This window comes from Neolamprologus brichardi, chromosome 1 (assembly GCF_056152115.1).
Source record: "Neolamprologus brichardi isolate AB-2024 chromosome 1, ASM5615211v1, whole genome shotgun sequence".
NCBI lineage: Eukaryota > Metazoa > Chordata > Actinopteri > Cichliformes > Cichlidae > Neolamprologus > Neolamprologus brichardi.
In genome coordinates this window covers 13,856,952-14,100,744 of record NC_142104.1, presented here as the reverse complement: position 1 = coordinate 14,100,744, position 243,793 = coordinate 13,856,952, and the positions used below count along the sequence as shown (strand labels likewise).

The following is a 243,793-nucleotide window of genomic DNA, read 5'->3' as shown; positions in this document are numbered from 1 at the left end:
ACTCTCCCTGCTTTTGCCTTTCTATCACTCTTTTTTTTTATATTTCATTTTTCTTATTTTTAGGGATTAGTAACAAAAAGCAGCTCTGTAATGGATAATAGTGGTCTGTGGTTCTAAAATGTGAGGTTGTGCTCAGATTCTTTAATACACTAGAGGATGGATAAAATAGTGTTTGCCAAATTAAATATTAATGCCACCCTTGTCTTGCTGCTGCCACTGCTGTAGTTCCCTTCAGCAAAACACTTCAATCCAATATAAAACAAAGCAAGACAATTACAAAGGATAGTGACTTTGTAATGCTGTACTTCATCACACTGTAACATTAAAAAGTGCTATCATCGTTACTGTAATGATGATGTTGATTCTGAATAAGAAATATTTTCTACCGTGAAGACCACAGTTTTTGAGCTTGTACATACGATTTTTAAAGACAGTTAGCTAATCTGTCTAGTAGATAGTTAAAGTGGAGACCATAGTGGACTTCAGAGTGGAGGACCGACTATGAGCGATGCTGGCATCAATGTTTGTGTCCTCTTCTTTGCCGTCTTTGTGAATTGGATTACATTTTTCCTCTTGTGGAACTCCAGTTGACTAGTTTGATCTAAGTTCTGATGTAATAACTTGTAAGGTTGATTGCTGTCAGTCATGTTTGATATTGACTTTTGTATTTTGGTAGTGTCATCTTGGCTTTTTGAAAACTCCCCCACAAAAAACGTAAAATTCTTTGTCTATTTTACCCTTAATGGGTCCTTTTCTACATTAAGTGCTGTGTAGACAATGTGACAGTGACTGAAACCATCCTAACTGAAAACCTTGGATGACGAGTGAAGTATAGGCTCTGATCAAAACTCACAACTCAGCCTTCAGGCTGAGGGACAGCTACAGCACTGCCAGAGCGAACCTGAGGAGGGAATCAAACAGGCCAAGAAGGCCTACAGGAGGAGGATAGAGGGCTACCACACAGACAACAACTTTCCCTGACTCATGCCACCGTTCCCACCTGTCTGAAAGTCTCCACTATCATTCCCATCCTCCAAAAGACTGTTATAGGCAGCCTCAATGACTACAGACCTATAGCCCTCACATCTGTAGCCATGAAGTGTTTCAAGCAGATTGTGTGTCAACACATCAGAGACTGTCTATCCCCCTCCCTTGACCCCCACAGAGCAATTCAGTCCTGGGAAGATGCCATCAACGTCACCGTTCACAGAGTGGTGAGCCATCTGAAAGAACAGGAAGAGCTACATGAGGATGGTGTTGGTTGACTAGATGAAGAGCATCATGTAAGACACTGGTACATGCGTAAGAAGTCACTTCTTACAAGTTCTTATGCATCTCTGCTGATCTTACCTGGTCCCGCAACACAAATGCACTGGTAAAGAAGGCCCAACACCCACTGCGCTTCCTCCGTGTCCTGAGGAAGAACCTGGACTGGAAGCTGCTGCTGGCCTTCTACCATTCCTTAGTGGATAACACGCTCTCCTTCTGCGTGGGTGTTTGGTACGCAGGGGCCACTACTGAGAACAGGAAGGCTGCACAGAGGGTATTTAACACCACCCAAAAAATCACTGGATGCCCTCTGCTACCCCTGGAGGCCATCACCAGATCCTCCTGTCTCAGAAAAACCAGGGCCATCACAGGTGACCCCTTGCACCCCGCCCACTACCTGTTTGACCCGCTGCCCTCTGGTCGGCACCTCAGGTTAATCAGGTCCCACAACTGCAGACTCACAAACAGCTTCTTTCCCTGGGCCATTTGGACACTATCTCCCCACACTCACCAGTCTCAGCCATGGTCTGAGTAACCTCATCACTCACGCCACTAACATACAGACTCTATATTCAGACCAAGTCCTTTACACTACTTCCAAGCACTTTGTTCTCCAATGTGTGCCTTTTTCTTGTTTTGTATATATTCCAATTGATTGTATATATTTCTCCTGTTTGTTATTTATTCATGCTGTCTTAGTATTTAAATTTTGTTCCTGCACAGTTGGTGTGGACCATCCATATTTTTGTTGTAGATGTACAATGACAATAAAAGGCTATTCTATTCTATTCTATTCTATTCTATTCTATTCTATACACAAGGCTATAAACTTATGATTGAGACCTTACATTTAAAGTGTTTACTGAGAAAATAAATGAAGTGAGAAGTGGGGGATTTCTTTATTTTTAGGCATCCAGACTTCTTTTTGTAACTAGAGGATCCTGATTTACCTTCATAAGAGATTAGATTTTTAATGATATAGATTCAACAAGGTGGTGGAAAAATTCCTCAGAGATTTTAGTCCTTATTGACATGACAGCAGACAGAACACACAGTTGCTGCAGATTTGTCGGCTGCAGATCCATGATGCAACACCACCAAAATGTTAGTGACACTGTGTGAATTGTAGCCTCAGTTTGCTGTTCTCAGTTGCATCTAGTGTGGTCTTCTGCTGCTGTAGTTTATCTACTTCAAGGCTGACTGTTCAGAGATGCTCTTTTGCATACCTTGGTCACAAGTTATGAGTAGTTATTTGAGTTACTGTTGCCTCCATATCAGCTTGAAGCCCAGGGAGCTGCGGTTCACTGGATATTTTTTTGGACTATTTTCTACAAACCCTAGAGAGGATTGTGTAGTAAAATCTCAATAAATATGCAGTTTCTAAAATACTCATATACCTGTCTGGTGCCCACCACCATGCCATGTAGAAATTCACTTAAATCAATCTTTCTTCCCTTATTCTGATGCTCGGCTGTCTACATGCTTAAATGCACATGCTGCTGTGTGTATAAAACAATCAAGGAACAGACACAAGATTAAGAATCAGGAATCAGACACAAGACAGATGTCAAAACTGGAAGCCTGGTTTTTAATTGATATTGCTCTACTGTAATAATCCTGAAAGGCATAGTCTGGAGTAACACATGTAATGTTTTAACCCATAGTAGTTTAAGTTACAGAATCATAGGTCTCTCTTTTTGCATTGAACAATATATACAATGTGAAATAAATACATTTACACGAATGGACATTATTGTTTGAGCACACTTGTATGATACACATCACAAAAATATACAGGTAATTGTTTGTCTTTTTTTTTTTCTCATTTAATGATGTGAAGCACATCTAAAACCTACAGACATGTTTTTAAATAACACTACAGGGACGTCTTTCATCAACTCTTCTTCACCACTCAAGGGTCTTTTTGTTCTTCCCTTTCATCCAAATGCTCCCAAACTTTCTCCCTTTCTTAAATATATTCTTCATGTTTGCAAATTCAGGCTGCAGGGTAAGCTGCAGCACGGATGGGGTTTGCACCTGGGGACTAAATACAACTAAATGATCATACACTGCAGAGTTGTAGATAAACACTGTTTATGTGCAATTTTCAGGGGCAGCCATGGAAAGTGGACAAACCTGCTTTGTTACTGTGGCTCAATAAGTCATCATTCTGTTCAAGCTAATCTACTGTTTACGTGAAGTGGTCGCAACTAATTGATCCACATTAGAGAAATAACTTATTAGAGCCCAAAGTGAAAACAGCTCAAATGTTTTGTACCAGTGGCTCTGCAAAAACCCAACTGCTCCTTCCTTCTCCTTGCCTTTCCTTTTTAACACTAATGACAGAATCATTCTAATAGATTATTTAGTATTTGGATCTATGACCCGACATGTGCAACACTTGCCTCATAATTGTACAGTCTTCAAAATATTGCTTTTTAACAAGAAGAAAAAATACAATAAAATCATATTGTGGCTATGAGCAGCAGATTACATCAAAACCTCTGGACTAAATACATAGTTTCCCTTCCAAATTTTTTTCCTGGTCAAATTTAGCATTCGTCATCTGAAATGACAGCAGTAAGCGAAATAAAATGGCATCATTGTGAATCACGTTCAATATGAATGTCAAACGTGGTTACTAACCAGATTCAGCTTTGCATTAATCACTTGAACATCTTTCTTAGTGAATTGTTTCAGGAGTACACACAATTTTTGGGCAACTGACAAAAAAATAAACAGCAACAGAAAACAAGAGTAAGAAAAAGAGCAGCTTTCTTCCATTTGTTGTATGTGGCATAATGTACAGTTGGTGGTAATGAATACCATCCTTTTTTCCAGGGGGACACTTTTCTATGTTACAATCAAAATACATATGTCGTTATGCAATTCGAAGCTTGACCATAAAAATATCGCGTATTCCTACTTGTGAAACCTTTTTTTCTGTATAATCATGTTTTTAAAAATGTGTTAAAACCTTTGTTGAACATTAGAATATTTGAAATCATGGTGTTTGCATCACAGCGTATTAAATTTATTTTAGCAGGTAGGGTAATCACATGTTATTTAAAGTTGGGGAAAATTTGAGTTTCAATATGAATTTTGCAAAACCTGGTGCCCCACAATGCAACGAATATATGGTAAAGAGCAGCAGTGAGTGCTAATTAAACATGTTTCTTAAAACATGTCTTTCCCATCAAGCTACACAGGTTTTTCACTGTCTATTGTAAAGCAAGGTATTTTCCAGGAAACAGGGACGAAAAAAAAATTGGTTTAGTATTTTCTCTTTTTGCCTGAAAACAGCAAAGATAATGACTTCGCTGAGCTGTATGGAAGGCAGTTATGTACAGCGAGTTTATCAAAAAAGAGTCACCTACAGTTCTGAATTACTCAAATGTCCTTTTCATTTCAGCTTTATTTAACCTAAAGATATACAATATACTGTTCAATCTACAGGAAAGTTACACAAATGATCCCTTTTTAAATACTTGTTAAGGTGTTTCTTCATTTAGATACTAAATATTTAATTATTTATGTATAGTTTGGTAAAGATGGATACTGTAATTTGATCCTGGTGGTCTAGTTAAATTTCTAGCAGAAGAGCCTTATATACGATTCGGTTCATTGTGAGAGAATCCGGTGCCCAGACCCCCGGCGGACTGATCCGACAGACAGACAGACAACATGGCTTCTACTCTACTCTGTGTTGTCTAAAGAAGAAGCACACAGCACAAGAACGGGAATCACCACAAGAAAAAGTACACAGCAACGCCTTAGAGGACTCATCAGAGGAGAAAAAAGTTCAAACATAAAAAAAAAGACCTAAAAGAAAAAGAGATGAACCAAAGAGAGATTTTTTCCTTGATAGAAAAAACAGCAAACATGAAACACACAGGTTGAACTACATTTTTTTTTCATTTTTTTTCCATTTTGTGTCCAATAAAATGTCTTATGTTAGAATTATAATCTGTATAATTTACAATATACAATGTTTAAGAAGGCTGAGAAAATACCCCTTACTAATAATACTGATGGCTGATACTGAAAGTGTGATGTTAGAGATCAACTACTTTTAAACTGCAGCACTCCTCAGCTGTGACAAGTTGCCATTTTATATTAGATTACGCTGTCATGTAAAATACACATTTTGGCATCCTTACTTGGCTTTAGAAAGTGCATAAATATATATATATATTTGAAAAAAAATCCATCAACTTTTTACCTGTTAAAGCTGTGATAACTCAACCACACTGTATGCAGTTTTACTTAACCATAAAATCAGTGTCTCTTTGTAAGACAGCTGCCTGTCAGCTCAGCGTTTCCATTTTTTGTCTAAAATTCAGAAAGTGTCAGAATTTTTAACAAGCAACATTACCTATTTTTTTTTTTTTTTTTTTACAAATGACAAGTTGACAAATCAATGTTAAATTATATAAATTACTGTTGTATTCAGCTGAGGTAATTAGCATCCCATGATCAATTTATACAGAAGCTGATTTAAATTACATAATACGGTAATTGTTGTACGTAGGCTAAAAGCTTTAATAATTTCAACTCCTCAAAAAAAATCAAGTGTTTCAGGAATATGGGGTAGTGAGGTAACAGGACATTTTGATTTTGCTAGCACCATTGTACCCCTCAGCAAAGATTTAAATTTAGTCAAGGTACTCTCATGGTCCCCACACTCAGTCACATGTCCAAAAGAATTGCACCTCAAGCCACAAACGAGAGAAAATTGTGTACTATCTAAGTGTTTTTTTCACTACAAGAATTGTCCTGGTTCAATCAGATCAAATGTCAATGCAAAAAAAGCCTGGTCACATGAAAGGTGCGGACTTCAGAAGGTGATAATTGCAAACTGGATGCTGGATCTTTTTGTTTTTATTTGCTTGTATTACTTCTCCCAGTTGCAACCTTTACACAGCTTTTAAGTGGATAGATTTCCTGGGTTGTATTTTTCTTCTTAACGGTCATGAAAGGAAATGCCCAGTGACTGTTATCTAATAGCTTATGGCAAGTTACACAGAGAGAAGGAGAAGCTACACATTCTCCTCCAAATCCTCATCTCCCTTTCTCCCGAATTTAAGACTGGCATGTAATGTTAATATTGCAGACTTAGTCCATATACACAAACCCCTCCTTGAAAACCACTATTGCTCAGAGTTTCTAAGATAAACGCTGATTTGTTAATACATTATTACTTGTTATATTTATATATATATATATATATATATGATAATTGCTGAAAGTGGTCAAGCTGATAGAAAAAAGGAAAGACATATTGATTGATTCAGTTTTAAGAAGACAATATTAATAACAAAAACAAAGCCATGTTATATGTCATATACAGGATGACAATTATTTACAACCCTAATATTGGTATCATCGCTAAGATTATTTTCAAGGTAGAAATTAAGAAAAAAGATCGAGGAGTTTTAAAGCAACAATACGTATTCTTCAGTCAGTTTTGTCAGCACACCTTTCCTTCTGGTTTGAATTGCGCCGAGTGACTGCGGCTCCCCCTACACTCCCTGAATGAGTCACAAGAATATCTCTGTACTGACGCAGGAGATGAGCTGGAAGTTGTGAACACAACGGGACGAGGAGGGTAATACAGAGGTGAGACTTTTGAGTTTTTGGAGTGTGGCTAATGAGCTTGGGTTGGACTACTAATGGCACGTTGATATACTTAAATCCCTACTGACTGGTATGTGAAGAGCTGCAAATCAGGGCCACAAAACTGCTAAAAATTGTTCAAATACATGTCTGAACACAAGAGGTGTTTTTCATTGATTATACACTATACACAGAATGTGAACTCAGCCCACATTTGTTTGTTAGCCACGTATCTTTGACAATTTTATGAAGTTTCAATCAAATTTTATTCTGTTGTTAGCAACTAAGAAGTCATATGTATACTTTTAAACTCTGCGAATTAATCACACCTCATGTGGTTAAAATATATGAAACAATTTTTAGCTTTGCCAAGTGAACAGACATTGATATTATGGCAAGACAGGTTTGAGAGGCCAGGATGACCAGTCGTCAGCAAATACAGCAAACAGTAAAGTTGTACTTGAAGCGGGGGAGTCATGGGAAACCAGGAAATTGAATTTAGGGAGAACCAGAAAGAGTTTAAAGCAGTTGTTTCCAATGCTTTTCCGTAAAACCTTAAGCGCTGCTGGTTTTCATAATACCCAGAAAACAATTTAATAATTACAGGAAGAGAGAACCAGCAGCACTCTTGAGGCCCAGGACTGAAAACCACTGGCAGATCAAAACAGAAATGGTTTTGGGTTATGACAGTAAAGTTTGCTGGCATCCTCTGAATGGATGATTCCATTCTTTGGCAGGGCAAATCTCCTCTTCTTTTCTTTCTGTCCATTGATTCAAATTTCATTGTACATGTACTTCAACAATAAATGTCATTAACACCTCCTAAGTGTTCGTTTTTTGTCCACTCGTCTTCTTCTTGAACGCTAAAAAACTCTGAGGGAAACAGGAGGGGGAAAGGAGACACGAGTGCAGTCTTACAGTCTCTCAGAGCTAAAATGAAGACTGTTCAGTGTCTTTTAAACGTGTCCTCATTTAAGCGTTTGTCATTAATAACATCCTAATTGTTATTAAATGCATAAGTGTTTGTCATCGTCAGTGTTTGGAGTCACTGCGAGAACTGTTAAGTTACTCTTAGCAAATATCGTCTTCCATTGATAAATGGGAGTTACACAGTCTGTCACCGTCTTCCTCCAAAAAAGATCATCACGTCAACACCCTTTTGTCAAAGACGTGGTGTTTCAAGTTCAGGTAAGAGGTCTGGATAGCGTCTATTTATAGGGAGATGTGTCAGCAGACAAACTTCATATTTCTGTGTGTGTGTGTGAGTGTGTGTGTGCATGTATCTGTGAGAGTGCGCGTAAAAGAGCAAGAGGTCATTCAAAGTTGATGTTCAGAGTTCGAGTTGAAGCCCAGGTGGATCAGACTCTAGCTGTCCTTCCATCTAGTCCCTGTCCTCAGACCTTGGCTTCCAGCAGCTCCAAAAAGAGTTTGTGCATTGGGACTTTGCCATCCTGCTTGATGCTGTAGAAGTGTTGCACAGCCTTGGTGGAGGTCTGGCGGAGCAAGGGGAGGGTCATGAGCAGCTTGCCTGCCCGACGGGGATCCTCCTGGTGCTGGGAAGCCTCGTAGTCCTGCAGGGCCTCGTGAAGCACATCCTGGAGCTTCTGTACTGCATCCACATCTTCAATATGCATTGAGTCTGGAGAAAGAGGACAGACAATGTATGACTAAAATTTTGAAGCATTTTGTATAATAATATCCACATCTACTGAACTGTATTTCAACCAAAGTGGGAAATGTGACATAATGATTTGTTGCTGTTGATAAAAAAAAGAAATGTTGCATGAAAAAGTGGACTTTTTTAAAGTAAGTCAAGCCTGCTAAAGTGCAGCAGATCCTGCAAAACTCTCCCACAACTCTCTGAGATGTTTTCAGCAGTGTAGATTTGTATCCGTGCCACCATTGTCTGCTGTGAGTCAGGGGAGAGAAGTGCTAAAGATTAAACTAAACATCTACGCAGAAACAAAGTGAAAATATTCCTGAGCATCGCAGGTGCAGGCTGAAAATACTATCAATATAAATTCTATCGACTCGTGATTTCCATGCCTACTGTAAAAAGTGCAGAAATACTTTGTGCATTTAGCAAAAACCTGATTTAGTGGCATTAAAGGAACAGTTACAAATGTAGCCCTATTCCTTAGCACTCTTAAACACACAAAGATTCAAAAAACAATCCAAAAACAGGGTTTATATATTCCCTTTATTCCCTCCCTTCAAAGTGCAGATCTGTGGGAGTGATGAATGGCCAGACAAAGAGACAAGTGGGTGGAGAAAAAAACAGACAGACTTGTAGAATGATCAAGAGATGAAGGAACACATCAGAGTTTGTGTGTGTCTGTGTGTGTAGGGGGTGATATGGTGGTGCTGGAGGGAGTTGAAGGAGTATGTGGTTGCACACATCTGTAATCTCTCTTTGAGCTGGCATGTAAGGTGTGTTTTAGCAGTGGCAGTAAAGCCCGATGATGTCCCTCAATAATAATGCTCCATATTGCCCCTAAGGGAGGCAAGGTCTTAATGTGAGCTGGCCTTTAGCTCCCAACCTCCGATCAATGTCTACGATCAATGGCTACATGCATGTTAAATAATAATCACAAGACAACTATTGATAGCTCGCTCCCCCACTCACCTACCAACAACACCACCCCCACACACACCTACAAAACATTTGATTTGCTTAGACATATGATTGGGTGTGTAAAGACACACACAGACATTGCAGGTGTGGACAGAAAGGATGACACAGTCTGATGCCTTCTCTCCATGTAAGCTCTGTCAGCTGCGTGGAGTTCTACATTAACACAGTATGATCTTTTGTAATGACCTTCTAAGTCCACTGTGTGCCATACACTTCAGATTTTTATATGTTTACATTTTACATCTGTAAAGTCAGTTATACAAGTGGTTAAACTACATGCATATACTCCTAAGCAGAAGCATTTTAGCCGTTTGGAGGTCTCGTGTTGTGTATGTGCTTTTGTTGCCTGCCATTGGTGGAAGCTTTTAGTGAAGGATATTGCAGTTCAACCAAATACTTCCCACTGGGTACTTGTTAAACACACTAGCTTTCCCAGGCACACATGCACACATCCACGTGCACAGATGGGAATTGGAACAAGTATGAAATATATAAATTATATTGTTCAGAGAAATAAAATCAACATAAAATGTGCCTGCAAAGCCACATACACACAGATGTGCACACAATTGGACTAGCACAATCAAATACACTGAGCTGGATCTATCGAGTATAATGCATGCATCAGTATGCAGGACCAGACTGGTCAGTGGGCTGGATTCTGTGAGGATCAATAGAAAATTCAGCTTCTATTGGTCCTCAGATATTCTACTTGTGGTCCACTGGTCTGAATCTTTTACAAACTTTTCTCTGTGATGATATTTTCCTTAGTGGTTAACGGTATTGATGAGGCAGGGGAACGAAGTTTAAGGTTAAGTTGATATTTCTTTTTGTATATACAGAATATGACCATATATTTAACTTTTACTTATACAGTACCACTTTGTAAATATAGACTTATTCCATAAAGTCACATTCATACAGAAGTTTTTTCACTCCGTATGACATTAGTGTTGAATGCTAATGTCATACAGAATGGAGGAGGAAACCCCCCCCCCCCCCCCCAACCTTTTCTTCTTTTTTTTTTGAATTTGTAATAGCCTGTGCAGTGAATAGGCAGAAGCTAAACTGCAGTTTAATGAGTTTCACGTTGTTTTTGATTAGCATTGTGTGTTTAGTATTTAAGCTGGTAGACATGGCTTCTGCCTGTGCTGTGACCCGCAGTAAACTCACAAGTAAAACAGCAGACGTTAATGAGCACAAGTACATAAGGCTGTTAAAACGAACATGTTAACATGGAACTCACAATTCACAGTCGCACATAAATGAATCACACACACACACACACACACAATCACATACCCCCACACGTGCCTCCTGTTTCCCATGGCTAGTTTAGCTTTCTTTACATGTGGGGCACGTTTGCTAACATTTCTTAAGGCTTGGCTTCATTAATGCACAATTAGCATCCTGTGAATTAATTAGTGTCAGTGCCCTTCAAAATGCTAATGCTAGCATTCTGTTGTCTTGAAGAGCATTTCGAGAGTCTGGGCAATGATACAAAGTTCTTATTTGGCTGTCAGCTATTTCAATTTCAATTAGTTAAAAGAATGACGATTTCAAATGTGAATTTTCTTAAGAGCGATGTCTGCTTTTGACAGAGTTTACTAACCTGACATTTCCATCATAATGAAGAGCATGCTGTAGCTGGCCGTTTACATGGCCAGGAAATTCACGTCATGCCAGTGTCAAAATGGAACATTAAGAAAACAAAAAGGCAATTACAAAAATAAACCAAAGGTATGCGTTGATAAAATCCTATGCAAACAATGAGCCTTTACATGTAGAGGAACAGTTCAAAATATTATAGCTGAATATAAAGCCCCGCGATTTTGGCTCACTGGTGCACGCAAGCCTGTACCTCTGTATCTTTTTAATTTACCACACGTTTTTTTTCTTGGTCTTAAATGTTCATTCTAATGAATTCATTCTGCAATTTGTGTGTTTCTTAGGTCAGAAAAAGGTTTAGAAAAATTTAAAAAACACAGAAATTACTACTTTATATTTTAAATTTCAAACAGCAACAACTGAATTATTGTTTGTCAAATCTGCTGAGGAAAAATACAAAAAAGCTAAATTGAGTTTCTCTTTCGTTTGTTCCGCTATATAAAATGAAAAAGATGTTTTCTTGGACTTTGACGGTATTTTGTGATATATAATAGATGGGAGCATTAAATTAATATGGAAAATAAAGAATATCGCTGAATGAGCCATTGTGACTAATGTCAGCACCATTTCCTTTTGTAAAACAATGAAATGTTGTTACTATTAGATTTTCCTGTCCATGTACTGGATGTTTGCCAAATAATAATGATTCTTAACTCTGTTGTCCAGCTGAAATAACCAATAAATTTCCTTAACTTCCAGTAAGCAGTATTCAAAGAATAACTGAAACACATACATGGATGGACACAAATGCACAAACACACAAGCAGCGGCAAGAGATTGATTGTCACACAAAGCCCACAGGAACAACATGTCAATATTTTCTGCATGTGCAGAGCAGTATCTAAGTATGTGTGTAAGCAAACATTTTTCAATGGCACACACAAATGTTTCACTGAGTGCTAATAACCAGATGTATGTTTTTTGAAAGTTTAGGAACATTTATGGATGTAAATATGTGTATGCGTGCCTTTAAAGTGGCACAACCAGAACAAAAGGCCCCTCCCTCCTTATTCAAAGCTCTCCCGTTGCATTCTCCCATTTAAACACATTGTATTGACAGCTCCCCCCTTGTAATTAAAGAGTACTGAAGAGCTGGCCAGCTTCCAAGACAAAGTTCAAAAGACGGGTCATGGGAGGAAGAAGGCGTGTGTGTGTGCGAGAGAGTGCGTGTGTGTGCGCGTGTGTCAGTCAGCTGTCGATGCAGCTGGACACATCAGAGAGGGGGCCTTATCGACAGATTTTGGGTTCTAATGATTTCACCTTATTTAACAGGCATCTGAAGAGACGACTATGCTAATTGCAAAAAGGATTGGCACGTTGTGTTGTGGTGAGGTTCAACTTAAAAACACGTTTTTATTTTTGCACTGAGCATGTGTTTTTCTATGTATGCATACAGTATTTGACACACTTTTGACTAGTAGAGTATGCGTTAACATGGTTGTGTCACAGTTGTGTCACAGTTGTGTCACAGCTGTGTGTTTGTTTGAATGCAGAAATCGGTCCTCTGATAGTTCAGCTCAAATGAGCCCCATGGGATTGGGAATCCTAGTATTAACTCTTCCACCAGTAAAACACAAATGTGGAGACAGACAAAAATATCAGCTGAGAGTGAACAAATTCCAACCTGAGTTAGCCAAAGCAATGGCCTTGAGAGTGACAAATTCCTCCTTCTCTAGTTTCATAGATTTATATTTCTTGACCAGCTGAAGGATGGCATTGTTCAGGTCCAGAAGTCCAGCTAATTTCGACTGGTCCTCGTCCATTATGTAGTCCTCAGCATACACCAACTACAAAGAGACAAAACAGAAGAACTGGATTTAGTGGCATGTTCTTGAATGTCCACTTGAGAATGACTCCAAAAGTAAGTCGGTCCCTTTGGATAGATTGCATTACGGTTTAGAGTTATGCATTACGAGAGGTGGCCACTTGAGACCAAGAAACAAACAGGCTTACCTTGTCTTCAAAGGGCAGTGAACGGTAGACAACGCGTAGGATCAGGATTTCCATCCATGCACTCTGTAGGAGACTCATCTGGTCTGCCAGAGACAGCGTGGAAAAACCTTTTAAACATTGAGACAAAAAGAAAAGCAAGAGCATAGATTGTTAATTTAATTTTTCCACCCGAACAAACCAAAGAGTTAAGGAGTCTATCTTTCAGAAAGAAAATAAAATTCAGTAAATATAACCTTTGCAAAGAGGAAAATGCATCCTGTGTGTTTTTCTAACGTGGGTTTTGTTTTGGGATTTTTTTTTTTAAAGCAGAACTAACTCAAAAGCAATAAAACAGCTGTGTTTAAAAGGTGTTTGAGCTAGTATAACGTTCAAGACTCTGCTTCACTCCCTTCTTGGCCAACCTCAATCCATCCACTTGACTAGAGTTCTCCACCTCCTCTCCTCTTCCTCCTCTTCCTCTTATGCCCAGGGCTATTCTCTGGGGAAAGGCGGGCCTTATCTTTCCCTGCCACAACTTCCATGGATCAATGCTGGCCATCGCTGTTACGCCGCTCAAATACACACACACTAACTGCTGCTGTGGCCTCAAAACTCCTGCTTTCTTCGGTGTCAATCCATGTCTGCCTATTTGCCTATGTCTACGTATATCTGTCTGTCTCCTTTTTACCTATCAGTGTCTGTCTATGACTGTGAACCTCTTTTCACCTTTCTTTCCTTCACTCATTTCTTTTCAGACAGTGAGTACACACTGTTTCAGTCATTCCGATTCATATTTTTGCTTGATGCTTTTTGATTGCGATGTTTTTGCTTCCTCATGCCATATCTCTTGATTACACTCACTTCACTTGCGGTCCATCCCTCTTAGTCTTTCTCTTTCTGTCTGTCTCTTTAATGGAACACCTGCCTGCTCACACCTTTCTTCGCAGCTGTCCTCTCCTCACACACCTGTCCATTCACACCTGCCTGTCTGCCTGTGTGTGTGTGTGTGTTTGTGAGCGTGAGCCTTCATAGGCAAGGCAAAGACAGTTTGCCATGCAAGCACACCTGTCAGACCTCGCTGCAGCCCTCCACTGTGTGTTTGTGTATGTGTGTTGGAGTGAAGCATCATGCCAGGAGAAGCAGGCAGATGCGAAGGAAGCTATTTCTTCAGTAACATCTGCTGCGAAGAGCCTCCTCTTGAGATGTTAGGTGCGCCAGAGTGTGTGTTGGTATTTTGCACATGCATGTACATTAGGGGCTCTTATCTCACAGTTTGTTGATTGGTAATGGCAGGCGTCTCATTATGTCCAGGTTGCAGGCTATTGTTGTTTGTAATGCGCTCTAATTCATTCAATCTAAAACTGTTAACATTTCTTAACACACACTTCATATCGCATACACAAAAACATGAACGCATAGAAACAAACTGGAAAGAATCCAAATGTGTATGATTGATACACACACACACATGTGCACACACTCTTACGTGCACACTCACACACGGCACAGTGAAGGGAGCAGTATCACTGCCAACTGGCAGTGTCTTCTTCTACTTAATGAAATCATCAGAAGGGATTAGAGGTGAATTTCTTAAGGGGGGGTCTTCGTGCACACACACACACACGCACACACACACACACCTTATTCACAGAGGCAGATGTCTTTAGGGGGTACTTAGGACTTCACCACTCATTGTGGGCTGGGGAAATATGCACTGGCATTGCTAAAATTAACACACATACACTTATTGAATCTGTTCAACCCTGGGGTCAAGTGAAGAGAAGGCGAGATGAGTGAGGGGTTAATATCATTTAATGGTGTCACTGGTTGTGGGTTTTAAATTGTCTTTGTGTGTGTTTTCGGCACTCAGGTGTTCAGGGCAGAACTAAGATTTCCATCAATTTGCGCACTTCCCTCTGGTGGCATCTGGTCCAGGACCAACAGGAGCACACAAGGCTCAAGAAGTGGGCACATACATACAAATGCAAGAATACAAACTGAATCACATATACACAAATATACATTTACCGTCTATGTCAACTTCATATGGAAAGTGTCTGTATAAGTGTCTGTATATTAACAGTGCTGTTTGCAAAGTCCTCTATCATCCTAATTATAAATAAGGTGTACAGATGTGTGCAACACACACACACACACACACACACACACACACACACACACACACACACACACACACACACAGGAAACACCAATAATTAAAACCACAGTGATTAATTTATTGAGCTGAAAGTGCAGCTTTTCTTATTGAGGCACATCAATGATTTTTATCAGGATGGTGTCTGCGTGTGTGAGCAGATTTGTGCAGTGTGTGAAATTTTTTTTTTGTCCTTGTGTGAATATATGTGTGCTTAAACTGCACATTTGTACATAACTCATCAGCATATTTGCATTCCGTGTGTATGCATACATTCCCATACATGTTTCCACGGGACTCTGCATGCGTATCTCTGTCTGTGTTTGTGTGTGTACGTGGGTGTGTGTACCTCTCCCTCTTCCCTCCCCACCAGCCTGTCTGCGCCGTTCAGCCATCCAATGCCTCTTATCTGTCTGATTAATAGGCGGCCGGCTTCAGGACAAATTAATTAACAGATAACGCCATCTTTCCCTTCTTCCCTTCCTACATTCCTCCCCTCCTTCTCATGAAGCAATCGATACAACAGAAGAAAAGAAACATCAATGGGAATTTAGTGCTGATGATGGAGAGAGAGAGAGAGATATTGATGGGAAGAGAGAGAGAGAGGGAGAGAGAGAGTGTATCAGAAAGAGTGAGTTGGAGGAGAGAAGAAAGTAAAAGGGGGTGAGTTGTTAGAAAGAAGGGCGGCAGTGGGAGGGGTGGAGACCTTTCTTTCATACCTGTGATTTCACTTGACAAAAGTAGGTTTCTTATTTGGTTCTAATTACATTTCCTTTCTGCCCATTGTTGATAAGGCATCTCATACTGTGTGAGTTAGCATGAGTGTGTTTGTGTCGATGTTGTTTGTCGTTTGCAACAAAGTTGAAATATTTGCCTAAAAAATATCGGCAAGAACTTCAAACAGCACCGTATAAAATTATTACTGGATAACTGCTTGCATCTGGTAACAGCAAGCTTTGGGCTGGATATTAATCTTATCTATAGTTAGTATTTGTGTTTAGGTGGTCTGCTAAAATAGAACAAACCTATGACGGTACAGATGCACGTATGTGTGTGCACTGACAGAAAGAGGCTACAGTGCAGTCATGCAAACTTAACCTCTACCTCTTGCTTGTGCACTCTTTCCTTTTCCCTTTTCTCTATCAGATCCCCACATAAAAAACAAACACACCCACAAACACACGTCGATTCCCTAGCCACCCTGCGGCCTGTTTGTCTGCCAAATGAGTCCTGACTGCACGTTTACACCCGAGACTGCACAACAGTCTAACACAGACACACACACACATGAGATACCCCTCTCTCATGCCCCAGTTGCTCCACAGATGCACACGAACACACATATCTAAGAGGCCTATATTTGTTTTCGCATGGTTACAGGGCAAATGGAAACCAGTGAGAAGAGACTGTGACGCTTATGGGTGCCCATATACTTGTGTATATACACCGAGAAGTGAGAAGTGTACGCGCATATGAGTCGGTGTATTTGTATGACGACGGCAATGTACATCTTCAACAGCTGAAGTATCAACACGCCTATTCTCCGCGCCTGTATTCTGACAGGTGTGAAAACCGGTTGTGATGGTGATCTGGTAACCAGTTATTAACGCATGACTAGTATTCACATCCTGTAACCCAGGTTAACCTCTTTAGCCCCAAGCCTAACTGATCTCCTGCCTTTTGCCCCCATATCAGGGGCTGTTGGGGCTTAAGAGGTTAAATGGGACACTTTCCATTTAAGTGGCAGTGTCTTGATTTTTTTTTTGTGTGTGTGTCTTTTTGTCCATAGAAGCAAAACAGGCGAACAATTTTGAGCTCTAATCAAGCAGACTTAATAGCTTGAATATATAATGTAGTTTTGAAAGGTTCTCTGACAATTCTTTTACATTTTTTAAAGATCATTTTGTGTGGGGCTCCACTTTGAATAATATCTGCATAATTAATACAAAAAAAATACATATAAAACAAGTTTATTGTTGAATTAACTTGATTTTATTTTCTAAATTGAGCATAAGAGGGTCTGTGTCCTGGTGAGAATGAATAGATTTAAAGCCCTGGACAAAATAGGCCAAGTTGCAGACCAGCTGTGTGTATTACTTAAATATTGACCAGGAGGACCAGGTGTATTTTATACACATCACCTGAGAATTATAGAATGATTGAATATGGAAACTAATTTAACTCTTCTCAAGTGTTGTCATGTAAAATGAAAGTCAGTTTTCCTTAAAATTTCTGACTTTCTTTCAAAAATAGTTCATGCTGGCGAATATTTGAGTGCTCTGGTATCAGAATGTCTTTTAAAAAGTCCCATTGGGTTACAAATAGCTGGCAAATACTGTCACACATACCGTTGTCCTTCTGTAGTCTTGTAGTGGCCCTTGAATGTGCTTAACACTTGCTTATTGTGATACAAATGATCCTTTTAAATCATTGCCTCAGGACAAATTTAAAAGGAAACATCCATGTTATAGAAACAATTCACAGACTTAAGAAAACTGCCTTCAAGTTGCAAAAAGTGTTTCCCTGCAATTAGGGAGTCATGACCTAAAGCTCATCATTTCAACAAGAAAACCCAAATGATGTAACACCAGTATAGACAATGTGCTCTCCAACACTGGAGCAACAGTGTAAACCTGTGCAAAACAAAGAGAAGGTCACGTAAAATAAAAAAAAAAAGTTATCTTATTAACTGCTGAAAATTGGAGACATAGTTATTTCTTTTCAAAAAGACTGCCAAATTGTGCATATTCGCCATAATCTGACATAGTGTAGCGAATCTTTCTTGAGCGAGAACTGCGTTGCTAACTGTTTTCTGTTACCAACAAGTTGTGCTTTGTTGGTGACAAGGGAATAGTGGATTGTCTATGTTCAGTATGTGCACGTATTGTGTTCTGCAGGGGACAGATTTAAGCCTACTGGCCCACTGAGATAGAGATTGCATGAGGACACGTGAAGTTTCCAACAGTTACCAGCACATCGCTACCCTGCGTGTGTGTGTTGTTCTGTATGCACACTGTGTTACGTGGCTCCCGTGCGCTCACTCATTCCACTTTCTGTATGTGTTTGTGTTTAAATGTGTGCACATTGTTGCATGCTGTGCAATGCAAGTGCTCCCTTGTGGTGCTTTGTACGTGTGCGTTTGTGTGTGTGCGTGCGCACATCTCAAACTGTTCGGTACCATACGGCCAGACGCCGGCCAAAATGAACACGGACCCCCTGTGATGGCTTTGGCCAAGCTGAAACAACACACACAAGATATACGCACACGAGATACACACTGGCAAATGCTGTCACACACACACACAAATGAACACACATCCACCAGCTGACCCAATTACACAGAGATGCGCAACGAGATGGAAACAAATCTACCCAGAGAACCAGCTAATTTAGAGGGGCTTAAAGACACACTCGCACACAGGACACATACTCACCTACACACATATGTGTCCGGCTATTTGGACTATCAAAACATCATGTTTAGCTATGACATTATATGGAAGCGCAATTTAAGCGCACAAGTCAAGCCATATCTTACACTGTCAAAATTATGTCACTGCATCAAACTCGTGTGGTAGTTTAAATCCATGCCTGCCCAGAATCACATTGTCTGTAATGTAACTGCAATGAAGAATTCATGATTCCAAATTGAAGTTCACATTTGACCTTTTCAATATAAAATATAAATATAAAATGTGATATTAGTGTATGAATTCTTAAGTTACTTAAGTATCTGTTTTTCTGGAGCTTGCAGTGACCTTGACCTTTCAACTCTCAGCTCTAATAAGCTTGTGACGTTCAGGTGATGGTTGCTGCAAAATGTGAAAAAAATTCCCTGCAACTGTTATTGGTGCCTTCACAGCAGGTTACATATGGATCGAGCGCTCGAAGTGTGCATTGATAACAAGCCACCTCATATCTTTATCCCATAACAACCAACATTCAAAAGTTGTAAAAACTAAAAACGACAACAAAAAAACCTTTTCACCTAAACCTCAGTCAGCTAAGCTTGATCCAAATTATTTGAATCCAAAACTTTGGACCTTGCATAACAAGATTTCAATGCTCCTATACAAGCAGCAATAAAAGTGCTTAATGTTCTTCAGGAGGACACAAAATGCCACGTTTTTCCTCTTCTTTTTCTTCTTCTTTTTCTTAAACCATTGAACAATTTGCCAGCTCTGTGGTGCTCTTTTTATACAGAGTCATGCTACTGTCCTGTTCTGAATTAAGTAGATAAGCTGTGAAATAATCCACCAAATGTGTGTGTGTGTGTGTTGTTATAATACAGAAATGTTCCTTCCTTTCTTGTGACTGGTATCAAATTCAACCTGACCATACATATGTGGAAAAAAAGGATCTGTTCTATTCTTTGTAGTATTTTTCAATTAAAACACTGTTAAAAAGGGTTTAGAGACTTAAAAATGACAATACTGAAGGAAATATTCATAGCATTCATTATTTCTTTTGTTTCTTTCATGTTTTGCTGAATACTATGTGAGATTGAGGCTCAATTTTGTTAACAATGAAGAATTAAATGCCATAAATGCCATATTTTATCTGTATTTGATTTCAACATTTAGTATATGGTATTTAAGATACATATATTGCGCACAAAATCATTTTACCTTTACTTTCATGCCCTGTCAGGCTGTAGGCTAAAATATCTTTTTCTGTTTCTTTCTCCTTCCTTACTCCCCCTCTCTTTTCCCCCTCCTTTCTCCGTGTGGCCTGGGGGAGAGACTAGAGCAGTCATAGGGTTGCGGTAGCCTCTAATCAGTGTGAACAGCCAGCTAATTACCAAACCCTCAGCCCTGCCTGACTGTTAATTGCATACATTAGACACCATCAGCAGCACTGCAAGATTAACACTTAAAATCTTACCATTGCTGTAGTGGAGATGAGTGTCGTGAGCGTGTGTATGTGTGTGGTGCGAGCTGCCTCTGTGGTTGCGGGTGCTAATATTTAACACTTAATTAGACCCAAAATGGAAATGCTGCAACACAGAGATGGTTGTCGAGTGTTATAGCTGTTGCCGTGGTTGGGGGTGCTTGGGTGGGGGCAGCTGGTCGTCGAGGGCAACCCCAAGTCTCAGTGGAGACGACAGATGGAGTGACATTAAGAGCATTGCAGTGGAGCCATTTCAAATAATAAAATATCAATATTTACATTTTAATTACCCACTTCTAGCTCCACTAGGGCTATGTCAAGGAGTGTGTATGTGTGCATGTACACTGCAAGTTCCACAGGGCCAAGCCTTCTTGACTTCACAGGGAATGAAGAGCACCGCTAAAGTGACAGAGGTCGGCTCTATTTGAGAATTTCTTGGAGAAATAAATGCTGAGAACTTTATGCAATATTGTCAAAGATTATATTTCTCATTTGCCTATTTAAAAACTTTTTCTTCACTGCGTCCATCTATCTTTCTCTCACCCTCTACCTTTCCTTCCTCCCATCAATATAATGCTCATGACGGCAGGAATGACCACTCTGTGTGTGTGTCTGCGAGGATGTGCATGTGAGCACAAATTTGTCAGGGGAACCATGTGAACACGCAGCTGAGCAGCTTACACACCAACTCACTATGTCTGTACATGGCACACACAAATTCAAAGCACATATAAAACTGCTGATCAACACTTTCAGGGACAAAAATGATTACGATGGTGAAATTGTAAGACATGTAAATATTACTTGTGTTTATATATGAATTTCTTCATTCTTCAATGAAATTGTATTAGGCAACTGAACTTATTTTTTGTTACGTTATTCTCCTAATTGCCACCAACTTAATCTATCCATCTAATTTGGCTGAATTTACTCTCTCAGCGTGTCCAATTACACGACTTGTGTCAGTCTATTGATCCTTTGGTGGATTATCTTTTCAAAACAATATCCTGCAACACTCTGGAAAAAATCCATTGTCTGTCCAAACAGCAAAAATGAATGCTTATTTAAAAAGTGCATAAATATATATCCAGTAAGAACACAGAGTTCAAAAGAGGTAAAAAATTTTAACGGTCATGAAACAGACTTTTTTTTTTTCTGTTAAGCACTATTGATGTATAAAGAAGTAGAAACCTGCTGACCATTGGCTTTAAAACAATGGTCCCTGTACTGTACATGCCTTGTGTCAGTATATGAGATTATAAGGCTGTGTTGATTTTATCTTCCTAATCCCCCGTAGCTGTCCATAGAGAGAGGACCCCAGAAATTCCACAGGGATTAATTTACCATTCACAGATTAGAGATATGGTCTCCAATATCATCATTGAGGACAAGCATCGAAGGGAAGGGCTCAACAATTGGAGCAATGAGGAGAGGGAGAACAGAGAGAATGAGAGAGCGACTTAAAAAGACTGAAATAAAGACAAAGATGAAAACGAATGCACACAGAGCCTTCTTTCCTACAGCACCATACCATAATGTCGTAGCTTGAAGACAAGAACATTAGACCTCATTCCACCTCCTCATCTGGGCCTGAAAAAGCCTGGGCTGAAAATCTTAATTAATTGTCCAATAGTGCTGCGGGGTCATTATGCATTGCAATAAAGAAGCGTGTAATTATGAGATTTAACAGCCATTACCAGGGCCAGGAACTCATATGTCATCATCAGCAACCAAGCCAATGGTTTGGTACGGCTATGTGTGTGGCTTGATGGACAGCACACATTCACAATGCACACAAATGTACACAATGCCATGTTGGTCTATAGTGGTTATATAGATATACATATAGATATATAAAAATACATTTGTTATTCAATAAGTAAACAAAAACTTGTATATTGGTATACACACCTGCATGCAGACTAACAGCGAAACTGAAAAGAAAAAAAAAACCCCACACACACAGACACACACACACTTTCACTCACTGGCTCAATCAGTCTCACCCAGACAATAAGGCGGCCAGCTGTGATAGCCGTCTGCAGATGAAACATCCCATCAAGATTAAATAGACACAAAAATACACATATTATTACTACCCTGTGTGTCTGTTCTATGCACTTGTGCACAGTGAAGCACTGAGACCATAGGCCCCAGTCATTTGCCCTATAGCAGGTGGCAAAGGTGGCAAAACATCACTGAAGTGCTCAAGCAGAAAGAAAAGAAAAGGGAAAAAAAAGATCTGAAAACATTTGTGGTAACAGAGTTTGTCAAAAAATCAAGAAAAACACATATATCCTACCTTACATCTATTCAAATGTGCGTAGAGTAAAAACAAAGCAAATTTGGCATTGTCTTATTTTTGCACCAGCGCAAGCCTCAGTCACACAGGCCTTTGTAACCACTGCTTTCTGGCACTGGTTGGCAAGTGATTGCTGCAGGTTGCTGGCTTTTGCTGGATGAAAATCGGTTTGGTCATTAGCATTAGCAGATAGCTGTGGTTGTATGGAAGACACCAACTTGTCTGCAAACACTTGCCAACGATTCACCAAGCAGTAGTGACTTGAAACTTGAAAAAGTGCGACACACACCAGAAATGGGAAAACATCCCTTTTTAAAAGGCACAAATTCTGCTTTGAAGGTGACTGCCTCAAAGATTCACTACCATTCATCTCTTTGCTGACAAGTCTGCACCTTCCTTATTAACAACAGAAAACCCCTGCAACCAAGGAATTATAAAGGGATTTTCAGTCTAGTGTCACATACCACTGTTTGACCAATTTTACATAGTGACTGCAAGCGACCACTCGTCAACCAGTGGTGTAAACCACATTTTTCCGTAATGTTTGCCAGTGTTTACTGACTGATCTCTGGATGTTTAAAAAAACAACAACAAAAGTACAAAACTAATGAATCGTTATGAAAATTGATGATTTAAAAAATAATTTCAAATATGGCTGAATTGTTCGGAATTCATCATAAATGATCTTTTAAAACTGTTATCCAACACTTTGGCAAAGGGACCGCCCTAAAGTGTTTATTGTATGTGTGTGTGTGTGTGTGTGTTGTGTGCACAGGCCATAAGTTGTTCCCAGCTGGTGACAGGCACGCTCCAATCCTATTTTCCCACCTGCTTATTGTCTGATGGAAAGGATGAATCCTCCAGGCCATTATTTAAGAACGATGGATGCAGGAGGAAGGAAGGTGGAAGAAACAGGAGCGCAAAGGGAGACAGGAAGGAAAACAATAGAATAACAAAGGGGGGTAAGGAATAAACAAATAAACACAAACATGAATGGGAGATAAGGGAAGTAGAGGAGAAAGAGAAGGCAGGAGAAGCAGTAGGAAAGGGAAAAGAAATAAGTAGTGAAGGAGCAATGATAGGTGGAGAAAGAGAGAATTAGGACAGCAAATAGGAAAATAAAAAAAGAATAAAACTGAAGATGCAGACAGAAACCATGAGGATAGATAAGCAGAAAGAGGAACTAGAGAATAACTATTTCATGCCTGTCTGTGAACTTTGCATGAACCGCCGGAAATAATGTGATGCCATGACAAGTCGGTCCCTCCTTCCACTAGATTTGTGGCAGGCATAGGTGTGTTATGTGTGTGTGTGGGTGTCACTGGATCCCTGTATGTGTGTGAACTCTTTATATTGCTTTTGGTGTGTGTGTGTGTGTGTGTGTACATGTGCGCTCCAACAGATAGAATAGGATGATGATGATTTGAAATGGAGTTTGGCCTGTGCGTAATTATGATCATCTATCTTTATGCCCCGCCAGCATATCATATCATATCATATCACATCACATCATCTCTCTTTCTCTCTTTCTTGGACAACCACACACACACACACACACACACACAAGCAAATTGAAAGTAGTAAAAGCTGACTGTTTGCTAATAATGACTTAGATGATGATGGGCTCAGATGGTGTGCTGATTTATTTGTTACTGCTCGTCTGATTTCACATATTATAAAACTGCGCATGTGTGCGTATGTGTGCATTTGTGCGCATTTGTCTGCATTCACTACGTATCAGTGCTTCCTTATGAATATGTGTATGTGTTTTTAGAAGCGTATGTTTGTGTGCCCAGGGAAGGAAGTGTTTGTGTATGCAGGCTGGTGTGCGCCAATGTATGCAGCTTGTTTCTCGTGTGTGTGTTGTGTGTGACAGATATTATTTGATGCAGATTAGTCAGTGTACTCAGATTGCAGGCTGTGTCTCAAAGGCTGATAGACAAATGAATTTGATTTGCAAATGTAATCAAACTAATAAGAAAAAAAAAACAGCAATGGACCGCTGAGCTTTTACTTGAACTGAAACCCATCTATCCACTGAAGAAATGTGTGACTCTTTTTCCTTTTAGAAATTAGAATCACAATAATTAAAATTACTTGTAATGAGAGGCCGTTCCAAAAACACATTTTCATCAGACATCAATTTTAAAATTAGCGTGAGTCTTAACGCACTGCTATTAGTTTTCTTGTTCCGGACTGCCATTACTTTCATGCAACTTCATTTTTTGATTCAGGTCTTATTTTGAGTGACACATACATAGATGTAGCCACCATGACATCATCCACTGGTTTTTAAGCATCCACTCACCGCACTGACACAGCTTCTTAATAATTAGTGCTAAGTTGCATACAAATAAAATACTGCAGTTTTACTCAGCAAATGGAGCGCAAACTTCTTGGATGGGGTGTAGCTTACAGGAAGACATTAGTGGAGGTGAAGCATAGGAGACAGCTGTGGCTATAGTCCGTGTGTTGGCAGTTACCACACAGTGAATGGGGCCATGCCCCTAGTTTGTAGCTGTTATAAGGGGCGACATACCAAAGATTATTTTTCTCTTACCAGACTGTAAACACATTTAACTGGGCCTTTTAACAAAGGACATACCGCCAGGCCAAGTGGTTGCTCGAGGAAGTACATATTTTGGGACTTAGACTTTATTTGTTGTTATCACAATGGCAGTGTGTATGTGAATGTACATATTATTGTGCGTTTTTAAGGTAACCATCTGAAGCTGGGTGTTTGAGTCTCATCATAGGATCGTCTTTATGGAAACATTGTTGAAAAATATGTGGCAGTGTAGAGAATGGCTATATATCCATTTACTGCAATGTAAATATAGTAGGGATTCTTTAATATTACATCAAGATACTGTAGTATATAAATATTACCCAGAGGTTCACCTTCAGATATGAAGGTGATTAATTTAAGAATTATTTTTTACACATTACTTTGTCAAATTAATTGATATCGGCAGATCTGTGGGCTCAAATTGTGATCAGATTTTAAAACATTTATTCAGTTGATAAAACTGCATAATGACATAGAAAAGAAACAAAAGTGAATAGAAGAAAAAAGTTACAACCAAGTAGACAAGAAAGAAAAAAGCAGCGTAGAAAGAAATGAAAATGGTTTCGCCTCTGTTCTCTCATATTGATGACATGCTTCCAATACCCACAGGCTTAATCCAATAAAGAAAGCCCAACTTAATCCAAACATTAAGCTCAGATATCAAATATTCTTTTCCTAATTTGATTTCATCAATATTTGTTTTCATCTGCAAACAGTGATGTGTTTGTTTGTATGGGCTGCAAGAGGAAATCATGGTGCTGGTGCACTGGAAAATAAGATAACTCTTTTGCATGAATGTGGACAACGAAACAGACAAACACATGCGCTCACATGAGCAAACACATATACTTGAAACCAAGACCTCAGCCTCTAAATGTGTTATCTAGCTCAGGGATGAGCAGAAATGGAAATCAAACACGCCAAACAGAGCTCAGAGAAAATCAACAGAGACTAGAAACACACATAAAAATTACGTACTGAAGACCCTGAGACCCTCGATAACAATGGCAAGAATGACCAAGGCAATGAACTAAATCAAATACTAAATCTAAATCAAACTCTAATAAAGTCATATTTATGAGTTTGACCCCATCAGCATATAGATTGGGTAGAGTCTTTATTGTCATTTAAAGTGAGTTTATAAGCATAGGAACAAAATCTAGTGATTGAATGTAAAATGTCCAGTATCAACACCTTTGTTTTCTGGCTAACAGATCACTGGTGTTTACTCTCCATTCAGGCAAATCTCAGGAATTCGCAAGCGTTTTCTACCATTAAACATTTTTAAAACATTTGCTGTTATAAATCATGTTTAAAATGTCATCGTTTTCCACACAAACATTACATTTTATCATGTTATGCACGTAAAGACTTGAAGGTTTAGGAGAAGAAATGAGAGCACAAGTTATAAATCACCTGCATTTCTGTTTGCTTTTACACTGTCAAAAAATATAATGTCTGTATGGTGAGCTATATGTGTATGTCCATGTGAATGCACTGTATTTTGTGTGTGTTGTGTTTGTGCTTAAGAAGACACCCACCATGCTGTGACTGTCAAGGTGAGCTAGCCTTAGCCGACAGAATGGGGGCATATCTGCTTGTGCGTCTAGTTGTTTCCATGTGTATTTCCGCGCGTTTATTTCATGGAATCTTAGGGGCAATATCTTTGAGAGGGAGAAATATTGTAAAATGTAGTAGGGAATTCACAATAATGAACAGTGAGGGAAGAAATTAGGACAAAAGGAGGCAATATTATATTATTTTAGAAGTTTGATGCCAGTAGAGCTCGTTTGTGTGGGTTGTTTTTCTTCTGATTTACCACTCTGTTACTAAGCGGAGCAACCTCTTTGCTGATTGATGACATCACCAGACTTAATCAGGAGGGCTGTAGAGTGACATCATCACATCACCAGTCTGGGCTTTTACATCTGTCTCACTCTACATGCGCACAGATGTGAGCAAACACACACATGCACACGCACACAGAGCTGTTTTGCATCTTTCAGAGCTCATTGTGAAGTCTTATAATGTGTGTCAGTGTTAATTTAGTGAGCTGCAGTTTCAGAGTCAAGCATCCATATGTACGCGTGTGTATATGTATGTGTGTCTAAAGGTTCCCCATGACTGCCGAGACTCAACATTTTATTTGCTAAAAGGAGCAGGACACTTCTATTAATCAATATTTGCTGACTACTGGCTGCCTCTCTGGCTGATTGACTGGCTGTGTAGTTACTTGACTCACTGATTGGCTAACTAACAGACAGAACGGCTAACTGCTCGACTGGTTGGCTAAGTCTCTAAGTGAAAACCATTTAAAACATGTCCAAAAGAGAAACACCAGAAGAAACGAACACTGGCTACAAAATCGGAGGGCGACTTTCCTCTTTGGCTGCTTTACTGCGATATGTCAACGTTTGTAGAGAGGCACATTTCAAATAGCGATCAGAATAATCAGCTCAATCTGAACACATAAGCAAAACCAACGAGCACTGGCCTTCCAGTCAGTGGTCGCTGGCTGGGAGGACGTGAGAAGAGGACCGTGGGAGGGGATAGGGGTTGAGAAATGATGGTGACTTGATTATGAAGAGGTTAAGAATACCACAGAGAGAGAGGGTGGGAGGTCAGGTCAGGGAGGGGGAGAAAATGAGGGAAAGACAGAAAGACACAGAGGGATAGAGAGCAAAAGGAGGACGTCACGGCATAGTTTTAAGAGGGAAGGGTGGGGGGTGGGGTATTTAGCCAATGGGTCAAAACAGTATTGTGTTAAATGCTCTCTGGGAGTATCTAGGTTATCTAGACTGTTCACATCCCATTTCCTGTTCTTTCGACGCATGTGTTATTCTACACCTGAACTTTGCCACTATTATACCTGTGTACGTTTCTAATCAATTACTAAAATACTTTTGGTATGGTAAGTTGTATAAATAAGATTATATTTTGAATAATCATCAACATAGAACAACAGAAAAAAGAAAATAAAGAGACATAAAGAGAAAATAAAGAGAGCAATCAAACATCTCTCAAGAATGAAATAAAGTCTGGTAACAGCTGCAATAAATTACTAAAGAACAGGGTATAAGAGAAAAAATAAAATAAATGTCCATATGTAATAACTAGCAGGGAAGAAGGAATATGTTACTTACTAGGGGATAAAACAGAAAAAAAGAGCATAAGTCAAAATTTTCTCAAGCGGTTATTGGCTTCAGCTGTAAACGTTACATAGTGTTATTTGTTTTGAATAAGCCTGCTCATATAATTCATGTACAACATTACTTTAAGAGATTCATTACGCTTGATATATAAATTCAAAATAGCTTTTTTGAAGTACAAAAGCTAAAGCACACTGCGAATGTGATAACAGCTGAACCTCAACTATGCTCACACCAGAGTGTTTTAACCCCCAAGTTCATCTCCAAATCCATACAAGAGGAATAGAGGGGAAAAAGGGAAAAAAACAATAAAGAGACATATTAAAGACAGTGAATGTAAAAGAAAAAGAGAAAAGTATGCAGAACAAGAAGGAAGAGGACCGTGTTCCTCACCTGTTATTCCATCACCACCAAAGTCCAAACCCCTTCTCCTCTATCTCCATAAAGACCGATTAAATAAACGAACCGATGGCAAACCCCTCTTCACCTCCCATCCCCCATTTTTTTACAACTCAATCATGCCGTGCTACTGCTGGCACATAGACTGCTTATCCCGAGTGTCAAAATTGAAAGGGGAAAGAAAGAAAAAGAGGAAGAAAGACTGTAAGAAAAGAAAGAGCAAGTTAGAGGAGATAGGGAAGCAAGAGAATAGTGGAGGGGATGTGGGGGGTGGCCCAAGAGCAATTTCTTTCGTGAATAAAGACAGAACAGGGGAGGGGGGATTGTGAAAAAAAAAAGCACTAATGGCAAGGCCTCTAGTTCTGTTAAAATAGACTGCGTTATAGGTTCTAGCTCTCATTCGTTGATTCATTCATTTGTTCGTTCCTTGCTCTTTCGTCAAGTCAAGTGCTCGCTTGTCTGTCTCGCTCTTTTGTGTTCATGAGTCTAGATAAGAGCTGCTAGTATGACTGCCCGGTAGTCATTTAGCTATTATGGAAGGAGAGAGAGAGAGAAAGAGAAAGACAGAGAGAAAGAGAGAGTAAGAAGAAAGAAAAGAGGATGAAAAGACTAATTCTACTGACAGATAAATGGCTCATTTGAATGGCCTTTCTTTCTTTTAATTCACTCTCTCATTTGCTCCTGTTTAAATATTTGCTGTTCTTCCCCCGCTCTTCTCACCTGACTGCTCTTCTTTCCTCCTTCAAACACACATACACACTTGACGATGACATGTAACCTAATACGCAACTGGAGTTGTCTCTTTGAGAGCTATTAAAATGAGAGCTCTTTACTAATCCATAATATTGGACGGTAAGGCCTTTCATGGCCTCTGAATAATAACTTCTGATATTTCCACAGGCCCGCAGTTTCAGAGTGTGACCGTTTCCTGCTCACGTACCACTGTATGAAAATGCGTGCACGTTTGGAGTCATTTGTCTATGTCTTGTCACCGTTTGAATCAGCAAAAAAGCCTTATGTGGCACGTCTGTGTTTATATATTTGCCCGCATTTCATCACTCTCTTTGAAACACGCGGATCTGTGAAGTACACGCGCACGATTCCTTGTGGGATAACCAGATACACTCAGTGTGTCTGAAACCTCATTTTCCTCTCCTAATGACATATCAAATGTTTGCATAAGGCCATATCAGTATGGAAATCAGCGTGCACACACATAAGTCTTAGAATAAAAGAACCAATCAAAGAGATATGCGTGAATATGTGCGTGTGTGGTGTCAAAAGTCTCTAACGTCGGGTGATTGTGTGTGTCAAACATGACACACACACACTGACACACACAAACGCGCGTACCCTAGCCTTGTTATCCGGGGGCCTGTCTTGCAGGCAGCCTCTCTAACGCTGAGTGATGTTTAAATTAGTTTACAATTTAGGCTCCTCGCTATCCACAGACGGCTCTTAACTCAGTGTGTGTATGTGATGTGTTTTTCTGGGTGTGTTTGTGTGTGTGAGAGCGTAACAAATTGTTGCCAGTACGGCAGACATCTAATGACTTCAAATTAGCTGCCTGGCGCTTGCCTTGACACGTTGTTACCACTGTTAGCAGCCTTTGTGTGCGTGCGTGTGTGTGTGTGTATGCGGCACATCGCAGCCATATCATGAAGCATAAATTGGCTTCACCTCCCCTCTCTCTGCCTCTGTCTTTTTTTTCTTTGTCTCTCTGTCTCTCTCCATCAATTTGATTAAAAAAATTACTGTACCATGGAGAGCAAAGACTTGTGCATGTGTGTGTTCACATGTACAACCTGCAGAGAGTCACCACACACACACGCACGACAAGATGTGGAACAAGATGGCTGAAAAAAGGTTAACAGGTCTATCTGACTCTATTCTTTGTGTGTGTGTGTGTGTGTGTGTGTGTGTGTGTGTGTGTGTGTGCGTTTGTGTGTGTAAGAGGCTGATAAAGAACGTTGAGGAGGCGTATTTCTTTCTGACAATCCTTTCCAACCTGAGTGAACAGTAGATCACTTTGTGTGTGGACATGTATGGGTGTTTGTGTGAGCTTGGTGTGAGTGTGAGTATTAGATAGGTGTTCAGCGTTGTAAACAGTGAGGATTTCATAAGGTGTTCACTTCACACAAACACACACACACACACACACACACACACACACACACACACACACACACACACACACACAGGGAAGATGAAGAGTTCTATCTTTCTCTGTGAGCAGTGGATTGCCTTCCTCGTTCATCTAATCACGCCATCTTCTCTCCTCCGCCAAGCAATCGTTGCGCTTCGCTCGCTTTATACAGAAAGCTGCACACACACACACACGCGCGCACACACACACACACACACACACAAACGTACATGCCCAAATGCACTCTGAGCCCAGTACATAACCTGCCTAACTTGATCCACTTACTTGTAAAAAGGGTAAGCACAGAGAAAACACAGGCATGACTCAAAACAACAAATTAAATCTACATTACATGTGTGCCTGTGCATATATTTGAGTCCTTTTGTGTATGTACGTATGGAGGTTCAGCATAGACCTGTTTGAAAACTTTCAATAAGTTTTTATTTGCTGAAACAAAAGCTAAACATTTTGCCATTGACCTTATCTTGAATCACTTGAGTTATTATGTTAATTTTGCGATCTTGTACTCCAGTTCCAAATTTGATCAGATTACGAGAGAAAAGAGGTTAGTTTAAGTTAGTTTGAGAAGATTAAATTCTTAAATTCCTCGCTTTTAGTAATGAACCTGTGAGAGAAAGGGCACAGGAGAATTTTTTTTTTCCCTACCTGGAATATGTTTGGCCCAACCAATGTTGACCACCAGCTCTCTGTCCGCCAGGTCACACAGCGTAGTCAGGGCCTTGATGTCGCTGTCTGGTACTGTCGGGTCCGGCATGGCATAAATCTTCTCTGGCTCAGCCACCAGCAGGTGAGATACGATTTTGTTATCTGCAAGGCAGCCAAAGGCAACTGACATGACCACCAGACAAGGAGAAAGACACAGAGACAGAGAAATGGTGAATTTTTGTCGTGTAAAGCTACAAGTTGTTTCACCCCAGTCCGGTACAAAAATGTGAAAGGTCATGTGCAAATCTCATACGATGGCCTGCTGGTAACACATACGTCTTAAGCTATATTTAACACAAACACGCACAGTGGACAAATGAAGGAGAACCGGTGGATCTATTTTGATAGGGGGTGCATTTTGCTTGCATTGTTTGGGACCACATCTCCCCTTGGAGTGAACAGTGATTGCAAATTAATGATCACCTAGGTCACTAAATTGTTCCGTAAAATGAATCGTATGCTTTCACCTTGGAGTCATCCCACTGAAGAACTATTGCAGATTTTGGACCAATATGTCACATGGTTCTCTTTTTCCCTTTAATTTCTCACCTGTCTGTATTCCCATTCGCAAAAATGAAGCATCTGATGTAAGTTCAGACTCGTTAGGAGTATGAAATCAACACACAATTTTCAGATGTTCACGTTGCAATTAAGCATAAATTTAAAACCTTTCAACCCTTGAAACTGCCAAAAACACACAATTCCTTCAAAAACACCAAATTTCAAGTGTTGATCTTATTTGAAAGCCTTTTTAGAGTTTAGCACAAAACATAAAAAAGGACCGTACAAAAAAAAAAATCAAACAAGGTATTGAAATGTTTTAAATATAAGCGATTCTCCAGTGGTTATAGCCTTCTATCGCCAGTTGATCCAAGATGCCCAAAACTGTTGTTTTGTAAGACAGTCTTAAGAAGTTTCACTGATACATAGAGCAGGGAAAGATAACACTGAAAGCCAAACGGCTCAGCCGGTAATGGTGACATGTGGTGATGAGACCTCTATGGCCCATTAGTAACAGACTGATACCCTGCTTCCAAATTAATCCACTGACTAATCAAGCATGGGAATAATAACAGAGGATAGAAGCGCAAGAGTGAAGTGAAGGATAGAAAAAGAGAGCAAGATTAGCAATGAAAAAATGGGAAAAGATAGAAAGGTAGAAAGTGAGTCATGAATAGATTGTAAAAGACAGACAGGAGGAGTCCAGAGAGCGACAGCTAGATAGAGATAAACAGCAAGAGAGAGTGAAAGAGAGTTGTGGGGATGAGTTGTGTATTGATCTAACACTGTCCACCACCCCCAATTCTCTTACATACACCCACACATACACAGTGTGTGAGTGTATACATATACTGCAGTATCTGTGGGTAAATCTTATTTAATGTTTCCCTAATTAGAATCAATGGAAGCCCATTTCCAAACCCTGGGCTATTGTTCTGTTCTCACACAATCAATGGGGACGCTGAAGCTAGGGATTGGGCAACAGATAGATAGGCTGTGTGAGTGTATCTGAGGGAGAGACAGAGGGACACAACGTGTGTGTATTGACTGTGTGAGAGAGAGAATGAACAAGAGAGATAAAGTAAGTCTACATTAACTGTAATGTATTTTTTAAAATGTGCAAATTTGATTTTAAGTTGGACAGATTTATCTTCATGGAAATAATCATTCATATTATGGAACAAATGTAAATAGCACAGACTAAATACAGATTTATTTCCTGTATTCTCTTCCAAATTATGATGCCTGATAAGAATAGTTTAGCAAGACTAAAAAGAGTTAAATATAATTTTAAATTAAATAGCCTGCCAAGGAAGGCCTCACAGGTGCTTTGTGTAAGCAAACACACACAGTACAAACACACACACATAGTGTACACATATTCACTTTATCCCATCATTTCAATGATTAGTAGTGCAAAAGTCCCAGTAAGCTGTTGTGCAGCCATTCAGCATATTGGCCTAAACCAGAATATGCTCCAGCTTTAAGCAAAATGGGCTTTGGGGACCAAGCTGCTAAACACTGCTCAATCTGCACTGCATATGGGTGTGTGTGTGTGTGTGTGTGTGTGGAGGCAGACGGTTAGCTAGAGAGCTAACTCTAGTTTGATGCGGTTGCCAGATTGGATTTAATCCGGATTAGGGCTCTGGCTGGTCTCCCTCCCTCCTTTTCTCTCACCCCTCTTCCCTCCTCTCTCTCTGAGAAACGGCCTTATTTAGACTCGCTCTTTCTCCCTCTCTGTCTCTACCTGTCTCTTTGTCACTCTCACTCACTCTTTCCCTTGTTAATTTTTACTCATCAGGCTTTGGCTGCGGTTTTATTCTTTAAAAAACTGCAGCCAATCCAACCGGTGCTAAATGAATACCTTTATGGTGAAATATTACACATATAAAATGTTATGATCCCAAACTGGTAGCAGCAGAAACAGGGAGATAAACATGGTCCCAAACAGATGGGCTTCTCACTACTATGTTTCTGTTTATGTGTGTGTGTGAGTTGAAACGTTTTTACTGTCCAACTGTCTCCATTAGGACAGAAACTGATGGAAAAGCAATTCCTTTCACTTAGGGGCTCTAAACAATGACTCCTGGTTATTGCTTGAGCACTGTCTACTAGGGTAATACGATATTTTGTTGAAAATTTTTTTTGTGTGCAGTCAGTTGCCCGTCATTTTGTAGTTTCTTCCACACACAACATCAGATCCTCTGCACATCTAGTTGTTAAAGTCAGCACGCATGTGTCCTTGAAAATCCCACGTCAACTTTGTAGAGAAAAGCACCATCTTGCATGCTGTTTGTAGTCAGAGCTTGTTTTTTTTTTGCACGTGTGTTTTCTTACATGGCTTCTTGGGGGGCAGAGCCAGCTGTGGATTCAGGTACGGGCTGTTGTCTGCATCTATCCGGCGTTTGTACTTCTGTCTTCCACCGCGAACCCTGTCCAGACGAACACCTGTGAGAAATGACAGAGAGAAGTATGTATCAATATAGTGTACATTACACAAAAATAAAGACAGATTTTAACCTCTTTGAGTAGTTAATGATAGCAAGAAAAATGAGACTCGCATCGCCTTCTATGCAAGCAGATAGTAAAAGAAGGAGGGAGATGGATCTTTGATTTACAAGGCTGGGTCTGTATGTATGTACGTGTTAAGTATTCACTCTTTTGTTATTCTTAGGCTTGCTAAACTCACTTTTCCCCCCTTTTCTTCTACAACAAGACTAATTTATAGAAGCCATTTGAGTAGAAGGCCTCTCTTGCTCACTTTGACTCTCTGGCTTTCCGACTCTTTTACTGTCTCTTGCCCAATCTTGGTCTCTCTATTGCTGTCTCCCTCTCTGTCTCGTTAATTAATTGACACAAAGGAGTCCTAATTTAATTAGACCTATCTCTCAGGGGATTGGATGTTACCGTGGTTACCACTTAAAGATGGATAAGAAAGACAGAGGTGTCATGTACCCTGGAGGAGGAGAGAAGAGGAAAGGAGAGGAGAAGAAAGGAAAGGAAAGGATAAGAGGGTTTAAGAGGATGCCAAATCTTTAGATGAGTCTAGGCTTCTGCTATTAAGCAATAAAATTAGTAACTTTAGGAGGAGATACAAAATTAATTACTAGAATGGCTGCAGAATGAGTCCCACCATGTGTATCTCATCTTTTAGATATTAAATTAGTAATCAGACTTTTATACAATGAATTAAACTCACAATTTTAAAGGCTTTGGCTTATTTTAAACATTAGCTCACACTAGCACCATAAAATATACTGGATGCTGTGACATACCAAACCATATTATGTTGAGGGTGAACAGAGAGCAGGGACAACTGCAAAGTATTAGAAAAGAGACTGAACTGTATAGTGAAAACATGTAAATTAGGTAGATAACGTTAGACACATTTTTCTGGCAGTCTCTCAGTTTTGTGCATCTATCCATCCATCCATCCAAGAAGTTGGAGAGAAAAAGGATGGAAAATGGAAAGGAAAGCAATTGGCGTGTGAAAGCAAGAGAGAGATTTGCTCACATAGAGACGTTTAAATCCTCTAAAAAATGTGCTGACCACATTCATGACAACAAACCTTGAGAGATTTAACAGAAAGACTTCTATTGGCAGCAGGAGAAAAATGTCAGGGAGCATCTTTGTGCATTTGTAAGTTGATATGTTCTCCTGTTTTATATGAGTTTGTTTATTTGAACGTTTTGAAGACTACCTTTATTCCAAATATGTCATGTTGGCGTGAGTGCACATGGAAATATATTCATTAAAAATTCATAATGAGCTCAGGCAGTAGTCAAACCAGTGAACTGAACATTACACGCATCTGTGTGTATGTGTGAAAATGCTTGAGACTGGGACAGGTAGACAGAAGGGCTGACAGTCCAGGTACAGTGGGGGGGCCAGTGTCAGCAAACGGTCAAGAGACTCTTAACACCAGGGGGTACAAACCACTCACACACCCACTCTTTGCTTTTTCCAGCACATACACACTTATACGATGTCTACACCTCGCTAACCCACACATCTATGTTGTGTTTAGGTAAGTCCAGACAAGCAGCTTTTTCAGCTGCTACCTGCATCAGTGGTTGGCCAAAAAATGAAAAAATAAATTGGGGGCTGATAGAAACAGAGGGCAGGAAAAAGGTAAGTGTTAGGATGAGAGAAAATTATTGACTAAATGAAACAAATGGGACATAGCTTAAAAGAAGAATGTCAGTGATTTAAAGTGTAGAGATTACAGATTCATAATATAGTCACATATTCAAACAGACCAACACAAAATGTGTGGTTGTGTCAAAAAAAAAAGAAGATTTGGGTAAAATGTTTCATGTGTCTCTGTGTGTATTTATGAAACACCTGTAACTTCTGCCTGTTCCGCAGTGCACAAAGACACTGTGCAAACCACCACAAAATACATAACTATGGTATAACTAGCCATGCTAGTAATATACTGTAAGAAAGCAGCATAATATTAAAGCAGAAGAAAACTGAATGTTATGTTACTCATGGGTAGGGCCGCCACGATTAGTCGACTAGTCACGATTACGTCGACGATTTTGATAGTTGACGTAATCGTGACGTCGTCGACGCGTTGTTTGAAGATCCCAAAAGACGCAGGAATAAGTAGTAGGATTTAAGAGTGTAATAACGGACTGAAACAGAAGATGGCAGCACTGCATGTACAAGGATGCCAGCTGTCGTTAAACCCCGAAGAAGAAGAAGCTGTGTCCCAGAATTCATAGCGCAGCCCAGCTCAGTTTCCAACAATGGCGGCAGCTAGTTAGTTTTAATATTACTCTTATTATTCTTTCTAGGTCACAAAATAAACGTTTAGCATATTTTCAGGCAAGATGTAGCTGTGTAAACCTCAAATATCTGCTCAGTTTATCAAGACACCACATATTTTCAAAAGCGCTCTGACGTTTTCGGAGATGTCTGTTACCCACTAGCTCGATAGCTAGCTGGGGGCAAAGCTCACTAGAGCCCATGAGAACACCGGACTCCCGGCAAATCGTTTTCAAACCCACCGCCGTCTTTCGCTACTCAGGTTAAACATACATAAGTCACTTAGATAACTTACAAATGTTATTGTTTGGCTTTTTTTTCGTATTTTATTTGTTCCTGAGTAAAATGGTTTGGCTGAGATTAAAGTTATAGTTTTTACACAGCTGAATAACCGTCAAGCAGACAACTGATTATCAGAAGTGTGAGATGCTCGAGAATATACTCCAGTGTCCCGTTATATTTTAGATAGCAAGGAGTTTATTAAACTTCACCGAAAAGATCTGCAAATTTCATTAAAATTTAATAAACTATCATCTTGTCTTTATTTTTAGTTAGCACATACCTTAAACACTTAAAGCTGTAAGCTAATGATAGTTATATAAGAGCAGATGCATGCTGGTGCAATAAGCTGTACGTCCAATGGATGCATGATCTGATTAGTCGACTAATGGCAAAAATAATCGGTGACTAGTCGACTATTAAAATAATCGTTTGTGGCAGCCCTACTCATGGGAGCAGTTAAACTAACTAAGGCAGTTTCCAGGTCAATCGTGTCCTTCCCTGTCAAGGACAGTAACAAAAAGCAATAAGCTTTATTAATTTCTGCCCAGATAGTGCTATTACACGGTGCAGTTAGATTCTAAGATTAAGCACTTTTTCTGTATTTAGTATTGTTGTTTTTGTCTTGTTCTTTTGTTTTTTAAAATTGTTTTTCTTGCATTTTCTTTCAGTGCCATACATAAAAATGTAATTCATCAGCTGAGAAGGGCAGATACTCACATGTGGTATGTTTGCTTTGTGAATGCATTTACATCACAGTATGTTGTATTTTTATATAAACCAACATTAGGTTGTAAGTTCAGATACTAATTTCTTATGTAATTTGTTTGCAATTTGTCTGATGCGTGCTGTAAACCAGAAAAGTTGAATGTAACAGAGGCTGGGAGAAACTGCTAGTCTTGTCACACTTTCAAACTACTTTCAGTTACACTGAGGCTTTTTTCTCTTGTACATAATATAAACTCTTACATGCAGACTCTTAATTTTACTCTTTCTCTTTCCCATATACCTAAAAGACCCAGTGCTGGGCTAAGCTCACTTCATAAAGAGCCCTCTCTAACTACCTCATCTATTTTCCACCAAATTAACTCTCTCTCAGCACTGATTAATGATCAAATCTAAATGAATCAAATTAAAAATTGAAAATTATATTTCCAAAGCCCACAAAAAAGAGACAAGAGGAAGCTAGGGGAAGAGTGAGAGTGGGCTACCTCCTTTTAACAAATGAGCCTTCAAATCATAAAGAATGGGCAAGAGGGGAGAGGAGGAAAGGAATGTGGAGAGCGGAAAGAAGAAACGAGTAGAGAGGGAAGAGGGAAAAAGGCAACGGGAAAGTAAATTTAGCGATCAGAAAAAGAATTAATGCATATAGAAAAAAAAGGGCAAGGGCATGGAAGAACAGTATAACGGGAATTGGGAAAAATTGAGTTTGAATAAATAAATGCTAAAACACATTAAGCAATTATTACAAAATAGTGTAGCAAAGGGGGAACAGAGGGAAGAAAGTAGTTTACAGGCTATGAAATTATAGGAGAAGGAGAGAGTAAGTCCCAGCTAGACAACTATTCACTCAAACACACAAACAAGTATCTAACAAATACCACAAATTGTTTTGCATCACAAAACATTTTTGGTATGAATGTCAGATGCACATGAAACTGCGCAATTAATACTGCATATTTACCTTTTCAAAATACAGTAGGTTAAGCTACATGCCTTGATTATACCACTTTTGTCATAGTCTGTGCACAATCATATACACACCCAACTGACTGACTCTGTGACAGTGATGAAGGTGAATCATTCCTATCGTGGGAATATTGCTGTCTGTCAATAGCACGATCTGCACTGATCACATCAGCATAGATTTTTACACTGCACTGGCGTCACTCTGTGTCAGGGAATGTGCGCGTGTTCTTGAACAGTTGAAGGATTACGAGCCAAATGCCTTTGACATCTAAGTGTGCATGCAAGAGAAAGACAGAGGAAAAAACAAAAGAGGATGGACAGAAAAACACAATGTGGATTGATTTCAGATGATCAATGTCATGATAAGAGAATGAAAGAAGGAAAAGAAGTGAGAGGTATGGAACAAAGTGAAGAGAGGAGTAGGTAGACAAATAAAATATCTGGATTTTGGTTGAGAAAGAGAAAGAGGCATCACAAAAAAATAAAATAGAGGAATGCTGAAAAAGTCAAGACACAAGGAAACTGGACGAAGACAGTATAGAATGATAGAAGTGGTAGTAATTTTAAAGCTGTAAAAAAGCTGAACACCTTCTCCCTGACTCTGACCTATTGTGTGTTGCAGTGTTGATGAAATGACATCCAAGATTGTCCCTACGTAGGATTAAGAACTGCTCAGTGAATTGACTGGGAAAGACAACAGACCTGTATAGATCTAGTGTGTGTTTTATAGTGTGATACATATGATCAAGTATTAAGAACTGGTTAAAGCCTATGCCCTACAGTCAAGTAATGTTTATAATCAGGGCTAGTAGTGTCCTAAAGACTGAAAAGTCTAAAGGAAATGTGAAAAAAAAAGAAGATTATCACATTTTTTTATTATCACTATAAACCTATAGGGAAAATCTGAAATGTGTTCAATACAATTGGGTTACAAAGTTACAAAGTAATGTAATTGATGTTCCAATGCTTCAACATCAGAAAATCAGAAAATCAGGTTATGCTGCTCACATAAAAAAACAAAACAAAAAAATGTAAGAAATAAAAATAAAGAAGCGAAATGGACGTGATGAAAATTGGGAGAAAAGTGTGTGCGGTGATGTTTGTTTCGACCAGAACAGATCAGAAGAGCATTGCCCAAGGCAGTGGGCAGGTGGCTGTCACTGGTGTGTGAATCTGTGAGCGTGCGTGAGCTCGAGTGAGATCCTTAAAACGTGGCTTTATTTTTGCTTTTTAAGGCTGTGTTCACATCTTCTGTCACTAATATTCCTCTTACATAAATAAGTATCTTTGACTGTTGGATAATAAAATGAACAATCACAATCTCAGTCCTTAATTTTTTGTTCATTGAATGTGTTTCTGGATGCAGTTTCTCTCCTGTACGTGAGGAGTGTGACCGAGTGAGAGCACAAAGGTTGTCGGTGAGCATGTGGAGCTGCTGAGTGATTTTGGGACATTTGGAATGTGTCTTTTTTACAAATTTTCTTTACACGCCGTCCTTGAACGTAGGAAAAATTTATCTTCAGTGATTTGTTCCACTGTTATTTTTGCCTTCAACACAAATTACTGTCTCTGGTGTCATCCCTAATGAACTGCTGGAAAAAGAGCTGACCCACTTTGGAAAGTTCGCTAGTGGCTTTAGAACAGTTTGTTTCCACTGCAAAGACGTCAGACTACAGCGCATTCAGTCTCTTCTGAGACAGGTGTTCATCTACCTGAATGCCTCTTTTCCAGACTCTGGAGGTATCTTTCAAAGTCAATTATTAAAATGCCAGTTTATGAAAGCTTTGCCAGTATGAAATGTTATGTATACATAACAACATACATATACAACTGCTTTTTCAATGAAATCTTTGGCAGACAGTCTGTCAAAGCTAGACTTTTTCCAGATGTTGATTGATTTATTAAATCTCTTTCAAAGATAAGGAGAGTGGTTTGTTATACTGTTGTACAGCTGAACAAACCAAAAAAAAAGGTTAAATCTGAAAAAGATAGTGACTAAATTGAGGAGGAAAAATTGAGGAAAAGTACAGCAAAAAGTCCTGATCACAGAAAGTGGTGTTCTGTTGGAAGCATTTCACTATCCTCTTTTTCTTCTTTCTGCTTGTTATGAAGGTTTTAAGAATGGGAACATTAAACATCAATGGGAGCAAGGATAGAGAAAGGTGAGCAGTAACAGCCGAGCTTAGTGGAAATAAAAACAATGATATGATCCTTTACAGGAAACACAGCGTATTAGATAATGAAGCTGAAGGAGGAATTGGTTTGAGGGGGCAGCATTTTCTTAGTTATGGCACCAATCTTAGTGTGGGCTGTAGCAGTTTTATTTTCTTCATTTTAATAAATGCTTCAATGTGTGAAGTGGAGTAGGGTAGGACCCAAGTGGTGAAAGTAACACTCGGGGATTTTACATTCAACGGATAAGACATTTTTACTCACAAATGTTTATGCTCATAACTCAACAAGAATACAGCGGAAGCTTGGAGATATGGGTAACAGGGCTTGGGATAATGGACGGAAGGCTTTAGGCAGGTTGCTGCTTTCCAGGGGACCACCATTTCTTTTGATGAACTTGAGGTTCATCTCAGGTTGATGGGCTTCCTGACAAATTTCAGAAGAAATTCTAGACTATGCTGGAAAAAGGGGCTATAAGAAGTTCTGATAGACTGTTTAGACTGAGCTGCAGTCAAGGGCAGCTCTGACATTGCTACCCAAAAAAGAGGTCTCGACTAGCTAAAGAACTGCAGATGAGATTAACTCCGATGTACAGACTGTAAAATTTGTGTTAAATGTGTTTATGTAACACACTTAAAGATTACACGTTAATCATGTCAATTAAACATTATTTCCTAAATGGATTATAATGAATAATTTGATGTTGATTTTTTGGATTTGAGAAATCCAGAAAATTAAGACATTTTTGATTTGTTTAAACTCCAGGACCAGAAAAAAGGCATTTCATAGAGTTGATCATTATTATTTATTTAGAATATTAGAGGTCTTTAGTTCTGGCAAAACTTTGACTATTTGGATCAGGCAAAAAAATGATGCCAATGAAGGGTTTGACAAAGGTCAAAGGTCTCCTCTCTTCCCCTCTCCTCAAAAAGAAAGTGTACGTGAGAGAAAGTGGACCACTTAGGCAGATCTCTCGTCACACCATCTCCATTATCGCTCCTTTCTAGCTGGGATGCAACTAGATGCCATTTGCACACACACGGACTCGCACACACTCATGCAGGACAGACGCTACAGGGCCAGATTTAGCTACAAGTTTCCCAAGGGGAACACCAGACGCCACCAGTTGTCTGGCGCTCTCCTCCTTTGTTTCCCCTCTCTTCTTGTCTCATTCCCTCTCTCCATCACCCACTCTCTGCATCCTTTATATTGTTTTTTTTCCAGCTTCTTCTACGATCCTGTTTATTCACTGACCCTTAAACTGCTCCTGGTCGTTTCATCATTTTTTAACCTTTAATAACTCGTATCTTTCAAGGAATGAGTCTTTTTTTTTTTTTTTTAAAGAAATGATCTTTATATGTTTATCAGCCAATTGTTTTCAGCACAGTGTGTATAAATGCATGCAGTGTCGAGTGATGAAATTGGACAGCAGCAGTCAAGATCACTGAGCTGTGAGGGGAGTTATGATGCACACTACACCAGCTGCATATACCCACACCAAACACACCCTCACAGACTGGGGCCTTCCACCCGATCTCCCTCATTAGGTCTTAGGGGCCGTGGGGAGCATGGCCAAAGTTGGCACAGATTGTTAATGTGTGTGTATATATGTGCATGTGTGGGGCATTATGCCAAGGTTTATATTTGCAGTCCGTGGACTTGTCCCTCTAGTAGTCCACCATCTGAATCCAGCTGGCCGTTAATGGCATTATAGAAATGGAGGCTTTGGTTTTGGATTCAACACATTCTGTCTGTTTAACCACGATTCATCAGACGTGGCATCATCAAAGCTGCTGTTGTAAGAGAGCAAATCTGTCAGTATGAGCATATGTACAGTATGCACGCCTACTGAATATTGCTGGCTCCTGGGTTGTGTGTCTCTGCCAAAGTGTTTCATGTTTAAATGTCTGATCTGTGTTTTGCTGTTCATGATCATTCTATGCATTACTGCTGATACTGAATGCATTAAGTCTGTCTTGCCTTGCCATTTGAGCACGGAGGGTAAGAACTGACAGCAACATTGTAATTACTGTTGCTTTTTTTTTTAAATTGTCATTTAAATAAAACAAAACCTTCTGGGATTGTTAAAAATCTCTTTCAACCTTCTTTCATTTTAATATGTTAATTTTTATACATTTTTTTTTTACCTGCAATCACACCCTTGTTCTCTCACTACCACTCCCCTCTCTCTAGGCAGATTTAAGTCCCGCCTCATGACCTTTTGGTCTTCAGCTGACGCATCATTATGACCTCATTAAAAATGGACAGACAGCCATTGCCAGAGGGGTAGTTCTCATAATGTAACCAGGCCATTTAATTGCCTTGCTCCAGAAATTAGCTGCTACATATTGGTGGGTGGGTGCCCTGTATTTGTTCCTTCCTTCAGTTTATCCCCTGCTCGCTTACTCCTCGCCTCCTCTTGTCCTCACAGCGGTGGCTGAGAAAATCCAATATTTTACACGGACAAGTGGGAGTGTATTCACATGATCAGGTGTGTGTTTAAGAGAACATGTAAAGAAAGAACTCAACTCGGAGTTGGTTTACTGACCCTCTGGCCCCTATTCTCCCCTTCTTTCTCAGTCTCCGACAAACACACGCACTTCCTTGCTGCCTCACTTGCTCTTCATCTCACCCTCTCTGTCTCCCAGGGCGACAAAGCTAATTTGAGGCTGATCTTGCCCTTAGGGGTAAACTACAGTATCCACACACACAGAAAGACACACACTACTCCATGTTTTCCTGCCCACTCCACCCTTACCACTTTATCTTCACCTTTCTACCGTGAGCTAGCCCCTGACAACCATAGTTAGCCCTGATACTAACTGATCTAGCCACTTACCATTTATATCTATGCAATTTTGCAGTAACATTGCTTACAGCCAGAAGGGCAGTATGATATATGGTAGGCAATGCTCCTAAATTAGTGTTTTTTGTATATAAAATAGATCCATTGTCCGATTTATTAAGATGTTTACCTGGGTAGATCAATTATCTTAATTAATTTTGATGCTCTGAAATGCTGAGAAGACTTACTAGACCTAAATATGTGCATCATTTAGAAAACTCTTTAATGAACTCACCTTTTTTGGAAGGAAAACAAGAAATAACATAAAGGTTGAAAGATTCACAAGGTTTCACAAAGTAAAAAACTTTTCTTTTATAGTTTAGCAATAGGAAAGCACAACTTTTTTCCTGATATTGCATGGTTAATATTTTAAGTCTTTAAAGTCCTTTCAGTAAATTTTTCCAGACAAAGTATGGCTCATGATGCGTTAAATATCTTGACCAAATTCAAGGGGAAAAAAATGGAAAGTGGAAAATTTGAGAAAATCAGCAAGATTTACTAGTTCTTTAAAAATGACAATAATTTGTATATTTTAACAGAACACCTCCAGCAGAATAAAACTAAGGTGAAGGAAAATGTTCAGTTCTTTTATATAGCTGTTGATCATTTCAAATTTCCCAAGGGTTCAAAAGGAATTAAAACATGGAAATAGGGGGAAATGGATGTATCAATTTTCCAAATGACCTTTATTCATATGTAGAGCGAGAAACCCTTGTATTAAATTCACACATTGCACAACAAATGGGGTGGCTGTGGTCTGTCATGTTGATGTATAGATATGTGGGCCGATGTGTGTGTGCATGATATATGTGTGTAGAGTACGGAGGCAGAGGCAACAAAAGGCAGCTATTTGTTTCCCTGCTTGGGACAGAAAAACACCGATACAATATCCCTGGGCTACATATAGCACATTCCTTTACAATAAAATAAGTGGTTATCTACGAGACTTAAGAGCACATCAGCGCATCTGGTTTTGTTTTCCCTAGATTCCAACTTTTACACAAACTATAGATGAAAAAAAATTACTTAAAACTGTTGTATTAATAGCAAAATGTTAATATAAATAAATTGCCTTGTGCCACTTTTTTTAGACAAGGGAAATGTGGTTTCTTTGTAAAGCAGGAGGATGCAGCCTCAGCTGTGTAAACTGCGAGACTGGTGAAACTGCCAATACTACATGCTATTACACGTGTGTGTGCGTGTTTGTGGCCACATACACATACTCGAGACAAAACAGGAGATGAGACATAGGTTCTGCCTACGTCAGATCAACTGGGAAAACAAACGCTACGACAGCAGCTTGTTGGGAGTGTGTGTGTTTGTGTGTCTCCTTCTGTGAGTGTGTGCGAGTGGAAGAAAGAGAGCGGCAGAGTCGAGCGCTTCTACACTAAAAAGAAACTTCTGGATAATTCTGAAGCTCACAGTGAAAAGTTTCCTAAATTTCACACTTCCTTTGGGGTGTTTATACAATAATGACAAGGTTCTTGTCTTTCAAGATTTCATTATGTGTACAGCTATATTTTTATACTTTTTAAAATCTCCAGTACGTCAAGATATAAATTAATTCAAAAAAAATGTGTATAGAAAGCTCAATGTGCTGTCACGTTTTTGTTTTCTTTCTATAACAGTTTACCTCAGACTGTAACGGTTTCACATTATGATGTCTGAACTGATAAAAAGCAGCGGGTATGGTCCCGACAAGATGCACAAAAACATGAAGGACAATGGCTATAAGACATTAAAAAAAAGCATCAGAAAGAGTACAGTAATAATGAACGGGAGAATAGTAGGGCTAGATGAAGACAGAAATGGATGGAGGAAGGGCTGGCAGGCGTCGGCACAGGCATGCTCCCTGACCACTGTAGGGAAGGGGGCGTAGGCCAGGTCTCCCATCAATTACAACCTTGACCCTCCTCTCTTCTACTCTTTCTCTCTCACACGCTTTCTGCTTCATTCAACCATCCTCCCCCTGCCTCTCATCCTCCCTTGGTCCCTCTCCTCTGCTCCTATAAATCAATCTCTCTCCCCACTCCACCCCTTCCTCGATCTCCTCCCCTCGGTTTCTCGCACCTTCCCCCTTCCTCTATCCCTCTTTCTCTCTCCCAGTCTTTCTCTTTAACACTCGCCACTCCTCTCTCTCCTTTCATCGTTGGAAGTGCAGTGGGAGTAAAAAGGTCAGAGGTGGGCAGACAAGAGGGAGAGAAAGAGGCAAAAGGCAACATGGGAGTGTGAAAATGAGAGAGTGAGTGTATTTAATCAAAGTGGTGTGGGGGCAGATAATACCGCTTGTGTTTTTTTTACCTTTCAACACCACTGAACAACTGCTGAGCGTCGCAGTTAACCTGAAATTTGTATCTTTATTTGAGCAAACCAAAATTAAAAGCCATGTACACAGTGTTGGTTAATGGGTCTGCGTGTGTACATGCCCTTATACATTTCTGAGTGTAACTTGTGAATTTAGATGTTAAAACTAAACACACACACACACACACACACACACACACACACACACACACACACACTATCATGTAGAAGTTACATGTAGCGTTGTTCAACACGTTCATACAAATGAGTAAGCTAATACAACGTTATGTGAAAATTTGCTTAAGATGCAGAATACCTAATTGACGTTAAAATGCTACATGTAGCGCATTTAGCCGAAAAATATAAAGAAGAGACCTTTTCCCTTACCCTCCCTCAGCATGCCAACAGTCAGACACTTCATGAAGCGGCAGGCCTGGCACGACTTGCGTCTCCTCTTGGTGATCTCGCACTCATTGGTGGCTGGACAGCTGTACTCAATGTTGCCTGCGGCACGTAGACATGTTGGAGAAAGATAGACAAAAAGGTTTCATTTCAGATAGACACATCAGCACAAACACAGAGCACACAGACACATGTATGCAATACAATAAATCATAAAGTGATGAATATGGACAGAACCTCAGAGCAAAAATGCCCCCAGTTTTGGCATTCTTGAAGGGTTTGTGTGGACTTTGCATATTCTCTTCATGTCGATTTTCATTTATCCATAGGTTTGGATGGGAATGTAGGTGGTTGTCTGCCTCTCTGTTCTAGCCTTATGACTGGCAACCTATCCTGGTTGTACCCTGCATCTTGCCCTGTAGCACCTGGGATATGCTCCAGCATCCCTTTGACCCTTGCTGGATAAGCAGTTAAGAAAATAGATGGATGGATGGATTGAGCTACCTCTGTCTTGACCTTTGACAGACCTGCAGTATTTTGACCTGAAAGTGTACTGATATATGTAGGCTGTGTCAGATAAAAGTGGCATATAAGCAGTTGACAGGAAGAATATATCACCATGTTCTGCACAGACTTGAAAGAAGGCTGTCATATGTGTGCAGTGTTATAGAGAGCACCAAGTGATTTCATTACTGAAAAATAAGGTTTAGAGTGGCTTTTAGATGGGCGAGGAGACAAATGTTTACCAGTGTTTATTAAACTGTCCTAAATTTTGCCCATTTTTAAAATGTTTTTTCAATTAATTATTCAAAATGTTTGTTTTATTTTACTACAAAATTGGTTGCCAGGAACACCACCTGTATTGTTGTTTAAAAAACACAGAAGTGTATCTGTGTATGCACTAACAGAGGTGATGTGTCTACGTTACATGAGACCATAAAGCCAACTAAGATTGCGTGACTTAGCAGCAGGACAGGCGGTGACACTTGGATGCAGTGTTGAAAGCAAGATTATTAACCTAAGTCTATTAACTTCACAACCGAGGCCAACCGAAACATCACTCTGAGTGAGTCTAATAGCACTTCTGTGGGTACTTTACTCTTTCTCATACGTACGGTATTATAGTAGTATATTGTTCTATCTTTTATTTTTTTATACCTTTTATATCTTTTTCATTTTACTAAAATATACTGTACGTCTAAACGAGACATTTTAACATCTTTTTTGGCTCCTGTGGCCATTTTCCTCTCATTTTTTTCCTTCTCACTTGTTAGTCTTCTTATTTGCAGGTCCATTTCTGCTCATTTCCTCCACTTAATTATTTACTTACTCCCAGTTCAGAAGAAAACATAGTTATGGATTTGTTGGAACAGCTTGAATTGTTACAGATTGCCCAACCTGTTTCTATGTTCAGGTTTATTTATCAGTATTAAGACCTGCATTCGGATGTGAAAAGAAAAATATCCCTTTCTCTTTCACCAATGCCCACCTGATAACTACAGTATTCCAGCAAGCCAATACATCTCCCACTGAAACAGAGTAAACAGTGATTACTATTGACTGCTGCTGTGGAGAGGATGTTTTCTCATTACTGGCCTGATTAAGGGGCTAGTTAGCTTGGGAAAACGCTAAATGCACAAACACTTCTTAATGGGTAACAAGACACCCATTAATTGGCCTTGTTAGTTAAAGTAAAGGCTAAACATGCTAAATGCTGAGGGAACCTTTACAGTCTAATGGACACTATATGTGGGACTAGTTAGCTTATACACGAGCTTTACATGCTGATGATACATGAGGAGTAGAATAATTCAGCAATTAAGAAGGACACTAAGGCTAAATGTGCTAATGAAACAGAATCTGAATGCATTAATGGGCCTTGCCATTTCAAGAAAACTAGCAAGGGCTGCTAAATTGTTAACTGCAGCAAAGAGCCACTTATACAGCTGGCAGCATTAAGAATAAATATTTAAAACCCTCACTGTGATGAAAAATGTTAACAGCTACACATGCTGATTGCTACTGTGAAGGTAAGTGTTAACAGGCAATAACAAAAACCCATATAATTTATTGATTAAAGTGACAGCCAAGACAGAAACATCTGTGAGACTTCAGATTACAGTACCTGACTGCAACAATACCTAGAAAAAAAAATCTGTGGATTTTAGTAATACACATATTTATGCAAAATGTAGTTTACATCAGTCTAATTCATACACATTCAAATGTGTCTGTTACATCTCATGTGATAAATAAACATGCACTGTATCCTGAATCCCTTTGCACGCTCAGACACATATGCATCAGAGTAGGTGTATAGGGCAGGAATTACATTTGAAAGGTTTATAACAGAATTTCACTCCTCTCTGTGCACGTGTGCCTTTATCTCTCTCTTTATGTATCTTACAGTGCACAGGAGTAAGCTTAGATCAGAGAAGGTCTTGGAGGCTCCTGTGTAAAAAAGGTGAGTTTGTATGTGTGTGTTTATGTGAATGACGGGGTATATACGAGGGCCTTAAATCCCCTGCAATCTCTTTTGAGATGTTGGTATGTCCACCCTGCTGCATGACAATTGATCACTATTGTACCGATCATGTAATGTGAATGTTACTGTGTGTTTTGGCTTGCCATCCCCTATGCTGTATCTCTTTTGCCTCTCCTAGCCTGATACCTATAACCTCCATTTCTCATATACCTTTTGCCTTGGCACTTTGGCTTTTTATAGAATAAGGAACAGAAAATATGGGTAGAAGGCAGAGCAGAGTTGAAAAATGGATAAGGGTTCTCAGTCAAATTTGAATTCACCACAATGCAACTCCTGCACAAAGTATGGATTTTGTAATATTCATTTAAAAAAAGAAAACACAAATATGTATTTATGCCTCCTGAACTATTGAGAAATGTGTCTACTACTGAATAAACATCTTTAAGTCAATATGGGTAATACTTAATACTACCCTAACGATTTCTCTTTAGTCTCCCACCTGACATTTTTACTGCACATTTTGACTGCTCTTTGTGTGAACATCACTATCCCCTTTTTCATCTTGCTCTTTCGTGCTCTCCACCGCCTTTCTTTTTCCACTCTTGTTGGCTCTCTCTTTCCATTTCATTGCCCTATACCTCCCTTTTCCATACTTTGCCCTCCTCTTCACTCCCCTTTATCCCCCTCTCTCAATAAGGGAGTGATAGATGCAGGTTGTCAGGTGTCGCTGGACTGACGCCACAGAAACAGCAGCTGCCAGAGCCACTTCCTCCACGCTGCGACACACACATGCACAAACGTGCCAGCACGCACATACCCCTAATTCCTTCCTACATCCATGTGCCCAGTCCACCCTCCCCTTTCCTCCTTTTCTCTCATTCCTTGTCTCAACTTATTCTTTATCTGTACCTCTTCTCTCCGCTCTTCTCCTTTCCTCTCCCACCCCATGCTCTCCTCCCTGTCCAGCTGGAGGTGTTTTTTTGGTGATTACCTGCGGTTTTATTGGCTAATGGGTTGAAACATACCAATATGTCTGCTGCTGCCCATCTGAGGCTGGCCCTGCTTTCCTGCCAGGACGCACACACTAACACACAACCATGCATAGGAATATGTGCACAGACGTGCACATAAACTTGCATTTGGATGAACAGAAGCCCACACGCAGAAGCAGAACATCCACAGTATCTGAGGATGAGTTGCTGTGTGTGGTAGCCAAAGATAATATCATGACCCAATTGGTCCACTGGATCCAAGAAAGCTCAGTTTGCAACAAATCATTAACAGTAGTGCTATAGCACAATAATAAGGTAAAATATTACATTACCATTACAATTTTAAAAAGTAAAATAATAATTAAAGTAGTTAGTTATTCAACCTTTAAGGTTTGAACAAGAAGTGTTGTTAAATATGTATAATTGAGCATGTTTTAAATATGGCTTTCCATATTTTCCCCCAAGAACAACTCTACCCACAGATTCTAATTTTCACTTTTTTATAATGTGTAACAATCTGCAACAGGAAAATGGTGTGTTGCAAATATATAAAAAACACAAAAACAATGAAACTAGAAGAGAAAGGGACATGTCATTGCTTTCAAGCTATTTAATGTCACACTAAAATGAGGTTTTCCAGTCAAAACAGCATCATTATCTATATGTTATCTGGGATATTGTACTTAATCTGTAGCTGCGTTCTATCCTAACCTTTAACAAACCAATAAATGAAATGAGTTCATCAACTATTTGACACCACCGCAGTGACAGATGAATTAAGGGTGAAACCTATCCACATAAATATTCCATGGCTATATGCGTGTTGATGTCTTTGTTTGACTGAGCTTCTGTGAGTTTAGGTGTGTGTATGTATGTCTCTGCCTTTGTCGTCACACGCGTGTGCTCTAATCTATTTGTCAGGGCTGCACCGTGTCCTGATCTCATCCTATAATAAACACATACAGGTCATTTCCAGGTAGTGGTGACCATCTTGTGAATGTCGGACTTCCACCCCCTCACATCTTCCTGTCTCTCTCTGTCTCTGGGGCTTTACTAGGAAAGCTGCTTATCAGAGGCAAAAGAAAGCAGCGACAGATAGGTGGATGGATGGAAAGGCAGATAGATGAATCCTGTCTGATATGACTGACTGACTGACTGACTCAATGGATCGATGATGGCTGGCTGACTAGTAGTGTGCTTATTGCAGTAGCAGACTGACTGACAAGTGGGCTGTCCTGCTGACAGATGGGGCCTGTTAGTTATTTTTAAAAAACTTGAGCAAATCATGAAGGATTATAACACTAACACAAAGGTTTTCAAAAGTTTACCGCCTGCTATTTATCTATCTATCTATCATCAAATTTCTACTGTGAAATTAAAAAAACAAAACAAAACACAACACAAAGATCATCAATCAAGTTGTTAATCGTCCTGTACAGTATACTGTGCTTCATTCCTGGCACTCCTCTCATCATGTGGATTATTCTCTATCCTTTCTCTCTTCAACCCCTGAACTCTTGATCTTTAGACATGACTCGTGACCCGACTCTGATGCTACGTTATCGCACAGACAACAAGCTTATGGCTAAACCGCTTCCTGTGATGTATAAGCAGCTAGATCTGGGAATGCAAACACTGCTCCAAAATTATTCTGTTCGTGAAGAAAAGGTCAAGGTTGAGGTTAAAAAGTGGGTGTAGATTTTGGGGGTTGGTTTATGTACCTAGATAGATGTATAAATGTGAATGTGTGTGATGGGAAGAATGGGTGAAGGGGAAAGAGGAAATAGGCTATGTGGGTGTCCTGGTGGCTCACTTAGCAGAGGAGGAGGGAGACGTGTACCTTATAAAAAATCTGGGTTTACATCTGGCCTGAGGCTTTCATCATATGTCCTGAATTTAGTTCAGGTGTGTGTGCATGTCTGAGTGTGTGTGTAATTCGATTAGTCTGTTCCTTTTATTAAAAATAGTATAAATATTCACTTTACGTTTATCAAGGTTTTAGGTACTTTTAGGTGAAAGCTTTTTTAAGGATACCATTTAGGTCAATATCGAGAGCATCATGCTTACCTCAAACATATGACCTTGCTGTCTCTGCAGCCAACCTACTAACGTCTTTACATTTTTAAGAAGTTTCCTTATCTTTGATTAATATATATTATTTATATTATTTACTGCTGTCTTTAAGATACTGTCAAATGGATTTACAAAAACAAGCAAACAAGCAGCTATTCTAGTCTAATCTTAAACAATACACAACCACAGATTTTGATGAAAAAACTGGTGGAAGAACTAAACCACTAATAAAAATATTAAAACAAAACCAAGAGTTTTGAACTAAATAGTGGAGCTTAAACAGCAAGACGTAGAGTGAAATGTAGACAAGCGAAACAGAGACAACTGTAGATACAAAGTTAAAATAGAAGCCAACCTTGGATGGTGCGTTTGAAGAAGGCCTTGCAGGCCTCGCAGGATGCCACTCCATAGTGGTAACCTGACGCAATGTCCCCGCACACGAGACACAACCTCTTGGGCATGGAATTCAACATGTACTCGCACTTAATTTGTGAATCTTCCCCAATGGTTGATGAACAGTCCTCATAACGCTTTGATCCAGGGCCACCAGCAGGTCCTAGGGGCCCTGCGTTGGAGCCATAAAGGCTTGGGGAGTCTAAGCCATTGGGGTGACCGTTCATCGTGGACGAATATGAGCCTGAGGCGTCGCTGGAGCCACCAGGGGAGTGATGGTTTAGACTATCAGTCAGGGAGGCAGGACTAGACGGCTCAGTCTTTATATAAGAGGACGGACAACTGGACTCAAGGTGGCGCTCCTTACTGGACATTCTGCAGAGAAGCCTGAGAGAGTGAGACAGAACAAGAGGGGAAAAAACATTACAGGAAAATGTAAATATGAAGTAAGATAATCATGAGTGTGGAAAGTTAGAGGCACTGCATAGGGGAAGGGAGAAATGTAAAGTCATATTCAGCAATATTTAATGACACAAATATATTGTGGTTCATTGGGGAAAACCACATTCATGAGAGTAGCGGAGCGGCATCTAGAGTACCACAAACACATCCCCATCCACGGGGCCAAGATCATCCGTCACCCTCCAGTCAATAGCAGCGTGTTCTACATGAAGGTAATCAGTAAGCAGCTCCTCTGCTGCTCAGTCATCCCAAAGACAGCACATACACAAAGAGACATACATTGTCATATTCAAGCACAGCTTACAGTCTAAAAAGTTCCTAAAAGCTGCGCGATGCAAAACAATAAATGTATGCATATTTTGTATGTATTAAATAAAACTCACTAATCAGAGCCAGACTATCACTGTAGTACTATTCTTATATTCTCCTTCCCTTTCGTATCTCCCTCCTTCCTTTCCTGCTTTTCCTTCTTCCACTCCCTAAGGAGGCTGGTGTCTTGTTAATGGCAGTTGTAATTAACGGCTATCTTCTCTCTGTCCATATCTCTCCATCCTTCCCTTTGTCTACCTTACTATCTATCTGCCTCTCTCCCTATCACTTTCTATTCACTCCCATCTCTGACTGTCTCTCTTTCTCTGTCTCTGCCCACTCTTTCTCTTCCTCTACGCATTACTACTCTCTGTCTCTCTAACCCTGCCCTCCCTCCCTTCTCTCTCCCCTTTCATTGTTAAAGGCAGAAAGCACAAAAGGGGTTTTTAATTAAGGCAGGATGCTGCTAAACGAGGGGCTTCTAAAGTCCAGTCGGCCTGTAAAAGATCCCCGTTCTACAGGGACCCATAAAACACAGACAGTGCCTGGTTGGAGAATGGGGAGCTGTTCAGGTGGGGGAATGAAGAATGGATATAGACAGGAAAACAGAAAGGCAGACAGCTAATGCAAAAGACAGACAGAATGGGGAAAAAAAGAGTAGTTGCAGGACTGCAATGACTGATGATTGTCTACTGACAAACAACACCTTTTCTTTTAATTTGCATCTCAGCTTTAAAATGACTGATATGCAGAAAGAAGGCCTGCAAAAAACCTGCAAACGCATTGTAATGTAGGAAACACTCTTTTCCTCTGAAATTTTCCCGTTCAAATGTGAATTGACATTTATGATATAGAATGCTTTGGCCCTTTTCACCTTTTTCATCATATATTAAACCCTTGCTGGAGGTTCTTTTAATTCAGTGACTCCATTTATCGTGGGTTTGCGGTATTCACCAGTGTCTATAAATCCATTTATCTGATGCTAAGTTGGGCCTTCAGTTTGGAATGAGGCTGACATTGTGAGAAAGGTTTGGACACAAATCAAGGAAGAGAAAATTAGGGATAGAAAGAGAGTCTATGGAGACATATAGAAGGAAAGGCAGAAGCATAGACAGTATCAGGTGGTACAGAAAAAAGTGTAAATGGAAAGGAAAGAGATCGCAAGAGGATGTCTGTGTCCTGTGTCTATGGGATGAAAAACAGTGGTGACAGAAAAAGAGAGTAGAACCATTTAAGTAGATGATGTGATGGTGATGATTTAATCTCTCCTTTCTCACTCTTTATGCTCTTTTGTGGCCCCTCCTTTTGACCGTCAATCCCTCTGAGTACCATTAAGCGAAAGAGTTTAAGTGCCAAAAGATCTCAGGCGCTTTTTTCCTTCTCTCTCAAATTCTCATCTATCTATCTTTCCGTTCTCCATTCCAGTTTCTTCTCCCCCTTTTCCCTCTATCTGGTCTTTTTTTTTCCTCAGTGCTCTCTCGCGCTCTCTAACTGTGCTTATAAATGAAAAATAATGGCAGTCGAAGGGGGAGGAATAAAAAAGAATAAAAAAAGAAGACACGCATGCAGAGGAGAGGAGAAGAGGAAAGAAGATTAAGAAATCACAGCCAGTGCGCTGTGCCGAGCGAGAGGTTGAATGCATTTATGTATGTATGTTATCAGTATAATTATGGTGCTATGTAGCGATGGCTCAGTGCTGAAAGAGCAGTCTTATTGTGCTTGTCTGCTCTTCAGATGAGTGTGAAGAGAGAGAAGGGGTTGGGTCTCTTTTTAATCAATTCTTTAGGTTTTTAGGTGTTTAAAGAAATGTAAATAAAGTGGAAACAGCTCGAATGTGTTTGCTGTTCTTTGCCTTTATTCAGACAGGGCTTAAAGATGTAAGCAGTGTTTTATGAGATGATAACAGTAAAACACAAGGAAGCAAAGTAATCACATTTTGGTATTAACGGTTCTTCTCAGTTCCGTTAAAAAATACGGTTTTAACGTCATTTTCTTTTTGCCATCTTCAAGATTTTGATGCTCGTGATATTGAAACCTACACAGTTACAAATATAGTCAAGTAATTAGCACATAAGCTGATTGCTCTATATTAAACAGCACTATGCATCATGTACGGCAAAAAAGAAGCGTGGTTATAGCATAAAATAATCACTTTGCACTAACAAACTTATTGCATTTAATGTATTTTTTGTATATTTTGTATAATTTTAGGGAAAATGGCTAAGGCGCCAATGCTTTTTTTAATGCAACCGTAAACAAACAAACAAACAAAAAAGATTAGCAAATGAGGTTGAGCGGATTTATTTAGGTTTATATTTTAGCAGTAATGCGAATTATAAAACTGACCATTTTTAAAGCGGCCAAAGTCGCTGTTTAGTTCTTGCAGACACTGAATATTCTATTTAGGTGTCTCTTATTGAGGGAGACCACACCAGCACACACACAAACACACACACACACACACACAAATGACCGCCTTTGCTTGTATCCATTTCCAAGTCGATCCCTGTCATTTTCTCTCTCTTTACAGGCCTATTTATTTTTTTCATTTCTCACTTGAAGGAAGGCACAGTTACTCATAAAAGATGAATATGTGGAGGCATGGGGAGGAAAGGAAGAAAGGAAGAAAGAAGAAAGAAATGCTTTTTTGTGTGTTTTGAAAGAAGGTGGGCCACTTTAGTATGACAAGCTGTCATTACAGTGGTAGGGTGATGCAGTGGCCTGACAACTGGCGGGGACAAACATACAATCATCGTATTAGAGAAACTACTCTCTGCCTCGCTCTGTGCTGTTTGCTGTGCGCTCTTTTAGTCTGTGTTTCTGTGTGCACTTGCACTGCTTTATTATATACAATCTTTGAACAACTACCTCGCTAGATGGCAGCCATAAACACAAACTGATCCTCAAACAACTCTAAACTGTTTTCACCCACCCCTACTGGGCTGAGGATCATAATAGCAGAAGAGAAGAGAAGAGAAGAGAAGAGAAGAGAAGAGAAGAGAAGAGAAGAGAAGAGAAGAGAACTAACTAGTCTTTTTAGTCATTTTAACATCGGCTTGTCACTACCAAAAGATAACTCTCAGTTTGTTGATAACTTCTCTGATTGTCTGGTTGCTTATTTTGCTTGCCCTGGGCTCTTCTGTCAATGTTTCTAAAGGGCCGGATCTCCGAAATAGCATTACCGAGTAAAAGTATTACCATAACAAGTGTCATGGGAATTTAAAATGACAAAGCTGCATTTAATTATACGTTGCCAAACTTTGGCTTCGGATGGTATAAAGATGTGATGGCTTTCACTGCCTTACTGCTTACAAAACATATCTCCAAAAAAAAAAAAGCAAAAAAAAAGAACAGCTAAAAATAAGAAGAGCAGAAGAAGCGGAGAGAGAAACAGAGAAGAAGGAGAAGTGGGAGCAACAGAGACAGAGCAGGAAGAAGTGCTGACAATGTAGCTACCTCGGCTTGGCTAATACCTTTCCATCACACCAAGCATTGTGCTCTCAATGCTGATAAGAACACACAGTCCAATAAGCAAAAAGGGGGGAAAAAACAGTGAGAGAAAACCTTACACAATTCTATCTAGATGATACCAGCAATGCTTTGGGAGGGAGAGGAAGTGAAGGAAGGGTGGAAGACATAAAAGAAAATACATTGAATTAAAGAATGGAGTAAGGAGGGGAACAGGAGCAAAAAGCATTTACATTTACATTGTCATAGTCAAATGAATAGAATGATTTCATCAATATATTGAATTGCTTTTTCAACACTTATACTGTTCAGTTTGTTTTTCTTTCTCTCTCTCTATTTTAAACAGTCTCCTATCTTTGGAGGGTTGTTGAACTCCATGTCAGTTTGATACAGTAGTGAATATATGCTTTGGCAAAAATAGGAACACAACAATTGCACACAGCAATTTCAAAGACGTAGGTGACCACTCTTATGCAATTACAAGCAATGACACGTCCACTTTTTGCTTTGTGGTGGCTGAAATCATGTATCGGTCACGTACATACAGCAAATACTGTGAGTCTAACTTTGAACCTGTGTTTTATCTTGTGCATTCTGCAAGATAACTGCATAGTTTAAAAGCAGTGAAATAGAGCTCAGAAAAAAAAAGCTATGCGTTGTTTCAGTGTGGGTTTTATGTGTGTGGAATCACAGTGTGTGGGTGATTATAGTTGTTTTCAGTGACAAAAATGAATAAAAGACAAAATAAAAACTCCAACAGCGACAGTCAATCTAAACCACTCTCCCTCCTACTGGGCTCTCTCTTTCCCCTCTCTTTTTTGCTCCTTTTAGGTCTCAATCTCTCTCTGTCGTCGTTTCTACTTCTCACACACAAACACCCCCTATCATTTCTTCTCCGTCTCTCTATCCTGTCGCACAAGATGCACGCACGCACGCACACACACACACACACACACACACACACACACACACACACACACACACACACACACACACACACACACACACACACACACACACACACACACACACACACACACCAGGGAGCAGATCAATTGTTACAGTGTTAGTCAGGGCAGGAAACCTGTAATTCAGTTCATTGGCTGCAGAATAAACCCCTGATTACATACAATCAATTTGACAATGGCTAAAACACATTCTGCCCGATGGGCTGTTGGGCTGTAAAGACTGGCAGAGGAAAGGAAGTGTGAGTGTGTGTCTATATATTCCTGTGTTTCTGTGAATTCTAGTATGAATCTAAATGTGACAGATGCAAATACATGGTTCACACGCAGTGTTACAAAAAAGCGAGAAAGACTTAGGGAGATATTCTACTGGGTCTAAAGCTGTAGTCTAGAGAATAACACACGGATCCCTATGTGATTGGAGAGGCAGTGGGAAGCAAAACACGCCGGGTGTTCTCAGCCTCTCTCCATTGATTAAGAATTATGTACTTTTCAAACTGCAAACTTTTCAGGAGCATCATGTTGAGTCTGCTCATATAAATACCAGTTTTCAATCATCAATGTGCAGACTTTCAGTTCACCATCCGCTCTCCTCGTGCTTTTTGTTTCTCGTCTATTCACTTCTTTAATGACAAAATTTCAAGGGATTTATACAGAGTCTTGTGTACTCTGCATAAAATACAGTCTATTATTATATATAAAGATGAAAAAAAGATGTAAAGAAGGGGAGCATGTTCAGGGCAACAATGGAAGTGTTTGTGTGTGTGTGTGTGTGTCAGATGGGAATCTTGATGATTTAGGTCATTTTCTTGTGGAGCATTGGCTGATAAGTATGTTGCTGCCAGGCATTATCTCTGTCACCATGTCTCCCGTGTCTCTCTCTCACTCCTTCTCCCTCTCTCTCCTCACCTTTCTGTTTGGCCCTCTCTCGCTCCCTTTCCATCTCCTTTATCTTTTGTATGTCATTGTATTTGTAAGGATGGTTGTCTACTGTAAAAACCATTCTTCAAATTTCTAAAATGGCTCGACTTCATACAGCGCACAGTGGGCCACTGATTAACCATATCAAAAATGTTTATTTATTACATAAATCACTGAAAATTTGATGTTTATTTAAGTTCTGTTGTTGTATTTTATTATTTTTTTATTTCATATTATGCGCTGTGAAATCTGAAGAGTAGAAAGTACTGTACACATCCTCTTCCTGGGTAAAGTCTATAGGAGATACTGCATGTGGCAAATTACCAACCTAACCAAGGCGGCAATATGCGCATAGAGATTTTATTAGTTGAACAATATATAAAATGCATTCAATACATAAACGTACACATTCACACTGCTTGTTCAATTGATATGGTTAAGAATGCTTTACTCAGGAGTGTCAGTTTTATGAAATGTAGGCTGGCTCCTTTATAAAAGAAAGGTCATTGATCAAGGTTAGCATTCTTCTCTCTTTCTATGTGCATGTGTGGATTAGCAGTGTTATCACTTAGCATTAGGTGCGCAGCAGCCCTTCCAAACACTTACTGACACTTGCTGTTGTCACCAACACACATGCACTGTAGCACGCGCCCAAACACACACGCGCACACTTAACTATCAGTGTACAGTGAGATGTACAGCTCTCCTGCTTTCTCTCTCTCATACAGAGACAGGCAGAGATCTGGGCAAGGCGCCACATCAAATCAAATTGAGGAAAAGTATAATAAAAAGTGTTTAAAAACAAAATATGCCCCATCGGATTAAAAGCACATTATATTAAGCAGATGGTGAAAGAGGATTTTCACTCTAGTAAATATGACACGGCTTTCAAATGTGACACAGGAACGAGCCAGTGAGACAGGAAGGGGAGGAAGGGAGATAGAGGCAAGGAGGGGATGGGAAAAGAGCACAGTGCTGCAAAAGTAGGGAGAGAGAATGTGTGTGTGAAGTAAAATGGTCCTCGATCTGAGACGGAATAAGGGAAAAAAAGTGTAATAAAAGGGAAAACGGAATGTGGAAGAGGAGAGGAAAGGAGACACAAGTGAGTAGAGCGTCAAAGCTGCATTCTTTAAGCAGATCAGATTTGGGGAAATTGGTCTGTCACTACAGGATTGTGATGATTTACACCTATCCATCATAGGGTGTGAGAGAGAAGCAGAGCCAGAATATGTACAATAATCCACAGCAGCTGTGAAAATAGAGAAAATCAATCCTAAGCAGGCACCATCCAACGTGTGCGTTTCAATGTTTACTTCAATATTCCACAAATAATACATCTAGACAGATTATATTTAACCTTACACATGTAATACTACTTTATATCCAAATACAATGACTGAAAAGATTCTCCCAGTTCATTACTTTTACTAGGGCTGTGCGATATGACCAAAATCTCATATCCCGATATAAGAATTCTATCGTCCCGATAACGATATAAATCACAAAAATATAACATTTTCTGTAAATTCTGTGAATCTCGGGCAGCTCGACTTGCGGGAAGTGTTTCCAGCTGCGCGTCATGTAGCTGGAGTCGAGTGTTTTAACCGATGCATGAAACTATACATTTTTAGACATAAGTTGTAAAGGCCGCCATTTTCTTTGTGAGTATTTATTACACGGCGTGATGTGGGGAAAAGCCTGTTCTAACGTTTGAGTCTAAGGTTTATTTTTTAGCACCTGACGGCTCTTTTTTAATTCTCATCCGTATATAATCTGCTCTTTCACGTGATTCAGTTTATTTTGAAAAGTCTCAACAGGATCTTGAGCTTTATTGTGAAAGGTTTATGTGGAACATAAACAAGCGGACACGCGATGGTGTTACCGTCGTTGTTGCTAACCACAACGCATAAAAACAGGCGCTTGTCCGTCCGTAGTGTGGTTATATTAAATATAAGAGAAAGAGAGAACTTTAAGAAATTGATATAGCCACTGCAGTGACCATCAAAATGATAAAAAAAATATTGCTGTAAACAGTTTATTTTACGACACCACGAAACAAACGATAGCGTAAAATGAAACGATAGACGTTTTTATATCGTCATCCGATATATATCGTAATATCGAACAGCCCTAACTTTTACTTCTGTATATTATCACTTTATTTCATTTATACTGCAAAAAAAGAGAGAAAGTGATAGACTTGAAATACCTGTCTCCAAATTCACAGAATAAAAATGTGAAACAAGATTATTTTCACTGTAAATGCCCATTTTGACCTGCCACAAGCTGCTGTTGACACTCGTCTTCCGAGCCTCCTGGCCTGTTCTTCCCTCTCTCTCCCACCCATGCCCTCTATCCTCCCCCTTTTCCTCCCCTCACTGCTGGCTGATGCACCTTACAGTCTCGCTCCTGGACCATCTGTTAGGGAATCTAATTCACATCCAGTCATAATCAGGTTTGCTGCAGTGCCCACTGTCTTTCGCCATCTCTGTCTCTCTGTCTGTCTCTGGCTGTTTCTTTCTGTCCACTTCACACTGCGCCTTTGTCCGTTTTTCTTTAATCTGGAACCTTCATGAATGTCTTTCCCTTAAATGTCATGTATTTGAATATACTTTACATTCAGTATAATAGGTATACAAAGCTCAAAACTGGCGTAGATCTTGCGAACTGCAACAAAAAAGGGACATTTTCTGGTCTTGTGACCAAGAACTTTTTTCTTTAAAATGTGGCTGTATTGTTTTTAAATGACTACCCAGTAATGCTTTTTGCTGCAGCATTCTGCAGGATTCTTACTTTTGAAAGTTCTTGCAAATTACTAAGATTTAAATACTGAATCAGCATATCATTGGTAAATATAAAGAACGAGATGCTCCACTTAAACAAGATTTTAAATGTGTATATCTATGTGTGTGCACATGTGCGTGCTTGTCCTTGATTGAGAATAGGGCGAGACGAGGTGAAGAGGGTGGAAGTTAATGAGAGGTGAGTGTCTGAAACCCCCTCTCTCTTTTCCCCTCTCTCGCTGTCTCTCTCTCTCTGCTCCTGCAGTAATCCTCTTCTATAAATCTGCAATCCAATCAGCGTTGTCCACACTTACACACACACACACACACACACACACACACACAGCTTTTGGGAAGCCCATCTGTGTGTTAAGGCAATCTGCTTTATCATTATGATTACATTGGGCTCAGTTTACAGCACAGTGTGTGTGTGTATTCAAGCGCACTCTAGCTGCCTGACATTAATCACATTCCCATGGTTTGATGGCCTAAATAAAAAGAGGAATAATATTGTTGCTGTCCAATGAAAACTGCAGATCTCCAAAAGCATTTAAGAAATTTCTTTAGAATTCAAAAAAGTTTTAATACAAGAAAAGGCCCCAGAAAACTTCAAATTAAATTAAATTTATTTCTTTGCTTTTTTTGTACAGAGATCTGTGATATGAAAAAAAGTTATTCTAAGAGATAAAATAAAAACACTGCTATAAATCTAAATTAATTTAAATTCATTTCTAAATATTGTCCCTTCTGAACCTGGATTTCTTTCATTTTCGGTGTGTCTGTGCTGTTCAAGTGTGTGTCTGTGCAAGTGTGTGTGAGAGAGAGTGCATATAATTCACGACCAAATCCCATCAACACAGTTGGAGGTCAGATATCCTAAGGAAGTGTTCCTGTGATCTTATAGTGCATGTGTGTGTAAGAAAATGTGTTCCTTTTACTGTGTAAGTGAAAACGTGTGGTTGTGTGTGTGTGATTCTGTGTGTGTGTGTGTGTAGGGGTAAAGGTTCAACTTAGGTAAGGTGACTTTTACCTTAATATTTAGTGTTAGTACTTTAATATTTAGTGTTATTACTTTAATATTTAGTGTTAGTACTTTAATATTTAGTGTTATTACTTTAATATTTAGTGTTAGTACTTTAATATTTAGTGTTAGCTTTTTAAGGCCATTTTTTAAAAATATTTTTAAATATTTTTTAATTTTTAAAAAATGTGTTGCTTTGTCACAGATGGACATACATAAGTACAAATAATAATAAACTATAACAGGTAATGAACTATGGCTGAGTTCAAGTGCTTCAGATTTAGAGTCCTGGTATTCCTGTCCCACAGTTACGTCTTACTGGGAGGGACACTTTTCTTATGGTAAGTTAGGCTGCCTGCCATGAGAAAGGACTACTCTGAGCTCGGTTTCAGGAGAAATAAAATTCTAAACATTTAACAGAATTGCAAATCCCCAGATTGTATTTTTTCAGCACAAGTCTTGAGATAAATCCTCAAGTTGTCAACTTCACAGTGCTGCTGCCCCCCCCCCCCCCCCCCCCACTCCCCCCACTGTTATGTCATCATGTAGGCTTGGCATATTTGCAGCAGCCGAATTCACAATAACAATATAATTTGCAGTTTGTTTTGAACCATAGAGGCGAAATAATGCTCCCCATTTTGGAACCTAGTGTGTCTCTATCCATGTGTACAAATGTACTGTGTGACTTCAAGCCACGGACTGACTCCATAGCCCCTGGCAAACCTTTACACCTCTCATCACCAGACTTCACTGTCTGCCAACACACTCACATTGTGCTACTAACACTCCTCCTGGTGACTGGCCGAAAGTCTGCGTGAGAATGGCTTGCCAGACCTCTAATTGGCTTGACCCAGACTAACCCTGAAATCCTATTGGACTAAAACTTCCCAGTCTACAGCGCACACAGGAACACACACACACATGCATTTAAAATTAAAGGGCTTCACAAGACCCTAACAATGCACTAATCGATATTGTTCCTAAAGAATGTGCAATAATACAACAATAATAACAACATAATAAATCACAGTAATGTTCATTTAAGATAATCATGTTAGTCAGTGAGATCTTGAAGCATAATGTCCAAAATCCAGAGAGGGAAAACACGATCCGGAGAACAGACAGACAAAGTTTGGGAAACCCACTTTTGGTTACACTAGGTTCTAATATAGCCTATTTAAATTAAATATATATTCAGCTGTTTTTAAAGTGAAATAATGTACAACAAGTAACACTAAACACAGTAATAATATACTTATTTGTTTATACTAGTCCAATACCCCTGAATTATATAAATTATATAGAAAGCGCATACTTACAGTTAAACGTTCGCTTTCAGGGCATGTCATGCTATCTCTTATCCTGAGAAACTTTCAAAAGAGGAGGAGGAAGGATATGATAACGTTTGTCTATATTTAATGCGTCACACATTTCCTGTGTTTAAACATGAAACAAGAAGCGTATTTACAGTTTAAGCTCTAAAAATAAAGCAAGACAGCCTCAGCAAAACCTGCCCGGAACAACATAAAGTCAGAACTGGTTTTGTTGGAGAACTTTAAAGTGAAATTTCACTTTGGTTGAAGCTTTTCATGCATTCAGGTTTGACTGCACATACAGATGGCATGGAGAATAATTGTAATGGTAAAAGAGAATGTCCTTCAACAAAACGATGTGATTTAAAGCCTCTGCACTGCGACGCATTTGCACTACTGAAGTGTCCTTGAGCCACAAGTTGAATCCAAATTCCTTGTGATACTCTATATATACTAGGGAAAAAAATATTCTCATTTTAGTTGCACTGTTTAATCATAACATATAGTTTACAGTGGATTTGTATGTTTTCTATATTGTGGTGTTTAAATGAGAATTATTTTTTTCCCAAAGGTAGGGAGTTAGGGTTTCCCAAAATTTGAAATTAAAAAAGAGTAGATATTAAAGGCTTGGTCGTACCATGGGGAACCCCTTCTTGATCCCAAACGACACTGAAGATCACCCTTAACTTGGATTTATAGGGAATTATTTAAAGAAACCAATAGAGGGCAGGTAAAAAAAACAAAAAGAAGATAAAAATACAGAATACTGGTGACACGAACAGCGGAAGATGGTTTGTAAAGCTGATAACATAAAAAGTGTTGTTAAAAATGTAAATTACTCCAAACAAATTTAACAGATAAGGCATATGAATGAAAAAAATACACAAAGAAAGACACACATGCACACAGTCGTTCTCCCCACATTTGAATAGATGGTGGAGAAAAGTTGGTTCTCTCCAAATAGTCTCAAACACGCACACATCCTGACCAATAAAAACTGGCTTTTGATGTCTCCAAATGCTTGCCTTTTCTTTCTCTTCTTCCGAGGTTTATAGAGGTCAAGTGTGACTTTTGTAGAAAACTCAACGTAGATTTATGGATTCAGTCACTTTTGTTTTGCCCTTTTTAAGTCATTCCCCCTTTCTTCTTTTGTGTCTGTGGTCTTCTTGTCAGTCTGTCTTACCTGGGGTTGTAGAGGGCATGTGCGTCTCTCATGTGGTTGGCCTCCAGTGGATCGTAGCTCTGGTGCATTCTCCAGGCGCCAGCGCCGCATTTACCATAAGACGACTTGGAGTTATCTTCGCTGCTGCTGTTCACTAATGGCCCCTTCGATAAGTTCATTCTGTAGACAGAAGCAAAGTCAGAAACATAAGGATGGCGCTGACAATACAACAGAGAAAAGTAGGAAAACAGCAAGTGGGACTGTAAAGCCGAGACATGGTTCCTATGTGTTGTGTAAAAGCCACAAAAACTATCTGATCACACACTGAGCAGATTAGAGGCTGCAGAGGGACGTAACATCACACTGAAATCAGTTGTTCAGGGGCAATGGTAAAATAACAAAATAAAACTTAGGAAAAAAAAATAGAAACAGTGACAAGTTACATTTTTGTGTGTTTCTGCTTTCTCAGTACCAGAATCTGATAAAAGGTTAAAGCGCTGTAGTAAACAAAACACTACTAAACTAAACACAAAATCTTTTTCATTTTATTGTTTTAATAAAATACTTTCTTCAGCTCAACACAGTGACAAGGAAACAAAACTGAAATGGAAAAAATGGAAAAACAAAAAAAATCTTCAACACAAAATTACAATTAAGTGGATGACCACTGAATTACAGAGCGTGTTTGAAAGGGCCCAGTAACAAGCACACATAATCATTCAGCCCTCAGTAAACATAAGAAAAAAACTATTATGATTTATGCAACTGCAGAGTTAGGACAGAGAGAGGCAGAAAAGAAAAAACATAAATACACAAAGAAAGGTCCAAGATTTACACATAGGCCAATTTGCAGAGAGCATCTCAAGTAGGCAGAAAGATGAGAAGCTCTCAGACAGACGCACAGGGGACAGATCAGAATTTTAAACTAGTACATGAGACTTTTGTCCCCGAGTTTTACCAGTTTTAACCTCAAAAAACCTTTTTAAATGGAGGAAATATAAAAGTAAATGCATCAGAGGAAGAACTGCCATCCTTCAATCAAACCCAGTGCCGTCATCAGAAGCAGGGCTGTCGCTAGGGTGATAAGGTCACCACAGGCAACAGAATCAAAAGCATCCCTTACAAAAACAATTAAAAAAAAGAAAAGAAGCAAAAAAAAAAAAAGAAAAGAAAAAATTACATCATGGCTGGGCTTGTAATAAAATGATCTGAATGCCCTACTTTTAAATTATCGGGGGAAAATGAAGCGAGGGAAGTGGAAGGAAAAGCAGTTTCCTACCAGTGGATAAAATCTAGAAAAACAGATACTAATTCAGATTTGTTAAAATATGAAAGAAAACATGTAGTAAGAAATTAATCCTTCAAAAATAGTGCAAAGATCTGAAGAGGTGCTTGCTTTTGAGCATTTATGCTTTTGCTTAATGAGAGCGATTATAATAATCACGTCTGCTAATACTAGCCCAATTAACCTAAGAATAATTATTGATTTAATATTAAAACTTTACCAAAGAATTACAGAGCTGAAGCCAACTAATAATTTCATCCCAAACATGTAAAAGTAGAAATTAGGGAGCACTTTGAGCTATGCATCGAAGTTAAAAGACAATGAATAAAATAATCTTTCTTTTTCAGGTCTTTCTATTTTTTTTATACTGTGACACTCCTGTTTGTGTGTGTTTCCTCCAGCAAAGTGTATCGGTAAACAGAGCAGGATGTTGGTATGTGTCGCAAACTGATAGACACGTGTTTACCACACAAACAACCAGCACATACGCACGTGTGTCTGAGTGTGAGATGTTGTCCCGCTGTGGGTTCCTGTTTATGTGAGGGCCACATAGACAGGCAGGTAGACAGACCAATGACTTGTCTGACAGCCATCCCTCTATCCATCCACAGAGCTGGGTTGGCTCAGTGAGAGGTGGAGGGCCAGGGTGTGTAATATGTAGGTTTTAGTTCCACTCTGGTGAATAGAAGGAATCGATATCTTTCTGCTGCTGCTGCTGCTTCAGACACTTATTGGCTTTGGTTGCAGTGTCACAATGCTATATAGACAGCCAACTATTAATTCTGTTGTTTTTTGTTTTTTTGTTTTTGGGTGGAGGTGGTGGTGGTGGTGGTGGGAGAAGTGGTTCTGGTGTCACACCAAGGACTAAAGTATATCCACTATGAGGTGCATGTGGTGCTGGGAATTATAAACCATTATAATCAATCAAAAACTTTCTAGCCGAACAAGTAACTCAGGTTTGCGGCAAAATTCGATCACCTTCTCCTGATCCTCCCGCTTACATTCTGAATTAATATTTTCTCCCTTGCACACCTGTGTGTGCTAACACTGTGACCGAAGTACCCCAGATACTTTGCTGTGGGTTGCAAGACTGAAGACGAGGGCCACTTCTGACATCTAAAAACCAGACGGCGAGGTGATTTACTTTTATTTTTAATGACGGTATCTCTGCAACAATATTACAACATTACCCTTAGTGTTTATTGTATGCCCACAGGCGCTGTATGGAAATCGGACTACATGAAGTATTTGCTTGAAAACGCTGTAGATTGTTCTGTACTGTGTTTTCATCTTGATTTGGGTTTACATTGTGTGCAACAGTTTAAGTCCTGTGTATGTATCACCAGCCATTTGGGTTCAACTGTCACATTTTGGCTGCAGGCATCTTAACTGCATTAGAAGTAACAGACGCTGTAACAGCTTTTTTAGACAGGGACTGAAATCAGAGAAATATATTATTATATTTAGGTTTAAACCATAAAAATCACGAACCACAAGAAATACATCTGAAAAGAAAACCTGAGTTTACAAAGTTTTATGATTAGTCTGTATTATGATATTTTAGAGACACCACAAAAAGCTCTGTCTGATATTTGTATTAACCTGGACTAAAACTGTTTAGGATTACCGAAAGAGATTCTGCTTTATTGCTTTATAACCACATAATCTGATTTTCCTAGTTCTTTTTTCATTTCAGAAGAATGAAATTCATTAAAAAAGCATCTTAAAGCCAACAGACAATCCTTTACATGAGGCGTTTTTCCCTTTCTTTTTACAAATTTAATTCAGCACATGTGAATCGTATACTAAAATAGAAACACAGTACTAAACATATGTAAAATGAAAATCTGAATTTTACACATTTTACATTTTTTTTTAAACATCATCAAATAATAAGTCAATTGAAAAATTCAACCCCACAAGTACTCATATATGTAAGAAATAGCTCATATCATAAATATTTAAATATGCATGTAAAGTAAAGGAGAGAATAAAAGAAAGGCGCATTAATGTACGTGATTCTACCTAACCTATTTCACGCTCCTGTCAGTACATGTAAGCAGCACAAGAACCAGCACATGCAGACATACTATGGATGTGTGGCGGTGTGTGTGTGTGTGTGTGTGTGTGTGTGTGTGTGAAAGCAAGGAGATCGTTGGTGTCTTTCTGATGCTCAGTGACTCGCTCATGTGTTGCTGGCCCATCTGTGAACAGAATGACCATGCCATGGTATGTGTGTACATATGTGTGTGTGCGTGTGTGTGTGTGTGTGTGACATGGTGATGCAGTGATTGATGAGACAGTTGCCATTCTTGCTAATGCAAAACGCACCTATCCCTGAAGGGAGCAAATGCCACAACACTCACACACACACACACACACACACACATATACACAAAGCAGCAACTGCCCTACCTAATTACTCCTCTCGTCAGGGTAGTGTGACGTCTTGCAGTTACACAGACAATTTGTATGCATAAATATGGATAAACATACAGATATGAACACTAATAAATAACTGAACTAAAGACTAGCCAATCTCCTCTGCTGCATTAAAAATTCCCAATGATCCCATTGGTTTCCTGCTCGCAAATAAACTTGTCGGTTCTATTTTCATTTCTGCACTTCTTGTTGCAAATTGCTGACTTTTCTAGATCGTTTACATGGTTCTTATAGTATTTATACTTACTCCCGATAACACTCAGCCTTATACTTGCCTGGAAAGTCTTAATGTGCAAGATCAAAAGTGGCTGTTTTAAATCAAGAAAAAAAGTCTGGTACAGACTTTTTGATATTTGGAAGTAATTAAAAGAATCATTAGATGACGATAAATACTGAGCGGATGCATATATTGATATACATATACGTCTGACGATGTTGCTCTGCGTGTGACTGCATGTGCAGCAGGGCAGGTGGGGTTGAACGTAGCCCTCTGTGTGTGTCTGAGCGGATGTGGATGTGTGTGCACGTTAGCGTTAGCGACGGGAGCTGTTAGCGGGGCAGGCGGCAGATGGGCTGTCGGCCTTAATAGGGACTGAGCGGGTGCAGAAAGGTGACAGTTCCACAAGGGAGGGGGGGTGTGTAGAGGGAGAAGAGGAGCGTGTGTGTGTGCGCGCGCGCGCGTGTGCGTGTGTGTGTGTGTGTGTGGGTGGGTGGGTGGAGGGCGCTGAATGGTAAAGGAAGATAGGGATAAAGAGAAAATGAATTATCTACTGCCATGAATAAAAGAGCGGATCAGCTACGCAGAGGAACACGCATCCTAAAGAAAAGAAGCGTTTTTACCATGTAGGATTAGAGCTTTTTTTTTTTATTAATGTAAACATAATTCACATAAATGTTCCATGTACAAATACTTTAACATCTGATCTTTACTAAAGTTACCAGCGATGAAACTATGTAATTTTTTTTTTTTAAATAGAGCGATATTTTGGAATAAGCAATAAACGTATATGAACTATTTTATTTAAGCTACATCAAACTAAAAGTGAAAGTTTTTAAAATGTCAAATACAATTTAACTATTGTGTGAAAGCGTAAACGCAGTTAATAGACACAAATGCGCTCTCACTCACTGTCTCTCTCTCACACACACACATGCACAGAAACAAGGCCTTAATAACACACATAGTTTTCTTGTTTTTACACGTGCAAAAATAATGAACTGTATATTGACACGACTTCTCACACATGCACGGATGTGTGTCAAAGCTGAACCGTTGGTGCAGTTGGAGGGACCAACAAGGACTGATGCTGTTGGGCTTGTTTTTTTTTTTTTCTTAAATAAAATTAAAAAAATAAATGAGTTATTTTGTGTGACCAACATATTTGTTAGAGACAATTTCCTTTTCACAAAAACACCAAAAGCTGTGAATAATGAGGTAAATATACATATATATGTTGTTATGTACGTTTCATTTTTTGTGTATAATGAAGCAGGTGGAATAAACTTAATTAATGAAATTAATAAGTTTGGGGCAGGAAGCAAGAAAGTGTAAAAAAAAACCTTTCTTCAGTCTTCAGTGTGTAACTGTAAAAATCTTGTCTAATAACTAGAAATCAAAATTCCCTGATTCAAAGAATATACACTTTTGTTGAGCAGCTTGATATCTGAATATACAGTACATTTGGGAAGAACAAATACTTCTGAAAATAGTCATGTGATTGTATTTTATTACATGGTGCATCTGATAAAGTTGGCATAGAGAGAAACCTAGTGCACAGACAGGAGATAGAAAGAGTGAAAGAAAAAGAGTGCAAGGCAGATGAAAAAGCAGCAAAAAACTAGAGAACTAAACCATGAGGTGGGGTGTGGGCTGGTCTGTCATTCTCTCCCCATCAGGCACACACATGAAGCATGATGGGAGGATGAGAGGAGGAATATTTCACTGTCAGTTGGAAGGCGGCATGGTCATTCATTTCTTTCTCTCTCTCTTAGTAGCTATCCCTTTCCCGTTCTACTGTATCTTCCCTTTTTTGTCTTTTTGAACCCCTCTTACACACTGTCGAAACAATGACAATTTAATCATACTTTCAGCTTGGCCGTGCAGAGGGAGAGAACAACCCAAGCAGCGAAACCATAGGGCTCTCCCCATGGGCAGCACAACAGAAAAGTGCCATAGACAGACAAGGGGTTTGAACCTTCACCATTCTCGTGATCCTCTTTAACTCATGGACACACTTTTACACTTTACACACACACATAGAGACATACACACACCTCACCTCTCCATCTAAATCTGCTCTATTGTGGCCCGGTCTGCGCTGTCTCCTCCTATTAGGACTGAGGAGCAGCATTAGAAGCCCTAAGCACAACACGATGGGTACGCACACACTCATGCATACACCAGTCACCGGATCTAAAGCGTAACTCAATAGCTCATCTGGTTGAACTTGATAAAATTCAAATTTAGTGACTCCTTTTCTGAAAACAATAATAACACAGACACCAAAGAAACCCCACAATGTATATAGCAATTCTAAGAAAACGTAATTTAGTTTAAAGCAACGTTTGTTAAAATCAAGCAGATGGCTCTACAAAGGGACCTGTGGGCTTTTGACACAGTTCAAATTTGCACAGGTGCAAAACATCCTCTTTTTATTCTGCATTTCTTGAAACTATATACTTGGTCATAGCAGATTTGAAAAGACGGAAAAGTCAGCAGCATTACGGAGAGTAATTCTCAGACGGAGCATAAATGACTTGATAGAATGTGATAATAGTAATAATAATTGAATTCACATTTTGATGTATGGATGACGGAGATGTATGGATGATGGAACGTGGGGAATGAGAGGATGAGCGCTGTGGAGAGGAGAAGAGGAGATAAGATGAGCGACATTGCCTCTCACTATATATCACTCTCTCTCTCTCTTTTTTTTGATCACTGCTTTGGCATTCAACCGTGCATTCTCACACACACACACACACACACACACACACACACACAGATTCACCACCAGTGTGGCAAAATGGCTAATTGCAGTGTGTGTTCGTGTGTGTGTGTGTTTGTGTCACATCTGGTACAGTCTCCCTTACTGCTCTTTCAACACATAAAGGCCGGCACTGACCCGTGACATACTCAGACACACACAGAGCACTGATGGATTGGACATAAATCAGACAAATTCACATCATCAAGGCTCATCCCATTTTGCTCTGTCATCTCTCAGTGTGTGTGAGACAATGCATTTTTAATATCTACATCCACATATGTAGATGCATGTGTGTGTGCATTTTTAACATTTTGATAACTTTAACCTGCAAATGGTAAGATCTGTGTGTTTATTGTTATGCATTAGTGTTAAGAGTGTGTGTTGCTGTGGGCATTCATGCTTACACGTGTGTCCAGCGGACCTCCTGAGTGCTGGTGTCAGACAAAAGCAAACCCCCTCCCTTCCTTCCCACTTCGCTCTGTCTGTCTCTCTCATTGCGTCTCTCTCTCCCTTTCTCTCTCTCTCACACTCTCTACCTCTCTCTTTCTCTTTACGGGACCAAATTACCACTGGAATGCCCGGACCCTTCACATGAGAGCGAGGCCGCCGTAAGCATGAGTGCGTGCGTTTCTCTGCGCGTGTGTTTGCAGGCAAATGCAAAAAAACTGACAGACAACAAATTCCATAGGGACAGACAGGCGGGCAAAGAGACAAAAAGAACAACACTTCCTCATATAGGCCATCAATAGGTCACACATACAAAATGGGAGCATGCAGGCACGAAACCGCGGATGGCAACAAACAGATGCAAATTGCACGCTCACACACTCACAGACACACACGCGCGCGCGCGCAGCCAGCAAATCAGCACGGCACATATTGACATGCTTTGACAGATGAATTAAGTAAATGATTTTATAAGGAGATTAAAAGGATTTTAATTTACGCAATCTCTCTTTGGTCCCCCCTGTCCCTCCCTCCAGTCAGCTTTACCTCTCTTTCTCTCTCTCTCTCTCTTTACTGCATATCCCACTTCATAAGCTGAAAAATAAGGTCCAGCGACTAAGATTAAGGAAAAGAAAAAGATGGGAAAAAACCATTAAATGCTCTTCATTGTCTAATCAAAAGCAAGGCATATTATCTCTTTATTCTGAATAACAAAACATATGTATATTTCGCTGTCGCACATTTAAACAACAAACGGTCAAAGCATCAGACGGTTGGCCTTCGAGTTAGATTTTTTTCTCAATTGAATTTCTTTCGCGGTTTCATATAAAGTAGTTTGCCTCATCAGGAAAATCAGGAAAAGTAAATTACTGTATGATGGCCAATGCACTTTTCCAAACGTGAACTAAAACAGTGGCATTTGTCGTAGCAGAACCAGAAGCAACACAACATTACGTGCGAAAATCTGGTGCCTGAAACATATTATATATATTACTGTAAGTAAAAAAAAAATGTTTGTTTTTCTGGCACATCTTAATTTAGTCTGATGAACGACTTCAACAATGTTTAACCTGAAACAGATTTTTATTTTTATTTTTTTTACTCACAATCACAAATAATTTCTTTCCTCAACATTTCCATGTATTTAAAAAGAATTAAATCCAGACCCATCAGATTGGAGAATAATTCCTAATCAAATCATATGTGCTCCCTTGTGCTTCTCTTCATTACTGCACTACTAAACCTTTGCCTGACTGATCAGCCACTGTGCAGTTCTCACCACCCGTCCGTTCTCTCTCACACCCACTGTTAAAAACACCAAAATCACTAAAGTCACTGTGGGAAATATATTTTAATGATATGCAAATGTTATGTATATGGTGGCATGAGGGGAATGCAATTATGTTAACAGCTTAAGTGGTACTTGTTGTTATTATTATCAGTATGATCATCATTATCCCTAATATTTTAATTAGTATAGGAAAGCAGTGCCTTAGAGCAAAGAAGGGAACGCCTGAGCCGGGAAAAGAGAACGGTGGATGGATGGATCGATGGATGGATGAATGGATGTGTGAAGGAGCGGACGCATAGATGACGGGACCAGAGGGCTCTCTAGAAAACGTTTGAGTGGCAACAGCTTACGTACACTTGCTGAATCACACGCAGGTAAAGCAGACACATCTCATTGCCAAATGTCTGTCAGGAAAGTGTGTTTTTCAGTGAGTGTATTGATGCTTGATGTCTAAACACAGTTTTCACACTTCTTGTCCATTAAGAAGAAAATCCAGTTCAAAAGTTTTTGAAAAATTTGAATTCTCTGTCTTAATCTGATAAAAAAAAGAAAAAAAAAAATCAAGACTCTTACACCTGAGCCGTTACAGGTCCTTAAATTCCACCCCACTGTTTTGCAGTTGAAGGACCAACATAGAGAAAGCTTGTTTAGATGCAATCCACAGGGTTAAATCCTTGTAAAGTGTCCTAAATTCAGATTTTGCTCTACTGGAAATTCAGTTATTCCCTCTAAAAAGGGAACTGAAATGATTGATATTCTCAGACTCGCTAAAAGCTTGATTGGTCATACCGCAATGATAATAAAATAATCATTTAAAAAAAAAAAAATCCTGCACATATTATGAACATTTTAATTTGAGCTCTTTAAGCATTGACTTGTTCAGAAGGGGCAATTTCTCATATTTGCTTAAATGACATTTTAATTCAAACAGACTGAAAGTTAAAAGGCAATTTTTTTTAAATTAAAAATATAATAAAAGAATATTTTAATGTAAAGTAGTGGTACAGTTTATCTCCGTTTATTCTCTTAAAAATGCCTCTATATTCAAAATGCTTTACAAGTGAGTGGGGCGTCTGTGTTTTAAAACAAATGATGAGAAAGATTGAAAATAAAATGAAAAATTGCCTATTTTCTTTAAAAATGTTACAGATACCATTTTGGGAAATATTACAGTACAACATTTTGCATGAGCTTCTGCTCTGACTTTGTTCTTTCAGTTTTCCCACTTCCGACTCTCTACCGTAAAAAAACCCACCTAAACTGTGGCTTTGATTTAGTGTCACTCATTCAAATTTAGTTCTAAGTGGAAATAGGTTAAATCTAAGCATGTGTTTTAAATCTATACATATATGTTTATATATATAAATGACCATAAAATCTTTGCTTTATTTATGAGCTTTTCAAATTCAAAAAGGTGAATGCCAATAATTTTATACATACAGACAAAACAGGTCTGTCCGGCTACTGAATCACACGCACAGTGTCGGAGGAATGTTTTATCTTGTCCTGTTTAAGAAAAGAGTTAAGCAAATACTGCTATACTTTAATCATTTGTTTGTTGGCTCTAATTTTGTTTTTTAAATAATTGTGCACACAATAATCTAATCAAGCAAACTGCTGTCCACTCTGCCAATCACTTAATCTACATTTTGCACATACATCTAAAAGAGCAAAGCATTGGCGAAAGGAGCAGCTCAGCAGCACTCGTGTGTTTGTGTGTGTGTGACTGTCTCTAATTCCTGAGCGGGGCCACACGCTGAGCTGCCCGTCTGAAATTCTACCTCCTCTGGCATTTAAGAGCGCAGCTCTCCCCCTTTCCCTCTCCCTCCTCTCTTATGGGCCCTTTCCTACACGTTGCTCCTGTAACCTTAATGCCCTGTTATCTCGCGGATTCTCTGCTTGGATGAACACATACTTTAACCACACATGCATAAGCATAAACACATGCACAGGTACACACATGCAGACATGTACTGAGAAAGTTTGTCCCAAGAACAGCCTGACTTCAAGTAAAGTGTTTGTTGAAAACAGCGAAAGTGAAAATGGAGCAAACAATGTGTGTTTGCAGGCAGGTGTGTTGTGCGTATGTCTCACTTTCAGGTGAAGGGACAGAAATTTTGCTCCTCTGCCCACTAAGTAAGAACTGCTGTCCAGATACTGCAGCCACACACACACACACACACACACACAAACACACACACACAAAGACAAGAGTGAACGCGTGCTACCTGACAACAGAAACAACCTTGACACGGTGCCGGCCACCTCCGCTGCATACCAGCACATACACTCACTCACTGACTCACACAGTCACTTACAGTGGAAGACAATGGCAATGACAAGTTGGATGATCAATAAAAGGATAAGAATAAAAGGTAAAATTTACCTACTCTTGTTCAGAGTGCATTAAAAAACACTCGGATAACGGGTGTCCTACCGAATCCATCGGCGATACCGGGTCATTGTCATGTCAACCTCCTCAGGGTAAATGGCAAGAAATTAAAAACAAAAAAAAAATCAAAGTTTTTTTTTTTTTTTTATATCTCTCCTCTCTCTTCTTTTCTCTTCTTTCTCTGATCTTCCTCTCTTTCGGTCCTTCCTTCCACTTGGAGTGAGCAATACAATTACCGGGCTCTGCGCTGCCTGCACTGATCAGCTCTGCGTGTGTGCGTAGAAGTGAGGGAGCATGTGCATGCAGTGTGTATGTGAGAGTGAGAGAGAGGGGGCTATAGGCACACACAGCCAGCTAGTCAGGCAGTTGGGACAGAAAGCTGTGCTGCTGTCCTAATCAACGACTTAAAGCCCCGATAGCGGCTCATGAATATTAAGCAGCATTTTGCATATGTAGTCCCTCAGGTCCCAGTTGTGCTGTGATTGGTGGGTGCTTCACCAATAGCTGCAGGGAGGGGCGGAGAAAGGGGTGGAGAAAAGAAGAGAGAGCGAGGGAGAGAGGGAGAAGAGCAGGTGGAGAGGGAGGGATCAGACAAAGAGCACGGAGGAAAAGGGAGAATGAGGGAATCAGGAAGGAAAGGAGGAAGCAGAGAGGAGAATGAGACAGGTGCGAGAAAGGTTTAAAGCAAGACAACCTGCTCTCCTTTTACTTAATTTCTTTCTCTCTTTATCATTCCATCTCTCTGACCTTTCTTCACTGGTCTCTCACCACCCTGGTCACTCCTGCTCTCTGCATGCACCTGCATAGGTAAAATTACATTCTCACATAAACTGTAATGTTAAAAACTGACAATATACTTCTTTCTAACAATGTAAAAAAAGTTTTAAACCAAAAAGCTGACCCCTCTTTCAAATAAGGGCTAAACCACATAAGTTACACCATGTTATTAGGATGTTTTAAGGACGCCGATACTGATTTGTGCTCAAACGGAAAACACAAAACTGACCTAATCAAATCCAGAGAAATGCAAGATCAAATAGTGAATGCTTGACCATGAGCCCAAAGCCTGAATACTGTGTCACACCGTAAACACACAGGCACAGCGCAGCAGAACCCATCGCAGCCCAGCAGTAAAATATGAGATTATAGCAATTCCAGAGCGCTTGTCCTTTGTTGTGGAATGATTTGGGCATGATTGGAACAAGGTTTTCCCTGCTGCTTGCTGTTTTGTCAAGTTCACTTTCATCTCTACACCAGCAGGCTGTGTATTCCCAGTATTTCCGAGCACCTTGGAATGTGAGTATAGGTACTGCGACTGGGATTCTCCAGGAAAAATTAGCTCACCGCTTCTCAGTTTTAGAGCAAGGAGGAGACAGCGGAAAAGAGAAAAGGGAATGCAAGGAGAGCGGGAAGGGCCTTGTGAAAAGGGAAAAATCGGAACCCCGCAGGCACACTCCGAATGATACACGCACTCTTTCTGTCTTCTTTCCTTTCTTTTTAACTAACGTCTTCCTCCTTTCGATTAGACTTTTTCAACACTTGGGTACCCCTGCACATGGGATGGCAAGGGAGAGAGAAGTGTAGCGAATACAGGGAGACACAGAGAATGGAATCGGAGGGGGTGGAGGGGGTGGTGGTGTTGTTGGTAGAGGGGGTGGGGGGTGCAAAGATGAAAGAGAGTGGTTGTGATTAGCAGCTTTGGAATAGTACAGATAATAAAATATTTCCTGAAACCAATCTCAGCTTTGATGTACATGTGTGTGTATGTGTGTAACTACTGCCTTTTCTTTCCCTGTTTTTCTTTGACAAACACAGAGTCCAATCATTAACATTTCAACTGCTTAACAGAAAAACTGTTAGAAAAACATTGAAGTTAGCGCACTAAATATTCTTCTTAGCGTAGTGTAGGATATGTGTATTGGTTTTGCTGATAAAGCATTTGTCTCTAGCTGCATGGAGAACTCAGTACCTGTTAGCCATAGAACTGTTCAGTTCAATGCCATTTTAAAGGTAATATGATTATAGCTTAATACATGTGTGTGGCGTGGAGAATTTTTGACATTATTGTGCTGAAAGACCCTGTGAAACTGAGCTTAACTGCCTTCACATGGGCACAATCAGGGTCTTTACAAGAATAAATACATATTTAGAAGTTGTTTCGGAAGCCGACAAAGTAAAGATCCACAGACCACATCCAAAAACAAACACGCTCATAGTCACAGACTCCTTGCACAGATGTACCTTTGCCATTTACACAGAAGGATAGGAATTCAAATACATGTCTTTACAGATATATAGCTGTTAGGTTTGTGTACACACATACACATGCAGGCATACAAACATACACACAGTTATGATGTATCCAGAGGCTTATAAGCATCGACAAAGATGAGTGTGAATCAATGCTGCCGTCACTACTGTGCAAACAAATCCTTTACCAAAACCTCAGTGTCTAACACACTTGTGAATACACAAGTACACACACACACACACAAAATCTCAGTTTCAGTGCAGAAAGTCCAAAATGTTCTGTCTAACACATTTATTTGAAATAAGAACTACAAATCATACATTGAATTAAACAATTAGAAGCTTGCGGGTTGTAAAATATCAACGAATGACTATATAAATATTTGAAGAACAGTGTTTTGACGCACGCAGAAATCATTAATATTTGTCAAAGATGAACTGGTTGTGTTTATGGAGGCGTAATTTTTAGTTAGTTTATGTTACAAAATATTCAATGATTCTTTAATTTATGCAGTTTGTGTGGAAAGTGATTTCTACTGACTGATAATTTAAGCACAAGCAGCAATGTGGTAAAACATAAGAACGCAGTCTAAGAATAAGCTTTCACTGTGCATGTGTGGTGAGTGATGCCTTACAAAGCTTTGCCTTTTATGTAAATACAGAAAAACAAATGTTATGGTGAACAATAACATCATGTCGTGCACACAATGCCACAAACAGAGCTGTATTCCTTAAAATTCATCAACCGGTGCACACACAAAAGGCCCATATGGTCCTAAAGCTTCTGAATTATCTTTGTAGAGACCATCACAAAATTCCAGTGATTTTGGTTGAACCCTAAAACAGCCGTTACTTTTTCTGTCTTTCTGCCTCACTCCTCTTTTCCTTCTCTGACCCCTATCCTCCCCACCCCCATAGACTATTGATTGACTCTCAGTCAGTGTGTGTATGTTGACAGTGACCCCTTTAGGCCACTTTTCTCTATAACTGGACAAACCATAAACATCTCAAACACAAACCTGTAACTCAAAAAGCCAAGGTGATACCTTGTGCATCCACGATGTGTGCATATGTGATTGCTGGCTAACAGACAATATTTCCATGCACAATGCTGCAGAAATATAACTGCATATAACAACATAAAAACAAAAAAATATGCAACTCAGTCAAAGCACCGTGTAAAAACAGCATTTTATCATAATTAATAATCGTATGCATGTGTAAATGGCCTTGCTGGAATCACTTTAAAAGTCCATTTACAATGTAAAACCTATTGAGCTCGGTAACTGCTGGCATCTCACTCTTCTCTTGTCAGCCAGTGTTTGTAAATCTGTGTGTGGGTGTGTGTGTTTTGACCCTGCGGTGGCAGCCTGTTGACATCTATGGAAGAATTATCCATTGCAACTCTCGCTGACATCAATCAAACTACTCAATAGGCCACAGCAAGTTCATTCAGAGCCTTGTATTGTGAGCGGTTATATGTGCGTCTTTGCTGGTCAAAACAATCTTTAACAAATTCAAGACGTGGCCACTTAGGAAGCTGACCCCAGGCCACCCATCGACGCATGTGCCAGTCATGAACAAAGCACTAGACTGAGGCAACAACTGCAAACAAAGTACTTTCAACAATAATAAAACAGAGCATTTGTTCTTGATAATTAAAGAACATTTGCTGTTTTTTATAAACATTTAAGCATTTAAGATAGGTTTAAGTAAGTACTACAAGCAGGACAAACATTTGACATTTTAATGTTAAAATGAGAACTAAAAAGTTAAGCTGTACCAAAAGTGAAATGAAGCAATTTGGAAATTTCACAGATTACTGAACTTTGCTTTTGTAGAAAAGAGGGGGGTGAGGCAGATGGAGGGAGTGAGAGTAAGAAATTGCACATCACTTCAAGCCAACAGAGGGAGCTATGGACTCTGGTCAGTTTGCAGCCAACAGCAGCACAAAGACTCACAACTCGTGTGTGCATGGCTGTTTGTAGGAATGTAGCTAAAAAATATGCAAGATTAAGTCACAATATCATTCATCGTGAAAACCAACAAAAATAAACAAAAATATATAAAAGAACACAAACTCTCAAAGATACACACACAATACAAAGCTACACCGCCAACAGGATCAGGTGAGATGGAGCAGAGTTATCTGATAGCTTTGTCAGCAGGTACAGCAGGACACAGTGTGGATATGGACAATTTGAACAAAGACCCCTGCCTGCTCCTCCAACCTGAACCCAGACTAGAGCAAAAGGTAGGGAGCAATGAAGAGTGAGAAGGAGACAGGGAAAAAAACAGAGCAAGAGAAGCCAATAGGAAAAAGCGAGAGATCTGTAGACTTGAAAAGACATCTCTGTCACTAACGTGACTGATGGCTGTAATAGCAATGAAAGGGTTTGAAGTCACGAGGTGTTATTAGATAAACATAGTTTAAGCTGCAGTTCATTTTCAGGCTGTGTGAGTGTAAAACAGCAAAGGAAAAAACTTGCCCTCTGGGCAATATATTTTATGTATTATGTATTATATATATTACAGGATATAATCCACTAGGATAATCAGAAAATAAAATATTCTAGTAGTCATAAAGAATTATTTTTTTAAAGAGTGATGAATATATTTGGGATTATTCATACAAAATAAATATCTAAAAAATGTTTTACAAATATTTAAAAATGACCTCTTTGATTGAGTTTTGTCATAGCAGCAATGTTTGTCTATGTAAACTAAATGGGCCCTAATTACTATGCTACATCTTACTTCCTGAATTGTACTTAGCCTCAAATTAGTCATAACAGAGTTATCAAAGTAAACCTATTCTTGAATATGAAATATGAATAAGAAATAACCAACTACAAATTTCTTAACATTAAAGAGATTTCCTCGCTACAGTTATTGTAATAATATCTGCTCCTCACAAAGGCAGCGGAGAAGGTAGACGTACACAGACACATCAGAAGTTGGACGCGGAGAAATGTGTAGCTGTCTTACATATTCAGTTCAAGTATTGGGTGTTAACTTTACAACCGACATGATCAGACCAAGTGAGTTTGACTGAGTTTTGGAGGTGGAGCTATTTGGTTTGGTCAAATAATCAACATTTTACAGGCCTACATCAACACTCCCACATAGCAGCCACATGCTGGCAAAACGAATAATTTGATGAAAATGAATTACCTGAAGAACTGAGTGAACTTTTCAAAAGTCATCGTTTTGGTTGCTAAATTATTTTGTGTGTTAAGGGAAGGAGCAGTGATGGCGATCGAGGCCAAGGAGAGAGCACCAGCTGCTGGGGAAAGCTGCTGGGTTTAGGGAGCTTTCTGGAGCCTGTCACCAAAAGCCTGTCTGGGTAACCTTTGGAGAAGGGTACATGAAAGTTACAAACACACACATGCACACACATGCATAAAACACACTAAAGCTTATGCAACCACACCAGCGTAGTGAAGTGCCACTGCAACACATACTACATATACAGTACAGCTAACAGATTTGTGTGGAAGTGTTCAGGCAGTTTCAAGAACACAAAAGACATGACACGTACAGCCTTCTCACTTGTTTGTATAGTTACACATGCCTACAAACTTAGGGCTTGTATACTGTGATTTATTTAGGACAGGCAGTCATATGACAGCCCCGTTATTCCGCATAAAGGTCAAGCAAGCTTCACACCTACAGTAGAAAGACAGGTTGGATTATAGCGTCAGGAAATGAATGTAAGTCATTGTAATGTCCTCTGAAGTCATGGAAACAAAAATTCATGTATGTGTGCAATAGAACAATATACACACAAAGAAAAAGATGTGTCAAAATATAAAAAGGAAGTATTACCAGCATTTACACACAGAGTCAGTACATGCATGCACCTTACATGTCATCTTTCTTCAAAGTTAAGTTAACATGGAGTGTACAATATTTTTTCATATAGATAAAAACATTTCAAAGAGGCTAGGTGAGTTGTGGTCATCATCCTGTCACTGGTCAGATTGAAGGATGGGTGGACACTATCTCATCACAGATGTGAAAAGAGTGACCTCGGCAAGTGAGAACAGACAAAAGGGGAAGACTTTGGACTAAATTGAGGCATAACTTTGTCAAACGTAAACAGACAGGGTGGGCATGATGAATATGTGTTATTGTATCTTCAGTTCAGTTCAGTTCAGTTCATTTTATTTTTATTTCAAACATTTCAAACATGTGCCTTCACAATCATTACAAAATATTATTCCATTATTTGTTTGAAAAGGAGTAGGCAGAAGTATTTACTTATTTGTCCCTACCCCCTCAAGTTTTACCTCTCATTCATTTAATTTTTTTTTTTTTAGTCTTAAAAAATCTCTCTGTGCACACATATTCCATTCAATCAACATACACGTCTCCTGCTGTGATCTGTGAGCATACACAGTATCTTCCGAAGCCAAGCGAGACTTCCAGTTCAACTCACTTTCTACATTTAAGATGCCACCTGCACAAACAAGTGACACAATCTTTCTCTCTCCCAAATGAAAGCTAAATACAATCTTGCTATAAAGATCAATTGTATGTATTCAACCACATATTTCAGCCTCAGTTTCTTTGGAAAAACATCCCTGGAATGTCAAAAAATTAAAATCCAAGGGCTATGTGAACTTTTCTTAATGCAGAAATTAGAAAAATAAAATAAATTGAAAGATATAGGCAGCCATATAGATGGTCAAACACAATAAAAATAAACTGTTTATGCACCTAACAATCAAACATAAATATTTCAATAACTTTATTGCATTATTTTTTTTACAAGTATTGACCTTATCATCGCTCCAAACCTCACTGCTACCCTCTCATTCTCTTTCTCTCCTCCATACCTCCTGAAACATCCTGAGGTTTTGATATATTCCCAGGGATAAATTAGAAGAGGAATGTAATTATATACAGAATGGATTTTGCCTGGGTAAGAAAGCACTGGGAGTGTGCAAATGTGTGTGCGTACAGGTTTCTCGCTGCCTGCGTGTCTGTATAAAGCAGTGTTTTGTATTGAAATAGGTGACTTCGGAGAGGTGCGCTCCTTTAATTACGCCGCTCTCAAACAGAACATGAGTGGGCTATCCCACTGGGATTAGTTGTCTCTCAATGCAGTCTCTTTGTTAATGCAGCACACACATAACACACATGTACTTCGAGGCACAAATGTATGCCTGCCAAAAAAGACCATCTCGCCAATAGTTCCACACTCAATTTATTCAAACTGAGGTGTAAGCCAAGTGAATAATTCCACTACTAATAAAGACGGTAAGAGAGAGTGTGTACAGATGAGATGAAGGGGGAAAGGGGATAAAACAGCATAGAAGAGGGGGGAACAAAGGGTTGAGAGGAATGGTAAGCCTACAGAATAAATCTGATGTTCAAGGACAACAAAACATGAAAGCTAAGATCAACATCACTTGCAAGTTTCAAACTGGTGAGTGTGACTATTTGAAATGTTTTGTTTATGTATATTTGTTCATTGTAAATATTGATATTGGGATTTAAATGTAAGTATGAAACTTTTCTTAAAAGGTTTTAGTCAAAATATACTCCAAAATATATTTAATTCAACACCAGATATTTCAGTTCCTATGTGCTTAATAGCACCTACCATTCATTGTTGGATATTTAATTATGTGTGTGAACTATGCTGTGCTGAACTGTCCCATCAACTCCAACTGGTTGGGACAAATAGCTGCCCCTCCCTGAGCCTGGTTGTGCCAAAAGTTTCTTCCTGTCAAAAGTTTTTTCTAAAAGTTAAGAGTTTTTCCTTTCCGTGGTCGCCTAGTAGTTGCTCAAAGGGAGTCGTCTGATTGTTGGGTGGTTTTCTCTCTATTATTGTAGGGTCTTTACCTTAAAATATGAAGGACCTTGAGGAAAGTGATGTTGTGACTTGGCACTATATAAATAAAACTGATTTAAATTGAAAAGCTTCTGTTGAATTACAATGTGCCCCTTAAATGTGCAATGTAATATAGTTTCATGCTAATGATGGTTAACGATACACAATTGCTGGTTAGTAATGCAGAAGTATGTAAGCTGTTTTGTGTCTGATAAAGAAGATGGTACAAAAAAATGGAAGATTTGTACATTTTATCAACCTGAAAGGAGTGGTCTCTTAGACTGTACACTTGGAGAACACTTGGACACGTGACTGTTAATAGTCTTGCTCAAGTTGTTCAGGTTGTTCAGTTAGCTATGTTAACAGTTGTGTAAGTAAAATGTTTTTTGTCTAGCTGGTACCAGAGTTAAGCTTACAAGCCATAGGCCACTATGTCTGAATTTTCTGTCATGATAATGGACATCTGGCCAATATTCCAGATTAGTTCATGTGTAAGTGCAAATAAACAATGCTTCATAGGCTTCAGTCTCACAGGCTTATAGACCTGTCAGCTACCATCTGGCAACCACTGGTTGGTACAGAAAATTGAATGTTTCCAGACTGTTTGCAAATGGTTGCTGGTTGTCGCTGTGAAATTGACTGCTCAAGCTCCATTTACATAGGCCTATACACCAGTTGGTAAGCCCTCGGTAACCACCGGTTGTAGGGAAAAAGTGTGTATTCTGCTACCAGTTTGAAAATGGTTGGTGGAGGCTGTTGGTATTCATTGGTGTGAAACTGGCCACAAAGAGGTACAAGGTGCTTTGGTTATTAGCAGATTGCAGTGGTTGCCATCAGTTTGCATGTAAGACACCAACTTACCTGCAAACAGTCAAAAACTACTCACCAAGTGGTAGTGAAATTGTGAAAAGTGCTATTTAAATTGGAAACAGAGGATACTCACCTTCAGAGTTAAAAAGTTGCAGTAAAATGTATTGGTTCGAGCGGTTGAAGAGGAACATTCTGCATTTTGTCTGCATTACACTTTTTCAGGTTTCACTGCAGCATGGAGTAAATGGAAAGTGTCTATAGAAAACTCAGCATCTTCCAAGCAAACTATGGGAACCTGTGTAATCTGCTACTGACCAAAGCAATCAGAACAAGGTTTTTGGTGGAGCACCCTCTTTGTGACCTCACTGACCTGCTGTCTACTTGCAAACAGGTTGGGAAATATACATTTTCCTTAGTGACTGGAGTTTGCCAAGGGTTGCCAACCACTCTCTAGGCCAGGGGTGTCGAACTCCAGGCCTCGAGGTCCAGTGTCCTGCAGGTTTTAGATATCACCCTCGGTCAACACACCTGAATCAAATGATAAGTTCATTACCAGGCCTATGGAGAACTTCAAGACATGTCGAGGAGGTAATTTAGCCATTTAAATCAGCTGTGTTGGATCACGGACACATCTAAAACCTGCAGGACACCGGCCCTCGAGGCCTGGAGTTCAACACCTGTGCTCTAGGCCATAAATGTTTTTTGACACCAAAAAGTGTGAATTAAGAACTGAGGTCTGTTTCACAACTGTTGATGCAGATATGCACAATAATTACTTATTCGTAATATAAAACCAAAACTTTTTGCCTATTGTATGCTTGCCTTGTTTAGTAGGGTTAGATTATTGGGTAATTCCCAAATGTCCATAAGTGTTAATGTGAATGGTTGTTTCTCTGTGTTAGCCCTGCAACAGACTGGCGACCTGTCCACGGTATACCGCGCCTCTTAATCATCATGTGTATCACTATTTGGATATACATACTAATTCACAGCGCATTCCCACTCCATATTTGTTTGTTATTGCTATTAGTAATTCAGATACTTGCTTGGTGCTACTGATTTTACTATCTATGCTGTACGATGGTAAAAAAGTAGTTGATTTGGGAAACTAGAGGGACGATAATACTGTATCCAAAGAGAAAAGAGGGCTACAGTGCAAGATACACAGAACATAAACACACTCCACTTCATCTGTGTCTGTGTCTAATGACGTGTGTGAGTAATTACTTTAAGCCCAGTGTGTGCGGGTGTTTAAGTGTCTCTGCTCATGTAAGTTTTTATCTAGGCTTTTGTCTATGTCTGTGCCTGCAATAAGTATGTTTAATGGTGTGTGTGAAAATAATCACTTAATCGCCGCTTACTCCATTTAAGAGGTGTGTGTGTGTGTGTGTGTGTGTCAGTTCAATGGTTTCACTGTAAAATAAGCTGAAAGATGAAGACATAAGTGGGAAGGCCTGGAGATGTAAAATAGTGAGAATGATTGCAGAGAGGAGGAAAAGAGAGGGAAGGAAAAAACAGAGGGACTGAGGGAGAACATAGGTAAAAAGCCCCCCCCCTTATCTCACTCTCTCTAATTTTCCACAATAACCCTTCCTTCCAATGTTGCTCTCCAAACCGTCGGCCTGTGAATTTATAGTTGGCCCAATGATTGCTTCTCAGGCCATGATGGCTGTAAATTGCTTTGCCATTTGGTAAATGTTGGCAGTTAGAAGGTATACAAGTAATTATTTCCGCTTGTGCTGATTGAGACATAATTCCAAGACGAGGCCCTGGAAAAATGACAGCATTTCGAAACAACTCTGTTTTAATTTCCCAGCATTCCTAATTAGAATCTGTATGAACATGGGGAGTTTTTTATGTGGTTTCCTCCAATGGGGCCAGAAATAATTAAACTGTCAAGGGGAAATAAATACGTATAAACAAGGCATAATTTTTACAGCGCGCAGCACCTTGTCAGGCCATGACTTTTTGTGAAGAAAAACAATGTGGGGAACAATACAGGGGCATAGAGGACACACTGATGCCACACAAGAACAAACACACACACAAACGCGCGCGCACACACACGCAAAAACACACTGCAAAACACATACAGTAATGGTGCAGTAGATAGAAAATTTGACCTTAACCACTGATTGATTTGTGCCAGAAAGTCCAGCTAGCTTTCAGATTTTAGGAGTTTAAAATAAAATATATAAAACATCTAAAAATGTTTCAGTCCTAACTGCAAAACAATTTATAAATTCAACTACATTTTATTTCATTAGCTCCACTCCACAACAACATATGCCTCAAGAAGCTTTAAGGTAAAGACATAATATTACAAAGAAACACCAACAATCACATGAGCAAGCACTTGGCAGCATTCGGGGAAAACTCCCTTTTAGCAACAAGAAACCTCGGGCAAAATCTGGAGGGTTTCTGTCAACTGCAACCAGTTGGGGTGAGGGGAAAGAGAAGGGAGCAGAGAGACGGGACAAATGATGATACCGGAGTTTGATCATTATTAATCATTAAATGCAATAGTGGTCTGTAAACACACAGGGAGTGAAAATAGATGAGTGAAGAAGAAATGCTCAGTGTAGCCGTAGCATATCCAGAGCTTGGCTCAGGCTAACGTCATACAGCCCTAACTATAAGTTTTATCAAAATGGAAAGTTTTTATCCTAATCTTAAGGCTAAAAAAAATCAAGGCTAATGCTAATCTTAAAAGTAAAAACTATGTCTGTCTCCCAAATTCAAACTGCGAGCTGGTTCCACAAAAGAGGGGCCTAAAAACGGAAGTTTCTGACCCACAGGAGCCACAAGTTGGCCTGCAGTGTGAGAGTAATGTGCTCTGTTATAGTACTTTGTTATCCTGGGGTCAATGGTCGATGATGGGACTTTATTATTCAAGATCTTGTATGTGAGGAAAAGGTTTTTAAATTCAATTTTGAATTTAGCATGGGAGACTTTGAAGAGAAACTATAATTAGTGAAATATGGCCTCTCTTTCGAGTCCCAGTTAAACTGAAGGCTTTTTAAGGGAGCTTTTAGAGTGACCTAATAATGACGAATTACAATAGTCCAGAAGTCATAAATGTATAAACTAGCTTTTCAGCATCACTCTGAAATAGGATGTTACTAATTTTAGTGATATTGTGCAAATGAAGGCAGTCCTACATACGTTTTTAATGAGCTCACTAAAGAACATGTCCTGCTCAAAAATGACTCCAAGATTTCTCTCAGCGTTACTGGAAGTCAAGGTAATGCCATTTAAAGTACTAGATGGTACTTTAGCCAAAACTCTCAAAGGGTTATAAGTTTTAGCTTTTCAAAAGATTCTTACCAAACTTCCTGCAACAGGTTGTGCATGAAGTTTTCATGAAGTTATAGAAATTGCATTTTGTGTTTTGATGAGTCCTGTGGATCTCTTGGTTGGGCTCCATGATCCCAAAAAGATTATTTTAAATCCTGTTTTGTCTATAATTAATACCCAGTAGTTCGAAATTAGAAGGGACTGGACAAATAACATATCAAAATCCTAAAAGGTAGACAATTTTTCACAATTTATAAAAATCCTAAAAGGAAAGCAATTTATCTTAAATGATAGTAACTTAGTAGCTGCAATTACAGAAATCAATGAGAAACACTGAACACAGACAACCTGTACAAATTACTAAATAACCTAGAATGTATTATTTAAGAGCAAAATTGTTGAGTAATTGAGTAAAACTCTTTTAAAATGCTGTGGAAATATTGAGAACACAGAGAACTACCAGGAACTTTCATATATTGAAGTGGAATTTGAGCAACGGTGAGCAGAACCAGAAAGGAAGCTGCAGTTTGTGATTCTCAACACCAGAGTGCTGGTTTTGTAATAAAAATAGGCTACATGCAATCTGCAAATCCAACAAAATACACTGACTATTTTCATTTTGTTCTCATTGACTGAGAACAAAAATGTGCACAAAATGGATAATTTATGACATTTAAGTAAGTAACCTTTACTGTGTTTTTCACTTTTATTATGACTCTTTCTGTTTTGCATTTATGCATCGTCATCGAAGACCCTCTGTTCAACGGCAGCATCAAGCGTACAGCCTAGAGTGACAGAAAAGAAAGATGGTAAGATTTGTTTGCCATTTTGCTATCTTCTAGGTAAGTTTTGTCACAGTACTGGGCCTGTGATCCAGTGTTTTCTAGTTCTGGACATTGTGCTGTTGGTTTTGGGATATTTACTGTGATTCTTAGGTTCATGGTTATTCTTTCATCATGTTTTTAAAGTGTTTCTGTTAGCTTTCAGTTCTTAGTGTTCTTAGATAAATAAATAATAAATAAATAAACTTAGCTAAAGCTAAGTTTATTTCTCCCGCCTCTGAATCCTGCGTTTGGGTCCTACGCTTACTGTCCACGCAGCCCTCGGAATCTGTCATTTTTAATTAAAACTATAACTCAGCATTATTTATTATTATATTATTTAGCACAGTGGCTTATTATTAATGCAAAACAGAAATTATTATTATTAGTAGTAGTATTATTACCATCATCATTATTAGTATTATCCACTATTTCTGGCAGATGCAAATGTAGAACAGCCTGTAAATGCTCAGATTCAGTTAGGTTCTTTCCAGTTGGTCTTGATTTTGCAATTCTTTTCCAAATAATTGTAACTGTAAAGTTTATTTACAAACTGTAAAACCATGACTATTTACATATCTTCTTGTATATTCTTCTTCATATTTCTTGGTAATTCATTATTGTCATATTATTCTTTTTATCTAACATCTTGTCAGGTCTGAAAGAAGCTACAACTTAATGAAACTGGAATATAAATGGCTGGACAGGAGATTGTTTAGAAGTTTTTCATAGAGGTTTTAAAAATACACAAACATATTATCCATAAACTTGTTTAAAATCTCACAGCTGAACTTCTGTGGTCTCCCTGCCAATTCTTGAGAATTAGAAACAGTAGGCGAATTAGATCCTCAGTGTGAGCTCACACTGATAGGGAGCACTAATGGAGATGCATTTGAACTAGAGTTACTCAATCTGACATCAGATTGTGGACCAAAGCTTTGCCTGAATACACACATACACACACACACACACACACACACACACACACCGAGCAGTCACCACACTAAAGGCTAAATGGATCTCGTAACACTGCAGATATCACAGTTTTCATCAGGCTCTCAATGAAAAAGGTATCAAGCAGAAAGTATATATTCTGCTGTAACCTGGTAATTCCATTTACAACTATTTACAACAATTTACCTGACATTTTATCTAGTGGGCAACAATAAATTTTACAAATTGCTTGAAACTCTTTTTTTCCTGCCACAATCCACCAACAGAAGGCAGCTAGTAGAAATACACACATCTTATCTTATTGTCTCAGTTTGCCTTGGGTTGGTGCGATGATCTACAGTTTCAGGATGGAAGAGGTAAGGACATTTTGTTAGCCAGCAAAGTTGAAAGTAGCTGGGGGTTGTCTGACTGTTGGGTTTTTCTCTATACCGTTGAAGGGTCTTTACCTTATAATATAAGGCGCCTTGAGGCAACTGTTGTTCTGATTTGGCCTGAATTAAATAAAACTGAATTAAATTAAAGAAAGTGTGTTTTATGACCTTGACTTTGACCTTGTGTAATTTAGTGACAAACAAAACATTGGTATGTTCACAAATTTCACTACACTGAGTAACTTTTTAATACTAAACTTCCTGATGGATGTGTAATATAGTCACATTGTTATCCTGAATCATTTTTATTCCATACAATTAAAAGTAATTAGTTTGTTTAGCTGATGGAATAATTGAAAGAAATATTTTCAGTAACTGAGTGAACATGTGTGTTGTGTTTTAATTTTGTTGGCTAACCTTAACAGACTTATCTGTTAATGTGGTAAGATACACAAGTTCTGAGAGGAGGGGCTTGAGTGTGCAGACATACACATGTACTCTACATGCCTCTGCAGACTAAGGTCAACGGTGCGCTCAGATACAAATGATTCTCATCTAATATTAATAGGATATGCTAAAAAGGTAGCGCCACAGCAGCCCAGAACAGAGCAGCATGTCTGACTGACTGTGTGTACATGCATGCATTTTCCTGCCAAGCACTGAGATAAATCACTCTGGAATGGAAATCAAATTCAAGAATATTAAAATTCACTAAGATAAGATTTTTATGAAATATAAGTAACACTGTCCTAAAAGCTACTATCAGCTGTTCCCTTTTTCACAAAGGGTTACCACAGCATGTAGCTCCGCATGTTTTCTTTGATAGATGTTATTGTTTTTAATTGAAATTTTTTAGATTGAACTGGGGATCTTTCGCTTGTTGTCAAATATGTAAACCACCCCACTATGCAGCCACTATAGGAAACCTGTCCAAACTAGCGGAGGTTTATAGTGACGATGACTCAGACCTTACAGGATCAGTACATGAAAAGGAAAAGCAGAGTTAAAGGCGAGTTAATTCTAGCTCTAATATCCAACTCTACAGCAAAAAGTGGATAAGTAAGAGAAAATGTCAAGGGAAAACATTTCTAAAACAAAAGAATCTCTTGATTCTTTTGACCCTGGGTATTAATTATAGATAAAACAGGATTTAAAAGAATCTTTTTGGGATCCTGGAGCCCAACCAAGAGATCCACAGGACTCATCAAAACACAAAATGCAACTTCTATAACTTCATGAAAACTTCATGCACAACCTGTTGCAGGAAGTTTGGTAAGAATCTTTTGAAAAGCTAAAACTTATAACCCTTTGAGAGTTTTGGCTAATATATTATTTTAATACAATTAAAATAATATCTACTTAAGTTTCTATACAATTAACTATAATTTCTACATTTATATCTACATTTTGAAGCAAGAAAAATAATTTCTCTTACATTTGGAAATTACATTTTTTATAATAATCAATCTCTCCAATCCCTGAAGAGTGAGAGTTTGGGTGTTTTTTTCCTTAGCACATGTTCTTACATGAACAGACAGATTAAACTCTGTCGGCTAATATGTTCATACTCATAAAACGTGAAGTTAACATGGCACGGGTGCACATTTAGTAAACATACATATGGTAGCAATTACAAGCGTGCATGTGCCTCCCTATCTTTGTGTGTCTTCATGCATGTGTTTCTGCCAATGTGCGAAACAGTCACCCGTTCTTTGAAACAAAAACAACCACTTAGGAATGAACAGCAGCGCTTGGGAGACATCAATATTTCAGTCAGGTGTGTCGAGAAAGAGAGAGAGACAGAGAGGGAGAGAGAAACATGAAAGCAGGAGTGAGGGGGGGACCCTTGCCATTCTAAGGCATTCCCATGACTGACGGAACTAGTAAGGTTGCGTATGTGTGTGTGTCTGTGTGTGTATCACTGTTAGCGCATGTGCCTTTCCCCCATACTCACCCCACCCCAACGCTCACCATTGTGTGTACCACCTCTGTCACCTTTCCTCTAATCAGGAGTTTAAATCAATGACTTTGTCCAAAACTATAATTGCCACTCCTTAAACTGCTTCTCTCGCAATATGCTTTCACCAAGAAACCACTCGGCAGCAGAAATACGCCTCTGCGTGTCGTTGTGTGTGTATGTGTGAGCTGGATTAAGAGTATTTTCTCATTACGCCGGTGTCTGAACAAGTAGAAAGTGCTTCTCACATTGTTTTACAGCATCCTGAAACCTCAAAGCTCAGCACTAAGCAGTATAATACCCTGTAGTCCTACACAGATGCATTAGTGGAACTCTATCACGTCACAAATTGTCAGAGTCATTGGACATAATTTATCACACATCAAAAAAAAAATTACATGTTCCTATCTAGCTCCGCTTACCTAAAAAATGTTCCCAGGACACCAGATTGTTTGAATATTTACCCAAATTCACTGTTTGTCTTGGTGAGTCTACAGGAGTGGCTCTCAAACTTTTGCTCCACTTCAAGAGATGAAAAAAGTTCTTACACCCCACCATACAATGTCTCCATTATTCTGAACAACAACTAAAAAGCCAAGAATAATTGTAGTGCAATAAAGGTTAGCACAATAGCATCACGAAACTCTTGTTTCGTCAGTTCCCAACATATATTCCAAGTTAATTTCACTTTTTTTTCCTCCTCCTTGGTTTTTCACAACCTCCTTGCAAACGCAAGCCCATACAGACCTTCATTTCTCTGATGGACTTACCTTTATAGACATGCTTTGGAATCTACCTTTCATTTAACCTTTATTTCATACTGTTTCACACACATATACACACACACAGTGATGGCAACCAGGTACCATGCATGGCACTAGCTTGACCATCAGAAGCGACTGAGGTTCAATATCTCACTTGGTTGTCTTCTTGCCATACCAAGAAACGCAACTGTGAGCCCTCCACCTTGAAATCTAGAGTACAAGGCAAGTGTGTGTGCTTCATCTGCCAGTCTGTGTTAACCTTGGTTGATGTTCCATTAACCAGAGACAAAGGTTTCCTGAACTTGACGATGTATTAACAAGAGGAAAAAACACACATACAAAATGTTGATCAAGAAACGGAAACATCATCACGATAAATACCACTGCAGATACAGATCGCTGTAGGTAGATAGATAGGTAGGTAGATCGTTGCCTGATTCTTTCTGCACGTCTAACGAAAAAGAGGGACAGATAACAGAAAGTGACGGAGATGAGAAAGCAGGGTGGAAAGAGAGATGGAAATAGAGATGGAAAGAGAGATGTCTGGTTAACAAGGTGCTGAGCACGACAAGCCCTGGGGAGTCCACGCTCCCTTACCCTCTAAGATTAGACATCTCTCTCTCTGTCGATCCCACTCTCTCTCTTGTTTCGACACAAGGGGAACATGCCACTATCACGGGGGGACGCCCCGGGAACCATGTCTCTCTCTTCCTCTCGCCTGATATAAAATTGTTAGCTTTCTTCTTGTCTTTCATAGTTTCCACTGTCTTTCTACTTTATATTTTCTATTTATATTCCAGCATGTCATCATAGTTCGTTTGCATAAACATTTAAATTATACATATATGCAAATCAACCATATGTGTTAATTTGTACCATCTCTGCAGTGTTAAATCTGCTAATATAATGTCAGTACAAAAAAATGAATGTAAAACACTTTCCCCCTCCCTGGTTAGAGGTGTCCTCAAGAGCGCATTTTTAAATAAGTTTGGCTAAATCTGAATCAACAAATGGGTGACTCCAAATTACTTCCACGAGTGGATCACAGCAGAAATGGTGTGTCTTTTTTAACTCTTCTGAACTTTTTCCCATTGCCATTTTTTCCTAAATTTTGAAATCTGTTCCTGCTTTAAGTCTCTTTTAATTGATTATGTGTCAATGAACTTCTTGGCTCCAAATGGTTTGCTATCAGTCCTAATCATGCACTGCATTGTAAGAAAAGGTACAGGAGGTGCAAATTTGATGTCATTTCTAAAAATTAGTCAATATATATATATATATATCTTACGTTTTCAAGAGCCACTTTCACACTGGACGAAAAATCTTAACACACACATTTCCATTCAGTGTAGCAAGATGCAATATGCATAAGACCATCCTCTACTTTTTTCTATTCTTGTCTGTCCTCTTCCTTACATCCGCTCTCTCTCAGCTACCTACAAACCTGTCTGGCTCCCTCTCCTAGTTGTTTGACACCTTTCTCCCACCTGAGCATCTCTACGTGTCAGGACAAATTGGCCGAGACTCACATCTTTCTCTCTTCCTCGCTCTCTCTCTCTCGCCCCTTGTCTGCTCACCACTCAAGCGGAGAGAGAGAAAGAGCAAGCAAGAGACAAAAAGAAAGAGATTGATAATGTGTGGAGAGTGGGGGAGGATGAACAATATGCATCAGAGGAAAGACTGGGATGGTGAGGGGAAAAGATGTTATGATGAAACACAAAAGAGCAGGAGATGGAGACTGTCCAGAATATGTTTTCCTTCTAAAATAAGTAAAAGTGAAATTCATTCAAAAAGTATTAAAATAACTTATCCACTTGTTCCAAAAAAGCCAGTTTTCCAACAATCTACACAAAATAATGATGGCAGTGTTTTGTATTTATATACAAAAACATGTCTGCATTATTTCGTACACACACAAACACATACTGCTTTCAGTCTCTGCAGATATGTCTCTATGAGCTTCACAAACTCAGCTTTTGGCACTTTCTTCACTTTCTACTGTTCTGCCAGATGCTGTCAATTTTTGTCAGATTAAATCAGAAGTGTATGTTAACTGCCATTTTGAGGTTTGTCCATAGATAGGCTTTAATCTTGGTTTTGGCCAGGCCACTCAAGGACAGTCAGACTACTGTGTCCTGAAGCCACCTCAGGCCACCAACGTCTTGGCTATATGATTTTGTCCACTGTCTTCCATCGTCCACTACTGGAGCCGTTTTCTTGTCATTTTTCGCATTTAAGACTTCTGAACAAAGTTTATCAGACCAGATCATCTTTTACTATTGGAAATATATAGAACACAATTTGGCTAACTCCAGAGTCAGACTGGCTCCGGCTTTCTAGGCATCACAAGACAAATAAGGAAATGTGAATTATCTGAAACTTCTTCGTTAAATTTAGAGGGGTCTTTCAAGAGGTCTCACCAACAGGCACCAAATCCATTTGGACAAAATTGGATAGACCTTAGCCCAATCACAGAATTGTGATGTAATCCTGCCCCAAATTACTATTTTTTAAATTTCCAAAAGTTGATTCTGTTCATCTGGACGTTGATTCTTCTTCACTGAAGAAGCCACTTGGATGAGTCACTTGGATGAGTGACAAAACGTTTCTCCCACAAAACGCTACGTCCAGATGAACAGAATCAACTTTTGGAGATTTACTTTCCTGGATGATTGAGAATGCATCAAGATATTTTTTTCCACCAATATTAATGGATACGTTTTTGTATTTATTTAACAGCCTTTTCGTTATCAGTTTAAAAAAAACATTTAATGTTTTCACGATCACATATTTTAATGCTCTCCAAAAAGTCTCTGACCTCACACACAATCACGAGTTGCATGTAGATTTACTCAGAGCTTGATCAAAATAGCAAATCTACACTTAAATATACTGGTCCTTGTACAGATTTCCCTATGCTACAACTTAACCACTTGCTTGCAAAACTGTTGCACTTGGATTTCAGCTCCTGCTTTTGGACTTTTGTGTAACAGTTAGAAAACCCAGTCTCCCAGTGTTTGTGCCATTTTGGGTTCTGGTACTATTTATGGATAACTGGACCTTTATAGCACATTATTCCCATGTCTTTTGGCGATCTACAATCTGTTAGACTGCTGCGGTCCAATTTCACGCTGCACCCCCACAATAAAAATAATAAAATGACACCACACTGACATAGGGCTACTATACATAGTCACTAAGCTATACTACAAAATGTGATGTATGTTTCACATGGCTTACATTTTTAAATTCATACAAAAGAAATGTACATATCAAAGTCTTAAAATGTGGGGGAGGATGAACCCAGACACAGGGATAAAGATATGCCAGATAAACTTGACCTAACCATCTGAAATGCCACCTGTGAGGTGAGAAGAGGGGTGGAAATTAGAGAGAAGAAGTTAAACCAGTTAACAGAAGCAACTGTTACTTTGACTGTTATGAGGGGAGTAAAGTTGGAACAGTATATCTGAGTAGAAACGTGGTCTGAACAAGGACAGAGCAAGTCTGTGCAAGTGCAGGGAGTACTGGAGTGAAAGGGAATGGGAAAGCACAGCAATATCCGTTATATGATAACGAGATCAAGTTCACAAGCTGAAAGAGCACGCTCTTATATAAGAGTTGAAATTGTAACCCATAACTAAATGCACATCGGTCTAGAGCCCAGTTGATGACCAACTGGCAACCACCAGTTGCTAGGAAGAAACGATTATTGCATGAATGGTTGCGAGTGGTTGCTGGCAGTCACTGTGAAATCGATTTCAGAAGCCCCAGTCATGCACGCCTAGGGACTGGTCAGTGACTCCCTGGTAACCCCCTGGGTTCTACAGAAAAATGTGTATTTTCTGACTAGTTAGTGAGTGGTTGTGGAAGGCTGGTTACTGTACAGGGGTGAAGCTGGTCACAAAGAGGTTTAAGGTGCTGTTGGGAAATACCCCTTGCGATTGCTCACTAGCAGATTGCTGAGGTCACCTATAGTTTGCAAGGAGGATACCAATTTCTCCGCAAACATTCTCCAACTAGTTGTTATGCAATAGTGAAACTGTGAAGAGCGTAGCATGAATTAAGTAGAGAGACTGTGTGCTTTAAAAGTAAAAGGTGTGCTTTCTGAATCATGTTGATAAAATTAGTAAGGCACTTTTTGCTTATAACTTTTACTTTGAAAGCAAACATTCTTAATTTGCAGCTGACATCAAATTTTTTCAGTTTCATTTAATTAGTTAGCAAGTTGGCTACTGACAATTCAGTTGTAGTCTATACAAAGTACAGGTAACTGTGGCAACTGTCACAGCAATTACAGAGAGCTTTTTGGTGCAGTCATCCAGCAGCCATTAACAACCACTCGGCAACTGGTCAGTGAACGCACATTTGTCCCTAGCGACTAGAGGTTGCCAGAGGGTGGCTGACTGGTCTTGTAGGCCTGGATTGAAACACATGAATAAAGCTTTCACTTACAGTATACTACATAATTTTTATTACTACATTAATCACTTCCTCTCCAAGTCTGCTGCCTAATTTGCATTGCATTGCTGTTTGCCCACAGAACTTTCCACTCCCAGCAGCGCATTTTCAAGTATGTGGCATCACGCTAATTTGCCCCGCTTAGTAAATATGGCCTTAATTGAGTGTGTAGCTGTGTGAATATGGTAATGTTTAAGATATGTGCATACGTTGAGACACAAGATGCTGTTGAGATTTCACAAAACAAGGCAAAAACTTGATTTCCAAGTCATCAAAACCTAACAACTCCCCTCCCACACACACTTTAAATATGCACTCAGACCCTGAAGTCCATCGCACATATTGTCAAACAAATGTTTTCACTCACGCTAGTGTTGTTACAAAACATCAACACATCACATAAGCAAATATAGTCTCTCTGTCGCAGACCTGTACTTTCTCTTCCGTACTTCAAACAGACACACTGGCACACACAAACACACACACACACGCACAGGCCTATAGCATTGCGACAAAGAGATCAGAGAAACGGGCAGAAAATAATAGAATCTTCATCCCAGTAATCCATATTCATTCTTCTCATCCCTCCTCGCCTCATTCCTCCCTCCCTGCACGCCACGCTTCCCCGTATCTGACATTCAAATGAGTTGTCTTTTCTCCCTTGTTAGACACACACACACACACACTCACACTCACACACGCATAAATGCATAAACACTCACAGTCTCGCTCTCTCTCTCTCACACACATGCACACACCCACCCAAACATACACACACACACATACTCATCCTCTTTCTTGGATACTTTCTGCCCCGTTGCACCCGTGATGGCAAATTGAGCGCCTCCCATCTCTCTCTCTTCCTCTCACTCACCCCCTCTCTGTTGACTCCTCTCATCTTTCCTCCATCTTCTTCTCGCCTCTGCCCCCCAGCCCCTCCAGACCCTCTCTGCCTCATGGTGATTTTACCACAGTGGCAGGTAGGGTTGGATCACAAGGCAATGAAGGGAGGGAAAAAGCCTTTATGTGGTGAAGGGGTGCGTGTCTGACACACACTTAATACATCTCACTCACTGCTATACATTTTCAGAGGAACACCAAATAAAGTGGAAGAGTTTCTGTAAGAGGGAAACCCTACTGGAAAATTTTATATAGGAAAGATGGGGATATTTTTTTTCTATCTCTCGATCTATCTATTTCTCAATCTATCTATCTTCCTTTCCTCTCCATCTGTCTGTCGTGGTCCTATTAGTGGAAGATGAAGGTGTGATCATGGTTACTGTGTGCTAACAGGGAGCGTGCTGCCACGGATGACAAATATTACACACACATACACACACAGGCGAGCAAGGAGAAAACACTTGGAAGATTTCATCACTGCTTGTAATTATGATCCTGTCAAGTCCACAATGTGGCAATCCATAACGACACATGCACATGTGGACACACTCGTACTCTGTCATACACACGCACACGCACAGAGACGAACAGACACTTAACATATCTATTCATAAGTTCTCATATTCACACTCTGAAAACATACTTATTATTCAGTCCTAAGTACAGCAATATACACAGTCCTAGACAAACAGAAACTGGCACAAACACAGACACAACAAAACAGAACATAGTTCAGTCTGCAAGAGCTGATTGTGCTGTTATATTTCACAAGATAAAAAACATATCAGGGAAGCGTAAAATATAGAAGTGTAAGAATAAAAACACACAAAACAGGAAGTTCTAATGAAATCTGCACTTATACCTGTTTATACTGCAGTGGCTACGAGTAACAGTGGGCTTATGTTTCATTCTGCTGGGATAATGACAGTTATTGTGTAATCTTATTAAGTTACACTAATTTTTTTTGCATGGAATTGCATCTGGCCACACGGCTATGGCTGGCTGTGTGTGTTTGTTTTTATATTTAGGTGTGCCCATGTGTGAGTGTGATGACATCTCTGTCTCTAGTGTTGACACTTCATGTGTCAGGGGAACCTATTAGAGACCCTCACAGCCTAACCCCACACCTGACCCCACCCTGATGTATGTGCGTGCATGTGTGTATCTTCTTTTTCTTCAAGCCACAAATGTTGCTATTGTGTTGTCTATTTTTCCTTAGTTTTCTTCATAAAATCGGTACACCTGTCAGTGATATTTCATTTAATTGTACGATTTAAAACATTTCCCAAGTCCAACATATTTAAAGTTAAAGCTTTCTGTCCAGTAGATGTGTGTGTTAAATTATGAGTGTAAGATTGTGTGGCTTATGCCTCTGAACTTGCAAACAATCCTGATGTCTGGGATCAGGTCTCTGGTTACCCCTGGATATCTGACCCAAAGACCCTATTGTCACATATAAATCTACTGGGCAATGCTGGGAGTGTACCGGTGTGTTTGAAGTATGTGTAAGTACACGTTTTTGTCTAAATGTGGGTGTGGGAAAAGTAAAAGAGCGAAAGAAGGAAACACAACGAGAACAGAGTTTATACTTTTAAGTGTATGTGTGCTTATACTTTTTTTTCTTGCATTCCCTTCACTGCATGTTTTTCTCTTGAAGGTCACTGAAGAATAAATATCAGTTAGGGAAAGGCTTCTTGCTTGTATTCTTAAGCAGCTGGCAAAGGAGAATAAACAGCACTTTTACCACACGTAGATAGTGTGCAGGGCTTATTGTGTTGAATGTCAGTGGATATCAGTTGGCAGGTCTTGTGCCGCACTCTGCTCTACACAGTCAACACTGCATTTAACCCCTAGATGACATTAAGAACTCATAAGCTCACACATGCGCTGTGTGTGTATGATAGCATATGTATAACTATGCAGACACTGAAAATCCTTTTTTCTGAGATGGGGAACAGAGAGACAGAATTGAAATCAACACATGTACTGTATTAGATATTGTTATTAAATAATATTTTACCAACTTACAGTGATTCAAACACATCAGGCATGAAAAAGATGATAAAGTTTTGAACACTGGGGCCTTTGGATATGCCGCCGGGGAAAGAATATATTTAAAATCCAGGCTGCACGATCATGGCCAAAGTTATTATCATGATTATTATCAACACTGAGATCACAATTATTTGTCAAGATTATTCATGAGTTTTGTGACAAAAATATTTTTATTGGCGTTTTCCATGTGGTGTGACATTCCTGCTAATGTACAAATCTGCGCATCAAAATTTGGTCCTCTTTACACACTTAAATCCAGCTGATCCCTTAGACAAACATTTTTAGACACTTATCTCTGGTATTTGCTTTGGTGGTTTTAGTGCATTTTGGGGAGTTTGATGGATATGCTGATATGCATATTACTTGTTAGTACCTCTAAATCTGACGTCCTTCCATATAGTTGATGATGATCCGCTTAGAGGGACATGCTCTTCAAACTGCTTGATGCGAAGAAGAGCTGTGACTGTTACCTGATTGTGGTCAGGTGGTTATTTAAGTTGTGTTTCATTTGCTTTTGATTTGCATTCTTTTGGTGAACCACACATTTTCAATATTGCTTAATCACACTGTTTTAAGTCAAAATCATGACTGAGGCTAAAATTCGGTTAACTGTGCTGCCTAGTGGCAGTGGCTTTCAGCCTGATGCGATAGGGGGAAAAAACAACACAATTAACGTAATCTTATGTTCCTTTTTAGGTCATATAATATTTTTGTGATCATTTCAGTAAAAGTTGTGAACTGAAATATTCAGATTTGGTGTATTTTACTGCAAATTTTAAATACACAGCAACAATGTTATAACCAGGAGAGATTCAGTGCTCTCTCCAAAGATATTTGATCAGGATTTCCATCCCAAAACTTGAACTCAATGTAGACCTGGTTTGTCAAATTTGACTCTGTGTAAACATGTGTAACTTTTTTTAAACAGTTTTGTTTTTTACTTTCCCCATTATATCATTATTGTACTTTCTTTCTTTTTAAACTGGAAGAAAAAAAGTTGTCAGGGTGTTTCTCTCTGGTAATAAGCTCCTGTGATCATTAGGTAAATGAAAACAATAGCATCATCTTAATAAGCAGCTTAAAACAATCAATCCAAATAATTCAAGCATGACTTCTGTTTTTTTCCCTCCTGCTAATGACTTCACTAACGTACAACCGTTCTCAGTTCATCCCTCCTTCTGTTCTCTACCCTGTCTCATTTCTCTTCCCATATCTGTTTCATACCAAATTTTGCCAGTTTACTCAGTGTTTCCCTTCTTAAACCTGATTTCCACTCTAAGTCTCCATTGCTCCTCCAAACTAATTCACTGCCACCCTTTCTCTTCTGTCCCCATCTCTCCCCATTCCCCTTTCCCTCATCCTCCCTGACAGAGACACACACATGCCCCTCTTCCTGTCTTGTCTCTCCGAACTCGCTCAAGCACAACTAAGCCGAGGGTTTGAGTCCCAATGAGAGCGGTTAGGGCAATCAGAGCTTTTCACACCCTCTGATGTTCTTAAAAGGTGGAGGGATCAGACGCCCCCGCTGTACCACGGCACTTCGCTGACATAGTACACAGTCACAAACACACACGTTCTTACAGACACGTGCGCACACACACGCACACACATACACTCAGAAACCAAGTCAAATGCTTACATACCCAAATGACTGCACAGATACTCGCAACATAGTACAGCACACTCATGCATCCACATTCACTTGAAATCCAACGTCCATACATGCTCAAAAGGTCACATGAAGACACAGGTATAAAAGCACTATGATGAGCTGGCTAACAGAGAGCATACTGACAAACAAACAGCAAAACAACAATATTAGCAGCAGAATTTTGGCTACTGTTTGAAATCAGTTTCAAATTTTACATCTACTAAATAACACTTCACATTAGAGAAGTGCCCTGAAGAACTGTTTGGCTTTGCGGCATGATGAGTAAATGTCACCATGCCATAACAATTTTGCTGTGTATTTGTGAGCGTGTTTCAGTATTACTTGAGCTACCTAAAAACATACAAAATACTCAATGTAACCATAGTAACATCAGTATTTTAACTGATGTTTTTAAATAGGAAAAAATGCAGTATGCAATACACAAAGGAAGTAGACCAGCAAGGTTTCAAGTGAAAATGTTTGAGATAGTCCTTCCTGGTGTATCATTTAGGTCTGTGGGATCAGGTGTGCATGATGGTGTGATATAGAATGCAGTTAGGAAACTGAATGTACAGCTCCACGCTCCCCATAATGCGGCAAAGAGCAGTGACGCTATCAATTTACACCGTAACGGACAACACAGTCACTTTGCACCAAAGTGAAAGACACCAAGACACACACAGTGAAAGACACACACAGAGCACAGGCACAAAGTTCAGGGGGATTAATTCACTGCATCATGTCATCAATCCTACCTTACCCCCTACTGTCAGAAAGGGAATAAAAATTTGTAAAAAAGGAAAACTGAAGTGCGGTGCCCTTAATACAGTGCTAACAGCTTTACCTTCTCCCCTGCTTTCTTCCCTTTTTTGTTACCTATTTTCTCTTTTTAGTTTTACCTAATTTTCTCCTCCTTTCACTCTCTTCTACTTTTCTATCTTCTGTTCATCAATCTACCCTCTCCTGCAGCCTCAGCCAGTCTGCCTTGATGAAAGGAGGCTCTTAGTCACATTGGGGTCAGTTTGTACACAAACACACACATACACACACCTTCATACACAAGAAAAGGGTCATCCTGGCAGGGTTACGCTGCACAAAGTCAGCTTCCCATAATGTGGCTGCTGTCGCCTGCATCACACCCTCATGATCCAATTAGGAGCCTCGATTCCTCCAATCAGCTGCTGTTTCAACCAACGGGGTAGGCGAGCAGGAAGAGGCAGGCGGGCAGCGCCAATCTCGTAAGTGCTTTTAGGGGATTAGAAGGGTGGAAAGTGGCGAGGGAGGGGAACAACTCTCTCCTCATCCTTGGTGCTCTTGTTTAGTTGCTAAGATCAGAACACTACAACACCCCTTAATTTGTCACACAAGTTTTCAGTGCAATGGCTGCTCGTCCAAAATACAAGAAATCAACGTTTGAAATTGTGAGAAGAAAACATATACGTTTAGCAATGGGAGATAATTAGATATCTAGGGTGACTGTGAGTGGAACAAAGAAAGGAAAAGGAAAGAGGGGGTTGTACAAACGAAAGACAGGAATTAACAAAACCTTTAATGCACCCAGAAATTAATTTAGGGTGAGAAGAGGGCAAATTAAGACTCAGGAGGCGCTGCAGTACCTTTTGGCCTTGTATGATCTCTATGGGTTCTAGTATATACACTGAAAATATGAATTATATGGGATAAATGTATAACATCTTTAAATCAAATCATTTTAAACTACTGCTTTAGTAAGGTGCTATGAATACATTTCTGGAGTCTTGAGAATCACTGTACATGCACAAAGAATGTCGCTATATCAGGGTTTCCACACATTAATTTTTGCAGTGCAATAGCTTCTGGAAAAAGGGAAATAAATTGAGAGCAGGATAGAGAAAGACTGAGAGACAGAGAAAAGTCTTGATGAAGTTCAGATGCTTGTTATCGAAGCTACTAAAGAGCACAGAACACCACAGACATAGTAAAATAATCAGTGTTTTAAAAACAGGAAACTAATAGACCGCAGGGGATTATATAAAAACAAAATCCAAAACACATTTATCTATGTAAATATCAAGACATATTCTAAAAAATAATGCTTAAAAAAATAAAAAAACAAAACCATACACACATCTGGCACACGACAACCTTGCATGCCTCGTGCTAATTGTGTAGCCTGTGCAGCAAGTGAACGTGTTATCTCGTGCTATCATGTGTTCTACTAAATAAACAATTTAGTGAAAGCCAATATTGAGATCTCTGAAGAAAACAATAGATGTTTCCTTCCAAGGCTTTTAACCACTATCCACAGATAACGCAAATTATTTGCACACAAACTCCTGTGCATGTAAGACAAAGAAAGAGTGCAAGGTATAGAGGCACAGTACGTAAAAATGAGTGTTAAAATATCTTTAGTCAAACATGTACTATCTATAGTTGATAGCATGCAAAGTGTTTTTTGTGTAATCACTGACCTCTGTCGAGACTTGCACGTAAACTACGCCAACAGAGCTTAAATCATTTTTTGCTCTTGAACTGTAAGTTATTCTGACCTGTAGTTACATAATTAATAAAGTGACAGTTCGTAATGCAGTTAGGTCCTAGGAATCACATCCAAATGTGCTCAGGGTGCCTTCAATTACTGTGATCTTTTTCATTTCAACAAGCCGCCTGCTGACCTGAGATCAATTATATCTGTGGAGACATTCACAAACAGATTCAAAACCTTTTTGTTCATACAGGCCTACACTCAATAGATGCACAACAGAAACCACTGGGTTAAATTTCTAGCAGTAACGGAAAACACTGCATGAACAATAAACAATTTCTATCATTTCAACAACAAAGTGAGTCCAGTTTAAAACTATGTGTGGACACCAAATACCAAGCTGATTGTTCGCCTCAAAAGCCAATCTCCAGAGATAAACCTCAGCAGGCAAAATCTGTTTCGCTCTTGCCTTTTTAATGAAGTGCTAACGGGTCATACAGTTGCGGTCAAGATATTTCTCAACTTCAACAAGTTTCTTCTCATTCATTCCTCACACTAAGTGAGGAGAGGGACCAAAGGTGAGTCGGGATATACAAGCAAAAAGGAAGCAGAATAAAACAAATTATCTAGAGACTGCAATTTTGGCCTAAACAGCAGCAAACTGTTACACGTTGGTCTTTTGTTCACCTTGAGCCTGTACAATGTCATTTAAATTATGTTCTTCTCCAAAACTTGAAAGGTTTTGGCAAAAACTATCCTTATCCTGATCAGTCATAAGAAAAGCAATTATTAACCAACATTAATTGTTATCACAGTTAGTAGGCAGCAAGTGGCCTGCTTCATTATCAGTACTGCTTGATATCCACGTTTTTTATTTACTTATAAAGGTCAGCATTGTTGTGTTTATCTGCATGTTTGTGTTTTTCTGTATGTCTGTCGGTATAGGCTTGTACTTACCACTCTGCAGGTTTTATCTTTCTCCTAAGCGTTTTGCTTGAGGCGTCAGGACCTCAATTAAAAAGAACTGCTTGTAGCAGTCATGAGCTTGATGCGTGTGCACGCGTACACACACACACACACACACACACACACACACACACACACACACACACACACACACACACACACACACTACATCTAAAGTATGAATATTTCACTATATCTAAGTCCCTTTACCTTGGAATGACCTGATTGTCCCACTATATGTGTGTATGACTTAATTTCCATAGAGGTATGTGGAAGTGCATTCAATCTAGTGCTTGAGCAAATACATGGAAACTAATACAGGCACAGAGGACTTGGTCCAATGACATGGAATATTTAGAACATTAACACTCTCCTTTTTGTTAGGTTTTACATATTGGTCTGTTAATGATGCAGTGTTTGTCCTACATTCTCCACACTGCATGTTGAAAGACATGTATAAGACATAATCACACCACCATCTTCACCCACACTTTAAATATTCCCTAAATAATACTGAACAGTAAAATTTTATTTTTTAGGCAATCAATCAGTTCATTTATAACAAATAATACATTAAATCAATTAAGGCAATAAATCACAATAGGTTCTCTCGTTCTGATATGCGTTAGAAACAGGAGACTTCAGCTGTGCACTACACGGTTAAAAATTCCTCTAGAGCACTTTATCTTACAGCATTTAAAGGCAACTGCGTTGAATTTTACTGTGTACTGCTTGTTGTCTTTGCGTCCTTTCAAACAGCAGCCAAATGATATTTGTAGTTTTAGGTATATTTTATCTATTTTAACAGCAACACTGACTAAGTTTGTGCAGACACACACACACACATTATTGAAATTAACAGGGTGATCCCTTTTTTTTCTAGTTCCTCTGTCTCTCTTTCTCCATGGTCCATGGCCCCAGTAAAAAGTGTCTCAAAAAAACTGTTACACACATTCTGTGTGTGCATTAATCAACTGTGGCAGCCACTCTCTCTCTAATTACCAGACTTCTAAAACAAATTCCCTCACTCGCCTGAGTTCAGGCACATGTAAAATCAGGCAGCACGTGTAGAACAAGTAAGATTGTGAAGGAACATGGTTTGTAGAAGGCACACCATGTATTAGAATTCAAATGGTTTAGTTTAGGACCGGATAAAAAGCAAGAAGTACCTTTAAAGTGAGCAAATTACGGTCGTTCCCACTTCTTTCAAAGTAAAACAACAATATAAACAAATAAAAAAAGACCCCACAGCTTCCATTCTCTCAACATTGCTGCTACCGACCATATCTGTGTCCTCTCTGTCCCTTCACCCTGTGCTTGCCAAAACACTTCGCCTTCATGTTAACAAGAAAAACAAATAGACCCAGTAACATGAAACCTCTCAATGACAGTTACTCAGGGGTTCTGCTAGTGTATTATAAGACTGGCAGCATTTCTGTGCACTATTTAGAGTAAGCACAGCAGATCATTCACAGTTATGTGTGAACAAGGTTGACAAACACCAGATTCTATGCTGTTCACTGCTATAGCCTATGTTAGTTGCTCTTGATATTGTCTGCACATACCCAGCCCAGCTATTCCGTTTGTGCCTGAGACACTGCACTGTAGTGGGCAGATCGATTTAAAAAAACAAAACGTAATTGCAACACACTAATTCAGTCTAATATTTGGATGTATTAATTTGGTACATTTTTATTATAAGTAGACAAACCATGTTTCAGTAGAGTTAGACATTGATATCAATTTCAAAATCCTACATCACCTCATTCTCAAGTTATTGCATTCATAAGATTTTTGACTTGACTCCTGACCTTGACCTTGAGGTCAGAGTCACTGAGATTCAAACTCGTTTGACATTTTTAGCAGATGCATGTATGATATTAATTTGATACTCCGACGTTGCCTCATTCTCAGATCACATTCACAAACTTGGTTATCCAAACCAACTTGCCCACCCGTCCAGCACAGTGACAACCATACCCCATCAACCTTTTACGGTTGAGGGGAAATACTTGAACAAGTATATCCCTATCACAGTCTCAGTCTGAACATATACAACAACAACAAAAACAGCCCACCTTGACTCGCCATCCCCTTCATGGATTTAAAAGACTTTTCTTCTCATTTGCCCTAAACTTGTTCAGGTGATGGGTTGTAAAGGGCATCATACTTTTTGCACATGGTTCTTCCTATCACTATGAATGTTGGATATTAGCATCTACAGTATACCCCATCCTTCATTAGTGACCACATGCTTATTTCCACCCTTAATATGTGTGGAAAGTGCTTTCTTCATATCTTCTCATGATTGTAAGTGGCTAATCACATTTTATGCAGATACAAAGAGCTATTGTCTGTGAGTCTGACTCTGCCTACCATCCTAACTTGCTGCAAGTAGAATTTGAACTGGCCGAGGCATTCAAGCATCAGTCATGTATTCAGATGCCATTCAAGGTACGTGCAGTCCAGGAACTATAATAATACTTACACCTCAAATGCACCATTTTAGGTTTATGGAAAATGTATCAACTTTTCTCATTTTCTAACACTGTGTTAGAAATAGACAACATCAGTACTTCGATGTGAACACAGGCTAACTAACATTCCTCTTATATAAGCCACCTTATCAGGTTGTGAACTTCGCGCCATATGAATGTGTTGTGCTGCTCCAAACAGGGTTTTGGGTTAAAAAACAAAACAAAACAAAAAACTGCTGGCCTTTATTACAGCGAGCAAATTGAAAAGATGTCAGAGGCGGTAACTCAGAGATTTTCTGTAACCGACTCTCTTACATATGCATTTCTGGGAGTGTTTTTCTCAATACCCACAATGCAGGGAGGGGAATATAAAAATTAAGCTAGCAAACAGATATACTAACATTTGTGACACACAATTAACTGTTAACGGTAACGATATTTAAGACAAAAAAAGGAAGTCTTATATTTTGTGCTTAACAGTTTAGTTTTTGCTGTGCAGATGGGGGATTGCAGATTTAGGAGCAACTGTAATGTTCATTTAATTTATTTGGAACGCCAGAAAAAGATGTGATAAAAAGTATAAATTACCAAGCCACAGAATTCTAAACTTGCTCAATTAACTCAGAGATGACCTGGAATCTCTAACAAAAAGGATTCATCCAATAACAATGGCAAAAAAATTTCTTCCATGTCTTCAAAGTGAAATGTCTGGATGGACATCAGACATCGGCAGTCTTAATAAAGACTGCCAATGCCTGAGTAAAACTATTTTTTATCCTCTGAATTGATTGGATAGTTTTAAGGTGCCGTATGGTTTTGTTGTGATCAATGCAATTACATGTCTACATTTTAAAAAACACACTTTCTTAATATCATTTCATTCTGTTATAATTTCAGGACCATGGACAGTGCACACAGGTGAACCTACACAAATTCAGCTGCATACACTTTGACCAGATGTGAGATATGTATTTTGTCTCCATAACTTTTTACTTACTTTCCCACATCCCATGGACTTTTTTTTTTAGAAGGAATGTAAGTATTATTCATCTGTCAAACAAGTTAAAAGGGTGTGAATAGCTTACAGTGCTACAATTATAGAATCCTGTTTCAATTTTAATGATTCTTTCTGCCAAACAGTTGGCCTACATTCAACATATACTGCTATGACCTATATTTATATGCTTTTAACAGGTTAAGCCAGTCCTGCTTGTCAATACCTTTTCTTAGTTTGTAACACTTGTACTGTTGGAAGGTTTGGCATGTCATACTGAAATTAACGGACTGCGCCTGTATGTAGAAAAAAGCGCAAAATTTGTAAGTCACCTGTAAACTTGGTGATTGTGTTGACATATTATTTTGCACCATTTAGTAAATCTGACCCATCGTGTTCACTTTTCAATAACTCAACCCCAGGTTTGTTTACTTCTGATGCAAAAAAAAGTATTTTGCCGTGCTAACCTATGGCCAGCAGAACCTACTCTAAGGAAGCGCTGCTATCCAACACGACTGTTATTATTCCTTGCCAGATCGAAGTGGCATCTGAGGATGCTATCCTTTCAAAAATCTGTCATCTGTTTATACCACCTGTTAACATCACCAAACACTTGTCTAACAGCAATCAGAAAAGCTACTGAGAACACTTTACCTGACATTGCACATAGAAGGATGAAAAAAAAGGAGAAAAATTTAATACAGGGCAAGAACAATCCAAAATCTGCGCTACTCACCCATCCACCACTGTCAGTCACATTCAAACTGACAAAGGCTGGGATTGTGAAATAGACATTTGTAGTTTTCTGACCGATGAATATCCATTCAGGATTCACACTTCTATTCAGAAATAAGATGATGCTCAAAAATTCCTCCACACATTAGGAAGTGCCAAATGAAGAGAACTGGAGAAAGTGAGAGAGGGAGATGAGTATGTGTGAATAAATGCTACATATGCTTCCTTTTATATTTAAGTGTGTCTCTGTCTGACTGTGCCAAGCACAAAAATTATGGTTGGCACAGTGGGGGCCAAAGGGTTTAAGATGCTGGACTCTTGGAAATGACTTCCTTGAGTCTTGTTGGGGATCCTACTCATATGTTGTGTTTCCCAACCATCTATCCCCTTATTCTGTCATCTTTCCAATCTGTGCCTCTAATAACCTAAAAAGAGAAAATAAACATTTCAAAAAAAATCCATTACATAAAAATCTGTATTAATAAAATGAATGATTAATTTAATGACAGAATGACTGAATGAATGAGCTGAGAGCTCCGCTCTTATCAGAGTAATCAGCCTATTGATCAGCTCAGCTTTTCTCATAGAATTGACCATTTCTTATAGATGGTCAATACTTGGGCCACTTAGAGGTGACTAGGCAGTAAGACGTCTGTTGCTCCTAATGAGCGTGGAATTGAGTCACATTTCAAAGAAAGAACAACATAGTGACTGTGTTCAAAGTTCTCCAATCATGTCTTTTGAGTAGACAAAAAAAGGATCACTCACTGATTTTAATAAATTAGTGTCTTGCTCTATCATTAATGGAAAAACAAGTAAGTGTAAGTAATTACTTTTACTACTATGCAAGTGCAGATTTTATACTTGATCAATTGTGACAGCCAAAAAAACAGGATGAAATGCAGAGGTTAGGACACACACACACAGCTGAGTGGTGGGAAGGGAAGGGAAACTTGAGTTGAACTAAGAGTGGGATGACAGGAGTCCAGGAATAGTGGCAATCAATGGATGGAAAGATGGATGGATAGAGGGAGGAAAAGAAGGTGGGGGGAAGTGGGAGAGTTGAAGGGAGAGATGAGTGGTCTCCTGGGTGGAGTGGTGATAGTCTTGCTGTGTGTCTGTGAGACCAAATCCTTTCCAAACTGAAGGGAGAACAATAGGAGGAGAAAACCCACAGGTAGGGAAACTAAGGGGGAGGACACGAGAGCAGAGGAGAGTATTGTGCATACTGATATATGTATCTTTATTCAAAACACTATGAAAAACGTCTGGAGGCCACAACTTTTTTATATTGGTAACTCCTAAATATTTATTTATCAAAGTCAAGCACTACTCTCACATGTCTACTTTATTATTAAGGATTTCAAGGAGTAATTAGAGCAGATGCACCTTGCCTTTAAAAGGGCAGAGTGGAGGTTTCTGGAACAACTTCACCTACTTCCAAGATGCATGGAGAAAAGTATAGAGTCTGATGAAGTTAAAGCTTCAGCAACGCTTTGTTTAATTGTACATTTCAGCTTGTGGCCTTCATCATCATGCTCATCATCAGACTTTAAATATCATATATACAAATAAAAATAAACACAACCAATCATGTACATGAATAAATAAATAAAAACAGATAAAGATTTTTTTAAAGCTTTAATAAAAAATATAGTGAAATAATAAAACTATAAAAGAAAATTACATTAAAAAGACATTTATTAGGAGCCACTATCTAAACTTCTTAAATGATACTTCATTCATACATCCTGGAACAAACTTTAAGATAGATAATCCATCCTGTTTTTCCTGATAGAACTTACATTACTTCCTCCCTGGTTGAAAGCCACAAGTTGTTCTTCATGCCACATGTGTTGCTGGCGCATTAACCTTGTAAAACAAGGGCTAAAAAGCCAAGAGTGGGAAAAAATGTGCAGTTTTATCAAATCTAATTTTAGGCTGAAAACAAGCAGTGGTGTATGTCAGCAAATCGAGGAATTGTGCTAAATCTTACAACACAGAATTTCCTCTGAGAAACCCAATTCACACCAAGTATCTGCAATCAGTTAAAATTTATGTCTCAGAATTATGATTCTCAAAACCAACATTGCAATAAAATGGTATTAATCTCCACAAACACTGTCTGTACAAGGTCTTAAAAAATAGACACGATCGATCAAGGGTAAAGCAAACAAGAGACATGTGAAGAAGCGGCATAAGTGGTGCTTTTATGAAACTCATGAGTTCCCAAGTAAGGGTAATTTCTTTCATAAGTAGCATGCACAACCACACAACCACAATTACTACACACAGAGACACACACATCACTAGAATAGCTGTAAAAACAGGTATTGATGAGAAGGCCTAGTCAATGACCATCAGAGGAAAACAGAGACCGCCATTAGCCAGCCAGTCAATTGCTAAAGCATTCTGGGTAATTCTAGCGCACACATACACCCAGACATGGGGATACACACATTGACAGCAAGAGGACACCCCTCAGGGACATCTTAACCACGTACACACATATACACACACACACTGAGACAAAAATTAAGGCAGGATGGCTTTTATACTGTCATGCTCTGTCCTTTCATTTTTCTATCTTGTTCTTTTTCCTCCATGCTCTCTATATCTGCCTTACTCTTCCTTTGCTTTTTAGCTGTTTTTTAGTCACTCCTTCTTTCTCTCACACCCAATGTCTCTCTCAGGGGTAAAGTGGTTGTTGGTTGTTCCTAGGGGGTCTTAACCAAGTCTCATTAGTGCAATAAAGTAGTTTGTGTGTGTGTGTTACTGTGTATGTGCATGAGTGGTGGTGATGATTGTGCATTAGCCAGCCATCTAATCAATGGGAAAAACCACTGAGCCCGGGTCCCTGCTCATGTTACCATCAGAGCTATTTATACGGAAACACACGTGTCCAGACACGCAAAAATCACAGCATATGGTTATGTGACAGCCATACGCTGTCACACAAGGATACGGGGAGTTTGACTCATGCCTTTCAATTCATACTCAACTTCAGCTTCAACATGACAAAATTTCTTTCCACTGTCTCACCCTCCCTCTGCTCCTCTCCCCCACTCTTATCTGTCTTTTCTTGTGGGAGTGAGACAGATTAACGTCAATGCTGGTTTTACTTATCATACTGTAGCCAGCACAACCCTCCAAGCAACAGAATGGGAGCAAACTGCAATACAATCAACACTGGGTGCAAGCAAAGTTGTACTACAACTGCACGACGCGTGCAAACACTGCATGGCAACATATTGGTTGGCACCCTTTTACTAATGTGTGGCATGGTTATGGTGGTTGGTTTTACTGACAGATTTAGAGCCGCCTCAAAATGCCAGCTTGATTATCTTGGGTATTTTGAGGTTCCTTCTTTCAGACCTCAAAGTCTCCAATTACCTATGACAAATAAGCATATACAACTGATATACAATATACAACTGATGATGATAAAACAAACAGCTCTTTTGTCCACCCACTGTAGGTTTGATACAACTTCTGATATAGATGAGTTTCTTCACTTTTTCATGCACACATTTACAAACACAAACATTCACACACAAACCGTTAGAGCTTAATGAAGCAGAACTCAGCCTGGTGCCCATTAGCTTCATAATTAATAATTTCTCCCTGCCTCCTAACACACTTATCAACTTGCAGAGGAGGTTGCATGCATGTGTATGTGTGTGTAATTAAGTGTGTGGGGTATGTGTGTTTGTTTGTGCCTGCCAGTGTCTGTGCACTTTGGCAGATAAGAGATGTAGTTGGTAAGGGAAATGGCATATGCGTGCAGACATGATCGTTTGCATGTCACTGTTATGTGAAAACCTTTAACTCGATTCAAACTACCGGTTTTTAAATGTTTAAATGTTGACACTAAATTGATGGACAGTTAATGTGTGAAAACAGTAGCAAAAAAGAAGCAAATTATAAGCAGAACAGTCTTAAAAATTACATACATGAAATTACATACCACCATGGAGGGGGATCCATTGTGTATTCTCCATTTCCTCTTTCTCCCTTGTACTTGGAACTTGTTTTTACTGCTATGATCTATAGATTGTCCGAAACGTAAAAAGAGACAGAAGGAGAAAAGCAAAGGGAAAGGAAAGAAAACATGAAATTGTTAGAGAGCAATATCATAGGCCCTCTTATCTAATTCAACAAACTCTATTCCTTCCTTCCTTCTCTTTTTTTATTCCGTCATGTTTCCCCCATTCCTTTTCACTGCACTCACTCTACCTATATCCCCTTCTTCACCTCCCTTCTCTCTATCTCTGTGAATAGAACATCAAAAGCCTCTGAGTTAGATGGGGAATGACAGTATTTGCTATTGGTATGCAGGAAGACATGTCTGCTCCAAAGTGTTAGTCTAAAGGCCTCGGCTAAGTGTTTGTCAAGACATAAAGCCATTGTTCTCGTCTCCTCTCTTCTCAGATCTCAGACCTCTCCCTTTTTCTTCCTCCATCTCCTTTTCTCGCACCACTTTTGTACTTTGATGGAACATTTTACTTCAGTGTGTGTGTGTGTGTGTGTGTGTGTGTTAAGTATATATATGAGTCTAGTATGAGAAGGGTTTCTGTGTGTGTGTGTATTGTGTGTGCCACTGTGCCTTAAGAAATTAAGCACTGCCGCACAAAACATTGCTGTTTATTTTTCATAAATTTAGATATTTCCATAACAAGCTGTATCCAGTAAATTAAGTACAAAAAAAGTGTAAACCTTGAACATACGCTTACTCAGGATAGAAAGGTAAAACTTTTTCTTCAACTTTCTGGCAAACAAAGGAAATAATTTAAATCAAAAATAGAAAATAATTAACCAAATTACCTGTTCATTGCCAATATAAACAAACAAATCATTCTAACATCATGATATAACAACTTTCCAATGTTTATTGCTTGCCAGAATCGTTTACATTGGAGATAAATATATATATATATATATATATATAGCTCGAGAAATACCAAGGGCTCAGAGAAGAGCTCGAGAAGATGTGGAGGGTGAAGGTGACGGTGGTCCCAGTGGTAATCGGGAGGCTGGGGTCTATCACACCAGGCAAGACCCCAGGTGCAGGCTGTGTAAAGATGCCCCAGAGACAATCCAGCACATAACAGCAGGGTGCAAGATGCTAGCAGGCAAGGCATACATGGAACGCCATAACCAAGTGGCCGGCATAGTGTACAGGACATCCGTGCCGAGTATAACCTGGAAGTCCCAAGGTCAAAATGGGAAATGTCCCCAAGGGTGATGGAGAATGACCGAGCTAAGATCCTGTGGGACTTCCAGATACAGACGGACAAAATGGTGGTGGCTAACCAATCGGACATAGTGGTGGTAGACAAACATGAGAAGACGGCCGTAGTGATCGATGTAGCGGTTCCGAATGACAGCAACATCAGGAAGAAGGAACACGAGAAGCTGGAGAAATACCAAGGGCTCAGAGAAGAGCTCGAGAAGATGTGGAGGGTGAAGGTAACGGTGGTCCCAGTGGTAATCGGAGCACTAGGTGCAGTGACTCCCAAGCTAGGCGAGTGGCTCCAGCAGATCCCGGGAACAACAGCGGAGATCTCTGTCCAGAAGAGCGCAGTCCTGGGAACAGCTAAGATACTGCGCAGGACCCTCAAGCTCCCAGGCCTCTGGTAGAGGACCCGAGCTTGAAGGACTGACCGCCCGCAGGGGCGAGTGGGGAATTTATTTATTTTTATATTTATCTTTATCATAATATTTTACGAACAATTAAGTATAATCTTAATTTACTATATGATTTGGATTTCAGAAGAATTTAGAATTCACATACAGCACAGCACACCTTTCTGTATGAAACAAGTAAAAGCACAATTTGTCCACAAAAGCTCTAACTAATTTATAAGCAGAAGAAACATGGTTGAAAGCAGTGAATGCACCTAGTGGAACAGCACCATAGAAGCAAAGATAAAAAGTTTCACTTCTGGTCAGAACTTGTAGGAAAGAAAATTAAAAGTAAAAGCATGACACAAAGAATTGTAATTTGACCCTGAAAATTGTGGATTATGAGTCCACCTGAGAAGATTGCATTAGCATCTTTTAGATCATCTGTCACTGGCAATATGTGAAGTCACAAAATATATGTGGTGTATATGGCTCAATAAATGCTGTAAAAAATCATATTGATGTAGAACATACATATGTAGAACTGCTCAGCTAACTGTACAAGCAGCATTTTTTTTTTTAATTAAACCATTAATACAGTTCTATGGTACAATTAAAACAGTAGGTTTTTTTTTGCTCTCTTTCACTCCCACTCTTCTGTTTTCCATTATTCCCATTATTCATCTGTCCAGCATTCGATGACAGTTTTTCTTGACAGCCATTGCCACCATCACTTTTAAACTTGGAGTGTGTGTACACACCACATTCCGACAAGGGATATATCCAAAGCCTGGAAACAAAAAGGAGCTCTTTCTTTGATGTCCAGTGCAACATTATATAGGGTGGAACTGTTAAGCACTGATAACCCTGCAGCTCTCATCTCTTGCGCTTTCTCCCTGTCTCACCCCCACTCTTCCACTGTTGTCCTCCTTTCTCTTTGTCACTTCACCTCATACCTCTGTCCCTTTCTTTATTGTCTTACGGGTATTTTGTTGTTGTTATACGGTTCTTTTTTCCCACCTCTCTCTTTTCATCAAGTCAGTTCTCACAAGAGAGTTAGCATCTTGTAGTGGTGTTTGGCTGATCACCATTTGTGTGTATATGTGTGTTGCGTTACTAGGTGCTGTCAATGGTATGGCAGTGAGCCTAGTGGTGCCAGTAAAAGAGATTATGAGTTGATTCTGGCGGAGGAAGCTGGTAATTCTTTTAAACCAACAAAGCTGTTCCATTAGCCCCCCGCTGGTGTGCTGAAAAACAGACACTATAATATTCCCAAAACACAACAGCGTACACAGCTAAGCATGCACACACATACCCTGCACTGATCTGAAAACACATTTGGCCAGGAACCACACATACTCATGAACCTCGCCATAATTTCAAAACACATTCAGTCATCTACATGCTAATTTTGGACATGCACATGACACATTTACAGTTTGCATCCAACCACACGCACACATGCAGACCGCATAAGCATACAGCTGTTACAGACAGCAACGCCTTAATTCAAATCAATATTGGGCTACAAACTCAACCTAAAAGCTTCTTGTTCTAACATCACTGAAATTATTTTTAGCTGAAGCAGGAGCTATATGCTTTATGGATGTTTTGTCCTTTGACAACTATGTAGATGACACACAACTGTAGATCTCTTTTCACCCCAATGACATTTTAACCTCAATGTATTGAATGACTGTATCCAAGACAATAACTGTTGAACGGCACAGAACTGGGGTAGCTATTGGCCCCAATGCGTCTAATCCATGTACAACACATCTGATTTCCTCGTCTATAAACTGGAGCCAATATTATAAAAATGTCAGTGTCACCTTAGCTTGAAAAATATGTTAGCATAGTTGTCCAGTTTTATTTTATGCAAGACATTTAGTAAGATAAGATCAATCTTATCCAAAAGAACTCTTACATCCTGTTATTTCCTCTAGGTAAGATTACTGAATTTCATTACACTCTTATTTGAGACAGAAAAGTTCACACAGCTTGTCAAAAATTGAGCACCCAGACCTCTTATTAAAACCAACAACAGAAAAGATATCTTCATTGGTTACCTATTAATTTCAGAATTGATTTTCAGATTTTATTGCTGTTTTTAAAGGCCTAATCCACCTTTCAGATCTCCTGAGCCAAGGCTTTGCTGGCCAACCCAAAATCTTGAGCGTTTTTCAGTCAAGGCACTCTTTCTTTGCAACTTTCTTCCTAAGGAGATACGACTGGCAAGCTTGTTCAGGTCTTTAAAATATCGTTTAAAGACACATTTTTATAAGCAGGACTTTTCTGTCCCTCCACTGTGTTTCTTCTGTGTTGTTCTAAATTTAACAACCTTTTATATATGCTTTTTATTTTCTGTTTTCCATTGTTTTGGCTTTTTTAATGTCCTTGTGATGTATTTCCCTATCTAATGATGATTTAACTTTTTAATCATTCTATTTCCATTTGTTTCCATCTTGTATTCGGAAGCATTTTGTAGCTTTGTTTTGAAAAGTGATATATAAATAAAGTTTTTTATTATCATTATCATTATTATTATTATTATTATTATTATTATTATTATTATTATTATTATTGTTATTATTGCTCAGATGCACATAAGGCTGTCACCTGAAAGTAGGAAAACAAAAACAAAACAAGCTTCATAAATGCACATAGTAAATAATCCATAATCTTTCATAAATAATCCATAAAACTACCCCAAATCACTTTGGGTTTTCCATTCTGCAACCTCTGTCTTTAGGGAACTAATGTAACAAGAACTGCAAGGGGTACTCATGAACCATGTTGAGTTTTTTTTTTCTTTTTATAAACAGAATCCAAACAGCCCTCTCAAAGAAAAAGGCACCACTGCCTAACTGCAAATGGACAGTAGACTGAGCACAAGAGAGTACAGAAAACAAACTGGCAGACACGCAGACTAAGAGAGAGTGGCAGGCGGACAGTAGATTGGGCTCTATGACCTGCTGCTATGGGATACACACAGAGTAACACACAAACACACACATACCAGTTGGGATATCCAGACCTGCCATTGAACAGGATTACCTCTGTCATGGGAGGACTGGTATCCCCTCATCAGTGCGCGCGCGCACACACACACACACACACACACACACACACACACACACACACACACACACACCATAATGGTTCACTGGGCAAGCTGATAAGAACGTGTATGAATTTGTGTGTATGTGTGCATGTATGCGTGTGCTAAGAAGTCTCTGATGGCAAGGATTAGGGACTCTTGACTCAGACTCTCAGTAAAGAACCAACCAGCAAAAAACATGCTCTCTCTGTATGTCTGTCTGTCTCTCTCTCTCTTTCTTGCTCTCGCTCACACACACACACACACACGCACACAGTATCAAGTGCTGCGTTGGATTTCACTTTACTGCTTTCTACAGCATATATTTGACTCTACAAAATGTTATATACAGTAAAATTCAGTTGTTTGTTGAGAGCAACACACAGGTAAGGTTGATTGTTTCTTCTGATGCTACAATAAAAATAAAAATATGGTGTGGTGTGGTACCTGGATAATATTCTTTATTAGTATTCTATGGCATTTTTTACTGCCTTTGTAACTGTACCAGTCAATTGTATGAATGTGCACATGCGGGGCTTTAAATACAAAAAATGTAATAACTGGAAGATAAAACTGGTCTCGTGCATTCTATATTTTCCAATACCAATGAACTTACTTGACTAAATTGTAAATGCAAAAATTGTACTTTAAATAAATGGGTTAAAGTTGACTGGAGTAAAGGACCTGTTGGGCACACGAAAAATACAGTAACTTCTACCTTCCTTTAGCATGTCCAGAAGTCCAAATTTTGGTGCGATGGTTAGCATCTTCCTCTGCCTTTTGGGTGCTACCGCAGGTGCCTTTGACGATGCAAAACGTTTCTTCGACATTGTTGTGTTTGTTGGGGAGAAAACTTACAAACATCAAGTACAGCACTTCAGAGTCACACTGCTAGCGATAGAAGATTTAGGTAAATTTGACAAGCGGAACATATTTGTACTGTACAGGAGACACCGCACGGAGGACGATGGAACACAATGCACTGTAAAAAAAAAAAAAAGGCATGCGAAATTGCACATAAAAATACGCAAAACCCAGTGCCCAGTGTTTTGATTTTATATTATTGCTTATTGGTCTGTTTTCCTTTTGGTTCTTGGGTTATGACTACTGGTGTTTTGGTTTCTGTTCTGTATTTCTTAGCTTGTGTATTCCTTTGCCCCTGATGTCACTCTGGCCCCTGTACTTTGTTTCTTCTGTTCTCTGTAAGAGTTATCTGTGTTCAGTCTGTGGACTTCCTGTTTTATTTTTAAGGTTGAAGGTTCATATTTTATATATTTTATTATTTCTAATAATGGACTACCCAGAACTAGTAAAATAATTTTATTGTACAAGATGGAATTGTACTCATTTAGAAGATTTTTGTTTGGCGTGGTAAAACAGCTTGTTACTCTATAAAACAAAACTCTCTGTAAAGATAGGACATCTTATTATTCATCACTGACAGATGAAAACAGAAACAGGTTTCTTTTCAGCTCTGCAGCCAGACTGACAAGATTTAAAAATCCTGTTGAGCCAAGTATTCCTTCAACTAGTAGTAACTTCATGAATTTCTTCACATAAATGTATTAAATATTGAAGAAAAAAAATATTCACACCTTTCTAACAGATGTTTCATTGGGTACAATAACTTTTAATACTGCTGATATTTATTTAGACAGTTTCTCTTCAATTGATCTTTCAGAATTAACTTCTGTTACGGTCCTGGTTTGGTGACCCAGTGTTTTGTTTTGTTGTGTTGTGTTTTTGATATTTGATTTCATCATTGTTATCACTATTAGTGTTTAGGTTTCTTTATCAGTATTTCTAGCTCTCTAGTAGGGGTGGGCGATATAAACGATATACGATAGAAACGATATAAATTTGGCCAGCGATAGAGATTTTGACTATATCGCTCTATCATGATAGCGCATGTTGATGATGTCATCAAGCTGCGCCTGTTTTGGTCCAAAGCATCGCAGCGGCTACAACCATTATCATCTGCAAATTATGGCGGGCGACAGTCATAGCAAAGAGATGAAGCACTTTTGGAATATGGGGAAAGCTGAAAACTGCGCTTCCTCCACTTCCGTAACATTGATTCATTAATGTTGAATTCTCTCGCAGCTGTTCTATTCCCATGTTGTTGCAGTATATTAATAACTAACCTCATATTGTGGATGAATAATCTCAGTTGTTCTCCTGACTGAAGTTTGGCCTGTGTATAGCATCCTGCTATGCGATTGCATTTGTCCCTGACCACCAGAATCCCTCACGTTAACTTTTATCGAGTGGAAAAAGGTTAGCGTTCATCCTCCAGCTTCACTGTGCTAATGTTATGCTAACATAGCTGTGTCGCTAGCAATCACGTAGCACAACATTATATACCAGGTAGTCCAACTTCAGTAAGCCTGCAAACGCCACTGCTGTTTAGTTTTCTCTCTTCATTTATGTTGGAAGTGGTAGCAGAGCTGTACGTTTTAATTAGTTTCAAAAATCTCTCAGTCAGAACATGGTATGAAATGTTTAGGTGTAAACTAGCGAGCTAACTTCCTGTTAACTTCTAACTCCGTTAAATTTTATAAATTCTGTTTTCATGGACGCCTGGATGTAAAACTTAATTGTTACACCCGATAAAGCAGCAATGCTGATGATTTAATTAAAGATGAAAGAATTTAGACCATTTTTAACTCTCAGTGACTTTGGGACCTGAAGAGGACGGAGTTTTGGACCCAGATTACTCCGCGAAGCTTTTCACTACGGCAGCCGTAATGCTCTGACAATCCATCAAGCAGTGCGGCTTACCAAAGTTGTACTAAAACATTTTTTAACAGATTTCTGCACGCAGATATCGCTTCGAGGTCAGTAAGCACAACCAGAATTCATACATAAGGCACACTCTCGATTTTTGAGAAAATTAAAGGATTTTTAGTGTGGAAAATACATTATACAGAAGAAAAGAATATATCGTGATATATATCGTTACCGCACATGCTTCAAATTATATCGCGATATGAATTTTAGGCCATATCGCCCAGCCCTACTCTCTAGTTCTTTTTAATTCCCCGAATTTGAAGGATGGGTCGGGTGTGTCCTTCGTGGCCCACCATATCCCAGAAGTCATTTCCAGTTTCAAACAATGGCGGCCGCTACTAAGTTTTAATATTACTCTTATTAATCTTTCTGGGTCACCAAATAAACTTTTAACATATTTTCAGGCGAGGAAGTAGCCGTGTAAACTTCAAATATCTGCTTGGTTTATCAAGACATTGCATATTTGCAAAAGTGCTCCGACGTTTTCTGAGACGTCTGTTACCCACCCACTTGATAGCTAGCCGGGGGGTTCAATGGTCACTCGAGCCGGCAAGAGCAGCGGACTCCAAGCTTCATCATTTTCAGACCCTGCTGTCTTTCGCTACTCAGGTTAAACATGACATATAAGTCACTCAGATAACTTAAAAATGTAATTGTTTGGCTTTTTTCTGTGTTTTATTTGTTCCGGACTAAATTGGTTTGGCTGAGATCAAAGTTATTAGATTAGATTAGATATATAAAACCTTATTAATCCATTGGGTGGGTTCCTCTGGGATTTTCACACAGCTGAATAATCGTCAAACAGAAAACTGATTAAACAGAAGTGTGAGACGGTCGAGAATTTACGCCAGTGTCCTGTTATATTTTAGAGAGCAAGAAGCAGACGGCTGAGTTTATTAAACTCCACTGAGACACTGGTGACGCAAATCTGAAGGCTAGACTGTCCCATTTCACAGCCTCGCACTTCCGGCCTTCTCGGTCTTCGAAGGACCTGGCCTTCGCGGTCTACGTGGGCCGGGTCCTCCGAAGAATGCGGCCTACATTTTGGGACACAGCTTGTGTCACTGTGTCTGTCATGTACTTCCTGTTTTATTTTGATAGTCCCTGTCCTGTGTGCAGTGTGTCTGGTTTTGCTTCCCTTTGTCTCGTTAGCTCTGATTTCTCCCAGCTGTGTTTCCCTCCTGTCTCCTATTCCGTCATTGCTCCAGTGTGTATTTAAACGCTGTGTTTTCCTTGTTCTGTTTCACATTGTACCCTCATTATTCTGTTTTCTCTCCATGCCGAGTTTCGTTCCATAGCTTTTTAGCATCGTAGTGTTTAGATTTCAGTTCGTATTTCTAGTTCCTCACATTTGGTTTTGTTTTCTGTGCAAAGAGTTTTTTATCCAGCAATAAAAGCTGCATTTTGAGTTTAAGTCCTGTCTCTGAGAGTTCCTGCATTTGGGTCCTATCCTGCCTGCCACACAGCACATATCATGACAACTTCAATAACTTCTTCCTCCAAACCATCATTGTATCTATTAGACCCATACCCACAACACAGTTCAAAGTCCTATGATTAACTAAGGCTACAATTTAAAATATAATCAATTTATCTCTATTAACACAGTGCTTATCAAATGCTTTCAAGGTGGCTGCAATTAAACCACTACAAAAAAGGCTTTACTTGACCTAGCTGCCTCAGCTAATTATAGACCAATTTCAAACCTTCCTACAACTTCAAAAATTCCCGAAAGAGTAGTTATAGAACAGTTAACTGATCATTGGAAAGGAATGTCTATTTGGGGAGTTTCAGTAAAGAGTCAGAACGCAATATAGCATTTAAACAGCAGTAGTGATGGTTACTAATGGCCTTATTACAGGCTCTTATAGTGGACGTGTCTCTGTATTTGTCTTGTTATACCAAAAGCACCAAGCTGTTTTGAATTGTGTATATAATAGATTGCAACTGTGCATGTAAATGACAAGTCTTCACACAAAAAAGATAATTGTCGAGTACCACAGGGTTTTGTATTGGGACGAGCACATTTTATGTTATACATGCTTCCCTTAGCTATTGATTTTCATTGCTATTCAAATGATATCTAGCACTACTTGTCTATGAAGCTAGAAGATTAACTAACTAGTTTTTTTTATTGGCATGTCTTGTAAGACACTGGCGCTTGTATGTTCTGTAATTAAACTTGTCATATTTTACCCTAAGAATCTAAGTAACATGGTGTTACTCTGGGTGGCATTACCAGTAACACTGTCAGAATCTTTTGACCAGGATATATCCTCCAATGAGTACATTAAACACACATGTAGGACTAATTTTTTCATCTGCACATTGCTAAAATTAGAAACATGCTATCTCAGAGGAATACTGAAAAACTAGTTCATGCATTCATTGCTTCTACTGTAATTCGTTATTATCAGTTCTGAAAGTTTTCTAAAAAGCCTTCAGTGAACCTAAAAATACTGCAGCAAGTAATGTGGATGAGAACGCAATGTCATATTTATCTGATATTACCTTCTCTTCACTGGCTACTAGTTAAATCTGGAAATGAATTAAAAATTATTCTTCTAACATGAAAAGTCTTGCATAATCAAAATAACGACCTCCAAAATGGTCTGCAATGCCCAGCATCTACCAAAAGTGGTCTAAGGAAGAAACAGTGGTGACACAGCAACAACGTCACGGGTGCACCCCACGTGCATCAGACCCATGTGGTCCGATCCAACAGACAAGCTACTGTAGCTCTAACTGTCAAAGAATTGATGCAGATTCTGATAGGAAAGTGTCAGTGGCCTGAGTGATAAGGGTTAATTAAAACATGGCTCAGATTGGGCAGGGGTGGGCTGTGGGGGGACAGTGTTTGTTAACAGTCCAAATGACCCAGGGGAAGAAGCTGTTTCTGGGTCTGGAGGAGTGAGACTTGACTGACCTGAGGCATTGACCAGAGGGCAGGGTGACAAACAGGTGATGAACAGGGTGCAAGGGGTCACCTGTGATGGCCCTGGTTTTCTTGAGACAGGAGGAGTTGGTAATGGCCTCCAGTGGTGGCAGAGAGTAGTCATTCAGTTTTTTTAATTACCCTCTGCACAGCTTTCTTTTTCTCAGTTGTGGCCCCTGCGTACCAAACACCAGGCAGTAGTAGTACGCTCTCCACTGAGGAGGGGTAGAAGGCCAGTCTCTGATGTGCTGAGAAGCTATAGAAGCACTTCATGACTACAGACATGAGGGCTATATGTCTGTAGTTACTGAGGCTTCTTGTTCGAGCATTATTGGGGTTGGGAATTACAATGGAGGCTTTCAGACAGATGGGAACGGTAGCATGAGTGAGAGAGAGATTGAACATCCTGGGATTGGGATGCTGTCTGGGTCGGCAGTACTCCTTGGGTTCACTGCTACCAGTCTCCTCCTAATCAATGTGCCCAGAGGGGAGAATCTCAAACTGAGCAAAGAAGTTGTTTGCTTGGTAAAGGCTTGGATGCCTCTCCACACTTGGTGGTCTCTGTGGGGAAACCCTCTATCCTCCTTCTGTGGGCCTCCTTGGTTTGTTTGATGCCCCTCCTCAGTTTGGCTCTGGCAGTGCTGTACAGAGAACAGTCTGAGTTCACTTAATGTAGAAAAGGACAAACTAAGTAAAGATCTCGAGGTTCAGCTGTTTAAACATGGACCAGTCTGCGAGATCAAAACATTTCGGTAGCTTGAAGAAAGCACAATCTGGCCATGCTCTAATGACCTGGGTGCTTGGAGTTTTTTTTTCCCCATTGGGGGGTATAGGCAGGGATTTCAGAACACTGTGAAGTGGTCAGATTGTCCTGGTTGGAGAGGGGTGTGGCTCTGTACATGTTACTGTACATGTGATACATCTGACCTACCAGGGGGGACACGTAACATGTTAGCGGAATTTGAGGAATACAGATTTTGAATATGCCTTATTAACGGCCCCAGCAATTCTGCCATTTTCTGATGACAAGTTGAAGGGGGTTGAGTGCAGAGCTACCGTTACCTTGTGAGATAGATAAAGGAGCCTTCACTGAATGGACATGGCCTCTAAGTCCAGTGAGCAGTGACTGACTATAATTCTGCTGTTATGGCACCAGGCCTGGAGTACAAATGAGCCCCACAGAGAGCCCCCTGCCCCTTCCCTTATCCGGGTCTTTCTTGAGGTGTAGGGTGTGGCCTGGTATCTCCAAGGGAGGCATCAGGGATTTGTGGATGGAGCCAGGATTTAGTTACAATCAGTTGACAACACTCCTGGACAAAACAGTTATAGTAAAAATCTTATTACTGTTGAGCCGTTTTCTTGGCCTAAAAATGAACCAAATCTTAATCTAATTGAGCATTTGTGGGATGCGCTGGACAAACAAGTCTGATCCATGGAGGCATCACCTCACAACTTAAAGACTTAAAGGATCTATTGCTAACATCTTGGTGCCAGATACCATAGTCAATAGTATCTGCAGTAGTCAACTGAAATAGTTTTCACTTCACAGTGGTGCCTTGTCAGGGTTCATTTGTGAAATTTCTCACCTTCTTAATGGGGTTGGGACAATCAGTTGTGTTGTGCAGAAGTCAGGTTGGTACACAGCTGACAGCCCTATCTGACAACTATTAGAATTCATATCATAGCAAGAACCAATCAGCTAAGTAAAGTTTGGAGGTTTAAGAATTGAACGTCAGTCAGTCCAGAAAATTGCTAAAATTATGAATGTGTCCCTAAGTGCACTCGTAAAAACCATCAAGCGCTACAACGAAACTGGCTCACATGAGGACCGCCCCAGGAAAGAATTTCATATGTGTTCATTCATAGTTTTAATGCCTTCAGTGAGAATCTACAATGTAAACAGTCATAAAAAATAAAGAAAAACCATGAAATGAGAAGGCGTGTCCAAACTTTTGACTGGTGGTGTACATACACTAAATCTGACTGATCTGTTCCCTAACTGTAACTCATTTTGCTGTTTTAAGGGCTTTTATTCCCTTTATTATCTCCCTCTCTGTTTCACATTCGCCTTTCTTCTGGCAATCTATTTTACCTTTCTAAATGTTACCTTTAGAAAAACAGGTAGCTGTTGAGCACCTTGATGAGAGACAAAAAGGTGCTTGCATGCAATAACAGTATGAACATGTTTGTACAACTTTAACAGTTAAACCTGATGTGTGGGTCCTGAGAGGTCTGCCAACTCATCTATGGTCAAGTTGAGAGCAAATGATCATCAGGACACTTGGAAAAACTTTGGAACTCATAATAGGAAGTTCGGCACTATCAGCCACTCAGATTTTTCCAAGAGATACACAAAATTGCTACAAGTATTTGCTCTTCTGCCTTCACATGCATATGAACTTGAATGCCATCCCATTCCAAGCCATATGGTTTAATATGATGTCTTCTGGGAATACTTTCCACAAGGTTTAGTAGTGTTTTTAATGGGGGCATCATCTCTAATTCATCCCAAAGTTGTTCAGTCGGACTGAGGTCAGGACTCTGTGCCCACCAGTTCTTCCATACCAAACTTGCTCATCCATGTATTTATGTTACTACAAAGTTTGGAGCATGAAATTGTCCAAAATGTTGTGGTGCGTTGAAGCATCAAGAGTTCCTTTCATGGGGACTAAGGAGCAAAGCCCATGTCCTGAAGAAAAAACCCCACACCCTGTTCAGCCAAACTTTAAATTTAGCACAATGCAGTCAGACAAGTACCATTCTCCTGGCAACTGCCAAACCCAGACTTGTCCATTGGATTACCAGATGTAAGAAGCATGATTCATTACTCCAAAGAACATGACTCCACTGCTCTAAAGTTCAGTGGCAGTGTTCTTTACACCGCTGCAGCTGATGCTTTGCATCGTACTTGACTGGCTTAGACAGGCTTAGATGCAGCTGCTCAGCCATGGAAACATGGAAGCTCTGTACGTACTGTTCTTGAGCTAATCTTAAGGTCACATGAAGTTTGGAGGTTTGTACCTACTGACTCTGCAGAATGTTGGGGATCTCTGCATACTATGTTGCTCACCATCCACCGACCATGCTACGTGATTTTATGCGGCCTACCACTTCATGGCTGAGTTGCTGTCATTCCCAGTTGTTATAATACTAACAACAGCTAATTGTGGAATATTTAGCAGCAAGAAAATAACTCTACAGGTGTATCCATCAAAGCACGCAATGAATGGACAAACTTGTAAACAGAAAAAAATGAATGGCAATTCTCTTGCTCTCAGACTTTCTGTTTTAATGATATTACTTCATAAGACAAAGTTGTCTTTGAGATGAACAGAAAGCCTCAAATTGAAATGAATATGAATAGTGTGCATCTGGATTGCAGTGTAAAAACCTCAGCATAGAAACAGAAAAATGCAATGGAAGGAAATGAAGAAAAGGGAAGGGAAGGGAATCTGAATGAGAGAGAAGAGAAAATGAATGTTAGAGAAAGAGAGAAGGAGCACTTAACCCCTGGTTAGTGGGGTCAGGTCCCTATGGTAGTGAGGGAAAAAGGTCCCTATGCCAGCATGTATGCGTGCATACACACACACGCACGCACACACACACTTCAACATTCACAGAAATGGACACACTGCAGAAGCATGTGCATATACACAAAATCCTTCATGCACACAGTGCTTCTAAATGCAGACAATTTTCTTTGGTTTCAATTCTTGAGGGGAACATTTGTACCCAAGAAGATTTCCCATCCAAAAAGCCTCTCAACCACCATGCCACCCCTTTACGCACACACACAGAAATATATAGGCTATGCACACACACCCAAAGGACCTGGCTTTCTAAAAACTCTGGAAAAAATGCAATTTTATGACAAATCTCCCAAACTGCTTACTTGTGTGTGTGTGTGTGTGTGTGTGTGATGCAGATACACAATGAGACAGGAGAGAAGAAAAGGAGGAAAGACAGAAGAAACAAAGACATAGTGACAGAAAAAAAGACCAAGAAAAAAATTAACCAGATGGGAAGAAAAACGAAAAACAGACAGAAACACAGAGCAAAAAGAAGAGCAAGTGAGTGCAACTCAGAGAGAGAGCATCAATTATTTAGGGAAGGTAACGTGAAGCTTCCTTGGATCAGGCAAACTGCTGGCTCTTCCCCAGAGAAAAGAGAGAATGAATTAGGGTGAATTTATTAGAGACTGTGAGTGTGTGTCTGTGTCTGTGTGTGTCTGTCAATACCGTCCAGGCACCCACCTTGGTTTCTGTTGTTGTGCGGGTGCACAGCCCAAGACACACACACACACACACACGCACACACACACACACACACACTCTCATCCTGAGAATCCCAAGCCTGTTTCCAGGTTCATTAATAAAACAGCAGCTCTTTATATGTGCTCTTCCCCTCGTTGTCTTGCCTTTCATCCTCTGTTTGTTCACACACACAGTGGGATTTTACTGTGTGCGTGTGTGTGCTTGTGTGTGTATGTGTAAACTCCAACTGGGATTTGGGGATGGCCCAACTGTTTGTTCATCAGTCAGACAATAGTCGACCCCACTGTGGTACATATAAAAAATCTGATCTCTCTTTCATCATTGGTAAAAGGGAACACCACTCAATTCAAGCCTTTCTGGGCTTTTCTAGGTAAATTCTTCCTGTTGAGCCAGACCTCTTATTTACCATTTTAGTACGAATACTGGCATCTTTCAGATGATACAGTTATTAAGAGTAATTTTTAAGCATTTAAGATAGCATTAATTTCTGGAGGTTTACAAAGCCACTTGTGGAAAGGCTGCTTTAATTTCACTCCCCTCCCCCCAATTCTTTAAGTGACACCGAGCAAAACTTTAGCTCAAGTCTTCTAACTACTTTACTATTTTGCTATTTTATTTCTGACAAAAGTGACGGGCCAGACTACAAATGATTTGGAAAGGGAGTCAAGAGTTTTGCTCATTTGTTTCTTTGTTTTTTTATAGTTTTTGAACATTGTGAGGTCTAACCTTGTGGTAAATTCACTGCAACACTCACTCATTTGCATTGTTTAAATACATACCTGAATGCTCCAGACCATTGAACTGCCAAAACCTCTGCTTTTGTGGAGATCATCACAATTGCTAGAGATCCATTAATTGCATGCATTTGATTAACAAAATCTGGCTGCTACACAACCTTTTAATCCCTATGGAAGTTATAAAGCCATACTTAGGTTTTCACAGGACTGCACAGAGTCCTGTGAAAACTTTCTTTTTCAAATGACCGTAGCTTAAGTTCTGGAATGAGTCCAAAGGATAGAGGGTGGAGTCAGGCACCTGATTGTCAGCACCTGGGGTACATGTAGCTCAAAACAAGAGTCAACAGCAGAATAAGCATTTTTTGGCATTGGCAAGTTTTTCATGGGTGTAATCCACCTATTCAACTATGCTGCTCAACCCATAAACACATTTTCCTTACAAATGTGGCACCATTTAAGGGAAAATAGACGTACTTTCTAGCACTACAGTACTACAAGATGTACTGCCAAGAAGCATTGTTATGTCAAAGACATTTATATAAATAAGTAACAATACCAATTACAGCTGCAGTACGGAAGCTTTATTTCACACTAGGTTTGGGCGATTGGACAAATTTATCGACCATCAATGATAGGCTGAGCCTTCCGCCGATCGTTTTTACAAGAGAGATTTATTTATTTGCCCATGAGTAAGTTTGCTAATAATGTTGGTTGAAGCTAAGAGAAGCAGTCAACAGGAAAAAGAATAGCACTGTTTTAACAAAACCCTATTCCAGCTGCGAGCACATGCACCCTCCTCAGAGCAGCGAATCATTTACTCAAAACTCATACAGAAAGAAAGAAAGGCAGTAGCCTATGTTCATAAAAAAACTAAAAAAATAATTATTTAAATAAAAAATCCCCACAATGGTGGGGAGGGAAACAAAGAGAAACTGGCTTCTTTTTCCCACTATAACCGTGTTTACAGGCCGTTCCAGTGTTTATCTATCTTACATACTTCACCAAACAACAAATACAAAATGAAACAAAACGTAAGTTAAAAATCAAAATGTCTCTTCCACCGAACATAAAAAAAATCTCTGAAGCCTTTTGTGTGATTTGACGTATCTCAGATAGATCGATAGATCGATAGATAATCCAAAAGTAGCTATATTAATACTAAAACAAACAAGAAAAGAAAGTAAAATATTCCTTCCAATCAATACTTACTGTTACGTTCCCCTAAAACGGGTCCAGGCGATGAGGGAAAGTAACAAAAATTGTCCGGGTCAGCAAAAGGAGACAGAGGCAAAATGGTTAAATTAAAGAGTTTTATTACGGTTTCTATTAATAACTCAACTAAAAGAGATGGACAAGCCACTATCACCATTTGAAGAAGGAAACCAAAACTCAGACGTAGGTCAGTACTACGTTAAAGAAAAAAGGGTTAGTCACCAAATACACTCCTCTCCACCGAGCAGGAGCAAACAATCACAAAACACAGCTCACTAGCTGCAAACACCAAACACACAGCTTACTAGCTCCAACCACACTAGGAGCAAAAAACGCATGCAGCTCACTAGCTGCAACTGTTAACATGGCTCTCTGGCACCAGAGCTCACCTTTCTCTGGCCTTAAATACCTTTAATTGCTGATGGGAGGCAGCCGTACAAAAGAAAAAAGGTGGCACCTAAGACAGAAGGGACGATAGGACACGCGCACACACAGGCAACTTCAGGAGGAGGCCCTGCTAGGGCTGTAACACCCCCTCCCATAAATACAAACCCGTGGTTTGTCAAATGGTTTTACCTGTCGCGATAACCAAACCAATCAATCAAGCCTGTAAGTGTTGCATCACCAAACTGTAGGCTTTCCACCTACCAAACCCCATAGCAACGGTTACGCATCGCCTGCGGAAGCTGCCAACCCCATCTCAATGGGTTCAAAACACTGACTGAGGGTGGCCACAGACCCTCAAAACAATGTCCCATGTGATCGCCACGCCTTTTTTGAGCCATCACATGTGGAGAACCCAGCAGGCAGACAGAAGACCTTACTGGAACAGTTTTCAGCTGATTCCTCAGGTCAGGGGTACAGGCATGTTTGTTAGCCAGGGGTGCGGGTCTGAGTAGTGGTGTTATACATAATCTGTCCCCCTGCAGGTCATTTTGAGGATCTGAGAAATGGTCAACCAGCGGCAGCTCAGGGTTAGTTGACCTCTTACACTGACCACAGGAGCAACTATACCCCAAGTGTGGTCTTTTGCTGGGCCTGGCAACCTTGTTGGTTTGAGAACCACAGCTTATTGTTTTCAAATCAGGCCTTTTTCCCTTCGGATACGCTTTCCGCTTGAGTGCCAGTTTCACACAATTAGCAACCACATGGCCAGGCTTGTGGCAGAAGAAACACAGTTTGGGCCTAGATCTTATAACCACCACTGCGTTAGCCTTGATAGCTGGCCCACTCTTACCTCTCCAAGATGTACTATAGCGCAGAGGGATATCATGTCCTACAGCATTTGTTTTATGAGTTAGCTTAAACTCATCTGCCAGTGTGACAGCCTGCTGTAAAGTGGAAACCCTTTGTTCACTTAAATAAAAAGCGATACACTCAGGAACCGCTTACATATTCACTTATAACACTTATATGTTCTACACTCACAAATCAGTCTGTGCGTGATTAAAGTGCTCCGCCCATTAAGAAGTCAACTGCACGAATATATTGCCTATCATCATTTATTGGACTGATGAATGCCGGATGGAAAAATTTTAAATATTGCCCAACCTTATTTCACACCTCTACCAGTTAAAGTAAATATGCAAAAATTCTTCACTATTGCTTGTGACCAGGGAAAGTTACAGTTTAGTCTACGTGCTGTAACTGTAAAGAATGTAAAGCATCAAAAATGAGTTTAGCTCTATCTAGTCATTGATGGCTGTTGTAAAACGTGTTAGGCATCGGTATGTTACCATACACAGTAGAACTATAAAAGTTCTCTACAGTGCAAAATCTGATTTATTTGGTACTGAAGAGCCTGATTAGTAACTTTGTAAATTCACTAGGAAAAGGTTTGATTGATGTTCTGTTATATCCATTCAAGCCTTCGGTTGAATGTTGTTTTAATACACCAATAAGAAAAAGCTCCGCTCCTAACCAAGCTTTAATTAAATAATGGAGTGTATTTTTTAGTTCTTAATTTTTCTTATTAAAGTCATTCAAATCCCATGGGGCTTCTGCTTGGCCAGTCATACTGCCATTTTTTAGTGACAAGTAAAACAAACATTTTGGGAAACATTTCCACACATACATGTCAGGGTGTTCTAGTCACTGCAAGCAAACACACAAATCTACACACAAAACACAGGCAGGCTCTTTCCAGCCCCATCCTACCTCATTTCCACCTGTTATACTATTTTCTTGCACTTCTTCCACTCTTTCGCTCCATCTCCAAACAAACACACACGCACACACACACACACGCACGCACGCACACACACACACACACAGTATGTAAACATTTTAACAGCTCTGGACTAGAGACGGATCATTCTGGTTTACTGAGATGAAAAATAGGATTCAAAGCAACACTTTTCATGGATATTCCAACTGTCAAGCTTTCAGCTTTTCTGTGCCACGTTTTTCCCCTTTACTCTTGCATCATACCTCCATCTGTTACGCCATCTCACATCCTGCCAATCCTTATTCCCCATTCTTTACTGATATTCACTGTACAGATTCCCCACAGAAGCAATTTCCTAATTCTGCCTTTTTGTCAGTTTGTTATTTAATTTATCAGGCTCCAAGAGCTTGGGTGATACTCCCAATTTTTAAAGTTGGGGAACTCAGTGGATACTTTAAAATATTTATGTTCAATAATGTTTGCTACCTTTTAAAATACAACCCTATTACAGCCAATTAGCACAAAACAAATCTGTAGTCTGACATTGCCTAATCTAACAGAGGCCAAGCAAATGAAATACAGAATCACTGTTCTATAAATTCCCTAAGTAAGAGGAGCCTTTTCTGGTTTTCCCTGCTCTGGAAGTAAATGTCACATTTTATTTTATTTTTTGCATTTTCATTGGACAGTAGAACACTGCCTGTGCATTTTAGGGTCTAGACACACCTAATTTAACATTTGCACAATATAATAGATATTTTTAATACCTATTCCTCTGTTTACTTTTGTTTGAATAGATTAAAATGTGATATGAGGACCACTTTCTCCAGTATTTCAAGAATAACACAAAACAGTAAAAAAACAATCATCTACTGAGATAGTTGAGCTGGGATGACCTGCCTTAACAACCAGTGTCTCCTTTGATCCCATACTGTCTGTGATTGGATAAACTGCATTTGAGCCAATAAGAATATCATAAAAAAATCCAATTAATCAAATGTATTCTTTCTTTTGCAAAACAGCCTTAATAATTACCAAAAAGGGCAATATTTTTGTGCTTGAGGTGACAGAAACTGTTAACGCATACATGCCCATCCTGATGCCTGCTATTAATTACACATCAAACACAAAACACAATCCATTACTTTCCAGTTGCTAGAAGATGTTTTCGTAGAAAGACCAACTAAAGCTCTTATGAGTTAACATTCAGTTAAATTAGATGGATTTCATCACTGTTAAATCATTTGAATTGATAATAAAGTACAGAAAATGACATTTATTACATTCTCAGTGGAGGGCATTCAGGCAATTCTATTAACACATCGTCTACTTGTGTCATTTTTAGGTTTCCTTGCCTTTAGGGCCAACAATATCTCTTTTGTTCTTTTTCCTTAAACTCCCTCTTGCTTATTGTGACTCAATGTTTTCCTCTTTCTTTCTATCTAATCATCAATTCCTTCATCTCTGCAAACCAAATTTCTTTTTCTCTTGCCATTTACTTCCTTTTTTATGTTTTGTGTTTGTGTAACTGTATTTTGAGCATCAGCTGAATACCAAATATGAAACTGTGCGTAATGTATGTAAGCCTCATGCGTGATCGTGTGTCTGTGTGTGCGCCTTTGTGTTAGTGTGAATTAGTAATTGTCTTAAGTCTGTGAATACATATGGCTGAGTCAGTGATTCTGTCTCTAACACAGCAGCTGCATCTTATCTGAACCACTGTGACGTGTGTGTTTGTGTGTATGTGTGTGTGCCTGGTATCTGGAATAGGAATCTTAACAGTTTTCCACATTAGAGAAGGGGAAACGTCAGAATGCTATTGTAAGAGATCCACTTCCTGTCTGATAAGCAAAAATCTCTCTCTCTTCCTCTCACTCACTCTCAGACAAATACACACATGCGCATGCTACACACACAAACACACACAGACAGAAACCCTGACAAGCAAAATTTGCTTTCTATTTCTTCCCGTTCTCTCTCTTTCTATCTTTTTGCCTTCGCGTTCCATCACTCTGTGTTTCTCTCTCTTTCTCTAATAAGCACAGGTTTGCTGCTGAGGGCAGAAAGGGCAGTGAAGATGAAAGAGGAGAGAAGACAAGCACTCAAAGGGAAAGATGGCAGGAAAGAGACTAAGACTACAACAGTAAGATTGGAAAAGAGATGAGCAGGATATGTGTCTTTTTAGGCACATAATCATAAATAAAGACTAAAAAGCAATGCTCACTAGAATATAGTTTGTGCAATTATTCAAACGAAAATGGAACTCCTCGAACACAACACAGGTGAAATTATTTTTGATTTCTTTAAAGGTTTAGTAAATCATTTTTAAAGTTATTTAATAGAAAGAAATGGTGTATTCTTAAATATAAAATGATTAGTGTGTAATTATGTCTTCCAACAATTCATGTGTTCTCATGAACTTAAAATTAATCAATTAAAAATATAAACATAATATATGTTTATTTTTTGTTTGTTTCTTGTAATGGTATGTAATGACTTTAAATGTATGTGATTTTCTTTGGGTTTATTTTTTCTTGTTTGTCTGTTATGTTTTTATGCTTTTCCTGATAATGAATAAAAACTGTTAAAAGGAAAAATATACAGGCACTTGTTTGTGGAAGCTGTCATGTTGCCTCACCATCTTGATTACAGTACCCACATATGTATTATGCCTTTTACTTAAAAGATCACAAATAGCTCTTTCAGGCTAAATATATCTGGTTAAGATTTCTACATGAATATTTTAATCATCATTTTCTCATGATATCATTAACCTAACTAATGTCTTATCTTCTGAGCTGAAGCCACAAACATTCCTCTTCATTCACGATACCGTTGTGTTGACTGTCCTGTCTCTGGACAGATGACAACGAGCCGGATAAACAACGATAACATCTAATTACACACTACATCATGCCAGCTAATGCTAAACTCAAGTATCTTAAAAGTCACACTTTTGTCTCTAAATATTTTTGATTACATTTTCACATCATATGAAATTTTATTGGCTACATTTCAGATAATGTTAGATTCACTTGTTTCCTATTTGTGAGTCTGGCTTCTTGTTATTGAGTTGTCGTGTTATGGTGATTGGATCTTTTGACGATTTTTTTTCTGACTTTTCTAAACTTTTTGGCCATTGTTTGCTGGCCATCAGAATAATAGCCTTAAACTCCTAGTATAACCATTTCTGGATTATGACCTTGATATTGGACACTGGAGCAGAGCAGCATAGTTGTGTGGTAGCCAACAAGCTGTTAGGCTAATAGTTGGAAGAACTAACAGCTGACCGGTAACAGCTGACGGAACTTGCTTATGGGTGACAATGAGTAGAGGTAAAATTATTTTGTATTCAAAAAGTGGATAAGGAGAAGAAGATCATGTACCTAAAGAGTTGGCTAGAACAACACTCCAGGCCAGCGGTCCCCAATCCCCGGGCCATGGACCGGTACCAGTCCATGAGTCCATAACCGGTCCATAACTCGGTTTCCCTGGGTCTTTTCCCATGTGTTATGAATAAATCTTCCTTTTTTTAAGTACCGGTACTGGTTTTAATTTTGTTGTATTTATCCGCGACACCTTAAAGACCAGACATAAACTGGTCAGTGGCCCAGAAAAGGTCGGGGACCACTGCTCCAGGCGATCAATGTCATTGCTTCTGAGCTCCATATAAAAACTTGGTCATACGCACAGCAGTGATTGCTGATAGCAGTGAGGAACCCAGGGAGCTGGATGTCAGCTCCACAGAGCAACAGGTAGCTGCTTTCCTGCAGTCAAGAGGGATCGAACTGGATTGTGACAATATTGAGGCATGCCCAGGAGAAACATCAGTGACAAACCAGCTGTTTTCTTAAGGTTTGTAAACAGACGGCACAAGAATGCATTGCTGAAACACTGAAGAAAACTAAAACAATCTAACATCTTTAAAACTGAGCATTGAAACAAACACAATGCAGACATAGCCGAGAAGCTGGGAAAAATATTAAGTACTTGGACTACTAACTGGAAAAAGCTAAAGTGCTTGTCATGAGAAATATAGACAATCTAGAACAATACCTATGAGCAACATGATACATAGTAACAAACAACCGCACACTCATTCAACTTTATCTATCCAATAAGACACATCTTATCTACATCTGGAGAAAATAGGCAAATCCCTTATAGAATAGCTGAATATGATTAACTTGAACTGATAACATTTTAGTATATACACGGGACTTGGAATATGAAATAGACCCTGACAACAACAACTTCTTTTCTGTCAATGATAATTGCTGCTACTATACAAATGAATAGTACAACCAGGGGAAACTGAGAATAAACTCAGTTATTAATTATCAATTATCCACTTCAGCAGTAGAAGTTTATATGCAAAATTTGATCATATTAAGGAATTAATATCTAAACCACTTTTCAAACCATTTTGTATCATTGTCACATCTAAAACTTGGATTAATATGGACAAAGAAATAGACTTTTAACTAGAGAGTTATAAATTCAGGTAAAAAAAAATGGCAAAGAAGGGGTGGAGGAATAAAGGGCTATTTGAAATTTAAGGTGCTGGGTAATATGATGACAGCTATTGATAATGTACTGGAATGCACAACAGCTGAAATCTACAAAGAAAAACTGAAAAATCTAATTATTAGTTGTATACAGTGGGGCAAAAAAGTATTTAGTCAGCCACCGATTGTGCAAGTTCCCCCACTTAAAATGATGACAGAGGTCAGTAATTTGCACCAGAGGTACACTTCAACTGTGAGAGACAGAATGTGAAAAAAAAATCCATCAATTCACATGGTAGGATTTGTAAAGAATTTATTCGTAAATCAGGGTGGAAAATAAGTATTTGGTCAATAACAAAAATACAACTCAATACTTTGTAACATAACCTTTGTTGGCAATAACAGAGGTCAAACGTTTACTATAGGTCTTTACCAGGTTTGCACACACAGTAGCTGGTATTTTGGCCCATTCCTCCATGCAGATCTTCTCAAGAGCAGTGATGTTTTGGGGCTGTCGCCGAGCAACACGGACTTTCAACTCCCGCCACAGATTTTCTATGGGGTTGAGGTCTGGAGACTGGCTAGGCCACTCCAGGACTTTCAAATGCTTCTTACGGAGCCACTCCTTTGTTGCCTGGGCGGTGTGTTTTGGATCATTGTCATGTTGGAAGACCCAGCCTCGTTTCATCTTCAAAGTTCTCACTGATGGAAGGAGGTTTTGGCTCAAAATCTCACGATACTTGGCCCCATTCATTCTGTCCTTAACACGGATCAGTCGTCCTGTCCCCTTGGCAGAAAAACAGCCCCATAGCATGATGTTTCCACCCCCATGCTTCACAGTAGGTATGGTGTTCTTGGGATGCAACTCAGTATTCTTCTTCCTCCAAACACGACGAGTTGAGTTTATACCAAAAAGTTCTACTTTGGTTTCATCTGACCACATGACATTCTCCCAATCCTCTGCTGTATCATCCATGTGCTCTCTGGCAAACTTCAGACGGGCCTGGACATGCACTGGCTTCAGCAGCGGAACACGTCTGGCACTGCGGGATTTGATTCCCTGCCGTTGTAGTGTGTTACTGATGGTGACCTTTGTCACTTTGGTCCCAGCTCTCTGCAGGTCATTCACCAGGTCCCCCCGTGTGGTTCTGGGATCTTTGCTCACCGTTCTCATGATCATTTTGACCCCACGGGATGAGATCTTGCATGGAGCCCCAGATCGAGGGAGATTATCAGTGGTCTTGTATGTCTTCCATTTTCTGATGATTGCTCCCACAGTTGATTTTTTCACACCAAGCTGCTTGCCTATTGTAGATTCACTCTTCCCAGTCTGGTGCAGGTCTACAATTCTTTTCCTGGTGTCCTTCGAAAGCTCTTTGGTCTTGGCCATGGCGGAGTTTGGAGTCTGACTGGTTGAGGCTGTGGACAGGTGTCTTTTATACAGATGATGAGGTCAAACAGGTGCCATTCATACAGGTAACGAGTGGGGGACAGAAAAGCTTCTTACAGAAGACGTTACAGGTCTGTGAGAGCCAGGGATTTTCCTTGTTTGAGGTGACCAAATACTTATTTTCCACCCTGATTTACGAATAAATTCTTTACAAATCCTACCATGTGAATTGATGGATTTTTTTTTCACATTCTGTCTCTCACAGTTGAAGTGTACCTCTGGTGCAAATTACTGACCTCTGTCATCATTTTAAGTGGGGGAACTTGCACAATCGGTGGCTGACTAAATACTTTTTTGCCCCACTGTATATAGAGTTCTAGGTAGTAGCATTGAAACCCTTTAAGTGTAAATGGAGGAAACGTTTATAGGTAAATGACACTGAAAATAATACAATAACTTATAACTTATTAATACAATAACATATTTATAAGTCTTGTGCCACAGACTTATAAATACATCTGTGGCCATCTTCTAGTTTTTATAGTATACGATAGAACTGGGAATTACCTACATCAGAAGATCTCAATGGTGCACATGAGGAATTCCTTAGAATATACACTCCTAATGGACTTCTTTTTTTTTTTTTTTTTTTTTTAGGAGTTTTACAGTCTCCTCCAGAGCAAATAGACATGGGCATGTATTGACAGCCAAGGTAAAGAGTGGACTGACAGCCTGTACTCACTACAGATGAAAAATAACCAGAGTTGTTTGTCCTACAGCAGCCACTGTAGCTATCATTTTTTTAGTTGAATTTGAATGATAAGAATTTAGAATTCAGTTGATGTGAAAAAAATTATATGGGCTTTATAGATAATTGGGAAACAATCTGTGGAAAACCTGGTCTTGTTAGGTAAGATGGCCGCTATCTCTTTGGATAGAACAGTTCTCATTTCTAGGAATTTTTTAATTTATTAAACTCCAAAAACATGACTATTCAGAGTAAAGACCAGGAGGCAAAGCTGCAGTCTTACACGGCTCTCTGCAGCTTCTCCCCTCCTGTTGTCTCCCCAAAACCCCACCCCATTAAAGACTGTGTCTGCTTCCAACCAACAAAAAACAAACCAAAAATCTGCAAAAAAAAAAATCATTAAAATAAATTACATAGGAAATAATCTACTAAATAAGTAATTACTTCCTCCAAACCATCAACATGTCTCTTAGACCCCGTTCTACAAGACTGCTCAAAGAAGTTCTACCATTAATTAATTCTTCAATCTTAAATTCAGTCTTAAATATGATCAGCCCATCTCTATTAATCAGCTACATACCACAGGCATTCAAGCTAGCAGTAGTTAAACCGTTACTTAAAAAAAACATCACTTGCCCCAATTGAAAATTCCGTTTAGATTATACATGCAGGCAGTATCTGCTATGCAGATAGGGCTGTGTGATATGACCAAAATCACACATAAAATAATAAGAAATCATTTGTTATCTTATTTCACATTTTAAGTACTATTTCTTTTTACACTTAAATTAAATAATCAAAATGAAATAAATATGGGCCTTAGGTGGTGCTATCCCATAGTATCACACTAGCTGACCCCACACAGTCACGCAAGCGCTTCCCTGTGTCCTCATTGCTGCTCCTGCATGGTCGTCAGCAAACTAGCCTGTCTGCAAACATCGACTACAGAGTGTCCAGTCTTGGGTGAAGTGCACTGTTTAGCTGAAACAGGGATGCGTTGTTTAGCTTGTTGACATGTATGCTACGATTTCCTTCAATACTTTGGCTAGACACGGGTAATATAAACGAGGCAACTCGACTTGGTGAAGCGTTTTTGGCTTTGCGTTGTGTACCTGGAGTTGAGTGTTTTGACCAATGCACAAAACCATATATTTATAGAAATAAGTTGTAATGTCTGCTATTATTTTCTTGAGTCAATACTATACGACATGCCACAGGAAAATGCCTGGTCTAACGTTTGAGTCAGGTTTATTTTGAGCACCTTCTCATTCGCAAACTAGATGAGAGTATAACATGAAACGACAGATGTTTTAATATCGTCATCCAATAGATTTTGTCCATACCATGTAGCCCTATATGCAGATGACGAGGACGATGCCTTCATACTAGGGATGCACCGATACCGATACTGGTATCGGGTATCGGGGCCGATACTGTAAAATGTGTGTGTACTCATACTCGTAAAAGTTAACCGATACCATGAACCAATACTAACTTATTTCATTAGTCAGAGGGTGGCTGGTCATTTCTGTTGTAGTTTTTTAGATTGGCCACTAGGGGGACATCCCGCGCTAAACAGGCACAGGGTTAGGCGAGTGAGACTGGCAGCTCCAGATAAAAAAGAGAAACTGGAGGCTGCTATAGCTAGGCTAAACAAAATGTCAGCAGTGTGGACCGGAACAGCCAACTTTAACTCAGGTTTTGGAAAAGCGATGAAAAATGTCAAGAGAAAATCCACGGGCAGTGTGTGTGTGTGTGTGTGGTAGAAGTATCGGTTTTTGTACTCAGTATCGGCAAGTACTCAGATCCAAGTATCAGTATCGTATCGGTTTGAAAAAATTGGTATCGTTGCATCCCTACTTCATACAGAGGTCACAGAATTTGTTTTCTTTACTATAGATTTTGATTTTAAAATGTTGTAATCTAACTCCTTTCTTTACCTTGTCCTCTTTCTTTTCATTTTCACTTAACTCTTTCTTTCTGTCTTACTTTTTTCAGCCTTTATTCTGTAAGCGCTCTACTCACTTCCTCTCCTAAATTCCACTCTGCACTTTATTCTCCTCATCTTCATTTTTCTTTTCTTTTCCAATTGACCTGTGCTGACCTTCAGCGTTATTTGACATGTTAACTGTGTGAATTATGTCTTCCCCTGTGGGTCCATGGACTAAAGGTGTGTGTCTGTAGGTCACACAAATTGTCTCAACATGACACCCACGCCATCCAAGATCAGAGCCTTTAGTGTAATAGTGTTGAACTGGAAAAACTGGCCAGTATGAGTGGCCCCAGTATGTCACTAAGGTAAGAAAAATACAATCCTGCTGTACTGAGTGTAGTTCCAATAATGTTGAAGAACCTTTAGTTATTTTGCTGAGAGCTTTTCTTTTTATTCTTACAAAGCCAACTCAGTCTGAAAGCAGACTGAGGTGTTCAGATGTAAAGTAAAGGAAATAAAGGACTGAAATTTTATCTCTTTGACTTTAGCTGATTTAAACGGATTAAAATATTGATACCATCCCCTATGCTATGCTTGCAACATATCTACACAAATATTAGTATATCTTCAGATCTGTCTGCACCAAAAGTAGATGACTGTCTTTGTGTTATGTCTCTGACAAAGACCTACCATTAACCACACAATCAACAATGTATATTCTGAACATCATTGTTATATACTCTGCAGTCATCGTATGCATGTGTAAGTGTTTGCGTGTATATGTGTGTAAATCCGGTTGGGGTAGGGGGTTGCATGTATTTGCCTGTGGGTCGCAGTAGGCCCATCTGTTGTAAACCAAAGCAAATCAAACACACAGCTAGAGAATCTCTCCCACAACCCTGACTGCAGCATACCTCTTCTCTCTTTCTCGTATACACCATACAAACAGTATAAATGCTATATTAAGTCACTTCCATTAGAATACCATTAGACTGTCATGTAACCATATAGGCAGTAGGTCTTTCTCAGGTACTTCTAAAGGCTTTTTTCAAATGTGAACGTTTGGCAAAGTTAAGTACATATCTAAGGATGATACGGATTCAAATAGCTGGTCTGACAATGAACCCACATAAAAAGGCCAATTTATTTAAATCACTGTTTGTTTGCTAATTTAGAAGCAAACAGAAAGTAACCAAGTGGGTTGACAATGACAGGAGAGCATGTTGGTAGAAATGGAACAACACCAACTCCACCTTTTTTTAAAAAAGATATTGAATGTTGCATCTCCAGCCAAATACCTTTAAGAACAGTTCAACTGTCCAAACTTTGAAACACTACATTGGAAAGGAATTAAAGGCAAATAGACTACTATTTTTCGAGTGCTTTTCTACTCAATTTGAGCACTCAAAAGCGCCTTCTTATTACAAGAACATACATTCACACAAGTGCATTTTTTTCTACACCTAAGCACCTTTTATCTAAAAATCCCATAATCGCACTCCAATAGATGCATAAGAGGCAACTTGATGTTCAATATCTTGCCCAAGGTACTTCTGACATGAAGGTTGCAAGGAGCCAGGGATCAAACCAACAACCTTTTGATTACCAGACAACATGCTCCGCTCCTGAGCCACAGCCACCCCAGGTACAAGTACATATGACATTAGTTTTATATTACACAAAACAAACAATACAACGCTTACTGACTACATTTAAGTTATGTCCACACATATTTATGCATTATCTGTATGATTTCCTGAGCCTCCTAGTAATCCTACCAAATCTCATATATATAAAGATAATTACTTAATATTAAGCAAATAGTAAACAACTACCATGCCTCTTTAAAGATACCAACCGAATACAAGTAAAGCACAAGCATGCTCTCTCCATGGTGCTGAGCAAGGCATGCAATATTTATTTGCATAGTGCCCTTCACAGATAGAGGCCAAAAAGTACTTTACAGAAAATAAACGAAAAACATACGCAATATCAGAAAGAAGAACAGAAAAACACATAGGGAGTATGAAACCAAGCAAAGAAAAATGCAAAATGTTTAGTAAAAAAGGAAATGATTTCTACAATAAAAGACCAGCTACATTAAAACAACAATGGCTTTTTATACTTGTAAAGCGTAACTAAACAATATATGTGTGTTTTTTATGTATGTAATTTGTATAGTATTTTTTTTCTTTCTTATTTTCTTTTCTAAATGTACTTGTATATTGTTCACATGTTGAAAAAATTACCAATCAATGAAATCAATCAATCTTTTTTTCTTTGTTTTTTCATGGATTCGTTCATAAAGAAACAAAATTAATGAAGAATTTACACTTTAACAACCAACATCCAAAATACTTCAACAAATACTGTGCAAACAAAAAGTGAGTGGGGTAAATAGAGAGTAGGCTCACCACATACCCGGAATTTAAACTTACTGGAGTTTAAATCATGGCATTCAACACAAACTGTTAGCTAGATTGGCCAAGTCATCGAAAGTCGCTCTTTCTGTTCGTTTTTCTTTAATCCAACAGTTGCTTTGAGTTTGTTTTGTGCTAGCTAACGGGTGCTAGCTAATTAATCTCAAACAGGCATTGTGTAATGTTAGCTAAGTCATTAAGACTTACTCTAGGAGTTACGCCTCTTTCTCTCCCCTTCCTCCTCCTCCTCACGCTTTCACATTCTGTCTTCCTGTTCTTCACCTATCACAGTAAACACTAAACACGTTTTTGCATTGGTGTTTTTCACCTAGCTTCTCTTTAGTCGACTAACTGTGGAAAACCTCCCCCGACAAGCTGAAGGGGCGCTGTTTCACTAATTTGGAGAAATTCTAGGTGAAAAGCATCAGAAATTCACAGCCTAACAATACAAAATGATTTCTTTTTAAGGTGAAGTTACCACAGAAGAATAAATAATTGGCATATGAGAAGTTTCTGGTTAAGTATAAGCAGATATTTTATTCCTCTATTTACCTCAAACATGATTAATTTATGTATATAGGACATAAAGATTAACAGCAGAGCACCATTGCACATAGTGTTCCCTTAATCATTGATACATATTTTCTCATAGTTTGTTTAATCATTAGTCCAAGTTTGAGAGCTTTGCTTTTAAATGTTTGCTTCAAAAATCAAGACTGACAACAACATAGAAGTCCTCAAGTTACATTTTTGACTTTTTTTCCTTGTATATGCACTACACCGTTTGCCCTCTCTGAAGAAAGGTGTGAGAATGTCCAACAGTGAGCTTGTTGATACAGTTCATCCTCCTGAAATTGTCAGTATGGAGCATGGGCTATGATGTTTTTCAGCTGACATGTTTTCTGGGCTTATAAACAGCATTTTGTCTTTAAACTGCCTTGCAGAAAAACATGTAAGCCATCCCACAAGCTAGCTGGACTGACTTTTTTTTGCCAGAGGAAAAATTTAAATGAGAAATTTGGGTTTTAGCTGCCAGAAGGCACAAGGCACAGGGGCTTTTTTTCCAGACTGTTTGCTGCTTTAAAAAGACAGTAGGCCAAGGACAAACTCACCAGAGGATTACTAGCTGCAGAAAACAAAAACAAAACATGTGACTGAGTGGGACAAGGAAAAACCTAGACTCAGTTTATGCACTTATAATTTGGAAGGATGTTTTAGCAGGAAGAAAGAGGTCTATGAACCTTCTGATGCTTTGCTGCTTGCTAAATTACGCCAGTTTGGGTCACTACATAAAGAATAAACTGGAAGGATTCTGGACACAAAGCTGTTTTCTTGTGTTGCTACATTTTTGCACTTTTAATTCAATGCGTAGCATTTACTTTTTTTCTGCAGTGGCAAAAGTAAATTTTTTCTGCTTTCTGTAAAGTTCAAAGAAGCATCTTAGTATGAAGTAAAAGGGATTTAGAGTAGAGAGGAGATGTGAGAAAAGAGGGAGGTATGTACGCTGTTTTCTGTTTTTGTGTTCTATATACTGAGATGGGAAAAAGTTATGAATATGCATAAAGCAAAGGAGTACACGCAGGTGACATGCTTGACTTGGGTTGCTGCTGTGAACAACTGCTCTAGACTAATGTTTTCTCCATCGCTCCTTTTCTCAGGAACAAGGGAATGAGGGAGAGAAGAACAGTACTCTCATGGGAAAACCTTTTTTTACCCTGTGGATAAAAAACTAACACACTAATGATGGAGACACACAAACTTACAAAGCTACTGTAGCTCATCCTCAAGGAGCAAATATATACCCCCAACTACACATGAATACAATTCACAATCAACCTCAAAAATGATGAAAACTGTTTTTTTCCTTTTCAAAGTATAATTCAGGGAAATGTTTAGCATATTTTACAATCTTTCCAAGTCATTTAGAGTTTGTTGTTAGCTTGCTGCAAAATCTAGCGTATATGAATATAATATTGTTATCCTTATAATTAACAACACAACCGAGATTTTGGGACAAATATATTTGTAAAGCACTAAGTCAGAAAAATGACTTTTTAAAATGATAAAGAAAGGTGTTCATTCAATTCATCTTTTTGACCATTTACCACAATAAGAAGAGTTATACAAAACCGTTCATTAAGCAATGCACCAGCTGAAAATCAAGATGATGGCATAAAAAAACAAAAACCTTTTAGCCCATCAGTAAAAAGGTAAGTGCAGAAGTATATGGATTCAGACCTTTGAATAAAAACAAGGAGCGATAGGGAGCAAAGCATCTTAGTTTTAGAGTGCAATGTCCAGAGAAATACAACACATCATCGTGTAGCTATAGACAGTGTGACAGCGTAAAAAAAACTTGACAATTTCAATTTGAAAATACCAAAGTTATATTTTAGCAGCAACTTTTTAAACAGGCAGACAACAGGAGAAACAATGAGGAAACGATGATAGTGGCTGAAAAGAAGCAAAAGAAAACAGAACAGGAGGTGGTACAGAGGGGATTTAGGGAGAGGGATACAGACAAAGGGGTGAGGGAAGATGAGGCAGGTGAGCGGGGTCAGACAGTGGGAGGAAGCTAATGTCTTTATTTCATGGTGAGATGGGACCTTGCATTTACCCCTGAGGTCAGTGGTCATGGAAAGGGTCACTGGGGGTGCTGTGAGGGGATATCTCAATACAGAAGAAGAGAGAGGGAATATCTATACAAGAAAAAAGTGGAGTGAACACAAGCAAGAGTCAGAGTAATGGGAGAAAGAGAGGAAATAAGGAAAAAAAGAAGGAGGCCTAGTTTCAGTCAGGAGGGGAATGTGCAAAGGTGGAAAGGTTGAGAGAGGTTGAGGAGGTGAGAATACTCAAGGGAGCGAGGAGGGACACACACACACACACACACACACACACACACACACACAAAACACTTCTACTGCAGACATTAAATATTGTAGATTGTGAGTATAACCACAAAATTGTGTTTTGGTGTAGTGTGAGGTATTGAAAATTGAATACATGTATTACAATACAATATTACATATTGAACACATATTTTGGTATAGTATATTCTTCTGTACAGATATAAATAGTGGTACTATTTATATCTGAATGCGTCTCTCCTTCTCTCCCAAGGACCCACCGACACAGCTGACAGATAAATACAAACAGAGTGAATGTATGAGTCTTTCTCTAGAGTGTTGTTAACAGTTATCCTCTTGAACCGCTTCACTTACTGCCTTTTATTGATATAAATCACATGTGTCAAATACCATGCAATGAATATCTAGTCTAGTCCTATTTATTCCAACATGTAGCTGCATTACCAACAATCACATGGATTAACTTTGACAAACATATTAAGATAAAACAGTTATTGAATCACTCTCCGTGTTGTTCCTCAAGGGTATTGTTAGTGCATTTACTTTTATTGCTCCGCTCAACTTGGCACTTTCTAACAATAATATGAGCATCAGTTAAATAATATATGAACTGAATGTGTGTGTGCGGACGTGTGTTTGTGTGTGCGTGCTCTTGTTTGATTGGATCGCCTTGTTCAATCTGTGTTTAATGCTGACAATAGTGTCTTCCAGCTAATTAATGGCAGCTTTGAAACTAGGACTCACCACCATAAATCTAGCTCATGCACAGAAACACGCACACACGTGCACATGCATACACACACATGCACAGAAGTGGAGACACTGCAGAGGCATGTGGGTGAACACAAAATAATTTTTTACAAATACAGCGCATCTGGAGGCAGACACTTTTCTTTGGTTTCAGTTCTTGAGGGGAACATTTGTATCCGAGAAGATCTCCCACTGACACACATAGAAGTACTGCATGTAAGCTAAGCACACACGCAAACAAAAGACCTGGCTTTTAAAAAAAACCTGGAAAAAGTATCAAGAAAATTGACATTGCAGTTTTTGTATTGTACATTAGGGAGTGCCTATAACTGTAAAACATCATACAGAGATTAAAAGGATGCAGGTGATAGTGTCCCATTAAGAAAAATATAAATATTTCCGGATAATGCAGCTTGAAATTTTACTTAGCAAGGTGTCCTAACTTGAAGTCACTGGACTTAAAATGACTTGAATGAATGACCTCTCAAAAGATCATGTTTTAAAGAACCATAAGTATCACATTAGCAGACATATAATATTGTTTGAGAGTTAAAACTTTGCAGACTCTTTAGAGTGGTATGAGAAACAAAATATTCATGATGGAGACATGGATTCTGATATTGTGATTAGATTGAGATCATAATCAATTTTAAAGCCCATTTAGATTAAAAAGGCTTCACATAAATACTTTAATCAAAATAAATGTGAATTTCTATAGAGGAGTCATTTAGTCCACGTCATAAACCAATCAATCAAAAGAAAAATGTATCCTGTAAATGATATAAACAGATTACTTTGTGGTCGATGCACTTTTCAAAAATGGCAGCTCCAAAGCTGAACATTTTGTGTTTCTGTAAATTTACATAAAGAAGATTCATAAAGAATTAAGAGCAACAAAAAATATCACACTACCACGCTGAACAGACAATAGATATATCTTCAAGGAGCTACTAAAACACATGCCAAAGTATGTAAATACTTTCTGAGAATGACAAACCATCTGTTGACAACTTTTGTCTATTTCAGCTAGATGAATTGCACATGTAAACACAAGGATGTATTAATTTAGTTTAATTTAATTAAAGTGGTAAATTATAATTTCAAAATTCCAACATGTTTTCTTTATACTAGCATTGACACTAAAATAACTTTGATAGTTTTAGCTATTGTTGCTCATATGTAAAATGAAAAAAGCACTCAGGGAAATTTCACTGAAACACTTTTCAGATTTCATTCAGACTGAATGCATGACATCATACTAAATCAATATTAACCAACCAACTAAATATCAGTTTTATTTTTAATAAAGTTAGGGTCCTACATGTAGGTATACATGTAGGCAGCAGATTTGCCTCTGAAAATGCTATAAGACATAATTTACTCTGCACACACATTAATTTTGCCCTATGATTCTTTTTACCTTTTGACATTAACTATAGTGGCAGGATGTGATCCTTAACACTAAAAAATAACTACACACAGTCTCAGTTTACTTTTAGACTTTGTATTGCTGTCCAGTTTTATCTCTGCCCCTGTTACCTCTGTATGAGTGTGATACAGGAGGTTAAAAATACCCCTTTACCTCTCAAAGGCTGGCTACCGACTATTGGCCTATGTCCTTGAATTCACCCATGTCTTGCATTTGGAAAAACAGGACTGCACGTGGTCTGTGCCCACCAAAAATTCACATTTGCACAAAATAGTAACCATTTTGGCTGAAACCAGTTTTAAATTACTTCAAGATGTTCCTCTAACAGCCATTTCTGACTTTATGCTTGCTTTTATTGTAACACGCTCAACACTTGATTTGAATTATTCTCGTATGTTTTAGTGGCTGTTTCTGAACTACAATTAAAAATTCTTGAACTATTACTTCCTAAACATGGTCTTACCTAGTAACAACGTTCCTTTTTTTTTCTTCTACTGTTTTTTCAGTTTTAAAACTTTCGCTCTTCAAACATATGTGCTGTTTTCACAAATCACTGATAGTGACTTCATATTATACTACAGTGTATGACCTAGTGATTCAGCAGATTATCATGCAGGTTTTAAACATCTGACATGCCATACTGCATTTTGGCTTGATTGCAGAGTTTTTCTTCTTCTGAAAGTGTCATCTGTATCACAGAGTGAGTCAGCAGGCTATAAATACAGCTCTGGTCTGAATTTCCTTCAGACCCATATTTCTATTTTGTTCTGAAGTTATTCTTGTTCTTGGTCTTAGTATTGGACATCTGTATGACAGAATGTGATTCAGTCAGCTATAAATATGAATGGCCTTTCTGCTCGGCCAGCCACACGGATTAGCAGCTCTTCCTGCTTTTCCACTGGGCTCAAAACACACTGCAGCGAGCTCTTGTGCTCTCTCTCGCTCTCTCTTTCTCTCACTTTTACACACACACACACACACACACACACACACACACACACACACACACACACACACACACACACACACACACACACACACACACACACACACACACACTTTCGCACTTACTAGAACTCACTACAACCTGTGCATACATACACACTGGAAGAGAGGTGATGCTGAGTGTGAGAATGTTGAGATGCAGCTGCCACTGGCCTTCTGAGCATACTAAAAATGATAGTGAGTTAGTATATCTGTTTTTTCTTACTTGTTTTTCTTTTCACATATTTAGATTTACACATGTGTTATGTGTGTTTGTGTGTTTGTGTGTCTGTGTGCAGATGGTTCAACTGTCCTCCATGACCATAACAGCCATAGCAAGTAATGTATGAATATGAAACTTCAGCTCTGTAATAACAGGTGGTCCTTGGGGAGAGAATTGCAATGGCTGCCTCTGTTCTAAGATGGTCTTGATTATCAGTGGTTATGATCTGGTGTATCATTTGGCTTCAGTTTGGCTGAACAGAGGAGAACAGATAGTCTTGGGGAACATAGGAAGGTCAGAATTATTCATTTTACTTCAAAGAGAACAACATCAGAAACTTTCTACATATTATTGGGTAGCTAAGGCTTACAACACACTGAAAACAGATGTGATGGCTTTGATTATGCAGATTATAGCAGAAATCTGTGAGTGTGTCATCAGATTGATTTTGACTCTTTGCTTTCGTGTTTTACGATATAACAGTCGGAAAATTTAACTAGTCCTTGTGGTTGAAAACCGGTATCCATCCTTCTCCATATCACCACCCAAAGCTTCTAAGAAGCGAAATTTATCTACACACAGACTCTGCAACATCTCTATTTACTAAAACAGCTGTGTGCATTGTGTAAAAGTTTATGGAAATAGGCCTGGTTCTTGTTTGCATTAAATATCAAACCACACAATGTGTAGATTAAATAGAAAAGAACCTTGATCGTGAAATATCATTTAGTGCAGCTAAAATGGCGAATATATCTATGATTACGTTAAAGTATAGATTATCAGGACACCGTAAATTCTATTCTTCTGATATTTTCTGTTGTACATGCTCATAGGATGATCTGATTGGTGGGGCCTGGTTTCAATGAAAATACTAAGGCTGGTAAATGATCCTCAGTCCAGGAGGAAATTAACAAGTGGCTACCAATGCCTTGGATTACATGCTACTATACTTACACACCAAGACATTCACACACCTGACAGCTACTTTGGTCTCTGTGACGAAGGGATTCTGATTGAATTAAGACAGTAAGATCTTATTATCCACAGACTGAATATATCAGTACATTTGTCTTTGCTGGAGTTATTAATAGTACCCAAGAGGCAACCAGACACCGAAGCATGGGTTGACAAACAGACCCTTGAGCTATTAATAAAAGAGGATGGAAAAACTATAGTCAACCAGCAGACTTAGTAAGAGAGAGAAGACAAGTCTGACACACATACTGACGCCTCAAGAACAAGGTGGGAAAAGTTTGCCATTTGAATCCTTATTATTTTGACTGAAGTTCATTGAGAAAAAGAAATCGCAATAATTACACAAAAAGGATGAAAAATGACAGGTTATGACAAGTTATTGATCGCAAATTAAAAATCATCTTGGTCTCAGGGTTGTTGTTTTCCTGTCCTTTCCTGTTTTGTTTCTAATCCAGATGTGTGGTACAGGCAGACTGGAAACAGAGCACCTTTCTTTTGTCAAAACTTCTTCGTGTCAGATCTTTCTTTGAAAATCTCTTTACATTGATATTAGGTAAAAAGCTAAAGTAATAGATAACAAAATTTGTGGTGATGCTAAGGCTCAAGATGCTTGATGTGAGGTTGTGCTGTATGTGAAATTAAGCATAGGTTTACTGTAAGTGGATTTGAGCTTGGCTATAGGTGGTTATGGAAAATATTCTCTCACAAGGGGCAGCAACTGTTTTTCCCAGTAGACATAAGATCATGTGCGACCCTTATCACTTTCAAACTGACAGCTTAAACTAGGGCAGGCTTCACATACAGATATAGAAAAATACACAGACAGACACACGCACACACACACACACACCTGAGTATGAAGGGCTGAATGCTTTGCTGTTCTCTGTGTTCTCTGTTTTTGGTTTCAATTAAACAGCAGGTGACCAGATGAGTATGGAGAGAAAGAAGAAGGAAAGGATCACTACCGAACTTAAGAATTAAGAGTCCCATCCCTTTCTCACACTCTTTCCATCAGATTACCATTGGCCATCTATGACCTTTGACCTGTGCACTTTTTACCTGCATTAGCTGCATCTTGTGCACAGTCATAACCGGTAAAAGAGCAACAATCTTTGTAATGGCTACCTTGAAATAATTACATGCTAATACTGGCTGGATTTACATTCAAAACAGTTCTGAATAAATATTGAAAATGTGCACCCTCAGTGTTTCATACTATCTAATCAGGGGTTGGATATTAAGGAATATCATCTGCTTGAACATTAATGCATGAATGCACCTTATTGTGCCTCACAACTAAGCAATTAAAAAGCATGTTTTTGTTGTTAATTGTCTTAGTTTGTCACATAATAGTGACAAGACTCATGCAGGTTCTTCTTACCTTTATAGATTACTGTAAGAAATTAGATCCCCCTTGTCTAATTCAAGCAAAAACTAAAACTAAAAATAAAAGCAAACAACAACAAAACTTCAGCAGATGCCCATTACATGGCTGGTCATGTTCCCTGGATGGCTGCATAGTTAGTCTATGGGATACACACCCTAGCAATTTCTACTGGGCAAGGCATGGCTGTTCTTTCAGAGCATAAAGGCTTTCATTTGCTGGATATTTTTACATTTTTATGCTGCATAGTCCAGCTCTCGAGAATAAAAGTATTCAGTAGGCAGCACAAAGGCCGAGTGAAACAAAAAGAGAGTGAGCAAAAAGGAGAATGAGAAAGAGAGATAGGGAATGTCAGTGCAGGAGAAAAAGGAGAAGTGAGCTAAAATTTAAGGGATATTTGGCTGCTCATGATTTGCTTGATTTAACACTTTGCAATGCTGAAATTAATCCAGTATGGAAAGAAGAGTGGAGGATTTGTGCTCTGGATGTCTTTACAAAAGACTGATCAGAAATACTATGCAGACTATATTATATCCCTGAATTATTTTTAACTTCATGTTTTGCTTAGTCAGCTCAGTTATGTTTGCTCTGATGATGTTACTCAACAGCGTCTAAAGAGCTGTAAATAGGTTTAGCAATTAAACCAATGCCTCAGAAAGCATTGGTATCATAATAAAATACTCATAAATGTATACCAAGCTTCTGACAAAAAGGCATAAGACACAAGGTAATGTCTATTTGCACTAATTCTCCGAGTAACACCAGGCAATGTCCTATCTTTGGTAATTCCATGAATACAGCGCTGAGGGGCAAAACATGCTGTCCTCCTGCTAATGAAGCTTTCAGCCCTGCGCCACAACCACACAATGACAGCTGGCAGGGGAGGGGCAGGAACTACATGCCATGAAATAAGAGGGGGTAAAAATTGATTAGCAATTTTCATTTGCGCTAAGCTAAACAAAAGAAGGCTGCTGCTCTATTCTGCATATCATCATGGGGTGGGAGAGGAGGAGGGTGGGCAATGTTGACGGTGTTGGGCTGGGGTGGGAAGTGATCTTTCAGAGCTCAAGGCATCTATTGTTTAGTTAGAGAGGATGTGGTTGTGTGTATGTGTGTGTGGGGGGAGCAAAGAGGGACTAGGATGGAAAGATGAGGGAACTGAGGATGAGAAAAGAGTGAAGAAAGGGGGAGGAGGAAGGTGTTCAGGGCAGTGGAAAAGCAAAAGGGTTAAAGTAAAGGATGGGGGACAGGGAAGCAAGCAGGGAGTGCAGAAGAAAGAAATAGGGATGGGAGAACTGGGAAAGACAGGGAATGAAACAGAAGGACACATTGATGAAAGACATGAAAGAGTGGGTAAAAAAGATTGGGATTAGGGATGAAAAAGAATGACATATAGGGAGCTTGAAGAGTGGAATACTGAAGGGTTTGATAAATTAAGTGTAAAGAGGAGAAAGTAATAGGGTGGGCTTTGTCTGGCAAGACAGAGGCAAGGAACACATATAAGAGAATAGAGAGAGTGTTGTCCAAGAGTTCATGACTAATTCTGAAAATTAAAGCTGGACCTGGACGGTGCCACAATGCTTTTTAAAAGACAAAAGCAAAGTGGCTGGGTGAAAAAAAAAATGACACCACCATCACTTTTAAAGTTATTAAAGCCATTGAATATATTGAATATAGAGGCTCTAAGAATAGAGAAATTTGCCAACCCAGAAGAAAAAAAATGCAGTACGCATGCAGTACTGTGGCCAAGCTATGTTGTTGTATGGGCAGTTTTCTTGAAGGGCTTTTTGGCATGACCGGGATGCATGATGGCTTATTAACAGTGACACTAGTGTGCTTTAAGTGCGTGCCCACCCACGCACCCACCCACACACACACACACACACACACACACACACACACACACACTAATAAATGCAAAAAAGGCGAGAAAATAGCAGCTGGTAAGTGAGTGAAAGCAGAAAAAAAATCAACAACTTTTAACCAAAACACTGTACACAACTCTAAATTTAATTTTCTGCAAGATTAAGCACAATAATGACTAGCTTTATAAAAACCCATAACTAATGGCTTCCAATGAGCCAATCTATAGGCATTGATCTGCTCAGTATCTCATAGACTCACAGTGCAAAGCCTATAAATGAAGGAGGGAAGAGGGAGAAGGCAAGAGACAAGAAAAAGGGTAGAAGAAAAAGAGTGGAAGAGGAAAGAAAATGAGAAAAAATGGGTGATGGGAGAGAGACAGGTGCAGAGAAAAGGGGAGGGTAATGACTGAAGTGAAATGAGGAAAGTAAAGGCAAAAAGATGCAAAAGAAAAATGGGAAATAAAAACAAAGAGTGACTCAGTATAGCTGTAATATTATAGTAATATTAATATTATATTTTCTTTTTTCTTTCCAGTGAGTGTATTATACTTCTTTTCTTGTTTTACTTGTTTTCCAGCGTTTGCCAAAAAACAATATCACTGTTTTCTGAAACACTGTACTGATGAAGCCTGGACTGTAAATACAAACCACATAGCAATACTTTTACAAATGAATTTCGGTTAACTAGTGCCAAACTTTATTCTTTACAGTTGTATATAGCCTAATTTAAAAAAATATATATATGTGCACTAATCCTGAAATAAAAAGTAATATTTTTGTTTGCATACAACAGAAATACAATCAATAGCAACCCAGCTGGAGTTCAAACAATGCTACAATAAAAATCATCATTATATACTTTTAAAGGTTTTTAGAGCAATTAGCTGTCTAGTGGTTTTCTACATTGTTAATCCTACACTTGACAGCTTTTTAAAGGCTCACTGACTAAGATCTAAAGGTGGTGGCATGTGAGGAGGATAGAGTGAAATAAAACAATCTTCTGCTGAAAATGCACAGAAGCTTAAATCCGGAGAGGGCGCCTTGCGTTAATCCCCATGGATTAGGCTTCTAAATACTTCTATTCAAGCCAATTAATTCATGCATATATCTGTCTCCGGCTCTTTTCATGTCATTTAAGATGATGGAGGGCAACTTCCTGCGAAATCAGGAGAATGTTGAATATGTATCTACATTAATGCATACAGGCTCTCTCTTCAGAATCGTGTGGCAACAAACTATACATCCTTAGGTGGTGCACATGCACATGAGCATATGCTACAACGCAGAGGTATACATTAAGATTTTAATGGGGGAATGATAGTGGGAGGGTGAGGATTGAGAGGGGCCTCCAAAAGTTGACTGACGTACTCTGACAGCTGAATACTAATCATGAGATCAACCTCTGTCTAAATCTACAGGATCTCTGTGGGACTTCTGGCTGGGAGAAGCATAGAAAGGATTAACAGTAAATACAGAAGGCTTACAAAGAACAGAGAGACATCAGTGGACAGACTCAACAACTTGAAACAAAAGGCTGAGAGGAAGAAGTAACTAAAGATGCAGAAGTTGACCACTGAGAATTAAATGATGTTCCTAAAATATTTCTCTATCTATATTACTGTGAAGATGGTGGAAGAAAGGAAACAAACAATACAACAGAAAAAAAAGACAATTGTCAAAAATAGAGTGCAGAGGTTTACACAGGTGAGATCAATCAGGGAACCAGGGAAGAGACGTGAAGTAGAACTAACACAGGGCAGGAAAGAAAACTAATCTTCAAAGTAATTGAGATAACCCAAAAGTTGTACACCAAGAAGAGACAAGACGAATCACACTAACCATGAAAGCAGAAATGAGGGAACACTAAGGGAAATAATAAAAATCTAGACATGAGCCAAAACAGGATTACAAAGCTGAAACTCATCACTAGAGTAGCCATAAAGTAGAAACAGGAACCACAGACTCAGTGTTACGAACTAACTGGAACTAACTGGAAAAATAAAGAAATCAAACAAGAATCAGGAACTCAACCCAACAAACACAAGAAAAATAGGGAAACCAAACTAAAAACATTGAATATTAAACATGAACACAGAAGCCAGAAAACAATTAAAAAACCGGGGATCACAATAAATACCAACAAATTGTTTTGTTTACACTTGAATTCATTTCCTGTTTGCACTGATGTCACTAATGATTTGGTTTCCCAATGACATCATAAAGGCCTGAAGTGGAGTGCAGCCTTTGGTGTTTGAGACGTCTCAAGTCTCTGGTGTTTGTGCGTGATTTTCTGGTTTTGGGACTGCGTTGTGTGTACATGTGTGTGCACACATATAAGCAAGCTGGAAGGCAGCAACCGCTGCATAGAGTATTAATAGGACCTCATATCACCCAGGAAGGCTTCCAGATAAATAGAAGCTCACATCAGGCTTCAGTCTATGATCAGATTACAACTCCTGAGCTATATCCACATTTTGATGACTGGTATATAAAAGTCTGCTTGGAAAAACATAATGGTAATAGCAAAAGACTGACAGAAAAGAAAACATTAGCAAACATAGTAAAGATGTCACGTAATTAAAGCAATTGTATCTACATTTTTTTTTTTACGAAGACTACACAACACTGACACTGTTATGAGCAACTAGTCTGAGTATATGGCTGTACCCAGAGTTATAGCCCCGACTTAACGATTTATCAGTAAATGTGTAAATGCCTGTTAAATTTACCAAACTTACCAGTGGAAGTCTACCTTACAATGATGAGTACACCACTTAATATGAATCTTCAATCTTAAATGCACCTGGTCATTTCTTGGCTCAAGGAAACAATAACAAAGACTGCTTGATGAGGAAATGCTTATATTTGTATCATGTATAAGCTTCAACATCCCAAACATTAAAGCTTGTAAGTGCAAGCTGTACCTATCTTGGTGATATAATTAGTATATAATTCGTCTTTAACTTTGAGTTTATAGCACTGATCCTCTTACCTGGTATTCTTCAACTTAGGTAACTGCTGTAAGGTGTGCTCAGTCCGCGGATACTGTAATACAGTAAAAAAAAAAATTATATTCTGCCACTGCTTTGTTAGAATTATATAGGATTAAGTAACACATTGCAGGAGATAGTACCAAGGAGACTAGCAGCGTTTCAGGAGGTCTGTAAATTTAAAGACATTTAAAAAATGCTGATATGAATGTAAAATGTCATTCACTCGATCGTTAAACTTTGCATTTCTCCAAGTGCTAAGCTCTGTCTCTCCTTTTCCCCCTATTCTCTTGTCTTTTAACAGTCACTCTGACTCTCTGTCACTATGATCTGACATCAGTCCGTCTGATTGGTCGACCCAACTCGTGCACTAACCAGTGACATGCTTTAATTATTGAGCGGCTGACCTCAATTGGTTGGCTGGAACAGCTTAAAACACATTTCTCCACACACAAACACTGCATGCACATACAAGCACACACTTTTACACACTATGATCACACACTCACAAACTCAGTACATTCTGCACACTTACAGGCTCACCCTGGGGATAGTTTCTAAAGTCTAAATATATACTGTGGACACCATCAACACTGCCTGTTACTTCTCTTAGTTCATTCATGCTAAAAGCACATTAGTTATGATAAGAAGCATGCCGCATTAACATGTGTTTATACCAAATATATGATTCTAAAATATACTTAAAAGTGGGAAATAAATACAGCTTAGATTTTACCCAAGAGTTGCTCTCAGAACAAGCTACGTTGTAGTACTTTTTATGTTATTAACCTATTTACAGACGCTGCAAAAATCTTGAAATACAGATAACTGTGAACAGCGTTGTAACGCTACTGTTACTGTTTAAGACAACAACATCATAATCCACCGAAGTACTCTACATGGTCATCCCATTTTTACATTGTTTTTAAAAAAAATATATTTTATGATAAAAAAAAACTGGAGCAGAATAAAATTAGAAGAAACACCCACCAAAAATGGATGTAGTAATGCTAATTTAACAAGTTATTTAATCTTTTCTTTTCATTAAAAAGAGACAATTTAAATTAAGTTTAGGATTCTTTTTAAATTCAAAAATGAACATGTGCAGTATAAAATTTATGACACAACACAGATGTTGACTGGAAACATGAATCCTGATATATCTTTCATAACTGGTGCTGCGAGAAAGAGAAATGAGACACATCTTTAGGTATGACATGTATGCACTTACTATGCTATAATTTAATATCCAAATATATCTTTGAGAGTATGATCAGTGGTAACATCCTGCAAATGATCAAACACAGTAGGTGATACTGGATAGCCACATTGCTTCATGAGACATGATGCAACCAGTGCATTTTTAGATTAGGGTGTAATGGTATCCTACCTTTAGTATTAAATATAGTCCCTCTGGTTCCACTTCATTTCAAATGTGAGAGGGTGAGGGTGTTTTATCTTTCTGCCAGCATTACAACGTCAAGTGTTTGGCACTCAAAGCAGTAAAGTGGCACACGTCTTCAGTAATGGCATTCATCTCAAGAATGCCTTCAGAAACATGAGTGACATGTTGTCTCTCATTATATTTTGATGAGTGTAACCCAGCTGGGCTCCACGGCATGCTGTGTGGCTTGTGGTCTATGATTAGTTGCAAATAGTTCAATGGGTCACACCACTTGGCTCTGTTCCCAAGACCTCACAAGGTTCGGACACACAACCCCCCAAACCACATGGCCACATTTCGAGCGCAGAAACCGAATTCGAATTAGATGAGCAGGTACACGAGATTTATCTTTAGATTTGCAAGCCAGTGGTAAATGTAATGTCTGTAAGTTAAGTCTTCAGGATGCCGATTGGTGTATAGAAGTGCTATTGTGATTGCCCTTGCTATAACAGGAAAATAATAGTTTAAGTTTGCTCTGAACAGGAGTCCAGTAAAAGTTTTGGGAGTTTTTTTTGGACTTTTTAACTTTATTTGTATACAGCAGAGACAGACAAGAAATGGAAAGATTAGCAGGGGAATGGAATGCAACACCTGTCCAGGAAGCTGGGATTTGAAGCACGTATTCAGCTATAAGGTTATTTTATGCCAAGGTTTTAATGTGGATTATATTTTGTCTAGCTTTTTCTGAAGTTACAGGTGGTTCCAAAACTATTCCAACGATCACTACTGTGAGAAAGGGCATGCTTATTTTACTATTATACCTGTGAAATTTCAGCTGTTTAATCTGGACAGTTTTGAAATGAAAATAGACAACTAACCAGAACAGATACGCATGTGCATGCTAGACAAACGATACCCACTGACATCACTCACACACACAAACAAATGAACACAGTCAAACAGAGCTCTCAACATGGAGCTTCATGCATGCATGCGTGCGTCTCTGAAGTTTGGCAGTGTGTTTCTTTAGTCCATACGGCGTTTTGTATTTGCCATAATCCCCTGTCAGCAACACTTAGGCAGGCAGACAATAGCAGAGAAGATCGGCAGCCAAACCCCCTTCACTCTGAGCTTGGCAGGTCAGTGTGCAAGCAGCAGGTTACACACACACACAAACACACACACACACACACACACACACACACACACACACACACACACACACACACACACACACACACACACACACACACACACACACACACGTACACTAACTCTCACAACCAGTACTGTACTGTACATATCCATGAAGCATACACACACTTAGATACACACACTGCAAACACACATGTCCTGCTGAGATGCACGTTACTCACACCTTCTCGCGGCTCTCTTCAAAGAGTTGTGGTGCAGTTCTCAAGGACACGGCTGTCTGAGATCCTCTCTCTTTCTCTCTCTCTTCTTATCCTGGCATACTCTCTCTGTCTCTCTCACACTCTCTCATTTGCTTCACGGCTGCAGGACGCAGGACAACAGATGCAAGTGTGTCGCTGCCTCTCTCTTCTCCTCTTTATTCATTCCTTTTCCCTCTCTCCCTTTCTCTCCCCTTTCCTCTCTTGGTCTGCAGCTAAGAGGCAGAGCACATTCTCTAAGCCATGAAGCAGAGCTTCTCTCTTTTTTTTTCAAGTGCCGGGTAGTATGAGAACGAGGAAGTGAGAGAAAGAAGAAGGGAGGGAGGAAGGGGAGGAAGGAATCAACTGACCAAACTGATGTGCCACTCCAGGACACTAGTGTTCTGCAGCCAGCCAGAATGCTGCTGCGGGAAAAAGCAAACAGTTTTACTGTAAGGTATCAGCCTTACAGTAAGGCTGTAGCAGAAGCAGTGGAAACTTCCCATATGTTCCAGCTTTGCAAAAAATGGAAAGGAACAAAAACATTTAGAAGAAATGATGGATTAATGAAATAAATAATAAAAAAATAATTTTAAAAAAGGGCAAATAATTAAACAAACAAGCAAGCAAACAGAAAACAACAGAACAACCTGATGAAAAACACTGAATTTAAGCATATATGGATAAAAGGAAAATGTTGAAAAAAGAGGAAAAGAAAATAGAAGAGAAGAGAAATGTCTCGACAACAGGAGAAGAGAGAAGTGGAAAAAGGAAGTCTAAGTATTCCCTAAAGCCTCGCTGTCTCTTCTGAAAAATGGTCCCTGCAGGCCAGATCCAAAAAGAGGGAACACAAACAAACAGAGAGAGCAGAAACAAACATCTATTTATGGAGGAGGGGGTCCAGTTTCCCAACCACATTTGCAGCTTTTTTGACAGTGTTACCAATTCAGCAGTTTACAAGTAACAACTATGTTTAAGAGGAGACAGAGCAGAGCGAGAAAGAGAAGAGAGGAGAGAAGCGGCAAGGGAGTCTGTTAAAAATGTGCCCCCCACCCAAAAAATCTGAGTCATTTAATACAAATATGAATAATATTATCAATATTTAATATTCACATTTGAACATTAAAGCAATTTAGGAGTCTATTTTTTGGGGGTACTTTCTAAATGTATGCCAAGTCCTGGGATTGTCTTCCTTCCACTCTCCATCTCTCAGCAACACTTAAAAACATTTTAGCCAAGTGATTTTATCTTTTTTTAAATTTGTATGTGTACATGCATTGCTGTGGACCACTGATGTATTAACAGCTTAAGTGAATATAATGCATAAGATGGATTGTAAAGAGAAAGGGATTTGTGTACATATGCAACGCATTTCTGAACATAACAATGAAAGATCCACAAATTGCCTTGTCGTTTCAATAAAAAGATAAATAAATATAACAGTGCGGTCTCTATGATTGTGCAAAATTCAGGCAACAGTAGCACAGCATTGAGGATTATTATGTTATTTTTCTTGGATTTCAAAGAATCATAGTGGGAGTGGAAGACTTGGATTATCATGATCCCCATTTTATCCTGAACTATGCAGCCCTCAGGCCAAATGAAAGCCATTCTGCACTGATGAAGAACCAGCAATTGATTTGCTATGGAAATACACACATCAGCAGTGGCTTATCACACATGGGATCAATCAGGCTAGTTTTAGTTAAAGAGAAACCACTGCCACTAAAATTAAAATGTTTCACATACTCTGCTCGCACAACAGACTGGGTGGTGTTTGAGGCTTTTTATTCATCGCTTTGTTCGTGACTCATTTGACATAATTGTGATGGATGGATGTGTTTCATTTTGAATCAAATATTAACAAGTAACTAGAAGGGGACGTGGAGAACGCCAAAGCCAGAAGAGGGTTTTGCTCATTCGCCTTGGTATCTTTCGCTCAGTGACAAAAGCCAGACAATCAACAATAAAAAAATCCCTATCTTGGCTTCTGAATGGTGAAAGGTAATAGTAAAATGTGGTTAAGTTTGATTTCAGCTTCACTCAGTATCTTGTAAACTTTCCTTAAACTGAAAAATTATTTCTTTTCCTTTATTTTATTTGGCACAAATTGTGGGACATTTACACTGTGGACAGTGTAAATGTCCCACAATGGTATGCTATAGTTTGGAATCATTCATTTTTGTATACATGCAGTATGTTTCCAGATTAAAACTTTTTTTAGAAAATAGCAGTGCAGGAATTGACGTGTGGATAAGACGGATGAAAAGGAACGAGCGGCGGAGACAAATTTTGGCAAAAGAAGCAGGAAGAACAGGTGAAAGAAGGGAACGGGGCAGGGAGGGAGATGATAAAAGCAGGGACACAGTGGAGGAGAAGCGAAAGAGGGTGGAGGGCAAGGACGGGGTGAAGTGTGTAACTCACTCCTATCCCCATCACCAGCGCCCAGTCCTAATTTACCCAGAACAATCAATCAGATCAGGAGGCAGACACTGATAGAGGACTACCATGCAACAGGATCCACCATGTACGCACACACACCGAGAGAGATGGAGGACTTGCATGCAACAGGATCTATTCACACACACGTACTTTTATGCTGACTAAAGAGAAAAAGTTTGCAGCTCATATTTGTAGCCTCTGCACTGACTTCTACCAAGTAGACTGTACTGTGTACCAAAGTCACCGCAGCTGGGGTCATAATGGGAGGTCAGGGCCCATGAGAGAGAACGAGCACAGAGGGAACAGAACGGGAGTGAGAGAGCAAGAGGGTGATGGAGAAAAGAGGGAGAGGGAGAAGAACAACAGCCATCAATAGGAAATGAGAGAAAGTGAGAGAGAGGGGGGGGACACATTGCAAAAAACGTAGGACAGAGGACAAAGTGATCATGCCCTGCAATGCTCTCGGAGAAAGATGAATGCACCAACAAAGAAAGAAAACGTAGAACAAGGCAAGAAAAAATGTGGCTTAGTACAGCTTGGATACAGCAGACTTTGTAAAGTAAACACAGAGAGGATCTGCAAGAGTACTCCTTGAGAGTGATGGATAGCCCCCATGCACACTCACCCGATTTATGCAGCCATACTTCCACATACACTGCTAATTTCTGTCATGCAGGATAGACTGTAATCCTTAAGGGTGTATTTACTATCTTTCAGATAAGCTTTGTGTCACGCTTTGCGCAGTGTTCATCATAAAAGCCAGAGTGACTGTAACTCAGAGGAAAAAGTAAATTCTGAGGTTCTTGGTCAGTCCCCACCCCTTTTTGTTCACATGAATTGTACAGGCTAGTAAGGTGGGTGGGAGGTTAAAGGCCTTTTTAATGAAAAAGCATTATCCAAAATAAAATGATCTGAAACTTTCATAAATGACGGAAGCACTAATTCTAATTGATTAGTAAGTAGTAAGTAAACAACTTAAGATTCTAATTGAATTTGCCTGAATCCAGAGATAAACATTTGCATTAACTGGAATCCCCTTTCATTATGACATTTACATTGCATTTAGCTGTTGGTTGCCAGGTAGGGATTTGTTGTTTTGGGCAGGTTCATGTTTACTCAGTGGCTGTTAGCAAGATCAAATAATTAAAAATCAAATACATCCCTTGAGCCTCTGGTTAGAGAGGCTCAAGAAGAGTCTTTTAAACAACTGGGACACACTGTGACATTAAAAGGTGTTCTCTAAGCAAGTCTAGGCAATTTACAGTGGGAGACTTTTGTGAGGAAGTATGAAATTAATCAAAGTCAGAATTGCTGTTATGTATTTCAGTGATGTATGCTGCTAACAAAGTTTTCTTTTAGGTTACAGAAAATGATTGTTTTGGGGTGATCCATTTTGAGGCACAGTTGTTCAGGTGCATGCTACATACGTGTATATGGCAGGGTGGTAAAATCCAGTTATTTGCTGTTTGTCATTCCCTTGTTTTCTCTTCCACATTTCCTGTCCAAGTAAATATCAGGGCAAATATTAAAAATAACAAACTTTAAAATAAACACATATTTTGGCATCCAGTTCTTAAGCATCATTGCACATATAGGCTACAAACTGTGGCTATCATTTTAAATCTCGCACTTTCCCATGTAATAGCCCATTTATTATCTCTAACTATCCTGAAAATTATGCAAGCCTCACACTATATACGATATAACTATTCAGGCAAACTGTGCGCTATTTAAGTCCTCTTGTTATCATATCATGATAAACATTTATTACACTTCAAAGTGTTGACCCGTAAATGTGGTGGATTGAGGCTCCCTCGACATGTTGTCATGTCAATGATTACCATACATCAGAGTGTCTTCACTTCCTGGTACTAATATAGTTGCAGAGAATATATTTCTACAGCAAACAACATCATGAATCTCCAACCCATAAAATTGAGTAAATTGAATTTATGACTAATTTATTTGACTTAAGACTAATTGGAGCAATGCTTTATTTATCCTGTAAATTATCTCGTAGTGCCTGTCTGTCTGTGTATGTAAGAGAGAGAGGACATGTAAAATCCCCGCTATTTATTCTAAAGGATGACACATTTAATTTAGGCCCTGCAAAAGAAATTAAAAAGCATAGCTGTTATTAATGAAGATGGAGCCTAATGATGGCAGGCCACATAATAAAAGACATGCGCACAAACATGCACGGACAGTGTGAGGACATTTAGCTTACTCCGAACAAAACTTTGTTATAACAGATTCCTCTTAAAATACTGGCTCTCTGTTAGAATGTTAATTTTAATGAGGAGACAAACTCCATGTTTAAAGCTTTACAGCGATGCTAGTTGATTACCTGTGTCAAAAAATATCGTGCTGCAATTAACTTGTAGAATAAGGATTCTTTTACAGTCACATCATTTGAGGCTTAAAATCATCTTAATTCATGAGAGAAGTGTAAAATCTATTCCTTATATCACAAGCTTCCAGTGTCAAAGTGCAGTGCACGGACACTCAAAGTCATATACACTTTTGAAGTCATTGAGAGTGTAAATTGAACAGAAAAACAAGCTGTAGTCTTAGTCTTCCCTTAATTTTGTTACAGGTTTGCCAGTCTCATGCCATTAAATGTATAGCCTGCATAGCACTTCTATTGATTAACAAATGACAACAGCGTCAATGTGTCGCAATGTGCACTTGAGGTCAGGGACTTATTGCCTTATTTCAACTCTTTCTTTCCTACCTCTCTCTTCCTCTCATTCTCTAACCTTCTCTCTTATCCATCTCTTTTCTATCTTTCCCTAACAGTCTTCCTTCCCTCTTTCTAAATAGATATTGAAGTTTTCTATTTAAGGCAGATGCTGTTTAACTTCCTTGGGGTTGGAAGTGAAAGGCAGGCAGAGGGCCATCCATCTCGCTATCCACCTGCTGACATCTTTAAATGCTATTGACACCCACTGCCAGCATTAACATGCAAAACCGCACTGCATGTTTGATTTCATTAGCTCATTGCGCACAGGGTTTTCTCCTGCCCTGTCGGTGGGATTCTGGCTACAAATATTGGATTGGATGCAGAACTGGCAAATTTTCCAACTTCTTTGAAAAATGCAATTTATACACTGTACTATGTAAGCTGTATGAGTCTCAGAGTTCACTGACTAGACAATGTCCTTACTAAACAGTGTAATTAAATACAGCTTTTTATATGTATTTTTTTCTTCCCAGTATCCTTGATGTTATAGATTGTTAGGTTACTAGTCCAAATAAATTCAAGACATACAAATAAAAGGTAACAAAAAACATTTGGAGATCCAATGACCTGAAAAGGCTAGCTACTTGGGCATCCAAAAAGTGTTGTTAAATCCTCACCTTATATGCATGCTAAAATCACTTAGATTATTAATAAATCAGTTTGTGAACAATTTTATTGATGGCTTCAAGGTGAAATGAAAAATCCAAACAAACAAGGTCCAAGATGCGCCACATTTTGTGGGCAATTCAGTGGGATAAGCCAAAGTCACTTGTTATGTCAAAATGTAAATGAAGCTGTAATATCTAGATATTTTGTTGTGGAAAAAACAAACAAATAAAAAACAAAACAAAACTTTTGCAACAGTCACCAAACTTTCTAGGAAGCTTTTTAGAAAATTTGATTAATCTAGACAGGCAGATTTTATGATAACCACTGAAATTTCCGATTTCATTTTCACCAATACTACAATGCAGGGTTTCAGACTAAATTCATACTTAACACTTTTTAATTTAATTAATTTAATTACAACCGTGGCTCATCGATTACTGAGGCAATTTATGCTGCGCACCTAACCTGCTCAGTACTTACTAGTTAATCAGTTATTAGGGAAATAGTACCACAATTTCCAGAAAAGCCCCTGGACTTCAGTGTACAGGTTTAGGTTTATATTACTATGGGATAGCTTTATCACAATTACATTCACACCACTGCTTTGGCTGTAGCACGTATTATGTATTAAATGTCTCATTTTTTTCAAATATTTTGATCATCAATGTAAAACCAGTACCTCTGCTGCCAGTACGCCTGTCCACATTTGCAACTGGTCATGCGCTACCAGTGCAACCCTTTCACCTGACCACATTTGTAGCCACACTGATAAACACTGAGCTTACATATCGAGCTGACAACCACCTTCATGTGAACACTTACCCTGACTGCTGCTGTTGGGGTAGGTGAAGTAAGGTAAGGAGACAGTATTTTGTGTATGTTGAACTTGTTTCATAGTACAGACCTCAGGGCTGAGCCGTAACTGCCGTAATAATTGCCTGGAGGTGATAAAAAAAAAAAGTTGGCTGCTGAGTGGCAACACTTCTTCACTTCTTCACACTTTTTCCTTCATATTTTACTAAGATCTAACATTGTTTCCCTTTAATGTGCTGTAGCCTCAGGGTATACAGTGGTGAACCACATTAGAGAATATTGTAAATATAACTGAGGTTATCATTGTGAGCATCTAAATACTGGACTTCTGAATTTGGTGTTCTCTTGTTTAAAGTCTAAGCAAAGTATTATGTGTCCACATATAGGCCGAAATACTACTCTCTGATAAGGGGTAATATAGCTACCAAGATGGTTTGGTATTATTAGCGAGTAACAATGTATTTTTGTTTTAAATTAACACTGAGCACCATGTATATGTTATATTTTAATCATAACTATATTTTCAGCCGAAAGGGATTTACCAGCTCATTTCCATAGCAGAAAAAGTAGAGCTGCCTATGAAGTTAAACATGAATTTAAGCCAATAGAGTTAAAAATGACTTTGTGATGTTACTCAATTAAAATTTTTGATACCACTAAGAATTTACAGTGACAGCTTAATTAAAAAGCACATTTTTCAAATGTGAGAGATGATGCAAAACACAATGATATGTATCAATTTAGGACTGCAAGTTTATTTTTCTATTTTCAGGATGATTAAAACAAGCCTCTCTGTCTGTAGTTTTCTCCGTCTAACTCTCCCTCACGGGCTCAGACACACACAGCCATACACTGCGCACCATAGGCTGGAAAGCCGAGTACTGTATCTTTGCTGCCACCTATTGCAGATATCATACACGCCGTCTCCCAGTGCCAGGAGGCTTTACTCCTACTTTGTCTCTTGCTCAGGCTTTGGGTCTTTTAATCCTGCCAAGTGGGGTTTCAAACACACTCACAGGTCCCAGGCTCTTCAGCACTGCGGCAGGCCTTAGGTGGCCCGGGATTTTGTTTTCACATTTGGCAATGTGTGAGGCGTTTGTGATATGCTAATTTAATCATTTTTGTCCACTCCTCCCCTACCCTCTCTCCCTTTTGCACCTATCAATCTAATCACTTATGGGGGGAACAAATACAGAAACAGAGAGAGAGAGAGAGAGAAAAAAGAGCTTTTTGCATGTGCAAATACGACAACAGCCTGTTCATCTATGAGGACATGCAGCTTGGCCGGCACCCTCCCCCAACTTTCATATGTACACAGATACACACAGACACACACGCCTCCCAAATGTTTTTAATTTTAGTGATGGTTCACTTTAATTACTATGAAAATTAAATCAAATGTAATCGGTGGATTAATGTGACCAATGAGATAATTCAGATGCACGGTGCTGGGTGGATAAATCATAAATCTCCACCAAAACACTGAAGGAGCCAGGTAGAAGATACTGAACTCTACAACAAGTGTGGTGTAAAGTTAGACTTCCCATTTATGTTACTTACACACCACTGTTGAGCCATTTTTGAAAAAGAAATACTATTTTGGATTCAGGTTAACAGAAACTGCAATGTTTTAGTTCACTTCAGTGTCTTTTAAAGTGGACGTTTTATGTTCAATCTATTTTTTTAAAATGATGTTAATACTTTTCAGTATGTCTGGTGACCCATAAAATATGATCAAACACCATCCCCTTGTTTTACTTTTATACCTTATTAAAAAGCTACTTGGTGACATAAAAAAATAAAAAGGACTACATTGAGCTGGTGAGCAGGTGTGGTCTCTTTTCAATTCTTAACACTTTTCCCACTATAATGTCATTTTGAAAGTCATGATTCAATAATCATTAGTTCCATAATAATCATTATTTATAATCATTAAATAAATTCAGTTTCTTATAAAATATAATAAGCTGAAAAGTCAAAAAGTCCTGCTTTGACGTGTCATATAATCTACGTGAGTAAAGATCCCACACATTTTGTTAATGTGGAACACTGAAATAAATGAACAGGAACAGTATCTCTTGTTGAAATTGGGTTTTTGTTTTTTTTTTTCATTTTTAAAACATCCAGTAAAACAGATTTACATATTAATTCGTGTTAATCAAAGGTTGCATAAAACTGTTGGGCACTTAGTGCTAAAATGGTTATTCTACTACTACTACTACTACTACTACTATCCTGCGGTGAAATTTGCTGTATGCATGCAGAGAAGCTATGATGTTCACGGCCAGTGTTGCACGCGTCCGCATCAGAGCTACGTCGTAAGTTAAGCCACAACCAGAACGCTAAGATGCAACATTTTATGTAACATGACGAAGATGTAACTACACATCAGGTCAATGAGTACCACAAGGACTTGAATGATGTGTAAGGTTGCGGTGTAGGGACAAAAAGAGTTTCTGCTTACCATGTGAGTTAGAACATAGATTTCCCACAAAAGTCTAAATCAAGCTGCCCTTGATGTTTAGTTTACATCAAGGGGAGCAGAGATTAATTTAAATTTAAGCTGATCACACTGATTAGGGTCACTCACTGAATTCCAGCTTTATAGTGGGATTGCAAATTAGCCATTATGCATGTAACATAGATTTTGTTAAATTCAGTTGGATAAATCCACAATAAAACTGTGAATGTTAGTGTAGCAGCAACACAAGTTAGCTGACCACCCCACGCACCACCACTACCAACCAATGTCAGGGTTCCCACAATTTCCAAATCTTCCTTTGTAACCTGACTGTATTCATTTGCCTTTTTAGGTGTGGAGGCAACATCACCTATTTTTGATACAGGCAACAACAAATACAGATTTTTTTTCTCTTTGTTTTATGCACCAATTGTGCTCTGTGTGTAGCACATGTAGACGCTACATGTTTAGCAACGGCTTTCCTTAAAAAAATAAGTGGTAGAAATGCTCTCTAGAGACCTACTTTTTACTTTTATACATTCATACTTCACACTTTTGGGGACATCTTGAGTTCAGTAATACTTCGACATTTACCAGAATATTTTTAAGTGAAGAATGTTTGTACTTTTGCCGACTTTTGTCACTTGTACAGACTAAAAAAAGAACACTGAAAATTTTCCATCTAGAAATGGATTACCCAAAGCATTATCCCAAATCCATTTAGAATGCAGTGAAAGCATACCAGAATAGAAAAAACTCCCTGAAACAATACAATTCATGGATTGGCATCCCCGCAGCCTGGACCTCAACATTATTGAAATGGTATGAGATTATCTTAACAGAGAATGCATTAAAAGTCAGCCTGTGTCTGAATAAGAGCTTTGGTATGTCCTTTAAGAGAACTACACCTGTAGACTACAGAAGACCACAAGAAAGTTTGCCTGAGTTCAGTTGAGAGAGTGTGCCATAGAAATGGATAGAGCAGAGGCATATATGGGACAAATGGGTGAAATTAATGGTGCTTGCATGACCTGATTGAAGAACACAGTTGCAGTAATACTGTATAAGATAGCAACAAAACTAAGTCTGTCCACAACTTTTCGTTATGACAACTGTCGAGACAGGAAAGATGACAGCTCTTCTCATTTTGACATTCACTCATTTTGGCAGAGATTTCAGCTGAACTGATTTGTTTGTGCTCTGGCAGATTTGCTTCTTGCCATTTAGCCACCAATAAAGATTTTGAGGTTTGATGCATAAACACACATACACACACAAAACAAAACAACAAAAACATTTTATGTAGAATGCCCAGCTCTACCAGGATTGTGAAGTACTGGCATGTTCACCAAAGCTTTTGGTGTCTCACAGCTATGCACAAGTAGTATTGTAGTGCCTTTTCCATGCAACAGTGGGTTAATTAGCAACTTAAGGGATCTGCTTTAGCCACAACCACAATTTGTTGCTGACAAAAGACACCTGATGAAGAACATGGTGAGATCCTTAACATCCTGTTTTCCCTGGTTAAAATTCCATAACCAGAGGGCAGTTGCCTGCCCACTGGAGTGTTTGACCTTTAGAAATTCTCATCCTTTGTTTTACCTGTGCTTCTTCTAGTCTGGCTGTCTGGTCTGTCGTCTTCCACACCCTGAATGTTATACCATTTAACACCTACCACCTCTATTTAACACCAACACATAAATTATACCCTTAGACCAGACTTGTTCTTTCATGTCTAATATTTCGTTACATGGAGCCATAACACTAACCGATAGAAAAGTTAAGTAGTGAAAAGTAGTTTTGTCCATCGTCTCTAGCTCACATTCCCCTTACTTACGTTCTTCATTTTCTTTTACGGCATCTCTTGACTTTCTTGTCTTATTGTTCTTCCTTCTTTCTCATCTCCTTCTCTCCCTCTCTTCTCTTAATCACAGAGTGTGAGGGAATTGATAACCGTCTATTACCATATGTTGCTCTGTGATTAATGTTCTCAGGTCTTTCTCGTTGTTTCTCATTCATAGCTCATGTCATGGCCCATAAAATAAAACCTAAAAGAGATCTGCCAGATGATTCCCACTCTTAAATAAAAAAAGAAGAAGAGGGCAACAGAAAGAGACACTCAGAGGAGAAGATACTGATACAAAGGGCAAGAAGAGAGATGCAGAAAGAAACACTGTGAGAAAGTCAAAGATGAAACAAGGGGAAAAGAAAGAGTTGTTCGTGCTATGTCACTGATTGAAATATTTAGTTCCATTTTGTCTGGCAGAGCAGGTGTCAGCGTTCTGCCAAATGGAGTTATTAAGGGCATAAATCTGAGGCAAGAGCTGATTTGTCGCACTCATCATGGCATATTTATAAGGTACTACCATTCTGTTATGAATCTACTGATAACAAGTGACAAGCACTACACGGACCAACCACCAACATGAGTGTGAAGGAACAATTTATGTAATTAAATGTTTGTTCATTGTTCAGTCATACGACATGTATTGAGTGTGTTGTCCGGCCTATTTTTCACTAGCTTAACAGTTGCAATATTAAAAGTGTTGCTCATACTGAATGAATGACAAGACATGGCAGATTTATCATAGGAAGACGCCACTCCCATCAGTTTTATGAAGGTTCGCAGAGCGTACAGTGTTTAGCTGTCTTTTCGGCAATTAAAGCACTGTACACTACCTGCTCATTACTAAAGAACACAATTATATGTTTTTAAATATGAATCTCCTTGAACTTTAAATTTAACTGATGATCAAGAACATAAAGGAAAAAAAAATTGTAGGTGGCAGCAGACTTGCACACCATCTCAACCTGCACTGAAGCCACAGAGAGAGTGATGCTGAACTGAACCCCTGCAGCTTCATTTATGGAAACCTTGGTACTGGTTTCTTTCTTCAGGAAGATCGTTTCGACCCAAAGCACTTTGTGTCATCTAGTCTAAACAAGAAGTCAGTTTTGGCTGGAATGAGCAAAAGCGCACCTCCATAAAGAAAAAGCTATAACATAAAATGTTTTGCAGGAATCAGTGCAGCACAATAATGTTTCATCTAAAATATCTTCTTTTCATAATAAGTAAAAGCAACAAATACAAGTGAATATAAAATTTGATTAATTACCAGGCCTTAGTCCATATGTGTGTGAGCCGTTGCTGAGGGAGTGCATATTTCAGCTTTGTAAACTCTGGCAAGCTCAGATCAGTTTCCAGATGGCAAACACTTAAACAAATGAACACACACATTAGTAATTTGAAAATCTCTGTGTAGGTGATGAAATTTAGCAAATAAAGTGGGCTGGAGTGTCAAGGGGGCCCGAGGGCCAGTACATGGGATCGGACCCAAAAGCAGACTCAAAGAATACAACAATAAGAATTAACAGACTTATTGTGCACAGAGATATGAGATAATGGGACGTGGGGATGCAGCGGGAGTCTCTGATGTGAAGGCTCGAAACCGAGGGAGAGGGTGCTTAGCTCTAGAGTGAGAAAAGCAGTTAACTGGATATGATTAAATCTGTGGTTACAGGCTTACTTGGAGGTGGAACGTGTGAGGCTCTGTCCGAAAGGTATGTGAATGGGTGAGGTTCCAATCTTTCCAGTTATCCAGAGGAGATGACAGACAGGAGGGCAGGCAGATGAGAGCAGTGAGTAGTTTTGTTTCCAAGGGAAAAAGGGTTGCAGGGTTATGCAGTGAATCTTACAGTAGCGACCAGCATCCAGATGATTGTGCTGCGGGTGAGTTAAATTAGAACCGTGACGAGTAAACTGGAGATCAAGGTGAATATAACCATGGTGTAGCTGGCGGAGAGTGGAGGACTGAGCTGGTTGCAAGTATTGCCTCATTGATTGCTGAGATGGATTGCAGGTGGAAAAACAGGTGAGGAACCGGGGTGGACACAGATCTACCCACCAGGGAGCCAGATTTCATGGTAATTTTTAATGTAGTCTTCAGCTAGGTCTTTAGAGTTTTTCTTTGTTTATTAGCTACTTTTTCTGTCTAGTTCTTGTAATCGACCATTTTCAGAGGAATGTTTTTGACCTCTAAATCATTCAAGCACAACAATTACCAGATATAAGGGCTGAATCAGTGTTCATTGATGACTCAATACAGTACAAATTATATTTCTTAGCATTAGAAAAAAAACCCTGAAACTATGAAAATGGCAAATAAAACACAATTTTACAGGCGCAAAACAGTATTTTTCATCTGTGATTCCCAAAGAGCTATTAGCTGAATGTTGCATATCTTGTAATGGTGTGGAGTTTGTCCTTAAAGACAAATACCTGACTCAGAACATAAGAGAAGCATCTGGCCCTTCAGTTGATCCATCTACTATTCATCAGATTTTGATCCACCATGAAATGCCATCTGGAAAGTGTCTGATTGGCAACAGCTTCATTTTTCAGCACAACAATGATCTCAAATATAGTGCCAATGCAGTAAAACCATAAAAACACATAATCACTCACTATCAGTCATGGACTGACCTCCTGAGAACCAGGACTTTAACATTCCTGAAGCAGTGTGGAATGATCATGACACACAATGGAACAAAAGGCAACCAAAGGAGAATTTTGTAATGTCCTTCAAAAAGCCCGAAGAACCTTAAAGAAATTATAAGAAAGGATGCCTAAGATAGTTCAGTCTGTGTTGTAGAATGAAGATCATACTAAGTATTGACTTTAGATCTTGTGTAAATTGTACAAACTCTGTTTCTACCTTATGTACTGTGTTTTTATGTGTGTTTACAGATGTTTCATAAATTGCTGCATCTATTTTCCTAGTGAAATATAAAGAAATGGGGTGTAGCTCGAGACATTTTCACAGTAGTATATGTTTGTTGTGTTTTAGTACAGTTAGTTTACCATTTTCTTTAAATTACAATTTTACAATTACATTGTAAATTGTCTTTAATATTTAGCTGATGAAATTGTTGTAAACTCAAGAATGTTGACTGGCTTAACTGTCAAGTAATGTGGACAAAAAGAAAGTCCTTTCATCTTTGACTCTTTTAGAAGCTTCTTCTAATATAATGCTCTAATTAAATGTTTCTATGCTGCTCCACAGGAAATGCTTAAATTTCAGATTGAGCTCAGTCATTTCATTGTGAATCCAAAACAGTAATCACATATTTTGCCTTTGCAATTTATTTCAGAAATTATGATTGCACTTACAACGCAGGGTCTTTTTTTTTTTAACAATAACATGTAAACCGAAGAAATATTAAACATTTTACTTTAAAATGAAGGAATCAGTTTCCCAGTTGAGCTCTTCCCCCTTATGAATTCTTAGAGGGTTAACCTAGAATTCAATCACCGAAGACAATTGCAGTGTAATTAAGCTACTTCTAATTTAACTGTTGGTCAGGAAATGATAATAACATTATCCTTTACTTACAACAAAACTGAATTTAAAAAAAAGAATGACATTAGCCAACCGTGCAACACTTAGATGGAGAGCTGAAATGATCTGTGAAAGAATATGAAAAAAAGAAAGATGAGCATAAAAATGTGCAAAAACTGTAACTATAAACAAAGCAAGAGGAGCAAGCGAAAGAGAAACAAGAGAGAAGAAAGAGACAATGTGAGTCAAGTGTGCATAATAATCTGCATGGCACTCAAGTCTATATTTAAATGGTGCCATTGAGCTGCTTGTTGAAACAGGAGCAGTTGACTTGACTGGCTTGTGTGTATGTAACAGTGAAGGGCCATGCATACATTATTCTGGAGTTGGGATAATTTGTCGACAATTAACCAGAACAGGGTACAGCGAGAAGCTGATTAGCATGTTCGTACAAGTCAGCCACAGGAATACAGACACAGGGGCTTTGAAACTGACTGAATTTGACATTGTACATTTTCTGTCATATTTCCTTTTTTTCTCATTTATTTTCTTTCTTTTTTTGCACTCTTCTTTAAGGCGGTTTAATATTCATGCAGAGGCAAATAATAAATATGGATGTGAGAATAAACTGACTTGTTTGAGTGGCGATAACAAGAAAAAAAAAACAGAAACAGAGCACAGTCCCTTGTGAAAAAGCGTGTTTGGATTTTTAGTTAGCTTAGTTTTCAGCTCAGTGTATTTAGTTTTCTCTAATGTCAAATCAGGGGCTACCCAATATATGGATTTTCTCAAAATGTTCCCTCTTTGTAAAAGTCAACAAAAATACATCCCATATGGAAAAGAAATAGAAAAAAATTATAAAACACTTGCATAAGATGTGGCCTACTTCATATAGTGAATCATATAATGCTTATATGATTTACTCATGAAAGTGGCCACTTTCATATATTGTTCTAGTAAGTATCCAAAACATACAAGTTTCATTTATATAATCTTTCTATGGATTGTATATCTGTTTTCACTCTTGTATGCTTTTCATACAAGTTTCACACAAGACAGATACAAACTTTATAAGATTTATATATATCTTTTCCATATGGGATAAACCACAGAGAATACACTGGATTGTTAAAATCATTTTGTTGCTGCAGAGTTCAATTCAATTCAGCTCTGTGGCACTGAGTGGATTATATTCACATCAAATATTATACTTCATTTTGACACCCCCCCCCCCCCCCCCACCCCCCAAATAAGCAAAACAACAACAACAACAAAAGAAAAATTTTGGGTAGGGATATGAAATCTCAGAAACAAATCAGATCTGAGTTATGTTGTCATGGGTACAAGCACTAACTAAACATGAATGACTTTCAAAATTTGTATTACCTGTCCAGGGTGTACCCCACCTCTTGCCCTAAGACACCTTATGTTCCAGCCATCCTGTGACCCTGAATTGGATAAGTGGAAGAGAATGGATGGAACTTTTGTATTATATACAGTATATTAACAAATTCATATTTGTAGTTAACCTGTAGCATGCTGACAGCATATGAATGACTTAAATATGATCAGGGCAAGTAATCTTTCGACATTTCAACAATGGAATCCAAGAATAAAGGAAGAAATTGTTAACTGAAATTTCTGTGGCCAAGTGCTCAGTAGCACCAGCAACTGGGTGTTGGGTATTAGAGCCCCTTGGGCAGTGACCAATGCTTATTTAAGTAAGTAGTATCCAGACAATGGAGGATTGTTAACCAACTTGACATACTATTTTGTGTTTAGAAATATATTAATTTAATTTAAAAAATTGGATTTCAGCCGAAGCATCTTTTTTTTTTCAAACCTCCTCTGGATAAGGAGCATATCTGTAACAGATTGTGTTTACTTACTTGCCATAGTGGCAATCGGGCTCTCCTGGTTTCTCTCTTTTTTCTAGTGTGCACTTTTTCAGTGCTCAGATTCCTTCTCCGTGTCTAATATATTGCTCCTAGGAGTTCCGTGCTGCATTCAGCCCTGCTTAGTACTGATTAAACCTTTTATTCAAATAAATGTAAAAGATATAGCCTCTGAAATATACACAAAGAAATAAAGTAAAACGTAGCTCTTTGCAGGATGTTTCTACCAGTTATTTTTGTGCAAAGCTAACTGAGCCTTTTGCTCTATTAATAATAAAGCAATATTTATACAAGGGAATACACACTTCACAGTTTAAATTTTAATTCTAATAAATGTAGCTTGACCCAGTCAAGGGGCCGCACAGTGATAAGATGATTAGCAATGTTGCCTCACAGCAAGAAGGTCCTGAGTTTGATTCCACCACCTGGCTGAGGCCTTTCTGTGTAAAGTTTAAGTCCAAAGACATACAGTTAGGTTAATTGGTAATTTTAAATTGCCCATAGGTGCAAATGGTTGTCTGTCTCTATGTGTTAGCCATGGGACGGTAGACTGTTTCTTATATAGCACTTTTCTCCTCTATGTGAGCACGCAAAGCGTTTTTACATCTTTTTCCATCTATGAGTAAACCTAGTACTTTTTCCATTCTTTCCCTGCACCTTTACCTAGCAGACACATTGTACAACAAACTGCAGACACGAACAATTTGTGTCTTTAAAAAAATAAGTATTTAAAAAATGCAAAAATTTGTTAAATATATATTTTACATTTCTTTTTGTTTTGTATTTACATTTGAGTTAGAGTGTCAGGGGCTGGGTCTGTGACCCAGCGTTTTGTGTTATTTTCTATTGTTGATTTCTTATGTTAATATTATGTTAAAATCATGTGCTACTCTTAAGTTAAGGGTAGAGTTGAGTTATTTTGTGTTACTTATGAGATAATGTTAAGTTCTAGTATTATTATTAGTTTGTCTGAGTTTTAGTCTGGTTTATGTTTTTTTCTATGCTTTCTCATCTATGTAGGTTCCCCTTGTGTCTCTCTCCCTCTCTCGGTCCCTCTGTCTCTTTTGTCAAGCTTGTGTGTCCCACTTCATGTTCTATGTTTCCTGTTTTATTTTGAAAGTCTCGTTTCTATGTTCATTGTGCTTAGCTTTACTTTTCCCTGTGGCATCATGATTATTTGAGTCAGCTGTTTCCCCAGATGTTTCCACTTCCCCTGATCACCTCCTGTGTGTATTTAGTCTGTGTGTTTTTATTCAGTCTTTGCCAGGTCATCTGTGTTCATTCCTTCAACTGCATGTCAGTTTAAGAGTATTTCATGATTTTCCTCAGTTCATGTTCTATGTTTTTGTTTCCTCATCATAGTAATTTGCGTATTCCTGTTTATGTCACTTCATCATAGTCCGGTTTAACCAGTTTAGGTCTTTAATTTTACTTTGCCTCTGCTCGTTTTCATCTTGTTGTGTATTCAAGTTTTTTCAGCCTAAATAAACGGCTCGCCTTTTATTGAAACTCAGTTCAAACAGGTAACACAGCATGTGGAACACTGATTTTAAGAAAAAAAATCCCCCCAAAATTCCACCATACTTTTTATAGTATTTTCTGACTCTCTTTCAGTCTTTGCCATATTACAAAAAACACTGTCCATGTATTACATTTTCATTACATTTCATCAGGTAGACTCCCATTTTATTCTTTTAAACAGCAGCATTCTTATTCTGTCCATCTTTTCTATCTAGGTATGTATATCATACATATATTTGTTGTGTATTCCAGCAGTCGGTACATAATATTACATCAATCTTCCTGCTCTCTAGAATCCAGTAATCACATGTGTGGTTTGAGCAGAGAAGATACTACACTGACGTGAAAGCAAACCTACAGAGAAAAACAATCCCGTATATTTTTCCATGCATCTCTTCACCTTTCCTGTTTCTCTTTGGATGGCAGGCGCTGTTTGAAGCCTTATCGGGTTCTCCCTGTTTCATGTTCGCCAGATGAAGGCTTTTAATGTTGGAGCAAAAGGTAGCGTCTGAATAATTACTAGGGCACCAAGCTGCGAAGACAAATTATTGCACACAGCAACAGATGTGTGACACTCACATACACACTAACAGAGTTGTACAAACATGACATACATCCAAACAGGAAGGCCATCCAGAAACATAAACATGTAATTGTGCACACATACGCCGGACAATGTTTGTCTTGTTTGTCACAGATGCGTACACAGACATTCAAACACACACAAAAATACAGACTAAAAGCTTCGATTCTTAGAATCTCTAATTCTTTGAATCTTAACTAAATTCTAGTGTGAACACATTTTCTTCATTCTCTATTTCATAACATGGTAGGCACCAACTGACACCTTGAGCTTTTGACACAACTCCTAATAAGTACATCTGTGGTTTGCCAGTCCACTCTGAAACAGGTCATTAAAGTAATTCTTCATTATTTCTGATGGTCCTGCTTCAAATGTATGTTGTATAGATGTGTGACATTCTTTTAGTACTTGTTTCACTTCTGGCTAATGACAGTCCTGAGGGACCTCATCCTGTCCAAAATATAGATAAAGAAAAACAAACTTACCAGAAAATAAACAGCTTGACAAGCTTGTCATCACCAAGTGCAGAGAACCAGCTGCAGATTTCTACAGAAACCCTCTTTCAGTTATAAAACTTTACGTACCAGGACATATGAAAATAATCTGGTTCTTAGCAGGTCTTAAAATTAGGTGAATGCATTTTAATATGATGAACTCCTCTGTATGCCAAAATATTCCAGAGTGAAATGTGAGGTCATTTTCTTTTAAAGCTAAAGGTTTTTGAATTTGTTCCCTGCAACGGGACAACGATTGAAATGCTGTGCCTGAACCTAAATGAATGCCTGTGAACCTCAATAAAGCAAAGCAATGCTGTAAAGAGTGGGCCAAAACTCCTTCAGAACAATGTTGGAAACTGTACTACAGAAAACATAACTTTACTGCTGCTAATGTTGGCTGCACAAGCTATTGAGTCACAGGATGTAATTAGCGTTTCACACACTATTTTAGTTTAATTTTTTAAAAAATAAGTTGTAAAAATAAGAATGTATTTTCTTTAACCATAAGTTCATACCTTTACTCTCCAAGTAGAACGATCACACTGACCACATATATAATTAATTAAGTAAAGCTCAACATACTGTAAAGCCTTTTAAATCCAATTCAACATATTTTCCAACCTAAATTTTATGAAGTCTACGTGTGACAGGACTTTTTTTCATTACATGTTCAAAGTCAATGTTTGATGTAATGTCGCAGACCAGAAATTAAACACTAGTCAAATTTAAAAAGTTCAGTACTCTGTGAGCCTACGCATCTTTTCAAACACATCTGAAATAGAAATCAATAAATCTGTTACCTGTATTTTCAGTTCAAGCAAACTGTATAAGACTATCATCTTGTGTTTGTCTACATGTGTTTTTGTGTGTGTGTGTGTGTTTGCTATTGGATAATACCTTTAATCAGAATGGCAGACAGAAAAAAGTAGTCCCGTCATTTACCTAAGAGGCTGCTCATTCATCTATGAGCTTTCTTTGTCTCCCTCGCATAGGCACACTTTCATTTCATCTTTCTCATTCTCTGAGTGTCAATTAATCTTTTTGTGTCTCTCCACTGAGGTTGTTCTCCCCCTCTGTCACACTTTTATACACATTCATGCTATTCTTTTCCACGATCATTGTGTGGTTGCCAGTGTAGTTAAGGTGATCACTTGACAGACAGAGCTTGAGGGTGACGCCTGTTTGCCTTGTGTTTTATGGCATCACCATTGCGAAGAGGACATTAAGCATCTGTCGCTGTCATTAGCCGGCCAGCAGACTCAGTCTGTTATGAGGTGCAGATGAATGACTTGAAGGAAATCCAAAAGGAGCTCCCTCCTAAGAGTGTTTTTATTAGGTTTTTAAATAATGCTCAATCATTTAGGTTTTTTTTCCCCTTAAAGTTACAGACAAAAAACTTCTTGGCCAAGAATTGCCTCTAAAGACTCTCAGTAGTTGTGTTTTTTTTGGAGGAAAGACTGATTAGATTTTGGTGGCTGAGTGTCAAGGTCACAGTGACTTCATGTCTGTCCTCTTCTTATAAATGCAATATCTTAGTAACAATTGGAGGGAATTTCATTCCATCTGACACACATATTGCCCTAGACTTAAACATGAACTGATGAGGATGCGCAGGTCAAGTTACTGCAATGTCAAAAACAGGACTTCACCAATTAGTTATATAGATTTTGCTGCCAGTTCCTTTAAATTTTATACAAGTTTTCTTCTAGGAAGAAATGATAACGGGATGATGTTTGACCAGTAGGACAAAGGTCAAAACACTTTTTGGGTGATCATTCAATGTTGTGACTCAGGAATTACTATGTATGTCACATTAGCATTACCAGATTTTAGGCACTTTAGTGCCTACCTGTTAAATTCCCTCATAGTCTTATTATATAACTAAGGACACACAGTGCTTGTCTCAAAATTTATTTGTCCAACATACCAACAAATAAATATGAACTCATCTGCAAATATTCCACTTTGCAGGATGAATTTACTTAAATGATGATGATGTATTCGTGTAACATTAGCAAAATATAAACCTTTGTGTATCCTATCTCCTCTATTCTTGTGTGTGATAATACTTGAACTCATGACCACTTGATACATTGTCTACTTCTTTACACTGACCCACCAATGGAATGGGCATTCCATTCTGGTTGCTCTGTTTGATGAAGCACACTGCTTTGTCTCCATTTATGAAGCAAGAAAACTTCTAAGTGGGACTGGCAGCTGCAGAGGAAGAGTGGGAAGAGGCTGCAGGCAAGCGTTGAAGGGGTGAGTTGGGGACACATTTGCATATTCATCCCCGCATACTAAATGAGACAAGGGTGTACAGTTAAGCCATCTTAAGGCATGTATGGTTTATTTTCATAGCTTATTTTATAAATATCCAATTTGGATGATCAGAGATGAGGTTTAGGAAAAGGATTTTTATATTTCCAGTGTACACGCGCACTGGTGATAAGTGACCATGCTTTCTCCTACTGGTGCAGCGTTCAACAAACCATACTCTCAGACATAAGGATTAATCTGTAATTTTGAGGTCACTGCTAGCTTTTTCATTATGAGAAACAAAAATAGAAAAAAAGCTCCCTAGTGGCCTTAGAAGGAAATATGTTTTCTGCATTTTCTGAAATTGTAGCTGGATGAAATTTTGTTTTTGTGACTTGCATGTGTTGCCAATTTTTAATTTATTTTGTAATAAGCGTCACTGGAAAATCTCTGAGACTGAAGCTGTATGTGCTTTTTTTGTGTGTCTCTAAACATTCTTCCTCTTGCAGCCATCCAGGCACATGTTCTTGTATTTCTGACTCTGTATGTGTGTGCCTAATGTGATGCCCAAAGTGAAGCCTCCGCTGGGACATCATGGTCAGACAGACTTATTCAACAACACAAATAAAAATCAATAAACAATCTGAAGTTTTCACCCTAAACACTTTTTCTTTTTTTAAGCTCTGTTTTTTCAATGAATATACAACGTGGCCTGGACCTCAGCAGCGTAGACAGGTACTGTCCCTGGGAGAGATTAGATAGTGTCCCTAAAACAAGAAGAGAATAGAGGGAAAAAGAAGAGGAGAGGAGAAAGGAAGAGAGACGAGCAAATGAAGGTTCTGTGTAAGTAGATCAATGACACTAGGTCAAGTCCAATGAAGCCAAAAAAAAATCTATGGATTTTTTTTGCTTTGAGGCGTAAAATAAAGACTGGGCATTTTATCAATACCAAGTTATTTAATGTCTAGAATGAGTGGGTTATTGTGACCAGTCAGAGAAATCAGCAAATAAAACTTTACACTTAAGTTATTTGCAAAATGTTAGTGAAAAAAATGAAATACATTTTTAATTTCACCTTGCAGGGCTCTAGAGTGCGACCAATTTGGTCGCAAATGCGACCATATTTTTCAGTGGTGCGACTAAAAAAAAAAATTTGGTCGCACCTGTGCGACCAACTGTTCGGGTAACAAAAAAAAACAAAAAAAAAAAAACTCTGCAACTCTCCCTGTGGTCAACAGCAGACACACATTGTGCCCCTATCGTGGACTAAACCAATCAGAGATAGTCAGGGGCGGGACCTCTCTCATCAGCCGTGGTCCAGTTGAAAGTGCAGGTGGAAGACAGAGGTGAGTAGTTTGAATAAAGCGATATCAATTCATTAACGGATTCCACACGAAGACGTAAACACAGAGCGGTTCCGATGCATCAGAATCAGCTTTGTCTTTCTCGGCTTTCTCACCCGATGGCCCGAACACGGACACGCTGTCGGAGCTTAGCGATTCTGATGCGTTGGGTCCGCTCTGTGTCTTTTTTGCGCTGATTCTGAGCTGCAGGTTTTGTCTCTCTCCAACCAAAATTCACAGAGTCAGCAGAAGCAAAATTGCAGAATATTGCAGAATATTTTTAATGTTATCTGTTATAAAAAGCCAGACCAGGAAAATCTCCTTCATGTTTTTCTGTGTTTTATTCTCAGTTACTTTCACACAAAGGCATCTGCTGTGATGTTCACAATTCTGATGAAGTCTCACATGTATCAGTACTGATAAATTATCAGAAGTATAATATTTCTGACTGTCTGAGGCTAAATTGAATCAAATCAGGACTTTGAGAACCAGAATCGAATGGATTATAGAAATCAGTGATGATACCCAGCCCTAGTGAGCAGCCTAGGCCTGAGAGTAGTGGATGTAGCTGTGGGTAATAAGAAAAGATGAAAAGAACGATTGATAACTTTTTTGTTAAGTTAAGGCCTGATCTGTCTGAAATTCATAGCCAGTGCTCTGACACAGTGCCATCAATCTCTGAATGCTGAAAAAGCACAGTGTATCCAGCAAACACATTATATGCTGCAATAAATGCACTGCCCAAGTGTCCTCTCTCCCCACTGCCTTTCAGCAACAGACAGCAGCAAACAGGTCGTCAGAGGAGGCCAAGATGATGATTAAGTTTAACATTTTCTACAATATTGACAAAGCACTTTAAGCACAAGTTTGTTAGTTAATAATTTAGAAATGAATATTATCTGGACTTCCCCCCCAAAGAAAGTGCACATGTAAAACTGCAGTGATAAGCGATGCGGTTGAAAAGTGTGCGCCTAACTTTTGTGCCGGTACGCCTAAATTTTTAAAGTTAGGCGTACCGGTGCGCCCATGTCAAAAAGTTAGTCTAGAGCCCTGCCTTGAACTGCTTACTGTACTCATTTTTATTCTTTCAATTTAAAATTTGTATTTATCCAAATTATTGAATATTATTAGAATTGTTTTTAAGGAAAGGGTATGCAAAGTGAACACTTACACATGCACACACACAAAATTGCAACCTTAAGCATGTATGTGTGTGTGTGTGTGTGTGTTTGTGTATGTGTGCGTTCATGCGTGTGGGTATATGTGTGAGTGTGTTTGGGAATGGCCACTTTGCCAAGAGCACTAATTAGAGGTCAGTTCAGTTGGGTAGATTTTGTTCTCACCCCCTGATACTACTGTCAGGTCACCACTAGGCTCCTGCCCTCTGTGTGTGCGTGTGTGTGTATGTGTGTGTTGTTTGCACGCCTCTAAGCCCATATGTGGCAAAGAGAGAGGTGAGGGCTGCTTGGTCTCGGGGCCAAACTAGGCAGCCAGTCAACCCTGTGAGGAGGGCTCCGTCATGGGATGAGGCCGCTGGCTGGCCTGCCTTTCTGGCCTGGATCTATGAATCTCTGTCTGCAGGCCCTTCAGGTCGTGGGCCTATATACATCTGCAAGGCTACTGTCACTTCACATAACAGCAGACAATCTGTTTTTTTTTCCCACATCATATTCTCTTTAGCTCTCTCACTCTCTCTGTCTCTTCCTCTCGTTCACTACAATCCTCTAAGCTAATTATTGTATAATTCTCATTGTCATAACTCTTGTTGCATATAAGATTATACCTATACAAAGTCTATATGCATACTGGCATCCTTGACAAAATACATAAATATTTCATAAATATACATAAATACAATTTTGGTACCAATTTTGATCTGATCAATCTGGATTGCCCTTCTTTAATCGGTATAATTGTGCAAACACCCGTAAAGTCCTTAAATCTTTAAATATGTGGTGTGTGTAATTTTTGTGAAAAGTATATATATAGCATATCTGGTACAAAGTACAATCCCTAATTACCATGGCTTTAAACTTGTGATTCACTGTTACACAAGAGTACTTGTCTCCATTTAGGTCCCCAAGTGGATTGAAAAGCTCTTGACTGAACCATGAATCATGTGATTGCTGCTTAATTTTTTTGAATTTATTAAACACACACACACACACACACACACACACACACACACACACACACACACACACACACACACACATGTGATATTCTTATCACTATAATAAAAGAAAACAACAAAACAACAGTATTAATATCATTAGTCTGGAAAGCTAACAGCCACTCAAAATTTCCGCTTTCAGCAAGAGGTCAGCTGGCTGATCTACTTTACACTATAAACACAGGCCTTTCATTCAATTCCAGAGTGTGATCAACAGATGGCATTTTTTTTCCAAAAAACTCTTTTGACTTAGCTAGTTAGCTATAGAGGATTTTCTCAGTATTATTGTAGGGCTTTTACATTATAATATAGCGCATTGATGCCACTGTTTTGTTTAAATAATAAATGTATAAATAGAACTTAATTTTATTTACATTCTCTTGTCCACTGTAACCCTCTTCACCCATTAAAATATAAAAAGTCCAACTTAGTTTTTGAAAATGTAAAATATGTAAAATAAATGGACAAAACTTTACAATCAGGTCGATCATTCAGACATTTTACACTGCAAATCACCAAAACTATTTCCAGTAAACAGCGCTTTTTAAATAATTCTCAGTCCTGTCCTTGTACCTAAGAGGGGAAAGTCTTTTAAGTGCTGTTTTAACCTTGCAACCATACAAATGAAAGTGTGTTAGACCAGTGTTAACCTGATAGGTGTGCGTGTGTAACTCTTATCAGCTTTTGTGGGGGCTGGCCTGGGTCTTTGGAAATGTCAGCAAATTGAAGCAACCTCATGGTGCCTTCATGAAAACGGGACATTAGAAGACTACCATAAAATGCAGTCTATACTGCTATCCTCATTCCTTAAATTAGGTTTTCCTACTTGATATTCAGTTTTTAATGTTTCCGTTAAAACCTTTACGTTGTTTCAAAGAGAAGATTACATGCTTCCACAGTCACTCCAAGATAATTAAAAAAAAAAGACTGATATTCTCATGTCGGAGTTTTCATGAACGCAGCTCAGCGCTAAAAACTGTTTCACCAAGTAGAAGTTACACTCTGTTAAAAATTCAACATGATGTCACAAAGATTTTGTCTTAACAACAGTTTTAGTAACATACTCTGCTGCTACTATTGAAAACGGGATCAGAGATGGGGGGTTGCTGCTTGCCTATAACAGGCTCTTATTTTACAATTAACAGTGTCATCCATCCATTAATGCATAGGTGTCAAACTCTGGCCCGCGGGCCAAATTTGGCCCGCAGCCTAATAACATTTGGCCCACAAAGCCATACAAAATTACTATTAGAGCTGGCCTGCCGGTATTATACAGTGCATGTACTGCTAATACTACAATTCCCAGAATACTCTGTTGGTGTTTTGGCGCGTCAGTCACAACAGGACCCATTAGCACCCTCTCCTCTGTTGACCATAGTCACAGCAACCATGCAAATACTGCCATGCTACCTATACCAAAATGGCAAAAAGAAAGGCAGAAAACAGGAGCTTTCTGGACAGGTGGGAGAATATGATGAAAATTTGATAAATGATAAAATGATAAAATTTAATTCAGAAGGCTGCAAATACAATTTTTACTTAAGAAATGAATTCCACTGATGTGTTATTTAATTGGAATTTAAATTTTGCATGTGTGAAATATTAAGTGATATATACGTTTATGTAAGTTATATATATTGTTTAGTATTAAGCTTTGCTTGTTCCATATTCAGTTTTTCAGCAAAACTTGTTTGAGTCCATAAAAAAAGATTCCTTGTAATATTTGGAGGAAGACTTTTTTCAATGAATATTAATGTTAGCCCGCGACTTTGATCCAGTTTTGAATTTTGGCCCACTGTGTATTTGAGTTTGACACCCCTGCTAATGGATGGATCAATTTATTCTCTTATCCTTGTCTGGGTTGCGGGGCTACCATAGGCCGGCCGAGATTCAGGGTACACCCTGGAGAGGGCTTACACATAGAGACAAGCAACCATTCGCACCTATGGACAATTTAGAATTAATAGTTAACCTAACCCCACTAACTGCATGTTAGTGTGGGAAGAGAACCCATGCAAACACGGGGAGAACATGCAAACTCCACAGTTTCCAGGTGGTGGAATCGCACTGAGGCAACAGTGCTAATCACCGCGCCACCGTGTTGCCCGATTAGCAGTTTCAATGTAAAGCACATAAAGCATGGCAGCTGAACAACAAGCATTAAAGAAAAGCAAAGCAAAAAACCCTCATTTAAACTTTGTAATACAGTTTGGGAAGATACGAAGAAAATGCTTGTCTTTATAACAGTGTTTTGCAAATATTTTACCTGTGTGATAAATGAATCAGCTGTGATGCTAATGACAGTCTGTGCTGCCTTACCAGTGTGTAAAGTTGGTTTTGGCCTTAAAATTACTGCAGCGATTTATCAGAGATGGGCAGAGAACGGAAGGACAGTTAAAAAATACAGGTGAATCACTGTGGATTTATGCAATCGATACATGATTAGTGAAACTATTGTTAAGACATCAATGTACTATATTTAACAAATCGTGTTATTAACACGTTTCCCATAAATTTGGGATATGACTGTGATATTTGCTGTGATATTTGCTGCCATTACCATTAATTTATTTGGAACTCATAAACGGTGAGAAATACCAATAGTTTAAAGCACAGTGACAGAGTTTTGTGATTCTCTCCTAATGCAGCATTTCAGGGATGCTATTAATCACTAGAAATGTTTAGAATAAAGTGCCACATATTTCTGTCAGAAACACACTGTCATGAAACGGCTGTGAGCAGCAGGCAGGATAGGCCCCAAAAGCAGGCTCACAGGCAGGGCTTAAATTAAAGAACACAGCTTTATTTGCTTTATTAAACCATAGACTCTAAGCACACCAGAAAACACAGGGAGACTCACACAGTCAGGAGGGAGAATGCACGCTGGACAGACGAAAAAAAAGGGCTTAAATACACAGGGAATGACTAGGGAACAGGAAACAAATGGAGGACACAGCTGCGGCTATTTAGACACAAGGAGACAGGATGCGAAAAGCTAATCATAACACATGAGAGAGGCAGGGGAACAACTTCTCGGAATACACGGAATACACGGAAACGGAGCGAGCGAGACAACAAACTAAAATGGGGCCTAAGAGAACGCCGTCCGCTGAGGAAATTGAGGACATCAAAAAGTCACTGGACTTTTTAACTGAAGAAACATCAGCTATCAAGCTACAGCAGAAATATATCCTGGACATTGTCGAGGAGATAAAGTCGCTTCGCAATCAGAATACAGAGAAGGAGAAACGGATTGTCTATTTGGAAAGCAGGGTCGCGGACCTGGAGCAATACACCAGAATGAACGATGTGATCATCACAGGGCTACACATAAAACCCCGGTCATATGCTCGGGCTGTGACTGCTGACAGCAAAGAGGACCATGGAGAACTGGATGTTAGCTCTGCAGAGCAACAGGTAGCTGGTTTCTTGCAGTCAAAAGGGATCGACCTGGACTGTAATAACATCGAGGCATGCCACCCTTTGCCAAGGAGAAACGCTAGTGATAAACCAGCTGTCATCATAAGATTTGTAAACAGGAAAAACAAGAATGCACTGCTGAAGCAGGGGAGAAAACTAAAGGGATCGAACGTCTACATGAATGACCATCTAACTAAATACAACGCTGACATGGCTAAGAAAGCACGACACCTAAAGAAACTGGGTAAAATTCAAAATACATGGACTACAAACTGTAAAATATTTATTAAACTCAACGGTACACCGGAGGAAGCCAAAGTGCTGGTCATCAAACGTATCCAGGATCTGGAAAAATATTAACATGACTACAAATGCAAGGAGCTGAACAAACAATCAACATTCATCAAAGCAGGTAACAGAAGATAACAACGGAAGCTAAAGCACAACATATTAAATCATGGAACAATTAACTAATTTAACATCTGGGAATTATACACTGCTATCACAGAGGATTGCTAATCATGAGAATCTGGAGTTAAATTCACCACAAAACATGGAATACAATACACACTTCACAGAGCAGGACATTGATCCAGAATTGAACTTTTTTAACATCAGAAATATCAGCTGCTATTATACTGAAGATCAATTTAATAAAACTGTCAAGGCTGACTGCAAAATGTCCATAATCCACTTTAATAGTAGAAGTTTATATGCCAATTTTCACAAAATAAGAGAATACTTAAGCAAATTTGCACATCCATTCAGTGTGATTGCAGTATCTGAGACGTGGATTAATATGGAGAAAGGAGTGGACTTTGAAATAGACGGATATGAATTAAATGTTATGAACAGAAAGAATAAGAATGGTGGGGGTGTGGCTTTGTTTGTGGATAAAAATTTAAAATACAGGGTGGTGGAAAAAATGACGGTGGTGGTGGATAACATATTAGAGTGTGTAACAATAGAAATTAGTATGGAAAAAAAGAAAAATGTCATTGTAAGTTGTATATATAGAACACCAGGTTCTAATATTGAAATATTTAAGGAGTGGGTAGATAAAACATTTATTAGGACAAATCAAAAAGTTATGTTCATTTGTGGGGACTTCAACATAGACCTATTAAATCCAAACAAACATAGTATGACAGATGAGTTTATTAATACAATGTATAGCATGGGACTCTGTCCAGTGATTACTAAACCCAGCAGGATTACAGCACAGTCGGCAACCTTAATAGACAATATATTTACTAATGAAATAGAAAACAGATCTATAAGTGGTCTCCTAATTAATGACATCAGTGATCATCTACCTGTTTTTGTAGTGTATAACAGCAATTACAGGAAGGCCAAACAGGAAAATACAACAAAATACAAACGAGTGAGAACAGAGGAGTCCATAAATGCATTTAAAAGTGATTTACTTAAGCAAGAATGGGAGATGCTGTATAAGGAAAAAAATATTGATAAAGCTTATGAGATTTTTTTAGGAAAATTTAAACTGTTATATGATAGCTGTTGCCCAGTAAAGAAATATAGTAAAAATCAAAAATATATAGCGTGCCCATGGATCACAAAAGGTTTACAAAATGCATGTAAAAAGAAAAATACCTTATATAGAGAATTTATAACAATCAGAAGCACAGAAGCTGAAAATAAATACAAGAAATATAAAAATAAATTAACTAGTATTTTGAGGTCATGTAAAAAGGAATATTATGAGAAATTATTAAATATGAATAAAAATAATATTAAAGGGATTTGGAAAACATTAAATACCATCATTAAAAATGGTTCTAGGCAGTCAAATTATCCTTCGTATTTCGTTAACAATGATAGAAATATTAGTAACATGAGTGATGTGGTTAATGAGTTCAATAAATTCTTTGTAAGTGTTGGGCCAGATTTGGCTGATACAATTCCTGATATAACAGATTCTGCAGAGAAAGAAACTAAACTCATTGACTGTAATCCTCATTCAATGTTTTTAACAGTGGTAGAAGAAAAGGAAATCATTGATATTGTTGGGAAATCACAAACAAAAAATTCTACAGACTCTGATGACATTGATATGGAAATCGTTAAGAAAGTGATCAGTGGCATCTCCAAACCCTTAACACACATTTGCAATTTGTCTCTACAAACTGGTGCATTCCCAACACAAATGAAAACAGCTAAAGTAATACCACTGTTTAAAAATGGAGATAGACACCAATTCACAAATTACAGGCCTGTTTCTCTACTTTCACAATTTTCAAAAATACTGGAAAAAGTTTTCATTAACAGACTTGACAAATTTATAGATAAACACAAAATAATAATGGACAGTCAGTATGGTTTCAGACCAAATAGATCAACATCTATGGCATTAATGGAACTAATTGAAAATATCACCAACAATATAGATCAAAGACAATGCACAGTTAGTGTTTTCATTGATCTAAAAAAAGCTTTTGACACAATTAACCATGAAATATTACTTGATAAACTGGAGTACTATGGTATTAGAGGAGTGGTGCTAGAGTGGGTCAGAAGTTATTTGAGAGACAGGCAACAATTTGTGAAGATTGGTGAATATCAATCCGAGTGCCTGGACATTGTTTGCGGAGTTCCACAGGGGTCAGTATTGGGACCAAAGCTGTTTATTCTCTATATCAATGATATATGTAAAACATCTGATATATTACAGTTTATTTTATTTGCAGATGATACAAATATTTTTTGTGCTGGAGAGAATTCACAGCAGCTTTTGGAAATTGTCACACAAGAAATGATTAAACTAAAAACATGGTTTGACAGAAACAAGTTATCACTAAATTTGAAAAAAACTACATTTATGTTATTTGGAAATTGTAAAAATGATGCCGGAGCAAAATTGTTAATAAACAATGTTGAAGTAGAGCAAGTTTCTGAAACAAAATTTCTGGGTGTGATAATAGATAACAAAATCTGCTGGAAACCTCACATAAAGCATATACAAGCTAAACTGTCAAGAAGCATCTCTGTACTGAGTAAAGTTAAACATTTTTTGCCTTCCAAATCACTCCGGGTACTTTACTGTTCACTTATATTGCCATATTTAGAATACTGTGTGGAAATCTGGGGAAATACATACAAAACTTCACTTCAACCACTATGTAAAACTCAGAAAAAAGCAATCAGGATTATTACTAAAGCAGGATTTAGAGACCACACTAACATCATGTTCTTGAAATTAAAAATTCTGAAGTTTATGGATCTTATAAAATATAAAACTGCAAAAATTATGTACAAAGTCAGATACAATATGTTACCAGGAAATGTACAGAGGATGTTTTTTGACAGAGACGGGGACTATGCATTGAGGGGAAAATTAAATCTGAAGACTCTTAAAGCACGGACACAGGTTAAAACCTTTTGTGTTACTATTTATGGGGTAAAACTGTGGAACAGTTTTACTGTGGACCTACAGCAATGTTCAAGCATTAGTCAGTTTATAAAGATGTTTCGAAAATTGATTTTGGAAGAATATGAAACTGATAAAGTTGATCACCCATTGTATATATAACTATGCTAAATTGTATCTAAATTATATCTATCACTGTAGCTATGTTTATACATGTTCTCCTTGTTTATTGTGTGGGGTAAGTGATGATGGGAATTAGGTGAATAGTGGGATTCAATAGAATGTTAAGCATGGGGTAGGGATTAATAAGTATGTTATACTTCTTCCTACTCCATTTCAGACCTAATAATTGTCATTTCATGTAATTGAGACTCTGTTTGATTTATTTATTTTATTTTATTTTATTTTATTTATTTTCTTTGTTTTATCTGAGCACATACGTGTGTGTATGTACACAGAGTAAATGCAAGTATGTGTACTTGTGTATATATTGTTTTGGGTTTTTTTTTTTTTGTATATGTCTGAAATAAAGATACTACTACTACTACTACTACTACTACCTTCAAAGTAAGAGAAGCAAAACAAAACATGGTGCACACAGACAGGAGACTGCCAAAGTAAAACAGGAAGTAATGGAAACACACACAGAGACGTGACTGGGGAAATGCGGATTAATATGACAGGCAGGGGGAACAGAATGAAACATGAGGAGGGAAACAAGACAGAAGAACTCACACAACCGATATAAACACAAACACACAAAGGGCAAAAGACACAAGGCAAAAATACTAAATAATCAAGGAACTAAACAGCGAATCTAAGAAACTCAAAATAAGATAACTAAGACTACTAATAATAATGGATTGCATTTATATAGCGCTTTTCAAGACCCTCAAAGTGCTTTACAATTCCGCTATTCATTCACACACTGGTGGAAGCAAGCTACAGTTGTAGCCACAGCTGTTCTGGGGCAGACTGACAGAAGCATGGCTGCCATATCGCGCCATTGGCCCCTCTGGCCATCATCAGTAGGCGGTAGGTGAAGTGTCTTGCCCAAGGACACAACGACCAAGACTGTCATAGCCGGGGCTCGAAAAGGCAACCTTCCAATTACAAGGCGAACTGCCAACTATTGAGCCACGATTGCTCACGATCGAATGTGAGTATGAACTATGATACAAAATAATACTAAAACTGAAAGACTCAAAAACAGTGGTGGTGGTATATGAGGTTCTGTAATTATACACGAGAGAAGAGATCTGTATAGGGCATGTTTACAAACTGCTTGCACCAGGGCAAAGACAAAGATTTAAGTGTAGACAAGGAGCTTAGGATTCAGACTTTTTTCACAGCACGTAATCAAAAGCACATAGCTACATATTACTGACTAACCTTGTGTTGTGAATCATCCCAGACAGTGTCTTCTTCCAGCCATATGTTATTTGACTCTGCGTATCAGGAACCCTTAACATGGACTTTTTTTGAGAACAATTTAACCTTTATCTTATATTGCCCCTGTGCTAATGGGATTATATTAGTCTGACGTTGTGTCTGTTGTGTCTGCAATATCTGGTGTTGCACTGTCTTTGTTTTGTTTTTTTGCAATTTTTGCATTTTATGTAGTCCTTGTTGATTGTCTGTTATATGTCACATGTAGCACCATGGTCTTGGAGGAACATTGTCTCGTTTTACTGTGTACTGTACCACTGCACATTGTTGGAATGACAATAAAGCCACTTGACTTGACTTGACTAATCATAGCAATGAACTAGTGTGCCATTATGCACCGATTAAATACATTAAATGAACACTTTGAAAACGGGTTCCTCAAAGCGCTTTACAATTCCACTATTCATTCACTCTCACATTCACACACGGGTGGAGGCAAGCTACAGTTGTAGCCACAGCTGCCCTGGGGCAGACTGACAGAAGCGAGGCTGCCATATCGCGCCATCGGCCCCTCTGGCCATCACCAGTAGGCGGCAGGTAAAGTGTCTTGCCCAAGGACACAACAACCGAGACTGTCCGGGCTCGAACCGGCAACCTTCCGGTTACAAGACGAACTGCCAACTCTTTGAGCCACTATCGCCCCAGAAGGCCTCATTGTTTGATGGAAATGAAAATTATCAACCTACATAAGGCTGAATTCAAAGACACCCTGAAAATCAAAGTGAAAAAAATGATACAGCAGGCTAGTCCATCCATCCATCCATCTTCATCCGCTTTATCCGGGGCCGGGTCGCGGGTGCAGCAGCCTAAGCAGAGAAGCCCAGACCTCCCTCTCCCCAGCCACCTCCTCCAGCTTATCCAGGCCAGCCGAGAGATATAATCTCTCCAGCGTGTCCTGGGTCTGCCCGGGGCCTCCTCCCGGTGGGACATGGCCGGAACACCAACCCCAGGAGGCGCCCAGGAGGCATCCTTGTCAGATGCCCGAACCACCTCAGCTGGCTCCTTTCGATGTGGAGGAGCAGCGGCTCTACTCTGAGCCCCTCCCGGATGGCCGAACATGTCACCCTATCTCTAAGGGAGAGGCCAGCCACCCTTCGGAGGAAGCTCATTTCCGCTGCTTGTATCCGCGATCTCGTTCTTTCGGTCACTACCCACAGCTCGTGGCCATAGGTGAGGGTAGGGACGTAGATCGACCGGTAAATTGAGAGCTTCGCTTTTACACTCAGCTCCCTCTTCACCACGACAGACCGGTGCAGCGTCCGCATCACTGCAGCCACTGCACCAATCCGTCTGTCGATCTCCGGCTCCCTTCTCCCATCACACACGAACAAGACCCCGAGATACTTGAACTCCTCCACTTGGAGCAGGAACTCATCCCCGACCCGGAGTGGGCACTCCACCCTTTTCCGGCTGGGAACCATGGCCTCAGATTTGGAGGTGCTGATCCTCATTCCCGCTGCTTCACACTCGGCTGCGAACCGTTCCAGTGTGAGCTGGAGGCCTTTACCCGATGAGGCCAACAGAACCACATCATCCGCGAAAAGCAGAGATGAGATTCTGAGGCCACCAAAGTGAAAGCCCTCCGCCACTTGGCTGTGCCTAGAAATCCTGTCCATAAAAATTATGAACAGAATTGGTGACAAAGGGCAGCCCTGGCAGAGCCCATCACCCACCGGGAACGAGTCCGACTTATTGCCGGCAATGCGAACCAAGCTCTTGCAACAGTTGTGTAGGGATCGAATGGCCTGTAGCAACGGGCCAGACACCCCATGCTCCTGCAGCACCTGCCACAGGACACCCCGAGGGACACGGTCGAATGACTTCTCCAAGTCCACAAAACACATGTAGACTGGTTGGGCAAACTCCCATGCACCCTCAAGTATCCTTGAGAGGATAAAGAGCTGGTCCAGTGTTCCGCGACCAGGACGAAAACTGCATTGTTCCTCCTGTATCCAAGGTTTGACTAGCGGACGAACTCTCCTTTCCAGCACCCTGGCATAGACTTTCCCAGGGAGGCTGAGGAGTGTAATCCCCCTGTAGTTGGAACACACCCTCCGGTCCCCCTTCTTAAAGATGGGGACCACCACCCCGGTCTGCCAGTCCAAGGGTACTGCCCCTGATCTCCATGCAACATTGTAGAGGCGTGTCAACCAGGACAGCCCTACAACGTCCAGAGCCTTCAGGAACTCGGGGCAGACCTCATCAACATCAGGGGCTCTGCCACCAAGAAGTTGTTTAACTGCCTCAGTGACTTCGCCTCCGGAAATTGGCGGGTCATTCCCCTCATCGCCAGACTCTGCTTCCTCCTCGGAAGACGTGTCAGTGGGATTAAGGAGGTCCTTGAAGTATTCCTTCCACCACCTGACAATTTTCTCAGTCGAAGTCAGCAGCGCTCCGCCAGCACTATACACAGTGCTCTTCGAGGCAGTCCGAAAGTCTTTTTCCATGGCCTCTCCAAACTCCTCCCACACCCGAGTTTTTGCTTCAGCCACTGCCCGAGCCGCATTCCGTTTGGCCCACAGGCTAACCAAGCCCGATAGGACTCCTTCTTCAGCCTGGTGGCTCTCCTCACCTCTGGTGTCCCCCATTTGGTTCGGGGATTACCACCATGGCAGGCACCAACCACCTTGTGGCCACAGCTCAATGCAGCAGCTTTGGCAATGGAGACGCTGAACATGGTCCGTTCGGACTCAATGTCCCTAGTCTCCCTCGGAATGCTGTTGAAGCTCTGCCGGAGGTGTGCGTTGAAGATCTCGCGGACTGGGGCCTCTGCTAGAAGTTCCCAGCACACCCTCACTACGCATTTAGGTGCACCAGGTCTGTCCAGCGTCCTCCCCCACCACCTGATCCAACTCACCACCAGGTGTTGATCAGTTGACAGCTCAGCCCCTCTCTTTACCCGAGTGTAAAGAGAGGGGCGTCCTGGTGCCACGTGCACTTATGGACACTCTTATGTTCGAACAAGGTGTTCAAACTGTGATTTGCACAGAAGTCCAATAACAAAACACCACTCCGGTTCAGATCAGGGAGGCCGTTCCTCCCAATCACGCCCCTCCAGGTCTCGCTGTCATTACCCACGTGAGCATTGAAGTCTCCCAGCAGGACAACAGAGTCTCCAGGTGGAGCACCTTCCAGCACCTCACCCAGGGACTCTAAGAAGGCTGGGTACTCTGAACTGCCACTCGGCGCATAAGTGCAGATGACAGTCAGGACCCGTTCCCTAACCCTAAGGCGCAGGGAAGAAACCCTCTCATCCACTGGGAAAACCCCCAACGTACTGGCAGCAAGCCGAGGGGATATTAGAATACCCACCCCAGCCCGCCGCCTCTCACCAGGGGCAAATCCAGACTGAGACAGAGTCCAGCCCCTCTCCAGGAGACTGGTTCCGGAGCCCAAGCCATGTATAGAGGTGAGCCCGACTATATCTAGCCGGTACCTCTCAACTTCACGCATTAACTCAGGCTCCTTCCCTACCAGAGAGGTGACATTCCATGTCCCAATTGCCAGTCTTGGCAGCCGGGGATCAGTCCGCCAGGGCCTCCGCTCCTGGCCGCCGCCCGGCACACAATGCACCCGACCCCTATGGCGCCTCCTGCGGGTGGTGTGCCTGCGGGAGGATGGGCCCATGTCCCCTTTTCGGGCTGTGCCCGGCTGGGCCCCATGGACTAAGGCCCGGCTACCAGACGCTCACCCTCGAGCACCATCCCCAGGCCTGGCTCCAGGGCGGGGCCCCGGTAACCCTATTCCGGGCAGGGTAAACTGTTCCCTCGATGTTTTCTTCATAAGGGTCTTCTGAATTCAAAGACACCCTGAAAATCAAAGTGAAAAAAATGATACAGCAGGCTAGTCCATTTTGCCTAAATTTCATTGCAGCAACTCAAAATGGTACTATGGTACTCAGTAGTTTGTATGGCCCCCAGGTGCTTGTATGTATGCCTGACTGCTTCTAATGAGGGTGATCCTCTCCCAGATCTGGGACAGGGCCTCACTCTGAATCTCACACTGCCTAGAAGATCATCTAGGCAGTGTGAGATTCAACCTGGAAGCACTGAATGGACTAAAGAATAATGTCACAGATATTTTCTATTGGATTTAAGTCAGACAAGCTTGGGGACCAGTCAACAGTATCAGTTCCTTCATTCTTGAGGAACTGTTGGCATACTCTTGCCACGTGAGATTGAGATTGAGTATTGCGGTGCACCAGAAGGTACCCAGGAGCCACTGCACATGTGTAGGTTCTGTGCAAGGCTTTGATCCCAATACCTAATGTCAGTCAGGGTGCCATTGCCTAGCCTGTTGAGGTCTGTGGGTTTGTCCATAGATATGGCTCCCCAGACCGTCACTGACCCACCACCAAACCGGCCAGCAATGTTGAGCGGTTTTTACAGTGTAACATTCTCAATGGCTTTTCCAGACCCTTTCATGTCTGTCACATGTTCATAGAATGAGCCTGCTCTCATTTGTGAACAGCACAGGGTGCTGCCCAGTTGCTAAATATGATATTCTAGAGGACGATGGGCCCTCAGGCCACCCTCATGAAGTCTGTTTCTAATTGTTTGATCAGAGACATTCATACCAATGGTCTAGTCATTGGTATGAATAGAGGTCATTTTGTAGGGCTCTGGCAGTGCTCATTCTGTTCCTCCTTGCACAAGGAGGAACAACCGCCTCTGCTACTTTACTGACCAGATCAATACTCCAGCAGTTTAAGTGACTAAATGCAATACTCTGATTAAAAAGTGTTGACTGTGGAAGTTAACTGGTCTGAGTACACTTTAAGATTCACCTCTTCGTGCATTTTTTGAGTACATGTAAAAGGTATCCACAGAGTTCTGCATGTACCCACTGGTGGTGATCTGATGGTGCTCACCACCAATGGGTACATTACTCAAATAGGAAAATCATAAAACTCTTTTCTTTTTATTTGCAAATAATCTTAAAACTACCATTTTTTCCTTTATCTTGCTCTCACTATTCACATGCTGCCTGTTTCTGTATGTCTCATTCTGTTTCTCCCTCTCTTGCTCTCTATGAAAGCAACCTAAGCCTTGTTTAGCCACGCTGGGTCACGAAGGACTGAAACCTACACCAATCTACCGGATGGACTACAGACACGCGTGTGCACATACACGCACACATACCCAAGAACCCAAAAGATACCTGCCTCATTTTTTGACAGGGTGAGACAGACATAGAATCAGAGACAGAGGACAGACAGCCAAAAAGAGAGAAGGGAAAGAGATAACAGAGATAAACACAGAAAGAGAAAGAGAGTCAGAAATGAGCATTAAAGGGAGTGGAGGTGGAGGCAGATTTAGGTTTACTGTCCCAGAATAGACCAGACTGACAGGACTCAACCGCAAGACTGGCGCAGGGTTACTGGGCAATTTGTGACAGTGCAATTGAGATATAAATTGTGTTACTCAATCTCTCTCTCACTCACTTGCTCTGTCTTTCTCAGACACACACACTTGAACACTTTGCATTCGTAGCAATGATGTGTTGAAAATTAACACAAAAAGTGATGGTGTGTTAAATCCATAGCTTTTAATGACTAATTTTAGATTTTGAATGTCCAAGTCCCCAAAACTAGAAGTCCAGCATTAATTCTCAATTAAAGGCGTGGTTTATTATTGCTCTCGGTGATAAGGACAATCAGCTGCTTGGTTACTAGTTGTTTACTGGTAAGCTTTACCAGGATGTGTAGAATAGATGTGACTGATATCAATCTAATTATGCCTGCAGACAAGGTAAGTGACATCATTAACAGACGGGATAGTTGGCTTTGGCATATTTTTTTGTGGCCAGGGTGATTTTGGACTTTAACAATGGTCCATATAAGGCAATATAAATATATTTATCTATGTATATTTAGAAATAGTCTGAGTCTGAATAGAGTCTGTCTGTTCGTGTGTGTGATTTCAGGTCTTGGATTTCTGGATGTCAACCACTGCTTCCATCTGCTGGTGGTACATTCCGTGCAAGGCCCTGTCCTTCCATCATGGTTCCTCCTCTTCTTTCTTGAGTTTCTGCTGCCTGAGGTATTCACTATGCATGGGGTCATTTGTGGCCATCTTCTTAATGTACTCATGGATGTTTGTTGTCTCTTTCAAGACAGGGTCCAGTCCTTAGCCTCCTTCCTTTCACTTAGCATACAATCTGAGTCTCACGCTCCTTCTGTCATACTTTAGACTTGGTACTCAAGCTCGAGTGGAGGTGATGATATTTCCTCCCTGACCTGACGTCCTGGCTCGCCCTTGCTGTAGCATGTGAGTTGTACCTCGTCAATCTCTAGCTGTGAGAAGATTTCCTTCTTCCGAATGCTGGAACACTGACCTACTAGTTGTTTCACCCTCAGTCTGGATACTGGGTATCGAAGACTCCATAGGTCGCGCATCCTCTTCATGTATGCCCTTCGACTGGGGTTACTTGCGTAGTAGCATTTCAACAGCACCCTGTCCTCATCTCTTGCCCACTTATGCCTCCTTGTTTCAGCAGCTGTCTTCTCATCAGCTTGTCCTTAACACCTGATGTGGACCTTGTTAATTCAGATAACTTCCAAGCCAGTATGGCTTCAGTTATTTCTCTCTCACTCATAGCCAAGGTATGCTTGGTTAGCATTAGGGGGTCTACGCTACGGACCTTAACTGGATATATACATGAGTCTATGTGTATGCTTATAGTGTGCGTGTGTGTTTGTGTGTATGTGTGTGTATGCCTGTGTGACAGATGGGGTCGTGAGGAAACGTAATGACACACTCCAGTGGTCCAGAGAAGGGCAGAAGCACTGTCTCATTGATAACTGGATAATTATGTACTCTGTCATCATGTTGTTATGTGTGTATGTACATTTCATTCTTAAGTGCTTGCTAACATACTGTATGTTATTTCTTCTATATTGTCATAAAACCATGTTTACATCCATATCTGTATGTGCACATGTTGCATGTGTCCAATTAACAGGTAGATTTATTTTGTCTTTTTGACCTTTGTGTGTTGGTCTGTATTTGCATAGATCTAATTTTGATATTTACTTGCACAGTTATTCTTTGTGCCACTTGCTTTTATACTGCACCTACCATAGCCCGCATGATTGCGTATGACAGCAGTGAAGTGGGATGCTAAATTGCGTTAGTAAACTATGCTACACATACATACCTGTCCTCTTTCTCTTATTCACAAATATATTGCTTTTGCACACAGAGAGGGTGTGTATCATAGGAACTGTCTTACAGTGAAAATACATCAACTCCATTTCAAATGACTGTCACCTTCATTATTTATTTACCTGCCTAACACATTATGAGATGAACACACACACACATATATGCACACAAATACATAGTATTACTTTCACTGAAAATGAAAAAGCAAATGCAAAACAGATTCACACAGGTGCACAACATCACACAGATACACATACGCACCTGGCCTCCATCATATCACCGAGCTAAGCCCTCAGCATGTCCCATGTTCCTACTGAGAATGTTTTGGACTTCTACTGTTAGGTGGATTCCCCAGTTATGTGAGTTTGTCTGTCTTTGTGTTTTATTTGTTCCCTGGTGAGTTGGGGGATAGAATCAAAGGGAGGCCATCCGAATGGGCTGTCACTAATCCTTTAACAACACAGCTGACATGATTGGCCACAACTATACAGAAAGGGATGGAGTCTGCAGGTGGTAGAAAGAATGATTGAATGTTGAGAGCTGCAACAATGGGCAGCTGGAAAGTGAGAGATGTAAGGATGGTAAAGTCTGATTTAAGACTTTAAGACCATGTACTTATGCTTGAAGATGAGCATAAGTAGATGCTGTGGCACAAAGACAGCTTTGTCTGTATATGTGTTTATATCAGTGCACACATGCGTGCAAATGCATCACTGTCTTCTGTATCTGTAGGGATGAAAGCCTAACCTGCAGGCTTTTGCTCTCTTAGACTGTTGACATCTAGTGTTTGTAGGTAAATGTACAGTTTACTGCTGTAGTGCTAGAAAAAAAAAGATTGGGACATTGCAACAGTACAACATTTCACACCATCTGCAGCAGCAGCCTCTATCAGAAGTTTCTTATAAAGCTGCTTATCAAATAGTTTTAGGTCATATTAAAAGTTTCTATTATGATTAAACAGGATACTTTAGGCTAACTACATCTCAGATGGTTTAAGGTCAAGACCTGGCCATTCCATAACATGGTTCAATTTTAATCTATTAAATTAATTCTATTGCATAACACAACCTCTATTGTTACTACTACTTTTCAAAACTTAAAAAAAATACATAAAGTAACAGAATAACTTAAGTTTCAATCCAAATGTGTTATAGAAACATTAAAGTCAACCAAATAAATCATATATGGTACTCTGTTTCTACTGGGGTACACTGCCCACTTTTAAATATTCATGTTGGTTTGCAGTTCCTGTACACTTCCAAGAACTGTTGTGGAAACCTCAGACCTGCTGCAACACTCTTTTTTTCCAGAGCTCTGGTGTTGACACTTGGCCTGAATCAGTACGTTCAGAGTCATAAAGAAGAACAAAGCACTGAAAGACAAGCTGGTCAGCTCTTTGTTCTGCACAGCTGTGTGTCTTTAATGTGTTGCATAATAAAATCCAAATGTTTCTGGCTGATTTCTTGTTCTTGTTTTTTTACTGTGATCATTTGAAATATGTTCATGCATGTTTTCTCTTTACAGTTTTTCTGTAAAGTTTTCACATTTTGATTGAAGGTCAGAGAGATCTATCACATGACAGCGCAGTTTTGTCTAATTTCATTATTCTGTCTATTGTGTCTTCCTTATTTCATTCTTATCAACTGATTTAACCTACAAGTTTTGAGATTACAGAAACATCATGGATTCTTCACAGATAGTGTCCGTGACAACTTTATTGAAATTCTACAGCAACCACCCCAGCTGCACCAGAGGCATTAGCATGATCCACCAGGAAGTGCCCTTTCTATCCATTGAGGCTCTGTGCATGGGTCACATCACAGATAGAGTTGTGGCTCCATCCATCATGTGGGTTATAGTTAGCCGCCTATGCTAATGTCTGACCCAATGAAAAGTTTACTGAGAGACGGACAAGGACATCGAGGTGGACTCTTGTTGTCCCATGCCGTAAACACGCACAAAAATGCACACATTCTCTCTCACTCTCTCCCCCCCCCCCCTCTCTCTCACACACACACACACACACACACACACACACACACACACACACACACTTCCGAGTACCGTGGGGCTGTCATATTTCACAGTACCCGATAGCGTGGGGTGAGTTATGGCCATGTCACAGTATAGAGGTAGAATGTGTTGTGTGTGGCGTGTGTTTATGTGGAGGAACATTTATGCTGGCATGTATTTGCACTTTGTGTGTGTTTATGTATATCTCAGGTCCACTTCTTATATGTTTATTTATTAAAAAATATATAATAAAGCCCTCACTTCAAATCAGTGGTGTCCAGAATGCTGCTGCATGTGTAAATGACAAAATGATTTATAGAAACATTCCCAAAATAAAGTCCTACGTACCAAGGGGGAATGGAATATCCCAACCACCATGGAACGTCTATGTGAGCCATGCAATAAATGTATGTATGCACAAATACAGTGCGTACAAGTTTATGCAGGTAAACTCATAGATGCACAGTCACAGACATGGTGTGGCCTGTTTAGGGACAGAGAGGACGGTACTCTGGTAAAACAGCTCTTTAGATTTATGACCTGTAAACTAGAAGACGGACAGATGGATGGATTGAAAGAAGGATGGATCAATGGTAGGGCAAAATAAAAAAGAAAGGATTAAGACAGGTAGAGAAAGATAGAAGGACAAAGAGATGATCGAAGCACAGACAGATAGATGGAGGAAGAAGACAACAAAGAGGACAACACTGTGATAAAACTGTTTGAGATTTATAGCCTGTAAAGTAGAAGACAGATGGAAGGTTGGATTAAAGCAAGGATTTAAGGAAATGGGGACAAATATGTGAGAATAGAAATAGAAAATAAATGGTTGGATGGACAGATGGGTGGGAAGTTGCCTGGAAGAATGGGAGGTCAATGCAGTGATAGGAAGAGAAGAAATGAAAGGAGAAGAAGTGAACAGAAGAGTCCTGAACTCTTTTTCAGACAGTAGTAGGAATATAACAAATCCTGAAGTGGTCTTTGCTTCTTTGTGTGCCATGATTCCTGGAGGAATTGTCAAAGCATGAAATGAGTCTTTCGCTGGGAATTGTCTCATTCTGACTGTGTGTGCATTTATTAATAGTGTTATCGTTCTGTGCTGGTAATTATGCTCTCTGAGGGAGCCGGCATAGACAGAAAGAGACAGAAAGAGCAGGAGAGAAAGACATACTTTGATCTTTTGTGAACGTGATGGGTTGAGCTGAAAGAAATAAAAACGTTTCTGTGAACTAGTGCATCAGTAGACGAAATACACGTACATGTAAGCTGTAAGCTGGCCTGAGAGACCAGAGGTTAACATTTGTTTAATTTTCTATTCTGCAATCTCATCACTTACTCATCTGTTATTTTCTGTATTTGATTTTTCCCCCTCTTATCCATTTATGCCCATCCTCCCCTTTGCTACCCTCCCCCTTACTTTGTCTTTCAGTGCCACACTGCCATGTGTCGTGTGGTGTAAATGGGCTGTGTTAAACGTTGTATTGTCCCTGGTGAGTTTTAACAGTATGGAGAGAAAGGCTGATAATCTTTAAACGGGGCATCTGCTGGCATCTGCTTTATCTTTATTGTTCCCTGGACACCAAGTAGAAAAATATACAAAATGTACTGGCAGGAAGACACAGACATGCACAAAGTGACATATACGACATGTTCACCCACAAGTTTGCAGTCATTACAACCTTTAAGGGAATATAAAAGTGAGAATTAGTAGTATGTATAACCACATACATACAGTATGTATGTGGTTATTGAGGTTTTCTTCTGGTGTTCAGGAGTGGTTATTAAAATTAGCAGTAGGTGTACGTTAAGGGATAAAGTACTAGATGGAAGATTAAAAGAAGAAAATAAATATCTTTTACTAACAGCATTTATTTAAAAAGAACAATAGTGTCTTTCTCACAATTTTGTAGATTAAACAGAAAATATCACGAACAACACTGTATATATAACATAGGAACAGGAGCTGGAAAAAATGAATGAAGAGCAGAAATGTGATGAAGCATGAGATGTTGAAGATGGTGTGAATGATTAGCAGCAGAGATTACACAGTGAGATGACTGAAATAGATGGAGAGGAATGGGGAGGAGCAACAAAAAACAAGAGGGAGCCAGGAGGGCTTTCAACAAGGGGGCCCAAGGGCGGGGAGGCACCTGAGTCACACTTCTACCGTGCGTGTGCGTGGGAGTGTCCCATCTGATCGTGTGATTAATGAAGATGTGTCCATGTGGTAATCTCTAATAAGCATCAGGGGAGCAGCCATCTACCACATGGGTATTTGTTTTATTTATAAGTGTATTTATTTGTGTGTGTGCTTGTTCTCCTTCTGTTACTTTCATGTGAGCTTCTCTGGACATGATCAGAAAATCAAATAAAAAAAATGTGGAAAATGTCGGGAAAGAATTAAAGTTAAGATTCATTTTTGCTGTTGTCAGCCAGGTAAGCTGAGAACTAGTGTGGCAAAGAACTCCTGTAACACTCCTACAAGATGCTTCAAGACCAGTTTCCATCTGTGTGTGTGTTTGTGTGTGTGTGTGTCTGAGTGTGCTCTAATGTCATTCTTTATAACTATGCCCAGATGTTGATACTGGAATGGCTCTTTAATTACCATTCAAACAGCAGGGGCTGTGTGCGTTTGTGCGCATGTGCCTCTGTTTGTAGGTGTGTGTGTGTGTGTGTGTGTGTGTGTGTGTGTGTGTGTGTATGTGAGTCTGTGATCTTGACAGCGGAACTACTGTTTAATTACCATTTAAACTGCGAGAGCTGAGTGGATCATTTAAAGACAGAAGAGCTCCAGCCAGCTAAATGAGGAAAACAAAACCATTATGGACACACACGCACAAGGGCACACACACACGCACACACACATGCACGCACACAAATGCACACACACGCACACACCAAGAAACCAACAAAAAAAAGAAAAGAAAAACAACAGACTATTAAAGTGTACAGGGCAATCCTGAGACCTTTAGCTATTTTTAAATACATGTTTAGATAATTCTGGGAAAGTACCATAAGTCAACAAGCTGCTATTACTGTAGTTGAGACATTATAATGTACAATATACAATCATATCATTAACAGTAATTAGCCAATAAAACCATGTGAACTAGACAAACTGCTACTTCATTATGAGTGCCCCAGTCTGACCACATAACTGGGACCTGGGTGATCGCCAAGAGTGGACAAATCATTTTGTTTGCATCAACATGGTTTTAGTTAACAATAGTGAAACTCGCAGTGCCTAAATTGCCACTCGCTGGCATGGTTAAACAAGCGACAACAGGTAAGTTAGCACATTTTGTAGGTTGGTTTTTTTAAGTTGGTAATTTAGTACAGCTTTGCCAGCTTAATTAATAGATAGAGGTGGCTTCTGGAAGCTGTAGTGGTTACACAGAATAAATGAACTCAATTAAGTTTGTATCGCAAACTGAGCATCACAAGCACTAAGTGAGGGGCCACTTCCTGAACTCATCAATCCAACCACTCATGTGTCTGTCACTGGCAGCAGTCATTCTATACTAGTGCAGAAATGCCAAATTGGCCACTGGATTCATCTGTAGACTTATGTTGCTATAGATGAAGTGACTGTGTTGGAGATGGAAGGCTATGGTAAAATGTATAATGTTTATTTCAAAACTCATATTCATCTACATGATATACACAAAAAGCACTGCAGAGAGTCACAAGAACATCCAATAAAATTACTAAATCTTGAAGCATTAGGAATTAACCAAAAGTAGAAAACAGTAGAAGTAGAAAAACAAGTAAAACCTCAGGACTAAGAACGACGAGACAAAAATCTGAGAAACACTATGGGAAACCGATTATGATTCTTGAGTCTGTTAAGGCACTAGGCAAAGAAAACATCACCAATATGTTATGTCACAGCCAGCTGAACTGGACACTCGAAGCTACTCCACTAGCTAAATGACCTAATGTTAAACTTTAACGTAAACAAAAGAATATGTGATGCTAGTAAAAGTTACTTTATTCAAGTGTCTTGCCTCTATATTTTAAATCTAGTTAGAGATATTTAGCATTATATTTAGTCATTACAACACTCCACTCACCGCTGTCTTACTTTTTGTCACTGAATTGCTTTTGTTGCTGTCATTAAGTTTGTTTACACAAAACCTCTCACTGAGACTGTGCTGACTGAAGTCTTGAACATTGAAGCTAGTTTGTCAGCTCTCGATGTCCCTTACTGGGCTGGGATCCCACACTGTTAAACTGTCTTACCTGCTGGCAGCCAGTGTGAAGAATAATAAGAATCCAGATGAAGTCCATGAGTAATAAAGAGGGCAAGGAAGGGAAGTAGCTGGCCAATCAGTGGAGGACCCCAGCCCATCCTGTGTGCTGTGGGACCCCAGCCTGTCCTGTGGGAATAAGAAAAGTATTATTATTACTAAAAAATATTGTATTACGAATAAGGCTGTGTTTAAAAGTAAGTGTTGAGAAGTGATTTAAAAGTAGAGTTTGCTTCTTCTGGTAAAAAGTTCCACAGGTGCAGGTCTGTCACAGAAAATACTTCCTGTTGAGATGAGTAAGTATCAACAGTTCACATGGGCTGACAATAAAAATGTAAGTGATGGGCTCAATTCATAAGGTTTCATTAAATCTACAATGTAAGTGGGATTTATTTACTCTACATGTACCTGAAGCATGAAGACAAATCTATAAAATATGTGTGCTTGTATTTTTTAAAAAGAATAAAAAAAATAATATCTTGACATCAAAGAGTAATAGAAACATTGAACAAAACACTTTAATGCAATTAGAAAATGCAAGATTAGTTGCACTAAACTACAATTAAGAATAATAATACCAAATTCTTTTTTCAATAGCTTGGCAGGTACAAATGATGGCAGAAATTATTTCTTACAAAAAAGAAGTTACATAATTATGGAGAAGCGGAGAGAATGATAGGAGTGATCATATTTGTGACAGGCAGACAGCGTCGCACTGAGAGTATTATGATAATGATATTAATGATGGATCTTAGTAAATGTGTGTGTGTGTATCAGAGTTCAGTAGGAGATGTCTCACCTCACACTGGGCCTCTCAGTTCGATGCCATCTGTTCTGCCAGCGTGCACACACACACACACACACACACACACACACACACACACACCTACACACACACACACACACACACACACACACACACACACAAATCACCTCCGAAGATCATGATCCTATAAAAATACACACATGTACAATTTAGAATAGAAAACAGGAATGCACAATTCACAATCTCATGCAAGAAGATGTCAAAAACTATTCATGCTTTGTGCAAGGAGGCCGACACGTAAATCACACTCACAGTCCCAGACGGTTGGTAATCCTGGCTATACCCACAATCCTCAGTTATGAGAGTTCAGCCAAAGGGAAACCAGCATGTTGTCTGCCTATTGGACATACATGAGATCAGGGACCAATGTTTTGTGTCTATTTTAGCGTGTTTTTGTATGTATACATTTCTGACACTACTGAATGGGTTCACTTTAGACGTGGAGTCTTTGTAAGTGTCACTGGAAATTTGACAAATAGTGTTATTTAAAAAGTTTAGTTCAGCTTTTTAATTTTTGGCCTACAGAAAACAGTGAAGGTCATAAAAAAAAGTCATTTAATGCAATGTTTTAAACCACCGTAGTGTTAATAACTAATGTCTTATTACATGTTACTCTCCGCTCTCCATTTTCTTCTTCTCTTCTTCTCTCTTCTGTCTTATAGTTTCTCTCATTGTTCTGTCAGACATGAAAAGTCAAGAAAAGTGAAAATTTAGTGGCAAAAATATTTCATATATCAAAGGCTTATCTGTCACCGTGTTTTCTCACTCTGACACACATACAGGAGTTTGGGCATAAAGTACATGCTTTGGTATTCTGGCGATGCCTAGACTGCATATGACCAACTCACACAGGGACAAACACACGCAGAGAGACACACGCAATGTGTGCATCTATGTGGCGTTGCCTGGACGGTGTAGGAGCAGCATATCTGTCAGTGTGTGACAGGTTGACAGCTCAAGCTCCCAGCACTTTGTCCACTATCATCACGTCAAGAAGCACACACATACACCCGCACATGCAACCCACGAAGTGATCATTTCAAAAAAGGGCCACAATGGCCACTCTAATACTTATTGTCATGAGCCTCGGTTTTGGACCCAGGACCAGTTATGGACTTTCAGTTTCTGTTTAATATTCTCTGTTTGACTTGTAGCTTTTCAGTGTAAGCTAATATTACTTTTGTCTAGGTTTTGTTTTCTTTCATATTCATAATTATCCTTTTTAGTTGTTCTTCAAGGTTTTTTCTTTTCCTCGTATGTTCCCTGTGTCTAGCCTGTGTTTATTTTGGCTCTCCCACATTTAGTCAGTGTTGTCTTCATGCCTGTTTTCTTTTTGTCTATGTCAAGTTTGTGTCTTTGTGTCTGTCTCTTGTAATATTTTGATAGCCTCTTGTCTTGTGTGTACTGTCTTCAGCTTCGCCTCCTCTGTCTCGTTAGCCAGATTTAGTTTACCTGTGTTCCCTGGTGTTTTCCATTATGTAACCTCATGTATGTATGTGTGTCATTTATGATATTCCAATTGCAAAGAACACAAGACTAGTAGAAAAAAACTGGTTTTAGTTTAAAGGAGAAATATATCATACTCTAAGTATTTTTGTAAAAACTAGTTAACTTATATAAAAGTGTTATATATATATATATGTTATATATGCATATGAGAGTTTTCTGAAACAAACAACAGGGGTCATGATTCATCATAAGTTTGAAAGCCTTACAGCTTCTGAGTTCATGCCACACCTTCTCTCTTTCCAATATTTCCCGTCACTGGCATTTCGACACTATCAGCCACAGCAGAAATGCTGTATATTGTCTTCAGAAAACAACAATAATTTAAATTAATTAATGGTATCAGATTCAATAGGATATCAAAAACCAGCAGGCACTATTATGAGTTTTATACTGATTCCGTTCAATGTCACGTCAAAGTTATCAGCACTTTACTGAGCCTGACTTACAGGCTCATGGCAATGCACAATATGCAGACACCACATGAGTGCCAATAGTATTATCTAACCATAATAGCTGCATTTAATGATATACACACACGCGCCCCAAGTCTTCTTTTTATTTCTGCAGATGGGGTTCAGGACTTACAAAACCAAGCCAGGTCAGACCAGATAATTTGAGTCAGTCGCACAATCATGGATCACAGCTTTAGTACATTTCATATAATTAAGGATTGTGGATTTGAAGCAGACTAAACAATGGGGCCAAATTAAATTTTCAGTTTCTCAGTGAAAGACGCTCTGGCTGGTCTGAAAATACAATCAAACTACTAGAATACAGACGTAGTCTCTAACAGGATTGAGGGGCATACTGACTCACAATATGGCATCTTCCTCTTTCTTTCTTTCTGTCTGATTCTATTACTCTCCCTCCCTTTCTCTCCCTCTCTCTTGCTCTCTCGTCATCACAGTTCAACATTCAATGGATCTGCAGCCATAGTTTAATTCTACAGTTCTTCTATTATAAGGCCTGTATTGTGTCTCCTGGCGTAGAACAGTGTGAGAAACCAGAAGCAATAATGCACAGTGGAAGAGCACAATCACAGCTTTAGTGGTCAGACACACTGAGATTGAGATAAATAAAGGAAGAAGAAAGCCAAGAAGAATGTTGGAACAAGAAAAAATACGAGTGAATTGAAATACCCATTCAAGCAGGCTTGGGTAAAAAAAGTTCTTAAGTGTGCCAGTGTTCATTAAGTGCTAACTTTTGGAACAAGAAAATGAAAGGGGTTGTTAAGAAGCATGTAATAAAACACACTTAGAGACGGGAATACAGACAGAGAGGCTGTTTAATAGAGGGAGAGAATTAAGGGAGACTGTTTGAAATAGCAGAAAAAGAAGCAGAATTAGATAAAGACAAGAGTGAGGAAGGTCAGAGTAAAATTTATTCCCTCGAAGCATATGAGGACACACATAGACAGACATTGACAATGGTACAGTATACTAAATATTTTAATATTAGGCTCCAGGGTCAGTTATGCATCTTTGTAGAGGTCTAGAAAACAGTTATGCATGCCATATACAATTTACATTGTATGCGGCATGCTTTCAAGCAGCTGTCAAGTTACATCTCTAACAAGAGAAGTGGAAAAAAAGATTTAATCATAAATGGTTTTGTGAATGTCATACCATTAATCTACAAACACAGAATGCAGGAAAAAATTTGGATTTCAAATATCTTTGTTTGAATACATGCCAATAAGATATGTCATGGAAATTTCGCAAAAAAAGAAAAAAAAGAAAAAGAAAAGAGACTCAATCGGGTCAAGGAAGGACAGAGAGAGGAAACGAGAGACAGAAACTGACAGAAAGACAAAAGGGAGATTACACAGAGACATGGATTGAAACTGAAGAAGATGGAAAGAATAAGACAGGGAAAAAATTCAACAAAGTTACAGGAAGACAGAGAATAAAAAGTGAGATATTGAATGAAACAATAAGAGACATTGGACAGCCTTTTCCCAGTAAGTGAAAGACTTCAAACTCCAGTGGATAAGAGAGCTGCACTTTATGGGGCTATTCTCTCTGCATTAGCATTAGCTATAGCTCTCAGACTGACAACGTAGCGCTCTGTTCTCAAGGTCAGGAGGGGCACTCACTACCAAGGGCCACGACTACAGACTCACTCATAGTCATAGACTCTATTCAACACACACTCAGGCATTCTTATATACAAACAGAACACACTGGCAAACCCAGACAAACACAGGCAAAAACTTTTAGGCAATAACAGTTCAAATATAACGTGATGATTAGGAGATTATGGATTGCTTATTAATGGTTGTTTCATCTATTCAAGCTCTCTGTGGTGCATTCAAGCAGAAAAAGTAAGCATGCTAAACACATGGCTCCCTTGACTGCTGTAGTATGTCATTGGCAGTTAAGCACTGGCTACTGGCTAATCATTTTGCTAAACCTCATTAAGACATTATTTATGCAGGAAGCGTCATTTGTGTCCTGTATTAGCTTGGCCTGGCCCAATCCTAATGAAGACACTAACTCATCTGTTGTGGGAAAAGTAAAAAAAACACTAAAAGGATGTCTCTCCTGTTGTTCTGTATGCTGCCTATAGGGAATGGTCTTGTGGAGAAAACTAAGGTATTGATGTTCCCGTAATGGCTACTTGACCATCCCACTTAATGCTTATCAAAGAAATTTGATGGTGAAATATGATCTTGTGTTTTTCCTGGAGTCAGCTGATAATTTTTTGGACGCCAAAGATTTCTACATAAAGCACGCGCACAGCAAGTAAGCGAGAAAAAAAAACAAAGGGGGAAAAGATAGCACTGAGGCAATCTGTGATGTGGTTTTTTGATAACCATAATCATAATCTGCCTAGGGCGATCCAATTCCTGAGACAGTTTATGGGGTAGGGACGGCCATCAGAATTAGAATGAGACGAACATAAATGGCTATTTATCCTGTGTGTGTGTGTGTGTGTGTGCGTCTGTCATGAATGGCTATTTAGGTGGATTAAGGGATTGGTGAGGCCATCTGAAACACATAAAGCGACCTCACAGTGTGGTTGAAACAGGCATAGAACTCGACATTCAATAGATAAAACCTTTAAACATTAGAATCTGTTTAAAAAAATCTACTTTTATCAATATTGAAAAGTGTGTATATTCATAATCCCAAATGTTGTGTGTATGAGTGTGTGCTTTATGTATATAAAACATTTAATCCTCAATGTGCATAAGTATACTTATTCATATGGCTTGCGTGTTTGCACTTGAACGTGTTCTTAAATACGGTTCTGTAAGTGTATGTGTGTGTGTGTGTTAGTGAGTGACTGAGCGTTGAGAGAGTGGTAATTACCATTCAGCAGCAGCTAAAGTGACATGTTTGAGGAAGAGATAAGGGGACATAAATTGGCCTGGTATAAAATGGTGATATTTCCTCCACTGCTTTAGAAAAACCCATTTACTCTGCCTCTTTAGCATGTCAAGACCCCGTCACTACCCTCTCATCCCCTCGGCCAGAAGAACTCATTCGTGCACACACGCTCGCGCACACATACACTTACATGCCTCATGCAGTCAGCCGGCTCCTTGTGAAAAAGTGCTCATCTGCATTCTGCTATTAACTTGGAGAGACACAGTGAGAGAGAGAGAGAGACAGAAAGGGTGTGTGTAAATCAGTGTAATGGGGCCAGGACCTCAGTAGCTCTAAAAAGAGAGCAGACATGTGGAGGACAAGACATGATTTTTTTTTCTTTCATGAAGAGAAGCAGCGATACAGCACATCTGTCACTGCCAGCCACACAATTGGTCCTACAGTCACACAGACAGAGAAACATGAACAGAAAGAAAGCGAGTAAAGGCGATGGAGAAGAATAAGAGTGGACAGAGCTCAAATCTGACAACACTGGACCAACAGACTCTCACCTTTAGTCTATGTTTTTCTGATTCTTTGTGGATTTTGTTTAATTGTTATTAGCAGTAGTACAAATGATACTGCTTTTTTCAGTTACATTAGTGCTAACAGATCTAAAACATCTGTAATCTAACTACACTCCAACACTCACAAAGACGGGGTACTTTCCTTAAAAATATCACCATGATGGAAACAAAAACATTATGTTTTTGTTTCTAGAGCCTGTTCACATGTCAGATGTTTAGGTCACTGTTTTTTATTTTGTGACATGTATTACACATTCATTTGTTAATTTGTGTATTTAAAAATCCATCCATGAGGGGGAGAGAGGAAAAAACTGATGAAGTGAAGAATTTGTGTATAAATAGTTTAATTTAGCATTTTGGTAAGTAAGTTTGTGTGCATGTGTTTCTGTGTGTGTTTAAGAATTAACTAAAGCATCACTGTGTACGTCACTACATCGGCATCTGCATAATGGATTTTTGTGTGTAACTGCAAACACCTTGCCCTATTGTCACACAGGTGCCTTGACTCACCTTAACTCTTTGTGTCTTAAAGAGCAGTAATGTTTGCATTTGGAGGTTCACAGAATTTGTTTTCCTGTACCTTCTAGCATTCATTTGTGATGAGTTGGAACTCAAAAATTAATCTCACTATTTTTATAAATAAAGCACTAATGTCAAAGGAACGAGATGCCTCCAGATTTGACCAAACAGCGATATCTGACACCTTGGGAATGAGAAAAATCTTGTCCTTCAGCTTTTACTGAGGTCATCAAAACAGTTGTATGTGTCAAGTAGCAACTTGGTCATGGCCCTTGTTTTGATTGAGTAAAAAATGCCCATACTACGGAGCTAGTAGACACTTGACTCCACAAGAAGGCACTAGATGACCCTAAGGGGACTGAAGACATTTAACTTTGAAGACATTAGAAAAGACATCAGAAAGCCCTTGTTCATTGAGATTTCAGGCTTGGTTGAACATTTACAAAGACTTGGAGTGCCAAGAGGAGCTTTTGAGAATTTCTACATCCTCCTAGTGGTACCCAAGTAACATCTAACATGGAGTTGACTAGCTCTTTGCTTATTTCCACTGAGTTTGCTGCAAGTGTGATAGCTAATATTTACTCTGTTTCTGTGACTGTGTCAACATGCCTCTCTACACATCACAGTCTCTGTTCCTCAGGTCTTTTCCCCTGGCACTGTTCCACAACTTTACCACTACTGAGCATCTCTATACAGGCCCCAACTAGTCTCATGAAGGTGCCTTTGCCCAGTGTGTGGCTGACATGATTCTGAGTCAAATGCCACACTACCTGTTCCCGAGACTGCTACAGAAATAGTCAACTCAACCTTTATTGATACATCTCTTCCAGGGACATGTGACACTAAACCGTACTGTTTGCCAGTTAAAGCTTTAGAGTTTGAGTCAGCAAATGTCTTCCAAACTCCAATAGTCACTGGGAACTCTAGGGTTTCTTTGCTAGAGTCAGCCATCACGTCGTGATTTTCTGCTCCAGGACTCTGCCACTGGTTCTGGAATGTATTTGCTGGCCTCTTATCAGGCTCACCTTCCTTCCTTCCTGTCCTCTCGGCCAAACTCAGAGGAGATGAGCCCTCATTCGTCCACCCATCCAAGGCACCTATTTCAAGGGATGAACCAGTATTGTGTCTAAAAACAACTTAGCACAGAATATTGTAAATTTTAATTTGTATCTTTAGGCACTTTGTTACTATCAGTCTGTCGCACAAAACACAATTTATTTTAATTTTAACTGGAGAAGTAAGGACAAAAGAAAAAATCCAGCAAACACATGATAAAGGACCTGAGAGATGCATCTGGTCATTCAGTCAATCCATCTACTGTTCAATAACGCGTCGTCAGAAATGGGCTGAGTGGAAGTGTGGTTGTCAAGAAGACATTCGTTATGAAAGAAAACAGGGAGGAAAGGCTCAAGGATACTAAATTACGCAGAACTGCGCAGAGAAAGTCAGTAGCAACATGTCCTAGGGAGTGATGAATCCAAGTTTTGATTGTTTACTTCAACACATTGTCATTATGTGTGGAGGAGGTCAGGAGCGAGGTACAGCAGTGAGTGTCTACAGCCATCTGTAAAACACTGTAGAGGCTCTGTCATGGTTTGTGGATGCATTTCAGCCATTGGTGTTAGAGATGGACTTTTTAATGCATGGCCTTCAGATTTTGATGCACCATACAATACCATCTGTAAAGTGTCTAATTGGCAACAGCTTCATTTACCAGCATGACAGTAATCCCAAACAAACTGTAAAAGCATACCTGGATAGAAAAGCACACAATCCAACACTATCAGTTATGGACTGGCCTCCACAGCCCAGATCTCAACATTATTTGTGGGATCCTCTTGTAAGACAAAGGAAACAAAAAAGGCAAACACCCAGAGAAGAGCTTTGAATGTCCTTCAAATAGCCTGGAGAACTGCTGAAGAAATGACATGAAAGCTTGCCCAAGAGACTTTCTATTATGTTAAAGAAGACGATCACACCAAATGTAGACTTTTATGCTCATTAGGATTGTACAAACTCTGCTTTGCATTTCCATGTACGTTCACATTCAATAAATCATTGGACCTATTTCCCATCTTTCTAGCAAAATGAGAGGCGGCTCAAGACTTTTAAGCACTGTACTATATGGTTTCAGTCACTTGATAGAAAACTTAAAATTGTTTAAAAAGTCTTTGAATATAGTGGAAAGAATCCATTCAGTTTGCAGCCTTTGTCAGCCTTAGTCAATCACAATGTTTCTATTGCTCACTGGTGAAAGTAGAGAAAAATCTTTTCTCCTTGAACAAAGTTATAAAAGACAAAACCTTTCAACAGCGCCACACAGAGAAGATTGTGAATCATTTCCACGTGCCATGTGCTCCAGGTCGCAGGTTAGAGCCCTTGGTGCGTTACTTACCAAATACGCTCACTCGAGCCACAGGGGAAGAGGTGAGAAGAAAGGAGGAGGAGAGGAAGAGGAGTGGAGAGGAGCAGAGAGGAGGTGAGGTCAGACCTCTCTTTAGCCTCACAGCTGTGGGCGTATAAGCCTTTTTTCTCACAGGTAAATAAAAGCCACACCCTGTGTGTGTTTGTGTGTGTGTTAATGTGTACAAACCTGCTTCCCCTGGCTGCCAGCTCTACACCGCTGACACAACCCCAGGCACAATCTCTTCTTACCCTCGTTCGATTCATACACCCTCCATCCCTTGTTTTATACTGTCCTCTTTTTATCACGTGTGTGTGTGTGTGTGTGTGTGTGTGTGTGTGTGTGTGCACCTGATTGTACATTTTGTGTCCATAGGAAAGGGAAAGCATAATGGGGGCTATCAAAATGTGTCCTTGTCTGGATAAACTGCACACCCTTTAGTAACTTTCTACTTTTCTTTTCTGTCCAGTTGCAGTTGTTGTTATCCTCTTAAAATGTGATATTCTGCTACATAATCATCTTCTTGAGTCCTAATTTCATGAAACATTTTCCTCCTGATGCACTTGTTGATGTTTCATTTGCCCCTTTTTTTAACGTTTCTCTTTATTTACAACCCCACTGCAATTTGGCATCTCTCTGTCAAGTTTTGTTTAGTTTGACTTTCCTCTTTTTTCAGTTTAGCTTATCCAGCTCAAGAATCAATGAGCTAATGCTTCACTCATCCACCTGGCCATGTGTCTGTCTGTTCACAATTCACAAGAATCACTACTACTCCTTCTGTATTGACTAAAATTCTATCAAATTTACACACAACGAAAATCTAATGGGTCTTTACCCATCGTGCTCAAAGTCAAGGTTGTTTTCACAAGAATTGCAACTCATGCTAGAGTTTTGGTCAGATTCTATTGAAACTTGCAGACTGTGATCACTTCAGGGACTTTCACCCAAACTGACCAATGGACTGTGATGGACCTACTTCATCACTCAAATTCTGGTTACTCACCTTCTGTCTTTTGCCTCCTTGCCTATGTTGCTTTATCTCTCTCCTTTATCTTTCCATGGTATACTGAACTGATTTCTTGTTTTGCCTTAAACTTGTATGACAATATTATGACACGTTTCAGAAACTCATATGTAGACCGACACACTGTTCTTCAATTGCAAGGTGTAAAAGGATCACGTTGGCTGCGAGCCACAGGTGTTAGATCTGATATGGTTCCTGCTTAGAACCAATTCACAGTCTGGGAACGTGCTCAACATAGAGTACAGCTTCACAGTCATACAAAACTTGTACCACTCTGTTTTCTGGACCAAAGAACAGAGAAGCGCTCGGAATGAAAATTGTACACAATTTTTTCAAACTGCTTGTTTTTCCAGTGATGCAGACCACTGTTCATAAAATTACCCCTTTATGAAAAATGTATTACTTGAATTTGTGACATTGCTACATATATACTTGTTTATTAATTCTTTAGCTTTAAGCTTCAAGTTGATTAGTGCATTACAATAACTCATACATTTTCTAATCTATAGGCCTAACCCTTTCAGCGTGTTTAAAGACTGCATTATCACTATTATCACTATTTATTATTGTTGTTTTATTATATGTCAAAGGGTTCATTTCTGTGCACGATTATGGCTTAAATGATTTTATTTTTTTAGGAATGGAGAAAAACATGAAAACAAATTCTATAGGGTACAAATATAATCATTTAGAAAAAAAAAATAGTTACACAATTTAAAACACGTTTAACTCCTTCTCCACTTTAAGGCATGTAGGTCAGTCAGCAAAATTTCAAGAGCTTTAAAAATTTCTACAAGTTCTCAAAATCCATCAGACTCTGTGAAACTGGCTCTTGTGAGGACTGCCTCGGGAAAGGAAGGGAGCGTTACCTCTGCTGTGGATAAGATCATTACTGGTTACTGGCCTCAGGCACTGCAGATTAACAGGACCTTGGATAAGAGTCCACATTAATGCGTCTAAGAGTTCAATTTAAAAATTTAAGAAAACTCATCAGAACGGTAACCATAACAATCATTCGTGTGATTTTTTTTTTCTTAGCAGTACCATTGGACTGCAGAGTTTAACTGTAATTGACCAGTTTTTATTTCAGAACTTTGGGTCAGGAAATATATATTATGTAAACTGTATTAGCATTCATTCACAGTTTTATTCATTAAATCTTATATAGTGGTACGTTCAAAGATAAATATCCATTTGCACAGATGAAAGGGGAGTTCCAAAGAAAGTGGAAAAGTAATCAGAAAGTGGAGTTAAAATAAGCTGGTATTAAGTAGGTAATCAGTATTCTGCAATGAAGTACATCTTCAAAGTAACCTTCCCAAACCTGATTGAGTCAAATGAACAATAAGTGCGTCTGACAATGACAATGATATTATTCTCTTGTTGTTGGTAAACAAGCAGGTCTGGTGGATTAAGACACCAGCCAGTATGCTCCTCTGCAGTGACAACAGAAAAGCCATGTACCAATTGAAACTGAAGAGGTTTTCCTCCATAAGCACAGCCTGTATAATTATTTCAAACACGAGGAAAACCAAATCACTTTACAACGCGGATTTACATATGATTAGCGTCATACAAAGACGGGATTACTACAAGTAGTCAAGAAGCAGCCTTTTCCCTCTCCCTGCCTCGTTCTCCTTGTCTTGATTTCAAAGAGCCTTGACAGGAGTTAACACTGCTCTCTTACCAAAAAGGTACAACTGTAGAGACAGAAGTTGACAGCATGCACCTTTGTGCTCAAGCCGAAATGATAATAATTACAATAGGAGTATATTAAAAAAGAGACTTAAAAAATGACCTTTTCTCACTTGTGACTCCCCCCCCCCCCATTCTCCTTTCTCCATGCTGCACCAACTATTGTTGCACACTATCCTCCTGTTCTTCTGCTGACTTATTACTGGAAATATAGGAGAATTATTACAGGATAAAAATAAGCATCCTTTATTAAGTGAAAAAATGAATGTGTACCAAGAACAAATTTCACACCGACGTGTAAACTTGGTTGAAATGTGTTCAAATCATTTTCTGTAATCCGTAAGCATTGTGATCTTAGAGTACATAGATTACAAAATGAATAATTTAAAAGAGTATTGATTATTTAATGGCATTTTTAGTAGATGGCATTCTGAGTTCATTTTAATGCAGCGAGGATAAAAGAGGACAAACTGCCATTTGGTGCTCTGTGAACACAAAAAGACACCTTGCCACTCTAAATTATCATTGATTACCCAAAATGATACAGAGGAAATTATTGAGTGCATAAAAATGTCACTGGAGAACATGTATCATTGCCCATTATTCACATATTATCCATTGATTTGCAGTATTGTATTCAGTTTATTTAACTTGGCAGGGTGTAGAGATGGATGTAGCAGCAGTAAAGCCAGTTGCTTTAAAGAGAATTGCAAGCTTCTTTTCCATTCAAAGATCAGGCAGGCACTGAAAACACTGATATTCTTTTCATTTTTTTATTAGCTTTTATTCAGAATTAATTTTATTTACATGTAATTTACTCTGCTGGTGTTTTAAATACTTTAAAAAATAAGCCAGTTAGCTGGGATAGTTTAACCATTATTATTATTATGTTTATTATTTTTCCTTTTGCCGCTTCAGTTGCTGCTTTATGTTATACTGTAGGCCTAGTTATCATATCATTAAAGAATTTAGATACTGAAGTGGATCTTTTAATAACTGGGAGAAAAAGAAAGTCTCTCTTTTTCTTTCTCACTCTCTTTCTCTCTTTCTCTCTGTCTCTCTCTCTCTCTGTCTCTCTCTCTCTCTCACACACACACACACACACACACACACACACATGCACACACGCACACACGCACACACACAGATACCCGTGTCTATAGGTATGTGAATATCGCATGTCTTCACACAGTGCATGTACATGGATCCTTCACACACGCACACACACACACACACACACACACGCACACAGGCATGCACTCACACACTGTTCATCCTTTTTGGTTCTTGTGGTTGCATTATTGTGAAGGCACGTGCCCAAAAAATTATATGCATGCATTCAAATGTAATGCATGTAGTTTGACATTTTGGATAGATTTTAATATTAAAAAGTTGGTATTTTGTGCCACCAGGATAAAATTCTTTAATAGTTCATTATGTGATTAAAAACTGCCCTCCCTTAATATCCTGTAAAGTCTTTGTTATGGTTGTGAGCCAAGGAATAGCTGTTACAACACTCAAATTAAAATGCAAAATATATGAATGTGCCTCTTCTAGCAGAAGAATTGAGACAGAAAACAAAAATAAAAACAAAACAAAAACAAGAAAGAATAAAGCTTTGGAAGAGAATAAATATAATCATATAAAAAGAAAACTAGAAGAAGGCCTGACTAGAAGACAGATGAACCCATGGACAGACAGGCATATTTACATACACAACAGTACGTAGTGACAGACAGAAAATCCACTCATTGAGAGACAGTAGTGATAGACAGAGAGGAAGGGAGGAAGTTAATGAGTAGATTGTGGGCCAATAACATAACCAGTCACCCACAACAACGCACTGCCCGTACTCCATACCTGCCTGCCTTGCTGCACTGCATTCTGGGAGTGGAAGGGCAGAGCGGAGCGGCGATGGGATTTGAAAGGCGTTCTGCTTGGGCAACTCACTGATTTGCATTCAACAGTGGAGACACACAAACACGCGCACACCAGCAAACTTAGTCCCAAAGCACATGCACATTGGGAAAAAAAAGAAGTTTGTAAGCAAGCACACACATGCAATCATGTATGAGGACACGAGCTTGAATGTTGTAGACTAATTATTAACCCCACTCATATTCAAGTAGTCTAAATGTGTGTGTCAGTGTGTGGATGTTTGTGTGTACGTGTGCATGTGTGTGGCAGGGAGAGAGAGAGGGAGGGGGGGATGATTGGAGAGAGGAAGGGGGAAGAAGGATTAGAGGTTGGAGGGAATACACTCACCCCTCTCAAAACCTTCTCTAGTCACTTCTTTTTTTTTCCCCTGGCATGTTATTTTTCGCTTTACGATTCTGATAATGATGATATTAGAGAGAAGAGGAGGGGGAGGAGGAAGGAGAGGAGAGGATGATGGGCGCCGCATGCAATTGTTCACTCTGTCTTTCCTCTTTCTTTTTTTTTTTTACTGCTACACATTGCATGGAGAGAGCGACAAAGAGATAGAAAAAGACTAGAGGATGGGGTAGTGGGGGCTTCAATGACTAATTTTCCTTTCTTTTACGGCAGCATAAATTTAACAGGAGGGGGGTTGTGGGGTAGAGTAGAAATCCTTTTAGCGCTCTGATTTATGTACGTCTGATGGCCGAATCATAGATCACTGCCGGAAGATGGCAGACACACTGATGATGATGGGGCCCTTCGACGGGGCCCACTAATGCCCCGCCGAACAAAATGTAACCAATCTGTGGGGGCCCTCAAGCATGCAATGATTCTCTAATAGAAACTGTAGAAAACGATATGCCTGTCACCAACGGCTGAGGTGGGGGTGTTGTGCGTGAGCATGCTCGTTGAAAAAAGCGGATAGAGAAAAAGAAAGCAAAAAAAACCCCCAAACATAAAGGAAGTTTAAAAATTTACCTGTTGTGAAATGACAAATAGAGAAGAGAACAACAAGAGGTAGAGCAGACAGAGAACCTGGAGTATGCAACTCAAAAAGAGCTATAGAGCCACGGATCGAAAAACAAAGGCCGAAAGCAGAGCCTGCAAGTGTGAAAATGGAGACAGCCAGGGGAGCCTGGATGAAGGGGACTCTAAATGTCAAGTTGAAATAAAAATCGAATCTGAAAAAACATCCAGAGGAGTAAACACCTAAACAATAGACAACAACAACTAAACGACTCGAGTGTCCACCTTAAATCACCCAATCACACACATTCCTTCCCACACACACACATATGTGGGCCTGATGCACAGTGCGGCTCATGCAGCACCACCAATCATCTTTATATCAAAACATCATTATGCTGGCTGACAGCAGCTAAGATTCCAGCGAGGCCTCGTTGTCATAAATCGTCAGCTGTTGCAGCGCTGGAAAGAGAGCCTTTTCATTTAGGAATGTCAGAGCTCTCCTGAGCCTCGTAAAGATTGTAGGAGACTCGGGAGATGAGGAAACAGAAGCGGAGATGGCAGAGCCCCGGAGATAAGGAGGATAACGGGAGATAGTAGGCCTGGTGTAGTCCGCGAGTCAGACAGCTCAATCAGCTTTGCCAACATGGGTGTTAAATACATGATTTAGATTTTGCTCCTGGATGTATTGACAACTAATCCCATCTGGTAGCTTATATCTCCTCACTCAACTATCTTTACTATGTACAATGAATTCTGCCGGAGTCAGTTTGAATAAAGTGTCATCATTAAAAAGGGCTAAAAAAAGTGACTTGCATGTGAAACAATTCTCTCAGAATTTGTTACTGCCTGTTAAGGGAAAAAGTCTAAATGCCGAGTTTGTAAATTCATCATTTTGAGCTGCACTAGCAGCAGGGCTGTAGGGCTGACAGTGTTGGTTGTATCCAAACTAAACTCATGTGAACTACTATTCCATAGATACATTTAGGACATTCATAATCGCAAGACAATGTTATATTTACAGTACATCATGATTTTGGGGAACCCCCTTAATTTTCACCACCACGGGCTAAAAACTTGATAAAGTGTCAGGAAGCTTTTGAATAAATTGCTGTCAAAATTTAATTTCCCCTATTCATCTAATGTAATTTATAATGTAACTTATTCCAAAACCTATTCTAAACTTTGACTTCTCCTAAGGCCTCTAACCCCCCATAAATGTATTTTATTAAATAAATGAAATCAAAATTACACTGTTACAAATATCAGATGTGTGTACATGCACATTTTTTTTTTAGTATACTTCTTTCAATTTAAACAGCCTTAGTAGTAGCTGGCACTGTATCCCTTTCAGATGTGGTTCCTGAAACGATTGCTAAACCCCCAGGTCAAAGGTCAAACCCTCTTCCGCTCCTTTACTAAACTGTGAGGTGTCCTGTGTCATTCAATAAATAAATGAACAACCCAAAATTCTAATTCTACCAAAAACATGGTTTGTTGCCTGAGGGCAATCCCTTGCTGCACTGCATTTGACTTCTCAGGATTACCGTAAATACTGCATTACTGAAAAATTTAAAGTGATTACAGTAATAGACTACTCCCAACATTGGTTGTAACAGTCTTCTTGAATGATTTTGATAAATGCATGTAAACAAAAATAACAAGCTTGTTTAACCATTTAACCATGATTCCCTTTCTGCATGAATCCAGATTTGTTTTAAAAATTAAAGTATTAATACATTCAGCTAAGGGTAAACCTCAAACACATCCCTGTAACATTCATTTATAGCTACAGACATGGGTATTTACTCTATTGTAATTTACAAGGCACAATATTTCATATAAAATTAAATAAAACTAAAACATTCTGTAAATATTCAGTAAAAACGGTGCTTGGAGAGAAAATTAATATTTTTTTTTAGCTGTTCAATCAAATTTATCATGAAATCAGAGCAAATTAAATCTGACAGTCTGCACTTCACAGTCACTGTGTCATTTCACATCGAAAAGGAGTAGTATGGGGAAAAAAATTGTGCATGTGTGCATTTGTGTGTACGTGTGTCTGTGACTAATATACTGGAGAGCTCTTCACTGATGCTGACAAAAAGACAAGTTTGCGTTGCTGGTGCTACTGTGTCCCTCCAGGGCTTCCGTCCATTCACTAGCAGGGGAGATGAACTGAGACAAGATGTCAGAGCAGGAAATGTCAGACCGCTGCCAAACCACTGTAGTGCACATCACTGACAGGCACACACACACACACACACACACACACACACACACACACACACACACACACACACACACACACACACACACACACACACACACACACAGACCCACACACACATATGACAAAATACATGAACTACCAATGTCACACAGAAACATTCATAATCAAATGGTGAACGTGTGGTTTCAAATTTGCTTCTTGCTTCTGAAGTTACATATTCATTTTTTCAACTTAACACTTTATTTAAAACTTTTATAGTTCAGATTGATGGTTTTTCTATTCCAACTTTTAATTTCTCTGCTTTTACTTGCATTCTTAAAAGTTGCAGTAAAAAGTTTGAAAGTCTGACAATGAAAGTGCATCGAGAGAAAGAGGAGAAGAAAAAACTGGTTTGTTGGGGGAAATGGACAGATGATGTGGAGGGATGAGCACAGCAGCAGTTTATGTCCGCTGGCCAGTTCTTATGTTTGTTTTCTTTGGTGGTGTGTACATATTACAGATGTCTTGAGTAATGCCGCCATCTGTAATCTCTCTTTTCCCTCTCTCTCCCCCTCTCTCAGCTATCCCCGGGACTCAGTTTTCCTTAAGTGTGTCAATTTGGGTCTCCTTGCTCAAGTTCAAACATTTAGCCCCGAAACAGCCATTTGTCTCCAACTTACCAGACAGAGAGACCAAAATAGAAGAAAATACCCCAAGAAATGAAGAGCAGAGCAAGAGAGATAGGGAGGAAAAATAAACATCTTGTGTGTTTGACAGCACTTTTTGCTGTCTGGTTAAAGACACTCACACACATCTGCACACATACACACCCCCGTCTTGTGTGGTTACTGGCTGTGCACTTGCAGTCCCTCTAGGGCATGTCGGGTCACCGTGTGTGTGCATTGTGTTTGTGTGGCTGTGTCTGTCTGTGCACTGGTGGGTGAGGGGAGTTCACCCAGTGCCAGCCCCCTCCTTCCCTCCCTCTACCATCCACACACACACACACACACACACACACACACACACACACACATAAACATGCACACGCCCATCTAGTCACAAAGCTACAGATGATGTGCCGTCCAGCTGCATTTCCGTCACTGTGACGATGAGTGCTCCTGCCAAACGCCCGGCAACCAGAGTCACATCTGCTCCTGTCTTTGTCGCCACGGCAATACTGCCGAACTCTGCTCGACAACCAGCACACGGCCAGGGGGCAACAACGGGTGGCACAGAATGAGACTAGCATAGAGAGACAGAGAAACAGATATAGAGTCAGTTACAAACAAAAAAATTCATAAGTTAAGAGTTCAGATATAGGACTCTCTCGTCTGGTTTGTCTGGAATCAGTTACTAGAGCACAATCATCAAAAACATGAGTTATTAATGCAAACATGACAGCATCAAAATCAAACTATATCCAGGTTACTGGGTGGGTGGACATAGATATGGCTGGAGAAATAAAACCAGTGACAGATCTACATCTACTTTACTTTCCTGTTTCTTTCTTTCTTTGAAACATATCGTTAATGTGACAAAATCAGTCCACAAAATTTAGCCTCCAGGATAGTTTTACAGAATGTAAAATCTGTAGAGGAGGAGGACACAACTTTTGGACTTTTCACTTCTTTTTGGAGTAGAAAGTGGTTGTCATCATGAGAGCGGTTGTCCACTAATTTAATCAAAGCTAGAGGTCTGGAGCAATGTGAGCTTTACAGCTTTCTTATTGTCAAAGACATTTCTCATGGCCCCTCACCACAGGCCAGCTCATCCAAGGAGCAGTGCAGATGTGTTTCTTTGTTCCAGGTCTTCTGCATTTACCGTTTCCTTCATTCCTCCTCCCATCTTTACTTTTCTCAATGTATAATATGTATAGTATGAATAGCCTCTATTATCTTTATTTCACGACCTCTCCTCCAGAACTTTATTATTATTCTTGTGTTGTCTCCCCTCGTCTTCTTTCTTTTGACCATTCAGATGCACACTTTTAACAGCACTCTCCTTTTCTCCCACCATCCCCTTTTTCTCCTGCCAGAGTGTTTATATTTGCCCAGCCCACGGCAGAGTGCCTAACAAGGTGGAAAGAATTAGGGGTGAAAAGACAGCACTGCTGCCAGCTAAGGTCTCTCAGTCCTTCTCTCTCTCTCTCTCTTTCTCTCTGTTGCTGTCTTTTTCTGACAGTAGATATGTTTCAGCTAATGTACTGCTGACCTATTCTGCTGCAATGAAGTATCAACAAAACAGTTAACGAGGATGCTAAAGCACATCAGAAATTTTGAAATAGGGCAAAATTAGCTTTTCAAATTGCTGCCTATTCAAATTGCAACATTTTCCATCTCTACCTTTGACACATCAGTGCCAGTGATACCCTGCATCCCAATAAAGGTTTATAAAGGTTTATCTTATCCACCTGAAGGCTTCAGGGAAATATGTTGCTCATCACTCTCCAATTTCATATGTAGCCTCTAAGGGGGCGTGCCTGTCATGTCAGCCTAATTGATGGAACAGTCATACTGAATCTTGTTGAAAGTTTACAAAAAAATCACTGACAATTGTTTTGTTTAGGAAAAGTGGCAGAGATGATCAGACCAAACTTCACACAACATTTCATGTATGTTGGTGAAACAGACAAACAGGAAGTGACATCTCTGTAACACTTTTAACGTGCTAACACCAGACTCGATGTAAGCACTCTGCACTCTTTGCTGTGCTTGTCCAAAAAGTTAACAAATGAGGTGGGTGGCAATATCTAACCCCCCTCCCCCCTTTTTTTTCCTTTCATGGACTAATTGCTATAAAAAAAATTCTGCACATTAATATGTAATGAATATTAGGAGTAAATACTTTCTGGTTCCCCTTTACTGACTAAACACGTCTGATCAGTTAATAGCTGCATGGTATATAGAGAACAAAAGAGGATGAAATACCTAGTCTCTTTTCATAGCTATTATTTTTGTTTTGTTTACCCTTGATTGTTTTGTTACACTATCAAAATTGAATGGCAAAATGTAAACAAATTAAAATTCCTTTGACCACGGAAGAAGAAAACCTCTCACTGCCTTAAACTCTGCTTTAAAGAGTTTATTTAAGGTGTTTAGCTTTACAGTTGACTGGGGTCAAGGTGTGGTGGGAAGGCCTTTTAATAGCTGCAGCAAGAGAGTGAAAGAAAATGCAGACAGGGTGAAGTCCTGTCCCCATCCTCATGAATATATTTTGTTGCATATCCACGATTATATGACACAAAATAATATGTTTTCAGAGAAGAGAAGAGGAGGAAAAGTGTCATGGTACTGAGTGTTATGTGTATTTTAGTTTTATTTTGTTGTTTATTGTATTTTTCTCCACATTTCCTGTTTTATTTTGAAGGAGTCTTTTGTTCTTTTGTTCATTGTATTTAGTTTCACTTCCAATGTCCCGTCATTAGGTTTATGTCAGTCAGCTGTTTCCCCATGTGTTCCCACTTCCCCTGACCACCTCGTGAGTGTATTTAAGTCCTCTGTTTTCTGTTTTCTTCTGTATGTAGTTGTCAGGTCATCTGTTATCCCCACCACAGTCACAGTCTTATTCATAGCGTTTCATATTGTTTCTTAGTTTACTTGTTTTTCATGTGCCATCAGCCAAAATAAAGGCTTGCCTTTTGTTTCACCTGCGACTCCTCTCTCAGTGTCTGCTCTTGGGTCCGTTCAACAAAACACACCGGCGTACCCCGCCGTGACAGAAAAGAAGGTCCCATGGGACTAGTGGTGACAGGAGAAGCAAATGCTATGTGTAGTTAGTTAAGTGCAGGTAATGAGGTGCGTGTAGAGAAGAAGATAACTATTCTTGGTTTACATACCTTAAGATGGCTTTTTTGTTGTTGTTGTTGTTTTCTTTTACAAGGCCTTTTTACAGAAGGCCCGAGCTTCTAATAAATGTGTGTTTGAGTGTGTCAGCTGAGTTGGGTGTATCCATGTGCCTCGGTTATTACTTGCGCGTTATCATATGACTTTGTGGTGTGTGTGTGTGTGTGTGGTAACACCCACCCAGGAACAAGGTAAGTGATTAGATGATTCACCTTGAGCCCATGCCTTAGCTTTTAAATGCATTTTCAAAGTCACAGTATTTTAACACAGGACACACAATATGCTGTACAAATGAGGACATTAGCAAGTGGAAGGTGTGGGTGGTTTAGCAGCAGTTATTTTAAACATGCACTTGAGTGTAACTCAGTTTAGGTGTCCTGGATTGACTTTCAGTTAAGTATCTCTCTGTATTACAGTACATTACATAAATGATTACACAACATATAATGTTTGAAACATTTGTGTATTTTTGATTTGAAAACTACACCAACCTAATCACTACCTGTAATACTGACCACCAAGGAACCACTCAACCTTTAAGGCATCAAATACAGGTAATTGTTTAATAAAATATAAGTCAGGTTTTCTGTAATGTGCATTTTCTAGTATCAGGTCTTATGTTATAATGTTAGTATTTGAATGTCCCAGTGACGAAATAAAAGTCGATGAAACAATTCTTTTATTTACTACAGTGTCATTCATCAATGTGTGTGTGTGTCTGTGCGTGTGTGTTTCTCTATGTATACTTATTAGAACAATAGAGACATTCTCAGATTTTTATTTTATGATATATTTTTAATTATTTTTTAATAATACAAAAATCATTATTATTATTATTATATTCATTGTGTTTACTTGTAATTTGTTTTGGATTAATGTGCCTCCTTTTATTTTACAGAATAATCTTTGTATCTTCCTCAAAGTATTCCCGTATTCATTTTACATAAAGACCATTTACTGTGTCAGTGTACCAACAGATTAAAGTTTTCCACAGAGGGTTGTGACAAGTTCTAGCTGAATATTTATGCTGACACGTGTAGTGCCCAAGAGCCAGCGAAGTAAACTGTGCAATGCCTGTTTGCTGTCCATGGTGCTGAAATGGTTGATGAATTATACAAGGTGCCTGTTTTAGACTGGAAAAAATGAGACAGCAGAAGGATTTTGTAAGGGTGGGAAGTAACTAAGAAAAGAAGCTTGGTGTCTTTGTGTGTTTGTAAAGCAAGCCTTTGTGCTCAAATACAAATTGAGAATTAGACTTAAATGTAGCAGTGATAGATCTCTGTTTATTTCTTAAAAGTAGTGCTCCTCAGTACTTCATGTAGGTGTGTTTTACTGTCACAGCGAGAACAACGAGAACTTGTTTAACAGTAACAGCACCAGGTACACACAGGGGTGCGTAAAAAGCAACAGAGGAAAAAAAAAATACTGATACACACAAACACATCAAGACCTGCTAGTCTGTCCCTGATAATGCTCACTGGATGTTCTCACCTCTCACAGAGTCTGTTCGTGGCTGTATTTATAATCCCATCACTAAGCGTACACACACAGACTTACAGATGCACTTGCGCACACAAATACCTCTGGTTTCTTGCTGCTCACTTGCACGTTTATGTGTGTTGGTATGTCTGTGTGTTGAGATGGAGATGGATCCAAGTGTAGGGTCTTAGTAGGGTTTGCTTCAGTGCGATAACAGCCTGTGATTTGTATCTGTAGATGAAGCACCAGCATAATAAATGCTCTCTACCTCTCACCTTCCCCCATCTCTCTCTTAGTCTCTTATTCTGACTCACACAAACAGTAATTCTCTGTCTGACTTGCTCTCTCATGCTCTCAGTCATTCTGTCTTGCTTTTTTTGGAGATAAAGTTTGTACTTCTTTTTTTCCATTTCATTTAAATTCTATTTCTTATGTGACATTTTCTGTTGTTTTCACTGTTTTACTTTCTCACTAGCCCGTACGCACATGAGCGAGCACGCACACATACAGACGGACGGTGTGGTAGAGTGAGAAGGTGTCAGTACTATTCTCAGGTCAGTTGGGTTTGATCTTTTCCACTTTCTGCTTTCACACATTAACAGACAGCCCACAGGCTGAAACAGAAAGGAAGACACACACACATACACACACACACACACGCACACACACAAACAGGTCTGAACACTGCATTCAGAGATTTCATAATGATGGCAGGCATGTATGCACCCAGCCCCACTCAAACACACTGTGGTAGGCAGAGTTAAAGTAGAAAAGGCAGCAACAACAATGACTTATTCATACCAAAACTATGCTTACTTATCATAGTTAATTAGGGTTATCCTCATGTTTATGTCAGTGGATCCATGTTTTGGTGTTTTAAACTGAAGCAAATAAAATAAAAATGTAAACTTTAATTTTTGCCCCAAATTATTACTTTATTTTCTGTCAGTCCAACACTGTTTAGTCTTCTGGGTGCATTTTTTCTGACTCAACAAAAGGATCTCATTCTGCAACTGATCTATAGTTTTCTGCTGGTCTGTCATAAATTTCTGTCAGTGGTATTAGCTGAGGTTAGGCTCTATTCAATTCTCCTCACTGCAGTCAGTCCATCTGCCTGTTATCCTCTTTAACTCTGTCCTCATCCTCATCCCAGCACCGCCTAATACTCACTGCTATGGGTGAAAGCCTGTTGGCAAACTGTTCTCTTCTCCTGCTCTCATCTTTCTTACTTTCACTCGCTGCTTTACTTCCACTGACCGTTTGTCTTCCCTCGCCCGATTCCCACAATCTCTGACTTCTGTGTTCTTGTCGCTTTTTCTGTCTTCCTGTCTCATTATCTGATATTTACTCAACTATACTCCACATCTCCTGCCAACTACCCTTCCACATTGCAACTCTTGGCCTGCTCGCCACACTTAAGTTCTCTATGTTTGTTCAATGTGTAAAGAAGTGTTGGATAAAGCCAGGGTAGATATATTAGGGATATACCCCTAGCTTGAACATATTCTAATTTTCCATAATGAACTGGAGCCCAATCCTCACCTTCATCATCTTTAGATCTCATCTTATGGGAGTGGAAAGAAATCAATTTTTACTCTTATTAAGGGAGGACTACTCCTGCTTAAGTCTCTGATTTGAGTATAAGCACACGTGTAGGTAGACAGAGGTGTGGGGTGGGGGTTGTAGAGTCATATTCTTTCTTTGCTCTTTCTCCTATTCTTTCTTTCTGTCTATCCTTAATGTATGAGTCTTCCTTTTTCCCCTTTGTGTTCATTTTTCATTCAAACTCCTCTCCCTGTGATTATCCGAGTGCATATCAGAGGCTCTTAATGAAGATTCACAACATTTTTCCCTCCCAGCTAATACCTTATCAAAGGAGAAATCTCGTTCCAGAAAATCAATTTTCTTTTATATTATTAAGTCCTCCTCTACTGCACTTGCATGCATGATTCCGTTGGTTTAACGCTGCAAAGCAACAGTGAGGGACTTAACCCTAAGAGCGCTGCTGATCTTATATCTCTCATGGCTTAATCAGATATAAGGGCCAAGGTAGGAGGAGAAAATGAATCAGGGAGAGAAGAGAAGAGAGGAGAAGAGAAGAGAAGAGAGGAGAAGAGAAGAGAAGAGAAAAGAAGAGAAGAGAAGAGAAGAGAAGAGAAGAGAAGAGAAGAGAAGAGAAGAGAGGAGAAGAGAAGAGAAGAGAGGAGAAGAGAAGAGAGGAGAAGAGAAGAGAGGAGAAGAGAAGAGAAGAGAGGAGAAGAGCGGAGAAGAGAAGAGAAGAGAAGAGAAGAGAAGAGAGGAGAAGAGAGGAGAAGAGAAGAGAGGAGAAGAGAAGAGAAGAGAAGAGAAGAGAAGAGAGGAGAAGAGAGGAGAAGAGAAGAGAAGAGAAGAGAAGAGAAGAGAACTTTTAGCTACATAAGTCAGACTTTCCTCATACTGTGTCTGCCATTACTACAGTTTGACGTAATGTTTGTTAGGCAATGTAGCTTGCGGCAAGACAGCGTTTCTTCACTGCATATTTACCCTTATATAAAGGCCTTTGTTACAATTATACACAACTGAATGTAAGAGAAACTTGACAAAAAGACTTTTTGCATAGACTGTAAGCCAGAAGCATAAAGTGTAACAAGTGCACAGCCACCACTACATTCCCATCAGTACACATTGCCTTTGTAATATAAGCCAGGGGGTTCATTCTTCTTTTAATAAGAGTAGAAGATGTAAAAATCAATATACCAAGGTCAAGGTAATGTTACTAATCTGACCAAGAGAAATTTGTATGTCAATATAAGTCAGTGAGTTTGCACTAGAAGTCTCCTATTGTAGGTATAATAGTCTCTCCCAAAGAGACACATACATTGTACAAAATTAATTTTTTTTCCCAGAAATGTATTAAGACTAAATTATTTGGAACTGACAGACCTGTAAAATTAGTGTAACAGAGTCTATGTAATAGTCTTGTTGCTTAATTCAGTTAATTCAGATAAGAAAGAACAAATATTCTGTCCGAAGTGTAGGGTTGTCATTCGTTTCAAATATTATAGAAACTCTGACCCAGTCTAACTTTAACATGTAGGTTAATGTATATACACATAGTTTATGTATCTATGTACCCTAATACAGAACTTGTATGTATAGTCTGCAAGTGTACACTATACATACTGCATATAGCAGCAAAACTTACCACACAAATAGTAACTCTGGATAGTGTTTTTATTTTATTTGCTGTTGGTAAACAATGTCATTTTCAATTACCCTTGCTGTGTAAAAATATTGTAAAGCTGCCACTGCACAGAATATATATTTTCAGGATTCCTTCCAAGTACACATTGGATGAACACCATATTTTTCTCCCTATCACTGTCGTCCATTCATTCATTATAAATTAATCTAAAGGATTTACTCATCACTAAGGAATTGTTGCCAACTTGAAATGACCTCAAGTCTGCTCGGCTCTTTTAAGCCTTTTAAAAGCAAATGATACTCCGAGAATATGTGCTATGGAGCATCCAAAGTTCAGACCCAAGCATCTGACCCAAGCCCTTCCTGCCACATGCTCTGCTACCCTAATAACACAAAAGCATATCGCTTAAGAATAATAAAATATTCATTCACAAAGAATACAGTTTTTTATGTAAGTCTTTATAGACCATTACAAAAGCCGAATTGGCTATCACAAGTACATACCTCTCCATTATAGCATCAAAGTAGCGTAAAAGCATAGTGTACTACTAATGATCTAACAACACTCAGTGCTATAGCAGTCTGTCACTCGAGTGAGTTGAATTTCCAATGCATTTTTCAAAGTAAGAACCAGTTAGTTATTATATAAATTGTACTATTGCGTGGCCTCATGAAAGCATAAAGCATACCGTAATATTCTACAATAATATTGCAGCTACACAATAGGATCTTGCACCTACTTAGTGGTTTCCAGTCTTTAACTAAATTATGTTTCTTGTGGGGGGGTTTGTATTAAACTTTATATTCCTTCACAAGAGACCTCGCTTTATGCTAAGCTAAAACAACAGTTACTTTTTCTGCCTTTTTTCTTTGCTGTTTTTCTTCATTTATCCATGTTAGGCCAAAGAAGAAATAAATTAAAAAAAAAAAAAAAAACAGCTGACAACAGCAATAGATATTTCAGGCACAAATTTACCTTTTTTAAAATTTTTTGTTTTTTGTTTTTTTTTACATGGATTAATCTTTCCGTCTCTTTCTGAGAACATTCCACAGCTGTGGAGTATTAATGGACCAAAGTTTGTTTTATGTTTTGGTGCCGGTCCCACTCCCTTATCCTCTTGTAGTGGCACCTTGGCTACAGGATTTTTATCTAATTCTATCAACTACATTTGGATTGAAACTATTTAAGTGACAAAAAAATGAATTTAGTACATTAAAAGGGCAGCTGTGGATTTGTACAATAACATTAAAGATTGCTCAGTCTGTATTAGTCACACAATAAAAACAATGTAATAGATCTTTGAATAAACTCTTGTTAGTTGAGAATAGTTTTTTTGTTCCATGATCTTAGATTGCTTACATATGAGTGCGTCAGCATTCGAGTTAGGATCCAGGTTTACAGCCAAACATCTGAACTCATTTTACAGTACCAGACTATAAAAATAAGGCCTCTGGTGAAGGAATAGGCCCCATGGCAGAGCTGCTGGGTGATAGATAAAGTAGGGCAGGGGTAATGATGAGGCATCATCGATGTAAATGATACTCAGGGAGGCCTGGCAAGAGATGTGTGTGGGGGGGCCCACAAGCAGGTGAAACAGAGAAAAAGAGAGAGTTGTGAAGACACAAGCACTCATGAGAGATGGGAGCAGGTGAGAGCGAGGCTGGGAGGAGAGCTGGATGGATGGAGGGAGGGAGAGAGGGAATAGGGATGATGAAGAGGGAGAGAAGAGAGAAACAGAGGTGTTGGGGGTGGTGATGTATGTAGGCCTGTCAGAGAGTAGTCGGGGAAGATACAGTGTGCTCCTTACACTGGGGAAGAAACACCCCCACTAACTCCACCACACACACATTTGGCTTCCATCCCACACCACCCACCCAGCACCTCTCCCTAGGTTGGCCTGGATGTAGAGGCTGACTAATAACCTAAAGGTTGTTGGGTTGATCCCCGCCACAGACAGGAGTGTTTTCTGGCTGTGAGCTGGCAGCTGGAGGATACTGGTATTACTTCTGAAGTTCTCACCAGTAATGCCCTTGAATAAGACATAGAATCCCATGCTGCACTGCAGGTGGCCTCTAGCATCCCTGATGAAATGCAAATATATAGAGAGCTGTGTGTAAGTGATAGGAGGGTGAATGCAGGATATCCTCCTGGTTACCTGGTTTACAGTAAATTAGCAACACGTCTGACTGTATAGTCAGTATTATATCAGTATTACAAAGGCCCTGTGAGCAGAGGTGAATTTTTCAGTACCACATTAAAAGGTTTGACATGTTAGTGTTATCAGTTATTAAAGGAAAAATTAAAGGAAAACAAACAGATTTCAAATATTCTTTGCTTCTTTTCTCAGATAGAGTTTGTGCAAATGCCCTCCAGACATGTGTTCTCTGACTTGATAGAAAAACACATTATATATCAGTTGACTCTAGATTAATGTTTGGATGGACACTGGTGTCAGACTGTTGTTAGAAGACCAGTTTTTATCACACAAACATAACTTGTAGTGAGTGTAGCTGCTTTGAAATGCACAAAAGAGGAAGTGTAATGAAATAATTATTTGGCATTTTGATTCAACTCTAAAACTGGTTTTATGTCATTATTTTTTAAATCTACTTGACAAAGTAACTGATGCTGCTGATTCAGGAAAACAGTGTTTATGGCCTTTATAGTCTAGACACAGAGAATGTTTCATAAGCTCTAATGATGAGGTTCCAGGTTGAAAATGCCACTGCTATTTTGAACATATCTGTCAGCTTCAATCAGTGAACTAACCTCAGCTTTATTCAGCTCGCTTGTGCTGTACTTCATGTTCAGAGCAAACATGGTAACAAAGCTGAGCTTTTTTTCTACATTTTTTCCACAAAACTAGTTTCTTGACATCACAGACTTTGAAATTTTCACTTTGCAAATGTCAGCAGAGCACAAGGAAAAGTAATGATTTTGAAAAATCCTGTTTCTGATTATACTGTGAACATTTTTTAAGCCTTGCTGAATGTCAAAGCTTCCAAAGTTGTGTGTGAAGAAAGAGAAGAATCAAGGCATCAAAGATCGACATTCACAGGTCTGAAGTCTAAGAATGGTTGAAGTTTTAATTTTACCAGATCTACCGGTGTTCCTTTCTCTGTATGAGTTTGAGTACAGTATGGTACATATGGGAGGCATATGAAGTTGTGTGCATGCGCGCGTGAGTGTATGCGTGTGTGTTGGTGTTTCGAGTCAGAGAGCAGAGTAATCCATTCTCTCCACAGTGGTATGGAGAGACACTGTTGTCATGCCGTGTTTCACACACACACAAACACAGAAACACACTCAAATACACAAGCTGTTGTCACGCTGCGTTACATGGAGTCGTGATCACATTATCCAGTGCTGGACCCTACATACTCATTCACTTATATAGCATTCTCTGTAGATTTCCTTCACACACGCACACACACACACAGAGAGACACATTCTAGGAATGAAACAACGAGCGGCTCACTCGATGGGCTGGCTGAGATCGAGAAGAGCATTGCTCTTTCTCTCTCTCTCTCACACACACATTCACACACACACTTCCAAACACACAGTGGTCCTGCTGACAAGCTCTTCCACGCCAGATTAATCTGGTTTACAGTCTTATCTGAGCATAGATAGCCCCTCCACAGGCGCATACACATAAACACACAAACACACACAAATATAATATAACAAACCACATTTGGACCGGGAGGGGCAATGGACTGGAGACATACGAACACCCACACACAAGAATACAACTGCCTGTTTACCTGCAGGTGGGCCGGTCATTCACTTACATTTTCTGTAGAGAAAACAGGCAAACAAAGCAAACAATAAAAAAAAGAGTGAATAAAAAGAGAGGAAAAAATAACACAACCAAAAAAAGAGAGAAACCGCTTGTCCACGCGAAGGTTGCGAGCGGGTGGGGGGCAGCAGGAGAAAGTTTAGATTTGACAAACATCACATTAGTCACAGCGAGGAATCTCCAGTCACTCCCCCACCTAGAAAGAAATATAACTAAAAGAATATTGAAGCAGTAATTCTCCAAACTTCTCTGTCCTTTCTGCCTCATGAAGGTCAACTTACAGTTTAAAACATTCCAGTGCGCCTTTCACTTTTTCCCATTGTATTTTCATTCTTTTCATGTCTTCACTACCAGCCTACCGGAGTCACAAATGAATTTTAAGGTTCGTTCTGCCCTGAAATGTTGATTACACTGTACCATGCATAAAAACATCCTGTCACTTTACCACAGGTGAGCCAAACGAATCTAAAATAAATGTGAAACCTTCTTCTTGAGAAATCTCACATTAAAAAAAAAAAATTATCTTTCAGAATTCATTAAGCTCGACCTAAGTCAGGCTTCCTGTAGATTAGCATGGTAAGAGAACAGCTGTTGTCACTGGTGTTAGAAAGAAAAAAATATGCAAAGAATTTGTGCAAAAGAATGTAAATTTTTGTTGAACTTTTTGTTAAAAACAGGAAAAAGAATTACATTTATTTGCCAACTCTCTTTCACTACCAAGAAAGAAAGAAGTAGAGAAAAAGAAAGAAAGAGTTTATGGCTCATGAACATTAATTCAACAATCTCAGCATCATGGTTAAAAATATATCAAAAGGCACACAGCCTGCCAGGTGTGTAGCGACTCCCAGAATACAGTCAATAGCTGTGAATGCATTTCCTTATTGTACAGCACTTAGTAATCTGCAGATTTTATGTCAAAAAGATGACCATTTTCTCATTGTATGGGCCTTTCTTCTGCTCCCACTGTTCTTGATCATTCTTGTCGTTTTGTTTTTCTTCTGCTCTGATCTTTCTTCCCCTTCTTCACCCGCTGCTGGAAAAAAGAAAATACAAAAAGGAAAAGAAACAAACTATGACATGTTACAGCAGAGTGACTGCACAACAACAACGCATTGTGTGTATTATTACAATGACGGCAGGAAGCTAAACTCCACTCTTCACTCCTCACAGGGAAAACTGAATGAGTGTCAATTTCAATTTCTCACCAATGTCTCTCTCTGCCTCAGTCAAAAGCAGTGGTTGTGAGCAGAGCAGAGTTGATGGGAATAAACAGGAACAAACAAAATAAGACGCGGCATCATCAGTGTTGTCGCTTCCTTTCTTTTTTTACGTCTATCATTCCCTCTCTTTTCTAGTCATTCGCTGTCCTTTTCTACTTTGTAGCTTATGTTTTGACTAATTTCTCCCATCCCTCACATCTCCTCTCTGCTCTGGCTACATCCACCTCTTGTACTTTCATTTGCCCCCCCGACAAAAAAATGACCCACCCCCCTTTGCTTAGTAATGGACAGCTGTCATGTGTGCGTGAGTTCACTTGTGAATGTGGGCCGTCTGTCTGTACTGAATGCTGTGAGTGGCCTCTACTGGCTGACTGAAGGGAATTAAAATGATTCATGATTCACAGGAGTGCTCAGTGACTAACTCTTCACAAACACGCAGAAAAAAAAGCACAAACACACACACAAAAAAATATGATGCAAGTACCTTTATTGTGTGAGAGATGATTTCCCTTGTAGAGCAGAACAGAAGGCCTTAAAGTTATAGTTTTGCATGTTTCCTCCTGTTTCTATACAGTATAGTGTGTATGTCAGTGAAGAGAGAGATAAAGAGAAGCTATGCTGGGCACAGTATACAGGGAACAGTAGGCCATAGATTTATTGCTTTCAGGGGAGTAGAAGGCTGCAGGCCTCAGGGGTCTGTCCTCACATCAATATAACAATGACACACATCGACCCAACAACGGCCCGCTTGCTTCATCACTAGGACAAAGTAGCATCAATAGTTACACAGAGAGTGCCAGAACACTGGTTAAGAACAAAGTAGAATAGCAGGTCACATATAAGTGCCATGTTCCCTAAAACAAAACATATTCTGATGCAGATTAAATTATCTGACTTTTGTCTGTTTATTTCATTTTGCTTTGTTCTTTTCATCTGGAGGCATAACAGAAGAAAATACAGTTAGAAGTTACAGACACAGAGTTTAATCAACATCATTCTGATCAATATGATAAGGATTTCATTAAAATGCCCCTACCTGTGCTTCTGCTTTGCTAGATACTCCAAGTTTACTAGTGTTGATCACACAAGGTATCGTGTCCAGGAATTTGTGGTTTTTGCCAACTGTGAGAGGAGCTCGTGTTCTTCATTAGCTGATTGTGACATTTATTAATTTTACGGCGTGGAGTGTGCTAGTGCAACACTGACTTCTTGTTGCATCTACACCACACTTCATGCATAAACACACACATGCGCACACACACACACACACACACACTGGAGGCCTGCGTGACAAATCCCAAATGAGAACATCTGCACAGAATGTGTGACGTGGGTTGACATACATGCATACAATGTGCATGTTTAATAATAAAAGCATAATGATCCCAGCCTTTTATGCACTTAGCGAGTGTTTTATCATAATACCCATGGTGACATGGTCATTGTGCGTATCAACACCCCACAACACGTGCAACATATGTTTGCAGAAAATAATATGTCACATTCATAACTCATGATACATTTACTTCTAGACCATCATCATAAAAAAGGCACCTAACAAGAAAGGAGGCCAAAAAGTCAGGACCGAGGTATATATATATATTAATTAGCCATAGGTAGAACATATATATAATTTAAGAAAGAATTACATAATAAAAACAATGGAGAAATTGAGATTTTTTTTTAATTGAATAAATCAGTTTAGAAGAGATATTTTGTTTTGTTATTGTTTTTTTTTCTAATTTCTAAAAAATGTGATTATGACTTGTTAATACATTTTTTAGATTGTAGGGAAGTATTACATAGTCTGAATTAAGCTAATGGGAGTAATATATTTCAAACTTTAAATCAATTTCTCCCATTTAAACAGAAGAAGAATTTTGATAATGAATCATAGATCACAAAAAGAAAGGAAACAGAACTGGAAATATTCAAAAGAAACGTAATGATGTGGGCAGAAATGAGAGACTGAAGAGAAAGAGACAATATGCTTGTAACACTGTATGGAGAGTTGCTACTGAGTGATGAAAAGTCCATATGTTACAGAACCATCATAAATTATGTCCCACAACGTATGGTAGAGGGGCACAGGGTTTGGTGTGGATATGTGTGTGTGTGATCCAGAAATAGGACACCCACCCAGCTAGTGAGACAGCTAGCCTAGGAAACAAATAGCTCTCCTCGCTACCCGGACAGGCCTGCTACACCTATACCTGCCACACAATGCTACATGCGCTTTGAAACAAGTGTAGTGCATGTACACACCCCAGTAAATCCAGGGTAACGTTTTTAGATTACAAACATCTTCAAAAAAAAAATAAAAACAAGTAGTTAAAGTGGGAGGACTTGTTCTACATGTGAGAACACAATCGCATCAAATCAGACCAATAAGAGAGAATATGGAGATAGAGACTATGAGGAGATACTTGGTAAAAAAAAAACAAAAAAAAAAACACAACACAAAAAACAAAAAAACAACCTCTTATTTTAACATTTTATCTTTTCAGTTATATTTTTTATCTTAAAAGGTGGAAGACGGAGTCCCATTTAGGCCTGTTTTTTTGTAATTACAGGATTACTCCATTAGGTTCAGGAAGGCTTATAGTTTGGATGTTAACCACTTGTTAGAAGACTAACTTCTTATAACCTGCTTTTCATTCAAGTTAGTTGTCAGAAAGGTGACTGGTTTCAGTAGAGTAATGATATAAGCAGAAAAGAATTTGCCGTGTGACAAAATGGGAGTGTAACATGGCTCTTGAGGATCAAGCTTTTTTTTTCTAGTTTCCCATAAAGAAAAATGATGCATACCATGCAAATTTGGCAGTTTGTACATCTATGCAGTCCCACAGACTACTTTTTCTGAAGATGCACGCTTCCTCTAATATGCAGTAATCTGCGCTCTGATGCAGTAGGACACTGCCAGAGGTGGCTTCTGATCTTGCCCCAGTATATGATCCCAGACCACAGAATGCAGTACTGCTACCTGACTGTCTGTGTCCCTGCTCTGTTTGTGTGTTTACTAATAAATCATCCCATTACACATCATAAGTAGGCCATCATAATTAATTGGCCAGTCGAGAGAAGCTCTGACAACAAGCCCCCAGCGGTGAGCATGCATACACAGACACACATGCTGTATGTAGCTCTCACAAAAGCAGCAGTCACTTGTATTATGCAAAAGTATGCACACATAACTGCAAGAAACTGTACATACTTGCATGCATATAAACGAGCACTCAGTCATGAAAGCATCAACAAGAATACAGCCATACACAAAGTTATTTGTGTGCTACATTTGCAGAAGAAAGCTTCAAGCAATGTTGACATTGTTCATAATTACAGCTTACAGTTTACATTATTCATTGATCACCAACTTTTTACGAGTATCTTGTGGCACAGGCTTAAATAATAATGTAAAATATGTGCCATAAATTCACACATTTTACATTAAGAGGAAGCTGAAAACTCCGGGACTGTTACCTCCTCCCTGTCGCCTTTCAGCCTTTTCACAGTCTGTCAGGTACCTTTGTTACCCATTGTGGTTACAACACCAAAGCAAGTTGCATGAAGAGCAATAATGCCTCACATCCTTGCAGTCTATGAGAAGGTCAGAAGGTATTCATGGAAACACTGAAGAGAATGAACAATGTCCTGACACACGCACAATGGAGCTCACTGTGGGAGAGAAAGGATGGCCTAGACCATGTTTGTGTGTATGGCTCTGTGCACACATACGTGCGTGTCATGTGTGCACATGTATATGCACACAGCTGCTTTGCTTCTAATATCCTCGTGCATGAACATATGTAGCACCATGTGACCATGACAATGACCTATATAACATTAGTGAAAGAGATAGGGAGCGAAAGTTTGTGAGCGTGTCAGTACTAAATGGAAAAAGAGGGAAAGGTGACCCTGGAAGGAAGAATGCATGACCTCTGATACCCATCTTTAGATCAGGGGAGAAAAAGACACCTGATTGGTCTTTGAATAATTTAAAGGGACATTCCACACAGGCTTGTAAGCCCACAGACTAACGTTGGGCTAAAATAAACAAATGTTACTCTTGACTTGCACTGAATGGCGTATTCAAACCTTGTATTATTGGTACTATTTCATTGCCATTTCAAACATGATGGATTTTATTTAGTCTGACTCAATAACATATTTAACAGGGTGATCGGGTTTTCTAATCACAGTTGTAGCCCTGACCTGAAGGTCATAGGTAAAGAAATGCATACATTAGTTGGTTTTGATAAAAGCATAGTCTTAAGTGCTTGGACAGGTCAAATCTAATTAGATTAAATTATAACACTGAAACAAAAGCTGTAGAAATGTCATTCTTCTTCAAGCATGTTAGGCATGCAGAATAAACATCTCAAATAATACATAAGCAAAGTATGCATATCAGAAAATTTCATACGAATTTGGTTTTGGCCAGTCCCTGCACTGGGCATCCATATTGAAATGCCCCCAGACATTGATTTGGACAATTATTTTTGACCTTTTATCATTAGGACAAAAACGTCTAGTAAAATTGTTCACTTTGTCCCAAAACAAGGTTTCAAAAAGGTTGTGGCTCCTCCCACTTGTACTTCTCCCATGGATTCCAGTTCAATATTCTTTGATAACCAGAACATCTCACTGGCATATTTCCTCTGGTAAACAGAATTAGTTCTTGCTCATACTGACGGCACTGATAACTAGATGGCAGTGCACTGACCTGTTTCATTTAACATGCAGGCAAAAGGAGATGCTTGAGAGTGGAAAACAAAGTGCTGAGTCAGTAAAACTATTCACCAAATGAAACCTGGTTACTGTATGTTGGAAAACATGTATGTTGTTCAGTAAACTTAAACTGACACTGTACACTGTAGGTAGTCAACATTTTTTTTTTAAATAAAAAACATAATATTTAAAGGTAACTTTCACTTCCTGAGAACCTGCATCCTTATATGAGGACTTCACTATACTTCACTCTGCTCAGTTATATATATTTTGTTTGTTAAACATTGCAATGGCATTATTGTGTAATTCTGCAAAATTCTATTAAATAAACCCACTATTCTCACATGCGGACGCACACACACACACGAGCGCGTATGCACACATACACACAAATTTGTGTTAAAGGATGAGTTTTTAAAGAGTTTATAAACTTATCTGATCCAGTGTATCCCTGGTTCTCAGGAGGATAATGTTCAATAGAAAAAAAAAGGATTATATTAAAACATTTCTGTATATGTAGATGCAACAAAGTAGCAGTTTAAAAAAAACTCACAACAATATTAAATGGCTGTTTGTATGGCAGTACTGTAGAAAGACCAAACACTCAAAACAGATTTATTAGCTTATTGCTGACCCCTGTACCTGTATATGTGAGTAAAAGGAAGGAGAAAAAGAGGGAGGCCAAGGTCAGGTTTAACAGGGTCAAGTTCAGTCCATCTCCCTGCTGCATTGCATTATGCAGTCAGCTGACTGAATTAGCATGACAACCCAATTTAACAAACCTCTTTTTCCCAGTTCACAACTATAATACACACACACACACACACACACACACACACACACACACACACACACACACACACACACACACACACACACACACACACACACACACACAGGGGCTTTTATACTACACAAATGTAGTATGTGCAGTATGTGATTCCAGACACACACAAACATCTACTCTGCATATAAGTCTTAATTCTGTCAAAGGTTAAAATATCATTATCAATAACTAAATCTTTCAGTGTAGTATTTTTATATCCACTTTCTCTAAAAGAAAAAGTATTAACATGTGAAAACAAGCAAATCAGCATATTTGACATTTCACTCTGGTTCATTGGATTAAATAAAAAAAATACTTGAAACTTAGTAATATAAACACATATTTACACAGAAAGGAAAAAAAAGACATAAGATAAACAGCAAGCATAAGATTTGTACAACAAGGCAGCGGCTACAGAAACAGAGAGAGTGTCATACACACTGATCATTGAGCAAAGCAGAGAGAAAGAGAGAAAAAAAAAGCTAAGTCTAAATTAAGATGTTGGATGCTGGCTTTCCAATAGGACCTTGACACAGCGGTTGACCTACTCATGACAGGATCCCAGTGCTGCGGATTTGGAATTCTATTAGTATTACCAGATGTAGGGGAGGGAGAAAAATGTCATGCAGTCATCAGGAAGAGGCCAATCCATAGCTTCTATCCATCAGCCAATTACTGGTGCTAAAGTGGAATTAGATAGGTATTGACAATAAGAGGAGGTGGAGGGAGATTAGCAAGAGAGATGGAAAAAGTCAAGGAAAATGGAGGCGGGAGAAGGGAAAGGAAGAGATGAAACCATGAGAAAACACGATGGAAGAGGAGTAGAAGAACGACAAGATAAAGCAGAGAAATGGGAGGAAAAAGAAAGTGGAAGGGAAGAAGAAAAAATGAAGGAAAGGAGAGGAGAGAGTAAGACAAGAAGGGATCTAATCAGTGGCTGAAGCAGGCTAGTAGGAGAAAAGCACACATTTATAAATATAATATTTGATTAAAAACATCATTTTGATGCAGAGAAAAGATATTTAGGTATATATAATGCATTTGACTTTTTTAGGGTTTCCACATTTTTCTTTAACTTGATGCTGCGGAAGGTAAGTCTCCAAAAGTTATTGACACATAAAATATCACACTGCTTTTTTCCCTTAGATCTCAGAATACATAATGCTTTAAATGGTTTCAAACAGCACCTTGGGCTTCATCATGTATTGTTGTGTAGTTGTGTAGTTTCATCCCAGCAGGGAGTACTGGTACTGAAAAAAAAAAAACTGAAACAAAACCAAAACCAACAGAGCAACTTCCTGAGTTAACCTTTAAACAGAGGAATAAAAGCCTATAATTTAAAGAAGTGAAATGTAAAGAAATAAAGAAATAAATTGATGGTGAAAAGAGAGAGTAAAGAGTATGAGAAGCAGTGATGGGAGAGAAAGATAGAAAAAGAGAGAGACTATAAACTCAGAGCTATGTAATGAATTTATGCCTGGCTGGCAGATCTTTATAAGTTATTGGAAAAATAGCCGGGGCGGCGTATTGACACAGCTGGGTCTGGGATCAATACATTGAGAACGGGCAATACATTTTAATTTAAAACTGTTCAAACTTTAGCAGCAAATCCATGCGGCTCAGTGCAGCCTCCTCCTTCATTGGAACACACAGAAACTAACACAGAGACAGATACACATGTGTGCATGCACACACATCCACAAAAGCATTGGCTGAGAAAGACAGCAACTTCAAACTTCTTGATAAAATGACATACACATAGTTGTGTTTCTATTACTTCAAAAGGCTAAATATGATTATCAATTAAACATCTAACTAAACTAAACTGAACTAACTAAAGAATAACTATTGCTTTTGTAACCTTAACTAAACCTAAAGGTAAACTTGGCGTGTTATCATCATGAGGACA

General features: G+C 39.2%; 2 protein-coding genes across 8 annotated transcripts; one reads left to right on the top strand and one right to left on the bottom strand.

Moving 5' to 3' along the window:
• Positions 1-2,836: 2,836 nt before the first annotated feature.
• On the bottom strand, positions 2,837-159,675 carry esrrga (estrogen-related receptor gamma a). 7 transcript variants are annotated; one of them, XM_035910948.2, is made up of 11 exons: positions 159,454-159,675; positions 156,694-156,746; positions 113,339-113,432; positions 64,791-64,949; positions 52,328-52,752; positions 46,408-46,524; positions 34,295-34,405; positions 31,397-31,579; positions 13,142-13,248; positions 12,813-12,975; positions 2,837-8,524 (listed from the first exon to the last, which is right to left on the bottom strand). In XM_035910948.2, the coding sequence occupies exons 3-11, from the start codon at positions 113,356-113,358 to the stop codon at positions 8,280-8,282; spliced, it is 1,530 nt and encodes a 509-aa protein (XP_035766841.2). In that variant the 5' UTR covers positions 113,359-113,432; positions 156,694-156,746; positions 159,454-159,675; the 3' UTR covers positions 2,837-8,279. The 7 variants fall into 7 exon arrangements, with proteins under 7 accessions (XP_035766841.2, XP_087689979.1, XP_035766814.1 ...); XM_087833853.1 differs by lacking the exon at positions 159,454-159,675 and adding an exon at positions 156,835-156,958; XM_035910921.2 differs by lacking the exon at positions 159,454-159,675 and adding an exon at positions 156,835-156,958 and having other exon boundaries at positions 113,353-113,432.
• Positions 159,676-187,228: 27,553 nt separating this feature from the next.
• Positions 187,229-187,924, top strand: LOC148106393 (uncharacterized). The gene has a single exon (XM_087844163.1). The coding sequence runs from the start codon at positions 187,229-187,231 to the stop codon at positions 187,922-187,924; it is 696 nt and encodes a 231-aa protein (XP_087700289.1).
• The last annotated feature ends 55,869 nt before the right edge of the window (positions 187,925-243,793 follow it).

Bases quoted from the DNA above. Each gene is read 5' to 3' on its own strand.
- esrrga (XM_006779910.3), bottom strand. From the start codon at position 75,670: ATGGATTCGGTAGGACACCCGTTATCCGAGTGTTTTTTAATGCACTCT. The intron at 12,976-13,141 runs GTAAGCCTGTTT...GTCTCTTTGTAG, and splicing joins CACTGCCCTTTGAAGACAAG to TTGGTGTATGCTGAGGACTA. The intron at 8,525-12,812 runs GTTGGAATTTGT...CTCTTTCTCCAG, and splicing joins CATTGCTTTGGCTAACTCAG to ACTCAATGCATATTGAAGAT.
- LOC148106393 (XM_087844163.1), top strand. From the start codon at position 187,229: ATGGGGCCTAAGAGAACGCCGTCCGCTGAGGAAATTGAGGACATCAAA.